Genomic DNA, 280,383 nt, shown 5'->3' on the forward strand with positions numbered 1-280,383 from the left:
AGCCTGTACTTTCTCCCATTAAATGAAGTCCTTCATATGAAAGTATTGTGAGTTGATTCCAACCTGGATTAATTTGACAAAAATGTATTGAGCCCCTACTTTGTGTCAGACACTGGTAGCTTCTCTCAACAGCGTTTTGTGCTATCAAAGACCATTGCACCCCATGAGTTCCCATTGAGAAAACAGGGCCAGATCAATGGCAGATTTGTTGCTACCAGGCAGAGAAAGCTCAGCAAAGAGACGTGAATTTAGGTCCTGGGAGTAAGTGTGTGCCATGGTATGGGTCCCTGGACACTGGGATATTGATGCATGAGTGCCTGGGGTGGTGAGCTGGGAGATGCCCTTTCCATATGAACTCCTAAGACCAGGGACAAACACTACATCCCAGATAAGTTGTCCTGGCTGGCTGCAAGGGGCAGAAGTGAGGACAATTCCAGGGCTTTCCATAGCTAAGAAACAACTGTGTCCTCTGTTCTTGGTCCTAGCAGCGGGGATCACTGCCTGTTGGCCTCCCAAGCAAGTCAAGGGACAGGCATTTTGGGAGAAGCAGCCCCCTCTTTTCTGATGTGTCCCCTGGGCACCTGAGTTTGGTTCCGTTGCTGGTCAAGACGCATCTAAAGCATTTAAAGGCAATTAGGTAGCTCTTCAGCGGAAAATTTTCCTGGTTAAACACCCCATCCCTACCTCTTGAATGCATGAACAAAATTTTGCAGCTCATCTTCTCCTAGGCAAGGTCTTGGCCCTGTGCCTGCTCCCCCAACACTGCCCTCTGGATGATCTTGCTCAAGGACGCCAAGGGAGTTGGTGGCAGAGGCTGGGAGCACAGCCCAGGTTTCCTGGATCCTGGCCTGGCACTCTTGCCACCAGATCCCGCTGCCGCTCCCTCTCCTCTCTTGCCCTTTGTGCCCAGTCTGCACCCCCTGGAAGTGTATGCCCCACACCCCACTAGTTTTCATGGGCGAGATGTTTCTATTCAACACCAGTTGGCAGTTCAGCCATATGGGGCATAGGGAGTCTGGCCTTCTGCTGCCCATGGGGCCAGACCTGGGTGAAGGGAGCGGGAGAACAGGCTACTCTGCTGGTCTGGGACCAGCAGAGCTGGGTCCTTAAGGCAGTAATTTTTACCAGGGGCTCTAAGTGTGGCCCATGAGCTTGACTTCCCAGAGCTAGGGCCAGGTCACTGTGGGGTCCCCCCACCCCCAGCCTTGTTGCCATGACACATGGTTCTACAAGTGCTGAGTGGCATTGTCAGAGCCGGATGCAAATGGCACGCAGCAGGGGCTAGCTGTGAGCCAGTTGGCCAGCTGACATTTCAGGGTCCAAAGAGCTTGTGTGTACTGGACAAGCTGTTTATTGTGGTCTTGGCACTGCCTGGCCCTTCAGACAGCAACAAATGCTCCCAAACTGGGAAAGGAGAGGAAATAAGGAATCAGTCGTAGCCAAAGAAGACCTGGACTCTCTTCCCTTACACCATTTGCTCCCTGCAGCTGACATGCTGCTGGTGCCAACCATCGGAAGTGCCCTAGCGAGGGAACTGGAGGGGGCAAGCCCCACAAACCTCCATTCGTGAAGACCTACATCACAAATCACGGAAATGCCCACGTCAGCATCCTCCTAACTGCCCAGCGCTCAGAAGCTGCTGCTGAGGGAAGGTGGAGCAATGGGTATATGGACTAGGAATGAGGAATCTTGATGTCAAGAGGTTAACTGGCACTTCAATGCTGCAGGCTTCACGCACACACACATGCACACACAGGCATGTGCACACACACACATGCACCCTTTCAGGGAGATGGTCATAAACGGGCTGTGATAAAAATGGTCCTTTCCAGTCCTGGCCTGGTCCTTCCAGATATACTCAAGGTTGACCACACACAGGCTGGGGAAAATGTGGCAAGGGCATACGTGTTGGAGCATAGGTGAGGTGCACAGGTGAGAAAAAGAAGACCCCACATGAGGGAAGCCAGGAAGCCAGAGTCTGGAGAAGTTGTGGGGTAGGTGGAGCTTCCCAAAAGACATTTATTTAGGCCCATGCCCAAGGACCAGTCTAGTCTGTCCGATGGCCTGAGAGGAAGCCCTACCTGGGAGGGACAAAATCAGGGATAATGGGTTCAGCTCTGCCTCAGGCTCTTGACTTCTGCACCTGTTCCACCCAGGTTTGTAACTGCCAGGGCTGGACACACATAATTACTGAAGTGTCTTCTTAGTGTCCTGCTCGGGGTCTTTGATCTGTCTATGGTTGATCACATAGTCAGTCCTATCAGCCCAGTGGTGTGTGATTGACACTCTTGATCATCACACATACACTGGGCAATGGGCATGAACACCAGCAGCTAACAGTCATTGAGCACCTGCTTTGTGCCAAACGTGGCTCAAAGCACTTCATACACAGTATATATGTTATCTCAATCAACTTTCTCCATACTCAGGAGGTCAGTATTGTTTGTATCACTTCCAGTTTGCAGAGGGGAAATCCGAGGCTCAGAGATGCAAAGTAACTTACCCAAAGTCATACCGGGTGGAGAAAGTGGCTGACTAGGGATTCAAATTGAGGTCTGGCTGGCTCCAAAGCCTGAGCTCATTACACTTCAGGGCCACTTGTGACTAAGCATATGAGCGTTCCCATTTGTAGAAGAAGCCTCAGGGAAGGAAAGAACAGTAAGAGCGATCAGGCTGGGCGTGGTGGCTCATGCCTATAATCCCAGTACTTTGGGAGGCCAAGGCGGGCGGATCATGAGGTCAAGAGATCGAGACCATCATGGCCAACATGGTGAAACCCTGTCTCTACTAACAATACAAAAATTAGCTGGGCCTGGTGGCACAAGCCTGTAGTCCCAGCTGCTCAGGAGGCTGAGGCAGGAGAATCGCTTGAACCTGGAAGGCGGAGGTTGCAGTGAGCCGAGATCGTGCCACTGCACTCCAGCCTGGCGACAGAGCAAGACTCAGTCTAAAAAAAAAAAAAAAAGAGAGAGAGAGAGAGAGAAGATCCAAGAGCTTGGCTGAGGTTGAAGAACCATGATGGTGAAAGAGTGGGTGTACAACAGAGGGAGGATGGGCAGCAGAGTGTCCAGCAGATGCCAGAAGCTAAGATTATCTAAGTTTGTGGCCTTGTCCCTCTTGGTAACCCCCATAGCAACCAAAACTGGTGTCTGCCATTTCACTGGTACTCATTCAGTCAAACTCTGCTAAAGAATGAATAAGCTCAATATGGCAACATTGGGAAATACACACAGACCAAGTTACTGCCTCCCACTTGGTAAGACCCAAGTTTTAAAGTGAGTTTCCCCGGAGTCTGGGTCACCAGACATTACTTAAGCCCTAAGCACATGACAGGCATTGGGAGTAGGGAGATGAACATCACAAGGATCCTGCCCTTGAGGTGTGGCCAGGCTGGCAGGGGAGATGTTAGGTTTGCCTAAGCCATCTCCAGGGGTCTACTGAGGTGTGGGCTATGGTTAGGGAAGAGAATGAAGCCCCTAGACCTCCTCAGGGATGGGGCTGTTGCCTTCAGCTCCCAGAACTCAGCACTGCCACTCACAGAACTAGGCAGCCCCACTGGCATCTTTCTCCATGGGATTGCTTCTACAAACACAGCTCAGAGCTGCCTTTTGGGGCTATGCTGGCCACTTTAGCTGGCAAATTGGGAGCTTGAAATGAGTGAGGACTGGGAGAAGGGGTGAAGCCACCGTAGATCCCCCTTTCCCTTTCTTTCTTAGTGTCTGGCAGTGAAGCCCCCTCAACCACACCCCAGCAAGGGGAGAACAACTTTCCTCAGAGCTCTTCCCCACTCCCACATTGTCTCCTCCCACTCTGGGAAGCCCAAGGCTTAGAGAAATGAATCCAAGTAATTAACTAATTAATGAATATGGAAGGCAAAGTTGCTGAGGTTGCTGGAAAACACCCTGTTGCTGCCAACACACACAGCCCAGCCAGGCACCCGCCTCCCACCATGGGCGAAAGGAGGCTAAGCAGAAACTATTGGACTGTATCTCCCTAAGGCTCTAGCTGCAGCAGAAGTGCCCACAACGCAGCAGCCCCTTGCTCAGTGCCTGGAGACCAGCTCATGGGTAACACATCCTTTTGCAAGAACGGCCTCCTCCAATCCAGCTGGGGCAGCAATCTGCTCAGTTGCTCAGCATCGAGGGTACTCTCTGTGGTCCAAGGAAGTCTGTCTGCAGGGCTAGCCCAGTGCAAAGTGCAAGGCTCCAGGAGATGGATGGATGGAGATAGGAAAAGGGGAGAGAAAAGGAGAAGGAGAGACTGAGAGGCACACACAGCTGGCAAGAGCCCATCTCCAGCTGTTGGGCGGGCTGTTTCCTTTGATAAAGCACTTGGCAGTACTCCCAGTTCTGTAGTTTCTGGCCTGCGAAAGCACACCCGGAGCACGAGCCTGCCTGTGGGAGGACTTCAGCCTTGCTTTGTTTTCTTTCTTTCCTTTTTTTAAGCTTTAGAAAAGGCCCCTCCCCTCCCAAGGAACCTTGTCCCTCCCCCAACACCTCGGCAAAGTGAAGTTGCACCAGCAGGTGATGTGGGCTGGGCTTCCGGGTGCCTTCACAGAAAGTCAGTGCTACAGAGCCATGTTAAAGGGCCTGGGACGGGTGTGCAGTTAAGTCTCAGCATATACTTTCAGGCACATGTATTTAAGAATGCGTGTGTGTGTGTGTGTGTGTGTGTGTGTGTGTGTGTGCGCGCGCGCGCGCGCGCGCGCATGCGCGTGTGTGGTGTTTAGGAAGGGGGGAGGAAGCGGGGGAGGGAGGGAAAGAGAGAGAGAGAGAGAAAGAGAGGGAGAGAGACTGAGTTGTGTGTGTCTGAGAGGCTCTGCTTGTTTGTTGTGGCTGATGCTGCCTTCTGTGTGGCACATCACCACTGTTCTCCCCGCTGAGGCTCCTTTCAGCTCACTAATGCTTCCCTGGAAGGCCTGGGAAATAGAGGGAGTCCCCGTGTCACATGATCATGCAGAACAAGTAGCCTCTCTGCCCCCTGGTCTTCTGGATTTGTGGAAGTCCGTCTCTTCCCCTTCCCCCTCCTTCATAAAAGGAGCAAGGGGACTTGAAGGCATCCAAGGTCCCTTGCAGGGACCAGAGCCTGCAACTTGGCAAGTCCGCCTGCCCCCTCCCTGCATTTACAGTCCAATGACCCAACGCCCCCAAACCCCAGACAGTTTAACCAGCCCCCGCAGGGCCTCCCTGCGAGTTTCCCAGATTCCTGAGGGGAACCTGATCCCGCCCTGGGATCAGCACGGGCTCTTCACATCATCCCCGAGAGATCCCTGCTCCTCGGGAGCCCCGAGAGCAGCGCCCGTTCCCACAGGCAGCCAGCCCCACAGCACCTGTGGTTGGGAGGCGACCTCCCAGAGTCAGTGGTGAGGCCGCCCAGGGAGAGGGCCCTGTGGCCGGGTGGGAAACACGAGCAGAAGCGACAGAACTTCCCCCTGCCAGTCCAGGCTGCCAGGATAGCCCTGGACACTGCTCCGTCTGACCCGCTGCCCCACCACGCCCATCCAAGGCTGAAGCCAGAGCGGCCCTTGGCCCTGAGCGACGGGAGAAGGCAGTTCAGAAGAAGCAAATGCGGCACAACGACAAACACAGCCTGGGAACTTTGCACCAGCTTCCACACTGGAAGGCCTCAAACGTCCCTTGTTCCAAACAACCCCCCGTACCCCCAACAAAAGTATTTACCTCATGAAGAAAGGGAGGGCGCTAGACTCACAGAACAGACAGCAGAGCCAGAAGGGCGATCATCTAGTCTGACCCTTTCATCTTACATATGGGGAAACTGAGGCCCACAGTGAGAAGAGACTTTTGCTGACTAGCAGAACTGGCAGTAGAAGTAAAGGTACTTCCCCAAACACTTCCAGGTCCTAGCCATGGTTGAAAGAAGATATACCAACCTGAGGCCCAAGCACGTACTTTGGGCCCCAGAAGCAGTAGTCCTGGCTCCAGAGTTGGATTTGTGAGCTGAGGATGGCCAGGATGCTTGTGTGGTGCAGGGAGCACTCTAGACCCCTTTACTTGTCAATAGACATGCCTGTTGACACTGCTGGGCCAGGTGGGCATCACATGTATCGATGTCAAGCCTGAGCTGGATTGAAGACCTTTGCTCTTCCCTGCCCTCATTCTTTCTAGAGTGCTCTTCCTACCCAGGGCTCAAGCTCTGGAAGGGAGGAGAAGTATGGCCCTAGTTTTTCCACTGGTTGTAGGTGAGGGGGGGAATCAACAGGGGAACAAACCCAGGTCTGTAGCCTTTGCCACTCCTTTGGGATTCAGATCCCACCTTGCTCCTTCCCAGTCCAGATGTAGTAATACTCCAGTTGAGGCCCAAGTGTGTAGCCTGAAATGAGCGCAAGAGAAGTGGGTGGGTGGGAGTGCCCACCAGCTTTGAGAAGGTGATAAGCCACGGGAAATTTTCTTAACATTTAAGCCTGCTCCGTGGCCAGACTGTAGGTAGATGGCAAGGTTCACTAAGCTGACCCAGGTATGCCCAGGCCAAAATTAAATCAATCAGGTCGATCGATTTAATACATGCTCAAGCCATGGGCAAGGGCTGAAGCTGAAGCCACTGGTACTGCTGCCCTGCCCTCTCTGACATGGCCAACCTTCCAATACTGCCAGCCGCTAACCCTTCACTATAGCCAGTGTGGAAATAGCACACTATGTTCTGAGATAGGGTGACCTGGATATCTGGGATAAAATCCATTAAAATAAAGAGCTCAGGCTGGGTGCAGTGGCTCACACCTGTAATCCCAGCATTTTGGGATGTTGAGGCTGGTGGATCGCTTGAGCCCAGGAGGCAGAGGTTGCAGTGAGCTGAGACCATGCCACTACACTCCAGCCTGGGTGATACAGTGAGACTCCATTTCAAAAAAAATAAAAAAATTAAAATTAAAATAAAAAAAAGCTCAGCATCAAAGAAAACCGTGCCTTCTACTTTCCATACTTACCCACGTGCTGTGAAACCTATTCTAACCACTTTTATTCTTGTTCTTGTTGATGACTGTGATACACATGAAACACTTAGAACAAGGTCTTCTTTGGCCTTCCACACATTAAATTCTGCACCAACATTCCAGACAGTTGCAACTGCCACCTAATTCCTCCTAAAGCCAGAGCCCATCATTTTATACGATATTTTGGTTTGTGCTATTTTGCTCCTGTGGATGTATTCCTTTATAATTGTTCTTGAGTGATTTTTTCCATGTATATCCCATCTCTTTAACTAGACCCAAAGCTTCTGAAGGGTGGGAAGCAGGCTTTTGGTGTTCTTTTTTTGCTCCCTTCCTCCCTTCTCCTGTGGCACCCAGTACAGTTGTGTGGGCAAGAAGATGGTCTCAATGGTGCTTTTTCAACTCAGTAATAACAATTGGGGAGGCCAGTATAATTTCTGAATTCATCTGCAAAGTGCATCCAGTGATGACGGAAATCTGCAGCTGGATGTATCCGCTGCAGCAAAGAAAGAGCTATTCTTGAAGGGAGGGCCACCCAAAGCCAGCATGTGAGTTGACTTAACCACCCCCTCCCTGTCCCATCTTGATGAAATAACAAATAAGTAGTTGGGACAAGGGTGGGGTGCCTCACATCAAGCAGCCATTAGGCCTAGGAGCTGGACATTCCATTCTATCCCAGCATCCTCTCCTCTGTTTCATCCATCTCTTTGGCAACAGGATTTTAGGCTGATTTCTAGGTTCCTTTCCAGAAGTGGCAGTCTCCCTGAATCTGGCCACTTGACTACAGCAGATCCAAAGAGAGTTACTGATAGGAAATCATTTGAAACGAGATATCATGTTTGTTCATTAATGTGTATTAGCATATACCTTGTTTATGGGTTTACCTATGAGAAGATACAAGGGACTGGTTTTGGTGGTGGACACACATTTATGGATGGGAGCCGTGAATAATTAAGAATATTTTACCTAAAATACCCTTCAAATCAGAACTGTCTCTAGTTTGTACTTCTCTCCTGCTTTGCAAGTAGCTTTACAGACTGAGTAGCTTGAAATTTTAAATTTCTAACATGAAGAATACAAAAGTAGCCTGCGACCTATATTATAGCTAAAGACTGAGAATTTAGCTAATATCTTGGAAGAGAGAACCACTTACCATTAACCAAGTCATTAATTAGGGTCATGTTTGCACTTCAATTGTCAGCTCCAAACATCTGTTTGTTTAAACCAAGGTCACTTTAGTTTATTACAGTTATAGCCACTGGTGAGATAATCTGCTTAGATTTCACAAGTATGTGTGAATTGCCTACCTCAGCCCTTATTTTCACAGAATAAGAGTTCTCTTGAAGGCACACGGTCAGACTAAAGATAATAAATGATTTTCCTTCTCAATAGAACTAAAAACAAGGCTTTAATTAATTCACCAAAATTCTAGGATTGAATATCTATATTACATTTCTTGATGATGTTAATCTGTCCAAGGGTGACCCACAGGATTCCCATTGATCCAAGAACAATCTTTAGGCAGACATTTCATTGGCTTAGAGATTGTTTCCCAATCATCGAGCCCTGCAATTGTCACTGGCGGAGTCACCCCCGCTTTGTTGGAAGAGACTGCAGGTGGCCTGGGAGAGGGGGCACCTCTCTCTGTATCTTAACACAGAAAGGAGGGACACATGATACAAAATATCTCCCTAAGAAGGAAGAAGCAGAGGCAAAGAACTAAGGAGGTCTGGGAGTGCAGAAAAGGGAAGAGGGGCCAAGACAGTTCTCTCAGGCAGGCCCAAGACTGAGGACAGTCCAGACATATACACTCTCACTAGACAGACGGACAAGACAGACAGACATACACACACAGACATACACACACACTCATGCATGCACACACAGGCAGGCGCACATACCTCCTTCACATATGCCTTGGTCATCCTGACTCTCCAGGAGTACTACTTCCATATACAGGATTTGACTCAGATGGAGTCACACACAGAAGAACACCAACCCTCCCAGATGCTATACTTCCAGCTGTCCCTTCACAAACACAGGTAGGCCCCCATAAGTATATTTACCATACATTTTTCCATACCTTTTTTTGCATACAGCATAACAGATTTTTTTTACGTACACCCTCATCACTCCTCAAGTCCCTTCCACCCACTCAAGTCCTGACATATGTACGGAGTTACACATACACATATTCATGTGTGTCCTCCTTCCCAACAAAGGCAAAAGGAGTCTGCGCTCAATACATTCTTTGTTCTTTCTTACTCGGTGGATTACATTTGGAGGAGTGACTGGACAGCTAGGTGAACTGGATAAATACTTCTTCCAATGGTTCTTAGCATGATGGAAAAGTCCATCAAGGACATTTGAAATCCCTCACAGAGTTCACTCCCTTGGCCTATAGACAAGACACCAGTGGTAACCTTTAGTGACTGCCAAAAGCTTCTGAGATTCTCTTAGTCCTGCTATGCTAGCTGACCTTTGCAAGGAATCTTGGGTATTCCAAACTAAGAACATTTCGTATAAGAAACAAAACAAAAACAAAATCTTTCCCTGATGGTTAAGAACAATATGAAAGTATCTGTCCAAATTAGCAGGCCTGGCCTGCGGCAAAATGGTGAAGAAAGAAAAGTTGATGTGAAAGCCCACTCCGCTGTGTGTCCTCTTGCAGCTTGCTCAGTCCCCCTTATCACACACGCCCTGGGACCGCATCTTGTCCCCTGCCAGACTTACTCTGTTCTGGCCAAAGACGCCTAGAACTGGGAAAAGGACTTTTGGATTTGACTAGAAGGAAGTCATGGGGAAGCTTGGAAAGAGAAGTGGGTCTGTCAGATCTAAGCAGAATGTAGTGTGACATCTAAGTGGTGGGCACTGTGATCTACGCAGTGCGGTGTGCACAGAAAACCTAGCGACCAATGAGTTTTTACCCAGTCCCGCCAGCCTGCCCATTAAAAAGTTCAAATGTGGCTCGGCTGAAAAGCAATCAGATCTGTTATTGACACTGTTTCATTCTGAATAGCACAGAGGACTAAAGGCTTTCTTTACTTAGTTCATTAGTTAGCTAACAAGCATTTTTCAAGCACCTACTGTGCATGGGGCACTGTCCCAGACACTCGGCTGTTGCCATTGCTGCTCTGCTATTGAATTTCTAAATACAGGCTGTTGCCAGACATCCAATTTTCTGAGTGCTTGCTCTGACAGGGAACAATGACTAATGAACCAAACATCAGGGAGGGCCCTCTGATCTCCAGCACAGAACATGCCCATAAAGGCAGATTCTAATTTGTTCAGCAAGCAGCTGCCAATTCTTCTGGGATCTTAATTACCTGGAGCAGTTTATGTGGGTGAATCCCCTTGGGAGAGAAACCCTGAACCCTGTCTTTCTCATACCCTATCATACCCCAGGCCCTATAAGTGGCTTTAACTCCCAGCTACTGCATATGGGTCCAAGGTCCAGGCCACAGCAGTTCACCAGACAGGCATTCCAGGCACTGCCCACGGCCTTCTTCACACCCCTGCACACACCCCTTCACACATATGCACACACATGGAGGGAGAAGTATGTAAATAGTGGAAAACTCAATGGACTGCAAGTCAGGAGACAGGGGTTTCAATCCAACTCTGCTTCTCCTTCTCTGTGTGACCTTGGGCAAGACTTTTTCTATCTCTGGGCTTCTATTTCCACTTCTGGAAAATGAGGGGCTGGACTAGATAATCTCTATGAGCCTTTCCAATTCTAGCACTTGAAATTCTGCTCCTCAGAATGAAATGAGACTCAAGTGAGCTGTGTGACAAGATCAGATTTGTGGAGTGGGGATAAGATAAGGTAGGGCCAGTGGTCAGCTCAGAAGCCCCAGAAGCCACCATCATGGAGAAGGAAAATCGCTGCCTCCTTGGGTCAGCCTTTCCCAAAGTTCCATACTGCTTCTGAAATGGTTCACAAATAAGGCCGGTGGATCTGGGGCACGGTGGGATCTTCCTCCCTTCTGCCTCATCTCCCTTCCCTTTCATTCCTTTTATAACCCTTGTTCCAACTCTTGTTCCCTTTAACCAGCCCATCAGCTCACACCGACTAGTTCTCTTAGCAAACTCTTCAGAAAGGCCAGCGATTAAATGGTCTCAAGAGTCTCCCGAGTCTGTAAAATGTAAATAGCAGCCCCTGCCCTGGCGGCCTTCACAGGCTTTCCAGAGGATCAAATAAGATAGAGTCTGTGAAAGTGCTTTAGAAATTGTCAAGTGCTATGCAAATGCGAGGGATTATTATTAATGATGGGTGGGGAGGCAGCCACATGATGTGAGAAGCAGAGTGCCAACCTGCCTGCTTTGCTTACCATCTTAACTGGGTAAAGGCATTAGCATTGCCAGCCTATAGCCAGCTTGTAGTAGGGACAGTTATTTGCTTAGCATCCTCCCCCACTGGACCCCGTCTGCTAGCAGAGGGCAGAGCCAGAGGGAACAGGAGAAAAGGACAGGACAGCTCAGGCGCAGTGGCTCACGCCTGTGATCCCAGCACTTTGGGAGGCCGAAGCAGGTGTATCACCTGAGGTCAAGAGTTCAAGACCAGCCTGGCCAACATGGTGAAACCCCATCTCTACTAAAAATATACACACACACACACACACACACACACACAAATTAGCCGGGCACAGTGGTAGGCACCTGTAATCCCAGCCACTCGGGAGCTGAGGCAGGAGATTGCTTGAACCTGGGAGGCAGATGTTGCAGTGAGCTGAGATCGCACCATTGCACTCCAGCCTGGGTGACAGAGCGAGACTCCGTCTCAAAAAAAGAAAAGAAAAGGACAGGAGGACAGGAGGTGGTTAATTCTGATATGGAGAGAGAAAGGCCTAGAGTAGTGATTTTTTTTTTTTTTTTTTTTTTCGAAATAGGGTCTTGCTAAGTTGCTCAAACTGATCTTGAACTTCTGGCTTCAAGTGACCCTCCCACTTTGGCCTCCCAATGCACTGGGATTACAGGCATGAGCCACCATGCTTGGCAGATTTAAAATAGAATCTCACATAGAAAACCCAATTTATAAAACAGACAAAAGCAAAGCTACTCAGGGTGAAGTTGGGGTGATGGGCATGGGGTCCCACTGGCTGAATCCTCCACTTGTCCTTGAGATCACTCCAGTGGCACACACTGTAATGGGGAGTGTTGAGCAGGAGCCCTTGCTTAACACCTGGTGCTCCCAAGCATCTCCAGGGGGCAGCCACAGCCTGGACACTGGAGGAGTTGGGGTGCAGGGCACAGAGAAGGAGGGAGAGAATGCTATAGAAAGGCAGACAGAGTTACCTACTCAGCAGCTTCATCGAGTCTCCCCACACCAGGCCTACATCCTCCGGTTACCCTAGAATGGGGTTGCAGCTTTAGCAATCGGTACTGGAAGGCCTATTAAAAATGTGGATCCAAGAGGGGCATGGTGGCATGCGCCTGTAGTCCCAGCTATTTGGCAGGCTAAGGCAGGAGGATTGCTTGAGCCCAGGAGTTCGATGCTATTGTATGCTATGACTGCACCTGTGAATAGCCACTGTACTCCAGCCTGGGCAAGATAGCAACATAATAATAAAAATGTGGATTCAGAAACGGGTTAAACAAAGCTGTGGGCCAAGTGGATGTGAGCAATACTTCTGCTTTCTTGCTTAGTTTTATTTTTTGGTGGTGTGGCGGAGTGGGGAGCAGTTGCTCCCTAGGGTGAGTCTGCTGAAGCAGCACCTTCCACCTGTGGTCCCACCATGAATAAGCATCCCTGGCATGGTGAGAAGGCAGAGACTAAAAGGAATTGGCCAGACATCTTCAGGTGGGCTCAGTGGCCAGGCAGGTAGAAACCTGACACCAGCTCAGAAGCTGAGCAGAGGAGGAATGCTGGAAGTGGCGGGCAAGACGGCAAAGCGAGGACGGCCAGCAAAACTGCAGACCCAGCATCACAGGCAAGGGGCATTGGGCCTGACCAGGATTAGAGCCCAGAAACAGGAGACAGAACAAGGAGAGAGAGCTGGGGAGTTGGGAGAGGGAGCGGCTGAGAACAGCTCCCTCATGAAGCGCTTGCCCCATTTTCCCATCCTCCCCACCCAAGCAGGCTCAGCAACAGGGCACATCTGACTAGGCAGGAACTGATCAGATACTGCAAGTAGGTACTCATTGGAGGATCCAAGCTGGATAGGGGTATGTATGCCCAAGACTTTCACATAGCCAGGAGATGGGTAGTAGCTGACTCCCTGAGGCAGACGGCACAGTGTCAGGGATTTTGTTAAAGTCATGGAAACTGGGAGGATAGCATCATAATTCTAAGGTCACCTTAGAGCAAATTATGTTGGCATTCTAGAAACATCTGCTGCTGGTATTTCTATATTATTAAAGCCGTTTACAAAAGCCCAGCATCTTTCTCTAGGAGATTCTTATTCCACATGTATCTTCCCCTGATTCCTTTTCCACATGTGATGGCCTAGAGCTACTTCTCAAATTACCCTGAGGTAGCTGCTCCAGAGACATGTTTGCTGTGCCAAGGCTGAGCAGGAAATGGGTAACCCAGAGCAGAGGATCAGCAGCAAAAGCCATTTGTGCTCGAAGGAAACGAGAGCATTTGGAATTCCGGTGTGCTTGGGTGGAGGGGAAGAGGTCGTTATGTTGACCCAGACAGTCTTTGTCCCCGTTCTTCTGCAAAGGAGCAATGGGACTATCTCGGAAAATGTGTTGGATGAGAGAATCACTTGGCGAGGGGTTACTTCCCCTGCGTAAGCTGTGTGAGTACAGACACCGGGAAGGAGGTGGGGAGAGAGGCTCCTGAGGGGCCTAGAGGGGAACAGAACTCAAGGAGGAAAGAAGAGCAAATGAGCCAAAAATAGCTTTTCAACAGACCATTCGGAAGGACTGTAACCCTTACTCTGTAAGTGGTTGGAGTTCCTCCCTTTAACCGAGAATGGTTTTGCTATTACAAGTAATTGCCTCATGCTTGTGTTCTCAGATATTTAAAAAGTCAACTGAGTCAGGTACGCACGAGGGAGGATTTCCAGTTTCTTCCCTACATCTTCCATAAGTGCCTGCCTGGCTGGTCAGGGGAGGGACCAGAGGCCTAGGTAGAATTCAGCTACTGCTCTGCAGGCTAAACTGGGGACTTCACCTAGACGAGATTTTCTCGGTTCCCTCTACTTAAGTCAACCACATTTTCAGGGATGGCCTTACACATAGATGGACAGGGTGGCTGCCTGCGTGGTATGATTTGAGGGGATAAAGGTCAAAGGCACCATGCCCCAAAAGCTCAACTCTACTTGCCCTGGGCTGAGCCTGAAATCCTCACTTTGCTTACTCCTTTTGAAGGCCCAGGTTTAAATAAAATTGCAACTTGGGAAGGGGAGCACATTCAGCTACTACAAGCTGTTTACACCTCAGCTGGATTCATCATATCACATTCACATTAGCAGAAAGTAAGGCCTCAAGGCCATGGTTAAGAGGCAGGAGATCAGGAAAGTTTTGGAACATGAGCTATCATCCTATAGTTGAGAGTCGTAAGCAGCAGCGGGGGGTAGCATGAAGAGCTTGTGCTAGAAGGGAGAAGGAGTGAGAAAAGGGAGTATCAAAAACAAAGCCTCACTGTTCACCATCTGTTTTCTGAGGGATGAGCTTGATTCCTCTATCCAAGCTGAAAGTGGTTCTGATTTGGCAGCTGGGTTTACAACAAGGGAGACACAATCTCCTTTCCAGACTGAGGCATTTACCCAGAATTCATACTAACCTCTTCCCACGTAATACAGGGACCTTGTGCTGGTGAGGAGGAACTAGGTCTGGAGCCTGGGTGGGATTCACTTTCCCTACTCAACTTCAAGGCCTGGCATGACCCACCCCTTGCTTCCAGAGGAGGGGAATGGTGAAAACAGTCATTAGTTCTTTGTTATGGGTGGTGAGTTGGGGGGTGATCTGCCTCTTTGGCCAAGCTTCCTGCCCTGGAGACAAAGAACAAGGAAGGGAAGCACAAAGAGATATGCCTGGAGGTGTGGACTTTCTCATAGCCTGTCTCAAACAATGAGTGGGTGCTCCCAAAGAAGGCTGGCTTTGATTTTTCAGCTGGAGTCCCTTTGCATTGGAGAGGTTAGGAGCCACTTGGATGGATGAGAGCCCTAAAGATGGAGCACTGCTGCCCAGTTTAGATTCCCCACGGACACCACTGGAGCCTAATGAGGTTGCCAAGGGAGCTGGTCCGGCAGCCTTGCAGAGGAGAAGGGGCATGAAGAAAAGACTCCGTCCCAGGCTCGGTAAGAGATCCCATAGCCAAGATACGCACAGCAGGCCAGAATGTAAAAATCAATTCACAAAGACAGCAAGAATTAAGTCTAGACAGAACCCAACTGAGTGAACTTGTTGGTCTCTGTGGGCTGCAGGAACCAGAGAAGCCCCATCCACTCAGGTTGCCACTAGCTTCAGCCATGGTGACATGGCATCAGCTGCAAGCCTACTGTGGCTGGCTCAAGGGCCTGGGACTTGTCCCCTGGGCCTCTAACTGCCAGGCCAGGAGCAGTACAAGCCTCTCTTATCCTTCCCTTTACCTACTGCTTGGCCACTGGCAGGGTGCACCTGGCTAGCTCAGCTCTGTTTTCTTAAGTGCTTGCTGAGCCAGAGAGAAGAGAGGAGGGAGGATGGACTCAGGGAAGGGAGGAAGGGCCAGGATGCTGGCCTCCTGAGGTAGCATAGATTCCCCATGAATACACTGCTGACTATGATAGGTAGCAGTGCTGCCTCTTCCAATTCTAGCACTTCTGGGAGTCATTTCTCAGCTCACACTTCCCTCCTGTGACAGATACATAAATCCTTGGCTGAAGAGGCTGCCGTGCCCCTTCCTGTCTCAGATGTGATTTTCCTCAGATGAATTGCGCCACCTCTTTCAGACTCACATGGGTCAGAAGATCAGACCAGGCATTGTGATACAGCCATCAGGTTATAGCTAGGAAGAAGAAGAGAACTATCGATTTCCTGGTAATTCCTTGGATCTATCTCCCCAGGTCAAACTAGGTACCATTACGTAGGCCCCTTAGGTCTTCATGGACAAATCCACAGCATCCACAACCATATGACATATTCCAAAGACACACAGAAATGACTTCGGTATGCTTGAAAATCAACTCCCAAGTATTTCTAGGTGGCTTTTCCGGTTTGTGAAATAGCAGTGGCAATGCTTGATCTCAGCTTAGCTTCTCCCTACATCCAGTTTCTTCTAGTTTCTGTATACTCCAGGGGTACAAGCTTATTTTCATATCAGCCCAAATAATTAAGAAGGCAGAGCTACTGAAAAAAGTTAGACTGATGGTGCAATTTCTTTCTTCCTTTTTTTTTTTTTTTTTTTTTTGAGACGGAGTCTCACTCTGTTGCCCAAGCTGGAGTGCAGTAGTGCGATCTTGGCTCACTGCAACCTCCGCCTCCCAGGTTCAAGTGATTCTCCTGTCTCAGCCTCCCGAGTAGCTGGGATTACAGAAGCATGCCACCACGCCTAGCTAATTTTTTTTTTTTGTATTTTTAGTAGAGACGGGGGTTTCACTATGTTGGCCATGCTGGTCTCGAACTCTTGACCTCATGATCCACCCGCCTCAGCCTCTCAAATGCTGGGATTACAAGCATGAGCCACCGTGCCTGGCCCACAATGGTGCAATTTCAAAGCTAGCTAGACATGATGTTTCTCCTACATTACCTCTTATTTTGGATTATCCATGCCACATGTCCTGTGTTACCCTAGCCATGTGAAACTCAGCCATACTTGGATTTGGAATCCATTTGTGAGTGGATAATTTATTTTTGAAAAAACTTTCTTTATGCCCTACTTGGGCTGGTATCAAAGTGATCCTGCACCCCAGAGTTCCCAGAAACTAGCTAGAAGGTCGGTGGGGGGCAGCCTGGAATTTTGTGATTGCTATAGATAATCCACAAAATGGATAATGAATATACGAATAATCAAAACTCTACCCAGATACAAGAATGGGGCTATGTGGGTAGGCAGCTAAGAGCAGAGGCTGCAATGAGTCGCTAGCACACAATTTAGTATCATTAAGGAACAAGCATGATCCTGGATGCTCTAAATAGGAAAGAAGCTTGTAGGAACTATGAGGTCATCTTCCTTCTCTATTCCATGGTCACTGGCCACTAATGAAATCTTACACAGCTACAGTTTCCTATAAAACAGCTAGCTCAGGGGGTTAGGGCAGGTGATTGCGTCCTCTGCAGTTCAGTTAACTCATTTATGACAGAGATTGCAAATTTTTTTTTTGTGAAAAATCAGACCTTGGCGATAACCTTGAGCAGTAGGATATAAATAACTCCCACAAGCTCAGCGTTCCAATAACAGAACACCAGGCATAAATGGGTTAATTTTGCTCCTTTCCTAACCTGCTATCTTGCAAATGTGTGTCACTGATCAGAGGATGGATTTGGGTGACTAGCTAAGGGCAAAGGTTTTCATGCCACAATCTCAACTGTTACAGAGGACAGAATGAAATCTCTGGTGGATAACTTGGACATTATCTAAAAGATGGAGAAATGAAAGTTAGTTCAAAGTTTTTCCTTTAAAAAATGGATTTAGCTGATTTGGAAAGTAAGACCAACAAGGGATGGGACAACTACAATTTAAGCATATTAAATTTATTAAGCATAGGAAAGCTGGAGGACAGAATTAAGAGGAATAATGTCAGAGAGCAGAAGTTGTTAAACACTGGAATGTATGACCAAAGGACTTTGTGGTATTTCCTTTCTTGGAGGTGTTTGAAGATCAACTGTCTCTGCTTGAGGCTTTTGCTAAAAACTGTTCAAGGGACTGGCCAACATAGGAAAGACACACGAGGCCCCTGAGGTGTAACCCAGACAGAAGGCAGGAGACCAGACCCAGAACCTTCATCGTCTTTCTGCTTCTCTCCAGGGCTCACCTTCGTGAAATCCACAAGGTGAGCCCTGGGAGGAAGCAGGACTAATAATCATGTTTTGTATCACAGGGAATGGAAAGAAGTGGACCAAACATATCTACACACAGCCTATCATAAACTCCTGGTAGAAGTGGGAACTCTCTTGTATAGTCCGATTTTGTACACATTTCCCACCGAATCTTATCCGAATCTGTCAGGAAATCAGAGCAAGTCCATGTGAAATTGCCACAGTGACATATTTCCTGTCCTTCTACTGTGACTTTGTGCATTCAGAGAAATATTGTAACTTCTTGACTTGCTTCCTGGAAATACCTCCCTTAATTTGGGTTGAATAAAGCCTGTGAACAATGCCAAGAAGAAATCAATGGAGGCTGGTGAGGACAGACCCACCAATTCTCCAGTGCCTATTTCCCCAAGTCTTCCAGGAACGTGGTAGAGACAGTGCCTTCAACCAAGGGAAAGGCCTGCTGCTAATCTGGAGTGTTGAGTGTCATGGGGCAGAGCAGGACACTGGGGATATAAAAATAGCAGGTTGCTCTTACACTTGGAAGAAGGCTGTCAGAGGGGGACTTCAAGCTAGGTATACATGGAAAAGACCATCTCAAACCATACTGTATGGCTCCTGCTACGTATCCTCTGGCCCCTCTTGTCACATGTCACACATCTGCTAACACACAGTGTAGTAGCATGTTCTTGACTCCAGTTACTTGTCTACCACTAGCAAGATTTTTGCCATATCTGAGTATTGTTATTTACTTAATATTTACTGTAAATTAACTTTAAGCAGATTCCCTTTTTAAGAAATTGCTTCATCCTTAGAAATAATATTTTTTGAGATCATGGAGTGTATGTGTTAGCTGTATATTCCCCCAACACATGTTAAATAAATAAATGGCTATAAAAATAGAAAAACAAAGTTAGTCCACGTACCACCTAAAATCATCTTGCACACCACCAGCGTATGTTTACCACATTTGGGGAAACAGTGGTCTCTGTATAGTGCACACAGATGGTCCCCACCGCCAACAAGCACGGCTTTATTTCCTTCCCCAATGTAAAGCCGCCCGGGCTTTAGACTGCTGCAAATGGCCAGGATACAGTCCTGAGCCTGCCTCCCTCCCTCCTTCCTCTCAGGGCCAGGGCACCGGCCGTTATTATTTTTCTCCTTTCAGGTGACAGCCCCAGCCAAGGCTGGGGTTTGCAACAGAACACAGGGCCCTTATTCCTGGTCAAGTGTTCCTTCCCTCGAGCTATTTCCCTTGCTGAGAATTCCACACTAGACTTCACTCAAGTCAGCCAGTGCCCTCTGTGGAGTGGACTTCCTCTGCTTTAGCCCCAGGGGCTGCATCAGCTGGAGTGCCCCATGCCCACATCAGTAACCTGCCTGTCTACGCGGAGCTCACATAGGCCCCTTGGAGCACGTGGTGCCCCCAGCTGGGAACTCTTCCTGTCTTCCTGGGGAAGCCAGGGGCCACTCCCCTCCTCCTAGCGTCTGCTCCCTGATGTTCAGGAGACAAAAGAGGCCTTCAGTGGGAACAGGAGAGGAGGGACCAAAGCATTCTGTGGGCAAGATGTGTGCTGATTTTGACTAAACAGATGGACAGTCTAACAATCAGGGCCAACCAACAAGGGAAGTGGCTTATATGTAGATTGCCTTTGAGCTGAGGCAGCATGTCCACCCTCCGGGAGTGCTTTAGAAGAGATTCCTGTAGCAGCTGGGAAGTTAACATCCTTCTGTGGCTTACAACTTATTTTGTTGTTGTTTAACAGATAATCATCCCTAATCCCTACCCCACTCCCCCATCTAATGTGGGAAGTCACAGGGTCTCTGGATACAGAGTCCTTAAAGGAGTGGAACTGCTCTGAGGGAGGCAGGGCTGAGGCCAGGAGCTCCATCCACCCAGCCCACAGGTCTCCCCTGAACATCCATCACCCACTTGGAGATGCCTTCTAGTTAGGAGGAGCTTAGCTTGAAAATTCTCTGGTGAGGAATTACAAGCCAGGTGATAAACAAAACCCTACAAACTTTAAAAGAAACATATAGATTCCTATTTGCAACCTTGTTTCCAGATGTAGCCCATATTTGGTGAGGGCTGTGGCACAATCTACCTCTCCTCTTTCTTTTTGTCCTCCATACACTCTCCCCCTCCCCTTCCCTCCCTCATATTCACCCTTGCCTCTGCTCTCCTACCCCAAACTCTCTTCCCTTTCCCCCTTTCCCCTCCCCTTCCCACAGCCCCTAAGGCGCCAAGGAGGACCCTAAGGGTTCTTTGAAAACCATTGTCCTGAGGGAATTCTAAGAGCCCCTCCCTTAGGAATCTATAATTGATTAAGATTAACTTCCAGCCTGGGCAACATGGTGAAACTCTTTCTCTACAAAAAATACACACACAAAAATTAGCCAGATGTTGTGATGCACAGTCCCAGCTACTGGGGAGGCTGCTTGAGCCCGGGAGGTGGAGGCTGCAGTGATCTAAGATTGCACCACTGCGCTCCAGCCTGGGCGACAAAGCAAGACCCTGTCTCAAACAAACAAAACAACAACAAAAGATTAACTGAGTGGCCAGAAGTCACCCAAGAAATTATTGTTGAAAGAATGAACAGAGCCAAGAAGAAGGAGGGCTAGCAGGGAGGGAGGAGACTGTGCAGGAGTGAGCACACTAGGGCTGTGGGCAGGTGTCTGGACAGGTGGAGGGAGGTTCTTCGTCTACTCACTCTCACCATCACACTTTGCCCAGCAGTGTAGATACTGGTGGTTATGTGGCTGGTGGAGCATATTGTAGATGATCTGTGATATAGGGAGCCCTGAGATATCATGCCTGGCTTGGAAAGGCACTCTCTGGTTAGTGGAACGTCACCTGCTATGGCTTAAGAGACTCTCACCGTGTGATCCAGAGAGGGATGACTGATTTTGATGGAATTTTAATGCAGTGAAATGTACCAGATATCAACACCCACCAAGCAGATTGGCTTTTGGTAGCTCATCTGTGCATTATTTGGGGGAGAGTAGCTGTATATAGCAGCAGTCAGATTCTCAAAGGGACCTGCACTGAGTCATGCAACAGTGGGCCTGGTGAGAGTGGGGATTTACCAAGAAAGGAGGTTTTCAGAAAGAGGGCCAGACCAGTCTCTCTTTGTAGATTCGCTTTTTAGATCTGGACATCACTATCTGAAAATCCCTCACAATTAGAGAATTTCTGCAAAGACGCACGTAAAGAACTCAGGAAATGCATTGTGGGTTCAGTGCTTGCATTTTGGGGCACATGGGATCACTGGGAGACATGTGGTTAGGGAGCTTATTAAAAACTGCACATTAATGACACCTCCAAACACCCAGATTCTCATTACTAATCCGTTCCAAGCCCATCATCCTCGATTTTTTTTTTCTTTTTTTGAGATGGAGTCTCGCTCTGTCACACAGGCTGGAGTGCAGTGGCAGAATCTCAGCTCACTGCAACCTCCGCCTCCGGGGTTCAAGTGATTCTCCTGCCTCAGCCTCCCGAGTAGCTGGGATTACAGGTACAGGCCACCACGCCTGGCTAGTTGTTGCATTTTCTTTTTTAGTAGAGACAGGTTTCATCAAACTCCTTACCTCAGGTGGTCCACCTGCCTTTGCCTCCTAAAGTGCTGGGATTACAGGTGTGAGCAACTGTGCCCAGCCCATCCTTGAGTTTTGAAAATCGACCTTAATATTCTATTCAGCCGGGACCCCCTCTTGGGGTCAGGACTCTTACCCAGGGACTACCTTCTCATTTTCTTTTTTTTGTCTTATGTGAACTCCCTCTCCCTGCACAATACCATTCTGACATTCTGGGGTTCAGTGACTTATTCATTCAAGTTTCCATGCATCCCATTCTCACATATCAAGACTTTAGAAACATAGTCTTCCAGAATATCTGCGTTGAAAGAGACCCTAGAGATCATCTTGTCTCTCCCCTCCCCCATTTTGTAAGTAGGCAAAGCAGCCCACAGAAGGGCAGGAGTTACTTACTCAAGCTCAAGCATCAGATTGGTGGCAAAGTCTGGACTCGAACCCAAATCTTCTGGATCCAAATCTGACCCACTTTCTACCACCTCGAGCTGTAGCTCCTCCAGGAACTGTGCCTCCTCCCCAAGCTCTGGGTCCTCCCCGAGTTGGGGTTCCTCCACGAGCTGGGGCTCCTCCAGCCTTTCCACCTTCATCTCACAGCTGCCCAAGCCTTGATTACCTGGCTAGGGTTACTTCTCTCCTCTCTTTTAGTAGAGTGCGCTTTCACGCTCTGGCTCTCTCCTCTCTTGCTTGCGTTCTCTCCCTTTCTCTGTAGCTGCTGGGCTAGGGCGGGACAACTGGAAACTAGGCTTAGAAGAAAAAGTGCTCAAGGAGCCTCAGGGCCAGCCTGGGCTGGCTCGGCTGTGGGGGCGGGAGGAAATTCACGGTCCTCAGTGTCTTCAGGAGCTCCCCAGCCCTGAGGGAAGGCTGGAGCTCCTGGGGCAAGCGCTGCCCTCGGGATCTTCTGCCGAGACCGGGCCAGCTTCCTAAACTAACTCCCAGACTGAAGGGGAGGGCCGGATCCTCCGGGAGAGCCCAGACGGCGGCTCTGCCAGCCAGCCCCTGTGGTTGGAACTTTCAAAAAGACCAATGTTTCAGCAACTGATTTCTTTTCCAACCCGAACAGCAGGCCTTTCTGTCCCCCTCGCATGACTGTGGCTGTGGCATGCAGCCCCAGCCTGAGCAGAAGCAAGATTCCAGGGCTGGGGCTTCATAACACCCAAACCATTGGTCAATTCTATTAAACAAAATCAAATTTAAAAAAATCACCATTTTTGGCATCAGGTGTACCCAAAGCTGGTCTCCTGGCATGGAGATGTTGTGTACCTACTGGGATGGGATGCTGCACAGCCGTCTAGAGACGAGAAGTTGGAAGATCATTGGATCAGAAAATCAGGAGACATGGTTCCCCTTTGCAGCTGGTCACTAATTGGCTGTTTGGTTTGGGGCAGGTACCCACCCCACACTGGGCCTCAGTTTCCTCATCTGTAATGGGAAAGGGTCAGGCAGATGGCTGAGAAAACTCCTACCAGTTCTGAGCCTCTGCGTCTCCATCTAAGGTGCCTGTGGGGGTACAAGGTGTGGTCACCAACCCTGAAAAGGGAGAGGCTCAGGAGCTTGAAGAGAACGTCCCCAGGCCCATTGTCCTCTGAGATCTTCCCCAGTTGCTAGCAATGCCAGTAGGGCAACTTCGTGCTTTCTGTAGGTTTTGATCTCTGGTAAAAATTTCAAAGTTCTCCACAGCTCCCTGCTCTCCCCTCCCTGAAGAAGGGAAACCAGAAGTGTTCTCAGTCATTTATACCTGCGTGTGAATGAAGAAAGTTGAGAGAGCGAGACTTGACAGGGAGAAAGCTTGCCAGGCTGGGTTTTAGGTGTCATCTGGCTCTGAGCAGAAGAGGGTATGTGAGTGACAGATCAAGAAGAGGACTGGTGAGAGAAGGATTTCGTGAGAGAGGGAGGCAAGGCCAGCTAGATAAGGTTTTGTTCTGGTACCACATTTGACTTGGCTAATGCTAATAAAGAGACACTCAGTGCTTTCTAGGAGCGTCCTCTCACTTCACTTTCCCAACCACATCACCACCAATTTCTAGTGGTGGAAACTGAGGTCTAGAGAGATTGTCACTTGCCAAGGTCACAGCCTGTCAGTGGTTATCTATTAGACGCAAAGCACCTGTGCTTCATGATCACATACTGGCTAATGTCCTCTGCTCCTTGGTGGCCTCTCCAGGGCCTTGTGAGGGCAGAGAAGCCCATCCTAGCTCCCCACAAGGGCTAGAACTTCCTGCCCCTCTGAAAGAGGGACGGGAAAAACAGAGTGGGACCCCATCTCTCTAGGATCCTGGCTCCCCAGGACTGGGCTCCTGCTCAAAGGCCCTGGGGCACACCTTGCACCTAATACTAGAATATACCAGGAAAGACTCCCACATTTAAAGAGGAGACAGAGAACATAGAATTTTGGAGACATGGCCACGGCTGGGGGTCAATTTCAAGTGCAATTTTCACGCATTAGTTCTTTCTTCTCTTCACTGACCTCCATCCTATACACCTGGCAAGTGATGAGCTCTTCACAGTCTTCCTGATCCTGATTTTCAGCTGATGAGCCATTATGACCTTTAGAGAGTCACTCGCCTAAATCAAGGCTGCCTGATCTTGGCAGTGAGAAAATTTCCCTGCTCCTAACCTGACAGGGCTTCAGTGAGCCGGAGGAGCTTCAAAATCCACATCTTAGGGCATTAGCAGTGACTGGGTTCATTTTGCCTTTCTGCTACTGATTTTTGGGCAAGAACCACTCACAGCGGGGCACTTGCAGTGCCCCATGTCTTTACATAATGAATTTTCTTTTGTGGATTTTCTAATTCTGGGTGAAGTCCCCTTAGCCTGTGTTCTCCTGACTTCCTGCATTTTTCCTTCATTACCATCAATTGTAATGATGTTATTTGTGTAATTACTATTCGATGTCTGTCTCCACCACCAAATTGTAAGTTTCCTGTGGCAGGGAACCTGCATGGTTTGTTGTTTGCCACTGTACCCCTTGTATTCAATTTGTATCCCCTATGTCTAATCTTGTTTGTGTGCATGAAGAGGAAAACATTCTCCTCTGCAACAAGTACTCGGGGTGGGTGGCCTTACTCCAATGCCCCCAGCAGAGGAGTGTGCTCTAAAATTGTTAAAATGTAGAAGATGGGGGGCCCCCTTGAGACTAATTTATCCAGGAGACAAGAGAGCTGAAGGATGATAGAAGGGGCCCTACCAGCTCCTCAGTCCATTCTCCCATACTGTTCCAGTTACAGGAGAATGTATGCTAGTTTTACTGACTTATCTCCAATGGAAATTTCATTGACATTTTTATTATAAAAGTATTTTCATGAAAACACCTTCACCTTTCACACATACACTTTCTTTTTTCTTATAAGCACCTGGTCCTGACCCCTTTGCTTTCCCCACCTGTCTGTCCACTTCTGACCATGGTCCTTATAAAACCAGGACTCTCACACTTTTATCCAATTCTTTATCGCTACTGTCATCAGCTTCCCCATATGTATAAATTACATACAACATCCCTTGGTAATTTTGCCAAGCTCCTCTGAATGCTTATAGTCAGGAAGTTCTTTCTGCTATCTAATCTCAATTCTTTATGCTACAATGTAGGCCTGTTTCCTCTTGTTCTCTTCCCAGTGTGGTTGGGAAACAGCTAGTCACCATCTCTGAGTTGTGACTTTTCTTATATTAGCTTTTTAAAAAAAAACAAAACAAAACAAAACAAAAAAACCTGCACATGTACTTTTTTTTTTTTTTTTTTTTTTTTTCTGAGACGGAGTCTTGCTCTTGTTGCCCAGGCTGGAGTGCAATGGCATGATCTCGGATCACTGCAACCTCTGCCTCCCCGGTTCAAGCGATTCTCCTGCCTCAGTCTCCTGAGTATCTGGGATTACAAGTGCCCACCACCACACCCAGCTAATTTTTGTATTTTTAGTAGAGACGGGGTTTCTCCATGTTGGCCAGGCTGGTCTCGAACTCCTGACCTCATGATCCATCCGCCTTGGCCTCCCAAAGTGCTGGGATTACAGGCATGAGCCACTGCATCCGACCCGTACTTTTCTTATATTTGAAGACTGATCTCTCTTCTTGCTCTCTACCACCTTCCACCTCACCCTTAAACTTCTTGTAGATCAATAATCTTAGTTCCTTTTGCTTTGCACCACAGGTCCCTAGAGTCTCATGTTTGCCTCCTGTTGGCTAAACAAGTCCTGTTGGCCTTTTCCTGACACTTCACAATCAGATTCCCTTGGATCACGCTGGGCTGTTAGCTATCACCTGCCTTGCCACTGTGGAGGGCAGGTGATACCCACCATTTGAGAGACGGGCTACCTCTCTCAAATGAACACTCTTTGGGGCCCCTTGATCAATTTATTTGTCCTTCCCAGAAGAAAGTCTAGCCTACCTCCCCTTCTGCATTCAGGCTGTTTTTCAGCCTGGACAAATATCTGATATTTGCAGCCCAGAAAATTTACACCTTGGGCCCCAGAAAGGAGTGCAGCCTGAAGCTCTGTGCCTCACTGCCTCTGTACAATGAGAAGCATTCATAACTCAGAAGGAAGCCTGCAAAGGGAGAAGAAAACCCAGACAACCCCCCATTTCTTTTTCCTTTATAGTAAATAATTTACAAAAACAAATTTTCCTTCCCACAGGCTATACCCACTTTATCACTGGTCCCCAGGGCCAGCCTTTACACATTTCCATACTGTCATGGACTATTTTTAGCAAAGGATGACATTAAATACTAGTTACCCCATGAGCTTCAAACTCATCTCTTCCTCTTGTCAGAAAATTGTCAGTCCTCCCCTTTGGGACCTGCTGGCTACTCATGGCCTAGAGATATTTCCAGGGGTGTGAAAACTACCTACATGGTATGGCTTCAGTGGTTCCTCAGAAAGTCTTCTATCTGAAAATATCACCTTTGGCCTGGGTCTGATTATTAGAATTTCAGTGCTAAAGACTCATTTCTTTAGCTCAAATATAACTTCTCCAGGAAGGCTTTTCTGACCTTTTGTTATACTCTTTGACAGAAGGCTATTCCTTTTCTCTCTTGGCATCTAGTTTGTAACTATACTTCATTAGCGTGACTATCTGGTTAATGCCTGTCTCCCCCACTCCGTTGACTGTTCTATGACAGCTTTCATGTGTTTCCCATTATATCCCCAGTACCTGCCACCGAGTCTGGTACATGAAAGTGTGCAATGAATATTTGTTATTGATTGAAGCTATTCATGAACTTAAACATGAATTCTCCAGAGTACTGGTGGGAAAGGATGTGGGCACAGGTGTGTCCAAGACACTAACCTGGGGAGAGGGTCCCAGAGAGTGAGGATGGAACGTTGACCATGAACAACACTTTCTTCCCCAGTTTACCTGAGACTGCTTTCTTTTGCCACCCTGGTTCTGTCTCTCTTCCTGTCAGCTTGAGGCTTCTTATCTTTCTCAACCCTACCCTGAGGCTTTCATTTATAGGGTGTCTGGGAAACGGGTTTGACCAAGGTGCAAACAAGGTTAAAATACCACCCTGCAGGGCCATCAGCAACTTTTTTTTCCAGAGAGACTTGGGTGGATTATCTATATATTCTCGTGGTAGCACCTTGACACACCCCTGCTTCTGTTACCCACCTCAGAAGGGACCTCGTGGAGACCGAAGCCAGAGATGCACAGATAGGAAGCCACAGCCCCCAGGCTCCTCTGGTGCCCACCCTCGACTGCACCCCTTGGTTCTACCCTGCTCAACTCTTCTTGTTCTGCTGGGCTTTCTCCAGGATAAGGGGGAGGTGCCTCCCTACTCCCAGGCCCCGAAGGCCTCTGTCTCCCCAGGGATAGCCTAGGTTCCCAAGGAGAGGGTGCTAGGGTCCGGCTTGCCCTGTGTCAGAGAGGGGCAATGAGGGGAGGGCCAGAGTGGGCCTTTCTTTCTTGTTCCTGAATCAATGGTGACTCTGGGTTCTAGCCCGGAAAGAATCAAAAGTGTCCCCACCCCAGGCCATCCCCTTCCTACTCAAGAGCCCTGCTGGACTAGCGAGGTTCTCCTCCCCTCTCCCAATCTGAAAGCCCTGCTGCTTTCCATCGTGCCAAAGCCAACCCATTCTTTCAGGCCCTGCTGGAAGCTGCCACCATAAAGAGACTCTCCCTTCCTAGTTTGCTTTGGCACCATCCAAGCTCCAGACCTGCGGACCCCAGGAGCAGTAAGCTTAAGGCCTTTCCCTTAAGGAGCAGGAGGCTGGACCAGATTTGCAAAGGCCTGCGGTCACGCCAGTGCTTTGTTCCCCACTGGCCTTGGGTGCAGCTGCTCCACTCCTTCCTGCTATACCCTCAGCTCCTCAGGGCCCTGGTCCTAGCCTCTGACGTCTCCTGTGTCCTCTACAGTGATTAGCAGGATATGCATTCAATAAATCCTCAGTCGGTACTCAATACATAGCAGGCCCTTGGTCAATAAATGATGGATTGATTAATTGAAGTGCTTGGTCGCTTTGGTACAAGGCCGAATGAGGTGCTGCCATCATTCATTTCTCTGTGCACCTGGGCAGGCAGATTATGTTGCCTTAAAACTGAGCAGTTCTTTTTCTTTTTTTTTTTTTTTTTGAGACGGAGTCTCGCTCTGTCGCCCAGGCTGGAGTGCAGTGGCGCAATCTCGGCTCACTGCAAGCTCCACCTCCCGGGTTCACGCCATTCTCCTGCCTCAGCCTCTCCGAGTAGCTGGGACTACTGGCACCCGCCACCACGCCCGGCTAATTTTTTGTATTTTTAGTAGAGACGGGGTTTCACCGTGGTCTCGATCTCCTGACCTCGTGATCCGCCCGCCTCGGCCTCCCAAAGTGCTGGGATTACAAGCGTGAGCCACCGCGCCCGGCTCTTTTTCTTATTATTTATTATTTTTTGTTTTGTTTTCTTTGTTTCTTTTTCTTTTTTACTGCTACAGCCTATGAACCAAAAAGGCAGAGGGGATAGGGAGAAGAAAGGGGCTGGAAGCCTGGGAGGAGTCCCACAAAGGAAAATTCTGCAACTCCAACTCAGGTCCTCTAATTTTCACTGGATTCTGTGATCTGGGGGACTAGGGGTGCCAAGCTCTTCTGAGCCCTGAGGTGGTAGTCTTGAGCTTGTCCAAGAACTTATGAGTCAGCTTTGGGTACAAATCATGCCTGCTGGTAATTCCCACACCACCTTTTTGACTTTGTTTCCCTGTTTCTCCTCTCTTTCTTGGAGTGGAGAGCAGTGTCCCCACCTACTCACGGCCTGTGAGCTACTTACCTGATGGCGACACATGTGAGACAGGCTGGGGAAAAGACAAAGGAGGAGAAGAAGAGGAGCTATTGGTTTAGTCACAAACCTTGAGCTGGTGAAATATTAGATTGATGGGGGTATTCTGTGCTGTAGATAGTCACATTTGTTATTAGAGAAATCTGTCATAGAATCTGGCAATACTGACTTCACTGGGGGCTCAGTTCCACTAAGCCGGTAATGTAATTTTCTAATAGGCCAGGCAGAGAGCTAAGAATCATTGTGAATTCAGGTCAACCTGGGGACTTTGAGACTTCATGGAGCGTGGACTGGGAATTGGCTCTTGAAAGGCCTTCCTTTAAACAGCTCCTCCACCTTCCAGTAAACCCCCTCCAGCTTCCGGTAAACCCTTTCACCTGGTGTCAGTCAGCCTGGAGTTTCCGCCCCCCGCCCCCCGCCAACAACTCCCCCCACCCCAACCCACCCAGTAGTTTCCGAACCAACAAGGAGATACAAAAGGAAGAGGGACTTCTGCGACCTGTTCTGGGGCCTCTCCATGCACCACGCAGTTTCTTTAGCAGTGCATTATCAGGTGATAGTAGGTTCCTCCCTGCCACCTCCAAAATGCCTCAAGCCAGACTGAGTCCACTCCAGCTTGCCTGTCTGCTTACATTTAGTGCTAAGTGTGGAGGCTGAGTGTCGGACCGGGTCAGGCTTTGCGGCCTGGCATTTGCCTCTGAGCAGACTGCTTGCCTGACACTAGGGAGAGTAGGCTTTTCCTTGGGAAGTATGATGAGCTTGACTTGGACCCCCCAGCAGGCTTCCAAATGCCTGCCCCCAGGGAAGCCTACCACTGAGCAAGCAGAAGTGTGATGCCTCAGTAACCTGGCTCTGTTACATAAGACATGCTAGTTATGAGTCAGGGCCCTCAGGCTGGCCTAGGCCCAGCCTAGTCTGGGAGTGAGGCTAAACGGCAGCGCTGAAGGAGGGGTGTCTTGGGAGTGGGGTAAGCCAGGAAGGAGCTGCTGGAGTCGCTTCCTTTCCTCTCACTTCTCATCCCCTTCTTCCTTAGGGATAGCTCTAGCCAATCACCAGCCTAAATAGCACGGAGCGGGAATCCTGGCCAGACCCCTAAGCTGTGAACAGCTGCTCTCCATCTCCCCTGAAGAGAAGATTAGAGGAAGTGGGTTGAATACTCAAGCCTATTCTGTGAGTAAAGTCTTCCTTCGAGGAAGGATGGGGAAGGTCCCTGTGGTGCTCTGTCCATAGGCAGGGGCCTGATTTCTGACTGGACCTATTTGAGGAAAGTGGCTCCCAGGAGAGGAAGGCCAATGGTGAGCCTGGATCATCAGTGATCCAGCCTGCTTCCAGCTCTTGTTTTCCCCTGGGCTAGTGTCTGCACAATGGGAAGCTTCCCATTCAGTCTTCTGTGCTGGCTGGGATCTTAATGCCTCTTTACACAGTTTCCAGAAGGGCCACAGCTACTTTGGGGCAGGAATTTTCAGCTAGAAGGTACAAGTGAACTTGCCTTGCCTACTGATAAAATTCCCTCCTGCCTGTAATAGAATTGAGAAAAGCTTGCTTTCTGCTCTCACAGATCGCATCTTAGCCCACTCCAACTCTAGTTAAGCTGGATTTCAGCATGGTAGACAGTGGCCTCCAAAAGACATTTTCCCTGACCTGACTCTTCATCAAACCTAGGTTGCCCTGAAACTGGGATCTAGCCTTCTGGCCTTCATGGGGCTCCTCCTAGCCCATGGGGTTCTATGGAGGGCCTTCTCTGCCAAAGCTGTGGTGCTACAGCAATGCCCTAACCCTTGTCCCATTATTGCAGACTTTGGGACAGCACAGTATATTCTGGGCCATTATTGCTCTCTTTATTTAAAAGGAAATTTCATCTTTCTGACCCCTGTGGTCATGGGCTGCTCTCTCTTGAGTTCACTGAGCACACAAAATACCCCATCAAATGAACCCATGTTTTAGTCTCAACTTAGCACATTGGTTTCTCCAGGGCTCAAGAGGCTATTGCACGACACCAACCAATTTGTTATATAAACCCAGCCAGCCATGGCAGATTATGGCTTTACAGTTATCTTTAGGGATGGCTTACATAAGAAGAAGAGAAAGTTCAGGTAGGAGCAGAATCATGATGAGCAAACAGCGCAACAGCCACCACCAGGTGCAGACATGGCCAAAGTCATTCCTCCCAACCAACCCACCCACCAGGTGGGGGCAGGAACTCTGCAGGGTTCCATCACCCAGGATGCCTAGAGGTCTTGGCAGTCTTGGCCAGATACATCCATCTCCATTTTACCCAGACTCCCTGGCCTTCAGGACCTGATCTGGAAAGGAGCCAACCCTCTACCTGGAATGGAGAGCTTGTTGGATTATCTGCAAGTGCAAATATAAACAGGAATGTTAACCTTCTCTTCAGGCAGGGAAGAAAACTAAGGTCACCCTGGAAAGCATTACTTACTGAGGTGTGGACTCAGTAAATAATAGTCCACTCCTGGCAAAAACTGAGGAGTAGATGAAATTCAAGCTCTGTGCTTCCCACCTTTCTTTAAGAGCATGAACTTTCCAAACAGATCTTTTGAACTCTCATGCTGTCCAGGCCCCGTGCTGTAACAGCCCAAGCTAAGCCTTCCATGGACTCCAGCCCCATCTCTCTACCTCTCTCCTCCAAAGTTGGCTTTGCCACATTCCAGTCCCATAGGACCCTATTCCCAGTGGGCTGTCACCATGACCGGAGGTCTGATAAACAAATCCATACAAAGTAGTTAATGGCAAGTAATGGTGTCACATGTTAGTCTTTAAAAAGGTAAGCTAGACCTTGGCCATTCATGAGAGATACACACTAAAACTTTTGCCAGTCTCCAACTCATGGATGCAATCTCTAAAGCATGTCATTTCCCCCATAAAATGTCTATTTCCAGGCAGCACCATCACTTTGCCAAACTTTGTAGCTTTCTCTTCATTGTAATCACTAGCACCAGCAGCTGGCTTAGAGAGGGAGCATTCTCCTCAAGGAATGCCCTGAGATATTTGCTCATTTTATGACAGGTTCCTACATATGTGTGGACTACGAGCAGTAGACCACAAAATTATGTTGAAAAGTAGGCGCTGGGCAATGCCACTCCTAGGTATATACCCCAAAGAATTAAAAGCAGGGACTTGAACAGATACTTGTACACCAGTGTTCATAGCAGCATTCTTCATAATAGCCAAAAGAGGGCAAAAACCTAAGTGTCCACTGACAGATGAATGGACACTTAGGCTGTTTGCTTAGGAAGCAGAAGAGTTATATCCATACAATGGAATTTTATTCAGCCATAAAAAGAATGAAGTACTGATAGGTGCTACAACATGGATGAACTTTAAAACATGTTGAGTGAAAGAAGCCAGACACAAAATATTGTACGACTCCATTTATATGAAATATCTAAATAGGCAAATCCATAGAGACAGAAAGTAGAATAGAGGTTACCAGGGGGTAGTGGGAGGGGAAAATGGGGAAATGGGGAGTTATTGTTTAATGGGTACAGAGTTTTTGTTTGGGATGATGACAAAATTTTGGGAATGATAATGGTTGCACAACATTGTTCATGTACCTAATGCCACTGAATCGTACACTTAGAAATGGTTAAAATGGCAAATTTTATGTTGTATCTATTTTACCACTATATATATATATATGTACAATGTACAATATATACATATAATACATCTCTCTCTTTCACACACACACACACACACACACACACACACACACACACACTGGTAGATGTGGGGTAGGGCACCAGGCTCACTCATTGGTGAAAGGACTGGTCCCCACATACTAGCCTCCTTACACATGTGATTCACATCTGTGCCTCAGCAAAAAGACAGTTTCTTACCAGTCTGAGCTCTCATGAAGTATCCACATCATGAATGTTGTTTGCAAATGCATTTGTGCTTTTAATGGAGAATGTCCCTTAATCCAAGAATGCCTATTCTTTGTCAGACCACTAGGCACTCAGGAAATAGTTATTTTAAATTACTTTGGGCTATGAAAGGACTTTTGAAGCTTGATACCAAAAGCAAAAATCACAAAGGCAAAGAATGACAGGCTTAACCACACAGAAACCCAAAACCGCTCTACAGCAAGTAACTCCATCCTCAAAATCAAATGGTAAATTAGTTGACAATGGGTTGCAATCTCTAATACAGGGTTTCTCACAGTGTGGTCTACATACCAGCGGTGCTCTGGGAGAGGAATTTTAGATGGTACATGGACAGAGAACTGAATCTTAAATGGTATGAACTTAGGCACTGCAGCAGGCAGCCACTCAAATCACGCCGTGTGAGTGGCCACCACCTCAGAAGCCAGGTCCAGGAACATACATTATGAAATTACTTTTTCTGAGACTCACTTAGAGAAGCACAAATAATTTTTTGCACAAATTTTTCTTGAAAACCTGATCTCTGAATCTATATCCTTCCCCTTTGTTACTACATTAATAGGGGATATTAAATGAATTAGCACACATAAAGCAATTAGAGATGTTTGCTATTTTTATCATTTTCTGAGCATTTACATATGGGAACCAGTTGGGGCCAGGTCAGAAGCTTAAAGGTAGAATCCTAGGGTTTTTAGAGCCGGAAGGGAAATCAGATTCAGAGTATTTCAGACCACACTAGCCAGGTATGCTCTGGGGTCAAAGGTAGAATAGAGCTGATTAAGAGGTTTTGGGTAAAATCTTAGAAAAAAATCTGAGGTCACAGCAACAACAATCACAACAAATACTGCCAAAGCTCCCGTTACACGTTGTTATACCTTACAAGTCAGAAAAATTAAGGAAGGCTCTTCAAATGTCAACTTGGGAAGCTTTTTCATATGCTACGTTTAAACTGGAAACTTCTGCTGTTTGCCCAGAATATTCTATCTCCCTCCTAAGTTTTCCAGTATTAGAAGCATATTCAAATGACAAGGGGGAAGTCCCCTAACAACAGGGTGACCAACCATTCCAGTTTCCCTAGGACTGTTCCAGTTTGAGCACAGGCAGTCCTATGTCCCAGGACTGGGATGGTTGGTTTCCCTACCTAATAAGGACATTTTGACCATTTGGAAAGGTTCTGAGCTCACATTTACCTCTGCTTCATAGACAATTCTTAAGTGTTCCAAGAATTTCTTTAGCATTAGTTTAGTTACTGAGTGTTCTTAACAATTCTTTCTTCATAGACAATTCAGGCTCTGCTATTCATTGTGAGGCATTGGGCGAGATACTTAGTTTTTTCCAAGCCTCAATTTCCTTCTTTATAAAATGAAAATGGGTGATAATAGTACCCATTTGGTCAGGCACAGTGGCTCACGCCTGTAATCCCAGCACTTTGGGAGGCCGAGGCTGGTGGATCATTTGAGATCACGAGTTCGAGACCAGCCTGACTAATATGGTGAAACTCCGTCTCTACGAAAAATACAAAAATTAGCTGAGTGTGGTGGCGTGTGCCTGTAGTCCCAGCTACTGAGGAGGCTGAGACAGGAGAATTGCTTGAACCCAGGAGGTGGAGACTGCAGTGAGCTGAGATCGTGCCACTGCACTCCAGCCTGGGCGACAGAGCAAGACTCCGTCTCTAAATAAATAAATAAATAAATGTACCCATTCCGAAGAGTTGATGTAAATATTAAATGAGATTATGCAGATACATTGTGAATGTTCAAGAAGTGTTAGTTATTAATCTATTATGGTTATTAGTTACATAATACAAGATTGAAGGGATGGTGTTTAAAATACACTTCTTCCCCAACCCAATTGTTTACAGGTACCATTTACATACCAACAGGCTGCATGCCCATTCTCACTGATTCATATGTATATACACAACACTATCAGGACTTCCATCAGGCTATGAGAGTTACTGCATGTGGTTAAAACGGAAGGAAAACAACTTTTAAACATTAATAAGGATTTTCTAGCACAGTATAAAGTTGTAAAATCTTTACAAGGGACCACGTCAATATTTAAGTAGTCATCCAACTAAAGAAACCTTTATTGAATATTGGCTGTATAACTAAAAGCCAAGGGAAAACCAAGCAAGTAAAACACAGCCCTGCCCTCAAATTGCTTATACTCTTGTGTTCCAAGGAAACCAAGAACGAAGCTGGGAGCCAGGGACAGGTCAAAGCAGTCAAACCAGATATAAATCAAGAATGTGCCCTGCCCTTCTTCCTAAAAACATAGGAGCCCTCTTGGCAGAGGAATGGACTGCAGGAGGAGGGGTGGGAGACCAGCTTTTCCAGCAGGAGAGGCCTTGAAAGTTGACAAAGGAAAAAAGCACCCAACAGGAACCTGAAATGTCAAATCATTAAATTTAATAGAAGTAAAAACGATGGCTGAAGTATGATGATAGAAACCCAGAGAATTTAATGAAGTAACAAGGGAAATGTTCACTTAGGAGAAGGCTGTCTACCCCAGATATTGGAGAAGCCCCATGACCAGCAATAATGGTCTTCTAGTTTGCTCATGAGCATGTAATAGTGGGCAAAACCTAAACTGAATTCAGAATCCCCAGTCTCTAAGGTCCCAGTTGTCAAGGAAAACAAGAGGGGATCAGTGGCTCACGCCTGTGATCCTGGCACTTTGAGAGACTGAGGTGGGCGGATCGCTTGAGCCCAGGAGTTCGAGACAAGCCTGCGCAACATGGCAAGATCCTGTCTCTATAAAAAAAAAAAAAAAATACAAAAATTAGCTGGGCATGGTGGTGTGTGCCTGTAGTCCCAGCTACTTGGGAAGCTGAAGTGGGAGGATCAGTGGAGCCCAGGAGTTTGAGGCTGCAGTGAGCTGTGATCATGCGACTGCACTCCAGGCTGGGTGACAGAGTGAGACAATGTCTCAGGAAAAAAATAAAAATTAAAATTAAAAAAAAGCAAGAGAATGCTTTGTCCTCTTAGAACTATAAGACTGTTACCACAGGACCCTGCTACTCCCCAGCCTTAGCAAAGCCTGAGAGCTTGCTGGTTAGCTCCTCACTGGTTTTGAACGCTGAGTGAGTTGCTCTGATCCAAGGAGGCAGGGTGCTCACATAAACCTTTCCTACAATTTGCGTTTCTCCCTCAACCAATACCTATAACGCCACTCCCCTACATCTCCACCCTGTAGCATTTCCAGGCTTTGCCGAAAACCAAGAGTCAATAAACTCATATTAGTGGAGTAGATGACAAAGGAGGTATTCCCTTTCCACAAACCCAAACAACCAGGATGCTCCCGAGGTGTGGCAGAAGTAAACACTTTGATCTCAGGCTTTTAGCCTCACATTTCCCTCACCCAGGTTTGACCCTCCTAGGCCCAGAACCAGAGGAAGCGCCCCCTCTCACACTTTCCTAAAGCCTGGAGTGGCAGTTTCTCTTCCAGTCGAACAAATGCAAATGCTACAAGCACTCTTTCCAGGTTTTTCTACTACCCCTCCCCCACTGCCACTCTCCAACAGAGACAGGCGGGATCCTTAGGAGCCTGTTAGGGCTTTCGCTCTCGGCAGGATTTCAGCGTCTGTGGGCTGAATACACTTGTAGTAATCTTTCAATAGAAAATGAAGATTCCTTCGAAACCTTTCTGCCCGCAGCCTGGTTTATTTTATTTTATTATTTTTAAAAATTCAGCCTGGTTTATTTTAGACAATGAGATAATTCGATGCCTAAAGTGAAATAATAGATGAGAAAGGGCTTCAATGGTGTCGAAAATGCCCGAAGAATACGACTTGTTATAATAACACTAACGAGGTTAGCAGCCCTGCTTGTCTTGCCCAGAATCACTGGGGCTGGGCTGAGGGGGAGGCAAACCTGCTCTTAGCATTAAGTGAGAATAGCGCCTGCCTTTCTCGATTGCTTTTAAAATTTCCTATTTGAGCCTGCTTGCATTCCAAATATTTTGTAAGTGCTCAGAATTTCTTATCACTTTGTCTGGGCACATCATCTGCCTACAACCTAGAATCTCAGAGCTAAAAGGAACCTTAGAGAGACTAGAGAGGTCAGGCGACTTGCTCAGGCTCATACAAACAGGTGAAGCCATAACTTGTACTACAATCCAGGTCTCCCACAGTGGCGATGTCTTTCTCTTACATAACCTGTGTTGTTGAGCAAGAATAAATCCTGGCTTATACACTCACACACACACATGCCGGTGCCCTATCCTGATGGCGCTAAGGACACTAAATCCATGGCTGGGTTTCCTGATGTTGTGTGCCCTGCCTCTAAATTGCCTCAGTTGTTCCCAGAGACTGATTCTTGCCAGAGTGTCTCAAACTGAAGGACAGCAGCCGCCTTGGGTCTTCCCATTGTGTTTTTTCCCTCCCTTGTCCTCTCCTTGCCTCCCCAGCAGGATTTCTAGAAAGCTTGACTGGTACTCCAATACACACCTTCAACGACATAGATTCATCCACCCTCCTGCCACACATAGTTCTTGAGGCACTCAAGATGTCCTAGGGTGCTCTCTGGGGTTGCGCTTAGCTTACATTTGAAATTTAACGCTGTGATCCATGGAGGAGGAATCCCTCCCATCCAGAGGCTCAAGAAATTCTCACAAGTCTCTGATTTTAAAAAATTTCCCCCTCCCCATCTCCCTTTCCCACCACCAGCAGTTTAATTTGTCTTGACATTTTGCTTGCCCTCACTGTCGGTCAGGGGCACTCAGTAATTTTAAAGCCCTTGTAGTTTCAATCTGATTTTGCACATTTGAGATGGGCTTTTGAGAAGGGTAGAACTTGGAACTCAAGAAGACCCCATGGCAGAATCTCCAAAGGGGCTATGGAAATGTATGCATTTGAGGAGGGGGTATTTTCAGCTACCTCCAAACCATCTGGGGTCTGCCCACCTTCTAGGCCCCAGCGTCCCCATCAGAAAGCCTTTGCAGGCACCTTTCAGAATAGGGCTTGCACCTGCCAGGCTTCCCCTCAGCTCCGCGGTACTCCAGGCAACCTCAAGGTCCAGTCACTGCAGCCTGAGTCAGACCTCCCCAGTACCCCACCTGAACTTCCTAGTTGCCCCTTTTGTCAGAGGTGAGGGTGCAGCAGAGGTTGGTGGGAGCAAGGACCGAGTTGCCGCCGTGTGCCGAGCCACCCACCTGTGGAAGAAGAGCAGGATGGAGAGCATGGTCTGGTCGATGTTGCGGCTGCAGATGCCCTCGTTGATCAGGTAGCAGGGGTCCCGCAGCACCGGCTCTAGCGAATCCTGCCGCATTATGCTGTTGAGCTTGTCGGTATTGAGGTTCTCAAAGACCAGCTTTTCCTGCAGCTGCCGAAAGTTGCTCACTGTAGGGCTGCCCGGGTTGTTGTTCTCCCCGCCGCTGCCTCGCTGGAGCCCGCTCCGATGGGCCAGGTCCAGGCAGCAGTTGCAGCAGTCGAGGCCGACAGGTGAGCGGCAGTCGAGCTTGGACTGGGCCATGTTCTCAGGCTTGGAGGTCGCCTGGCCTGCGAGGTCAGGGGCGGCTGGCAGGTGCGCGCCCACCAGACTGGCCTGAGGGGACTCCAGGGTGCCTGGAAAAGACAAGCTGTGAGGAAAAGAGTTGGAAATTAGCGCCTAAAGCCAGCCACCCTCGGCTCGGCCCCCTTCTGGCTGTACTGCTCCGGGTGCGAATAGAAACAGCTGGACAAACAGCTCCGAGCGGATCCTTCGGGCTCACTTCCTCCTCTTCCTCCTTCTCCTCCCCCTCCTCTTGAGGCCGGGGCCGCCCCCCTGAGGTGCCACACGCGGCCCCAGCGCAGTCCCAAGTTTCCCAAGTGTGAGCGGGGATTGGGGCGGACCTGTGGAGGCAGGAAGGGCGGGCAGCAGGGCCGAGGGAGAGCCGGGGCGCGCCCTTGCTCCCTCCCTCCTTTGCTCCCTCCCTCCCCGGTTTGCAGGCTCTCAGGCTCTCGGGCTCCCCTGGGCTGTGACGGCTGAGCGGTGGCAGGAGCTGAGAGCGAGTGAGCTAGTGAGCGATCTGCACGCCCGGGAGTCAGCACTGGGATATGACAGCATGTAAATTACCCTAGAGGGGACGGCGGAGGACGCTCCTCCGCCGCTTCTCAGGCTGGCGGGAGGGGGCCCCGAGCGGGCTGGATCCTGCCCCTCCACCCCTCGCCCCGCCCCGCCCGCACCCTCGTGCCCTAGCATCCACGCTGCCGCTCGCACCCTCGCCCGCGCTCCTGGGAGCCGGCCCAGCTCTCACTCTCTCGGCGAGCCGGGACGCTTCGGTTCAGGCTCTTTCAAGCGCTCATGGCGCATCCTCCGCCAGAAATCGCACGCGGCCCACCCGGGCTGCCGTGCCCCCTTAGTGGCCGGGTCTCGCGGGGCTTGAGCTCGGCGTGAGGGCAAATGTCTCTAGTCTCACCTCGAATGGGTCCCCCTACAGAAGAGACGACGCCCTCAAGAGCCCCAAGTGTTGTAGCCTTAAAGTGCCGCCCTCCAAAATCCCCCCTTTTTTTGGGAGGGGGCGTGCAAGGAGAGCGGTTGCCTCTGCAGAGAGTCAGAGAGTGCCAGGCACACATTAGGAGTGCGCAATAAATGCCGTAAGCAAAACTCACAGAAGCACGCTCAAACTCTCCTCAGTTTCTGTCTCTTTCTGCTTAATGATATCGTCACCTCCTTTCCCCAGCTCGCTGTGTCCTCTCTTGCCTGAACCCCTCAGAGGCAGTCTCTGTCCCGGCTTCCCTCTGCCCCTTCGCCGTCTCTTTTCAATCCTCCCCTTCCTTCTCTCTGCTCTTCTGCTTCCACTCATTCCACTATTTCCCTTATTTTTTCTCTTTTCTTTTTTTCTTTACCCATTTCCTCTACTTTCTCCCCCATTTCCATTCTTTTACCTTTCTTTCCTTATTTCTTTTCTCCTTTTCTCTATTTCCTCATTTCCCCTTTCTCCCCTTTCCTCTTTTTCTCTCATTTTTCTCTCCCCCTCCCGCCATTTCCCTTATTTTCCCCTCATTTCTTACTTCAGCACCCCCTCTTTTTCCTCACTTCACTTACCTTCTCCTATTTCTCCAGATTTCTTCTCCTTCTCCTTTTCTGAACCTCACCTGCCACTTTAGTTGATCTCCGTCTGTCGTTACCCCTTTAACAGACGTAGCGATTGCATGTTCACAGGCCTGAGGGGCGTACCCCAGCTCTGTAAGATGGAGGGATGTTCTGGGTGGGCAAGTGGTGGGTTTCCAGGGTGTTTCACGACTCAGAGACTTGGAATACTTTAAATGTATAGGATTAAATAATTATTAGTGTCTGAAAAAACAACTTTTCGTGACGTTCAGTTTTCACGTAAAACTGACTTATATTTCAGTCAGTACTCCCCACCCCCCATCGGCTCCTTCATTCACAAGTCCGGCCTTTGAAATAGAGCGGCATATACTGCCATCTTGTGTCCAAAACATCGAACGTTCTCTGCCTGCGTCACAGAAGCTCGGAGAGGCACCAGAGGTGCCTCCTGGTGGAATCCACAGTGCGTTGATTCTAAGAGTAGCAGGAAAGAAGTGTAGGAGGCGGAGCTGCTACACTGAGAGCTCTGTGGCCGAGCTAGTAGGCAGGAACACGCTCCTACACTAAGAGAGCTCCAGCTAATAGGCAGGAACACCAATCAGGGCCAGAGCCGCCCTTTTTTCTAGTGGAGCTTCACTTGGCCTGAGTCGCTGCAGATTGGACTTCCATAGATTTGAAACTTCCTCCAGGTACCACAAGCATCAGCCCTGTGATTAAGAGCAAAGAGCGGCCAACTATTGTAACTCTTATTCCCAAGGCCCCGTGGGTCCTATATGTGCCCTGCAATTTGGGGAAAATGGAGGTGGGGTTGTGGTCTCTATGCTGTAGCAGCCGGAAAGCCAGAAACAAGCCATACCTCTCGCTCTTGACAGGATCCCAAGGTCAGAGGTGAAAGAGGTGCTGGGGGGTCGCTGATCATACCTGCAAAACTGAGAGTATGGTGCTTTTGTTCTAACAGACTGCTGAGGAGTCTCTATTTCTCCTCTCAAAAGCAAACCCTTTAGATGTATTAATTTCCCTTTTTCTTCTTCTTCGCTGTCTTTTTTTTTTTTAGTGTTCTTGGGTAAAAGCCAGAGGAGGTAGTAGAATATGAAATTTTATCTGCATTGTGTAGACTTATAGTCTACTAAATTGTTTTTTAATTACAGTGTTTATGTTTTTTCCTCTTGTTTATAATTATTTCATGTTAAACGTTATAGCAAAATATATTAGACCCATAAATGTTTATTTAAGTTGTGTTTTGTGAACTGCTGGGACTTTTGTTTCTCTATTTGCCTGAGTCCTCTTATCTTCGTGCATAACCTTGGGATGAGGCCCTGGTAGAAGTATTTCCTTCTTGGCATTTGGCACCATTAAACTCAAGATTCTGTCCCCTTGACATTTCCCTTGTTGTAGTCCTTGCTCTCAAGGAGTATTGTTAATAATTCAGTACAGCTTTCCATACTATATCCAGGCTGATCAAGAGTAAATATAATTGAGATACAAAAAAGCTACGTAGTTCAGAGATAGAGTTCAGGAGCTGCTATGTATTTGCATACAAGTCCAGCTTATATTGACATATTGCACACCTCCTCAGGAGAAGGCTGACTGGGCAGGGCCACCTTGGCTCCCTTCTGTGAAGCCTTGCTTTGCTGACATATATTGCGTTGGATGGAGAGACTCCAAGCAGCAAAATGTTTTGCATAAACTCAGAAAGCAGAGGGGGGACCCCCACTTTCAGACAGAGCTGGTAGCTTTCTGGGTGGAGCAGAAAGAGGGTATAAGGGGCATCTCTTTCTCAGATGAACTCATTTAACAGTCACTGTGTGCTTGTCCTGTGTCAGGTATAGTGTAAGTGGGGATTCAGAGGTAAACAAAACAGGCCAAGCTCCCAAAGACTTCATGGTCTAGCTGCAGAAACAGAGTTGCAGACAGACAAAAACGGTACAAATACTAAGTGGTAATGGAGGCCTGATGTGTGTGGGGGGAATGGGGGATGGCATGTCTTGGGAGGGTGTGGAGGAGGGGTTAGCTCTGGCAGAAGAGAAGGACAATCCAGGTAGCGACACTAGAGAGACTAGTGAACAGAGGCTTGGGGCTGAGAACAGTGTGTATGCTGATGCCCAGGTGTGGATTACAAAGCAGTTCAGTGTTACTGGAGAATAAAATGTGAGACATGGAAGCTGGTATAGTTATAGATGTGCTTGCTATTAATGTAATAAATAACAATATATAAAAGCAACTCTCATAACCATGGCAACTTGAAAGTAATGATAATTGTAAACATATTTAAAGATACCTGTAGTAACAGTAATGTGACATAAAATTGTGATTTCTATTGGGGACAAAGTCACAGGTACTGCTAACACTATCGTGATCTGTTCTCTGCATTTGTAGTTGAAGGAAATCTAAATTTTAGTTAGAGGTTGGTGAAAACAAAGATGTAATATTTTCCCATCTAAGTTAATTTATCCCCTGAATATTTATTTATTTATTTTTTTAGAACGAGTCTTGCTTTTGTTGCCCAGGCCAGGCAATGGTGCGATTTTAACTCACTGCAACCTCCGCCTCCCAGGTTCAAGTGATTCTCCTGCCTCAGCCTCCCAAGTAGCTTGGATTGTGGGCATGTGCCACCACACAGGGATAATTTTGTATTTTTAGTAGAGACAGGGTTTCACCACATTGGCCAGGCTGGTTTGGAACCCCTGACCTCAGGTGATCCACCCGCCTCGGTCTCCTAAAGTGCTGGGATTACAGGCGTGAGCCATTTTCTACTGATTCATCATCACAAAGCTGTGAGGCAGCCTTGTTTTCATAGCTCTCAGAGACATGGAATTGTTTTCTAAGGTTACACAGCTGGCAAGGGCAGAGATGGGACTTGACCCTGAGTCAGTGTCACTTAAGCCCCACCCAAACTTCAGGCCTTGGATCTGCACCAGTATGGCTACATTAGAATCACCTGGGAAGTTCACTTTTTTTTTTTTTTTTTTTGACAGAGTCTCGCTTGGTCACCAAGGCTGTAGTGCAGTGGCATAATCTCGGCTCACCGCAACCTCTGCCTCCCGGGTTCAAGCGATTCTTGTGCTTCAGCCTCCCGAGTAGCTGGGATTACAGACACACGCCACCACACAGGGCTCATTTTTGTATTTTTAGTAGAGACGGGGTTGCTCCATGTTGCCCAGGCTGTTCTTGAACTCCTGAGCTTAAGATCCACCCATCTTGGCCTCCCGATGTTCTGGGATTACAGGAGCCACCAAGCCCAGCCTTATTATTATTATAATTATTGAGACAGGGTCTTGCTCTGTTACCCAGAGCTGGAGTGCAGTGGTACAATCTCAGCTCACTGCAGTCTTGACCTCCTGGGCTCCAGGGGTCCTCCTGCCTCAGCCTTCTGAGTAGCTGGGACTACAAGGGTGTGCTACCACACCCAGCTAATTTTTGTAGAGATGAGGTCTCGCCATTTTGCCCAGGCTGATCTCAAACTCCTGGCTCAAGCAATCTGCCTGCCTTGGGCTTCCCATAGTGCTGGGATTACAGGCATGAGCCATGAAGGCCTGCTTTTTTTTTTTTTTGGACAGGGTTTGGCTCTGCCGCCCAGGCTGGGGTGCAGTGGCACGATCTCGGCTCACTGAAGCCTCGGCCTCCCTGCCTTCTGAGTAGCTGGGACTACAGGCGTGCAATCTCTCCTCACTGCTACCTCTGCCTCCCGGGTTCAAGAGATCCTCTCATCTCAGTGTCCCGAGTAGCTGGGACTGCAGGTGAGTATCACCACGCCCGGCTAATTTATTGTTTTTATTTTTATTTTTGTAGAGATGGGGTTTACCATGTTGCTCACGCAGGTTTTGAACTCCTGAGCTCAAGCAATCCGCCTGCCTTGGCCTCCCAAGATGGTGGGATTACAGGCGTGAGCCACCACGCCCAGCCTGGGATCCATCTGTCATTCTTTCTATCTATCTATCTATCTATCTATCTATCTATCTATCTAATCATCTATCTATCTATCTATCATCATTTATCTATCATCTATCATCTCTTTCTCTCTCTCTCTCTCTCTCTCTCTATATATATATATATATTTTTTTTTTTTTTCTTTGAGACAGAGTCTCGGTCTGTCTAATTTTGGTATTTTTAGTAGAGACGGGGTTTCACCATGTTGGCCAGGCTGGTCTCAAACTCCTGACCTGAGGTGATCTGCCCACCTCGGCTTCCCAAAGTGCTGGGATTACAGGTGTGAGCCACTGCACTGGGCAGGGATCTATATTTTTAAAAGGTCCCCAGATGATTCTTAAAGGTAGCCAGATTTGGGAGCTTTAATGTTCTCAACCACAAACTTTTTGTTTTTATTTTACATTTTAATCTAAATTGTATATATTTAAGGTGTACATCATGGCTATATATATATATATATACCCACACATATATACACACATAGACTACAGTCAAGCTAACATATCCATCTCTTCACATAGTTATCTTTGTGTGTGTGTGCGTCTGTGTGCAGTGAGATCTACGCTATTAGCAAATTTCAAGTGAACAATACAGTATTGTTAACTATAGTCCCCATGCTGTACATTATATCTTTAGAACTTATTCATCCTATATAACTGAAGCTTTGAACCCTTTGACCAACATCTCCCCATGTGTTCCCCACCTTACCCCTGGTAACCACTATCTACTCTCTGCTTTGATGAATTCAGTTTTTTTTAGATTCCACATATAAGTGAGATCATGTAGTGTTTTTCTTTCTGTGTTTGGCTTATTTCACTTAGCAAAATATCCTCCAGGATCATTCATATTATCACAAATGGCAGGATTTCCTTCTAAGGCTAAATAATATTTTATTATGTATATACACATACATATACATATATACACATAATATACACACATATATACACATAATATACATATATACACATATACATATACACTCATATACACATACATATACACATATGCACACACATACATGTATATATATATACACACACCAATTTCTATATTTAGAAATTGAATTTTTTAGAAAAAATTAGAAATTAATTTAGAAATTGAAATGAATGGATAAAAACTCATTTTAACCCATCAATGGACACTTAGGTTGTTTCCACAAGCTTTCTTAGCACAGTGCTTGGGCATGGTAGATACCTAATAAATATCTGATTAACCAAGGGGAAATAAAATATGGAGATGGGGAACTGAGGGAAATTGAAAAGCTGTCCTTGAGGGCCAAGCACAGTGGCTCACGCCTGTAATTCTAGCACTTTGGGAGGCTGAGGTGGTGGGATCACTTGAGGTCAGGAATTTGAGATAAGCCTGGCCAACAGGATGAAACCCTGTCTCTACTACAAATATAAAAATTAGCCTGGCATGGTGGCACTTGCCTTTTTTTTTTTTTTTTTTTTTTTTAGAGGGAGTCTCACTCTGTCGCCCAGGCTGGAATGCAGTGGCGCGATCTCGGCTCACTGCAACTTCTGCCTCCCGGGTTCAGGCGATTCTCCTGCCTCAGCCTCCCGAGTAGCTGAAATTACAGGCACCCGCCACCATGCCCAGCTAGTTTTTGTATTTTTAGTAGAGACAGGGTTTCACCATGTTGGCCAGGCTGGTCTTGAACTCCTGACTTCAAGTGATCCATCTACCTCGGCCTCCCAAAGTGCTGGGATTACAGACATGAGCCACTGCACTCGGCCAAGAATTGTATATATTTAAGGTGTACACCATGATGTTTTGATATACATTGTGAAATGACTACCACAATCAAGCTAATTAATGTATACATCAACATGTCTTTGTAGAACTGTTTCATGGAGGCCATATATTATTACATCCTAATATCTACAGTGTTTTCTTCTGGAGCTCACAATCTGGTGTGCGTATGTATGTGTGTGTGTGTGTGTGTGTGTGTGTGTGTGTGTGTGTCCAGGGTGGGAGCACAGGCAAGTAAAGAGACAATCACAGTATATACAATAAGGATTGTCATGGAATGAAGCACAGAATGGTGATGGAAGGAACAAAGAGTGGGCATACCAAACACAGATTGGAAGGGTAAAGGAAGGCTTCCTAGAGGAGATGATGGCTTGAAGGGTGAATTGAGAAGGACAAAGTACTTATACAAGCCCATTTTTAGTGCCTAGTAGGCATTCATCTAATGAGATGGTGGATGTATAACACTTAGTACCTACCACATAGTCACAGCTCAATATGTGGTAGATGTCATTATTGTTACCTGACCTTTTCAAACAAACTTGAATGGCAAGTTATGTTTACTATGAGGAATACGTAACATGGCATGTTAAGTACTTAATATAGTGTCTGGCATATGATAATTGCCCAGCAAATGGTGGCAGTTGATAGTGTTATCGTTGCTGCTATCATTATTTTTAGGTTTGGCTGGACTGAGATAGATGGAATCTTCCATCTCTGATCTTTTGGGTCATTCAACTCTGCAATTTGTTACATGTTACATTATTTCATATTACATGAAATTACATATTACATATTTATATATGTAATATGAAATTACATGTTACACATTACATTTTTTCAGATATAATGTCTGCAAGCATGCTTATGTTCAGAACTTTTCCCGATAACAATCTCTGGCGCCAACCACCGCTACCACCATCACCAGCCACATGGCGTTCTCAAGTTGTGGTCTCCACAAAGCATATAGAAAATAGAGGAGCTGGGCAGATGCGGTGGCTCACACCTGTAATTCCAACACTTTGGGAAGCTGAGGCGGGTGGATCACTTAAGCTCAGGAGTTCAAGACCAGCCTGGGCAACATGGCAAAACCCCATCTTCACAAAAAAAAAAAAAAAAAAAAAATTAGCCAGGTGTGGTGGCATCCACCTGTGGTTTCAGCTACTCAGGAGGCTGAGGTGGGAAGATTGCTTGAGCCTGGGAGGTTGAGTCTGTAGTGAGCTGTGATTGTGCCACTGCACTCCAGCCTGGGCCACAGAGCGAGACCTTCTCTCAAAAACAAACAAAAGAAAGAAGGAAAGAAAGAAGAAGGAAGGAAGGAAGGAAGGAAGGAAGGAAGGAAGGAAGGAAGGAAGGAAGGAAGGAAGGAAGGAAGGAAGGGAGGAAGGAGAAAAGAAATAAAATAAAATAGAGGAACTGATGGTAGAAGAAGTGGAACAGAGGTGTTGTTGCCTCTGAAAATATTTTCTTTATAGTAAAGGGATGACATTGGTTTTCTGATCAGCCTCTGTATTTCCAATCTAAGGACAGTTGGTAGAAGTGAATCAAAAGCTTTCCCCAACTTTGTTGGGCACTTTTGTTGTTCTGGATAGGAGGGTAGAGTGTAGGTAGGTTATAAATATGTTCCTCAGTCCAACCCCATCCCCCCACAACAGCTAGCAGAAATTCCTTCTCCATTAGCAATTAACAGTCCCTTTTCCCCTATTTTCCATAGCTAGTGCAAGTTTTGGTCTTTTGTTGCAGAGCTTCATGGATATTTTAATGCGCATTCCTAGATGGTGGGTATCAGACTGTGTTATCTTGCTGCCATGTTAACCCAGAGTTCCCCCAGATACAATTGGCTTTCTTGCTAACGACTTCAGGGAGAAGGCACAAAAGTCCTTTGCTTTTTCATGGTCCTTTGTTACTGTCTTTCCAGTCCTCTCCATCCTGGGGGCCCTGTTTTCACCAGTCATCTCATTTTACCCAATACAGGAGTCCTCATCCTTTTTGTAAGGAAAAATTGTGTTGTATATTCCTGATGCCTTGATCTCCCTGGGAAGAGGGAAATTAAAGGTAAAGGGAAGTTGACTGAATCTGGGGGCTGGCTACCAGGGTGTGGAAGTGAAGAGGATTGGGGAGATGCTGCTTACTGTCTTCCTCTCTGAGCTGAGAATCCACGCAAACTGCAGAGAGCAGGGCAGGAGAAGGGCGATCATGTTAGAGAGTTAGCTTGCAAGGCCTTGATATTGTCTGTAGATCCCAAGCTACCGATTAGGAGCCCCTGACCTAATATAGTAAAAAAAAATGGTTTGTGTTGTCACTGTGGCTATTTTTTAATATCCTTCCAGAGGTATATCTCCCTTCCTGTATTAGCTTTCTAAATCTTGATACTGTGCACTCAGATTGATCCATTTGCCCTACTTTCCAATCCTTGTAGCATTCTCAATTGTCTTTCAGCCACCTCTGGAATTCTGGACTTGGTTTACCTAGCCTTTGTGACCACTCCATATATTGACATACAGGGAGCCTCCAAGTTGCAGACAGGCTGAGCTCTCAAAGTGCACTCTCAAGTCAATTGTTTGGAAGGTGACATGCATTTTTCCATAGGAGAAAAAATTTGTTATAAATTGAACTACATTTCCAGACCAGCCCACAAAAGATGTTTTTAGCTTTAATGTACTAAAAATGGGGGCCATTTGCAACGAAAAAGTAGGAAATCTTGGTAATTCAGCAAAAACAAGAAGACAATCCAAGGGAATAAGAAATACTTTTGCTTGACTGCTGGTACTGGTGTCAAGAAAGCTGAACTGGGTGAGGTACACAGGGCTTTCCGGAGGCTCTCCAGAAAGACTCATGGGGACTTTGAAAGTCTGTGTAATCATAACATAGTTCTAAGTTTACTTCAAAACTGATGGCTTTCAATAATAATGACTACCATATACTGAGCACTTACTGTGTGTCAGGCGCTGTGCTAGGCAGTTTACATACCTTCCCCTCATTTCATTTCATTCTCACAACAACCCTATGAGGTAAATACTATAATGACCCTTATTTTACAGACTGAGGCTCAGAAAGGTCAATGAACTTGACAAAAGTTATACAGACAGCACAATTAGAGGCCAAGTAAATGGTTTCCTACTGGCCAAACCTGTGCTTTACAATATATATGTGACCACTCTTTTCTTTTCTTTTCTTTTCTTTTCTTTTCTTTTTTTTCTTTTCTTTTCTTTTCTTTTCTTTTCTTTTCTTATCTGGGTATATCGGGAACACTACTTTTGGGGCTATCAGCCATTATTAGAGTTATTTGCCAGATCACAAAGAAACTAAGATTGGGAAACTAGGAGAGGTGGTACAAGGGAGAGAAGGAAGGAGGAAGCGACAGAGAATTTTGTTAGGCAAAAGTTCAACTAAGAAACTACATACCTCAGTGCTTCTCAGACTGCACTGTGCACTCAAATCACCCAAAACTCGTTAAAATGAAGATTATTATTCAGCAGATCTAGGGAGGGGCCTGAGATCCTGCATTTCTAAAAAGCTCCCAGGTGTGCTGCTCCTGCTGGCCCATGGGCAACACTTTCAACAGTAAGGCCATATAGTGCAAATGATAAACAAAAACATTCAAGCAACCATTAACACCTGCTTCCTAATTTAATCCAGATCAGCTTCTACACTAGACAGTCACTTATTATCCTCTTTTCTCCTGTAGGCTGTCTCAGGCCATTGTCTCCGCTTTAGTTCTGCCAGTCTGTTTCAGCTTATGTTTGTTTATTTATTTATTTGTACAAATTTAAGGGGTTCGAGTGCAGTTTTGGTACATAGATATATTGCAGAGTGGTGAAGTCTAGGCTTTTAATGTAACCGTCACCCAAACAGTATAGATTGTACCCATTAAGTAATTTCTTATGTCTCACCTCCATGACATGTTTATGTTTAACTACTCATTTAAATACAGGTGTTAAATACATATGACCATCTTCTGTCACTCTGAGCACTAGGCAGTCTCAATCAGACATGAGTTTCTCTTGGCACAAAGTAGATATTTGGCCACAGGGTTCCAGTCCTCAACAACGGCTCTCAGCTCTCTCACCCGTTAGGAACAGTCTTATAAAGGTAAGGCATGTAGTAACGCTACTGTCCCAGCGCTTTCTAATTTCCTTTCTTAGAGCTACTGCCTTCATCTGGAGCAGGAAGTAGCCTGGCTTTTTAAAGAGTCCAGATCCTTGTTCCTTTCACATAGTTGAAACAATCCCAGCATTAATTTAAGGCAACCATTGAAAAGATTCTTTGCAGAGTCCTGCCAACTCCAAAAGCCCAGTGAAATTTGTTTCCTGGAAGATAATTTACTTTATTTTGCCACCTCCTCTCTTCCATCCCCTTAGGATTTTGACTGATCATTTTGAGCCATTCTTCACGTTTTTCTTCTATTTTTAGTCTCTCTGACTAATTTTCCCCAATAGCAAGAGTCAAGGAAAGCTTTCCACTCCAACCAAGCTCTACTTTTTAGGTAGAAAATATTCTCTCACAGTGTTTACAGATCAACTTGATGATCTGTGGTCCCTGGCAACTGGATTGCTTTTCTATCTTCTCTTTAACCTTTGGGGATGTTAACCTTGGGGGTGACCCTTCTAACACCTTTAGCAGGTAGGAGTTCATTGCAGCCTCCACATGAATAGATTAGGTAAGTTCACATTCTATCACTGGATGAATTAAAAACTCTGCTAAAAAAGAATCGTAATCTTCTGTTTTTAACTTCTATCCATTAATCTTACTTTTATCATATGGAGCAGAAATAGCACTTTCAATGTTTCATGACATTTGTCATATCCTCCTTTAACTATCTCTTTGCTAGACTAAACATCCCCAATTTCTAATCAGTCCTCAGTTACTTCTTGACCCTTCATTCATTCAATAAACATTAGATGCACTATGATTTGTAAATGTTCACTTTAAAATACGGTACCTCAAAATGGAACGTACTGCTCGCTGTGTAGTTTGACCAGCATGGAGCACATTGGGACTGCCACTCCTTGTGATGGTCTGATGCAATTTTATGATCATGCTAGCTTAAAAAAGAGTAACTCACTTCTTCACATCTAGTGAGTACCTACTTTGGGTCAGGTACCTAACATCTACTAGAAACCTCTGTTTTCAGTGGTAGAGGTTCTCTATTCTTTGTTACCCCATGGGTCCTGGAGATGGTAGAACCACCCTCTTCCAATCTTTCCTACTGTCATCTGCTGTACTTTAGTTCTCTCACTTATTGAGGACTTCACCTCCTCACTGATAATCTTCCTTTCCACCCCAAATCTAGCCACCATCCTGAGTGATCTTAATGCCCTCATAGATGACCCATTTATAAGCTTCATCCTTTCAATCATTTTACCTCCACTCTGCTACACCAACTATTTTCAATGATCCACTTTATTCTCAGCAGATGATCTCACCTCTTATTCCATTATGAAAATCTAGGTCATTGGATGCTAACACTCATTTTCCTGTCCTCACCCCACCCTGCCACATAGTTGTGTCCCTACATGTCCTAACCTCTTTTTTTTTTTTTTTTTTTTTTGGTCTTGCAGAAATAGACATAGCTTCTCCAGTTCAAGGCTAATTTCTCTACGTGTGCTTTGGAGCCCATTCTTTCTCACCTCCTTGAGGACTTACTTCATCAGTTATCCCTCCTCTCATCTGTGTCTTCAACAACTTCTCTACTTACTGGCTGCTTCCCATCAACCTTCAGACATGATCAACTTTCACTCTAAAAAAAGAAACAAACAAATTTTCTTTCGCCTCTATCCCCAACTGGCATTTGCCCTATTTCTCTTCTTTTATTGTTATGGAATCTTTTCTAAAGTGTAGACACTCTCCATTTCCTCACCTCCTGTTAAAAACTCAGCTCCCACTATGGCTTTTCTGTTCCCAGAACACCACTTTTATTTCTCTTTTTAAGTAAACCAATGACATTCTAATTGCAAAATCTAATGAACAATGTTAAGTCTTTATTTTACTGGACCTCTCTCTGATGTATTTAACATAATTGATTGCTCTCACCCTACTTCTGTCCTCATGACTCTCTTGAAAGTGCCTACTCCTTGGCTTTGGTGATGTTGCACATCTTCTGACTGTCCTCATTCCTCTCTGATTACTCCTTCTTATGCTGTTTTGTGGACTTTTCATCTGCCACCCCATAAATGCCAGTCTTTCCCAGGTTTTTTCATTCCTCACCTTTCCCCTAGATCATCTCATCCATACCCATGGTTTTATCTACCATCCTATTGAGCCTCAAATCTGTGTCTGTAGTCCCAGACACAGACCTCTCTTGAGAGCTCCAAACCCATATACTAGTTGACACTTGACAGGTATAATATGGCACATCCTACAGGTACCTCAAGACCAAACTCAGTATGTTCCAAATTCATCTTTTTTACTCTAATCTGCCCTTCCTCCTCTATCTGCCCAACTGACACCATTTTGGTGACTCAGACCTCTATCTACACAGTTGACCTCTATCTACACAGTGCTGAAACTTGGTAGTCATCCTGAATTTCTCATTCAACCAGTCACCAACACCTGTTCAGTCTGTCTTCTAAGTATCTATCTGATATATCTTTCGTTTATGTTACTACAGCATATTATTAGTCCAGGCTTTCCATCACCTTTTCGTTTTTTAACTATTCAAAGAGCTCCTTAACTGGTCTTCCTGCCTCTTGGCCTGCTCCCCCTTAGTCTATCCTTCACACTGTGATAGAATGCATTTTCTCTAATGCAAATCAGATCACATCACTCCTCTGTTTAAAGCCCTATCATGGTTCCCACTGCTTACTGGTACAGTCCAAGATGCTCCACAAGGCTTACAAGGCCCCTCACAATCTGGCCTTGCCTACCCTTCCAACCTTATCTCCTATCATCTTTTCCTTATTTTCTTTGCCCAAATAACGTCAGACTGAATACCCCCCACCATGCCTTCATGCCTTCATACACACTGTTCTCTCTGCCTAGAATGACCCCTTGGTCTTCCAGTCAAATCATTCAGCTTTCAAAATTGGACTCAGAGTATGTCTGGGTAGATACACAAGAAACTAGTGACAATGATTGGGTGGTTGGGGCACAGGAGTGGGAAGAAGACTTCCTTTTTCCACCTATTTGTACATTCTGCACTTCATAACACAAATCTGAATTCACTATTCAAAAAAGTAAATACTTGTAAATTTTTTGTTAAAAAAGCTCAGGAATCAGGTCCTTTAGAAAGTTGTTTTCCCCTCCTCATCCTCCTCTGTAGTTTTGTACTCCCTTCTTTGTGCTACCTCTGGGCCTACTGTGTGCTCCTGTGATTAGAATAATTACATTGCATTTCAATCTATATGTTAAGTTGTCTGTCTCCCCAGATTGTGAGTTACCTGAGGGAAAGGGCTGCATCTTACTTTTTATTGTTTCCCCAGAATTTAACATAGTGCTCTATAAATGTTGATTGAATGAATGGAGAAACAAGTGTAGAGAGGAATAAAGTAGAGGATGCCCCAAATTATAAAACAAAGCTCCCAAGCCAGTTATGTTTCCCAATATCCATCAATCTGTCCTTTTGCCATGTGTTGAGCTTGAAAGTAATACTTTACATTTATACTTTTTTTTTTCTGAGACAGGGTCTCACTCTGTCACCCAGGCTAGAGTGCACTGGCACAATTATGGCTCACTTCAGCCTCAATCTCCTGGGCTCTAGATCCTCCCACCTCAGCTTTCCAAGTAGCTGGGACTATAGGCACCTGCCACCATGCCCTGCTAATATTTGTATTTTTTTTTTGTAAAGATGAGGTTTCACCATGTTGCCCAGGCTGGTCTTGAACTCCTGGGATCAAGCAATCCATCTGCCTCGGCCTCCCAAAGTGCTGGGATTGCAGGCGTGGGCCACTGCACCTGGCCTTACATTTATTCTTAAGTACTATCCATCAATCACCTTGTCAATTTGGGCTCAGCATCATGTAAGACTGCCAAGATCATTTCAAAATCCCTCTTATTTTTGTGTTATGGGTAGATTTGATATGTATTTGTATATCCTGTTCTGAATCACTTGATCAGAATATTGATACAATACCTATTGCTTATTGAACACCTACAGTGTGTCAAACACTGTGCTGGGTGTTTTTACATATGACATTGTCACAGTATTTGTTGCAAGGTAGGTATTTTGCTCTCCAGTTTATAGGTGAGAAGATTGAAATCAGTATTGTTAAGTGCCCTGCCCAGGGTCATATTGCTAGTAAATGGTGAAGTTGAGATTTGAACCAAGGTCTTTTGACTTCAAAATTCATGCTTGAGTCATAACACTACATTGATTCAAAGGGGCATCTCCACTGCTTGACTACTGGGTGCCTAGCTCAAGGCAGCCCATTGTCTTCGGACTGCTCTGACCATTTTAAAAGCTCTTGTTTGTAGTGAGCCAAGTTATAAATGAGCCAAACAAGACATGGCCAATAACAGGGCCTTTTGGCTCTCTACTAGAACCTTCCTTCCAGTCTGACACCAAACGATTTGTTTGCTTCTTTGGCTATAGTTGTTCAACTAGTTATAGGCTCATCTCAACAAATGCCTGAAGCATCCAGCTTATATTTTGCCATCTCGTCTACAAGGAAATTATGGCAAACTTTGTCCAATGCCTGGATGAAATGAAATCCACTACAGCTATCACATTCTCTGATAGCTTATCTAGTAACCAGATGAAAAAAAAAAAAAAAAGGAAATGAAGTCTAGGAGGGATATTTGTTTTTTAACGGGGCAATTTGTCAATGACTTAAAGTAATGAGTTTCCAGTGGTATACTTTCAGACATCCTTGACAGGCTGTCAGGAAGATGATTTTTGGCCAGTGGGCTTCCTACTTCTCTTCAAATGACATCTAAATAGGGACTCCCATTTTCATTGCTTTGAATTGCACAGCACTGTTGTTTACATCTGGTTTTATTTAATCTTCCATTTCAGTTTTTTGGGCTTTTATTTTTTCTTTGTGTTCTGCCCTTGCACCTGTTCCCTCTGCCTGGTTCATTCCCTAAACTCCTACACCCCCCAGCCCCACAACACACACATACACATACCTTCCTTGTCCTTTGAGAATCAGTGCATGCAGTCCCTTCTCCAGAAGCCTTCTCTGTTGTCCCCAGGCTGAGGTAACTGCTTCTCTTGGGTGTTGTAGTGGCAAGTGAGCACAGTGCCTGTCACAAAGTAGATCCCCAATAAATGTTAACTCCCTTCTCCCCTTCCTCCATGAATATCTCTAAAATAGTATTGATTACACCATTTGTATTTTCTTGTTTACTTGTCTGCCTTCATCACTCAGTTATGAGCTCTTCATTCATGCAGTCATTAACAAATATTTATTGTGTGTCTAAGGTGTACAAGGCATTGTTCATGTAGGTACTTGGGGGCACAGTGATTTCTGAAAATTGTATTTTCACTGTGTCTTTTCATTGTTGTACTTATAGCACCTGTCATAGTGTCTGGCAAGGAGAGTGCTTATTAAATGTTTGTTAAGGGAATGCACTTCCTTAGCAGAGTTTCTCAAAGTGTGATCCTTGGACCATTTGCATCTGGATCATTGAGGGGTGTAGGTTAAAATGTTAATTCTTGGGTCTCTCTCCAAACCTACTGAGTCAGAATATCTTAAGAGTGGGCTGCAAGAATCTGTATTTTAATCTCGTTTTGCAGTATTTCTTTCATGCTAAAATTTGAGAACCACTGCGAAACAGAATAGAAATAGGGAGACCTAATGCCTATTATTGAAAAGTGTAGCTAAAACCAACTAAATCGTGTTTAATGCCTCTGAATGCTGTAGTAAATTTTAGTAAAAGAGAAAAAGGAATTAATTAGAATTGTCTAGAAAGGTTAATTACTATTTACCTTTTGAACAAGTGGAATTATCGCTAATAAAATCTAATCTTAATTTAGGTCGAATTTATGATACCAGAGAGTTTTCATTTTTAAAGTGCTACTTGTATATTTGATGGTATATAGGGACCCATTGTGTAACCCAACAATACAATATATTGATTCCATGTTATAGACTTGAATTGAAAATTAAGAAAGAGTATGTCCAAACTGTACCTGTGCTTTAACATTGATTATATATGTGATTTATCTGATGCTTAGTCCTTAATCAGAATTGTTAGTGCTCACTCTCTGTGCAAATTTGATCCATTTAACTGTTTTATGCCATATTTTCCAAGAACATGCTGTTATTAAAAGTGCTCTTTGGTAATAGATTAGGTATATAAGATCTAAGTCTCAACCAAAGACAGCACAACTTCCCTTTCAGGAAGACTTGACAAGTTGGATTTTATGACCGTGTTTTGGGGACTGGAGCTGTCTATTTTTAGTGTGCCTTGACATGATCCTTATGGTCAGGAGCTGAAGTGTTCTTGTATCTGAACACAAATATGTTCAATATTCACAGGTTTATACTTCTGTTTCCCTCCTTTTGACTTCCCTCTTTTTTTCAACTCAACTTAGGTTTTCAGTGGTGGTGTCACTGCTGCCAAGCTGGACCGAAAACGGCCATCTGCACGCTGCCCAACCAGCACCATGTCCAAAGACCTGAAAATTCTGTGTAAAGACCCTGCTTTGGAGCTGAGCTGCTACCGGGATCATCAGTTCAGTGGCAGTAAATTTCAGCAAGAAAAATTACTGAAGGAAAGCTCCACACTGAATATGGGGAATCTTTCCTTTTATGCAACCGAAGAGAAAACACATGAGCTCTTTAGTAGATCTGATATCAGGAATATCTTTATGGGCCTGGATAAAATAAAGAAAACAGCATGTGGTTTTTGCTTTGTGGAATGCCATAACAGAGCTGATGCTGAAAATGCCATGCAGTTTCTAACTGGGACCTGCCTAGATGAATGGATTATCTGCACTGATTGGGATGTAGGTTTTAGAGAGGGTCAACAGTATGTCGCGGTAAATCTGGGCGTCAGGTAAGCGATGAGTTTCGTGAAGATTTTCATTCTGGTAGAGAAGGCTTTGGAAGACAGACTCAGATCTGGAACAATCCATAGAGAAAAAGTTTTAACTCTAACCCCTTGAAAAGTGTGTTATAGACCAATCTCAAGTCTGCAAATAGCCAATTTCAAGTTTAAATTACCTTACTTGTTGATGTATTTTTTTCTCTGAAAATTTATTAAATAGCAGAAACAAAAAAAATCCATTTGTTTTTTGTCTGAATTTTGAAGATGCTTTTCAGATTACCAGTTTGACTGTTAGGTGGTCCAAAGTGAAGTGTTCTTCGGGAACAAAACAGGTATGTAAGACCAGAGTCAACCAAAGCACAACTTCCCTTTTAAGAAGATTTCCGTTGGATTCTATGGCCATGTTCCTGCAGCCCGAAGTTATAATTTTTTTTAGAGCTTGCATAAAATACAGTCAAATAAGTGGAAATTTTTAAAAATTATCAAGAGAAGCACAAGCACTATTATTTGAAACCATAGAAAAGTCTGGAAGAATTTGTAATAAAAACAAAAATCCTCCTGCCCCACCTCTTCCTATCCTACGCCTATTCTCTGGACGATAATGCTTAATTATTTTTATTAGTTTTTGGTTTGTTTGTTTCTTGGTAGTTTCCTCCATATCTCCAAGTAACATGACTACTTACTTTCTTTTTAAACCCTACCTACTGACTTCCTACTTTCAGAGATGAGGATTTAGCTCACTTACACCCCCATTTGCGCTTCTCTACTCTCCATCCTCTCAATATAGTTCACGACACTTTACAGAGGGTTCCTGAGTTACAATGGCTTGGCTTACAATGTTTGGACTTTACAATGGTATAAAAGTGATATGCATTCAGTAGAAACCATACTTCAGGTACCCCTACAACTATTTCGTTTTTGACTTTCAGTATAGTATTCAACAAATTGCATGAGATACTTAACACTTTATTATAAAATAGGCTTTGGGTTAGATGATTTTGCCTAAGTGTAGGCTAATGTAAAATGTTCTGAGCACGTTTAAGATAGGTTATGCTATGCTATATTTGAGAGGTTAGATGTATTAAATGCATTTTCAACTTAACAATATATTCAGTTTACAATGAGCTTATCAGGATGTAACCCCATCATAAGTCAATGAGCATCTGTACTTACTTTCCTTATTGTTACATAGCATAACTTAGGTTATACTGCAGTAATAAACAATCAAAAAATTTTAGTGCTTAAAATTACTAAGTTCTATTCCTCCCACTACATTCCCATTGCTGATTACATGGTGCGGGGGTCTGCTCCATGCCATGATTGTCCTCCTTCTGGGGCCTAGGCTAATAGTATACCCACTATCTGGAATGATGGTGACAGAGCGAAAAACAGAGTGACAAATGATGTCCTGGCTCCTCAAGCTTCCACCCAGAAATGATATCCGCCACTTTTGCTCACATTTCCATTCTCAAAACATTTATCAAAACTTATTCTGAGGGAGTGGAGAAGGATCTGTAGGAAGAGATCCTGAATATTAGTGATGAGTTATACAGTTTACTACAGGTTCTCCTATAACTTTAATATATACAAATATAACCCCATTTTTGTTTTGCTCCACCATATAGTACTCCCCACTTTGTAAGATGAAGATGTTAATGTCCTTTTGCCTTTTCTACATCTTTCTTCCTCCCCCTTCTACTTTCTAGCTTTTTTCATCTATATTTCTGTTTTTACATTGCCAAACTTGACAAAGTTGTCCGTGCTCTGTCTTTCAGTTAATTCCAAAAGTTTACAATTAGTAAAGAGTATTTTATTACTGTGACTATATAAATATTGTTCCCTGGCCAGGCGCAGTGGCTCATGTTTGTAATACCAGAATTTTGGGAGACTGAGGTAGGCAGATCACTTGAGGTCAGGAGTTCAAGACCAGCCAGGGCAACTTGGTGAAACCCTGTCTTTACCAAAAATACAAAAATTGCTGGGCATGGTGGCATGTGCCCATAGTCCTAGCTACTCAGGAGGCTGAGGTGGTAGGATAGTGATCCCTCCTAAGCCCAGGAGGCAGAGGTCGCAGTGAACTGAGATTGTTCCACTGCACTCCAGCCTGGGTGGCAGAGTAAGACCCTATCTCAAAAATAAATAAGTAAGTAAGTAAATAAATACATAAATAAATAAATAAAGTTCCCTGCAAAGCCAGGGAGAGTCCAACAACTATATCTTTTCTTCTGGAATTTTTGTTTACCATTCTCTCTTTCTTATATTTGCCTTTATTGCACCCCTTAATTTCCTTCAAACTCTGTAAAAATTAAGCTTTCCATGGATATTCTCCTACTTTTTTCTTTTTTGAAGTCTCACTCTGTCACCCAGGCTGGAGTTCGGTGGCACAATCTCGGCTCACTGCAACCTCCGCCTCCTGGGTTCAAGCGATTCTCCTGCCTCAGCCTCCCGAGTAGCTGAGACTACAGGTGTGTGCCACCACATGCAGCTCGTTTTTGTATTTTTTTTAGTAGAGACGGGGTTTCACCGTATTGGCCAGGCTGGTCTCAAACTCTTGACCTCCTGATCCACCCACCTCGGCCTCCCAAAGTGCTGGGATTACAGGCGTGAGCCACTGCGCCCAACAATTCTTCTACTTTCCTCTCCGTGGTCTGTCTGTCCTCCTATTCCAGTCTGGATTTGTTACTCTGTAGACCAGGATTTCTCAATCTCAGCCCTACTGATGTTTTGGACCAGAGAATTATTTGTTGTGGAAGGCTGTATTGTGCACTGTAGAATTCAGTATCCTTGGCCTCATATACCCATTAAATACAGTAGCATGCATTTGTGCGCACACACACACTCCAATTTGTGACAACCAAAAATGTCTCCAGACGTTACCAGTTGTCTCTGGCAGGCCAGTGGGGAGGCAAAATCACAACTGGCTGCAAACCACTGCCCTAGACAATAGTTTCCGTCCAGAGATTTTTCTTCACTATAGTCCTGAATTGGACTATTTCATGGATCCTGTGTTTATCCCTTTTGTGATTTACTCCTGTATTACTCCATTTTCACACTGCTGTAAAGAACTACCTGAGACTGGGTAATTTATGAAGCAAAAAGGTTTAATTGACTCACAGTTCTATAGGCTTAACAGGAGGCATGACTGAGAGTCCTCAGGAAACTTACAATCATGGCAGAAGGTGAAGGGGAAGTAAGCACGTCTTACCATGGTAGGGCAGGAGAGAGAGTGAGAGAGCAAAGGGGGAAGTGCCACACACTTTTAAACCATCAGATCTCATGATAACTCACTATCACAAGAACAGCAAGGGGGAAATCCACCCCCATGATTCAGTCACCTCCAACCAGTCCTCTCCTCCAATTAGACATGAGATTTGGACAGGACACAAATCCAAACCATGTCATTCCACCCCTGGCTCCTCCCAAATCTCATGTCCTTCTCACATTGCAAAATACAATCATCCTTTCTGAATAGTCCCCCAGTCTTAACTCACTTCAGTATTAACTCGAAAGTCCACAGTCCAAAATCTCATCTGAGACAAGATAAGTCCCTTCTACCTATGAGCCTGTAAAATAAAACAAAAAGTTAATTACCTCCAAGATACAATGTGGGTACAGGCATCGGATAAATGCTCCCATTCAAAATGGAAGAAATTGGCCAAAACAAAGGGCCTATCGGACCCATGCAAGCCTGAAGCCCAGTAAGACAGTCATTAAATCTTAAAGCCTCGTATCACTTATTTGTAGTTTCTTCCCTTCCATTTCCTCTGCTGTTTCTGTAGCCCCTATTAGCTGGATACTGGGCATTTTGTATTTATTCCCTAATTTTCATGGCCCTGATTAGTGTAAATCAGTTATGATAATCCTCTCCTTCTTGCTAGTGATTGGTTTAGGAACCTAGGCTTAAGCCAATCAGAAGTGGACAATCCTAAAGTTATATTAATAAGCTGAGGGATGGATAGCGACCAATAGAGACCCCAGTGAGATCGAATGAAAGATTTTTAGTTTTAGCTTAAAGGAGAGGCTGTATCTTTCCTTCCTATTGGATATGAATAAGCACGCATATGGTGATTACTGCAGATAGCTTTCTTAAAACTACAAAATAAACTAGCCCTAGGATGAATACGACATTTTAGACGGCAGAGAGAGGGACCAAAGAACCTGTGTTGTTCATGAGATTATCTAGTTGCTGAGTCAACTAACCTTGCAGCATGCACTATGTCTGGATGTTCTGTATGTGAGATAATACATTATATTTTATTGTTTAAGCCAGTTTGTGTAGGATTTTCTGTTAACATACAGTCAAAAGCACTCTGAGGAATCAACCCAATGCCCATCAATGATAGACCAGATAAAGAAAATGTGGTACATATACATCATAGAATACTACGTAGCTATAAAAAAAGAATGAGATTATGTCCTTTGCAGGGACATGGATGGAGCTGGAAGCGATTATCCTCAGCAAACTAATGCAGGAAGAGAGAAACCAAAAACTGTATGTTCTCACTTATAAGTGGGAGCTGAACAATAAGGAAACATGGACTCAGGGAGGGGAACAACATACACTGGGACCTGTTGGTGGGGGTGAGGAGAGGGCATAGGATAAATAGCTAATGCATGTGGGGCTTAATCTGTGCAGCACACCACCATGGCACACATTTATTTATGTAACAAACCTGCATGTCCTGCACATGTATCCTGGAACTTAAAATTAAATTAAATTAAATTTTAAAAAAGCACTCTGATACCAAGACTTACACAGTTTCCCGTTAGTTTAATCCTTGTATAAAGAAATTAATTAAATTGATACCTCATGAAACCAAGCATGTATCTCTGGGGTTCATGACCTTTTGTCTGGAAAGTTTGAAAAAATAAATGTCTCGCTCCTGAATCCTTTACCCTATGACTTGAATTAATTCTCTCTGATCAGTAACGTTTTTTTGTTTTTGTTTTTGTTTTTGTATTTTCTGAATCAAGGAGGAACTGGAATGTCCATTTTTATGGAGTGACTATTATGTGCTAGGCATTTTGCCAGAGGCTTTAAAACACAATATTTTATTCTTAACCACTCTGTGCCTATTATATAGGTGAGGAAACTGAGGATTGAAGAGGTAAAGTAATTTGCTCAAAGTCACTAACTAGGAAGTGGCAGAGTTGGGATTCAAACCAAAGGAGTCTGTGTCAAAGCTGGTGCCCTTAATCGGGGTACTATATTGTCTCTTTCCCTTTCCTTCACTCACGCCATAGGTGCAAACCTCTCTTTGAGTTTCCTTTTTCTCAGGGAATTATCCCACTGACTATATCACATCTGAGCTTTGTCTCCTTCAAGCAAACTTCTTAACTGTGCTCTCCTTTCTGCCTTGACATCCAGAATCACTCAGACTCCACAATCTAATGGGGAAGGAAGAACATCCAACATGTATTTCTGGCCAATATAGCTTATTCTGCATATAGCAATGGAGTTTACTAATGTTTGAGTATCTCTCCTCTGCAACTTTCCCAAAATAAAAAAAAAGGGATTTGCAAAGTCATACAACTAAAATCTGTTGTTATCACAGGGTGTTTCTTGAGGGGTATTTTGGAGTATCTTTCAACCACTCCTAGTGGCTGTCCACTTGGATTGCTCCCGAATAGCAATTGTTTTCCTAGGCCCAGAAAATGCTTTTAACAATGTCTTGTGAAACGTATTTTTGGTCAAGTAAAGGGACTTTCCTGCTGTGTGGCTAGAAGACTCCTCCAGTAGTTCTTACAATATGTTCTTCAAAATCGTGCTGAGTGCATCAATAGAATAAAGGATAAAAACCACACAGTCATCTCAAAAGACCCAGAAAAATTATTTGAAAAAATTCAATACCCTTTTCATGATAAAAACACTCAACAAACTAGGAATAGAACAGAACTTCCTCACCCCGATAAAGGGCATCTGAAAACCCCACAGCTAACATCATCAATTGCGAAAGACTGATAGCTTTCCTAGGATCAGGAACAAGACATTTCTATTCAACATTGTACTGAAGGTTCTAGTTAGGACAATTAGGCAAGAAAATGAAATAAAAGGCATCTAGATTGGAAAAAATAAGCAAAATTATCTTCATTTACAGGTGGCATGATCTTGTACATAGAAAATCTTAAGGCATCCACAAAAAGGTCTATTAGAGCTAATAGTTCAGCAATGTAGCATACAAGATTAATATACAAAAATCAACTGTATTTCTATACACTAGCAATAAATCCAAAATCAAATTAAGAAATCAATTTCATTTACAATAGCATCAAAAAGAACAAAATACTTAAAAACAGGTTTAACAAAAGAAGCACCAAACATATACTCTGAAAACTACAAAACATTGTCAAAAGTAATTAAAGAAGACCTAAATAAATGGAAAGATATTCCATATTCATGGATGGAAGACTTAATATTGTTAAGAGGACAATAACCCACAAATTAATCTACAGATTCAATGCAATTCCTATCAAAAATTTCAGCTGGCTTTTTTTGTAGAAATTGATAAGCTCTTAAGTGTTTTTTCAAACTACTAGGAAAAAAACAAAAAAGTTTGACAAGCGGATCCTGAAATTCGTATGAAATGCAATAGTCAGCATAGCCAAAACAATCTTGAAAGAGAAGAACAAAGTTGGAGGACTCACACTTCCTGATTTCAAAACTTACTACAAAGCTACAATACATAAGACAGCATGGTACTGGCATAAGAATAGACATGTAGATCGATGGGATAGAATTGACAGTCCAGAGGTAACTCTCACATTTACAGTCAATTGATTTTTGATAACAGTGTTAAAGACCATTAAATGGGAGAAAGAAGAGCCTTTTAAGCAAATGGTGCACAACTGGGTATACACATCATGGACAATGGACACACATGTGCAAAAGAATAAATTTGGGTCTATACCTCACACCATATACTAAAATTAAACCAAAATGGATCAATGAGCTAAATGTAAGAGCTAATACAATAAAATTCTTGGAAGAAAACATAGATATAAATTTTCAAGACCTTGGGCCGGGTGCAGCGACTCATGCCTGTAATCCCAGCACTTTGGGAGGCCAAGGTGGTGGACTGCTTGAACTCACGAATTCAAGACCAGCCTGGGCAACATGGCAAAACCTGTCTCTACAAAAAATATGAAAATTAGCCGGCCGTGGTGGCACATGCCTGTAGTCCCAGCTACTCAGGAGCTGAGGTGGGAGGATGGCTTGAACTTGGGAGGCAGAGGTTGTAGTGAGCCGAGATCATGGCACTGCACTCCAGCCTGGGAGACAGAGGTTGTAGTGAACCGAGATCATGGCACTGCACTCCAGCCTGGGTGACAGAACAAGACTCAATCTCAGAAAAAAAAAAAAAGTAGAAAGACAACCCACATAATGGGAGAAACTGTTTGCAAATCATACATGTGATAAGGGACTTGTATCTAGAATATGAAAAGAACTCTTACGACTCAACAATAAAAAGACAAATGGGCAAAGGGTCTGAACAGACATTTCTTCAAAAATGGGCAAAGGGTCTGAACAGACATTTCTTCAAAAAAGAGATACACATAGCCAATAAGCACGTAAAAAGATCTTCAACATCATTAACCATCAGGGTAATGCAAATCAAAATCACAATGAGATACTAGTTCACACCCACATGATAAATGTAACTAAAAAGTCAGATAATAATGTGTTGATGAGAATGTAGAGAAATTGGAACTCTCATATACTGCTGATGGAAATGTAAAGTGGTGCAGCCATTTTGAAAACAGCCTGGCAGTTTCTTGAAATGTTAAACATGGAGGACCACATTACCCAGCAATTCTACTTCTAGTTATATACTCAAGAGAAATGAAAAAAAAAAAAATGTCTGCACAAAAATTTTTTATTTCATTTTTATTTTTTATTTTTATTTTTATAACATCAACTTTTATTTTAGATTTGGGGGTTACATGTACAGGTTTGTTACTTGGGTATATTACGTGATGCTGGGGTTTGGGGTATAACTGGTCCTGTCACCCAGGTACTGAGCATAGTTTCTAAGAGTTTTTCAACCCTTCCCCCCATTGAGAAGCCACCAGTGTCTATTTTTGCCATCTTCATGTCCTTGAGCACCAAATGTTTAGCTCCCACTTATAAGTGAGAACATGTGATGTTTGTTTTTCTGTTTTTGCATTAGTTATATTAGGGTAATGTTCTCTAGCTGCATCCATGTTGGTGCAAAGGACATAACTTCACTTTTTAAAAGTCTGCGTAGTATTCCATGACCACACAAAAACTTGTACATGAATGTTCATAGTACCATTATCCATAATAGCCAAAAAGTGGAAACAGCCCAAATGCCCATCTACTGATTAATGGATAAATAAATGTGGTATATCAATACAATAGAATATTATTCAGTCATAAAAAGGAATTAAATACTGATACATACCATAAAATGGATAAACTTTTAAAATATTACCTTAAATGAAAGAAAGTAGTCAAAAAGGACCACAGATTGTATGATTCCACTTATGTGAAATTTCCAGAGTAGGTAAATCTGTAGACAGAAAGCAGGTTAATAGTTGCCAGGAGCCAGGGGTGGGGATGGGGGAGAGAGTGACCACTAATGAGTATAAGGCTTCCTTTTTTTTTTTTTGAGATGGAGTCTCACTCTGTCACCCAGGCTGGAGTGTGCAGTGATGCGATCTCGGCTCAATGCAATCTCTGCCTCCTGGGTTCAAGTGATTCACCTGCCTTAGCCTCCCTGGTAGCTGGGACTACAGGTGCCCGCCACCACACCAACCTAATTTTTATTTTAGTAGAGAGGGGGTTTCACCATGTTGACCAGGGTGGCCTCAAACTCTTGACCTCAAGTGATCCACCCGCCTTGGCCTCCCAAAGTGGTGGGATTACAGGTGTGAGCCACCGTGCCGAGGCTTCCTTTTAGAGTGGCAAAAATGGCATTTAAATCCATGAGAATGGGCTGGGCATGATGGCTCAGGTTTGTAATCCTAGCACTATGGGAGGCTGAGGCGGGCAAATAGCTTGAGCCCAGGAGTTTGAGACCAGCCTGGACAACACGGTGAGACCCCATCTCTACAAAAAAATACAAAATCTAGCTGGATGTGGTGGCATGTGCCTGTAGACTTAGCTACTCGGGAGGCTGGGGTGGGAGAATCTCTTGAGCCCAGGGGGCAGAGGTTGCAGGGAGGTGGGATGGTGCCACTGCACTCCAGCCTGAAAGATAGAGTAAGATCCTGTCACAAAAATAAATAAATAAATAAATAAATGCATTACATTTGTGAGAATGGAAGTGATCACCCAATGAAAGAATGTAGAGTGAAAAGAGGAGGGTATAGGGCAAATCACTGAAGAATACTAATATTTAAACATAAAGTAAAGGAAGAACAGGTAGCAAAGGAGAGTGAGGAGTGGCTAAGAAGTTAGGAGGAAAACCAAAACATTATGGTGTCAGGAAAGGCAAAAGGAAAGTGTATTTCAAAATGAAAGGAGTGGTCAACAGTGCTGAATGCTGCTGAGAGTGTGAGTAAAATGAGGACAGATAAGTGCCCATTCGATTTGGCAACATGTAGGTCATTGGTGACAATAACTGTTTTGCTGAAATGGTAGGGGGTGAAGGTCTGACTGAAATGGATTGAGGATTTAATGGGACAGCAGGAAGTGGAGACAACATATGTTGACAACTTTATATATGAGAAGTTGGTAATATAGAGGAACAAATAAATGGGATAGAAGTTGGAGGTAGATTTATGTTGGTCAAGGGAGACTGTTTATTTTTTAAGATTAGCAGTACTGGAGCTTGCTTGAACTCTGATGGAAATGATCCAAAGGAGAGGGAGAGATTGCTATTGCAGAAGAGAAGAAGATAACTGAAGGAACAGATTCCTTGAAGAGAAAAAGAGGGATGGGATTCAGAGCACAATGGAGGAACTCTTGAGCTTTGTGTTTAATGGACTGTAAGGGACACTCTAAGATCCATTCTCATGGATCTAACTTAAAGTGAAACCAATCAGCTCATTTGTGTGATATTCTCCTGCACTATTCAGCAGTTTGGGTGCAGGCTCCAAAAAGACAAATTACAAAGTTCATGTAGGGTTGGAGCTTTGCCAGTAGAGTAAAATGGAGAAGTGGGCAAGGGAGTTGAGTGTGTATTTGCAAAGATGAAACATGGATTCAGAATGGTTAAGTAAACAGACAATCTACTGAATGGGAGAAAATATTTGCAAACTAGGCATCCAACAAAGGTCTAATAACCAGAATCTATTATATAAACCAGTTAAACAATTCAACATGCCCAGAGCAGTGGCTCCCGCCTGTAATCCCAGCACTTTGGGAGGCTGAGGCAGGCATTCGAGAGCCCAGAAGTTTGAGACCAGTCTGAACAACATGGTGAAAACCCGTCTCTACAAGAAATGCAAAAAATTAGCTGGGCGTGGTGGCGCACACCTGTATTCCCAGTTACTCAGAAGGCTGAGGTGAGGGGATCACTTGAGCCTGGGAGGCTGAAGCTGCAGTGAGCCATGATTATGCCGCTGCACTCCAGCCTGGGCGACAGAGTGAGACCCTGTCTCAAAAAAAAAAAAAATTCAACAAGCAAAAACCAAGTCACTCCATTTAAAAATGATCAAAGGGCATGAACAGACACTCACTCTCATCACCAACAGTGAGAAACCTGACTCCCATTATCCACAACACATCATATACACTTCTATGGGGTATTGTTATGTTGCCCCAGCAGGTCTTGAACTCCTGGGCTCAAGCTATCCTCCCACCTCTGCCTCCCTAAATGCTGGGATTACAGGCCTGAGCCACTGCACCTGGCTGCAGTCTCTTCTTAGGTGAATTTATCTGCTCTTGTAATTCCAGTGCTCATGCTCATGACATCCACATCTATGTCTTTAGTTCTTATCTCTCTTCTGAGCAACTCATTCAAATATCCATTTGTCTTCTCAACAATTCTACTTAGTTGTTCCATAGACTACTCAAATGCGACATGTCCAAAACTGATCTCATTATCCATCCCCATCCCCATTTCTTTTTAAAATTCTATTTATTTTATTTTTATTTTTTCTTATCCCCATTTCTTCTGAAAGTCTGCTCCTCTGTCTGCATTCCCTATCCCAGTTAGTGGCACCACCTCCAGTACCCAGTCAGAAAACTGACTCTTCACTTCTCACTTATTTTATTTATTTATTATTTATTTATTTTCAGAGCCTCACTCTATCGCCCAGGCTGGAGGGCAGCTGCATGATTTCCGCTCACTGCAACTTCCGCCTCCTGGGTTCAGGCAATTCTTGTGACTCAGCCTCCCAAGTAGCTGGGATTACAAGCATGTGCCACCATGCCTGGCTAATTCTCATATTTTTAGTAGAGACAGGATTTTTGCCATGTTGGCCAGGCCTGTCTCGAACTCCTGGCCTCAAGTGATCCACCCACCTCAGCCTCCCAAAGTGCTGGCATTACAGGCGTGAGCCACCGTGCCCGGCTTCCCTCACTTATCATGTCACAAAATTCTATTCAACCTTTAACATTTCTTTTATTTATTTATTTACTTATTTATTTATTTATTTATTTACTTATTTATTTATTTATTTATTTATTTACTTATTTATTTATTTATTTGAGACGGAGTCTCGCTCTGTCGCCCAGGCTGGAGTGCAGTGGTGCGATCTCGGCTCACTGCAAGCTCCGCCTCCCGGGTTCATGCCATTCTCCTGCCTCAGTCTCCTGAGTAGCTGGGACTACAGGCGCCCGCCACCATGCCCAGCTAATTTCTTTTTGTATTTTTAGTAGAGATGGGGTTTCACCGTGTTAGCCAGGATGGCTACCATCTCCTAACCTCGTGATCCGCCCGCCTTGGCCTCCCAAAGTGCTGGGATTACAGGCGTGAGCCACCACGCCCTGCCATTTCTTTCAAATATATGTTCTCCTTTTTATCTCTTGCTTAACATAGTGCAATTGTTTCTCAATAGCTTTCCTGCTTAATTCTCATTCCCTTCAAATCCACCCTTCCCACAGCTATCTGAGTAATTTTTTTAAAATAAAAATTATATTGTGCCATTCTCTTATTTAAAACCATTCAAAGATTCTGGATAATGTTCATACTTCTTGGAATTTCATAATTCTATCCATAGTTACTGGATAATGTCCATACTTTTTGGAATGGCATAAAGAACGTTTGTGATCTATCCTCTGACTACTTCATCTACATTTTCTCTTCATTCCACTCCACACTCAACCTATGTTCGTACAATATTAGCAGAAGTTACTACATTTTCTTTGGCCTTTGTGCTGTTGGGCATGCTGTGCTATCTTCCTGAAATGCCCTTCTTCCCTTGGATAACCGCTTCTCTACTTTCAGGACTCATCTTTCCCTGACTACCCTCCTGCTACTTCCGTGACGTATTATGACACCATCCTACATGCACTGTAGCAGCTTGTATTGATATCTCAGTATTTCATCACATTTTATTGCAATTGTCTGTTTACTTATCTTTTCTCTACTAGAATGTGGGCTCCTTGAGAATAGGGACCCAATATATATTGAACAATTAAACTCCAGAATAACGAGTTTGATTTATGTAAGGCATCCAGGAGAACCAATCAAATTGCTTTGGAGTCACAAGCTTATATCTTGTTTTATTACATATGCATACATGAAAAATTCTTTGAAATAAAAGATTCATATATTAATTGTCATATTTTTGGTATACTATATTTCCTAATCCTCTGATTCTGTCCATCTGCACTCCATTTTCACTCCTTGAAACTTTTATTTCCTTAGAAAGAAACTTAAAGTCACTTCTAAACTATTATCTTCAGTGAACAGGTAAGTATTTGTTCATAGTCACACATAACTGAGTTCTTCATCTTCTCCTGAAAATGTGTCAGAAATTAGGGACTCTAAGGTTTGAACACGACCTTTATTGGTCTCATTTTTTAGTGTTTCCCAACCTGATAGTTCATCCGAAGAAGCCTGTAAATATATAGATTCTCAGGCCCCATCGCAGAGATACAATACTATGCAACTTGAGACCAGTATTTCTAAATTTCCCTTGATAAGTCCAAATGAACAACTGATTTTTAGAAATCTCCAGTCGGTCTAGCCATCCTTCCAGGGCTTATGTACCCTATATAGCAGTACACTCAGCCTTCTATAGCCATAGGTTCCATATCAGTGGATTCAACCAACCACAGATCAAAAATATTTGAGGGCTGGGTATGGTGGCTCATGTCTGTAATCCCAGCACTTTAGGAGGCTGATGCGGGAGGATAACTTGAGCCCAGGAGTTCAAGACCAGCCTGGGCAACATAGTGAGACCCCCATCTCTATTAAAAAATATATTTGAAAAAAAATTGTGTCTGTGCTGAACATGTACAGACTTTTCTTGTCATTATTCCCTAAACAATGTAGTGTAACAATGATTTACATAGCATTTACATTGTATTAGTTATTATAAGTAATCTAGAGATGATTCAAAGTATACAGGAGGATGCATGTAGGTTATATACAAATACTACACCATTTTATATCAAAGACTTGAACATCCACAGATTTTGGTACCTGCAGGAGGCCCTGGAACCAATCCTCCATGATACTTGTGGGACAACTGTATAGCACATGCAATTCTTCTGAAACTTTAATGTGGAATTTCATTTAGTAGGTCTCAGTAAGGGCCTGATATTCTGCATTTCTGGGAAACTATCCTGTGATAGGATGCTGGTGGTCCTTGGGTCACATTTTGAATACTAAAGGCATTAAAAGCACACAACAGTGGAGTCAGAGAAACCTGGGTTTAAATCCTACTTCCTCCAATTAGATGTTCAGCCTTTACTTCATTTGTCTCATCCTCAGTTTCCCCATTTCTTTTGTTGTTTTGTTTTGTAACTTTTTAAAATTTTTTATAGAGACAGGGTCTCTGTATGTTGCCCAGGCTAGTCTCCAATTCCTGGACTCAAGCAATCCTCTTGCCTCAGCCTCCCAAAATGCTGGGATTACAGGGAGCAGCCACCATGCCCAGCTGGTTTCCCCATTTCTAAAAGTGATACAATAGTGCCTCATTGAGCTGTCTTGGAGATTGTTTTAAAGTATACAAATTGACGCACATATATTCTTTTGAAAATTATTGCAATTCAAACAAAGTGGACTCTCTCTTCATCTTAATTATGCAGACTAGTTTGTAAGAAATATCCAGACTAGTTTGTAAGAAATATCTTTACAATACTGTGTCTTTTAATACAGGAATATGTCTCTTTTTATTCAGGTCTTTTTTATGTGCTATGATTAAATTAAATGAGATAATGCTTTAAAAGCACTTAGTATGGTTCCTAGCACATCACAGGTGCTCAGTACATGGCAGCTGGTAATTTTTTTTTTTTTTTTTTTTTGAGACAGGTGTCACTCTGCCGCCCAGGTACTGGAATGCAGTGGCGCGATCTCAGCTCACTACAACCACTCGGGCTCAAGCAATCCTCCCACCTCAGGCTCCAAAGTAGCTGGGACTACAGGTGCTAACCACCACGTCCAGCTAATTTTTTGTATTTTTAGTAGAGACCGGGTTTCACCATGTTGCCCAGGCTGGTCTTGAACTACTGAGCTTAAGTGGTCTGCCCACCTTGGCCTCCCAAAGTGCTGGGATTACAGGCATGAGCCACCAAGCCTGGCTTCAACCCTACTTATGAATCACTTTGCCTGAAAACAGAAGCATGGATGCAGCCACACTTGTCAGAAGATGACCTGTAATTGCTGCTCAGGGTCCTGGCAACCCCTGTGTAACAGGTGGCCTATAACACTGAAGTGTGAGTGCAAGCCCACCTGTCCCCTAACCTATCTTCGCTGGTCTGCCCTTGCACCCACATGCCTCTCGGAGGGAGCTAGGGATGAAACAGTATATGTACATGGAAATTTGTGGGTTGAGCGTTATGTCCAATAAGCAGCCTTCAAAATATGCATGTGCTCCCAGGTGGTCCCCTCATCCTGTACCATCTGCCCATTGTTATGGGACTCCCTGTGCTCCTCCACCTGGGGCCTGAGCCCCCCAGAGTATGTGGCAATGTGCTGGCAGACACAAAAAGCCACAGTTACAATGTGGCCCATACTCCTGACACATTTGAATTTTTCTCCTAGGTTTTGGAGGAAAATATCATTGTGATGACGAATTAAATATTTCTTTCTAAAAGTATCGTGTGAGGAAGGCAAACACTGAATGCCTTTTAAAGAATACATCTGTCTCAATCTGCCCACCTTGGCCTCCCAAAGCGCTGAGATTACAGATGTAAGCCACAGAGCCTGGCATCCCCTGAATTATTTTAAAGCAAATACTAGACATCCATATAATTTCCTCCATGAAAACTTCAGTGTGTATCTTTAAAAGATGAGGCCCCTCCCCCTTTTTTCTCACTCTCCCTCCTTCTCTCTCATTATAACCATTTTACTATTATTTTCACCTAAAAATGAACATAAAATCCTTAATATAATCAAATATCCAATCAGCATTCAAAAATTCCCAATTGTCGCCGGGCGCGGTGGCTCACGCCTGTAATCTCAGCACTTTGCGAGGCCGAGTCGGGTAGATCATGAGGTCAGGAGATGGAGACCATCCTGGCTAACACCGTGAAACCCCATCTCTACTAAAAATACAAAAAATTAGCCGGGCGTGGTGGCGGGCGCCTGTAGTCCCAGCTACTCCGAAGCCTGAGGCAGGAGAATGGCTGGAACCCGGGAGGCGGAGCTTGCAGTGAGCCGGTCGCGCCACTGCACTCTAGCCTGAGCGACAGAGTGAGACTCCATCTCAAAAAAAAAATAAATAAATAAATAAAAATAAAAATAAAATTCCCTAATTGTCATAAACATCTTTTCAAGGTTGTCTTGAAAAATGTTTATGACAATTAGGGATTTTTGAATCAGGATAAAGATGTTATCTGTATTATTACTGATCATATTATCATTGCAACCTTTGCCAAAGAAACTTCTGGCCTATACATTGACCTCTAGTGACACGGAGCTTGCTAGCTCCCATGGCAGCTCATTTTAATCTTTAGATAGCATGACTATGAGGTTTTCATTCGACATAAAGAAATATTTTTGTCTCCCTATATCTCCCATCCGTTGGGTGTCACACAGAACAAATCTGCTCCCTCCACTCCAAGACAGAGTATATTAGTTTCCTGTGACTGCCATAACAAAGTACTACAAACTTGATTAAACAACAGAAATTAATTATCTCACAGTTCTGGAGGCTGGGCTGGAAGTCTGAAATCAAGGTGTCGGCAGGACTATGTTCCCTCTGAATGCTCTAAAGGAGAATCTTTCCTTACCTCTTCCAGTTTGTGGGGGGGCTCCCATTCCTTGACCTGTGGCAGTGTAATTCCAATTTCTGTCTCCATCTTTTCATGGCTGTCTTCGCTCTATTTCTGTGTCCCAATTTCCCTCTTTTCATGAAGACACCAGTCATATTGGCGTAAAGGACCACCCTATTTCAACATTACCTCATATTAACTAATTATACCTGCAAAGGCCCCATTGTCAAATAAGGTCACATTCTGAGGTTCTGGGGGTTAGGACATCAACATATTTTGCAGGGGGCAAACAATTCCACACATAACACAGCCCTTCAAATATTTGAAAAAAACCATCAAATACCTCACAGTCTTCCCTTATCCTGGCTAAAACTTCCCTGTTCCTTCAACTTTTTTTTTTTTTTTTTTTTTTTTTTGAGGCAGGGTCTCACTCTGTCACCCAAGCTGAGTGAAGTGGGTGCGATCATGGTTCAGTACAGGCTGGAACTCCCAGGCTCAAGTGATTCTCCCACCTCAGCCTCCCAAGTAGCTGGGACTATAAGCATGTGCCATCATGCCCAGTTACTTTTTTATTATTTGTAGAGCAGCCTCCGTCTCACTATGTTGCCCAGGCTGCTCACAAACTCCTGGGCTCAAGCAATCCTCCCATCTTGGCCTCCAAAAGTGCTGGGATTAGAGGTTTGAGCCACTATATCCAGCCCCTTCAACAATTTCTGAGGTTTAGCTTTATTTTTTCCAAACCATTGGCATTTATTGAATAATCCAACTTACCTGTTATTCAGGTGTAGTTTGGCCATGCAGCATAGATCCACACTATTTCCTCTCTGGATTTGTGTACTTTATTTCTATTACTGCTGCCTAAGTTTGAGTTAGTGTATTCTCTGTATCTCCTCTCCCTTCCATTCCACTCACCTCAGGCCAAGTTAGGTGTCCCTTTTCTGTTCTTTTGCTGTACCTCTATCATTGCACTTACCACACTATGTAATAATTACTTGTGTGAAAAAGAATTAAGGTTGTTATAAGTCAACTAAATGAAGCAACAATGTATGGTGGTCATAAAGTAGCTGACTCATTAAGCATTAATTGAATTCTCTCTACGTGCCAGGCACTGTACATAACACTGTGGGCACAACTTTGGATAAGGTGTAGTTCCTGCTCTCAGGAACTCATAGTCTAATGAGGGATACAGGCATATGAACAGGCAAGAAAAACACAGAAGAATAAGTGCTGTGATAAAGACAAATTTAGAATGTCTAGGCTGGGCATGGTGGCTCACGCCTATAATCCCAGTACTTTGGGAGTCTGAGGTGGTAGAATTGCTTGAGCCAGGGAGTTCCAGACCAGCCTGGGCAACATAATGAGACCCTGTCTCTACAAATCATAACTTAAAAAATTAGGTGGGCATGGCGGTGCATGCCTGTAGTTCCACCTACTCAGGAGGCTGAGGTGGGAGGATCTCCTGAGCCCGGGAGTTTCAGGCTGTAGTGAGCTAGATTGCACCACTGCACTCCAGGCTGGGTGACAGAGTGAGACCCCATCCCCCCAACCCCTCAAAAAAGGATGCCTTGAAAGCATAGAAGATGGACACCTAACCCAGCCCAGGATGGGGCATGTTAAGGGAAGCCTTCTTGGAGGAGATAGTGCCTGGGCTCAATCTGAGAGGATGATAGGAAGTCAGCCAGGCAAAGTGGGAGTAAGTGGTAAGGGTTGGGATGAGCCTCAAGGCAGAAGCTACAGCATAAACAAAGGCAGAGAAGTACCTACATGGAGAATTGCAATGTTGCATGCAGTTTGGAATTGTGGAAACATTAGCTGTGAGTGAGCTAGTGTAACCACCCGACAGATGCCTCCTGCCCACTGCACAAACAAAATCAATTCACAGAGCCCTTGGCATTACAGTGAAGAAAGTTTAATTGATGAGAGGCCAGCTATGCCACCTGGAAGACAGAGTTATTATTCAAATCAATCTCACCGAAAGCTTAGAGGTTAGGAGTTCTTAAAGGTAGTTTTGGGGAGGGGGTGGGAGTGGCTAGATTATGGGTGCTTGCTCTTGGTTGGTTGGGGATGCAATCATATGGGGGTGGGAAATGGTCCTCTTGCACCTTGAGTCACTCCTCTGTGGGGTCACAGGAGCAGTTGGGGGATCCAGGTGGAGCCATCCGTGGTCAGATCTGCAAAAAACCTGAAAACATATCTCAAAAAACCTATTTTAGTTTCTACAATTGTGATGTTATCTGCAGGAGTAATTAGGTAAGTTGTATATCTTTTGACATCTGAAATAATGACTTGTAATTGTTTATGTCTACACCTTAGCAGAATTCAAGCTCCTCTATCCTCCTAAACTTTTTGTCTTTCATTAACTTTACAAAGGCGGTTGGCTGAGTTTTGGGGAAGTGCTTTTATCATTTAAACTATAAACTAAATATTTCCCAATGTCAGCTTGGCCCAAGTCCAGAAAAAATTAAGGGCAGCTTGAAGGTCAAAGGCAAGATGGGGGTTGGCCAGATCAGACCTCCTCCACTACCATAATTTTCACACTGTTACAATTTTTGCAAAGGCAGTTTCAATAGTAGCTAGCAAGTTTGAGGAGATTTCTATGGTCCTGATATAGCTTGGACTCCATCTTGTAGGCAATAAGGTGTTACATGATCACGTTTTCATTTAAAAATTCTGATGGCTGTGTGGAGAATCGGATAGGGTCAAAACAAGAGGCAGAGAGACTGGTGAAGAGTTGGTCATGGCTAGTAGGTGTGTGGAGTTGAGAAATATTTAAGAAGTAAAAATCATTTAGTTTGGGTCAGTGTTTAGGTATGGGGTGAGTGAGAGATGTGAGGGGGCAAACATGACTTTCAGGTTTCTAGTGTGGGGATGACTGAGTGATGCTGTTGAGACTGGGAATATAAGAAAAGGAATAGATTTGAGGAAGAGATCATGAGTTTGGTTTTGGACATGTTAAACTTGAGGTACCTGTGTGATTTTTTAGGCTTGGAGTAAATACCTGCCTGGAGCTATAGATTGAGGTGTCATCAGGATGAGGGTAAAAATGGAAACATCCACATTTTAGGGGCTGATGATGAAGGAGGATCACAGAAGGACAAAGTAAGAATAGTAAGGTGTTCAGGAAACTAAGAAAGTGTGGTGTCATGGAAATCAATAAAGAAAGCATTAAACATTTAACAGCAATAAATTTAACAGCATTAAATGACAAAGAAAGTTCTAGTAAGAAAAGGGTTTGAGAAATGCAAATCAAAACCACAGTGAGACACCATCTCATGCCAATCAGAATGGCACTTATTAAAAAGTCAAGAAACAACAGATACTGGCAAGGTTGCAGAAAAAAAGGAATGTTTTTGCACTGTTGGTGGGAATGTAAATTAGTTCCACCACTGTGGTAGACAGAGTGGTGATTCCTCAAAGATCTAGAAGCAGAAATACCATTTGACCCAGAAATCCCATTACTGGGTGTATAGTCAGAGGAATATAAATCATTCTATTTTAAAGATACATGCACATGTATGTTCATTGCAGTGAAAAACAATAGCAAAGGCATGGAATCAACCCAAATTTCCATCAACATCACACTGGATAAAGAAAATGTGGTACATAGACACCTTGGAATACTATGCAGCCATTAAAATGAACAAGATCATATACTTTGCAGGGACGTGGATGGAGTTGGAAGCCATTATCCTCAGCAAACTAATGCAGGAACAGAAAACCAAACACCACATGTTCTCACTTATAAGTGGGAGCGGAACAATGAGAACACATGGCGGTGGGAGGAACAACACACACTGCAGTCTGTCGGGTAGAGGGCTGGGGGAGGGAGAGCATCAGGAAGAATAGCTAATGGATGCTGGGCTTAATTCCTAGGTGATGGGTTGATCTGTGCAGCAAATCACCATGGCACGTTTAACTATGTAACAAACCTGCACATCCTGCACATGTACCCTAGAACTTAAAATAAAAGTTGAAAAAAAAGATTTCAGGAAAGATCTTGTCTAATGCTTTGCTAAAATCCAAAGAAATGAGATTCTATTCCCATTTCCTTGTTTCCTCTATTAGCCTCATCAAAGAAAGAAATTAGGTTAGTCTGACTCATTCTTAGTAAATACTATCTCCCTTTAGTAATCTGAGTGCCTTAAAATTTTTATTAAATTGGCAAATATCTATTGACCACTTATTATACGTCAAACATTCTTCTAGGCTCTGTTCTAGGGTCATCAGTAAACAAGACAAAATCACTTCTCTTGTGGAGCTTATAATTGAGTTGTAGTATAGCACAGTGCTTATGAGCCTGGACCTAAATCCTGAAATCACCACTGGCTAACATATGTGGTTGGGAATAAAATAGTTAATCTCTCAGCCTTTGTTTCTTCACCTATAAAATGGGGAGATTAAGGATTATTGTCAGGAGGTTATTATTAAGATGAAAAGAGTTAATATATATAAAGTGCTTAGAACAATGCCAGGTACATAATAAGAGCTTAATAAATGTTACTTATTATTCTGGTTTGTGTATGGGGAGGAAACAAGTCAATAAACAAGAAAATATCAGTTCGTGATATGTGCAGTGGAAATAATTAAAATTGGAATATTTGAAAGCAACTAAATGTGTAATTACTTTAGATTGGATGACGTAATCTGAGAAAATGATGTTTGAGCTGAATTCTGAACATAAAAGATTATTCATGTGAGGGTCCTGGCAAAGTACACTCCAGATGGAACAGCTATGGCCCTTGAGCCAAATCTGGTTCACAGCCTGTTTTTGAAAATAAAGTTTCATTGTTTATGTATTGTCTATGGCTGCTTTTGCACTCAACAGCAGAGCTAAGTAGTTGAGCCAGAGATCATATGGCCCACAAAACCTAAAATATTTACCATTGGCTTATTACAGAAAAAGTGTGCTGATCCCTGCTCTATGTAAAGAGAACAGCAAATGCAAAATCCTTAGGCAAGGATGAGCACAGAGGGATCAAGGAAGAGAAAGAAGCCCTGGAATGGGTAAGAGGAAGAGTGGCATGAATCTTGTCTCAAATCAACATTAAGCCCACTGCACTGGTCTTTAGTTTGTAGAATCCACCTTTCCCCTTTTGAAAGCTGGTCATTTGTAGTCTTTGGGGATCTGATACTGATACTTCTCCCAGTTGTATATTTCCCCAGAAATCACTGACAGGGATTCATCAGTCTTATTTACAGGTTCTTAGTGGCCTAGGGGTAATTCATTCAGGCCAGAATATTTGAATTAATTTAGAGCAATACTCATAACTAACTGTAAGCCAATATCCTACTAAAAGGTTATTAATTGAATGCACTATCTCCAATTGTTGCCTTACTATAAACTTGAATTCCCTCCATCTCATCTCATGGACATCTTTGAGTTGGACTTTATTGCCACGAATCTTAAGTTCACTTTGATTAATATCCATAATATAGACACACACACATGTACACACGCACACACACACAGACATACATACATACACACATCTCCATCTTTATATTATATATCTAGGCAGTGTTTCCAAAACTATAGTTTGAGAGACACTACTGACCTGTGAGATATTAATAAGTGAGTAGAACATAAATGTTCCATGGTCAAATATGTTTGGGAAATGCTAAACAAACCTAAAATGCATTTTATTTCTGACAGGACTCCTTGGAGCCTTAATATGCTAATGTGTATTGTGAGTCTCCGAGAGAAAGATTCAGTCTGCAGCATTCCCTAAACATGTTAGATCAAGTCATTTTTTTTCCCTCAGAACACCAGTTAATATCTTGAGGGACTCTAGTGTTTCTTGAGTAAGTTTGAGAATTGCTGGCATATAGGCAATTGAGGCCCTGAGTAATGTCCCTGGCCTCCCAGCAAGAACCTACTGTAAATGCACTAGTTCTGCCAAAAGGACATCTCCGAGTGTGATATTTTTATTGCAGATTGAAGATTGGTGTAAGTCTATGTCAGGGTTGTGAAAGTCATCTCTGAACCATACTTTTCCCTCTGTTTACTGCTGTTCATCCAGCAAATATCAGCACCTACTATGAGCCAGGTACTGTTTTAGGTGTTGGAGATATACCAGTGATAGAGACAGACAAGGTTCTTGCTCTCATGATATGTATATTTAGTGTGTGTGTGTGCATGTGCACACGTGCATGGGCACACATACAATAATTTTAGCTAGTGATAAGTGATCTGTAGGAAAGGAATGGTGTGCTATATTAGAGAACAATGCAGAAGAGTTACTTTATATAGGGTGGTTAGGGAAGGCTTCTCTGAGAAGGCGATGTATATAACCTGAGAGAATGCACTAGATAGCCATGAGAAGATTAGAAGGAAGAGCACTCTAGCAGAAGGAAAAGAACATGTGAAGTTCTTGGGGTAACCAGGATCATGACATGATTCAAGGGATGTTAGAAGGCTGGAGTGTTTGGATTGTAGTGAGCAAGGGTGAGAGTGGAATAGGATGAGTTCAGAGAGGGAGGCAATGACCAGCTAATGCCTGGTTTTATAGACCACATTAAATAATCTGAATTTTACTCTAACTGCAGTGAGAAGAGACTGAAGGGTTTCAAACAGGGCATGAGGATAAAATGATCAGATTTCCATTTGAAAAGATTACTTTGGCTGCATTACTGAATGGAAGTGGAAGTGGAGAGACCAAAATAAGACTTGATGATGGATTGGATGTTGGACACTGGGGAGAGCAAGGTGTCAAGGACAACTTCCCAATATGTGGCTTACACAGTTGGATGGTGCCATTTACTGAAATGGGGAGGAATAGAAACCAAGAGCTCTGTTTTGGTTGCATTAAGTTAGTACTGTCTGTGTGATAGTCAGGTGGAGATGTAAAATAGGTAGATATGCAAGTCTGGACCCAGATGGAGAAATCTGAGCTAAAAAGGTAAAATTGGGATGCATAAGCTTATGGGTTATACTTAAAACCATGGGACTAGAGAAGGTCACCTAGGAAGTGAGTGTAGATGGAGAAGAGAGTCAAGGACTAAGCCCTGAGGCACATTAACCTTCAGGGGTACAATAGAAGAGCAGGAGGAGGAATCAACAGAACCAGAGGAATAGGCAGTGAGATGAGAGGGAAATCAGCAAGATGTAGAATCATGAAAGCCAGATTGTAAGTGACCGGGTGCTGCTGGTTAGGAAGGCATGGCCAGCAGTAAGGTTTAGGTTGAAGACACATTAAAACTCCAGAAAAATGATGTTTACCAATGTAATATAGTTATCCAACATACATGTTTATTGTAACAAACATAATTCAGGTACATTCAAAATAGATAAAGGCAATAGCAAAATATAGATCAAAGAAGACTAAAAAATAGCAGGGTGATATGGTTTGAATCTGTGGCCCCACCAAATCTCATGTTGAAATGTAATCTGCAGTGTTGGAGGTGGAGCCTGGTGGGAGGTGATTGGATAATGAGGGTGGATCGTTCATGAATAGTTTAGCACCATCTCCTGCATTGTACTGTCCTCACAATAGTGAGCTCTCATGAAATCTGGTCCTTTAAAAGTGTATGGCACTTCCCTGTTTGCTCTCTCTTCCTTCTGCTCCCACCATATGAGATGTCTGGTTTCTCCAGTCTTAGGTATTTCTTTATAGCAATGCAACAATGGCCTAATACAGAAAGTTGGTAACAAAGAGTGGGGCATTTCAACAAAGATACCTGAAAATATGGAAGAGATTTTAGAACTGGGTAACAGGAAGAGGTTGGAAGACTGTGGAGGGCTCAGTAGAAGACAGGAAGATGAGGGAAAATTTGGAACTTCCTAGAGACTTGTTGAACGGTTGTGACCCGAATGCTGATAGTGATATGGACAGAAGTGGCCAGGCTGGTGAGGTCTCAGATGGAGATGAGGAACTTATTGGGAACTAGAGCAAAGATCACTTTTGTTATGCCTCAGTAAAGCAATTGGCTGTATTGCGCTCCTGCCCTAGGGATCTGTGGAACTTTGAACTTGAAAGAGATTATTTAGGGTATCTGGCAGAAGAAATTTCTAAGGAGCAAAGTGTTCAAGATGTGGCCCGGCCGCTTCTAACAACCAGCAAATAAATGACCTGGAACTGGAACTTATATTTAAAAGGGAAGCAGAGCATAAAAGTTTGGAAAATTTGCAGCCTGGCCATGTGGTAGAAAAGAAAAACCCATTTCCAAGGGAAGAATTCAAGCGAGCTGCAGAAATTTGCATAACTAAAAGGAAGGAAACTGCCCATAGCCAAGATAACGGGAAGAAGGCCTTGAAATTATTTCAGAGAACTTAACAGCAGTCACTCCCATCACAGGCCCAGAGGCCTAGGAGGACTAAATGGTTTCCTGGGCCAGCGCCCCCGCTGCCCTGCACAGCCTTGGGACCCTGCTCCCTGCATCTTAGCTGCTCCATCTCCACCTGTGGCTCAGAAGGGCCCAAGTACAGCTCAGGTCACTCCTTCAGAGGGTGCAAGCTGTAAGCCCTGGTGGCTTCCACATGATGTTAAGCTTGTGGTGCACAGAATGCAAGAGTTGAGGCTTGGGCACCTCTACCTAGATTTCAGAGGCTGTATGAAAAAGCCTAGATGTCCAGGCAGAAGCATGATACAGAGGCAGAGCCCTCATGGAAAACTTCTCCTAGGGCAGTGTAGAGTGGAAATGTGGGGTTGAATCTCCAACACAGATTCCCCACTGGGGTACTCCCTAAGGGAGCTGTGAGAACAGGGCCACCATCCCCCAGTCCCCAGAATCATAGATTCACTGACAGCTTGCACCCTGTTCCTGGAAAAGCCACAGGCACTCAATGCGAAACCTTGAGAGAAGTCACGGGGACTGAACCCTGCAAAGCCAAAGGGGTGGGGCTGCCCAAGGCCTTGGAAGCCCACCCCTTGCATCGGTGTGCACTGGATGTAAGATGTAGAGTCCAGGGTGATTATTTTGGAGCTTCAAGATTTAATGAGAACACTGCTGGGTTTCAGACTTGCATGGAGCCTGTAACCCCTTTCTTTTGACGAATTTTTCCCTTTTGGAATGGGAGCATTTACCAAATGCTTGTAACCCCATTGTATCTTGGAAGTAACTAACTAGTTTTTGATTTTACAAGCTCATAGGTGAAAGGGATTAGCCTTATCCCAGATGAGACTTTGGACTTTGGACTTTTGAGTAAATGCTGGAATGAGTTAAGACATTGGGGGGCTGTTGGGAAGGCATAATTGATTGCATTTTGTAATGTGAGAAGGACATGAGATTTAGGTGGGGCCAGGGGCAGAATGATACAGTTTGAATCTGTGCCCCACTCAAATCTTGTGTCAAATTGTAATCCCCAATGTTGGCAGTGGGACCCGGTAAAAGGTGATTGGATTATGGGAGTGGATCCTTCATGAATACTTTATCACCATCCCTTGCATTGTACTGCCCTCACGATAATGAGTTCTCATGAGACCTGGTGCTTTAAAAGTGTGCAGCACCTCCCTCTTCACTCTGTCTTCCTCCTGCTTCCAACCATGTGAGATGCCTCTCTTCCCTTTTGCCTTTTGCCATGATTGTAAGTTTTCTGAGGCCAAGCAGATGCCAGCATCATGCTTCCTGTACAGCCTGTGGAACTGTAGCCAATTAAACCTCATTTCTTTATAAATTACCCAGTCTTGGGTATTTCTTTGTAGCAATGCCAAAATAGCCTAATACACAGGGGCATGCCATTTCTTCATAATGGGGACATATTTATTTTAAACCACTCTCTCTTAAGCAGCCTGTAGGGCTTGTTCACAACTAGTTTTAGAACAATGTCCTATTGATGAGTCCATGGCAAAAGTGCTTTTCTTCTCACCATCCTGTTAAAAGCCCCTGGTTAGAAAAGCCTTTGGTCAACCTTTGGATTTCAGACAACTAGCTTCTTCTTTTGCGCGCAGTATGAAGGTCCCCTTTTGCAGAATCCGTTACACAAGAAAACCATCCTTCTGTGGTTTTCCTTCTGGAACAGACTGGGTTCTGTGCTGCTCTCTGTAGAAAGTATCTGGAGCCATTCCTCCAACACCCTCCTAACATTCTTAGCAGGAAAAAGCAGCCCATGAACTGTCCCTTTCATACTGTAGGTCTGTGGTCCAATTAGCCTGCTTCAGATTAATTCAGTTAAAACACCTCAAGCTGAATCTGTCAAATGTCTTTTTTTTTTCCATGGGCCAGATTTATTTTGTTAATAGGATCAACATATGTTATATACAAAGGTAACCATTAAATAATTATAAACAAATAATTTCATGACATATTCCCAGCCAATTTTGCATCTCCTGCCAGATACAAAACATTTACTTTTCATAAATTTACAGTGAGCAATTTGCATAAAACCAGTGAAAGTGGGGATATTTTCAAAGCAGCTGCTTATGTGATGTGATTAGCAAAATCTCCCCTCCCCACCCCATCATCCCCACCCACATATGCTATTAGTCATTCCCTTGAATTAATACATTGAAGGCCTGTGTTAAAATTAAAATATTATCTACTAATAGGGAGACAAATGAAGCTATTAAGAGTTAGCTAAAATTGGTTGATTGAATTCCTTAATCATTTAGTGAGGTCTTTTGTGAAAAGAAGCCAGAAGCAGTTAAGTTTTGACAAGGGAAAGGAAATGTCCAGAACATGGGCTGATGCTTGGAGAGGGAAGATGGGGTTCAGGAGCTCAGTATAGAGCTCTGGTAAGCCAGAGACTAGTTTGAAAGCATTGGCAGCTCAGGTGAAAGGGAGGCTGCTAACAAGTGAAAGCTAAGATGATTTCTAATGGACGGTAAAGGTCATTAAAAGCAAATCTCCTTTACTGCCTGTTTTGCTAAGAGCTAGCTTGCTTTGTTCAGGTATGTCCATAATGAAAGAGATCACTTCTTCATATTTTTAGAAAACTCTCCAGCTCTCTGTGGGGATCACACAAAGTGAGATTGAAGAATTTTTAGAGGTCAGTTGACTTCTGACTCAACTTTGGGTTCAACTTCTTTTTGGAGACATACCTTAAAATTTTTTTTCAAACTACAAAAGAAAATGTATTGCAGAATATTCAAACAGTTATAAAATAAGTAGAATCAAAATGGAAACATCCTTTCAAACACCCACCCCAATTCCAGGCCCACACTGTTTACAGGATGCTCCTTACAGGTTCTTTTTTTTTCCTTTTTTGAGGCAGAATCTCACTCTCTTGCCCAGGCTGGAGTGCAATGGTGCAATGGTGTGATCTCAGCTCACTGCAACCTCCATCTCCCAGGTTCAAATGTTTCTCGTGCCTCAGCCTCCCAAATAGCTGGGATTACAGGCGCCCACCACCATGCCCTCCTAGTTTTTGTATTTTTAGTAGAGACAAAGTTTTGCTGTGTTGGCCAGGCTGGTCTGGAACTTCTGGTTAGAAAAGCCTTTGGTCAACCTCTGGATTTCAGACAACTAGCTTCTTCTTTTGAGAGCAGTATGAAGGTCCCCTTCTGCAGAATCTCTTACACAACAAAACTATCCTTCTGTGGGTTTCCTTCTGGAACAGACTGGGCTCTGGGCTGCTCTCAGCCTCCCAAAGTGCTAGGATTACAGGAGTGAGCCACCGTGCCCGGCCATTAAGGGTTCTTTCCTATGCATTTGCCAGAATATAGATATGTCTGTTTTCTTTTTTTAATTTTTTTTGTTTTTTGTAAAAATAAAAAGACCCACATTCTCACTATGTTGCCCAGGCTGGTCTTGAACTTCTACGCTCAAGTGATCCTCTCATCTTGGCTTCTCAACATGCTAGGATTACAGGCATGGGCCGCTGTGTCCAGACTATATGTGTTTTCTTACACAATAGAATCATCTGTACTTGTTCTGTAGACCTCCTCCTTTTATTTTTTTATTTGTTTTACGGTGGTAAATATACATAAAATAAGATTTACCTTTTTTTTTTTTTTGTGAGACAGAGTCTCACTCTGTCACCAGGCTGGAATGCAGCGGCGCGATCTTGGCTCACTGCAACATCCACCTCCCTGGTTCAAGCAATTCTCCTGCCTCAGCTTCCCTAGTAGCTGGGATTACAGGCACACAGCACCACGCCCAGCTAATTTTTGTATTTTTAGTAGAGACGGGGTTTTACCATGTTGGCCAGAATGGTCTCGATCTCCTGACCTCATGATCCGCCTGCCTCGGACTCCCAAAGTGCTGAGATTACAGGCGTGAGCCATTGCACCCAGCCAAGATTTACCATTTTAACCATTTTTGAGTGTAAAATTCAGTGGCATTAAGTACATTCACAATGTTGCATAACACTATTTTCAGAATTTTTTCATCATCCCAAACAGAAATTCTGTATTCTTTAAATAATAATTCCTCATTTCCTCTCCCTTCAGTTCCTGGTAACCTCCACTTTACTTTCTGTCTCTAGGCTCCTTGCTCGTAATTGTTTTTGAGAAGGTAATACATGAACATTATAAAAAACTTAAACAATACAAAAGAGCATATGCAATGTTAAATACTTCCTCCTATGCTTGACCCCCAGGCAACCAGTGTAACCAGTTTCTTAGGTATCTTTCAGAAGAGTCTATGCTCATACAAGCATTCATAGACATATACCTGCCTGCTTCTGTATGCAAATAGTAGGAAGTCATACACAGTTCTGCACTTCGCTTTTTTCATTTCATAATATCTGAGATTGTTTTATATATATATATGTATTATCATACAAATGCATATATATAATTATTTTAATGACTACATATCTTATTTATCCCCTCTTCTATCAGGCTGGGTTCAGCAGACTTCTGACTCATTAACTTTTAAAAAAATAATTTTTTGTGCCAAAAACCACATAACATAAACTTCATCTTTCCAACAATTTTCAAGTGTACAGTACAATATTGTCAACCACATGCACATTGTTGTGCAACAGATCCCCAGAACATCCCCCTCATCCTGCATGACTGAAATTCCACACCCACTGAACAACTCTTTCCTTTTCCCTCCTCGCAGTCCCTGACAACCAGCATTCTACTTTCTGTTTCTATGAGTTGACTATTTTAGACAGTCATATAAGTAGAATCATGGAATATTTGTCTTTTTGTGACTGGCTTATTTCACTTAGCATAATGTCCTCAAGGTTCATCAACTTTGTAACATGTGACAGGATTTCCTTCTTTTTTTGAAACTGAATAATATGCCCTTGTGTATATATACCATATTTTCTTTATCTATTCATCTCTTGATGGACATTAAATTTGCTTATGCCTCTTGGATGCTGCTGTAAGCATGGGTTTGCCAGTATCTTTTTGAGATCCTGTTTTCTATTTGCTTGGATATATATCTAGAAGTGAGATTGTTTAATCATATAGTAGTTCTATTTTTAATTTTTTGAGGAACCTCCATACTATTTTCCATAGCAGCTACACCAGTTTACATTCCCTTGCATAGTGACTGTACCATTTTACAATGGTATGCAAGGGTTCCAATTTCTCCACAACCTTGTTAACACTTATTATTTTCTGTTCTAATTTTATTTTTTGTAGAGACACGTTCTCTTCATGCTAGCCAGGCTGATCTCTAACTCCTGGTCTCAAGTGACTCTCTTGCCTCAGCATCCCCTCCTGAGTAGCTGGGATTACAAGTGTGAACCACACTTTGCCGTATTTTCCTGTTTTGTGTGTGTGTGTGTGTGTGTGTGTGTGACCATCCTAATGGATGTGAAGTGATATTTCATTGGGGTTTGATTTGCATTTCCCTAACAATTAGTGATGTGGATCATCTTTGCATATGCCTGTTGGCCACTTGTATATCTTCGTTGGAGACATGTCTATTCCAGTCTTTTGTCCAGTTTTAATAGTTTTTTTTTTTAATTGAGCTATAGAAGTTCTTTATACATTCTGGATATTAGCACATTATCCGATATATGGTTTGAAAATATTTTCTATCATTTTGTAGGTTGCTTTTCAACTCTGTTGATTGTGTCCTTTCCTGTGCAGATGTTTGAAAGTTTTATGGTCCCATTTACCTATTTTTGCTTTTGTTGCCTGTGCTTTAAGTGTGACTTACTTTTACTTCTCTTAGGGGCCAGACTTTCATCAGGAGAGCCTGGTTGTGATTTTTGCCTTGGTTTCCACCTCAGTGCTCTCTAGCGCATTGTTTAACAGGAGTGTTGACTGATTACTGTTGGTTCTCTGAAGGGATATACCAAGAGATACCTCAATTTTTCTGGACTTGTTCCTATGCACAATGGTGGGAGGCGTGTGTGTGTGTGTGCTGGAGTGAGTCCTCCCATTTTCTCATTTCTTTCCCCTTCTCCCTTTTTGCCCCAGGTTAGAAACAGAGTCTCTTATGGGGCTTCCTGCTCTTTCCCTCTCCCATCCACCTTTTCAGTGGGGTGGTGGTCTCTGAGCCAATGACAGGTCAGCAAACAGACTGACTCCAGACCAATGGGAGGATCCTGGATTCCAAATGGACCAATTAGCTTATTAGGGACCTGGAATACCTGGATAGCTTGCATCTGCCTCATTGTCCATGTGGTAACGACCCTCTTGTTTTACTGGTCAACAATTTGAAGGTACAAGAAAAATCCTACTTTTTTTTTCTTTTGATGGCTTTAATCCACCTCCACAACTTCTGCCTGAGGCCAATAAAACACAGCCATTCTCTCTTTGTAAAAAGAAAGAGAGGTTGGGTTTCCTTCAATTGTCTGCCCTTTTCTATCTCCTCCACTATTTTTGTTTTACTCTGTAGTTAACTTTGCATAGAGCAGCTACATAGGGAGGATCTGTGCGGTGGACCCGGCGCTCTCTTCTTATTACCGGTTGCAAAGGCCTCTTCCTTGTTCTAACCTGGGAGTTTGTGGGGCTGGGGGACAGGGGGAGTGGGGAGTGGGAGAAGAGTTTAGCCATAGTCTTCCTTCTGCATTTCACACACATTTTGCTCTCTGTCGCTCTGTCACACACACACACACACGCACATACACACCATACACACACACACGCACACCCGCCCGGGTCCCTCTCGGTGTGTCTTCCTTCAAGATGACAGGGCGCTGGAGAAAAGGCTGCTGGAATCAGCTGGTAGGTACAGTAGTAACCCGAGCCCCACCCACCGGCTGCCTTTGCTTGCTCAGGTTTCTCCGGTCACTCCTGCCAGGGGAGAAGACATGTAAACGTGCCTCCAGAGGAAGGGCTGGGGGAGCTGGGAGTGGCGGGGGCGGCGGAAGGTGAGCCTGGGAAGGTGGCCAAGCGCCGCTTCTTCTTGGGCCCTTCCCAGTGCTCCCTTGGGGTGTCAGCCCCAGCCCCGTTTGCCCCCACTCCGCCTCCCTTTTGGAAGGGATTGCCTTTTTTTTTTCCTCTGCGGCGGCGGAAATGACAGTGTGGTGCTGCCGTGGTGTCATGGTGCTGCCCCTGGACTGAGGGGCGAAAACTCTTAAGTTTAGCTCGGGAGGCCCAGCTGCGGTAGCATCGCGGCCGCCGTGCTGTCCCCTGCGGGGCGCGCAGGCTGGCGGATCCCGGCTGCTGCGCGGCGTCGGCGACGGTAGCGGCAGCGGCGGCGAAGGCTGGCGGCGGCCTAGAGTGGTGGCGGCGGCGGCGGCGGCGGCGACCGGGGCCCGGGAGCTCGCGCCGGAGCCCGAGCCAACCCGCTGCGGAGGCAGACGAGAGCCCAGCGCCCTCGAGCGAGCGGAGGAGATGGCTGGCACCTGGGAACGCTATGGGTAAAACGCGCCCCCTCGCCGCGGCCCTGGAGGTAGAGCGTCGTAGCCCTCGCAGGGCTAGTCCCCGGCTCCGGCCGCTTTTCAGGTGCCGCCGGGGCCCGGCGTTGGCCGAGGGCTCTCCGGCTCGGCGAGGCAGGGTGATGGGGCCCGCGAGGCTCGAGACGGCGACCGGGGCTCCAGCTCAGCTCCGGCTCTCAGTCATGCTGTTGGGGCCCGGGTTCCTGCCACTGCCCTCCTGGGACGGAGTTTGCACTCCGGGGTGCGGGGCGGAGGCGGCAGAGGCCTCTGCGCAGCCGGGCCGGGCCGGGCCGGGCCGGGCCGGGCCGGGCCGGGCGCGGGCAGTCAAGCGAATCCCCCGGCGCCTGGGCGCGAGTCTGGGAAAGGGCACGGCCGCCTTCCCACGCTCCCGCAGCCGGCAGCCTCCTCGGCCCAGGCGTCGCCCCTTGGCCGGCCGTCTACCGGGCGGTGCTGTCGCAGCAGCCGGCGTGGCTGCGGACGCCCTGCCGGCGGGGAGGCCCGGTGAAACTTAATCCCTTTTCTGCCAAGGGAGCGATCCTCGAGTCTCCGTCTGGATGGTTCCTTATTTCTGGCCTAGCTGTGAAATCAGCTCTGTGGGGGAGAGGGAAAACTTACATATGTCCACAGGACAGACTGCGACGCAACCAGGGAGAGTGGGGATTTTCCATTCCTGCCTTGTAAGAATTAAGTAAATAACGGCGGAGTAGATTTACAGAAACATTACTGGTGATGATAAGGTTTAGGTTACTTAGCACTTCGTGTGTTGCACATTATTTTTCAGAGGTGTTTCTTCTCAGAGCAGGAAATTGAAATCCTGGAGTCGTTGTACTCTTTACTTGCTCTCTTCCACGGTCTCCTACCCGTTTTCATGATCACTCACCTTCCTATGTCACAACACTTACTTGCCTACCCAAATCCCCCAGCAGAGCCCCTTGGACCCCAGCCTTTCCCCATCAACGTGTGCACTCCCAGCCTCCCAGCCACGCAGCATCTTACTTCTCAACCACTTTGCCTTTTTGAGGATTTCTGAGTGTGGGGTGGATAGATGGTGATGGTTGTGTGTCTCTGAGGATGAGCCCTTATAAAGGAATATATTGGAAACTAAATAGAGAAGTACCGTGTGTGGGTTGATCCCTCTGATTCTCAAGTTGGGCCAGAAGGGCTGCCTTTAACCCCATTCTGCTCCGTCCCAGTACTCTAATCAGTTCTCTGGCAATATTCCAATAGAAGGGAGTTGCTGAATAGGGAGTTCTCCTCCCCTACTTTTCTTCTGTTTGGGGAGTGGTTTCATTCTACCCCAGATGGTTAGCTTCCCCCTGCCCACCCCCGACCCTCACACCCCCCTGTCTGTCTCCTCTCATGACTGTACTGAGGGAGAAACTGTCTTTGCCATTTTTATATATTCCTGCCCAATCAATGAACTTAACATGGATATGTAATGTGAATTAGATTTCTCCTGATTGCTCCTCACAACTTGATTTATGTGTTTTATATAGTTTGGATATTTATCCCTGCCCAAATCTTATGTACAAATGTAGTCCCCAGTGTTGGAGGTGGGGCCTGATGGGAGGTGACTGCATCATGGGGGCAGATATCTCATGAATGGTTTAGCACCATCACCTTGGTTGACTGTGAGTCCTTGTGATAGTGAGTAATCTCTCCTGAGGTCTGGTCGTTTAAAAGTGTGTGGCACTTCCTCCCAACTCTCTTTCTCCCTTGCTTCTGCTGACACCATGTGAGAATCTCCTGCTGCCCATTCGCCTCCCTCCATGATTGTAAGCTTCCTGAGTCCTCCCTAGAAGCAGATGCTGGCATCACACTTCCTGTACAGCCTGCAAAACCATGACCCAATTAAACCTCTTTTCTTTTCTTTTTTTTTTTTTTTTTTTTTTTTTTGAGACAGGGTCTCGCTTTGTTACCCAGGCTGGAGTGCAGTGTCACGTTCACAGCTCACTGCAGCCTCCACCTCTCGGGCTTAAGCGATCCTTCTACCTCAGCATCTCAAGTAGTTGGGAACACAGGTGCATGCCACCACACCCAGCTAATTTTTGTATTTTTTGTAGAGATGGGGTTTTGCCATGTTGCCCAGGTTGGTCTCGAACTCCTGAGGTCAAGCTATCTGAGGGCCTCGCCAAGTGCTGGGATTACAGGCGAGAGCCACAATGCCCAGCCTACCTCTTTTATTTATAAATTACCCAATTTCAGGTATTTCTTTAAGGCAATGCAAGAATAGCTAACGCAGTGGTTAAAACACAGGTCCAGGAGTCAAGAAGATCAGAGTTCATCCCAAATCTGATGATACATTGGCTTATGGCTTTAGGACATTCCTATGACTTTTCTTTCATGGTTGGTGCACTTGTGTAAAAGCTATAATATTGTGTACTGGGTATTGTTAGTCTTGACTTGGTCCTTTGAAGATGAAAGGGTTCTGTAAACTCTCAGCATTATACTTTTTTTTCCTTTGCGACTAAGTCTCGCTCTGTCACCCAGGCTGGAGTGCAGTGGTGTGATCATGGCTTGCTGCAGTCTTGACCTCTCTGGCTCAAGCAGTCCTCCCATCTCAGCTTCCTTAGTAGCTGGGACTATAGGCACACACCATCACACTTGGCTAATTTTTGAATTTTTTGTAGAGACAGGATTCACCATGTTTCCCAGTCTGGTCTCAAACTCCTGAGCTTAAGGGATCCACCTGCCAAGTCCAAGTGTTGGGATTACAGGTGTGAGCCACCACACCCAGCCAACATTATACTTTTCAAAGAAAGCACTTCCTTTACCTTTTACTGAGTTAGTGGATTGACTGGGTGTAGTAGGAATCTTAGCTTACTGAAAACCTTTAGCCTCCCACCCCCAGAGCCAAATCTTATCATTGTACTTAGATCCTAAATCTGTTTTTTCTCCAGTGCATGTTCAACTGAACGAAAACATACATACAACTAGGCATACAGAGTAATAATGATCATTTAAGTTGAGGCTTGAATCATTTCTAATGCACTCTAACCTAACAATCTGAGTCAAACTAATCTGAAGACATAACCTCACCCATTTTTTAGCCTATATGGGGGCAGTTTGTTAGTTTCTAATGAAAAGTGGCATAAATAATTTGGGGCATGGCTATATAAGCCTGATTAGCACCTAGTAGCAGAGTCAACAATATTAAGCACCTATAATGTGCAGAGGACCTCTGCTGATTGGACTGAGGCCCCAGATTTAGCCCAGTATTTTGGCCTCCTGCTTGTTCCAGGCCAAACTCCATACTTGCAACTCCAGGATTAGGTCAGGGAGGGGTTGTGCAGGACGTGGGTAGAGGCTAGGGACATGAAAGGGTGGTTGTGTCCCTCTTATTTGTTTTCATGACTACTAGAATTCTCATCTGGCATGTTGTACCTTGCAAGGCCACCTCTGGGAAGTACTCCTGTAAATCAGAGTGACTTGATTGCTTTATGAACATATCATCTGAACGGTGCAAATTGATTTAGATAAAATTGATTTAGTTAATCCCTTCCCTAAGAGCAGAGCAACTTGATTCAACTCGCAGATCCTAAAGTAGTGCCAGTGGAGTCTCACAATTGCATCCAAATATTGCTCTGAGTAGTGAGCCTGTCCATTCCTTCATCCCTCCTCCCATAAAATCTGCTGACACCACAATAATTGACAAGGGAACTACACAAGGAGTATGTCTGTCTTCATCATTCAGCAAACCTCATTGGCTTGGTAAAGAGGAGAGAATGTTGTCTTCTCATTCTATCCCATAGAACTCAAGCTCTGTCTTTTCAAACAGGGACATAGAGCCCTTAAAAGGGTGAAGACAGGGCTGTGGGCACAGAATATGTCTCAAATGGCTGCTCTTGGAAGTACCTGCTTGGTCTTGTGTGTGTCTGCCATTCAATCTTTATGTATCTTGGTAATATCCTTGCTGTTGGGCCATGGGGCTCGGCTGCTAGTAGAGGCCAGCGGGTGCTCCATTTCCATTTAGCATTAAGTTTTTGTCCTTTCTTTGGCAGAAAAGCAAGAATGAAGCTCTGTGTTCATGAAGCACTCCTTACTCATTAAGCTGGGTGTCTTGACTTAGAACATTGCATCATCAAAATATGAGATGTAACATGTTGATACTGGATATACAACAGTTTTGGATAATTCAAAATTGTTTACATTTTGATGAATGAAATTTTGATACCAAGAAGGTGTTGCACTAACATCTGTACTTCAGGTCTCTCAAAAAATATTGTGTTCATCACTAAGCAGTGTACAGAACAGACTAGAAAAGTGTTTCTCAACCAGTGTGTTGGGTCATGCTAGCAAGTGAGAAGACCAGATGAGTGGTGTTGAGACAAGAAATTCCAGCTGTAATTATCTTCTTGTGCAGATAGCTAATCTACTTTTTATTTACCTTCTCATCCACGGATCAATATATTAAATATGTTCCTTTCTCCACTTTCATGTATTAAAACTCTGCTAAGAGTTTTCTGTGGGCTTAAGTAGTCTGTGGCTGTTTTTATTTGTTTCTCTCTTTCTGTCTTCCCCTTCTTTATGACCATAGGCAGATATAATTGTTTTGATGATGAATCTCCCAGATGCTGAGTTTTCTTTTAGAAATTCTATAAATTACTAAGACTACTAGATAGTATAAGATGCTTAAAGTGTGGGTGGTGGAGGGATTTTGAGTAATGTGCCAGCATCCCATTATTTCCTTTTCTTTGTGGGATTCACCTGAATACACTCTAGGATGCTGGTTCAGCCTAAGTGGGTTGGCAAAGTATCATTTGTAAGCGTTATCCTACTTGGGTTCTGGCCTCCCTGCAGAGCTCTGGCTGCCTGACCCTGGGCTTTGTCTCAGCTTCCTTCCCATAGGTGAGACTCCGCTGGTTGATGAACAGCATCCCCAGTCTCTGGATCATCGTCTTACAGAGACCAAACAATCTGATAATAAACCCATCATACAATCTGAAATCGTCCTGAAACATGAAATCCCAGTATTTGCAACTTGCCTGGATAGGAGCATAATGTATGGGCATGGCAGACAATGCTAATTCATGACAGTGAAGTGTCTTAATATATACAGCACAGAGATAGAAAAATGGTTTACGGTCCAGATCCTTGATCACTTTGTCTATAGCCCTTTGTTCAGTGTTGCTAGGATCCATGTGGTTCCCAGGGAAGTGGAAGCTTGATTTCAAATAGGCCTCTGTTCTCTGTCCCTTGTTTCTGACCTGAACTTGGGGTCCTCTCAGCCTAACATTCAATAACGTGCCCTACATACACATATTGCCAATTTTATTGTGTAGATGACTGCCTGTCCAGGTGAACCACTGAACATTTAAAAACTTACAAATATTTTGTTGGGTAACAGAGGTTAGGAAAAGCAATCCTAGAGGAGATGGAAAGCTGTACCAGTAGTCATAGGTAAATTAAGCTTGTTCTCCATTTGTTCCTCAACCCTGCAACTGCCAGTGTAATCTGCATTAAGATAAAGGTGTTATGAATTGTATTTAGGATTCCTGTCAATTATCATGTGTTACCTTGGCAAATCCGTTTGTTGGTTACTTGGATTAACCTTTTGGGTTTGTAGCAGATTTAGGACTTCTAGTTCTGCTATTTTGATATTCATTTTAATGTTTATATGATGACTATATTGTATAAAATAATCAATGTTTGGATTTAAAAACTAATTATTGAAAAGAACATACATTAATTCCATGTACTGTAAAGTACTAAGTAGGCTTTAATAACCTATTAGACAGGAGCTGGCTCTGGTGCTCTCTGCCAGTCGGTAATCAGCCTTCAGTTCTGAGTCCTCCCTGTGCAGGATGAAAGTTTAAGAGAAAAGAAGAGAGACAGCCCTTCACTTGGAGAGGGGTGGGGATCCCAGTCTAAAAGGGAAGACATGAGCGTAACAAATACCATGATCAGTCCCATGATCTTCCAGAAGTCTTGTGGAGGAGTGTGATTGTCTGCCATTATGTCAACTATGTGTTTGGGATGAATTTCCAAACATTTTTGGCTTTTCTTAATAACTTGCTTTGTTTCTATAATCTATGAATGTATGATGAGAATACCTGTATTTGTAAAGTAAACTAATACTTTTATTTTATCCTCATCTGATCCTCACAAATGGGAGGAGGGCAGGTATTTTTCATTTGATAGATGAAAAAGCTGTGGCCCAAAGAGTTTAAATGTACCTAAGATTGCTCAGCTAATTTGGTTTAGATCCAGGACTACAACCAGGCTGTATTATGAGGGTCAAATGAGATAATGGCTTTGAAATAATTTGAAAAGTATAAAATGATATACAAATGTAAGGTGGCTTTTATTGATTATTATTACTGACCACCTAGCCTCTTCTGTCTAGGTTTCTATTTTCAGTTCTTATCCTATAGCGTGTGAATTCAATGCATTGGCTGCCTTTTGTGTTCCAAAATGATCTGCTTTGAGCTTCAAGGGGTTCTTTTCTAATCATGGTGTTCTGGAATTTGGATTTTGGTTTCTTTTACAGTCCCCAAATATATTCTCATTAGTTTATATTCCCATGGGACTCTCCTCCCCTTTAGTTGTCCTCTGGAACATCCATTATATCTTTTTTGAGGTACAACAGACAAAAACCACTGTACTTTGAGCACCTTAGTAATGCATTTTGTTTATGTCCTGCTCCGGTGGCTGTGATGTCTATCACTTGTTAGCCTTCCTAGTCACACTAATAAATAAAAGTTGTGTTTTTAGGAGCTAGTTTACAATAATCCAAGGTGTCTTTTTATGTGGTAACAGATAGAAAGAGCTCTATAATAATAGGATGTCAGAGCTGGAAAGCATCTTAAAGAAATCATCTGGTGATTCTAGTTTAGCTTGAACATTTTACAGTTGAGGAAACATCAGACTAGGCCAGGACTCATTTGCTCCTTACCCCAAGGCAGGGAGACAGTTTCTAATACTTTAAGGAAGAACTCATGGGACATTAATTTTAATATCCTGAAGAATGTTTATTTTATATTATTATTTTTTTAAACTTACAGCTCAGCTCATTTCTCAATCTACAGCCTAGAAATCAGGCTTGGTTTCACACTCATGGATTTTCTGTGAAGGGAATACTATAACTCCTCAGGAAGGTAGTGAGAGCTCAGATCCATGCTTTGCAGACCCGGAAGAAAAAAAACTAGATGGAATAATAATTGTTAATTAAGTGGGCATTTAATTATGCTCAAGTAACCTTTGAAATAATAGAATTATGCAAAGTACAGATCACAACTTCTCTCTTGATCAGAGTTAGCTAAAGGCTAGATTAGGAGGAAATGCTGAAATCAGTCTTTTATTTCATAAGTGTAGGATGTATTATTTTTTATCTTTTTAAAAAATTTTAATTTTTTAAATTTATTTTTTATTTTTATTTATTTTGAGACAAAGTCTCATGCTGTCACCCAGGATGGAATACAGTGGCACAATTACGGCTTACTGCAGCTTCGACCTACTGGGCTCAAGCGATTTTCCCACCTCAGCCTCTCAAGTAGCTGGGACCACAGGTGCATGCCACCACGCCCCGCTAATTTTTGTATATTTTGTAGATATGGGGTCTTGCCATGCTGCCCAGGATGGTCTCGAATTCCTAGGCTCAAGCAATCTGCTTGCCTCTGCCTCCCAAAGTGCTGGGACTACAAGTGTGAGTCACCACGCCAGACCCATTATTTTTTATCTTAGTCACCTTCATCAAAACTCCTTTTGTATTTCTACCCAGTTACACAGCCTGATGGTACCTTCTTCTAGTTTATGCTCATCGACTTCTTTTTTCAGAGGTCTCACCCTGTAGTAAGGTGCAAGGTAAAGAAAAGCCATACAGAAACAAACATACATATCTGACTATATATGGCAGGAACTAAATGGTTTGGAAGGGAACTAATCAGAGTGTGTGGATGTGGACATTTGTTTCTTAATATGGCAATTGGTTCTGCCCTCTCAGGTATTTCATCAATGCGTTTTTATGACAAATTGTAAAAACTTTCAAGATTACCTGTCATTGAGTTGCACCCTATCAGATTCACATCCTGTCTTCATCCTTAGCATACTCTCTAACTCTGTATAGATTAGTGATTCACAAACTTTCTGAAATTGCAACAGTTTGCCATTGTTTAATTTTTGTCATGCCACTTCCTCCTGCTAAAAGTATTTCATGATAATAGGAGTCAAATATTTTTCAGGAGTCACTTATATACTTTTTAAAGTGAATAAGAATTGGGAGCTGAGAATTTTGTGACACTCATTGATCACTAGAGATATCCCAGGGTATTGCAAAACCTAGACAAGGAATCATTGACCTAGAAAAACAATTGAAAGGAACAAGCAATCCAATAGAGTTTATAAATGCTACATAATCACACAGTTGTTAGTATAGTATAGTGATTTACTGTTTACACCCTGGAGTCAGACAGGCCTGGGATTGAATCTCTTCTTAAAAAATTGAGATGTAATTCACATGCCATAATATTCACTATTTTAAAGTATACAGTTCAGTGGTTTTTGGTATCTTCACAAAGTTGTGCAACCATCATCACTATCTAATTTTAGAACCTTTTCATCATCCCAAAAAGTAACTCCATATTTGTTAGCAATCACTCCTCATCCCCCATTCTCCCCTGCCCTGCCCCTGGCAACCATTAATCTACTTTCTGTTCCTATGGGTTTGCCTATTCTGGATATTTCATAAAAAAGGAATCATACGCAAAAGGAGCCTTTTATGACTGGCTTCTTTTACTTACTGTTTTCAAAGATCATCCATGTTGAAGTATGTATCAGAACTCCATTCCTTTTTATAGCCAAGTAATATTCCACTGTGTCTATCTTTTCATCAGTTGATGGACATTTGGGCTTTTCCCTTTTGGCTACTATGAAGACTGCTGCTATGAACATTTGTGTACAAGTTTTTGAGTGAACACATTTTCCATTCTTTTGGGTATATACCTAGGAGAGGAATTGTATGGTAACTCTACATTTAGCCTTTTGAGGAACTGTCGAACTATTTCCCAAAAGCAGCTGCACCATTTTTTATTTCTACCTGCCATGTATGAGGGTTCTAACTTCTCCAAATCCTGGCTGATGTGCTGTTTTCCAGTTTTTGTTTGTTTTGTTTTATTATATTATAGCCTTCTTAGTGTGAAGTAGTATCTCAATGTGGTTTTGATTTGCATTTTCCTACTGGCTAATTATGTTGAGCACCTTTTCGTGTGATTATTGGCCATTTGTATATCTTCTTTGGAAAAAATCTATTGAAATCCTTTGCCCACTATTAAATTGAGTTACTTATCTTTTTTATTGTTGAGTTGTAAGAGTACATTTCTAGAGACTAGACCTATATCAGATATATTAATATGATTTGCAAATATTTTCGCCTAGTCTGTGGGTTGTCTTTTTACTTCATTGATGGTGCTTTTTGCAGCACTCAAATTTTAAATTTTGATAAAGTGCCATTTATGTATATTTTCTTTGGTTGCTTATGCTTTTGGTGTCATCTGAGAAACTGTTGCCTGCCTAACCTATGTTCACAAAGATTTATGCCTATCTTTCCTTCCAAGAGTTTTATAGTTTCAGCTCTTACATTTAGATCATTGATCTGTTGTGAGTTAATTTTAATAAATGATATGAGGTAGAACTCCGACTTCATCCTCTTGCATGTGGATATCCAGTTGTCCAAGCACCATCTGTTGAAGAGTATTCTTTCTCCATTGAATGGTCTTGGAACCCTTGTTGAAAATCAGTTGACCATAGATATATATAGGTTCATTTCTAAAGTTTTATCCTAAGTTTGACTCTTAGTTTTGCCACTTAGAAGCAAATGTGACCTTGGACAAGTCACTTTTTTTTTGAGACAGAGCCTTGCTCTGTCGCCAGGCTGGAGTGCAATGACATGATCTCGGCTCAAGCAACCTCCGCCTCCTGGGTTCAAGCGATTCCCCTGCCTTAGCCTCCCGAGTAGCTGGGACTACAGGCATGCGCCACTACCCCTGCTAATTTTTTGTATTTTAGTAGAGACGGGGTTTCACCATGTTGGCCAGGATGGTCTCGATCTCCTGACCTTGTGATCTGCCTATCTCGGCCTCTCAAAGTTCTGGGATTATAGGCGTGAGCCACCACACCCAGCCTACTTTTTTTAAAAAAAAAAAATAATGATAATACCTACCTTTTAGAGAGTTGTTGTGAGAAGTAAATGAGACAATGCACATAAAGGGTATTGTTCAGGTGCTTGGATAACCAGAAAGGTAAGGAAAATGGGGGATAATTGAAAGGATTCTAAAATATTAGGAGTACCCAGAACAAGAAAGCCTCATAAATGAGAGATGATTGAACATGTCTGAAGAAGTTGATAAAAGTATTCAGTTCCCGAAAATTGGCTAAAACAGTTAATATATGATAGTTAAAAATCAAACAGATTCGAAACAGTATAGAAAAGCTAAAATAAGCAAGAGGCAGTAACTATCTTATAATATTCTTTTTTTTTTTTTTTTTTTTTTTGAGACAGAGTCTCGCTCTGTCGCCCAGGCTGGAGTGCAGTGGCGCGATCTCGGCTCACTGCAACCTCTGCCTCCTGGGTTCACGCCATTCTCCTGCCTCAGCCTCCCGAGTAGCTGGGACTACAGGCGCCCGGCACCACGCCCGGCTAATTTTTTGTATTTTTTAGTAGAGACGGGGTTTCACCGTGGTCTCGATCTCCTGACCTTGTGATCCGCCCGCCTCGGCCTCCCAAAGTGCTGGGATTACAAGCGTGAGCCACCGCGCCCGGCCTTAATATTCTTTACAGAGCTGAAATAAGGTAGGTTATTTTAGAGTACTAATGATTGGCTTTTTTTCTTTCAAAGACTCTTGAGAATCTTTTGAAAGCCATGAGCAACCTTTTCCCCAGGAAAAATGCATATATGACATACAAACCACATTGTGCAAACAGTTCTAGGAAGTTCAGAAGTCCCCGGTTAATAAATCCTATTTTGACCTTACCCAAAGCAATCCTGACCCATAGCATGCTTTCCCAAGCTTAATTTCATAATGAGGTTCAAGTATCACACTGACTTGGAAACAAATTTTAGATTTCCAAGCAAAATTTAAGAGCTTTTCCTCTGTACAGGACAATTTATATGGCACCCTCTTACGCCTTAGGAAAGCTGTGATACTCTAATTGTTTTTATATAGTTTTCAACATACATAGACATGGCTTTCAGCAGTACATCTGACCAACCCAGGTAGCTTCCAACACAGACATTGAGGAATGCAGGCATACAGTTCTAGAAGAGATAGTAATAGAAGTGCAGTGTGAGGTGGAGATGGGCCTAGAAGACAGAGATATGATTCTGGAAGGGACTCAGAATGAAATAGGCAGATTCAGAGAAAGTAAGAGAGACAGAGAGAGATAAAAATAGAAGTAGAAACACGCTGTTTTTTTAAAAAAAAACTCTATAAACTATGTTAAATATACCAAAGTAAAGATTTCCAGAATTCCAAAAAAAAAAACCGTCTTGTAAGTGGTCCAGATAAACCTCAGTGAAGGAGGTGAGATGACTGAAATAAAGGTGTAGGGAAAAGAGCACAGGCATTGGCATTATACTGACCTGTGCTCTGGGTATGTATGTTTTTGGTTGATTTATTTAATGACGCTAAGCCCCAGTTTCCTAACTGTAAGGTGGATACAGTAATAGTAACTTCCTCACAAGTTTCCTGAAAGAATTAGTGAAATAATGTGTAAAGTGCTTAACATAGTACTCAGAATACAGGAGATGCTCAATGAATGCTAGACCCCTTCTTACTCCTAGTTTAAGTGATACTTCATTAACAATTATTGAATACAGTTTGTGTGAAGCACAAACTTGTGCTGTGAATGAAAATATAAAATAGTTGATACCCTCAAGGAGAAGGAAGAGTTAGCTGGAGATACAGCTATGTAAGTGAAATAAAACAGAATGTTCTGGAAGCCACCAGTGGTTGAGGTGATAAAAACATGTAGATGAGAGATCTCTTAGATTTCTAGGCTTGGATGGTGATATTCACCAGACAGGGAAAATCAGAAGAGGAGCAGGTGTTTTTTGTTTGTTTTGTTTTGTGGAGGTGAGGAGGAGAACAAGTTCATTTATAGACATGTTGAGTTTGAGAATCTGAGTAATATATCAAATGGAGCTCTCTAAGGCAATATTCCTGCTGTCAGTGGAAGTTGGAATCTTCATCTCTCAAAAGTCTCTTCCAATTCCAAGATTCAATGACGTATGTACATTTTAATTGTTTACTTTTTCATCTGTATAGGTGAACGTTGATAGATGTTATAAGCTACAAAATACTGGCCAACAACTTTCAAGCACCTGTAAATTCTAAAAGAAAAATACCATGTCTCACTTAAAAAAAGTGGCTGTACAAACATCTGAACCTACTAAACCGAGAGAGTGACTGATTTACAAAAAGATTCTTCACTTTTATAACCTCATTTCATATAGATTTTCATTAAATAGGTAGTTAGTTCAGTGCATTTAAAAGGTTTGATTTAGAAACAGCTTTTAGGTGTACATCTATTGTACTTAGGCATAAAGTATAATTGTACTCAGTATTTATGTATCCTGTGACAATATCTGAACAAATATCAATGGCAGAGCAAAATTTTCAAGCTCTGATGAGAGTCTTCAATGATGACAAGATGATGAACAAAAGCTACTCAAAAGCAAACAATGCTTTTCTTGGGCTCGGCGATGTGGCCCACTCCTGTAATCCCAGCACTTTGGGAGGCTGTGGTGGGCAGATCGCTTGAGCCCAGGAGTTCAAAATCAGCCTGGGCAACATGGCAAAATCACGTCTCTACAAAAAATATAAATAAAAATTAGCTGGGCTTGGTGGCGTACACCTGGAGTTCCAGGAGGCAGAGCCCGGGAGGCTGAAGCAGGAGGATCGCTTGAGCCCAGGAGGTGGACATTGCAGTACGTTGCAGTTAGCCAAGATGGTACCACTGCACTCCACCCTGAATGACAGAGGGACACCTTGTCTAAAAAAAAAAAAAAAAAAAAAAAGCAAGAAAGATGCCCTTTTTCTTTCCTATACATAGGATTAACATTTTCAGTCAGTAAGATATGTTTTATATTTTTCCTTAGTTAAAGCCAACTTAGAATATTTATGTGTGTGTATTTTAATTAATGGAAGACTCAAGGCAATTAAGAATTAGGTACCTGTATGTTCAGCACAGAAATGCCTGTGGAAAAATAGATAGATTTACCAAGAGGTTGGTTTCTTGCCAGTTGGGTGTTTTTTTTTTGTTTTTTTTTGTTTTTTTTTTTTACAGTCTCGCTCTGTTACCCAGGCTAGAGTGTAGTGGCATGATCTCGGCTTACTACAACCTCCGCCTCCCGGATTCAAGCGATTCTTCTGCTTCAGCCTCCCGAGTAGCTGGGACCACAGGCAAGCGCCACCACGCCCAGTTAATTTTTGTATTTTTAGTAGAGATGGGGTTTTACCATATTGGCCAGGAAGGTCTGGACCTCCTGACCTCGTGATCCACCCACCTTAGCCTCCCAAAGTGCTGGGATTACAGGCGTGAGCCACTGTGCCCGGCCGGGTGACCTCTTTTACTCACTGATGCTCACTAAATTGAAGGTTACCAGATCTTAAAATTTCTGGCACTTTGCTAATTTCTGTCTAGATATTGATTTGCATCCTGTTATGTTTTAGAAAGCATGAAAAGACACATGGAAGGTGAGCTTCATAGCAGGCTTGTGCTAGTTCAGCAGGTGTTCAGTAATAAAACCAAACTGAAGCCACAGGGCAATATGACTTTATTATTGATCAGCAACTATTGCTGAGTAAGTTGAAAAGTTTGAAATCATTCCCCATTCAGCTTGATGAAATGAAGGGGTTTCTGAAGGTGAGGGAAGAAGATGAAAGTGAAAACTATCATCTTTTGTCTCAAGTAACTCAGTTTACTAGGAATAGAATGGAACGGAAATTTCCGTGTGTGATAATGAGTAATTCAAGTTCACACTCTGAGGAAAAACTTATTATCCTCCACCAAGAGCTACATTTTTCTAAAGCACTCTCTTTTTTATGCAGGCTTTCAGAATGGAATCATTTCAGGAAGTAGAGAGTTACTTTAAAATATGGCATTGTTTTCCTCACACTGCATGTCACATAGAAGCAGCCCTACAGTTTACTTTGAAGTGAAATAGAGAACAATATTGGAGAATAGAGATTGGGAATTTTGCAGGGTCTCAGCCTCATCTTAGTCTAGGAAAAGAGATGTCAGTGGAGAATATGTGAGAGAATGATCCATGCAAATATTGTGAGCTGGAATGGTAATGTTAATCAGTCAATCAGGATTCAGAGGTGGCCATTTGGTTTTATCTATTTGTGCATGAAAATAAACATAGGCATCTGTCTAAACCAAGGTTTGAAGGGGGAGAAAGTCTTCCTGATTAGTTCCCAAATTGCTTTTCTACTGCTTAAGCATCCCTGGGGAATCCAGCACGTAAACGCACCCATTGGTTAGTGTATAATTATGTTATATCCATTTTCCTTTGGAAATGCTTAATGACTCTTGCTTTGTATTCCTTGCAGGTGAAAGCCCAGCCTCCGTGGTTCTTAATGCCTCAGGAGGATTATTTTCACTAAAGATGGAAACACTGGAGTCTGAATTGACCTGTCCAATCTGCCTAGAGTTGTTTGAAGACCCCCTTCTGCTCCCTTGTGCTCACAGCCTCTGCTTCAGCTGTGCCCATCGCATTTTGGTCTCAAGCTGCAGCTCTGGTGAATCCATTGAACCCATTACTGCTTTCCAGTGTCCTACCTGCAGGTATGTTATCTCGCTGAACCACCGGGGCCTGGATGGCCTCAAGAGGAATGTGACTCTGCAAAACATTATTGATCGCTTCCAGAAGGCTTCAGTCAGTGGGCCCAATTCCCCTAGTGAGAGCCGCCGGGAAAGGACTTACAGGCCCAGCACTGCCATGTCTAGTGAGCGAATTGCTTGCCAATTCTGTGAGCAGGACCCGCCAAGGGATGCAGTAAAAACATGCATCACCTGTGAGGTCTCCTACTGTGACCGTTGCCTGCGGGCCACACACCCCAACAAGAAACCTTTCACCAGCCACCGCCTGGTGGAACCAGTGCCAGACGCACATCTTCGAGGGATCACCTGCCTGGACCATGAGAATGAGAAAGTGAACATGTACTGTGTATCTGATGACCAATTGATCTGTGCCTTATGCAAACTGGTGGGTCGTCACCGAGACCATCAGGTCGCATCCCTGAATGATCGATTTGAGAAACTCAAGGTAAGGGATCTGGGGAACATCCCCTACACAACTTTGTCGCATAAATGCAGTTAGCAAGTTCTCTAATAAAATGAGTGACTTTTCCTATATGACAAGTGAGTTAACTTTAAGTTGTTCTCATGAGGAATAACCTGCTCTCCTGCAAGCTCTTCCAGGAGCCTATCTCATCTGCTGCATAAACATGCTTGCATTCACACACTTCTGGCTAACTTTTGGGGAGTCAGCTCATGACCTGCAACACCAGTAGTTCATCCAGGGAAACAGCACCCTCTCTCTTCTGTCAGTGACATATTGCTTATTATATATCTTTGCTATGATCTTTCCACCTCTTCTTTTAAGTATGTGAGCACTTGTGTACGTGTACTACAATTAACATATGTGTCAATTTGCATAAGTAGGTATATGGCAATGGGAAGGCAGGGTGTGTCTCTGTGTAGGTGTGGGTGGAGGTGGCTGAGTGTATCTAAGTAGGTGAGAGATTTTTGTGGAGGACATTAGTGTATGTTTGTGTTTGTGTACTCAATACACTAAAGAAACAAAAGTTTGGCATTGGCCATTACAAATTGCCATTAAGCCTTTAACACAAGGCTAATTCTAAGCCTGCCTTTAAAAACAAAACAAAACAAAACAAAGAGCTGAAGAAACTTCAGTATACCACGAAATTGGGAGGGATAATTAAATATCTGAACTAACAATTTAAACTGAAGGCAATAAATATTTAATCCACTATCAAATTTTGTGACAGTGCTCACTATTATGGGCTACAAACTGAAGCACTTGTTTATAGTTCCTGCCTTACAAGTTCCTAGTCATTTATGTGTATTCAGTGGACAGAGTTTTCTAAAGTTGTTGTGTCATATAATATTTATGTACAAGTCTAAGTGCCCATTTTAAAAAGTCCTCCTACCTTACACTGATGATCCAGCGAATTGTTTTATTCCCATTGCTTGTCTGCTATGTTGTATAATTTCTCTTAAGAAGGGAGCTACTTAGCAGATATTCTAGAAAAATAAAATGTTTAAAGGGATAGTAAAATTACCACTCCAAATAGAACCTGAGTACATAAGCCAAGCTAGAAGAAAGACCCAGATAGGATAAAAGGAGGGCAAGAAGGGAATGGAGATTTTCCTCCTGCCATGCTGTGGATGATTCATTGTCACTTCTGTAAAAAGTATAATGTTGATGAGAGTAGCAGTACTCAGAATAGGATATATTTGTCCTGTAATTTGTTGGAAATAATATTGAGAGTAGTCACAATGACTATGGTTTGTGCCTCTTCTGGTTATTATTTATACCTGATATGTATAAATGTGTACAAAATTCAATTTTTTTATTTCACTCAAATTGATACTCTCATTCATATCAAGGCTGCAGAGGGGAATAATCTTGTTGACTTCAGTCCTTAGACTCATAAGATGTTAGGCCTTTGACTTGGTCTAGTCGAAGCGCTGTACTTTAAAGTTGTATAAACAAACCTTGATAGATTAAGTGACTTGGTCAAAATCAAAGAAATGATTAGTAATGGGAAAGCTAGAACTGGAATTCAGCCTCTAGATTGAGTTAACTATCCTTTGTACTGTAGCCGGCTGCCACTTTGTTTTGGATCTAAGTTTTCCCCATGAAATGTGATTTGAAACTTAACTTTATGCTCCCGCAACTGTACATTTCATGGTCATAGATAAATGATTAATGACATCAAGGAAGGGACAGATTGTATAAACTTACAGCTGTATAATGGCAAAAGATAGGAGCGGGGTTATAGGAAGAGTGGGGGATGTGAAGAGGACAGAACAATCTCTGCCAAATATTTGCAGGTGTTGGAACTATAATAAGTCATTGGCCTTGAGAAATAATCCAAACAGAAAAATTTGTGTCCATATGCACTGTCGAGATAACAAAAAGACTGGCTAGTGTAAGCTTGTATTACAGAAAACTAGCTATTTGAAAACATCCAAAGACATGATGATTGATTAGATATTTGGCATCATGAAGCTATAGCCCTCATCTCCAGGGATGGATGGAACATGGACATATTTTACCAAAATATATTTTAGTCTGTGACTAATCAGTAATTTTTGGAGAAAGAAAGCCAGATTTTGAATAGTTCCCCTTTAATATTTTAGGAAATGTGCAGAAAATTCTGATTATAAATTAAGTGGAAACTATTTTTGCTCATTTTTGGATGGAGAGTGGAAAAATATGAATCATTCCCAACCGTGTGGTTCATTATGTTGTCTGAAACATCTTGGACTTTGGGGAGGGTGAGAGAGGTACTGCTTGTGTGTGTGTGTTGCGGGGGTGGAGGGGTCACTTTAGTTTGGTGCCAAGTATAAAAGAATATTAATTCTCCATGTTAAGCAGAGAGGAAGTCTGACTTTTAGTGTCACATATACTCACTTCTTTGGGTTAATTTTAAATTGGAAAATCATTTAGGATTACCCCCTTAGTCTGCTTGATTCTTCCCCAAGGAAAAAGGGAGAAAGTTGGCTGGCAGGAGCTATGGGAGAGTCTGCCTGCGCATATCCCCCTGGCCCTGGCCCTGAGAGAAGCACAGGAGTCCTGTAGGAGATATATACTATACTATCATTCTTCCCCATACTATCATTCTTCCCCTGTTTCTAGGAGGTTGGCTTTCTAGCCAGTATCTGATACAGTGTTTATTTTTACTTTTTGGTTCTGGAACTTCACTGTTGACATTTGTAACTACTTTTTATATATGAACCACCCTGATTAGGATTAGTGGCTTCTAATATTTATTTGTTCAATAAAGAATAAACAAACCATTATGTTATAGATGAAAAGTCAGAATAACCAGAAACTAGCCTGTCTTTTTAACATGTACTCAAAGTGGATTAGAGGACTTGGGGTACTTAGTTTAGTTTCATGATCTTATTTTGTTGTCCAGTCTACCAATAGGGTTGATATGCAGGACACATGGCTTTCAGCAGGCTACCAGTAGTTCAATTAATTATTCAATTTTAAAGAATATTTTTATTCATGACAGTTATTAGAGCAGTAAGTTCTATCAGAGTGATTATTTTCTCCATCACCTCTCACTTTTCACTCACTAGTCCTAATATATATCTTAGTTCATGATCTATGGGGCATTTCTATAAAACGGCTTCAGATTTTAGAATTTTCATTATCACATGAGTTTCCATCCTTATAAAAGATTGTTATCGTTTTAATAAATTTTGGCTTCATAGAAGAGGTCAAATTTCGGTGACTGTCTATTGCTAATAGACTTCAACTCAATATTGTAAGTCCCATACAACTTTTTTCTTGTGCTGCCCATGTATTTTCCCCTCTACTCCTCTAAAACATGCTACCTTCATCTACCCTGGCGAGCCTCCTGTCTGCAAAATATACCATTCTCTTTTCTGATTCTTAACTGTCACTAGTGTTCTTCTCTTGGCCTGCTTACAAATCCTACGTATTCTTTAATGCATAATTCAAACCCCATAAGACCACTCCAAAACATCACAACTACGTCATAATCTCCTTCAGGTCAGAAATGTCTTTTATTTCTTTAGTATTCTCCTTAGTTTCTAGTACACATAGTATTTGCTCAAGAAATCCAAATGAATTCAGTTTTTGTAATGGATTTGCAGGAAATATACCGGTGCCTATAGCTTGCTTTGGATCTCATCTTAGAAGGTATAAATCTGTCTTGCCATTATATATACCCTGAAAGTCTGAAAAAAGATCTCCTGTGAACTACTGACAATGTTCAAAACCAGAGTGCTAGCAAAAGTATGGCATGTCCTTAATTTTAAGTGCCTATTCATTTTGATCACTGGATTTTCCAACTGCCTAACCCTATGGTGACATCTGTATAAATCAGATGTGATTATTATAATTCTCTTTGAGAGTGATGTCTTCACATTTCCATGCCCACAGCCTGCCAAAAATATAGCTGATGAAAACCAGGGGGAATAGAGGAATTTCCTGAAAGGAATAAACAAGCACATTTTCTTTTTCTTATTACATTTCCACAAATTCATTGCTACAAATAATTCTTAAATGCAGTTACATTTACATATCAGGGATCTTGTTATAAAATATTACCCAGCACTGGAGTAAGCCTTTTATCATGGGAAAGTAACACACACACACACACACACACTCTCTCTCTCTCTCTCTCTCTCTTTCTCTCTCTCTCTCTCGAAGTGAGACTGGGACAGAGAAAGCTAATGATTGCCAGACAAAGAGAAGGGAGATATGAGACTTGGAGGATGTTCAAAGGAACGCCACAATGAGAGTTAAAAGGTTGGAAAATATACTATTCTAGAATCTTATCACAGTTGATTACTTGTCCTTCTTCCTACTCAGTCACTCTGTCATCCACCCACCCATTCTCACTCAGTCACCACCTTCTCCCAGTCATGTATCTACTCACCCACTTGACACCCACTACTGTCTGCCAAGACAGATACCCTCTCAACTAATGTACTAATGGGCATATAGTCATGTTCTCATAGGCATTTCTCAACCAGTATATGTATAAATATAAGGGAAAGAAAGTGAAATATATTTATGGGAGACTAGGTTGAGAGTATATTTGAGTACACATGTATGCATCACTGTATATGAGTGTGTATATTCCTGCATAAATATGTGGCTGAGAATGACTCTGTGTATGTGTATGAAAGTATATCTATAAAATGTGTATCATTGTATGTGAAGATGTGAGAGTGTGTAAATCTTCTGATAATTTGGGTAGGAGGGGGCCATGAGTGTAAGGTAAGCTTACTGTTGTCACCCTAGGGAGTGTTAGAGCCTCAGCAGAACCCATCCTGCGGCTAAGGATCAGTCTAATAAATGAGCCAGATCAAACATATGCATGATAAGAAAAATCTTCAGTGGAGGCCAGGGTGGGTTACCATAGGTGAGGGAAAAGAAAAATGTTGTTTTTCACTCTCAGTGAGGTACTAAATCACAGTAGCTAAATATAATAAGAACAAAACATTTGAGACCAGATTTGTGCTCTCTAAGGTCTGGTGGTGATGGTGGTGAACATGTGTGTGTGGGGTTGGGGACAGTATCTGACAGGTTTCTCAGCTAAACCAGCCTTCAACTCATGCTTGTAAAATCATTCTTGCTTGTAGATCTGCCTTCTCTGTGGTCTCTTAACTGTTCCAGACTTGCTCCCCATCACATACAATATGTATAAATCTGTACATGTTTCATGTGTGTATGAGGATAAAATACATTTTATTTAATCTCTACCCAAACTGTGCACTAAGACTCATTTGAACCCCTATTCTTTTCTCTGCAAGACTTATATTGATTTCTCTGTCTCTGAACTCACTTATTATTATCAGGACCCTGTTTTGGAAGATGTTTTCCATTGTTTCTTTGGTTTGAGAGCAAGTTTAGCAAGTAGATACTCCTATTATCTCTACCCTTATCTTTCTGTTTTTCTGTTATTTCTTTTGGCTCAAGTTTTCTCTTCAGCAATATTTGAAAGGAGCTAACAATCATTTGTTTGAAAACAATTTACAAAATGATGACACAGAGATTGTTCTTGGGTGGATAGAAATCCCGTCTGTTATTGTTGGGCAAAGAAACATATTACAGAAATACAATATAGGTGAGGAAAGATTAAGGAAACAAGAATTACTGAACCCAAAGAAGTGAAGTTTAAAGGGAAAAATGTGATAATGGCCTTCATGTTCATGAAAGGTTGATATAATGAGGTAATGCCTTATTCTTTGTCTCACATGAAGCTAGAACTGACAATAACCTAAACCGTAGTATCAGGGATTTAGGCTAAGGATTCATTCATTCATTTAACAAACAGTTAATGAACATTCACTTTGTTTACTAAACACTTTGATCACTGTGTTAGGAGCTGGGACACAAGAAATAAGGCACAGTCCCAGTCCTAAAGGGACTTTGAGCTTAGTAGGGGAGATAGACAAGTGGGAAATTCCAATTCAGTATGGTAAGTGCCATGGCAGAGGTTTGCACAGGATGCTGTGAAGCACAGTGGAGGGGTCATGGAAAGGATATCATTGAGCTCAAAAACAGAGAATCATGAGTGAATTTATTGGAGAAGAAGGGCCAAACTGGAGAGAGTCCATGCGGAAGAATTGACAAAATTTGGTGAATGACTATGATGATTATACACCGTGAAGAGAATGAATTAAAAAGGACTTCTGAGGTGGAGATGTCTTGAAGGATGGTGGTATTGAGGAGGACAAAAATGAAATTAGGAAGAGGTGGCAGTTTTTTGGGGATGCTTTGACTTTAGATTTGAGTCTGATGTGATTGTGGGTCATTTAACAATCATTCGTTCAACAAACATTTCTTGAACATCTATTAGGTGGCAGGCACCAGGATAGGTATTAGGGTTACAGTGATTAAGAAAGCACAGCCTCAACCCTGATGGAGCTCTCAGGTTAGTGTAGGGAGGCAGATAATTAAGGACACAGTTACGAGATGGTGTGATAAGTGCAATGACAGTGGAAGAACAGGGGCTGTTACGGAGCATAGGAGGGATAGCAAGATAGAATTTGGGTGGGTTTTTGAATGCCCTGTTAGGGGACAGGAGTTGAGGCAGGGAAGGGGAGTGCTCTAGCCAGAAGAAAAGAGTTTGTTGAAACATCTGGAGGACAGAGAGCATGGGGGTCTCTCAGAACTGAAAGAGCAAGTGTCCTAGAAGGGGTTAAAATTCAGACTTTCCCAGTGGCTGAAAGATTGGGTCTGGAGAAATAGACTTGAGAGTTCTCAGCGTGGTGGTAGAGCCATGCAGTAGTGAGCTGAGCAAAGGCCAAGGATCGAGCCTTGCAGAACACTCGTGGTCTAGAAATTAGGCATGAAGGAATAGAAGTTGAAAGAGAAAGAAGGGGATGTGTATGAGAGGCAGGAAGTGAAGAGGAATAGCGCAAGTGGAATACAACCCTGAGTCCTCCAAGAAAGTAGAGTTGGCTTTGGTTCACTAGTCTGAGGGCTATCAAAATAAACACTAGATTTAAGTTTTTAGTACAGGTTTACTTTTAGAATGTCCAAATAATAATGTATCCATTTGAGCTAGAGATGTAATCATGCTATGCACCTGAAGATGGGGGAAAGAAAAGAATATGGGAAGGTTTGGGTAGCATTTCTGATAAGGAGAGTGGGGGAGGTATGGGTCTCAGCTGGATGATCGCAGAGCCTTTTGAAAAAATGGCAAGTCTTTCACCTGGCTTGAGGGTCACGTTATTTTGTAACAAACCTCAAGTAGAGTAGACCTATGTGGTATACATCCAGTATATCACCTTCATCTTATTCTGAGACGTAGCCTGTGTCTATACAACAGCAAATAAATGTTTGGGGAAATAATAAATTCTGGCATAAGGGTGTGGGCTTCAGTTTGTGAACCAGATGGCATGTTCTGTTGTTGAGAGGCCATATGTAATTGATACATAAAGTGACAGACTGAAGCAAAAGCAAAGTAAGTATTTTAAGACAAGCAGTTAAAAAAAGAAAGCAGACTGTGACCCTAAAAGCGTGTGAAGATTCTGGCTTCTGGCTCTTGGAAGAGCTGAAAATGTTGGTGCATAGACAGGATGTCAAAAAAGAGCATGTCAAAGAATAGTAATGGGGCCACTGGCTCAGATTATTTTTAAAGATGTAGTTGCCTTCTGTCAATCAGGAAGACTCAGCTTTGGGGTGAATTGGCCTTTCTTCCCTATTTCACTTCTCCCCTTCTGTGCTCACCCCAAGGTTCAATTCCCACATAAAAGCAGTCAGGATCTTGTCTAGGTTTAGATAATATTCCCCTTGTACCTTTTAGACAGCAAGAGAGAATACAGACACTCTATGACAGTGCCATGTTTCAATGGAAATGATATGTTTCAATATAACTAATACAGATTACACCCCCTTTTAGGTTTCAGAACTTATTGTGTCAGGTTGATGTGTGTAGGAGTGCTCATATATGTGCGAATACATATGCCTTCATGGAGTATGACAAATGGAGATCATGGTCCAGTTTGTGCCATAATGGGGTAATCTACCTCGCTTTAATAAAGAGGTGGTGTCTTGATGTATGGCTAGTTTTCTTGAGGGAGCCAATGAGAAAGTTACCTGAAATAATCTGTGTCTAGAGAAGTGAAAAAAAAACAGCAATTATTTGAGAGGGTTGAAGAAGCCATTTCTGTTAATGGGATGCTGTCTGGAAGAATAGCCTGTGCCCAGCTTTCTCAGATGGCAAAACATTTTCCTCTTTGGGAAGGGAATAAGAGAGCACAGAGGCCTAATCGATACAACACAAATGAAGTAAAACTCGGGTAAAAATGGAATCAGTGTAGACTGCCAATTTAGCTAACTGAGGCCTTTTAAAATCTGTTATGCAAATCAGCCAACTCTTTCCCTTACATTGTGCTGTTTAGACACATGTACAATTTCGTGTGAGCTAGCATGATGTAGCCATCTGGAGGTGAAGAAGGTCTCACAGTTTCATAAACTAAAATGGCTTCTGTAACACCCATAAAAGGGAAGCACACAAAGACCCAGAGGTAACCCTTGCAGCAGGAAATGGGAGTTTCATCCTGCCCCCTGGCTGCCAACCTCGTGTCCTGTTTCCTACCAGCAGATATCTCCATTCCAATCTCCCCTGCCACTTTGGCTCTCTTGCTGTCACGGTTCAACTGTCCTGAGAAAGTTGCACTAACTGGGCTTGAACATAAGGAACCTGGCCCAGTCATTAACTACATTGCACAGGAGCAGAGCAAAACACACCAATATTTCAAAACTGAACAACAACCAAGAGACATGTTTACTTTTCTATAAAGAGATTTTAGACACACACACACACGCGCACGCACACACACACACACATACACACCCTCTTTGTTTGCTCCGCCAGAGTACAGACAAGATAATTACTTGGCCAAATCAATCAAATTGTTCAAACCCAGAGTGGCCCAGAATTTTTTGTTCTAAATGATTCGTCAGTGCTAGGCATGATAAGGAAAGAGTGACTTCCTTAGACTGCATAGTCGTTTCAATTCTCTGTTTCCCTTTGCATATGTTCATTATTGAGGATAAATTCCAATTTGAGAGGAGGCTTTAATTCCTTGTAAATGAATAGGAAATGAGTAAGTAAATGTTCGGTGTTTTCCTCAAATTATGTCTCATATTGTAAGAAAACAGTGGCAAAAAGCCATCAACAGATGGTGTTTTCATTAGCCAAAGATTTATTTTTCAAAGCATTTTCATATTAATGAAGTAAGGTTGAAATTAGAGTCATCTTGTCAGTTCTAGCTCTGTGTTGTTAACATGTGCTGGCATTCTGCAAATTGCTAGGGGGGCAAAGCAAACTAACCATTTGCCATAATTTTGTGATGGTAACTCAAGGCGCATAGTCTAACCAGACCTCAAATTATGTGTTCAGCCCTAATTTTTGTTTTCAGTGGCTTTATAGAAGCCGCGAGTCTCGGTTCTGGACCACAAAAGAGGAACACATAGCAGAGATTTTGCTATGTCCTGCTCTGTACTGTGAATTATTTATGAGATATCAGTTTTGTGACCAGTGTTGCAACAGGTTGAGGTACTTGTTAAAAACATTATCCTCACGGAATCCCATGTTTGAATGGAAATGCATTACAGTTGGAAACACAAATTTCTAATATTGTATTTGCTTGGCGTTCATCAATCTACATTATATTTGCCTAATATATCAATATATTCATTTGTGATACATGGAATTTCCATTGATAGGAATTTGGGCCACTGCTAGAGAAAATCATCAACTGGATTCACTACCAATTCCCACTGCCTAACTCAAGCTAGACCCTTTCATCACACTACAGAGTTATTATATTCACCTTATGGCCAAACTTTTGAAGAGGAGTCTAGACTTGCAGCCTCTACTTTGTCACTACACCATACTCTAACCTCAGGATTTCACAAATTCTTCTAAAACCCTACTGAAACACCTTTTCAAAAGGTCATCTGTGACCTCTAATTACCAAATCCAGCTGCCTTTTATCAGTCCTCATATTTCTTGCATTCTCCGCATATTTGACAGTGACAAATCCTTTCTTGAAACACATTTCTTTCAATTATCCTCAGTTTGGCCCAGACTTGCATTACCCTACGGCCTTGAATATTGCAGCCTTCTTCTAACGAATGTCCTTCCCCCACCCCCCCCTGCCCTGGGCTTTCCTATTTCAGTCTGCCCCACATATTGCTGCCAGGTTAATCTCCTAAATGCAGCCCTGATTATGCCATTACCTTGCTCAACAGCTTTTGGTAAGTCCTCAGTGCAAACAACAACAACAACAACAAAAACAAACAAACAAACTACAAACTCCTTATCTAGGCACTGAAGACCTTTATAACAGGACTTTGGTCTCCATTTCCAGCTGCGTCCCCCACTACTCTCTTTCTACCCTCTGTTCTAGCCAAATGAAACTACTATTCCCTGAATATGCCATATATTTTATTTCTTTATACTTTTTATTTATTTATTTATTATTTTTTTGAGACAGAGTTTCTCTCTTTTTGCCCAGGCTGGAGTGCAATAGTGCAATCTCGGCTCACTGCAACCTCTGCCTCTGGGGTTCAAGTGATTCTCCTGCCTCAGCCTCCCGAGTAGCTGAGATTACATGTGTCTACTGCCATGCCTGGCTAATTTTGTATTTTTAGTAGAGACGAGGTTTCACCATGTTGGCCAGGCTGGTCTTGAACTCCTGACCTCAGGTGATCCACCCACCTCGGTCTCCCAAAGTGCTGGGATTACAGGTATGAGCCACCCACTGTTCATGGCCTTATTTCTTTGCACTTTTGCTCATTACATTCCTTGTGCCTGGAACATTCTGCCCCCATGCATCTCTGTCTATTAAAATTCTGTTTATCCTTCAAGGCCCATCTTAATTTTACTTCCTCTTTATCTGTGAAGTCACTGTACCTTGAACAGAGTAGGTGTTCAATACATTTTTCTATTAAATTTCTGAACTGCCACTTCTTTTATTCCTCTGACATCAATTTAGCTTAGAGATCATGTCCAAATCAATGATTGCTTCCTGTATTCTTCTTCCTTCCCCTTTTCTTTGCCAAGAAGACCACAGATTGAGATGGTAGTGGGATTAAAGGAGGTCAGGGGAGACATTGTGCCCCAATACAAGAAAAATAGAATAAATGGTGAAAAATCACTTCCATGGGAATAAAGCCAAGGAAGCCAAGAGAGACCTGGCAGGAAGGGAAGCAAGGGTTCAGCTGGTCCTCATAATCCAGTTTGAGAAAATGTGAAATCACACTACCCAGCCTGCAAACACAGGTATCTATGTGAATATATCCATCTATTCATGGGAACAGTGCCAAAGATATTAAGGAGCTACAGGTACTTAGCAGACAGGAAAGGGGCCAAGTACACAAATCCGTTCTTTTCCTTCATGTTCCCTCTCTCCCCCACATCCCCCCATCCACTTTTTCAAAAGCATGAACTTTGAACTACAAAACATAGGAACAATGGAGATAGCAGTGTAGCACTTAAAATGACTGAGGGAAGGAATGCTAGCAGAATAAGGGCCAGTAAGTTAGGATATTACATTTGGAACAGACTTCATGGGGTACTGGGATAGTGGGTGAGAGAGAAGTAGATATTGGGGTGAGTCTTAGAGGAAAAGCAGCTACCAGGGCTGAAAGACTTGGGAGTGGGGAGAAATAAAAAAGCCCATGATTAATCTAGAGTGAAATGATACTCTGTTTTTCACATAAGGAATGGGAAACAGCCGGGCGCGGTGGCTCAAGCCTGTAATCCCAGCACTTTGGGAGGCCGAGGCAGGCGGATCACGAGGTCAGGAGATCGAGACCATCCTGGCTAACACGGTGAAACCCCGTCTCTACTAAAAATACAAAAAATTAGCCGGGCGTGTTGGCGGGCGCCTGTAGTCCCAGCTACTCGGGAGGCTGAGGCAGGAAAATGGCGTGAACCCAGGAGGCGGAGCTTGCAGTGAGCCGAGATCGCGCCACTGCACTCCAGCCTGGACGACAGAGCGAGACTCCGTCTCAAAAACAAAAAGAAAAAAAAAAAGGAATGGGAAACAGTAGCTTGCTCAACTGAAAACATGCTAGAATTCCGGCTACTGTTGTAACAACATTATATTCAACAGATCTGCAAAGTACTCCTAATACGTACCTGAAAGAATCTATGTACCAGTAAACGATGATAAGCAATGGATATCTTCTCTTTTTAAAATATTTATTTATTGAGATAGGGTCTCGCTCTGTCACCCAGGCTAGAGTGCAGTGGTGTGATCCTGGCTCACTGCAACCTCTGCCTCCTGGGGTCAAGTGATCCTCCCACTTCAGCCTCCTGAGTCACTGGAACTATAGATGCACACCACCACGCCCAACTAAATTTTGCATTTTTTGTTGAGATGTGGTTTTGTTATGCTGCCCAAGCTGGCCTGGAACTCCTGGGCTCAAGCGATCTGCCCACCTCAGCCTCCCAAAGTGCTGGGATTACAAGCGTGAACCACCGTGCCTGGCTGATGTCCTCTCTTGATACAGTCAGGCTTTGCATTTTGAAGCCCTGCCTCTCTTGTGGGTGAAGCCTTGGTGCCAAAGAAGGAAAGTTGTGAGATACAATGCTAGATTTTGATGAATTCCACACTCAAAATACTCTTTTTTTCCTGAAGGACCCTACTGATAAATATAAAATATTATAATCAAAAACAAAAAAAATCATGGAATACTGCAGCAAAACTGTGACTGAGGGCTGGATACATGGGTTCCAGTCCTAGTTTTGCACATGCTAGTAAGATGACTGTGCAAAATACTTTAACTCCACTTTGAAGCTTGGTACTCCCATTTGTGAAATACTAGCATCTTCTACTTTGTGGGATTGTTATGGTTTTTAAATAGTATATATGAAATTGCCCGGCATAGTGTCTGGCAATCATTCAATAATTACAGACGGTCCCTGACTTACCATAGTTCAACTTACGATTTTTCAATTTGACAGTGGTGTGAAAGTGATATGCGTTCAGTATGCTTCTTGACTTATGTTGGGGTTACATCTGGATAAGTCCATCATAAGTTGAAAATTTCTTAAGTTGAAAATGCCCTCTCTGGGACGTAAATGCATCATAAGTTGAGGAACATGTGTAATAGTTTGCTTAGTCTACTCATCTGGAAAAGAGATAGTAATATCTGTTCTTCATATGCTGTGGGATTACTATGAGGGCGAAATGAGATATTGCCTATGAAATACTTTGAAAAGTTAAAGATATTATCTAAAACATAAGGTTTCTTTAATGTCAATAAATTCCTACATCCACGAAGTCATGAATGTCATATTTTCCCCAATAATGAGCAAATGTGCAGCATTATTAATTTGTACCTAGATTAGTGCTTGGCTCATGGCAGATGCTAAATGAATCTTTGAAACATTTGTCTACTGACTAACCGATTTTTACATGACATTGGTTCTCAAGCTCATGGTTCTTTTTTCCCCTCTTCTCTGTTTCCCTCTGGATTCATACTCTCTGCGATGACAGCAAACTCTGGAGATGAACCTCACCAACCTGGTTAAGCGCAACAGCGAACTAGAAAATCAAATGGCCAAACTAATACAGATCTGCCAGCAGGTTGAGGTATGTAACAGAAACATTTGTGATTTTTCAGAGGACCTGAAATGGGTGACCCTTTGGGAGGACTTCAGTTTTGTCAGAGTGTAGCCCAGTTATTTGGAATGAAGGACTGAATGGCAGTTCTAGAAAGTCTCATTCCTTTAGGATGCTTGTTCCAAAAAAAGTGTCAGAAACCTATGGTTTAAAAAGAATAGACAGACGGTGGTGATGGACGGTGGGGGGATAATAGTTCAAGGGGCAACCTATTCTCCTTTCCAAACAGCAGGCAGTATGAAAATCAGACATGAAGTGTGCTTCATCCATCATCAAACTGGACATTATCACTCCTTAAAGAGATTACTGGGGTGTCATAGGGAAGTTGGGAATCCTGGGTCCTTGGGGTAAGGTGAGGTTAATTCAGCACAATATTGTTTCTGTAACAATATTATCAGGACTGTTTCTCCTCTTTCTAGCCTCTCTCCCTCTTCATCCCCTGCCCATGGTCCTATCTATACCATGCACCCCACCTGGTCATCACTCATTACCTTTCCACTTATTCTTGTCATCAACAAATCATGTCTATCTTAAAGTTGTAAATTGTAAAGTGCTGTAAAGTGTGAGGTTTTAATCAATTGTCATCTACATCAAACTTAGAGCAGGACTTAGAAGAAGAGCTGACCTCTTCTTAAATGGACATAATAAAATCAAGATGTTATTTCTCTTTCTCAAGAGCATGAAACATACCATTTGGTTTTGTGTTGATTTTGTTGAAGAGCTGATGGTAGGGCTTCAAGTGTAAACAGGGTTGGGTAAAATATTATAGGATTCCTCATGGGCAGTGGTTGGATAAAAATGTTTCTAATTCTATTTAGAACCTGATAGACTGGTTCTAATCTTACTTGTATGACAGACAAATGTAACAGTTCAAGTTTATTTTATTTCAATTTTATTAAGATCTCATCTCTTAATCCAATCTATAGATTCCTATTTAAGAGATTGTGGAGAATCTTCTTGTAAGGCAAAGAATCCTCTTATTATATGAGTAATCTTCTGACTCCCAATCATTTGGATTTCTTAAAGTATTGAATTTCTTCAAGTAGAGTGTACTTGTATGATGGGCATACCATAGAAATTTAATCCCTGCTGGGCACTCCATTTGTGGAAGAGAGTGGTGCTATATGTAGGGTCCATAGAGTACTGGTTAAACTCAGATATGAGACTGTAAAATGAAGTGGGGGATTAGGGAAGAAGCATAAGGAATGAAACGAAAGAACACTAGAGTGTGATTTGGAAAACTGTGTTCTAGACTTGGCTCTTCCATGAACTGGTGGTATGAATCTAAGTCATTTAGCTTCTCAGTTTCAGTGTTCCTACCTATAAAATGAGGAGTTGAACTGACAACATGACCTTCAACTTCTTTCTAGGTATCACAGGTCGTGATGCTGTGAATGGTTACTTTCTTTATTCTATTCTTTTTCTGTCCTGGCTTATTCTTTCCAAGAGGGGAGAAACAAAATATAAAGTATTTCAAAATGGCTTTCAGCTAATCAGAATCCCTCTAATGTTCCGCTCTGTCAAAGTTTCTCATTATGCTGTTAGATTACAGTATAAGACATCCACACTGGCAAAGGGACAAGGGAGTATTGTAAGCAGGAGACAAGATAAGAGATCCCTTGATTTAGAATTTGCATGATTGAATATAGAGTAACAGCTAATAGTGAATAAAATGTGGTTAGAAATTATAATCACCTTCCTTGTTCTCATCAAAAAGACTATTAAGTACAGAACAAGTTGTAGTGAAAATAGCAAAGTAAGCAGTTTATTTTTATAGCTCATTCACTTTAGGACCTCTCTAAGGACTCATCTTCCCACTCTGAAGAGCTTATGACCCTGGCCAGCCTCACCCAAACATAGCCTGTTCCAACCTTTCCCAGCCCATCCTGCCAATCAAACCTTTATGTTCAGGGCCCTACTCTTTTTTTAAGTGACAAGTCTCATAAAACAATCCATCATTGTGTTAATAGGGAAGGACCCACTTTGGCTTTTTAGGTAACAAGCAGTGTTTTAACAGTTCCGTCCTGAAGTTAGTATTCTTGCCTGAGTCTTAATGAGGTGACGCTAGCGCTGCCACATGCAAATAGATTAAGGGGAAAGAGTAGCCCATACAGTAGATATTCAAGAAGGGTTCTTTTATGGATGCTTGCTAAATCCGATCATGTAGGCCTCTGTCGGCTGTGGATACACAAAAGGTCTACTTTTACTAATCCTTTTTTATGCCTGGCATTGTACCAGGTATAAAGAAAACAGCATAGGCACGGTATCTACCCTCTGAGGGCTTACATGCTACAAAAATCCACCCTGATGTGGATACACATGTGCAAGAAATACAGACAATTGAATATAAACATTAACTGAGAACTGGGAAAGAATAGTGAGATATTGTTGAGAGTGAGAATGTATTTTTGGATTTAACTTCATAGTCTATTGGGTTTAGGATTCTGTCTTTGATGACAGGGACCCTACAGGATGGCTTATGGAAGGCCATTTCTGTCTTCTATGACATCATCCATTCTGAAAGGTTAGGGATGTGCCCTTAACTTCCTCTTTTTTTTTTTTTTTTTTTTGAGATGGAGTCTTGCTCTGTTGCCCAGGCTAGAGTGCAGTGGCACAATCTTGGCTCACTGCAACCTCCGCTCCCAGGTTCAAGTGATTCTCCCGTCTCAGCCTTCCAAGTAGCTGGGATTACAGGCACACGCCACCATGCCTGGCTAATTTCTTTTTTTTTTTTTTTTTTTTTTTTCTTTTTTTTTTATTATACTTTAGGGTTTTAGGGTACATGTGCACAATGTGCAGTTTTGTTACATATGTATCCATGTGCCATGTTGATTTCCTGCACCCATTAACTCGTCATTTAGCATTAGGTGTATCTCCTAATGCTGTCCCTCCCCCCTCCCCCCACCCCACAACAGTCCCCGGAGTGTGATGTTCCCCTTCCTGTGTCCATGAGTTCTCATTGTTCAATTCCCACCTATGAGTGAGAACATGCGGTGTTTGGTTTTTTGTCCTTGCGATAGTTTACTGAGAATGATGTTTTCCAGTTTCATCCATGTCCCTACAAAGGACACGAACTCATCATTTTTTATGGCTGCATAGTATTCCATGGTGTATATGTGCCACATTTTCTTAATCCAGTCTATCGTTGTTGGACATTTGGGTTGGTTCCAACTCTTTGCTATTGTGAATAGTGCCGCAATAAACATACGTGTGCATGTGTCTTTATAGCAGCATGATTTATAGTCCTTTGGGTATATACCCAGTAATGGGATGGCTGGGTCAAATGGTATTTCTAGTTCGAGATCCCTGAGGAATCGCCACACTGACTTCCACAATGGTTGAACTAGTTTACAGTCCCACCAACAGTGTAAAAGTGTTCCTATTTCTCCACATCCTCTCCAGCACCTGTTGTTTCCTGATTTTTTAATGATGGCCATTCTAACTGGTGTGAGATGGTATCTCACTGTGGTTTTGATTTGCATTTCTCTGATGGCCAGTGATGAGGAGCATTTCTTCATGTGTTTTTTGGCTGCATAAATGTCTTCTTTTGAGAAGTGTCTGTTCATGTCCTCTGCCCACTTTTTGATGGGGTTGTTTGTTTTTTTCTTGTAAATTTGTTTGAGTTCATTGTAGATTCTGGATATTAGCCCTTTGTCAGATGAGTAGGTTGCAAAAATTTTCTCCCATTGTGTAGGTTGCCTGTTCACTCTGATGATAGTTTCTTTTGCTGTGCAGAAGCTCTTTAGTTTAATGAGATCCCATTTGTCGATTTTGGCTTTTGTTGCCTAATTTCTTGTATTTTAGTAGAGACGTGGTTTCACCGTGTTGCCCAGGCTGGTCTTGAACTCCTGCGCTCAGGCAATCCACCTGCCTTGGCCTCCCAAAGTGCTAGGATTACAGGTGTGAGCCACCGGGCCCGGCCAACTTCCTCTTAATAATACGGTGAATCCAGGTTACTTATTATCCTCATTAAACACAAAGCCTGTCTCTCCAAAAGCCTTCAGGACAAACCTCAGGATTAGAAATCTAGTTAATGAAGGGACTTGAGACTTCATAAATGCTTATAAATACTGTAGAAAATGAAATGTATAGTAGAATACTGTCAGTCATGAAAGTCAGACACTGATGGGTGATTTGGAATTTTTTCATTGTATGTAATCCAGATTCATCTATAGGGAATGACTATATTCACAGTGTATACCAGGCATTTCACATTGGGCGGGAGCGGAGGATACCAGCTAAGGCGCTTCTGGGAAAACTGGAATAGGGTATTTTCCTGTCAAACCTGTTCCCCTTCTTTATTGTCTGCAAATGTTTTTGTCACAAATTGACTTTTCATAAAAGGGCCATAAATACTGCCTCCCTATCGTGATTCTTTCTCCCTGTTTTCTATTCTCCTCAGAAAGTAAACAAAGCTGCAGTCTTCCTATTATAACAGAAACAGAGATTAAGATCACTACAGATTTGTTAGCCGACTTCTATGGTGATGTAGCTTGTTATAATTGCTGCTGGAGGTTTCAGAATTCAGTAGATGGGTGATTGGAAAATGTTTTCTGTTGGGGCTGGAGAGCATGGGAAGGAGGTAGAGGCAGCTCCAAGACTCCCTTTAATCTAATTAAGGAAGGGCATGCTTTGACCTTGCTACGATAGCCACTTGATCTCTATATATAGTTCTTTGTCCTGGCTCATCAGGCATCCTTTGTTTACATTTCCAAAGGAAACCTCTGTATAATGCATAGCCAAGGGAAAATGTATACCAACAGATGAATACTTCCTCTTCGCTTCCAATACTCCATGGTTCTGTGAATAATAGGCATTCTAAAACATAGCGAGGGGCAAATATAGTTAAATACTTAGTAATCAGTTGGTCAACAGCATTTATTGAGCATACACTGTGTACTCAGTGTGGTGGGCAATTTGGGGGCTACAAAAGAAATATATGTGGTTGATGACCTCCAGGAACTTTCAGTCTAGTTAGGGAAAACACAGTATATAGTGAGAAAGAGTATTTATAGAGCAGCATGCCGTGCAGAAAATACAAATGAATGTAGTATAGCCCTTTCAATTTTACTTATTTAGTCTTGTTCTTAGCTTTTAGGGCACTGAGTAAATTAAAGCACTTTCTTGTATATTTTGTGTGCCACCTTTTTCTTCTTTCCAGAACTGCTGTGATACAACGGCTTAATCCATCCCAGAAACTCCATGGGCGGGTTGATTTCCTTCTGGCTCTTCTCAATCCTTTTAAAGAGCTGGACGGCACTGCTCTTTAGCATTAGGAGAAAGAAGAAAGAAAGGAGATGAGTTGGAAGAGAGGGAGAGGTTTCCCTTAGTTTGGGGAATTTCAGCTTTCTGTGTTGCTACTAGGTCTTAGCTTCATTCACTTTTAGAAGTCTTTCTCTTTAGAGTTCAAACTTTAGATAGGCTGGTATTCTCTTCTTTATGCTCTTATTGCCCATTGGAAGGATATTTAGTTTGGGAAGAGCAAGAATCTTGGAGTCTATGTAATAGATGTCTGGCTGCTTCTCCAAGCATAAAATATAAATATTTTAAAATAAATTAATTTAAAAAACACTGCTGTGGATGATTTCAGCAGATGATCCTTAAATATTTTAGGGTGGTTGAGCTGGAAGAAAGAATAGAATTTAAACCATTAGAGCACAAATACATTTGTTGGTGGAGCCCTCTTTAAGGAGTAGTCAGTGAAATTAGTATAATTGGAAAATTTAATGGAGAAAATGCATTTTAGCCAAATGTTGAAGGAGAAAAAAAATTACTCCCTCTGGAGAGACAGAAAGCAGAGGTATTAGTGGAGGTGTAAATGAGCACATTTTATGGGGAAAATGGTGCCTTAAGCACTGGGTACATACAGATAAATAGGAAATGGCACCTGCCCTCAAGGAACACACAGACTGGCTGAGAACCTGACAAGTAAAATGGCAAATAGAATGTGAAGTGATAATTACTGTAATGAATGTAAATGCATGATGACAAGAAGGCATGGAGGAAGAAACACTCAGGCCTGCCTGAGAAACTTAGGAAAGGCTGCAGAATGGAAAAAAAAATGAGTTATCTTGAAATAAGAGTAGAATTTTGCCAATAAAAATGAGATAAGGGAGTGAAGGGGACCACATGCGAGAACACAGAAGGGTGATCAGCATGGAGACGTTCAGGGAACTATCAGAAGTTTGGCTTGGCCAGAATGTAAGACATGAGATTGCAAGAGGTGAGTATGGAGAAGTAAGTAGCTTGGGCCCAGATAATGAAGAGCCTTGTAGGCCATGTATAGGTGTTTAGACTTTAACCTGAGAGGTCTGGGGAGCCATGGAAGGATTTTAAGCAGGTGAATAACTGAATAAAATCTGCATTTAAGAAGGATTGCTATGGCTGTTGTATGGAGTATGGAGCAAAGGTCAAGGGTCCAGGGTAAAAAGTGAGGACAAAGAGACCAGTTAGATTTTTACTGATCCAGGGAGAGATGAAAGCCCAGCTTGAGACAGTGGCAGTAGGATTAGGGAAGAAGGGATAAATTCAAAACATCTCTAGGAGGTAGATCAGTATTAATTGGTGATCAGTTAATGGGTGAAGGAGTGAGAGAGAAGAAATACTATGATGATCCACAGGGTTCTAGTTTAGGTGACCAAATGGGTCTATGCCCTTTAACTAGGTTAAGAAATATAAAAGGAGTTCTTTTTAGACCTGCAAGGTTTATTGTTCTCTGGGTCAGAAAGGCAGGTAGGAAATGTCCAGTAGAAAGCTGGCTAGCTGGATTTAGAGGTCAAGAGAGAGGTCTGGGAAAGGGATATACTTGGAAGTCATTAGCATGTAAGTAGCACTTAAAGCCATGGAGAATGTATAGATTGAAAAGAGAACCTGTGACAAATCTCCAACCCAATTGTTTGTCACTCACAATACAATAACAAACTGACTTTCCAAAAATAAATAGAAAGACTGTGGTGCTTTTGAGGAGATTACTGAAGAATGATGTGCATTTTGGAAATTAAATATCAAAGGTAAATTATTCATTTGTGGAAAAAAATCAAAGGCTTAGACATTATTATCTTAAAGACTACAATAATAAGTAACACTGAAGATTTCCTCTGTTCCAGCTGAGTGCTTAATATGTGTTAACTCATTTAATTCTCACAACAGCTCTGTGAGATAGACACTGTTAATACCCCTACTTTACAGATAAACAGAGATAAAGAAATATTTAAGTGTTTTGCCAAGTTCATGCCACTGGTAGGTAAGAGAGTGGGGATTTGAATACAGGCACTTTAGCTCTGGAGCCTGTGCCCCTGACCACTCCATTACATGCTGTTTTGCAAGGCCAAGGTACACGCCACTTGGATGTCTCTTGTTAATCACTGGTGGTTCCTGGACCCATTATGAGGATGACTTGTAGTGAGCAAGGGGTATGGGATAGGGATGTGAATTCTGAAGGACAGCAAAGGAGAAACAAAGAACAGTCAAGAGACGAGGAAAACCAACAAAAACAGAGGATCAAAATCTCAGAGGAAGGAGAGGCCTTCAAAATGTGGAAGATTTGATGAGTCAATTGGAGCAGAGGCATAGAAGATTTCATTAGTCATCTTTGAGGGAGAAGGTTCTATGCAAATATGAAGATGGAACGTAAATTCAAAGAGGTCAGGAAGAAAGTAAGTTATAAGGAAATGCAGGGCTGGGCACAGTGACTCATGCCTGTAATCCCAGCACTTTGGGAGGCCGAGGCGGGTGGATCACCTGGGGTCTGGAGTTCAAGACCAGCCTGGCCAACATGGTGAAACCCCGTCTCTACAAAAAATACAAAAATTTGCCAGGTGTGGTGGTAGACACATGTAATCCCAGCTACTCAAGAGGCTGAGGCAGGAGAATTGCTTGAACCCAGGAGGTGGAGGTTGCAGTGAGCCAAGATCGTGCACTCCAGCCTGGGCGACAAGAGGGAAACTCTGTCTCAAAACAGACAAACAAACAAAAGGAAATGCAGGTTGCAAGAAGTTTGATCACGAAGGTGAAGCAAGAAATAAGGTGGTAGTTATTATCCTTTCGAAGAGCAGAAAAGTCAGACTCATAAATGCTCTGTTTGTGTATTATTCTGCTATTGGTGAGTTAACAATAGGAATCACTAGATCCGGCCGGGCTCGGTGGCTCACGCCTGTAATCCCAGCACTTTGGGAGGCCGAGGCGGTGGATCACGAGGTCAGGAGATCGAGACCATCCTGGCTAACACGGTGAAACCCCATCTCTACTAAAAAAAAAAATACAAAAAATTAGCCGGGCGAGGTGGCGGACGCCTGTGGTCCCAGCTACTCCGGAGGCTGAGGGAGGAGAATGGCGTGAACCCGGGAGGCGGAGCTTGCAGTGAGCCGAGATCGCGCCACTGCACTCCAGCCTGGGCGACAGAGCCAGACTCCATCTCAAAAAAAAAAGGGAATCACTAGATCCACTGCGTTCATCCACATATGCTTCCCTTCCCTCCCTGACTTGGTGTCCACCTTTATCTCCAACCCAGGACACTGTAGCCTTAGTTTCTACAACTTGCCTCTCCTAAAAATGGTATATACATCCTGGGAGGCAGTGTGCTGTGACAGCTTTGGAGTTGGACAGACAGGAGTCATGTTAGCTGTGCAGCCTTGAACACGTACTTTTCCTGAGCCTCAGTTTCACCATCCATAAAATTTGGACTAATAATACATTGAAGAGAAAGGCAATACATGTAAAGTACATGCTACTGTGCCTGGCATATATAGTCAAAGCTCAATAAACGGTGGTGGTGGTAGTACTAGTCATAGTAGCAGGAGGAGGAGGAGGAGGGAAAGAAGGAGAAAGAGGAAGAGGAGGTGTAATCGCAGGAACAGTTGCTAGTAGCAGTAGTACTAGTAGTAGTAATTTTGGGCACTACACATTTTGCCAGAGATTCCTAGCCCTGACCTCAGGACTTCCAAAGCTTTTTATCACTATCTCTGAGAGTGGGGAGAACAATCATTCCCAAATACTCATAACCAATTTCAAATTTTATATATATCAGCTAGAACTTTTCTTGGGAAGAGGAAGTGGTAATGAAATTGCAGCAGCAAAAATATTGGGTATCTCAGCCATGTGACTCTACATAGCCCACCAGTAACTCTGCAGATGTGATAGACTAAAGTGTTATTGTGCTCAATAAGCTGCTAGTTTGCAGCTACTAATTTAAAGAAATTTTATTTAGTAAGGAAACATTTACTGCCCTTCTGCAAGAATATCCAAAAGATTCTTTGTGTTGATACTTAAGTAAATTTGCCCATTATCCTGCCCAAATTCTTCTTGATTACTGCCTTTAAGCAAAGCCAAAAGAAAAGCTTTAGGGAGGGTCACATGCTTTCATCTCTAGTAATTTTAAAAAGAGAGAGTTCTATAATTTTGTATTTGCGATTTAAAATGTTTATTAGCAAAAATGTTCTGTGATTATTTTTGTGAGAGATGGAAGAGCAAGGGGAGCAGACTTAAGAGCGCCTGAGAAAGATTTGAGCTACTAGTGTCTTGTGAAAATGAAATACCTAGTTTGAAACCACTGTGGAATTATAGGTGGAGAAAATTGTTTCCATGAAAAATGGAAAATAAGTGCAGTGATCCAGTCAGTCTATTCATTTATGCTACTGTAATGACTAATTCAGAGTATTACATTCAATCTTATTAAGAATATAACAATTGACATTTAATATAGATGAAAAACCTAAGTTAACTGTGCAATCCAGTGTGTGGTCATAGCCTATTTTTATACTAGAAAAGAAAGTGCTTTATAATTTTTCAGAGACCTAATGCATTCAATCCTTTTTAAAAAATACTTTGTGACAATTCTTCATATATGTCAGTAAAGTAACATTTTTGAAGACATTAAATGTTGCAGTTGAAATACTTGGAGGGTGTTAACACATGACAGGGTTTAAGGATAAAATTAGTTAGGATTAATATTGTTCTCCTCCCCCTCCTCCCTCACATCTATAGGGCAGATAGGCTTTCAGGTGTGGTCATGCCTTCATAGCTGAAACAGTTCACATAGGAATGCACTTTCATCCCACTTTTGCACTTTTCCTTTGGCACAGTGAAGCTTATCTTACAGTCCCATTTTCCATCCCTCCTCTAGTTCCCATTTCTGTGTTCAAATTCCAGGTCACTCAATAAATGACCAGAACACTTGCTTAATTTTGGCTCCTCTTGTTTGCTCCCCTATTTTCACAATCCACCCAAATTCCCCATTTCCAGTGTGCTCTTGGAAAAGTTAATGGAATCCTAATAATTCAGCTAAGGCTCTATCAAGCTTATCCTATACCTTGAAATGTTTCCAGTTCCACTTTTACCTCTAATCTCTCCTGCCATCAACCCAACCAAAATCAAACAAATTTTTTAAAAACCCAGACTTGAAACCAAAACAACCATCACCACAACAGATAGGCACACAGCCATTGAGATGTCCTTACTGTCTCTGCCTGTCTAGAGGAGTCCAGCTCTGTGGTATGGTAAGCAAGGATTGGGAGGAAGAGAATCTTACTTGAATAATTTGTTCTGGGCACTGTGCTAGAGACATCATTTCTAATCTCACTTAGTGTTTATGACAACCCTGTGATACAGCTGGTTAATATTCCCATTTTGCAAGTGAGGAACTTGAAGGCCAGAGATATTAGATGCCTTACTCAAGGTCACACATAAGTAAGCTGGGATGCAGTTCTACATTTCTCTCACTCCAAAGTCCATGTTCTTTCCATTGCACTGTGCGGCCTAGTGGAGAAGTTGTTGGTTTACTTGCCACTGATTCATTTGTGCTCAGATAGGTAGGAGACAGCTCCAGAAAACCCTTTGTTTTTCTCCACTAAATAGCTCTAGCTCTAGAAAAGCATATGGTCTGTTTGGGGGCCTGGCATTCCTGAATCCGTGGTAAGCCTCTTATGTACTCCTGCCATTGGCCTACATTTAATAGCCCAGAGCAGCTCTTCATATTCTGACAGCCCTTCATGGGGTACAGAGGAGAGGGAGTTGCCTAGAGTTGGTGGAAGGAAGCAATAATACCCACAATTAGACATTTACTTGCTCAGATTATTTTTGTGCCATGGGGGGTGAAAATAGTGTGGGCAGCTCCAGGTATCAACACTGTCCTCAGCCATAGAGTTTACGCTGGGACCCATATTTTCTTGCTGAGACTGCCAGGATGGGTCCTCATTCTAGGGCTGTACATGACCATGTTTCAGGGTAAAAGTAGTCTCCATGAGACACAGGGTTTCTTAACAGTTACTAAGAGTTTGGCAGTAAAGATGTACTCTCAAAAGTATAATTAATGTTTGCACATTTAGAACAGGCTATAAATAACAAATATAACACCACAATGACTGCAAATATATAGATTTCCTCAAAAAAGAGTGAATGCATTGCTACCATTAATGGTGTCTTTTGATGGAATGATTACTTAGAAGTACACATACAGCCAAGAAATCAGCTATTTACTACCTCAAGACAGAAAGAGAATCCAATGCCTCTGTCTATTCCCACTACCTCTCCTCTCACCTAAATCAAATCTTGAATCCAAGTTTACCCTATCTCAGCCAGTCCTAAGAACTCTTAATTATTCCTAAGAGCTTTAAATACATTAGCTCATTTAATCCATACAATAACCCAATGAAGTACGTATGATTCTCATTCTCATCTTACAGATGGGGTAACTGAGGCACACAGGGGTAACTTATTTGTATAAAATCACAGGTGGCAAATTAAGAGTTTGCATCTAATTTTACTGAGGTCCTTGCTCTTAATGACTATGCTGTATTAAAAAAGAGGGGCAAAACTAACAACCCATGGCTCCATGTGCAGTGTTTTGCAAGTCGCTGATTATTGTGCTTATGGTCTGGGTAAGGACAGAAAACCAGTATTATGTGAGCGTGTGCCCATGTGGGAATGATGTGGTGTGATACTAGAGCAATATTTGGGCAAGCCTTTCTTTGTGATGATAATCTCTCCAGAGCATGCATCATAATGCCTCTGCACGTGCTATGCATCTGTCTATTTCATAGATGGCTGTGCCTGGCTGTTCATCTCTTATGTGTGTCTGGGGAGGGGGTTGTATGTGTAAAGAGGATATATGTGGAAAAAAGGATATATGCCCAGTGAGAGAATTAGTGTTTAAACTGGGTCATGAGGATTGCTTTGACCTCTGTTTCCCACCCCGCCCCCCGCCTGCCCCAAAGGGTTCTTTTCAGTCCTTTGATGTTTTCCCCATATAAGGGGAGAAACTGGGACACAACTGGAGGATGTTGCCTTTTGTTTCCTCTGATGAGAAACATTGACTCTTTCCTTGAGAGAAGGTTTTCCTCCTCTTCTCCATATTCCAAGCCTGTTCCAGCTTCTCCTGAGTAACATCAAAGGCACAAAACAATCATTGGCTTTGGAATAATTTCTAAACCAATAAAACTCTAGCTAAAAGTGTATAGCACCAATGCTAGTTGCGTAGAATGACATAGTTCCATCCCGAGCTCCCTCATCCCAATCTATATATGGGTAGTTTTGCACTGGCGTAGAATGGCAGGTTTACGAATGTCCAAAGATGTCTTATTAGAAAAATCTCAGGTGCAGGGGAAAGCCCAGGACATGAGGAGGATTAGAGAAGAGGGTGAGCGACCTAGGCAGGGAAGGATAACAGTGGTATGTGAAAAGGAAGGAGAAACAATTACAAGATGCCAGTTTACTCTATAGTGCACATATAATGAAACTCCTGCCAAATTTGTGGTGTGTTCTAGCATCTGAAGAGCTTTGAATCTTCTAGAACCCTGGGGATATTCTGGGATTCCAATTGCCACCCACTCAACAGTCAAGAAATTCAAACCATTTCAGGAGGATTCCATTGGCTTTAGAATGAAATGGAATTTATATTATATTGGTAGCTCACAGAGAACACTTACATTTAAGAAGTAAAAATATGATATCACAGATGAATATGCAAATTGCATATTGTCTGCAGGCCAGAGAGTAAAATTAACACCTTCATGCTTTCGTACTCCATTTCTGTCAAAAACAGGATATCAGCAGCAAAGCAACGGAAAAAAATAAACAAAAAACAAAACACACAACACTGACCTACAGTGAGTACTGCCAAACCCCATGCTAACCCAGTGACACATCATTAGCTCAGAAGTTGAAAGCAAATAGTGTTCCTAAGTGGACCTTTATAAAAAATATTAAGCTCCGCTGTGGGTTTAGCATAGTGTTATGTGATACAGAGGAATATAGTAGCAGGTGTATTAAGTCTCTATCCCTGTCTTCAAGGACTTTATAGTCCAGTTGAGAAAGCAGAGCTAACAGTATGAAGCATTGCCAATCAATATAAAATAATTTAAACTGTGTGACAATAACTGTAAGTGCTGTAGGAGTTTGGGGGAGAGGGGGATCAAAGAGGGCTAACATCATTACCATCATTAATATCTATTGTTTATTAACAATGTGCTCCAGGTGTCATGCCAAGTGCTTCACATGTATTATCTCATTTAATCCTCTCAGCTACCTCTGAGACAGGCACTATTATTATCCCCGTTTTTCAGATGAGGAAACTCAGATAGCTAAGTGATTTATCCAAGGGGAGTGTAGAAATGAGACTAGAGAGGCATGGAGGGACCTGATTACAGAGGACATTAAAAGCCATGCTAAGAAGTTTGGCATTTATTCTAAGGTCAAAGGGAAGCCAATTGAAATTTAGTATGAAGCCATTTTAAGCACGGGTGTAGTGTTTTTTGTTTTTTGTTTTTGTTTTGTTTTGTTTTGAGACGGAGTCTCCATTTGTCTCCAGGCTGGAGTTCAGTGGTGAGATCTCGGCTCACTGCAACTTCCACCTCCCAGGTTCAAGAGATTCTCCTGCCTCAGCCTCCCAAGTAGCTGGGATTACAGGCATGTGCCACCATGCCCAGCTAATTTTTTTTTTTTTTATTTTTAATAGAGATGGGATTTCACCTTGTTGGCCAGGATGGTCTCGATCTCCTGACCTTGTGATCCGCCCACCTCGGCCTCCCAAAGTGCTGGGGTTACAGGCATGAGCCACCGCGCCCGGCCTGTAGTGTGTTTTTTTAAAAGTTTATACTGCCCCTCTGATGGGTTAAGTACACATTGGGAAAATAAATGATTGGAGACAGACGGGCCAATTAGGAGACTGTATAAGCATCGTGCTTGGCACATAATAGGCACTCAATGTATATTTGTTGGATGGATATATTAATTCAGGGAAGAGATCTTGGTGGACAGATTTAGTGAAATATAAGGGAAGATGATAGAAAAGGATAGATTTGAATTATATTTATGAGGTAAATATAGGGGATGTGATGATTAACTGGATAACAAGAGAGAGAAGTTAAGAATGAAGCCCTGGGTTTCTGAGGAGCTGGTGATACCCTTCATTCATTTAGGGAACATTAGAGAAGAATCAGATTTAATGGAACAGGATGTAGGAAAGAGACGACTTCAGTTTGGAAACACTGAGTTTGTAGTGCCTGTAGTTATGCAAATGAAATGTCCAGTAAGCAGTTAGTTATACAGGTCTAAATTTCAGGAGAGAGACTTAGGATAAAGATAAATATAATTAAGGCAAATGGGGATCTTTTTGAAGTGATGGAATTGTTCTAAAATTGGATTGTGGTAATGGTTACAAAATTCTGTAAATTTACCAAAATTATTGAGTTGCCCACTTAAAATGGGTGAATTTTGTGGCATGTAGATTATATATCAATAAAGCTCTTAAAATTAAAAAAGTTAAGCAAGGTACTGGCACATAGAGAGTAACTGAAGCCTTAGAAATGGATGAGGTCACCTAAGTCAGTGTGCTAGGGACAGACAAAGGAGTTGGAATGATCAGAAGGAAAACTAGGAAAATTTGTCTCATGGAAGCCGAAAGAACGAAGTATTTTCAGAATAAGTGAATAGATGATCTTTTAAATAATGATTTGAAAGACTTAAATATCTTGAAATGTCAATGGGAAGGAGTGGAACCAGAAGAGAGGTTGGCTGAAGGAAGGGGAAGAAGATTAATCACATGAGGACCCCAAGAAGCTAGAAGAGGATGGAATGCAAAGCCTCTAGGAGAGGACTGATGAACTTTCTAGAGAGATGTATCACTTCTTTGTAACAGGAGAAAGGAAAGATGATTGTTTCCTTATTGTTTTGTGAGAATTTAAAATAATTCCCTGGGATAAATTTTATTTTCTCTGTGACAAAGGAAGTAAAATCATTTACTACGATTTTACTGTGAGTGAGAAGGGAGGTGGTAGGGTTGAAGCTTTGTGGATGGTAGAGATCGCTACTGTGGAGATATAGAGAGAGCTGTTAAGAGAAACACAGAATTAATAAGAAACTTTGAGAGCCTGCTTGAAGTTGGACACCACAAATTTAAGGGAGATCAATCTATGCTTCCATGATTAGCATATAGGTCACACTTAAAACCATGAAAATGAATGAATTTGGCCAGGAAAAGTTGATTAGATGAGGAAAAGGACATAGATATAGATTAGATAGAGATAATATATATTATTAACCTTTTACCTGTCACGTGTTGTGATATTTTCCTTCCAGTTTGTCTTTTGTCTTTATTTTCTGTATGGCTTCTGGTTTTTCTGGCTTGTGAAAGGTCTCCCCCTCCTTAAACTTTCTTTTCATATTTTCGGTGGTTTTATTTTTTATATTTTAAGTCTTTAATGTACCTGGAATTTGTTTTAGAATATGAGATTTTGAAATGTATTTTAGGGCATGTAGTTGTGTTTCCTTTCAGATAGATAACTATTATGCTAAGCCCATTTATTAAAAGAATAGTCCTTTTCCTGTGAGTGGATATGCTACCATTGCCATATATTGGATTTCCATATGTACTTGCTTCTATTCTAGAATCTATTCTTTTCCATTGATTTAATTTTCCATTCTTACGCCAATACCTTACTATTTTGATTATACTGACTTTTTGGTAATATCTGATATTTCTTTACTATTCTTAAATATTTGTTTCTCCATATTTTTACGTATTTGTGTCTCCATATGAACTTTAAAATAATTTTGTATAGTTACAAAATATACTCAGTTTGGATTGTGATTATCACTATATTACAGTTGTGTATTAGTTTTTGGAAGAAAGACATTCCTATGATATGTCTTCGTATCCAAAATCATGGTATATCTTTGCATTTTTTCAGATTTTATTTTTGGGACTGTCTCTTTAATATTTAGTTGTTTTCTTCAAATAGGTACAGTACATTTTTGTTGTTGTTGTTGTTGTTGATTCCTAAGTACTTTGTACTCTTGTCCGTGCTGTGAATGGGTTACTTTTCTATTTCCATTTTTAAAAGCATACGGAGAAAAGCTTTTGATTTTATATATTTTCTTGTGTATAATTATCTTACCATATTGGCAACCTTATATTTTTAAAAAAACCTAGAGTCTCGGGTTTATCTGAGGCACTTATATCTCCTTTACCAATATTTATACCAATTATTTCATGTTCTGACTTGCTTTTGCCTCAGCTAAAACATTTAAAACACTATGGTGATATCAGACATCCTTGCCTTGTTCATAAGGTTACTGGAAAGGGCCTTAGCATTTCACCATTTAGTATCAAGTTTGCTATTTATTATATTTGAACGCTGTTTTATTTAGAATTTTCACTTGGACTGGCTACTGATTTTGTTTAAAAACCTTTTAGAATATATTAATATAACCCTATATGTTGATTTTTTTCTAATCTTGAATCATTCTTTCATATTTGGAATAAAAAGTGTTTGGTTATAGTATTTTATTCTTTTGTTGCCCTGCTGCTTTTGTTAAACATTTTTCTCTATATATTCAGAACTGAAATCAATCTATAGCCTTACTATTTCTGATATCATTTTTAGGTTTCTGATATTGTGGAATTATACTAGATCTAGTAAATGCATTTGAGACCTTTTTGTCTTCCTCTGTGGTCTTAAATAGTTTAAGTTGTGTGAGAATGATTTATTCTTTCAAAGTTTATGGAACTCAGCTCTAAAACCATCTAGGTCTGGAGCCTTAAAAAAAATTACAGATTGTTAATCACCCTTCCAATCTGGTCTAAAGTTATTAGATTCTTGAGGTTTTGTTACTCCTTCTTGGGTAAAAGCATTTAATAGATTTTAAAATCATGTGCTAAACGTTGCATATGATATTCCCTTATAATTAATATCTCTCCAATGGTGTGCTGGTGCTGAGTTTCCAATTGTGTGCATTTTTCCCATATTTTGGTTTGGTGTCTATACATTGGTAGCTTAAAATCCACTAAAGTGTAAGTTTTCAGGCCATGGAAATCAGCAAGCACTACAAATTGTGGCTTTTTTTTTTTTTTGAGAGCCAATTGTTAAATGGTTATCAGCATACTATTGTCTATATGTATAAGTGTATCTCCTTTTCCATTGTTAGTATTGTATTTTTGTTTTATTTTCTCCCTTTTTCCTTAATAAATAATTTCAAAGAAGCAGCTTTTGATGTTAATTATCCCTTGTAAGTTAGTTTCATTTTGATTTTATTAGTTTGAGCTTTTTAAAAGTGAATTTCCTCCTTCTATGTACTTTCATTTTATATTCCTTTTCCAGTTTCTTAAATTGAGTGAATTCCTGTATTTTCCATTTTTGTATATTTTCCTGAGTAGTGCTTTAACTGTATCCCATGTATTTTGGTATTTAGTGTGTGCTCTTTCATTATTTTCTATAAAATTAACAACTCTAGTTTCATTTTCCTCTTTGATTACAAGGTTATTTAGGAGTATTTAAGCAGAAAATTTCCCTGACCCCTTTGCTGGCAGGAACTGGAGTGCACGGGTGCCAGAACTAGTCAGCCACTTCAGTGCCGGGAGGGGCAGACTCCACTTGCTTGGCCCCACTGTGTTCCACCCGTTGCAGGAGGGGGAGCGCAGGTGAGCAGGTGAAGGAGCTGGGGCAAGTGCTTTTGGGTGCTGGCAGGAGCAAAACTGTGCTTCCCCACAGCAGCATCTAGGGGGGTGCCCATATCCCCTGAAGCCCCAGAAAGAGTGTTACAGTCAATGCTCTTTTAGCTTTGCTGTTCGTGAATGGCTTAAGTGTTAACAGCTCAGTGGAGGGTCAGTGTGACAGCCTTTTGCACTTGCACTTGAGTTCTTGTTCGACATCCAAGAGGAATGAGGTCGCATGAACAAATTGGATATGGTAAATGTGGGGGATTTTATTGCCAATGAAAGTGGCTCTCAGCAGGAAGGGGAGCTGAAAAGGGGACAGAGCGGGACGATCATTTTCCCCCAGAGTCTAGCTGTCCCCGGCTGGACTCCTCTTCTAAGCAACACTGTAAAGCCGTCCCTCTGAAGTCAAGCTGCTTCTCTCAAACTTCCAACCATAGTCTCCAATGTCCAGCTGCTTCTCCTCTTCTCTCTGCTGGCGAACCCTGGGGTTTTTATGGGCACAGGATGGGGGGCAGGGTGGGGTATGGGTGGTTTTGGAAAAGGCAGCTTTCAAGCGATAAAATAGGAATGCATGTTCTCACTTTGGGCCACGGTTCCAGGCTTGAGGGCGAGACCTTCACCAGAGACCTACCCTCTTCTGCCCAGAATTTCCCTGCCTCCTGTCCCTGTCATTTCCCTCCTCTGAAGAGGCACATCTAACTCTGGTGTAATATGGACGATGACTGGTCTTAACTACTTCCTGCTTACAGGAGGTGTGAGTATGGGAAGAACAGTAGTCAGATTCCTCCCTGAGGTGTACCTGAGGGTCCCCAGCAAAAGGGAGCCATTGTCCGAGGTTCTGGTTGCCTGACTGTTTGGAGTTTGATGGACTCTATGTGCAAAGAAACAAGTTTTACAGGGTTAAGTATGCATGGACCAAATATATGTCCAAAGAGGAGTTAAAAGGAGGGAATCTAATGCCGAAGATTACAGAAATAAGAAGTGAAATATGCTAATCATTCTGAAAACAACATTATACCTCATGGTATAGCACAGAATGGAGGTAAAAGCAACAAGCCTAGGCAAGACTATAAAGAGGATATCCATGGAAGGTTAGTTATTAACACTTATCTTTTGTGATTTTTAGCTTGAGTTCCCCAATCTTTTCACATTGGTACTTTGGGTTCTCTTCTGGGTTGATGCAGGTAACTCTGTCAGCTTCCCAGCCCTTTACTCAGGTATAGTGAATACAATGATCTATTCCAGTGACTTTCAGTGCCATAAGAGTAGAAAGAAGTATAATCCCTCCCAATCTGGGCTTATAGAGGGAGAAAGGGAAGCAAGTACCTTTACCAGTACTAGGTCCCCTGGGTTGAATAGAGGTGGCCCTAGTTCCTGGGATTGGACCTCCAACAGTTGTTTCAGTTCCTGTTGGAAATGGGCCAAAGAAGTTATATGTTTAATCAAATCAGAGGTTTTTTGGTCTATCAAGAAATCATTGGTGAGAAAAGGCCATCCATACATAATTTCAAAGGAATTCAAACCCAGCTTTAGAGGGGTGTTTCTAACATGTAGTAGGGCTATGGGGAGAAGGGTAGTTCAGGGGCGACAAGTCTCCTAAGACAGCTTCCTGAGGTGCATTTTGATAATATCATTCATCTTTTCTACCTTTCCTGAGGATTGTGGTCTCCAAGCACAATGAAGATGGTATTGTATGCTTAGTGCCTTTGAGACCCCCTGGGTGACAGCTGCCTTGAACAGGGGCCATTATCACTCTGGAGGTACTTAGGGAGTCCAAAGCAAGGAATTATCTCATTAATTAGTACTTTTATCACCTCAGAGACTTTCTCCATCTGACATGGAATTGCTTCTACTTAGTTAGTGAAGGCATCTATCCACACTAGGAGACACTGGATGCCTCTTGCTTTTGGCATATAGGTGAAATCCACTTGCTAGTCTTCCCCCGGATAGCCTCCTGTCCTTTGGATTCCTGGGGGAAGAAGCTGTCGATTAAGGAGATTATTTTAAAGGCAAGTCTAGCAAGCATTAACGATCTGTTTAACTGTATCAGGTTTTTACCTGAGAGCAATTTCTGGGCCAACTGATAGGTTTCATCCTTACGTAGGTGGAAGGCTTGGTGAAGGATTTTAAGAACTTTCCATTGGTCAGCAGCCTGTAGATGAAGCTTGCTGTCCTCCAATTGTAGCCATCCTGGGGACTGAAAGATGTATCCCTGAGAGGTTGCCCATTCTATTTCCACAGGAGAATATTTAGATTATATTTCTCTTAAGGGGCCCTCTCAGATCAGTGAGGCTTCAAGTGGATCAGAAATCTGATGCTTTGTTGCTGCTGATTTAGCTGCTTGGTCTGCCAATCTATTTTGCTTGGCTACTTCATCCATACCTTTTTGGTGGCCTTTACAATGTATTACTGCCACTTCACATGTGAGAAAAACCGAGGATAATAGTCTATTAATTTCCTGATGGTATTTAATGGGACTCCCATTACCTGTGAGGAAGTTTCTCACTTTCCAGATAGTGGCATGGGCATGGAGGACTAGGAAAGCATACTTAGAATCAGTGCAAATGTTAACTGTTTTTCCTTTGCTTAATTTGAGTGCCCTTGTGATGGCAATTAGTTTGGCTAATTAAGCACTTGTCCCTGAGTAGAGAGACATGCTCTCGACAATATCATTCAGAGTAACTATTGCATACCTTGCTTTATGTATCCCTTGTTCTACAAAAGAACTTCTGTCTGTAAAGAGAATCCAGTTTGGGTTCTCTAAGAGGGTTTCCTTGAGATCCTCTCTGGTCACATAGGTCCGTACTACTAGCTGTTCACAGTCATGTTCAAGCTTCCCAGCTTCCTCTGGGAGGAAGGTGGCTGGATTTAGGGAGGGACAGGTTCTTAATTGGACTTCAGATCCCTCTAATAGCAGAACTTGATACACGAGGAGGCAGTTGTCTGTTAGCCAGAGATTCCCCTTAGAAGACAGCAGTCCTGACACATTATGTGGAGTGCAAACAGTTAAGTTATTCCCCATGGTTAACTTAGTAGCCTCTGGTACCAGCGAGGCTACTGCTGCATCTGCCTGGAGGCAGGCTGTCCATCTTTTGGCTACCAAATCAAGCTCCTTACTTAGGTAGCCTACAGGCTGCTGGGCTGGATGCGGGCTTGTGTTAGAACTCCCAGGGCCATTTGCTTTGCTTCTGACACATAAAGATTAAACATCTTCCTTATGGGGAGACTAAGGGCTGCTGCCTTAAGCAAGGTTTGTTTTAGTTGGTCAGAGGCTTTTCTAGTCCCTGGTTCCCAAATTAGAGAGTGAGTTTTAGTTGCCTGAGTATCCTTTATTAGGTGATATAAAGGACAAACTATTTCACCATACCCAGGTATCCATAGTCTGAAGAATCCTGTAATACCTAAGAATCCTCTCAGTTGCTTGAGGGTTTTGGGGAGGGGAAAGGAGGAGATGGACTTAATCCTTTCTTTGCCCAGTGCTTTGGTCCCCTCTGACAAGATCAGACCAAGGTACTTCACTGAAGTCTGACAGAGCTGAGCTTTAGATTTTGAAACCTTATATCCTCTATTAGCCAGAAAATTGAGAAGAGCCTGACTACCCTCCTGAGAGATTTCCTCAGTTGGAGCACAGAGGAGAATGTCATCTATGTATTGTAAAACTTTAACCTGAGGATAAAGAAACTCAGAGAGGTCTCTTGACAATGCCTGCCCAAACAAGTGAGTGCTGTCTCAGAATCTGAGGTAACACTGTCGAGGTTAACTGGGTAGTTTGGTTAGAGAGATCCTCAAATGCAAACAAATACTGGAAGTCAGAGTGTAATGGTATGCAGAAGAAGGCATCCTTTAGGTCCAGAACTGTGAACCGTTTAGTTCCTTCAGGTATTTGAGGTAGCAGGGTATACAGATTGGAAACCACTGGGTGTAATGGAACCACAGCTTCATTAACGAGATGGAGGTACCGAACTAGTCTCCATTCCCAGTTGGGTTTTTGTACTCCCAATATCGGAGTATTACAAGGGCTGTTGCAGGGTTTGAGGAGGCCCTGAAACCTTGTTATCAATGATGGCTTCTAGTCCTTTCCTAACTTCTGGTTTCAGGGGATATTGTTTCTGATTAGGAAATGAGGTGGGATCCTTAAGGTGAACCTGGACTGGTATGACGTTTGTGGCTTGGCCAATTTTCCCTTGAATTGCCCAAACTTCTGTGTTAATATCAGTCTTCACTAGGGGGAGACAAATAGTTTGTTCGAACGCCATCAGAGTGGTGGTCCCCATACTGGCCAGAATATACTGGTTCAACAGAGGAGTTGGGCTCTCAGGCATAATTAGAAAGGCATGGGTGAACAACAGGTCTCCCCAACTACAACTAAAGGGTTGGAAAAAATACAGGGTTAAGAGCCTTTCTGAGATACCCCTCTCATTTGTACTAAGAGAGGAGAAGGGGCCCGGATTGGAGAGGAGAACCGAGGGACCAACCCCAGTGTCCAAAAGGAGGTCCACTTTCCTCCCCTCGATTTTCAGAACTACCCGGGGCTCCTGGATGGTAATGGTGGTCTGGACCACTGGAGCTACGGAGAGGAGCCCTGGGACCCATCAGTCCTGCTGGACCATTTGGGAGATTGGCTCTGGACCTGGTGACCAGCCTCCCTGGGGACAGTCTGCCTTCCAGTGGTCCCCATTGCAGATTGGACAGGGTCGAGGTGGCTTCCTCATGCTGCCTTGGCAATCTTTTCTAAAATGTCCTGGCATACTATATCCATAGCAGTTAACAGGTGCACCTCAGGAATTCTGGGGTTTATGGGCTTTCATGGTGGCCATTAAACCCTCTGCTTCTTTCCTGTGTTTTCTCTCTCTCTCCTGGACCCCCCATCTCTATTATAAAAGATCAGGGTGGCCACTTTCAGGAGATTCACTAAAGTACTATCTAGTCCCAGGGTCTGTTTCTGCAGTTTCCTCCTAACATCAGGGGCTACCTGAGTAATAAATTTATCCTTTAGGATTAGTTGTCCCTCGACTGAATTGGGAGATAGAGAGATATGCTTAACAAGGCCCCTCTTAGCTTCTCCAGGAAGGCAGTAGGATTCTCATCAAATCCCTGGTCTGTCATGGGTAGCTTCGTATAACTGAGAGGCTTAGTTTTGGTCCTATGTAAGCCCTCCATCATGGACACCTAAAGTGTCTCCTCTTCCACTCTCCCATCTCAATATTGGGATCCTATTTAGGGTCATCCAATCGTACTGCTTCCCTTCCAATTGGATAAAGTTTGACTCCTTCCCTGACAATATATGTGATACTAAGCTCATCCCTAAATCCCTCTGTCAGCTGCAGAATGGCGTGCTTCTCAGTGTTAGGGTTTGATTCAAAAGTAACATAATGTCTTTCCAGGAGAGTTCAGATACTTGGGTTATATTCTGGAAAGCCTCTATACAACTGTCAGGGTCATCTGAAAACCTGCCATGATCCCCCTTAATCTGCCTTAAGTCCTGTAGAGAGAAGGGCACCTGGACCTTACTGGGGTCAAATTCACCAGGCATCTGTTGGAGAGGCAAGAGTGAGACTGGGACTTGTCCAGGGTGAAGATTTCTAGGAGGGGGCAAGTGAGAGAGAGAAGCTGGATGGGGAGGATGGGGTGGACCCAGAGGGGCAGGGCTGGAGGGAGCTGGCTCTCCTGCTGGAGGTGTCTCTGGGGTTCATTTCTTTAGTTCCTAGGGATTACCGCTGGCAGCCTCCCCTGAGATGGCAAACCGGAGGGCTGAACCAATGCTACACTATCAGCAAAGGTCTGGATTACTTGCAAGGAAAAGAAAGTCTGCATGTATGGCCTCAGGCCATCTGTCCTCATGTTTACAGAAAAGGTCCAACTACACAAAGGTATTGAAATGAATGGTTCCTTCCTGAGGCCAAGACAGTCCTTCCTGCAGATGATAATTTGGCTAAACCTTTGTGCTGTGAGGCATTTTACCTCCAGAGTATGAGGGTCAAAGCAGTTCCAGTGATTCAGGATACCCTCCAGAGGAGTATAGACTGGGGTGGTGAAGATAGCTGGTTACCCATTCCGAAAGACAGGGAAATATGTGTCCCTCATTTCACTTCCTTCTTTCAGTGAAAACTTGGGGTATGAGGGAGAGAGAAAGTGAACCTCCTCCTTTTCTCTTCCATCATTTTATCCCCAAGACCTGGCAACCTTAGATGGATGCCACCCACAGGTGCCATTGCAGCCTGCACTCATAAAACAAGGAGGGCCTAGAGAATAGGAATTGTCTGCACTCACCTATGCCTTCATCCCCTTTACTGCCGGCAACTTTTGGGTTCCCAGGGCTTTATCTATGCCATGGAGCATGGCCTCCTTCCATGAAGCAGAGGCTTAATCAGCAGGAATTGGTCCTACCCATTTATACTGTGCCTGTTGCCTCACTTGGGATTCCTCAGATCTGGTTTTCCTTTCTAGGGCTTCAACCCAAAGTTTAAAATTGAGTTTAGGGCAAGAAGGTGCATCAGTGGGTGCATGGATTCATTTAGATTAAGTCCATGATGGGTCCTGCCAAACTTGCAGTTATCAGCCAGCGGGACCACTCCTCCATTGCTGCCCTATCGTAACCAGAGTGCCGAGGTAGGGAAAGAACCCTATCACATAGAAAAAGAAAGGAAAACAAAAACAGCTGAACAGAGGGGGAAGAACCCCTTGCTCTATGCAAATGGGTTCCTTTAATCACTGTATTCTTCCCCCGCTTTGGACTGAGCTGAACTCCTCAGCCAGAGGAGTAAAGGCTCTATGGGCGTGTGATGGGAGGGGACGGTGAGTGGGAAATGCTGGACAGCTGCCCCTGTGGGGTCCCTGGGCCCCAAGACTGCCCTGGGGCCCTGGCTGCAGCTGTGATTTTCTCCTGCCCTCCATGGCTGTTGGAAGTGGCACATGCATGCTTTGGACATGCCCAAGTGCCCCAGCCAGGCGGGGAGGGGGTGGAGAGGAAACTCACTGTGTGCCACGCGTGTCTGCAGCTGTTGGGGTGGGGGTGGGGATGGCACCTCTAAGAACAAACGGAAATCACATTGTTCTGAATTGCATATCTGATTGCTGGGCCAAATGTTCATTCTACTTAATAACATTTCTGCAGTTTGCAGCAAAACTCTTAACATTATAAAAGAAGCAATAGGAGCCATTTCAAACCATGGAAGAAGAAAGGAAAGATACCACAGAAAAATCTAAGCATCTTGGCGGACCACCCATTACATTGGGGATGGGGTCCAGTTCAGGGGCCTTCTGGCAACACCGAGGAGTGGCATTGGCCAGATGCCTTCAGCTGCCCCAGGACTTTACTCTGGTCCCATATGATGGCTAGACCCATGTGAAGGGAAACAGAGCCTTTTACCCAAAAGAGAGAAATGGCAGGGTTGCATCCTGCCCCCTGCAAGTGGCATAGATCAGAGGAAAGTCTGAGGACAGGAAAAGACAGATCCACATTTTTGCATTTACTCACCCTTCTGATGTATCCCAGACAAGGCCCTAAAAAGGAGCAGGAAATTTCCCTGACCCATTTGCAGGCAGGAACTCGAGTGCAGGGGTGCTAGAACTAGCTGGCTGCTTCAGTGCTGGCAGGGATGGACTCCACTTGCTTGGTCCCACTGCCTTCCACCCATCACAGGATGGGGAGTGCAGGTGAGCAGGTGCAGGAGCCAGGGCGAGTGATTTTGGGTGCTGGCAGGAGCAAAACTTCGTGCGGATCTGCAGCAGCATCTAGGGGGGTGCCCATGACCCCTGAAGCCCCAGAAAGAGTGTTACAATCAGTGCTCTTTTAGCTTTGCCATCCACGGATGGCTTAAGTGTTAAAAGCTCAGTGGAGGGTCAGGGTGACTGCCTTTTGCATCCACACCCGAGTTCTTGTCCGGTGTCCAGGAGGAATGAGGTCACATGAACAAATTGGAGATGGTAAACTTGGGGGATTTTATTGCCAATGAAAGTGGCTCTCAGCGGGAAGGGGAGGTGAAAAGGGGATGGAGCAGGAAGATAGTCTTCCCCTGGAGTCCAGCCATCCCCGACCGGACTCTTCTCTGAAGCAACGCTGTCAAGCTGTCCTTTTGAAGTCAAGCTGATTCTCTCCAACATCCAACCGTAGTCTCTGACGTCCAGCTGCTTCTCCTCTTCTCTTCTCTCTGCTAGCGGAGCCTGGGTTTTTTATGGGCACCGGGTGGTGGGCAGGGTGGGCCATGGGTCGCTTTGGAAAAGGCAGCATTCAAGAGGGAAAACAGGAACGGATGTTCTCACTTTGGGTCACAGTTCCAGGCTTGAGGGTGGGACACTTGCCGGAGACCCATGCTCTTCTGCCCAGAATTTCCCTGCCTCCTATCCCTATCAGTATGTTTCTTAATTTTCAAGTGGTTAAGGATTTGTGAGTTTATCTTTTTGTTATTTTATTCTTATTTTACAGGATAGTGATCAGAGATGGTAAACTGTAAACTTTTTCTTCATGATCAATTTTAAATGCTCCATAAATACAAGGGAAGAATGTATTATTCTGTAGGATGCAAAGTTTACATGTAACTATTATATTGATGTATTGATAGTTTTTTTCTATAGTCTTATTTTTGTTTTAAACTTGTTTTGTTGGTTTCACACTAAAACTGTAACTGTCCAGTGGGTTCCTCTTGTCTGCTGCCCGGATAGAGCTGACTTATCAAGCAGAGGAATTGGCAATAGAGAGAATTTAATTGACATGAGGTGGGCCATGCCTCTCAGAATTTGGGGACTAGGGTTTTTCTTTTTTCTTTTCTTTTTTTGAGACAGGGTCTGGCTCTGTCACCCAGGCTGGAGTGCAGTGACATGATCTCAACTCACTGCAACCTTGACCTCTCTGGACTCAGGTCAGCCTCCCACTTCAGACTCCCAAGTAGCTGGGACTACAGACACATGCTGCCATGCCTGGCTAATTTTTAAATATTTTGTAGAGACAGGATTTCACCATGTTGCCAAGGCTGGTCTCGAATTCCTGGGCTCAAGCAGTCTGCCCACTTCAGCCTCCCAAAGTGCTGAGATTACTAGAATGAGTCACTGTGCCCAGCTTAGGGTTTTCCAAATGTAGTTTGGGGGAAGGGGTGGGAGTGGTTAGTCATTGCCATTGGGAAGTGGTTCTCTTGCATGCTGAGTCGCTTCTGGGTCGGGGCACATGAGTGATTGGCAGGTACAGGTGGAGCCATTCATGGTCAGATCTACAAAAAAACCTGAAAAGGTATCTCAAAAGGCCAATCTTAGGTTCTACAATAGTGATGTTATCTGCAGGAGTAACTGGGGAAATTGCATATTTTGTGAACTCTGGAATAATGGCAGGTAATCATTTATGTCTACACCTTAGCAGAATTCAGGCTTTTCTATCCTTTGAGCCTGGTGGTCTCTCATTAGTTTTACAAAGATGGTCGAGTTTTGGGGAAGGGTTCTTATTATTTAAACTATAAACTAAATGTCTCCTAAAATTAGCTTGGCCTAAGCCCAGGAATAGTTAAGGGCAGCTTGAAGGCCAAAGGCTAGATCCAATTTCTATCACTGACACCGTTTTCTCACTGTTAGAAGTTTTGCCAAGCCGATTTCAAAATTGTATCTTTTTTCTATCTTTTCCCTTTCTATTTTTAAGGATATTTGTTTCCTAGAAGTGGAATTGACAGTTTAAAGTAAAGCCACGTTTCAATGTATTGACACATATTGTCAACAATCTCTATTTGCCAAGGCAATTTATACTCCCACCAGAAATGTACAAGGGGGCAGATTTTCCTTTACCATGCTGTTAGAGTGCTACTAAATTCAGTCACCTACACTTAGCCTTTTTGGTCATCTCTCAGAGAAAGATTGTTGGATGCTGGGCAGTAGTCGAGAGCAGGAGCTCCCACTGGGTTAGGGTTAGGTCTGACAAAACTGATGGATGCCATCCAGTGGGCATAGTACCCCTGTTACAAATAAGACTGTTGAACTTTTGAGATTTGGGTTGCTTCAATACAGAAAGAGGTCACAGAAATCAGAAGCAGTTTTGATTAAGCAGTTAAATGTCCCCATGTTCGACTTAAGTAGTTTCCTCCACAATTTCTGTCATCCCTGCATCTTCTAGATTTCTCACTCTCTTTGTTCTGCCCAGTGATGACCTTTTCTTCTCTCTGGTTGTCCTTCAAAACTTGTTTTCTGAGATACTGAAATTCACAATGACATATGAATGAACAGAAACCACTGTACAGGGATCTGCCTTTTCATAAAGGACATACATTCCTGAAAGTAGAATTTTAAGCATGGATGGGGTGTATAGTACCAATGAGGTCTTCTATTTCTTCACTAGGAAACAGCACTCATTAATCATTCATTAGAAATATACATGGTATTTGAAAAACCAGTATTAAATTCCTCTTCATAAAGTACCTGATTCAAACAAATCAACTGTAAAAGTACACTTTTTATATAATCAGGACTATTTAAGTATAGAACAAGCATTAGGTGAATGATATTAAGGAATTATTTTGTTCATTGTGCTTATGCAATAAGATATTCCTTTGTTTTTGAGATAGAAACTGAAGCATTAGGGGTGAAATAACATAATGTTTTGGATTTGCTTTAAAATGCCTCAGCAGACAGTAGCCAAAGCAGCATGGTACTGGTACCAAAGCAGATATATAGACCAATGGAACAGAACAGAGGCCTCAGAAATAACACCACACTTCTAAAAGCATCTGATCTTTGACGAACCTGACAAAAACAAGAAATGGGGAAAGGATTCCCTACTTAACAAATGGCGCTGGGAAAACTGGCTAGCCATATGGAGAAAGCTGAAACTGGATCCCTTCCTTACCCCTTATACAAAAGTTAATTCAAGGTGGATTAAAGACCCGTTACTTACATTAGGCATTTTTCCTCATGCTAACCCTCCCCTAGCCCCCCACCCCCTGACAGGCCCCAGTGTGTAATGTTCCCCTCCCTGTTTCCATATGTTCTCATTGTTCAATTCCCACTTATGAGTGAGAACATGCAGTGTTTGGTTTTCTGTTCTTGTGATAGCTTGCTGAGAATGATGGTTTCCAGCTTCATCCATGTCCCTGCAAAGGACGTGAACTCATCCTTTTTTATGGCTGCATAGTATTCCATGGTGTATATGTGCCACGTTTTCTTTATCGAGTCTATCATTGATGGACATTTGGGTTGTTTCTAAGTCTTTATTATTGTGAATAGTGCCACAATAAACATATGTGTGCATGTGTCTTTATAGTAGAATGATTTATAATACTTTGGGATTGCCGGGTAATGGGATTGCTAAGACAAATGGTATTTCTACTTCCAGATCCTTGAAGAATCGCCACACTGTCTTCCACAATGGTTGAACTACTTTACAGTCCCACCAACATTGTAAAAGTGTTCCTATTTCTCCACAGCCTCTCCAGCACCTGTTGTTTCCTGACTTTTTAATGATGGCCATTCTAACTGGTGTGAGATGGTATCACATTGTGGTTTTGATTTGCATTTCTCTGATGGCCAGTGATGATGAGCATTTTTGCATGTGTTTTTTGGCTGCATAAATGTCTTCTTTTGAGAAGTGTCTGTTCATATCCTTTGCCCACTTTTTGATGGGGTAGTTTGTTTTTTTTCTTGTAAATTCGTTTGAGATCACTGTAGATTCTGGATATTAGCCCTTTGTCAGATGAGTAGATTGCAAAAATTTTCTCCCATTCTGTAGGTTGCATGTTCACTCTGATGGTAGTTTCTCTTGCTGTACAGAGCTCTTTAGTTTAATTAGATCCCATTTGTCAATTTTGGCTTTTGTTGCCATTGCTTTTGGTGTTTTAGACATGAATTCCTTGCCCATGCCTATGTCCTGAATGGTAATGCCTAGGTTTTCTTCTAGAGTTTTTATGGTTTTAGGTCTAACATGTAAGTCTTTAATCCATCTTGAATTAATTTTTGTATAAGGTGTAAGGAAGGGATCCAGTATCAGCTTTCTACATATGGGTAGCCAGTTTTCCCAGCACCATTTATTAAATAGGGAATCCTTTCCCCATTTCTTGTTTTTGTCAGGTTTGTCAAAGATCAGACAGTTGTAGATATGCGGTGTTATTTCTGAGGGCTCTGTTCTGTTCCATTGATCTATATCTCTGTTTTGGTACCAGTACCATGCTGTTTTGGTTACTGTAGCCTTGTAGTATAGTTTGAAGTCAGGTAGCATGATGCCTCCAGCTTTGTTCTTTTGGGTTAGGACTGACTTGGCGATGCGGGCTCGTTTTTGGTTCCATATGAACTTTAAAGTAGTTTTTTGCAATTCTGTGAAGAAAGTCATTGGTAGCTTCATGGGGATGGCATTGAATCTATAAATTACCTTGAGCAGTATGGCCATTTTCATGATATTGATTCTTCCAACCCATGAGCATGGAATGTTCTTCCATTTGTTTGTATCCTCTTTTATTTCATTGAGCAGTGGTTTGTAGTTCTCCTTGAAGAGGTCCTTCACATCCCTTGTAAGTTGGATTCCTAGGTATTTTATTCTCTTTGAAGCAATTGTGAATGGGAGTTCACTCATGATTTGGCTCTCTGTTTGTCTGTTATTGGTGTATAAGAATGCTTGTGATTTTTGCACATTGATTTTGTATCCTGAGACTTTGCTGAAGTTGCTTATCAGCTTAAGGAGATTTTGGGCTGAGACAATGGGGTTTTCTAGATATACAATCATGTCATCTGCAAACAGGGACAATTTGACTTCCTCTTTTCCTAATTGAATACCCTTTATTTCCTTCTCCTGCCTGATTGCCCTGGCCAGAACTTCCAACACTATGTTGAATAGGAGTGGTGAGAGAGGGCATCCCTGTCTTGTGCCAGTTTTCAAAGGGAATGCTTCCAGTTTTTGCCCATTCAGTATGATATTGGCTGTGGGTTTGTCATAGATAGCTCTTATTGTTTTGAGATGTGTCCCATCAATACCTAATTTATTGAGAGTTTTTAGCATGAAGGGCTGTTGAATTTTGTCAAAGGCCTTTTCTGCATCTATTGAGATAATCATGTGGTTTTTGTCTTTGGTTCTGTTTGTATGCTGGATTACATTTATTAATTTGCGTATGTTGAACCAGCCTTGCATCCCAGGGATGAAGCCCACTTGATCATGGTAGATAAGCTTTTTGATGTGCTGCTGGATTTGGTTTGCCAGTATTTTATTGAGGATTTTTGCATCAATGTTCATCAAAGATATTGGTCTAAAATTCTCTTTTTTGGTTGTGTCTCTGCCTGGCTTTGGTATCAGGATGATGCTGGCCTCGTAAAATGAGTTAGGCAGGATTCCCTCTTTTTCTATTGATTGGAATAGTTTCAGAAGGAATGGTACCAGTTCCTCCTTGTACCTCTGGTAGAATTCGGCTGTGAATCCATCAGGTCCTGGACTCTTTTTGGTTGGTAAGCTATTGATTATTGCCACAATTTCAGAGCCTGTTATTGGTCTATTCAGAGATTCAACTTCTCCCTGGTTTAGTCTTGGGAGGTTGTATGTGTTGAGGAATTTATCCATTTCTTCTAGATTTTCTAGTTTATTTGCATAGAGGTGTTTGTAGTATTCTCTGATGGTAGTTTGTATTTCTGTGGGATTGGTGGTGATATCCCCTTTATCATTTTTTATTGCATCTATTTGATTCTTCTGTTTTTTCTTCTTTATTAGTCTTGCTAGTGGTCTATCAATTTTGTTGATCTTTTCAAAAAACCAGCTCCTGGTTTCATTGATTTTTTGAAGGTTTTTTTGTGTCTCTATTTCCTTCAGTTCTGCTCTGATCTTAGTTATTTCTTGCCTTCTGCTAGCTTTTGAATGTGTTTGCTCTTGTTTCTCTAGTTCTTTTAATTGTGATGTTAGGGTGTCAATTTTAGATCTTTCCTGCTTTCTCTTGTGGGCATTTAGTGCTATAAATTTCCCTGTACACACTGTTTTGAATGTGTCCCAGAGATTCTGGTATGTTGTGTCTTTGTTCTCGTTGGTTTCAAAGAACATCTTTATTTCTGCCTTCATTTCATTATGTACCCAGTAGTCATTCGGGAGCAGGTTGTTCAGTTTCCATGTAGTTGAGTGGTTTTGAGTGAGTTTCTTAATCCTCAGTTCTAGTTTGATTGCACTGTGGTCTGAGAGACAGTTTGTTATAATTTCTGTTCTTTTACATTTGTTGAGGAGAGCTTTACTTCCAACTATGTGGTCAATTTTGGAATAGGTGTGGTGTGGTGCTGAAAAAAATGTATATTCTGTTGATTTGGGTTGGAGGGTTTTGTAGATGTCTATTAGGTCCGCTTGGTGCAGAGCTGAGTTCAATTCCTGGGTATCCTTGTTAACTTTCTGTCTCGTTGATCTGTCTAATGTTGACAGTGGGGTGTTAAAGTCTCCCACTATTATTGTGTGGGAGTCTAAGTCTCTTTGTAGGTCACTCAGGACTTGCTTTATGAATCTGGGTGCTCCTGTATTGGGTACATATATATTTAGGATAGTTAGCTCTTCTTGTTGAATTGATCCCTTTATCATTATGTAATGGCCTTCTTTGTCTCTTTTGATCTTTGTTGGTTTAAAGTCTGTTTTATCAGAGACTAGGATTGCAACTCCTGCCTTTTTTTGTTTTCCATTTGCTTGGGAGATCTTCCTCCATCCCTTTATTTTGAGCCTATGTGTGTCTGTGCACATGAGATGTGTTTCCTGAATACAGCACACTGATGGGTCTTGACTCTTTATCCAATTTGCCAGTCTGTGTCTTTTAATTGGAGCATTTAGCCCATTTACATTTAAGGTTAATATTGTTATGTGTTAATTTCATCCTGTCGTTATGATGTTAGCTGGTTATTTTGCTCGTTAGTTGATGCAGTTTCTTCCTAGCCTCGATGGTCTTTACAATTTGGCATGTTTTTGCAGTGGCTGGTACCAGTTGTTCCTTTCCATGTTTAGTGCTTCCTTCAGGAGCTCTTTTAGGGCAGGCCTGGTGGTGACAAAATCTCTCAGCATTTGCTTGTCTGTAAAGGATTTTATGTCTCCTTCACTTATGAAGCTTAGTTTGGCTGGATATGAAATTCTGGGTTGAAAATTGTTTTCTTTAAGAATGTTGAATATTGACCCCCACTCTCTTCTGGCTTGTAGAGTTTCTGCCGAGAGATCCGCTGTTAGTCTGATGGGCTTCCCTTTGTGGGTAACCCGACCTTTCTCTCTGGCTGCTCTTAACATTTTTTCCTTCATTTCAACTTTGGTGAATCTGACAATTATGTGTCTTGGAGTTGCTCTTCTCGAGGAGTATCTTTGTGGTGTTCTCTGTATTTCGTGGATTTGAATGTTGGCCTGCCTTGCTAGATTGGGGAAGTTCTCCTGGATAATATCCTGCAAAGTGTTTTCCAACTTGGTTCCATTCTCCCCGTCACTTTCAGGTACACCAGTCAGACGTAGATTTGGTCTTTTCACATAGTCCCATATTTCTTGGAGGCTTTGTTCATTTCTTTTTATTCTTTTTTTCTCTAAACTTCTCTTCTCGCTTCATTTCATTCATTTCATCTTCCATCACTGACACCCTTTCTTCCAGTTGATCCAATCGGCTACTGAGGCTTGTGCATTCATCACGTAGTTCTCTTGCTGTGGTTTTCAGCTCCATCAGGCCCTTTAAGGACTTCTCTGCATTCGTTATTCTAGTTAGCCATTCGTGTAATTTTTTTTCAAGGTTTTAAACTTCTTTGCCATGGGTTCGAACTTCCTTCTTTAGCTCGGAGTAGTTTGATCGTCTGAAGCCTTCTTCTCTCAACTCATCAAATTCATTCTCTGTCCAGCTTTGTTCCATTGCTGGTGAGGAGCTGCATTCCTTTGGAGGAGGAGAAGTGCTTTGAATTTTAGAGTTTCCAGTTTTTCTGCTCTGTTTTTTCCCCATCTTTGTGGTTTTATCTACCTTTGGTCTTTGATGATGGTGACATACAGATGGGGTTTTGGTGTGGATGTCCTTTTTGTTTGTTAGTTTTTCTTCTAACAGTTAGGACCCTTAGCTGCAAGTCTGTTGGAGTTTGCTGGAGGTCCACTCCAGACCCTGTTTGCCTGGGTATCAGCAGCGGAGGCTGCAGAACAGCGGATACTGGTGAATCACAAATGTTGCTGCCTGATCGTTCCTCTGGAAATTTTGTCTCAGAGGAGTGCCCAGCCGTGTGAGGTGTCAGTCTGCCCCTACTGGGGGGTGCCTCCCAGTTAGGCTACTCAGAGGTCAAGGATCCACTTGAAGAGGCAGTCTGTCTGTTCTCAGATCTCCAGCTGTGTGCTGGGAGAACCACTCCTCTCTTCAAAGCTGTCAGACAGGGACATTTAAGTCTGCTGATATTTCTGCTGCCTTTTGTTTGGCTATGCCCTGCCCCCAGAGATGGAGTCTACAGAGGCAGGCAGGTCTCCTTGAGCTGTGGTGGGCTCCACCCAGGTCAAGCTTTCCAGCCGCTTTGTTTACCTACTCAAGCCTGGGCAGTGGTGAGCGCCCCTCCCCCAGCCTGGCTGCCGCCTTGCAGTTTGTTCTTAGACTGCTGTGCTAACAATGAGCGAGGCTCCATGGGCGTAGGACCCTCTGAGCCAGGCACAGGGTATAATCTCCTGGTGTGCCATTTGCTAAGACCATTGGAAAAGCACAGTATTAGGGTGGGAGTGACCCAATTTTCCAGGTGCCGTCTGTCACCCCTTTCTTTGACTAGGAAAGGGAATTCCCTCACCCCTTGAGCTTCCCGGGTGAGGCGATGCCTCGCCCTGCTTCAGCTCACACTCGGTGCACTGCACCCATTGTCCTGCACCCTCTTTCTGAGACTCCCCAGTGAGATGAACCTGGTACCTCAGTTGGAAATGCAGAAATCACCCATCTTCTGCATCACTCATGCTAGGAGCTATAGACTGGAGCTGTTCCTATTCGGCCATCTTGGCTCCACCCTCCTGTTTTTTTATACCTTTTTTTTCTTTGAGAAAGAGTGTCACTTTGTCACCCAGGCTGGAATGCAGTGGCGCAATCTCAGCTCATTGCAACCTCCGCCTCTCAGGTTCAAGTAATTCTCCTGCCTCAGACTCCTGAGCAGCTGAGATTACAGGCGTGCACCACCATGCCTGGGTATTTTTTGTATTTTTAATAAAGATAGGGTTTTACCATGTTGGTCAGGCTGAACCTAAAACTGACCTCAAGTGATCTGCCTTAGCCTCCCAAAGTGCTAGGGTTACAGGTGTGAACCACTGCACCTGGCCCATCCTATTCAGGGCCTCTGACCCCCTTGGGGTTTTCCCCATAGAAACCCCTTTGTTTATTTCTTGACTCACAAGGTAGTTGAGATCCCTGGAAATATGTTCTCAAGACCTCTTTGTTGCCCAGTCACAGAGTTCAGTGTTGGTTATTATTCTGAGGCTTCCCTTCCCTCTGATGCTTACAAACAGAATTCCTCTGGTCCTTGTCTTTCAGGCTCTTTCCTGGTACTTCTCTATGTTATTTCTCTACTCCCTCAGCTTAGAAGCAACATAGGCTCTTCTTCAGCTATTTTCACTCTTCCACTTGGGCCCTTGCTTCTTCTAGTGGGCTGGAATCAGACTGTTTTCTGTCTGCCTGGAATCAGATTTTTTCCCTTTTGTAATCCAGAGATCCCTGTCTCAGAAAGAATGACCTCTTTCTCAGAACAATGCCCTTTTTGACCTTAGCTATGAGAGTTCAAATTTCCTGACCCTCCCAGTAGAGATTCCTTGCTCTGTGTATATACAGGGAGTATCAGGATGGTGAATCCATCCCTCAGAAACAAATGTCTTGGGAGGAGTGCTTATGTCAGACTTGAGTACAGAGAGTGGCTAAATGCTCCCCACAATGTGATCTGAGACTTAAGAAGGTGGAAACATTCACTGGCTTGCCTTGTTCTCCTCCCCTTCCATAATTCCTTGGTTGTGAAGGCAGTGAAAAGGATGGCCTTGGAAAAAGCCCTAGACTAGAAATCAGGAAACCTGGGTTCTCCTGCTGGCTCTGTCACCCACTAGTCACGTGAACTTGGGTAGAACAGCCTGTGCAAAGCTCTATTAGACTGCCTGTTCTTCCATGAAGGAATTTCTTGGTTACAGGCTGTTTCCTTGGTTGGACTAGAAGCTTCCTGAAGGTAGCAGCCATGGCCATGCCACAATCATTTTGGAAACTGCAGTTTCTAACTGGTCTCTCTGGCTCATCTGGTTCCCCTCCTATCCATTTTCCACATTGCTGTGTAAATGAACTTGTAAAATGCAAAACCTGTCATGTCACTCCCTACCACAAACCCTTTAATGGTTCCTCCACTGCCTTTAAAACCCATTATGATCTGGACCCTACCTACCTCTCTAGCATGGTCTTCTAGACCTTTTTGCTGTCTTCGTCTTCTCTGCTGTGAATCTCCCCTTCCTCTAACTCTTATTCATTCTTTAAAAATATCATATCCTTAGGAAGCCTTCCTTGACCATCTAAGCTCCCCACTTGACAACTGTTGGTTAAATCCCCATCTTATAAGCACCCAAAGATTATCCTTATTACATGATAAACCTCTTTTGTAGCACTCCTCAAACAGGTAACTGCTCAGTATCTGCTTCCCTTCTCATTATAAGATTCACGAGATGATGGCAGAGGCCTTGTCTATCTTGCGTATTGCTAAGTGCTTACTAAAATGCCTAGCACATAATAACAGTAAAATTTGTTCAATGGTAATATGAAATGACCTGTAATGTATCCACATAAATGAGTGTTGACTGCTTCAAGAATTGGACGTATCCTCCATGGTAAGAGTGATGTCTGTCTATAATCTTTCATGTTCTTATGGCTTTCTGAAAAGCAGTGCTATTATTGAAATATCTCCCATAAGCATTATAAAGCAGTAAAACAGTTAACGTCCTTTTGATCTTGTAATGTAGTATTACACAGATCTTCTCACTTCGTGTAAAAAACACAATCTTTGTCAGTGCTTCTTTTTACTGCTAGAATATGAAACTATGAATTTTGCATATTAGCTGAAATATTACTAGAATGTTTTTGTTTTGTTAATATCTCAGGTTAACAATCTGCTATTTGATTCTTTAACCTGTCTTGAAAAGGCATGTATATGTCTCATTATTACTTAAAGAAATTGGGTAGCTGATTTGAGAATATACCATTATTTTAACTTTTTAGTTGATTCTATTTTTAACGTGAAAATAAACAAATCAATTTAAAAGTTTTAAAAAGGAACGATTAAGTAAATATATTTTATCTTGTTTTTGGAGGAATGTCAATATTGTGAAGCACTTTTCCAAATCCTTTTAAACAGAATATGAGTTGACTTATTAATAGTAATATGCTCACTGGGAGACAGTAAGTGGAAAGAAAAGTGATAGACTTGAGTCTGTCTGGCTCTGTTTTATAAGCTGCGTACACTGAACCTCATTTTATTCATCTAAAAAATAGGATGATAGTATGTAGTTTGAAGAGTTATTCTGAAAGTTGAAGATAATATAGAGTACTAGCACATCTAGTGATGCCCTTTTGCCATCTGTACTTTATATGCTGTTCATTCATTCCACAAATATTTAAGCGCATTTCTGCGTTGGGCCAGGCACTGGCCACATAATGGTGAACATGGCACCTGTCTTCACAGAACCTACACTCCTTCGATTTTCCGTCTGTAGGTGTACTGCTCAGTTCAGCCTTCACCTCCTTCAAGAAGCCATCACCCATGCTCTAAGCCTCACTCCCTGCCTCCCTCATCTGGTTCAGGTGTTCCTCCTCTGTGTCTTCAGGGTAACCTGTGCATACTTTCGTCATAGCACTTCTATATACCGATTTGTCTCCCCACCGGACTAAGCTCTCAGGCCGAGTATGGTGTCCTATCCTTTTTTTTTATACCCAGCACATGGCTTGATACACGAATAGGTACTGAGAAAGGATATTTGGATAAACAGTGCCATCTGGTGGCCAGATGTTGTAAGTACAATCTTTTATGCATCATAGGAGTAAGTAAAGCCCAGGTGAGTAAAGCACCTAGGAAAGGCAACTTTTTCTTTATTTTAACACAGGGAAAGGAAATATTTCAGAATATGTGGTCTCCTAGGATCTCTTAGGTCTCCTAGAGGTGTTTTTATTCCAATGTCTCTCCAAATCTTTCATAATTCAGAAAACAATATTTAAATGACACAACAGATAAAAGAAAACTATTTTGAATGTACAAAAATAAAATGAAAGAGAAATTTGTCTCCTGTAATAAAGAAATGTAACATAATATACAATACCTTTTTTCATAATACCTTTATTTCAAGGCCTACACACATTCATTCACTCCACAAATATTTACTGAGCATTTACTGTGTGACAAGCACTATTCTAGGTGTTAGAACGGTGAACAAAACAAAGTGCTTAAACTTAAGGAGCTTACATTCTAATGGGAGGAGACACACAATAAACAAACATATTTTTATTAGGGGTTATAAGTATTAGGGATAAAAATAAACTAGGTTACAGAGTGGGGTGAGTGTGTGTGTGTGTGCGTGTGTGTATGTCTGTGAGAGAGAGAGAGAACGTCATTTGAGCAAAGGCCTGAAGATGTATTAGGACTTCAGAAAACTACAGAAATGTTGGTTGACCAGGCCTGCCTAAAACATTATGGGACTTTTAGAGAGTTTTCTTTCTTTTTTCTTTTTAAAAATAAGTTTAATCTTACGTAAAAGTTGCTAAAATAATACAGAGAGTTCCCACATACATTTAACTAACCTTCTCCAATGTTAACATCTTACATAACCACACAACTATCAGAACTAGGAAACTGTCCTTGGTACAGTAATTCTATTGAGCAAACTATAGACCTCATTTGATTTTCACCAGGTTTGCACGCACTCAACTTTTTTTGAGGGGGGGCGGATAGTTCTATTAATCTTATCACATTTATAGATTCTTGTAATCACCACTGTAATTAGGACAGTATTGTTTTATCATCCCCCCAAAACTCATTTGTGCTACTTCTTTATGGGCACATCTGTCCCCCAGCAACCACTGATATGTTCATCATTACTATAATTTTCTCATTTCTAGAATGTTATGTAAATGGAATCATATAGTATGTAAAATACTGTGATTTGCTATGTTAATCATCATAATGCCCCTGAGAGCCATTCAATTTGTTGTGTACATCAATAGTTTTTGATTTTTTATTACTAAGTAGTATTCTACTATGTGAATATTCTACAATTTGTTTATATGTGCCCACAGTGAAGAGCATTTCAGTTGTTTCCAGTTTTTTGCTAATAGAAACAAAGCTGTTATGACCATTCATGTAAGGTTTTTGTGTGGACATAAATGCTCATATTTCTAGGGTAAATACACAAGGATGAGAGCTAGACAGTTTTATTTCTTCAGAGGGATCTATAAGCAAGTGCCATGCTTCACAAAACAAGCAGTAGATTGGAAAGAACACTGGATAGGACTCAGAAGATCTGGCTCAAGCCTTGCCCTGTCATTTAGTAGCAATGCGATGTTGGATGAGCCTCTCCCCTCTCTAGGCCCCATATTTCTATCTCTGAAGTGATGGAGTAGGAATCGATTATTTCTTCAGTCTTTTTAAGATCTAATTACATGGTTCTGATGAGATACAAAGGAGGTTTCTGCCTCATTTCACAAAAAATTTTATAGCTATGTACATAAAATACCAGATGAAAAACCTAGGTTATATCTCCCACCTTTTTCTTCCATGTTCCAAACAGTTACGTGGTGGCTTACACCTGTAATCCTAGCACTTTAGGAGGCCGAAGGTGGATGGATCGTTTGAGGTCAGGTGTTCGAGACCAGCCTGGCCAACATGATGAAACCCATCTCTACTAAAAATACAAAAATTAGCCGGGAATGGTGGCGCATGCCTATAGTCCCAGCTACTCGGCGGGGTTGGGGGGGGTTGGGGGCTGAGGCAGGAGAATCACTTGAACTTGGGAGGTGGAGGTTGAAGTGAGCCGAGATCACGCCACTGCACTCCAGCCTGGACAACAGAGCAAGACTCTATCTAAAAAAATAAAAAATAAACAGTTACTTTGCTTACAAAGAGAATATGAGGGAGACAGTAACTAAGCCTAAGGCTATAAAGGTTTGGTTGTCTGTTCCCTGAGGAGAAAGGACTCCAAAATCAACACAGAATTGCCACACGGCATAATGCCATTCCTAAGGCATGTATATGGAGCAGATTGTCCTCACCCTCTGTCTCCATTATTTTTATTAGTTAGACATAGGGTAAAGTACATACAAAATATATGTGTGTATATATGTGTGTGTGAACTGTCTATGCTTTTAAAATATGTTGTATTATGTATTTCTATACAGGTACTTTTTTTTTCAAAAGTCAGGTAGGAAATACACAAAATATTTGCAATGGTTAACTCTAGAGATTGTGATTGTCGTGAGAGGCAACTCTAAAGGAAAAAGAAGCATATATTTGTGAGCACAGCCTCTCTCTCTCTGGCTCTGTCTCACACACACACACACGCACGCACACACACAGTGGTTAAAATCATAGACATGAGCCAGACTGCCTGAGTGCGAATCCTGGCTCTGATATTTACTAGTTATATGACCTTGGGCAAGTTACATAACCTCTGTGTTTTCTCGGCTTCTTCTGTAGAATGGGAATGGTAATAATAGTGCCTACCTTATGGGGTTAATGGGAAAAGTAAACAAGTGAAAATACATGAAGCAATTAGAATAGTGCCTAACATGTGGTTAGCACTATAAAAGTATTAACTCTTATGTACTCCTCCCACAAGCTGATAGAAAACTTTTCTGTCAGTTAATGTCTATCTGAAGGCCTCACATAGCATGAGTCCCTGAGCCCAATTCACTACGATAGTTATACTTCTAGAAATGGCTTGGCTGCCACCTCTCCATCCACACTACTTTTCTAACTTTAACAGCCAATCTCCCAGCTACCTCTACCCTCCTAATCCCTCACCCCCTCCCTGGCCAAAAAAATTACACACTGAAGCTGTAGATTGCATAACTATGTCTCAGTATTTTTTTTTTGCTTGCTAAACTGTAGTTACTCCAGTACAGATGACTAAAAATTCTATTAATAATTTCATATATTTCTTGCTCCTTTAAGTGACCACCCTCTTTCAAGTCTAAAGAAATAGGTATAACCAATTTTTTAAAATCCCTGCTTCATTTAGTCATATTTACGTAAAGCTGGAAGGACCATCTTTGAAATGTTGCAGTGTTTACCTTTAGAAAACAAAAAAGAAGATTGTCTCTTCTTCCTCTTCCTTTTATACATTTGAAAATTCCTGATATAACAGGGCTATAGTGCTGGTGGCTATCATGATGTTAGTGCTAGTGGTAGTGATGTTTTGTGTGTATGTGTGTGCGTGTGAGAGAGTGTGAGAGTGGAAGGAGAGAGAGAGAAGGATCCTTAAAGTGTGATCTGGGTTAACACCTTAGCTTTGATGCTGCCACAGCAAATGCTATGTCTGCTTCATAAACATTGTTTTCTTAAATGCATCATTTTAAGAAAGTAATGAATTATTTGCAGCTCAGTAAGGTGACAAGGCTGTTCATGATAATTTCTTGATAATTCATCACATGTCCGATTTACCTCTCACTTTTCCTTCTCGTCTCCTTTGCACAGAAAGTGACTGCTTATTAAATAAAGCCCAACTCAGCCTCTTTTTTCTGTTATGGAGTCTGAGGAGGTGGGATAGTGATCATCTGAGTGGTCCTGGGCAATAATAGAAAGTGGAAAGTTTGTTGTGTCCCCCTCCCAGTTCTTCATGTATTGTGTCTGCCTTCTCTCTTCACCTTGCTCTCAACTAAGATGTCAATTAACAATTCTTAAGGTGTTACTATAATGCTAAGATCCTGACATTTTTATCCAAGTACTTACAGAGACTCAAAATGACAGCACAGCTCTCCATAATACATCTCCAACCCTTGTTTCTAGCCTTATTTGCCTCCATTACATCTGTCAGGCTGATCTGCTTTAACCAAGCACATATTCTATTTTTCTGCTTATGCTTTTGCTCATGCTATTCATGTAATTCACTCTGCCTAAACTTGTCTCCCTTTAAGCTCCATTTCTACCTGCCCAAGTCTTGCTCATCCTTGAAGACCAGCTCAGCTACGTGAAACTTTATCTAATCCTCTGATTGTCCTTTTCCAAATTTGCTCTTTCCTATGATCTCATACACCTTTAATTGTATTCTATTACATTACTTGTTTTGCTGATCCTTAAATTATAATTAGTTGTATTCACACTCATAGTCTCTACTAGACTGTAAGTGCCTCGAAGGCAGAAGCTGAGTCTTTTTCATCATTATATCCCACTCAGGGAAACCCAGCACTATGCTGGATACATGTGGGATATACTGTGGTATGTGGGAGACACTCAATAAATGTTTGTTGAAATAAAAACTTCCCCAAATGATCTTTAATGCCAAAATTTCACAATATTCTGGTGGAAGGGAGATCTATTTGGGCAGAAGATTTCAGAGAATAAACTAGATTGGCATTTACTTTGTAGAGTGGAGAGCACTGAGATGGAGAAGCCAGTGAGGAATTCCTTGCCATATAATTATTATTATTATTATCATTATTATTATTATTGCATTTCACTTGAGTCTGGGTATATGGGATCATCTATTTCATATATCTTGTTCCATCTGAACAGGAAATCTCAGTGCCTTCTGAACTCCTGTGCAATGCTCTATAGGACTGATGGATGTGACTAAGCTGAGGTGAAAGTGGAAGTGGGGAAGTTATCGTGGGAGTGGGTTGGAGGGAAGGCTGATGAACTTTAAACCCAGGAATAAAATAACTGTAGAATGAGCAATGGAATATCTCCCCTGCCCCCCCCCCCCAAAAAAAAGTCCTAACTATCAAATAAGCTCTCTGAAAGAAGCTAAGGGTAAAAAGGTCTAGCCCATTTACATTTCAATACAGAAGAGAAGCAATTGCCAAAATAACTTTTTGCAGTTTCTTAAATCTTTGCAACTTATGGCTTTGGTGAACTCCCACCTATTTATTTCCTTGTATCGAACAGTGATAAAGTCCTTCCATTAGGGGCCTTATGTGTTTGTATTAAGAATAGGTGGAAATTGGGGAAGACTAGGTCTTACTCTACAGTCAATCTTTGGGCTGGGAGGTAATAGGGTAGGATGGGCAGTCGGAAAGAAATATGCAAGTCAAATTTTTGCTGCCTTAAGAAGAAAGTAAAAGAGCAAAGAGCAGAGAAGAGGACCTGGAGACTTACCAGGGAGCCTGTGTTGCCTAGTGTTTAGGACTTGGAAGATTGAGGCTAAGACTCTTAGTCATAAACATCACAAACTGCCTCCCAAAAGTCTTTTTGGGGTGGGTGGATTTATACAAGTAGGTTGCCAAGATTGACCTAATGGTATTTTCAAGGAGGACAGATTTTTTTCCACAGACATAAAGCCATTTGGACAAAACCACTAACCTAATACAAAGAGCGAATGTCAAATAAAGAGCTAGGGTCTTCCACAATCCAACCAACCAGCCAAGTATGCTTATTAAGGTAACCCAGTTATTTTCAATTAAGCGTTAATAAGCAAGTGAAATACCTCAATGTATTATGTCTTCAAACAAAGAAAATACCAGGGGCTTTCAAATGTCTTACAAGCAATTTGAGTTGTTTTATTCACATCACAAAGACCGGTTTTCCCTGAAGTATTTCCTGTTCAGAAAACACTTAAGGACCCTGCTCTTCTGGGGTGCTTCTTGACATGAAAAGATTTTAATGTCATTGCTTTACCTTTAGTTTGGAACTGTGCCTCTTCAGCCAACTTTTCATTCTATTAGTTGTGCCTGGTTTTATCTCCCCTGATGTGACTGTCCAAAAAACATTCCCACCCTAGCTCCCTCATTTCACCTTATATTTTCTCTACAAAATACACTCACTGGAGTATATTTTATAATGCTTGGCATTCTTATTTTGATTTTTTTTTACTGTGCTAAATCAGTCAGTAAATGTTTGTTGTAAGGCTTTGTACCAGTTATAATGGGAGAGACAAAGCAGTGTAAAATCTTCCTTCAAGGAGCTTGCTGTCTAATTGAAGATATGTAAGCAAAAGAGTGCTTCTTATATTTGATATTTCCTTTCTATTTCTGATATTCTCCTTGGGTATGCCCTGTCCATATCACAATAGCCTCCTAAATAGTCCTCAGGTTTACTATTACCCTCCATCAAATCAGTCCCTGTTCATCTTCTTAAACAAGTTCACTGTGGTACTTCTCGCACCACCTTACCTTTCCTCCCCTCAAAAATACTACTTAAAGATACCATATTGCCTAAAAATAAAGTTCAATCTCATTTGTTTGGCTTGAAATTTCTCTCCTTCACACCTTTTTAATCTAAGTCTTATTGCATCTTTAAGGTTTAATTCAAGTTCCATTTCATCCATGCATCTTTCCTCCACTTACCCACCAAAAGTAATCTTTCCTTTTAATTTCAGTAGATTATCGTCTACATCACCCATTCAGTATTTAATTTATGCTACCTTGATTGTTTTCTTTTATATGTATATGGCTCTTCCCCATCCAGATTGCAAATTTTTTGAGGGCAGGGCCTTAGCATAATGCTTTGCACAGAAAAAATGCTTGATAAGATGTCTGGTAATGAAGACATGATTTTTCCTGGCTTCAGAGTAGAGGAAGGATTATGAGGATGGGTAGCAAAGGAAATATTCTGGAGGTAGGGAGATTAATTAACGAGGTTTGTGCAACAACAGTCCTATCACAATAGGTGATAAGGGTTTCAACCTATTGGTTCTTTGGCTCAGATCCTGACTATATTAATGAATAACTTTGTTTAAGGGTAGTCAAGTGAAGCAGTGGGAGTGGAGAAGGAACAAAGAAACCTGTAACTATTTGCGATCAGTTAGTTGTAAACACTACTGCACTTGGACCAGCCACCGAGGAAATTTAGCATGATTAAAAAGGAAAGGAGGGAAGGACTTTGGGACTGCTGTGAATTTATATGGGGACAAAGGAGAAGTAGCAGTCAGAGTTTACTGAACCCAAGTAACTGCAATAATGATAGTAGCATTGACACGAAAATAGGAAAATCAGAGGTGGAAGCCAGATCTGGAGAGAAGGCGATGTTTGTTTTTAGACTTACTGAGTTTAGGGTAACTTGAGTAACAAAGTGGAAATGTCTAATGAGGAGTAAAAGATATCTTTTTTCACATTTAATTCAATCCAACAAATAATTACGGAGCATCTGCTATGTGCCCATCATGATACTGGAGATAGATATAGTCACATAAGACACAGTTCTTGCCCTCCAGAACTCACGATGGAGTGAGGAAGACAGACTAATATGATAAAATATAGGAAATGGTATAATTGAACTATATATAGAGTATGTGAAAATATAAATAGGGGATCAATTGCTTGTGTCCAAGCAAGTGAGAAAAATTACAGAAGCGATGATCTTTGAGAAGGGCCTTAAAAGATAAGTAGAAATGTGTGCAATAAACAGATGGGGAAATGACTTTCCAAGTAAAATGACAGTCTCGGGCAAAGGCACAGGACATGAAAGTGCGTGGCATTCTAGGGGAACAACAAGGAGTCTGAAGTGACTAATGAGAAACGGATGACAGAATAAAGATGGATGATTTGAAAGAGATGACGATTTTCAGAAATTGAAGAAAAGGGTGTTGTTACACTCAACTGGAGAGCAGCATATGTGTAAGGTTAAACGTGTAGTCTCTAGTGCTCTAGTGTTGGACTCTCTCAGCCTAAATCTCATCTCTGCTACGTACTAACTGTGTAACCTTAAGCAAGTCACTTAATCTCTCTGTGCTTAGTTTTCCTCATCTGTCAAATGTAGATGAAGGTACCTACCTCGGGACTGTTTTGAGGATTGAGAGAGCCAATATATGTAAACTAATTAGAGCAATGCCTGGCATATAGTGTTATGTAAAGGCTAGTCCAAGGATTACATTTTAAGAAACCAGGTACGACATCATTGTGTACTACACCAGTAGCCACCTAAAAAAGAAATTATAAATGGCAAGTGTCTAAGTTTCTAGATACTATAAGCAAGGACCCAGAGAAAACTAAATGAATCTCTTAGTCTCAGATAAAGGAGTTCGTGAGCTGGTAAGATATCTGCCTTGGAAAGGTAGATCCAATTTAGGGAAAGGGTGAGGTGTCTGAGAAAAAAAAGTAGAATGGCTAGAGTGCCATTCAGAGTAAACAGAAGCCCCCATTGTGGCATTGCCCTAGAAAATGGAAAAAAGCAACATAAGATTGTCACTCAGCAACAGACATATTTTATTTCAGTTAAGTAGGAAACAGAAAATTAGCCATCAGGGAGCTTCAAGTATGAGAGAGGGGGTAGTAGGGTCCAGTGACAGGTATTTTGCTCGGGTTGGAGAATATGGAGGAACCCTCTGAAGAGGGATAGGAATTGGAAATGCAACCCTATCTTGCTAATGAAGCACATCTAGCCCCTTGAGTTTTGATGCTCTCAAGTAACCCATTGTCTGTTCCTCAGCCTTCTAGAGCTCTGCTCGAGTGATCCTTGAATAGACTCTTGGAATGCTTGTGCTTCCCTGTATGACTGCTCTGTGTGCTGCTGAAATGGAACTGAACCTCGCCCGCCCACCCAGCCAGCCCAGGGGTTTCACTTGACAGAACTCGGTTTGAATTCTGGTTTTACCGCTTATTAGTTGTGTGATTTTTGAGCAAGTCACTAAAATTCTCTACACCTCAGTTTCCCCATCTGTGAAATGGGAATAAACATGGTTCCTATATTGTAAAATTGTTATGATAATTACATGAAATAATTTACCTATGAAGTGCTTGGCAAGTTAAGTACTAAAAAGATGTTAGTTCCTTTCTCCTTCCTTTCCTGTTATACTTGGGCAGCCCCCAAATCCCCTGTTGTCATTTTAGCCCCTCCTGGGGGCTCTGTACCATCTAATGTCAATAATAATAGAGATGAGGAGAAGGAGAAATCAATCCATGGAAAGAAAATGAAGAATGGTAGTTTCTTTTTTCCAACCCTGACTTTGCAGTAAAGATGTTTTGATGTAGCCAGTATCCCAAAATAGGAAAGGTATTCAGATACTGGACAGCCCAAGGTAAGAAATACCCACTAAAACACGACAACTATGTGAAAAACATATACACGTGAATATACGTTTAATGATATATTTAATGTGAAAAATTAGAAGGGAACAAGGAAAACTGAAAACATTTTTGTTAGCACAATATATTGTTGTAATGTTATCTTAATATTGTGCCTGTGGAGGAGGATACTCTTTTCTTGACATACATAAATCTCCTTACCCTCTTTCCAAAAGAACAGCAGGAGGAAAGGGTACTGGAGTAAAGGGAATTGTTCAGTGGGAATAACATGCCCCCATCTCATCTGTCCTTCTGCCCAGCCTTCCATTAACCATCATGATCTACCAGAGGCCTGGAGAGCTTCCTAACTGTGGTGCTTCAATGCCCTTGCATCATTAATATCATCATCTCTACCCTTCTTCTAGGAGTGGATCTTATGAGGGAGGTATGGAAGAAGTTGTGCATGCTTAGCTGTCAGTCCGAACCTTTTAGAGCCAGCAGGGGACAAAGGCAGCAATCACTGTGTAATACTCTGAAATTTCTTGGCAGGTGAATACTGCTATGCATGAGGCAAAACTTATGGAAGAATGTGACGAGTTGGTAGAGATTATCCAGCAGAGGAAGCAAATGATCGCTGTCAAAATCAAAGAGACAAAGGTAAAGCACAGCACTTCAGTGAATCCAAGGAAGAGTTGACTTTACAAATATCAAAGTTTGATCCAGATGATTCCGGTCTGATCATGAAATCAAGAAGAAATGAGATTATAGGGAGAGAGGCAAAGAAGTGATGTTTGGCCTACTGCTCTGAATCCAGTAAAAACGATGGCCATTCTGGGGTGTTAGAAATGTTCTATATCTTGACCTGGTTTACGTGGGTGTATGTGTAGGCAAAAGTTCATTGAGCTGTACACTTAGGATTTGGGTGCTTTACTGTTGTATGTTATAACTCAATGAAAAGGAAAAAAGTAATGGTAGAAATGTGAGTCAGGATTATGGACCACGAATTCCAGGATGAGGACTCTGGGCTTAAACTGAAAAGTGTTGGGCAGCCATTCTAGTTTCTTAGGAAGGGAGAAAGATGGATTGATATGGCAGAGGTATGCAGGGTAGATCAGAATGGGATGATACCAAAGTCAGGGTAGCAAGTTATGAGACTTATGGAATGATGCTTTGTAAGAGTTGATAAAGACCTAAACCAGAGTAGTGGCAGCACAAATGGGAGGGAAGAACACAACAGGCATTGCTAGAAAGAAAATGATAGGAAACATTGAACTTTTAAATATAAAAGATGAATGAGAGAGAGAGAAGACTCAGTGAAGACATTCAGGTTTCTAGCCTGGGAACTGAAGAATCATGATCATAAGGGTCAAGTGTGAGCCTCCATACAGCTATATGGTTTTAGGCTTGTTGGCTTGCTCGTCAGTGTTAGTGGTTATAAGTTCATGCTGTGTGTATAATGTGAGATGTTTTGAGAGGCTAGAGTGATCACTAATAATTTGTGCCATGCTGAGTGGTTATAGCTTATCCAGGAACTAAAGTTTCCAAGAATACAGATTTGTGAACACACAGGTATGCATAAAGACACTTAGAGAAATATATACATAGAACTGTAGATACTCATAAAGAAAAAGATGGTACTTTTTAGTAAACATATATGTGAAAATATATTGACAACAAAATGTAAACAAACAAAAATGTAAACAATTATAATCTCTGGGTGGTAGTGTTTCTTTTATACTTTTTATTTTCTGAATTTTCTATAATGGGCATGCATTGATTTATAATCAGAAAAATTAATGTTACTAATACACAGAGGGGGTAGATAACCGAGAGTATATGACTGTGTTGCAGCCTAAGTATGTAAGCGGTAGACAAGAGAAGGAGGGGTTGGCACAAGAGACACAGTGGGTAGGGTGAGATGGTGAGTGGTTAGTACAGGGACCATGGAATATTAATAAACCTTATTTTTAGAATCACTGCAGCATACCTCCTTCATGTTGTTTTTTATTGTTTTTAATTAAGCACTGCATGTTTTATCTTATTTTTTTCTTTTACTAATTCCTTAAAGGTTATGAAACTGAGAAAGTTGGCACAGCAGGTTGCTAATTGCCGCCAGTGTCTTGAACGGTCAACAGTCCTCATCAACCAAGCTGAGCATATCCTGAAAGAAAATGACCAGGCACGGTTTCTACAGTCTGCAAAAAATATTGCTGAGAGGTCGGTTCCTTATATTCTTTGGAAATGCCTGCTCTTGTGAAAAAGGCCAGTTTAAAGTCACTTAAAGTTCAGGCATGTATCTAACAGCTGCCACCTGAAGATTTTACCAGTTAAGTAGTTATTGAGCCTCAGCGGTAAATTACCCTTCGGATTTCTGGACCCTTGTCTCTGTCTCTGCAGTCTATCAGCTCTTTTATGGCACAGTCAAGTACTAGCCCTAGCTACTGCCATAGCTCCCTGCTGCTCACTCAGCACATGAGCTTTCTATGATGGTGTTGGTTTAAGGGTAGAGAAACTTTTAGCTATATTGATAGGTGTGTGCTCTTCTCAGTCTGCATGCAGTTTCTATTGCTTTCATTTAGTTATTCTGCACATAAATCCTTTATGGCAGTAATTTTTAGGCCTTTATTTAATCACTCACCCCTTTCTAAATTAGATGAGAGTCATGAACCTTCTTCCAGAGGAAAAACAATGCATTTAATAAATACGCACAGATAATTTTCTATACTATTTCAGAGGACTCACAGATCCTTAGAAGCCCATCCATAGACCACTGGCAAAAAATCCAGGGTCTAAAGTGAAACATTGTTCAGTATAGTCACCAAAACTTCAAGGGGCTGCAGAGGCTCATGAGGCCAGATTTGACCTCCATATATCTCCTTCTCATTCATTGAAGACCTTGGCTCCAGGCTCACAGTATTCCTCCCGTTGCCTCTGCCATCATTTTGGGTGACTTCAGCAACAACCACATGGCTGACTCATCTAATGCTTTAGCCATCTAGCTTCTTTAACATCCCCTCCAACAGTGACTCTCACCTCAGGGCTCCACCTCATTCACCCATTTTCATGGACCACATGCTGAACTTCAACATCACTCAGAATTGCACTGAAATCATAACTTAAAACACCCCAGTTCTTAACTATAACCTCTACTTAACAACTCTTTTCTCTTATTTTTGTTTCGTTTTGTTTGAGACAGAGTCTCACTCTGTTGCCCAGCCTGGAGTACAGTGGTGCGATCTTGGCTCACTGCATCCTCTGCCTCCCAGGTTCAAACGATTCTCCTGACTTAGGCTCCCAAGTAGCTGGGATTATAGGCATGCACCACCATGCCTGGCTAATTTTTGTATTTTTAGTAGAGATGGGGTTTCGCCATCTTGGCCAGGCTGGTCTCGAATTCCTGGCCTCAAGTAATACACCTGCCTCAGCCTCCCGAAGTGTTGGGATTACAGGCGTGAGCCACTGCCCTCGGCCGACAATTCTTTTTTTCTTCAAATACATATATACTTCAACTTTGTTGAGACTGCTAAGGCTGACTCCTATACTTTCTTCCGACCTACCAGCTATTTCCTGTCTTCGCTTCTTTCTTTAGCCTATTTAGTATCTGTGATTTCTCACTTCAGATACTCTCTTTTCAATATTCTCAATCCCCTTGCCCCATTGTCCTTTTAACATACCAACCTGATAAAATCCTAACCCTGAATCAGTCCCACTTATTCCATTCCTATATTTGAGTTGCAGCACCCTACTGGAGAAAATCACATAACCAAAGAGGTCGGTACTACTGCATCACAAATGCATAGCTTCTAAACCTCACCTGGGCCTTCAGTGCTAACCTGAAATTCTTCTGCATTGCTTTGGTCAGCTTTCTTTTTAACTTGTCATCATAATGGCTATCTCAAACCTTTTGTACTTACCTTAAAATTCCAACTCTGCCACTTTTCTGCTTATGCTCAGTAAATGCCCTCTTATTTTACAAAGAACAGTAAGTGTGAAATAATGAATTCAACTTCTCATATCAAACTTCTGAACACACTTAGGTCCACATCCATTACTTCTGCCTTCCTTCTGATTAAAATGGAAGAGATGTCTCTTCATTTGTGCTTTGGCCAAATACACTCTTTTTTCCATAGCTTCAATTTATCCCTCTCTACAGTTGACTTCACATCCATTTTTAACCCACTCATGTCTTTCCTACCTAAAACCAACCAAACAAAAAAAACCCATGACTTTCCTCTACTTCATATCCCCTCCAATTATCACCTGTCCCTCTCCTTCCCTGCACAGCAAACTTCGCGAAAAAATTTACATTTCCTCACCCCTAATTTACTCTTCTGAAATATTTAAAATGTATTTATATCCAAGTAATACCTTGTGCATAGTTAGAAAGTAAAATATTATTATAAGTCATATTGCAAGAAATAGCAATCTCCTCATTCTCAATGTCTGCTCTCTGATAATACTATTATCAATAGAGTTCTTACTTTGTACTGGACATTATTTTAAGCCTTCATGAGTATTAACTCACTTAATCCTCAAAAAAACTTTATGAGGTAGATATTACTTTTATCCCCATTTTATAAATGAGAGAACGATGTTCAGACCAGTTAAATGACTTGCTTACAATTGTGCAACTAGTAAGGGGCACAGGCAAGATTCAAATTTAGGGAATCCAGTGCCACAGTCTACACTTTTACAACAAAGCCAAGCAATTTCAGCTCTATCAGGTGTTTTTATCGGCATGACCTTATATTTCTAAATAACATCCTTACATTGGTAGTTTTAATTTTTTTCAACTTTAGACAGTATCAATTAACTTCTGCAAATTTGGACTTTTTTTCTGCCACTACTTCTACAAATATTTTTTATGCCACTTCCTTCCTCTCTATTGGGGATTCCAATTACATGTATATTTGGCTGCCTGAAATTGTCCTATAGCTTACCAATGCTCTATTTTTGTTTTGCAGTCTTTTTATTTTTTTGCCATTGTGAAAACACATGCAAGTGTGTTTCATTTTGGATAGCTTCTATTGATATATCTTCAAGTTCACTAGCCTTTTCTTCTGCGATACCTAATCTGCTGTTAACCCCTCCAGTGTATTTTTTATCTTAGATATTATAGCTTTCATCTCTAGTTTGATTTGGGTCTTTTAAAAAATGTCTTCCATATCTCAAGATATTCAGGCTGGGCGTGGTGGCTCACACCTTTAATCGCAGCACTCTGGGAGGCTGAAGTGGGAAGATCACTTGAGAACAGCCTGGGCAACATAGCGAGATTCCATCTCAAAAAAAAAAAAAAAAAAAGCCTGCATCTGGTGACATGTGCATGTAGTCCTAGCTACTTGGGAGGCTGAAGCAAGAGGATCTTCTGAGCCCAGGAGTTCAAGGGTACAGTGAGTCATGATGCTGCCACTGCACTCCAGCCTGGGCAACAGGACAATGTCTTGTCTCTGAAAACAAAAAAAGATATTTAGCCTTTCCTCTAGCTTTCTGAACATATGGAATACAGTTAAAATAATTGCTTTTATGTCCTTGCTTGCTAATTCTAATACCTGTGTCGTATCTGGGTCCATTTCAATTGGTTGCCTTTTCTTCTCATTATGGATTGTATTTTATTGATTTTTTGCCTATCAGGTAATTTTTTACTAGATGTCAGACTTGTTAATTTTCTCTTTTGGGATGCTGTATATTTTTGTATTCCTATAAATATTCTTAAACTTTGTTCTGCAACACAATTAAGTTACTTGAAAACAGCTTGATCCTTTCAAGTCTTGGTTTTCAGATTTGATAGGTGAGATCAGAGCAATGTTTAGTCTAGAGACAATTTTTCCCCACTACTGAGGCAAAGCCCTTCTGAGTACTCTATCCAGTGTCCTATGAGTCATGAGATTTTCCAGTTTAGCTGGTAGGAACAGACACTATTGCTAGACCTATGTGAGCACCAGGGATTGTTCCCTCTTATCTTTTTGGGTGGCTCTTTCCCCAGCATTATGCAGTTTCCTCGCATGCATTTGTTGATCAGTATTCTGTTGACTACTAGAGGGAAACTCTGAAGGTGTCTAGAATTCTCTCTGCATCTTTTTCCTCTCTGGTACTATGTCCTGTGAACTCCAGCCAACTTCGTCCACTTGGATTCTCAGTTCTGTCTCCTTAATTTTAGAGAACTCATTGGACTCTGCCTGGATTTCCCCTTCCTGTACCACTTGATTCCCTTAAGCTTTTCAAACAAACTCTCCTATAGTTTATTAAGAAAGAGTACATGGGAAGTAAATTTTCAAGAACTTTTTGCCTAAAAATATTTCAAGTTAATTTTCACACTTGATAGGTTGGAAATAAATTTTGAAGTCATGACTTCATTGTCTTCTGGCTTCCATTATTCTGTTGAGAAGTTCACTGCCAATTTGAATCCAGATCTTTTGAATATAACCTATATTTAAAAATCTGGAAGCTTAAACAAAAGTTAATATTACTTTTAATTGACAAATCATAGTTGTACACATTAATGGGTTACAATGTGATGTTTTGATATATGCATACAATGTGGAATGACTGACTGAAGCCAATAAACATATCCATTACCTCACCATTTTTTGTGGTCAGCCATTGAGATTTACTCTTTTAGTTATTTTGAAACATACAATATATTATTATTGATTATATTCACAATGCTGCACAACAGATCTCAGAAACTTATTCCTCCTGTCTTTTTTTTAAATTTTATTTTTATTATACTTTAAGTTTTAGGGTACTTGTGCACAACGTGCAGGTTTGTTACATGTGCTATGTTGGTGTGCTGCACCCATTAACTCGTCATTTAGCATTAGGCATATCTCCTAATGCTATCCCTCCCCCATTACCCCACCCCACAACAGTCCCCGGTGTTTGATGTTCCCCTTCCTGTGTCCATGTGTTCTCATTGTTCAATTCCCACCTATGAGTGAGAACACGCAGTGTTTGGTTTTTTGTCCTTGCGATAGTTTGCTGAGAATGATGGTTTCCAGTTTCATCCATGTCCCTACAAAGGACATGAACTCATCATTTTTTATGGCTGCATAGTATTCCATGGTGTATATGTGCCACATTTTCTTCATCCAGTCTATCATTGTTGGACGTTTAGGTTGGTTCCAAGTCTTTGCTATTGTGAACAGTGCCACTATAAACATACGTGTGCATGTGTCTTTATAGCAGCATGATTTATAATCCTTTGGGTATATACCCAGTAATGGGATGGCTGGGTCAAATGGTATTTCTAGTTCTAGATCCCTGAGGAATCGCCATACTGACTTCCACAATGGTTGAACTAGTTTACAGTCCCACCAACAGTGTAAAAGTGTTCCTGTTTCTCCACATCCTCTCCAGCACCTGTTGTTTCCTGACTTTTTAATGATGGCCATTCTAACTGGTGTGAGATGGTATCTCATTGTGGTTTTGATTTGCATTTCTCTGATGGCCAGTGATGATGAGCATTTTTTCATGTGTTTTTTGGCTGCATAAATATCTTTTTTTGAGAAGTGTCTGTTCATATCCTTTGCCCACTTTTTGATGGGGTTGTTTGTTTTTTTCTTGTAAATTTGTTTGAGTTCATTGTAGATTCTGGATATTAGCCCTTTGTCAGATGAGTAGATTGCAAAAATTTTCTCCCATTCTGTAGGTTGCCTGTTCAGTCTGATGGTAGTTTCTTTTGCTGTGCAGAAGCTCTTTAGTTTAATTAGATCCCATTTGTCAATTTTGGCTTTTGTTGCCATTGCTTTTGGTGTTTTAGACATGAAGTCCTTGCCCATGCCTATGTCCCGAATGGTATTGCCTAGGTTTTCTTCTAGGGTTTTTATGATTTTAGGTCTAACATTTAAGTCTTTGAATCAATCCATCTTGAATTAATTTTTGTATAAGGTGTAAGGAAGGGATCCAGTTTCAGCTTTCTCCACATGGCTAGCCAGTTTTCCCAGCACCATTTATTAAATAGGGAATCCTTTCCCCATTGCTTGTTTTTGTCAGGTTTGTCAAAGATCAGATAGTTGTAGATACGCAGCATTATTTGTGAGGGCCCTGTTCTGTTCCATTGGTCTGTATCTCTGTTTTGATACCAGTACCATGCTGCTTTGGTTACTGTAGCCCTGTAGTATAGTTTGAAGTCAGGTAACATGATGCCTCCAGCTTTGTTCTTTTGGCTTAGGATTGACTTGGCGATGTGGGCTCTCTTTTGGTTCCATATGAACTTTAAAGCAGTTTTTTCCAAGTCTGTGAAGAAAGTCATGGTAGCTTGATGGGGATGGCATTGAATCTATAAATTACCTTGGGCAGTACGGCCATTTTCACGATATTGATTCTTCCTACCCATGAGCATAGAATGTTCTTCCATTTGTTTGTATCCTCTTTTATTTTGTCCTGTCTAACTGAAACTTTATACCCTTTGTCCAACAACTCCCCATTCCCTCCTCCTCCTACCAGCCTCTGGTAACCACCATTCTACTCTCTATGAGTTTGATTTTTTCAGATTCCACCTATGTGTGAGATCATATGGTATTTGTCTTTCTGTGCCTGGCTTATTTTACTTAGCATACATCCTCCAGGTTCATTGATGCTGTCAAGGATAACAGGATTTCCTCTGACTTTAGTGGCTGAATAGTATTACATTATGTATCTATACCACATTTTCTTTATCCATTCATCCATTGATAGAAACTTATGTAGATTCTGTATCTTGGCTATTCTGAGTAATGCTTCAGTGAACATGGGAATGCAGATATTTCTTTGACATATTGATTTCAACTTCTTTGGATATATACTGACTAGTAGGATTGCTGGATCCTACAGTAGTTCTATTTTTAGTGTTTTGAGGAACTCCATACTGTTTTTTATAATGGCTGTACTGATTTATATTCCCATCAACAGTGTATAAGGGTTCCCTTTTCTCTACATCCTCACCAGCACTTATCCTTCCTCTTTTTAATAATAGCCATTACGATCTAGAAGTTTTAAAGATCTTATCTTTAACCCGGTTTTTCTGAAATTTCACCAAGATTTGCCTCTGTTATAGATTTTCCTTTCCTTTCCTTTCCTTTCCTTTCCTTTCCTTTCCTTTCCTTTCCTTTCCTTTCCTTCTCTCTCTCTCTCTCTCTCTCTCTCCTTCTTTCTTTCTTCTTGTTCTGTTGCCCAGGCTGGAGTGCAGTGGCACGATCTCAGCTCACTGCAATCTCCGCCTCCCAGATTCAAGTGATTCTCCTGCCTCAGCCTCCCTAGTAGCTGGGACTACAGGCTCACGCCACTACGTCCGGCTAATTTTGGTATTTTTAGTAGAGATGAGGTTTCACCATGTTGGCCAGGCTGGTCTCGAACTCCTGATGTCCAGTAATCTGCCCACCTTGGCCTCCCAACGTGCTGAGATTACAGGTGTGAGCCACCGTGCCTGGCCCGTTGTGGACTTTTTATCATTCATTTTTCCTGGGCACTCAGTGAATCTTTCTAATCTAAAGACTGGTGACCTCTAGCTCTGGAAAATGTTCTTGTATTATTTGCTAATAATTTCCTCCCCTTTATTCCTTCTCTTCTTTGTTTATGGGACTTTGATTAGTGAACTGTTGGACATCCTAGACTTTTTTCTCTAATTTTATCTTTTCCATTTTCCATTACTTTGTCTTCTTATTTTACTAAGATATTTCCTTAATTTTTCATTAAATCCTTCTATTGAAATTTTAATTTCAGCATTCCTAATTTTATTCACAAGAGCCCATCCTTCATCCTTGTTTCTTTTTTAGCATTCTGTTTTTGCTTTGTGGATATGAACTATTTGGTTTTCTTCTTGAGAATATTATCATTTTTAAAAGTTTGCTTCTAAACCCTGCATTGTCTGGGTTTCCTCCCAGTTCCTTTTCTCTGTTAGTTTAAATTGCTGTCTTTTCCTAAATATCTGGCAAACTACTGGCTGTGTGTTTGAGTTTAAGCACTAAAAGATGACTGGAAACTCTGAGTGGATGGGAATAATTTATGGGTTGGTGAACTTTGCTATAGGATTATAAGGTGGAATGCCAGCTTTTTATTGATGGACTCCCAAGTGTCAGTTCTGTAGGTCTTTTCTCTTGGGTCAATTTCCCTTGCATGGAATCCTCCAATCTCCTGCTTTCGATTGGAGGGGCAGCCGTGTGGAAGGTATAAGCCTGGCCGCCAGCATTCTGGGAGCCAAGGAGGGAAAAGGAGCTGAGAGTTTTAAGACTGCTTTTAGTATAATGTCAAAGCTCAGCAGAAAGTAAACCTCACATATCCTGCCAGAATGAGGGAATGGTAGTCTCTGGTTTAGTGTGCATGGATCTGTGGATCTAGTTGTTCCTCATGCAAACTTTCAACTTTCTGTGGCACTAAATCAACTTGATGTTGTTGGCTTCCTGATCTAGCTTTCTCTGGTCTGTTATTGGTTACCACACATTCATCCCTTTCTAGCTTCCAAACATTTGTTGACAATCTTTTACTTGTTGGCATCTCTTTTCTATTCTCTTTGTCTTTGTGGGTTTATGACATTTCATTCTTTGACTGTTATTTCAGTGAGATTTCATGAAAGCAAAAATAAAACATATATTCAAACCACTGTATTTAATAATCTCTACTCTCCAACCGTCTGAAATGTTTTGTCCCACTACCACACCATTGAAAGTATTCTTTTCAAGGTCATCAAATGAATACCTTGTTGCTAAATATAATAGACACCCCTTTGTTTCATCTTACTTGATCTCTCAGTAGCATTTGTCCTCCTGATCATTTTTACTTGAAATTTCTTTGCCCTTACATTCCATGAACACTCCTGGTTTTCTTCCTACTTTGCTGTTTTTGTTTTGTTTTGCCTTTGTGAACAATGTTTCCTTGGCCTATTCCTTTAATGCTATTGTTCTTTGTGATTCTGTCTTAGGTTATTCTCTTCTCTCATTACACGTTCTCCTTGTTGCAAACTCATTGGTTCCTAGGGCTTCAATTACCATCTAGATGGTTATGATTCCCAACTCTTTATCTGAATCTTCTTTTCATAGGCTCAGGTATAACCTGAGGTGTAGGTGGAATAGATGACTATCTATGTAGTATGACTTGAGAATCATCTACCCACCTTCAATACTGGTCTCCCACAAGGTCTGAAATTTTCCCCCACCATTATGCATTGCATTGTGTTAAGGCACCATGACTTCAGTTAAAATGAAATTTTAGCTGGGAGAGATATGCTTTATCCCCTTACAAATGACACCTTATATTATTTGCAATAGAGACCAAGGCCTCGAGAGACTGCAACGAGATAACTAATGTTGTGTTTTGCTTAAAGAAAAGAACACAGACAGTCAGATACACACACACACACACACACACACACACACCCCACCATGTCACTTTTAACCCATTCTTAACCTTTCGTCCATCGTTAACATTTAGGAATATAGTATTCTAATATTTCTATTTAGATATATTTCACAAACATGATATGCTATGTATACTGTATTATACTCTACATTTGAAACAATATATCACAAACTTTTATCTATATCATTGGATATTATAAAACCTGATTTCCAATTGCTTCATGTTATTTTATCTTTTGATGTATAGTACATTACTTAACTCAGTCTCCACTGTTAGACAATTAGGCTACATATGGTGTGTTGAGTGCCCTTGTAGTTCTATCTTTGCATACATCTCAATTATTTCCATAATAAAAATTTTATGAAATAGAACTGTGGTGTCAAAGAAGATTTATATTTTAAGCTATTTTGAAATTTAATGCTAATTTGGACTTCAAAATATGTATCAATTTCAATTCTAATACAAATATGTAGGCATTATTGACTATAGGCATAAAAGCTCCTATGCTGTCATTTGTTTGTAATTTAAACTATCTCATTTTAATTTACATTTCTTTGATTTCTCATAAAGTTGGACTTTTTAAATATATTTATTGGCCATTTGTTTGCTTTGACTTTGTTTTCTTTGATGCTTTGTGAATTAACCCTTTTTGTTCTATTTGTTTACACTCATGCTTATTCCAAGATGCTTTAAAATCTGGTCTCTTTGCCTCCAATTTTGACCCTTTCCAATCCCTCCGCTGAAGCCATAGTACTATTCCTGAAACATGAATTTCAGCATATTATTTCCCCACCTAAAATGCTTAGTGACTCCCATCGTTCTTAAGATAAAATCCAACGTTTGTAACATGGCCTACAAAGTCCTGCATGATTTTGTCTCATTCTCCAGGCTTCAAACAAGAGAGAACACACACACATCCACATAGTCTTTGCTTAGTTAACTCTTACTCATTACGTAGGTCATTGGTTAAAATCGACTTACTCATGGGAGATTTCCCTTAGCTCCCAAGTCTCTTCAGATAACTCCTGTGTATGCTCTACTCCCTTTGTAGCAGCACTTCTATTGCCCATGTAATGTCTTTCTCCTTCATGATGTGTGAGCTCTTGAGGGCAAGAACCACAACAAAAATTGTTCACTTTGTGTATCTCCAGTGCCCAGTACAGTGCCTGGCACATTAGTTGTGCTTAATAAGTATTGGATAGATGGATGGAGGAAATAAAGAAGACTGGAGAGGCCAGAAAGAAATTCCATGAGCTAATTTTCTAGATTAACTGTTATCCTAAAGAAGTTGTTGTCTCTTTACTCACCAAATCCTGGCTATTCATGTGAGACCTTATGATTGTACTGAGCTAGTCTTTCATTTGGCCTGTAGTTTATCCCTGAAACATCTTTATTTTCAGAAACAATAAGAGATGTTGTTGGTAGATCTATAGCAGGGTATATGTACATGAGGATATGTATTTTTCAGTTTCTCATTCCCTTACAGCTAGTTCACCATAAAAGTTTCCTCTCTGGTCTTCCTACATTCAATGCCTTTTCTCTCTCCTCTAACCTACGTATTGTTGCCAAGTGAATTTTTCTTTCCTCACCATCATTTACATGTTCAAGGATCTTCATTGGCGCTGATTTAGAAGATCTTGCACAGGACTAAAACATGTATATTTTGGCAAAAGCTCCTCCAGATAATCCTGATGTGTAATGATGGCTAAGAATTGCTGAAATATGTAAAATATACCTCAATTTTTTGAAGAAAAGAACAGTCTAAATGGTTAAGGGCATAGAATTTAGAATCAGATGGACATGGGCTCAGTTATATTTCTGACTCTTACTGGTTGTGTGATCTTGGACAAGTTACTTAGCATTTCAATGTTGTCAACTTTCTCATTTGCAAAATGGAAATAACATCTACTACATAGCGTTATGGTAAAGAGTAAATTAGATAATGTATGTAAAGTGAATGCACAGAGCATTGTGTATACTAAGCACTTGATAAATGTTAGCAGTTATTTTGTTGTTAGTCATTCAATTGTTCATTCAACAATTATTTTTTCACTATGTGTCAAATGCTGTGTTAGGGCCATGGAAGACATTAAGAGGTACAAAATATGAACCCTGCTCTTAAGACTCTTAGAATTAGTTGAGAAGAAAAAAACTATCATAGCACTATACAATCTAAGGATAATAAAGTGAAATATAAATATTATAAAAGATCACATAGGTCAGGCACGGTGGCTCGCTCCTGTAATTCCAGCACTTTGGGAGGCCAAAACGGGTGGATCACTTGAGGTCAGGAGTTTGAGACCAGCCTGGCCAACTTGGCAAAATCCCGTCTCTACTAAAAATACAAAAATTAGCTGGGCGTGGTGGCGGGTGCCAGCTAGGGAGGCTGAGACATGAGAATTGCTTGAACCTGGAAGGGGGTCGGAGAGGCAGAGATTGCAGTGAGCTGAGATGGCGCCACTGCACTGCAACCTGGGTGACACAGCAAGACTCTGTCTCAAAAAAAAAAAAAAATCACACAAAGGATGTATTTAGGGAAGGTGTTAACCTAGCATGCTGACTTGCTGACTAGCATAAACAAAAAAGAAAAATCTCTCTCAAACTGTTTTTACTAAGCCTTTAAAGGTCTAGTTTTGATGCTGTCTGCCAGATGGAAAATGATGCAGAGGGGAAAAAATCCTGTATTTACTTCTCAAAATTAAGACCGGATGGGGGAGTGTGTTTGAGGGGTGAACATATGTGAATAAATATGGTATAACTCTTAATTGGTTCCTGATGATTAAAATTTAAATGGTTTCCATTGGAAAGGCACAGATATGATATTTTCACTAAATAAATCAAGACTTACAAGTCATTTATTTTCACCTTGTTAAACCAGAAATCAAACACTGGGTGAAGGTTGCAATCTATTTTGATGTATATTGATGTACTTTTCTCTCTTTCAGGGTCGCTATGGCAACTGCATCTTCTCAAGTTCTGATTCCAGACATCAATTTTAATGATGCCTTTGAAAACTTTGCTTTAGATTTTTCCAGAGAAAAGAAACTGCTAGAGGGGTTAGATTATTTAACAGGTGTGAAAATACTGTGCTTTCCTTCCCATTTAATTTTTTTTCTTCTGGTATGCTTTTACTTAAAAATAATTTGAAAAAGACAATATTTATGATTTATGTATTTTATGATCTTTAAAATGATGCATGTATCTTTTCAGACAGAATATATTTTAGTTCATGTAACAGAAAAAAAAGATGATTTATGATTTGTTAACTATTTCTAGGGTCAAAATGGGTATACCATCTGTACTTAAGAGTAAAACACAAGAAATTGCTGACAGATTTGTCCTTATGAATCTAACAGTAGTGTGTTGTTGCTTGTTATGAGAGTAGAACTCAGGTGACAATTAGGGAATATTAGAGAATGCCTTATGTGGGTATAAGTACGACCAAAATGGTTTTAAGGAAAATTAGGAGTCAGTAGATCAGGAAGGAAAATGTAAGAAATATCTGGCTCTCAGACAATTTTAGAAAATGAGGGATGCAACCAGCCTGTTAAAAATGCTGGCTACTTTCAGGATTATTTAATGATCATTTCATGAAAAAAATATACACAAACTATTTTTGCAACTGTTTTGTTACTATATTAAATAGCTGCTCCTTATTGAACATCTACTTTATTCTAGATACTGTATGTTAATTTTGTATCTTTAATCCTTACAACAAATCTATAAGTTAATTATCACCCCTATTTTATAGATGAGGGAACTCATTATTTTGCACTTGACTATACAGCTAAAAATATATAATGGGGCTGGGCACGGTGGCTCACGCCCATAATCCCAGCACTTTGGGAAGCCCAGGTGGGTGGATCACCTGAAGTCAGGAGTTTGAGACCAGCCTGACCAACATGGCGAAACCTTGTCTCTACTAAAAATACAAAAATTAGCCAGACTTGGTGGTGGGTGCCTGTAATCCCAGCTACTCAGGAGGCTGATGCAGGAGAATCACTTGAACCCAGAAGGCAGAGGTTGCAGTGAGCCGAGATTGCACCACTGCATTCCAGCCTGGGCAACAAGAGCAAAAATCTGTCTAAATATATATATATATATACTCATTTTGAAATTAAAAAAATAAGTTGAAGGCCATATGTTAAGAAAACCATATAATCACTTTACTCTAATTTCTACATAAGTGTTTATGCAGGCAGACTAGACAGCTGGGGCAATCATCATAAAAATTTAGGATTATATCTTTGTCTAAAATATTTTTATTGTTGCAGCAAAAGTGGTTTTAGGGAGCTTGAGATCCCAGCATTTTGCTTCAGGTTGCATGGTTCATGCAATCTAAAGATTCCCTACTAAGAAAATCTCTTCAAGAGATGTTGGGTTATGCAGGAAGAGTAACAATTGTAAAATTCCAGAAGATAGAGTGTGTTTTCCTTACTTTCTTTTCCACCTTTCCTTACAGCCCCAAACCCACCATCTATCCGAGAAGAACTCTGTACTGCCTCCCATGACACCATTACAGTCCACTGGATCTCGGATGATGAGTTCAGCATCAGCTCCTATGAGCTTCAGTACACCATATTCACTGGCCAGGCTAACTTCATCAGTAAGTCATGGTGTAGTTGGGGCCTGTGGCCAGAGATAAGGAAATGTAAGGAAGCAGTAAGCTGCTCAAGATTGGCCGGGGCGCCACGAGGCAAGTGTTTGTAAGACATGTTAGGTTGTTTAGTATAGTGTTTCATAGACAGTGTAAGCTCCCCAGGGCATTGCAAAGACCTTACTGATGGGCAACAAGCAAGTTGTATATTTCCTTGCTGGGCAGTTGCTGGGGCCATTCCCATTCATTTATGTAATCGTTAGCCTTTCCTCAATTAATCCATGTCACTCCACTTTCCCAAGGAGAGTACAGCTTGGTACTTGTTCCTTGCCACCATCATTGCTGGTTCTGTGTGTACGAACATCTCTCTCCTTGACTCTTCTTCTACTTCATTATCGTGGTAAAATACATTATGTTCAAAGACTTTTCCTTTATCAAACCTACCCCTATCAGTGAATATGGTGACAGGCCTCCTGACTCTGTCACTCTTCCCTTTACTTCTTCCTTTCCACCAAGAATTATGCTAAATATGAAAACATGTCAGTGGGCCACAAAATGAAAAAGGTTAACAAAGCTGTTGTTTAGCTCACATATTATGGTTTCACTTTCTGGTGAATTGGAGCAAGACAAAGCAGAATAGGAACTTCACTCATGCCAGTCAAGAGGGGATGAGCTGAAAGTTCCCCTCAATGCCCTGGGTGCAGTGGGGGCGGGGGTTGGGGATGGTGGAAATGGAAACAAAAGCAAAATTAAAGCTGGATTCAAGACTGGAACAGATTCCCAACCTAAAATAACATCTCCATAGCTGCAAATTAGTATTTTCTTTTACTTTTTTGTTCCTGCTTTTGTGTCTGACTTCACAGGCCAACATCAGAGTAGTTTTTCCAACTAACCCCTTCAAGTAGGCTTCCTTTTCCTGTTTTGTGACAAATCTGGGGCAGAATTCTGTTTTGTAACAAGGTGGGGTGGGGAGATGAGAGGACATTTGGTGATCAAACTTTAAAAAATATTTGCCTCGTGCAGCTCCAACCTAAACCACTTGGCCCATGTAGCTATGTTCCTGGGTGTTTCTTCAGATTGTGAAGTCACAAACTCTAATGCTTCACTGATTTATTTATCTCTCTTACTCTGGAAAGTCTTAGTGCCAACAACTGTGCTTCTTTTTCCTGATATGGGGAAAACAGTCATCTCCCAGGAATTAAGAAGAAGTCTGAGAAGTGACAAAGATCTAAAGGTTGTCACCTCTATTTTCAAGGTTATATAGTCCTTTGTAAAGAAAAGCTTAAAGGATAATTCTTAACAGTGATAGGATCATAGCATCTTAGAATTGGAATGGACCTTAGAAGTCATCTAGTCTAATCTTCTTCCCTCCTACCAGACACCCAGCAGATAATCATCCTGTCTCTGCTTGAACATTTCCAGTGATAGGTACCTCACTTCTAACAAAACAACCCATTTGATTGTTGTGCAGCTATAAATAATGGCCAGCGCTTCCTTATAAGAGGCTTAACTCTTCCTTTTAGTAAATAATAATGACAATAATAATTTACATGTGTATTATGCTTTGCCATTTACAAATGCTACCACATACATTATCTCATTGAGTCCTTATGGGTGCTTACTTAGCCTTATGAAATGTTATTAACTCTACTTTATAGATGAAGAAACTGGGGCTCAAGTCGAATGAGTTGCCCAAAGTCACAGAGCTACGAAATGATGGAGTCAAGGTTGCAGCTTGAGCCTGTCAGACTTCAAGTTTAATGCTCCTTGAAGTAAACCACAGCAACCAGTTAGTCCTAGTTCTGACCTTTTGTGCCTCACTAACAAACCTAATCCATCTTTCACATAACAGTTCTTCAGATAATTTTAGTTCGTTCCTATGTCCTTCTAAATTTTCTATTTTCCAGGCTAGGCATCTTCCTTTCTTTCAATTGCTCCTTATATGGCATAGTTTCAGCTCTTTTGCTATCCTAGTATCATTTTTAAGAACACGCCCCTGTTTATCACTGTGCTTTATAAAATGTTCTGTCAATGAAGTGAATGTAGTACTCCAAAAGTGGTCTGAGCACTGCAGAGGATAGCTGGATTATTTCTCTTGTACATTAGCTGATTCCCTCTTGCCCTGTACCTTTTTTTTCAGCAGCCACTTTGACTACTGACTGTTTACTGAGCATATGATCAACTGAATTTGCTATGTATTCCAAATCCTGTTCTTATACGATTGAATGTCTAAAACAAAAATACAAAGCCTTGCATTTATCCCTAGTACTTTTTTTTATTGTACTTTAAGTTTTAGGGTACATGTGCACAATGTGCAGGTTTGTTACATATGTATCCATGTGCCATGTTGGTGTGCTGCACCCATTAATTAGTCATTTAGCATTAGGTGTATCTTCTAATGCTATCCCTCCCCCCTACCCCCACCGCACAACAGTCCCTGGAGTGTGATGTTCCCGTTCCTGTGTCCATGTGTTCTCATTGTTCAATTCCCACCTATGAGTGAGAACATGCGGTGTTTGGTTTTTTGTCCTTGCATTAGTTTACTGAGAATGATGATTTCCAGTTTCATCCATGTCCCTACAAAGGACATGAACTCATCATTTTTTATGGCTGCATAGTATTCCATGGGGTATATGTGCCACATTTTCTTAATCCAATCTATCGTTGTTGGACATTTGGGTTGGTTCCAAGTCTTTGCTACTGTGAATAGTGCCACAATAAACATACGTGTGCATGTGTCTTTATAGCAGCATGATTTATAGTCCTTTGGGTATATACCCAGTAATGGGATTGCTGGGTCAAATGGTATTTCTAGTTCTAGATCCCTGAGGAATCGCCACACTGACTTCCACAATGGTTGAACTAGTTTACAGTCCCACCAACAGCGTAAAAGTGTTCCTATTTCTCCACATCCTCTCCAGCACCTGTTGTTTCCTGACTTTTTAATGATCGTCATTCTAACTGGTGTGAGATGGTATCTCACTATGGTTTTGATTTGCATTTCTCTGATGGCCAGTGATGATGAGCATTTTTTCATGTGTTTTTTTGCTGCATAAATGTCTTCTTTTGAGAAGTGTCTGTTCATATCCTTCGCTCACTTTTTGGTGGGGTAGTTTGTTTTTTTCTTGTAAATTTGTTTGAGTTCATTGTAGATTCTGGATATTAGCCCTTTGTCAGATGAGTAGGTTGCGAAGATTTTCTCCCATTTTGTAGGTTGCCTGTTCACTCTGATGATAGTTTCTTTTGCTGTGCAGAAGCTCTTTAATTTAATTAGATCCCATTTGTCAATTTTGGCTTTTGTTGCCATTGCTTTTGGTGTTTTAGACATGAAGTCCTTGCCCATGCCTATGTCCTGAATGGTAATGTCTAGGTTTTCTTCTAGGGTTTTTATGGTTTTAGGTCGAACATGTAAGTCTTTAATCTATCTTGAATTAATTTTTGTATAAGGTGTAAGGAAGGGATCCAGTTTCAGCTTTCTCCATATGGCTAGCCAGTTTTCCCAGCACCATTTATTAAATAGGGAATCCTTTCCCGATTGCTTGTTTTTGTCAGGTTTGTCATGGAATGTTCTTCCATTTGTTTGTATCCTCTTTTATTTCATTGAGCAGTAGTTTGCAGTTCTCCTTGAAGAGGTCCTTCACGTCCCTAGTAAGTTGGATTCCTAGGTATTTTATTCTCTTTGAAGCAATTGTGAATGGGAGTTCACTCATGATTTGGCTCTCTGTTTGTCTGTTATTGGTGTATAAGAATGCTTGTGATTTTTGCACATTGATTTTGTATCCTGAGACTTTGCTGAAGTTGCTTATCAGCTTAAGGAGATTTGGGGCTGAGACAATGGGGTTTTCTAGATATACAATCATGTCATCTGCAAACAGGGACAATTTGACTTCCTCTTTTCCTAATTGAATACCCTTTATTTCCTTCTCCTGCCTAATTGCCCTGGCCAGAACTTCCAACACTATGTTGAATAGGAGTGGTGAGAGAGGGCTTCCCTGTCTTGTGCCAGTTTACAAAGGGAATGCTTCCAGTTTTTGCCCATTCAGTATGATATTGGCTGTGGGTTTGTCATAGACAGCTCTTATTATTTTGAGATACATCCCATCAATACCTAATTTATTGAGAGTTTTTAGCATGAAGGGCTGTTGAATTTTGTCAAAGGCCTTTTCTGCATCTATTGAGATAATCATGTGGTTTTTGTCTTTGGTTCTGTTTATGTGCTGGATTACATTTGTTGATTTGAGTATGTTGAACCAGCCTTGCATCCCAGGGATGAAGCCCACTTGATCATGGTGGATAAGCTTTTTGATGTGCTGCTGGATTTGGTTTGCCAGTATTTTACTGAGGATTTTTGCATCAATGTTCATCAAAGATATTGGTCTAAAATTCTCTTTTTTTGTTGTGTCCCTGCCCGGCTTTGGTATCAGGATGATGCTGGCCTCGTAAAATGAGTTAGGGAGGATTCCCTCTTTTTCTATTGATTGGAATAGTTTCAGAAGGAAGGGTACCAGTTCTTCCTTGTACCTCTGGTAGAATTCGGCTGTGAATCCATCTGGTCCTGGACTCTTTTTGGTTGGTAAGCTATTGATTATTGCCACAATTTCAGAGCCTGTTATTGGTCTATTCAGAGATTCAACTTCTCCCTGGTTTAGTCTTGGGAGGGTGTATGTGTTGAGGAATTTATCCATTTCTTCTAGATTTTCTAGTTTATTTGCATAGAGGTGTTTGTAGTATTCTCTGATGGTAGTTTGTATTTTTGTGGGATTGGTGGTGATATCCCCTTTATCATTTTTTATTGCATCTATTTGATTCTTCTGTCTTTTCTTCTTTATTAGTCTTGCTAGTGGTCTATCAATTTTGTTGATCTTTTCAAAAAACCAGCTCCTGGATTCATTAATTTTTTGAAGGGTTTTTTGTCTCTATTTCCTTCAGTTCTGCTCTGATTTTAGTTATTTCTTGCCTTCTGCTAGCTTTTGAATGTGTTTGCTCTTGCTTTTCTAATTCTTTTAATTGTGATGTTAGGGTGTCAATTTTGGATCTTTCCTGTTTTCTCTTGAGGGCATTTAGTGCTATAAATTTCCCTCTACACACTGCTTTGAATGTGTCCCAGAGATTCTGGTATGTTGTATCTTTGTTCTCGTTGGTTTCAAAGAACATCTTTATTTTCACTTTCATTTCATTATGTACCCAGTAGTCATTCAGGGGCAGGTTGTTCACTTTCCATGTAGTAGAGCGGTTTTGAGTGAGTTTCTTAATCCTGAGTTCTAGTTTGATTGCACTGTGGTCTGAGAGACAGTTTGTTATAATTTCTCTTCTTTTACATTTGCTGAGGAGAGCTTTACTTCCAACTATGCGGTCAATTTTGGAATAGGTGTGATGTGGTGCTGAAAAAAATGTATATTCTGTTGATTTGGGTTGGAGGGTTCTGTAGATGTCTATTAGGTCCCCTTGGTGCAGAGCTGAGTTCAATTCCTGGGTATCCTTTTTAACTTTCTGTCTCATTGATCTGTCTAATGTTGACAGTGGGGTGTTAAAGTCTCCCATTATTATTGTGTGGGAGTCTAAGTCTCTTTGTAGGTCACTCAGGACTTGCTTTATGAATCTGGCTGCTCCTGTATTGGGTGCATATATATTTAGGATAGTTAGCTCTTCTTGTTGAATTGATCCCTTTACCATTATGTAATGGCCTTCGTTGTCTCTTTTGATCTTTGTTGGTTTAAAGTCTGTTTTATCAGAGACTAGGATTGCAACCCCTGCCTTTTTTTGTTTTCCATTTGCTTGGTAGATCTTCCTCCATCCTTTTATTTTGAGCCTATGTGTGTCTGCGCACATGAGATGGGTTTCCTGAATACAGCACACTGATGGGTCTTGACTCTTTATCCAATTTGCCAGTCTGTGTCTTTTAATTGGAGCATTTAGTCCATTACATTTAAAGTTAATATTGTTATGTGTGAATTTGCTCCTTTAATTATGATGTTAGCTGGTTATTTTGCTTGTTAGTTGATGCAGTTTCTTCCTAGCCTCGATGGTCTTTACAATTTGGCATGATTTTGCAGTGGCTGGTACCGGTTGTTCCTTTCCATGTTTAGTGCTTCCTTCAGGAGCTCTTTTAGGGCAGGCCTAGTGGTGAGAAAATCTCTCAGCATTTGCTTTTCTGTAAAGGATTTTATGTCTCCTTCACTTATGAAGCTTAGTTTGGCTGGATATGAAATTCTGGGTTGAAAATTGTTTTCTTTAAGAATGTTGAATATTGACCCCCACTCTCTTCTGGCTTGTAGAGTTTCTGCCAAGAGATCCGCTGTTAGTCTGATGGGCTTCCCTTTGTGGGTAACCCAACCTTTCTCTCTGCCTGCCCTTAACATTTTTTCCTTCATTTCAACTTTGGTGAATCTGACAATTATGTGTCTTGGAGGTGCTCATCTCGAGGAGTATCTTTGTGGCGTTCTCTATATTTCATGAATTTGAATGTTGGCCTGCCTTGCTAGACTGGGGAAGTTCTCCTGGATAACATCCTGCAGAGTGTTTTCCAACTTGGTTCCATTCTCCCCGTCACTTTCAGGTACACCAATCAGACGTAGATTTGGTCTTTTCACATAGACCCATATTTCTTGGAGGCTTTGTTCATTTCTTTTTATTCTTTTTTCTCTAGGCTTCCCTTCTCGCTTCATTTCATTTATTTCGTCTTCCATCACTGATACCCTTTCTTCCATTTGATTGCATCGGCTCCTGAGGCTTCTGCATTCTTCATGTAGTTCTCAAGGCTTGGCTTTCAGCTCCTTCAGCTCCTTTAAGCACTTCTCTGTATTGGTTATTCTAGTTATACATTCGTCTAATTCTTTTTCAAAGTTTTTAACTTCTTTGCCTTTGGCTTGAATTTCCTCCTGTAGCTTGGAGTAGTTTGATCGTCTGAAGCCTTCTTCTCTCAACTCGTCAATGTCATTCTCTGCCCAGCTTTGTTCCGTTGCTGGTGAGGAACTGCGTTCCTTTGGAGGAGAGGCGCTCTGCTTTTTAGAGTTGCCAGTTTTTCTGCTCTGTTTTTTCCCCATCTTTGTGGTTTTATCTACTTTTGGTCTTTGATGATGGTGATGTACAGATGGGTTTTTGGTGTGGATGTCCTTTCTGTTCGTTAGTTTTCCCTCTAACAGACAGGACCCTCAGCTGCAGGTCTGTTGGAGTTTGCTAGAGGTCCACTCCAGACCCCGTTTGTCTGGATGTCAGCAGCGGTCGCTGCAGAACAGCGGATTTTCGTGGACCGCGAATGCTGCTGCCTGATCGTTCCTCTGGAAGTTTTGTCTCAGAGGAGTACCTGGCCGTGTGAGGTGTCAGTCTGCCCCTACTGGGAGGTGCCTCCCAGTTAGGCTGCTTCGGGGTCAGGGACCCACTTGAGGAGGCAGTCTGCCTGTTCTCAGATCTCTAGCTGTGTGGTGGGAGAAACACTACTCTCTTCATAGCTGTCAGACAGGGACATTTAAGTCTGCAGAGGTTCCTGCTGTCTTTTTGTTTGTCTGTGCCCTGCCCCCAGAGGTGGAGCCTACAGAGGCAGGCAGGCCTCCTTGAACTGTGGTGGGTTCCACCCAGTTCCAGCTTCCTGGCTGCTTTGTTTACCTAATCAAGCCTGGGCGATGGCGGGTGCCCCTCCCCCAGCCTCGCTGCCACCTTGCAGTTTAATCTCAGACTACTCTGCTACCAATCAGGGAGACTCCATGGGCATAGGACCCTCTGAGCCAGATGTGGGATATAATCTCCTGGTGTGCCGTTTTTTAAGCCTGTCGGAAAAGCGCAGTCTTAGGGTGGGAGTGACTCGATTTTCCAGGTGCCATCTGTCACCCCTTTCTTTGACTAGGAAAGGGAACTCCCTGACCCCTTAGGCTTCCTGAGTGAGGCAATGCCTCACCCTGCTTCGGCTCGTGCACAGTGTGCTGCACCCACTGTCCTGCGCCCACTGTCTGGCACTCCCTAGTGAGATGAACCCGGTACCTCAGACGGAAATGCAGAAATCACCCGTCTTCTGCATCGCTCACGCTGGGAGCTGTAGACTGGAGCTGTTCCTATTTGGCTATCTTGGCTCCACCCCCCCCAGTACATTTTATCTGGTTAGTTCTGCCACTTCATTTCAGCATGCTAAAATCCTTTGGGATACAGATTCTACCTTCAAATATACTTGCTCACCCTCACAGCCTGCCTTCTATTTCTTCCTCTGGTTATTGATAGAAAATTTTGTTAGAACAAGTACAAGGGCAGAGGCCTGAAGCAAAATTTTGGATGGCAATGAGAAACTATTTTACTAGGAATAAGTATTTTTGAAGATTCAGGATCCCAATCCTACCTGCCAGTCTGGCCTGCCACAGTTGACTGAACCTCCGTTCTGAGAGCCACTCTCCTTTGATGTTTTTTCACATTTTCTTTATCCAGAAATTTCATTCTTGTTGGTGAGGATTATTCCCCCTTCACCTTTTCTTTCAACTTTATTTCCTGATTTTTAACTTTCTTCCCACCTCTTCTAAGATTTGAAATGATCACAACCAGTAATGTTTCAGATTATGCTGTGAGGTGAATGAGAATTCCAACAGATATTTGAGTGTGTTTGTCTTCTGATTACTGTATTATCTTTCCTCTGTTTGAATTTTGTGTTTTGCATTACAAAAGCATTAGCCGTAAACTCTGCTTAGCCAGGCAGACCATAACATACTACCAGAAAGACATAACTTCTGTTTCCCTTCCTTTTCATTCTCATGCAAATACTGTCTGCCACACATTTACACTCAGGTTCAGGGATTTCCATATTGTAATTTTTCCCTTTTGAACAAGAGGTATACTTCCACTGACATAATTCAATCATAAATCCCATCTTACTAAATCTCAGTAATACCTAGAGGATCATATATTTACCTTTTTAAATTTAGAAATGATTTCAAAATCACAGAAAACTTGCAAGACTAGCACAACGAACACCCATATATTCTTTACCCAAATTCACCTACTGTTAATATTTGTCCCATTTCCTCTAGCATTTGCTAACATTCCCTGTTTTTTTTGGAACCATTTTAGAGCAAATTGCATACATCATGGTCTTTCACCTCTGAATTCTTCAGTGTATATTTCCTAAGAATAAGGAAATTCTCTTACACAACCACAGTATAGTTACCAACTTGAAGAAATTTAACGCTGATGCAATACTTTTATCTAAACCACCATTTATATTCCAATTTTTGACATTTGACCAAATAATATTCTTTATGACATATAAAGAACCCAACACTGTCCTTTATAGTTTAGGGTCAGGTATTACATTTAATTGTCATATGTCTTTTGCCATATCTCTTTTAATCTGGAACATTTCTTCAGCCTTTCTTTGTCTTGAACAACATTGCCATTTTTAAAAAAGTGTTCTTTTATGTCTTTATTATACTTCATTATACTGTCCCTTATTTTGATTTTTTCTGAAGTTTTCTCATGATTATATTTAGCAGTACAGTTCTTTCTTAGGGTATAATATCTGGAGACACATGATGTCCACTTGCCCTTCACTGATGATGCTAATTTTGATCACCTACTCAAGATGTTGTCTGATTTATTCACTGTAGTTACTACTTTTCCTTTTGCCACTAATAAGCAATCTGTGTGGTATATTTTAAAACCATAAAAATACCCTGCTTCTTCATCAAACCATCTCATCCTCACCCCCACCCTTGTTTTATTATCAGTTGATGATACTTGCCTGAATCAATCATTAATATGATGATTGCAAAATGATGATTTTCCAGTTGAGTATTCCCTCCCACATTTTCAAGTTGGCACTTGGCATTCTACTATAAGCCAGAGTCCCACTCCCCATTTCCTCCCATTTGTTTATATATCAGTATGGGCTGATGAATTATCTTTTTTCAATTGTTAATAATTATTTACTGCCCTTACTTGTGTTGGTGTTCAAAGTGTCAAGATTTAGCCATTGGGAGCCTTTCAAGGTGATTTCTGGGTCCTTATAATATTCCCCCATCATTTTCTTGAGTACTTCCTTACTTTCTGGCATAACAAAATGTTCTAGGCTCATTTTGACCTTATTCTGTGCCAGCCTTGAAATCAGTCATTATTTTCCAAGGAACCCTGGTTTCTTTTAGTGGGACAATATTAGAGACCAAGACCTGAGTGCTAGATATGCTAGATATAAACACAAACATCCATATATGTAACCATATGCACACATATATAAATAACACATGCATACATACTTTATATATGTGCATATTTATGTGCACATACACAAACATATATATATTTTAGGAATCATGAGTTTACATCAATACCTTAAATTCCAGTCCATCCCACAGGTTCTTTCCTGACTTTCTGCATTCTGTATTTGTATGTTCCTTCTTCCACAGTATGAACCCTGGCTCCCAACATCAACACATGTACTCATTTGCTCAATCCCATAATACATCTAAAATAGTTTCTGAATTGCTTTGTCCATGCCACTACAAAAACAAACTGGCTAACAATACTTCAGGATTTGTTTGAGGTTTTCCTCCCACCCCCACCACATTGGTGTAATTATGCTGTTCATCTGAAATGCAGTTGGGTTTGTTTCAGTTTGCCTTCAGTTTTAGTCCCCACTTTTCCCATCTGTATTGATTTATTTTTTTGAATTTGTAAAACAATGTGTTTCCCAAAGAGGATGCTACACAAAAAGGTACATTCAGAGAAATGTAATTTCCTCCCACATCCTTTGAATCCTGTTCCTCCACCCCCTACCCCTTGTGGTTAACCAACTTCATGAATTTTTTATTTATCTTTCCTGTTTTTATTGTTGTTGCTTTGTAAATCCAAGCAAATATATGCATGTTTTCTTATTTTTCTTTCTCTCAAAAAAGTGGTGTACTGCATATATTACTACAAATACATATATACTTTTGGAATTTGCTTTTTTCAATTGACAATATTTCCCTGAAATCACTCTATATCAGTTCATGGAGATCTTTTCCTCATTTTTTTCACAGCTGCATAGTACTTCATTGTGAAGTTTGTCTTTGTATTGTTGGGTGTGTATCTGGAGATTATATGTTTTCCTCTTTGTATTAAAATCTTATGTGCAGCTTGTGATTCATACTGTGTATTGGTAACGTAGGCAAGGCCTCAAACATTGCTCCTACCCTTTTAATCCATATTGTCTTTTCATTAGAATCACTGGGCACCTCCACCAATTCTTCCTCATCTTTCTCCAGCATATCTGTTTTCCCTCCATTGTTTCTTTTACTAGTTTTAATTTAGGCTCTTCAACTTCCTCTCAGATTAATTATAAACCCATTGATCAGATCTCTTGCAAAACACTCATGACTTATTATTTTCAGTTTTCAACCTCACTAAATTTTGTACTAGAGTTGCATAGAAATGACTGAATTCACTGCTTATTTTCCTTCCCTTTCCCTTTCTACCCTCTAGTAGAACTGTGGCTAAAAAGTGGCAAACTAACTGAAAAGCAGATAACAGTAGAGAGAAGTCTAAATAATCTGCAGACTAGAATGTTGATTTTTCTTTTACCGAAAGCTTGCCAAATATATGTTTTAATTATTTACATTTCCCCTGTTTAAGTTAATATTTGCAGTCTAAAATATATCAAAAGCAGAAGCCTAGTTCTCTGATCCCTTTACCTACTTGGAAGGGAGGAAGATTCCAGATAACAATGTGCTCCTGGACCACTCAACCCAAAATGAACATGGGAATCACATAACAGAATGTGTTGTGTAAGAGTGGGGAGATGATATCTTGCTTTGGTTATCATGTCATCTCTTTGGCTTCCCTATGGTACTGTGGAGACCAGCTAGTTTGGGAAGTAAGGGTGAGGATGGAGTAGGAGAGTGGAATCGTAAGCCCTGAGAGCCTCACTACCTTGCAGAGACAAAAGAGCATTGTTGTTCGCCCCCATAAACTGTGATGTAGTAGAGAGAACACTGGGCTACTATTTTAAAAATACCAGGGTTCTACTCTCAGCACCATCACTGACTATCTGTGGCCTTGGGCAAGTCACTTTTCTTCTCTCAATCCTAGTTTCCCATTTGTAAAATAAGGGAAATACAGTATCTATGCGTCCCTTTAGCTGAGTTTCTATGTTTCCCTGCTCTGCACAGGATTGCTCCATCCATACAAGACCAGACTCAGCTCTCAGAGGAGTGGACGTTTGGAGTAAATATCCAGAGACTCCATAAAAGTGACGATTCTGTGACTCTGTATAGTAGCCATTCCTGTGTTATCTGGGAAAAAAACTGAAATAACCTAACTTTTGCTAGTGGTTCCATTCAATTGCCACAAGCAAGGAGACTGGCCTAAGTCTAGTTCTATGGGAGTAATGAAATAGTGGAATCATAAGCCCTGGTTCATCTCATTACATCTTCTAAGACTCAAAAGAAAACATAATGAATTCACTTTTGAGGGGTGGCTTATGATGAATTTTCAGTGTGTTTTTCATTCTGTCTCTCTTACCTGCTGGTTAATGTCCTTGTCTTTCCCCATTTTACAGGCCTGTATAATTCAGTAGACAGCTGGATGATTGTGCCCAACATTAAACAGAACCATTACACAGTGCACGGACTCCAGAGCGGGACTCGCTACATCTTCATCGTTAAAGCCATAAACCAAGCCGGCAGCCGGAATAGTGAACCTACCCGACTAAAAACAAACAGTACGTTGTAGTGATTTCAAAAGGAAAGATCAATTTTCTTCTCCATGCCAGGGGAGTACACAGCCTGAGCAGGCACCCACAGCAGTGCACGGGGGAGCAGTGGCACTGGGTAGAGGAGCTATACTGTTGTAGTTTGTACTTTGCGCAAGGAGTTTGTTGGTGCCCATGGAAGATTTGTGGACCCAGAGATATGCACAAAAAGACTGTTAGCTTGGGAGGATGTTAGTGAAGAGTTTTCTCTGCACTCCACCCCTTATATTTGGGGGACAATTGCATAAAAGAGCATTATTTGTGATAATCTAGTAAAATCCCACTACAGAGAAGTCATATCTGTTAGGAATGCTTTTGACAGCAAATAACAAAAAGTGCAACTAACTTAGCTTAACAAATAGCGTTTGTTAATTGTTTAAATGAATAGTATATATTTTATCTCTCACACATACACATAGGAAGAAGGTAGGCAGTTCAGGGCTAATGCAGCTGCTCTGCGATGTCATAAAAGATACAGGCTCCCTGTGTGCATTGGCTTCTTGCCACATGGCTGCAAGATGGCCACTGCAACTTTCAGATGTCATATTTCCTCTCAAGATAGGAAAGAGGAAAGAGTTGGTACACATAATCGTTATCCCTTTTATCTGGAAAACCAAAACTTTCCTAGAAGTTTCCCCTGCTCTGTCTGACTTCTGCTTCCATCTGCTTCCATGTTCTTAGCCGCCCCTAGCAGTAAGGGAGGCTGGGAGATTGAGTATTTAGCTTTTCCAGCCTCTATAGTGAAAGTGAGTAAGAGAGAAAAAGTTGGGAAAGGGTAATGTGTTAGCCAACAGTGTTTGTCACAGAAGCATTCTGTATAATAAATCTCTTGCCATACCCAGCAATTGGTCCCTCAGTAACAATGCTTTTGTCATCTGGTTATGAAGAATTATCTGTTGTGAATGATCCTACACAATAAATGTTTTCTCTGATCATTGATGATGCAACAGTCACTCTAACAAAATTGCCTAATTATATGTTATTTACACCCTAATTGTAAGAGGGCAAAAATAATTGTTCAGTTGCTGAGTTCTCAGGGTTTTCTGGTTCTGCCATCAAGCAGCAGTTACCTCATCAATTCCCCTCACCTCAGACATCATAACACTCTTTCCCTTAAAAATCTACCCAAATCCCAAACAACTCACTGAAATTAAGCAAAGCACAAAACATATTTGAGACCATGAAACTTTGAGCACTCCCTTTTACTTTGATAATATATGATGCAGGGGACAGCTTATTAGCTCCTCTTTGCTTGGAATATGACTTCCCACAAGTTGCTTTTAGGAGAGATCCACATTTTTTCCCACAGTGGGAAAATAAATGCCTTTATGAAGGTCGTTTTATGGGAGATTGACCTTTATTCTTATTTTATTGAAAACTCTGGCTTCTTCTTAATAAAATTTAAACAGCAGCCAACTTGCACTGGACCAAGAGTGATCATGATATCGAGCATACCCTGCCAGTGATGATGCTGGTGGAAAAGGTAGAATTTTAAGATACTTCATAGTGCTTTTTCTTTTTTTTTCCACTTATTTTTCAGGCCAACCCTTTAAATTGGATCCCAAAATGACTCACAAGAAGTTGAAGATCTCCAATGATGGATTGCAGATGGAGAAGGATGAAAGCTCTCTAAAGAAGAGCCATACCCCGGAGAGGTTTAGTGGCACAGGGTGCTATGGGGCAGCAGGAAATATATTCATTGACAGTGGCTGCCACTATTGGGAGGTGGTCATGGGTTCCTCAACATGGTGAGTGGATCCCATTTTCCTTTTCTCTTCTGTCCTCTGTCATTAGGTTCCTAGGAGATTCAATTCTATAGCACAACCATAATACCAATAAATCAAGGTTAAAAGGTATGTGATGAAAACCACTCCTAGAAAAATTTGCCAGCTTTTTAATAAAATAATGGAAAATATACTGGGCTAGGAGATGGAAACTGCCACATCGCTCTAATTGCTAGCTTTTTAAAGCTCTAGTGATATCAGCATTATGCATCTAAGTGTAAACTAAGAAATAAACATGTATCCTATTTGTTATATATCATATATGGTGTCTTACACAACTCAGATCATTCATAAATGTTTATTTCTCTCTTATCTCCACTGTCTCACAGGTATGCAATTGGCATTGCCTACAAATCAGCTCCAAAGAATGAATGGATTGGCAAGAATGCCTCCTCATGGGTCTTCTCTCGCTGCAATAGTAACTTCGTGGTGAGACACAACAACAAGGAAATGCTGGTGGATGTGCCCCCACACCTGAAGCGTCTGGGTGTCCTCCTGGATTATGACAACAATATGCTGTCTTTCTATGACCCAGCTAACTCTCTCCATCTTCATACTTTTGATGTGACCTTCATTCTTCCAGTTTGTCCAACATTTACAATCTGGAACAAATCCCTAATGATCCTGTCTGGCTTGCCTGCCCCAGATTTTATTGATTACCCTGAGCGGCAGGAATGCAACTGCAGGCCTCAAGAATCCCCTTATGTTTCTGGGATGAAAACCTGTCATTAAGTTTCAGGAGAGCATATAATTCACCGGCTCTCTAGTTCAGCAGTTCTTCCCCTCCTACACCTAAGTTAGCTTTCAATATATGAGATACAAAATAAAGTTTGTTTGAAGCATCCAAAATAACTAGATATTGCAGATTTAATTTTTGTGCATTAAAGCTTGTATTTGAATTAATATATTGAGTTTTTCAGAACAAATTATCTGAGTAGTCTGTGTTCCAGCCATTGGAGAAAAATTTAGAAAATGCCTCTGTTGTCATTGGAGAATTAAAAATTCCCAATGATTTAAGAATATAAATTATATTGGAAGCAATTAGGGTAATTCTAGTTAAATAATGTGGAAAGATGCCCTGAATAAGGAGCTAGCCAGCCAGAAGCGGGGGTGGTCAGCCTTTCTAGTACTGGCCAGTTTGGCCACATAGAATTTTGAACAGTGTCAAATTATCACATATTATATTTCACTTTTGATGAAAACCTATCATCAAGGGTTTGTTAGGAAACCATGAATGTGTATATGTAATACATAAAGTGAACATATATGTACTTTATATATATTCACTTGTGATGTATGCATATGTATATTCACTTTATATATTACATATACACAAAAAACTTTTTTTTTCCAAACACCAACTCAAACTAGAACAAAAAACTTTTTAATTTGCCAATTTGAGTGAGAAATATACTGGAGGGGAAAATAAGTTACACCATCCATTTTTGTCCCCTAAAGGAAACATCAAAATCAGTCAACATTTCTTTCCTCCCTCTATCCATCATTGCCCTCCTCCCTCCTGTCATGCACACATACACATGCAACCATGACATAGATAATGGGAAGAGCTTTATTGGATTAGCAGAGATTTACAGACAAGATTGCGCAAGAGATGCTGTTGCTGGATAGAAAATTGATCAGGTAGAAGTGATGCTACCTACTTGAGGATGGCCATCTGAATTGTTAAAAATTCTGTCATAGACTATTAAAAAAATTTTACTATTCCCAAGTACATACAGTTATGAGAATTAGGCTTTTAAAAAGTTGCACAGTGAAGGCTCTTTAGGAACCTACTTAATCAGTAAAAATCGAGTAGTATTGATGCACCAACTATTCCCATATAAATGTACTTGCATTTTCAGATAAAACACTTCTGAAGTGCTCAAGAATGTCTGAAAACAGTTTGTTTTCTTAAATAGGATAAATAATCATTCCTTTTGCAATCTTGTTTACAGTATTCGTTTGCTTAGCCAATCCCCCCACGCAAATGGAGACATAAACTTCATCCCAGTCCTAACCAGTATAGTTGAAGGGAATGGAGCCTTGTCATCTATGATTTTTTTTTAAATTTCCATTGAAGGGATTGGGGATGTCAGAGAACCAGAGCTTTCCCCTTTCCAGGAGCTAAGTTGGCTTCGGAAGTCTTCTGGGATTTGTGAAAATATTACTGTTGTAAAATTACGAAGTGGTAGCTGTAACAACTCCCTCAGATTGGAGACTTGAAATGTCAAAACTCACCTCTTCCTTTCCCCTAGTTTGGTGGATGCTCATTTATTAATTCATTCAATAAACTATTAGATGCCAGGTACCAAACTACTGCCATGGCAGTGCACATATTAACAAAATGCTCTACCTGCTGCCAAATGGCTTACTATTCTGTGGAAGAAACAAAGTATATAGTCCTCCCCAATAACAGTTATGTATTGTTTGTTCACTTAATGTGGAAAGCAAGACTGATGCAGACACACAAGGAAGCCTCAAAAATATAAATCTAGCAGCAATGTCATCTTTTTTGATTTTAAAGACCATATGTACTTACCGCTAATCAGGAAATGAACAACCTCAGTAAAATTCATCAGTGTTGGTAAATAATTTGCTGTAGCGGAAAGCTCATAACCTTTGGATTCAAATGATCCTAGTTTCTGTACCATTTATTAGCATTGTGACCTAGGACAAGTACCTCACTTCTCTGAGCCTGTTTCCTCCTCTGTAAAATAATGTCTACTTCACAAGGCTGTTTCAAAGGTTAAAAAAGATAGCATATGTAAACTGTCTAGCTCAGCGCTTGACATTTCCTAAGTGTGCCATAAATATTAATCTCTTTCCCTACCCCCAGCTCCAATACAGCGTAGCAGTGCTTTAAAATATATGTCTTTCATTTCTCAGTCACCTTTGTCTCTTCCCTAGGGCGTATCCCCAAATTCTTAATCAAAAAAAAAAAAAAAGATTTTTTCACCCTTCATCAAACTTTTCACTGGCTCCCTTAGCACCCAGTAGAAGGTCCCAGCTCCTTACAGAGTCTGGCTTTTCATGTCCCTGTTTGCTTACACAGCTTCATCTTTTGCCACTTTCCCCCTCACATTGATTAAGCTAGCCAAGTTTAACTATTTACACAACTATTTACACAAGTTATTCTCTGGGCCTGCAGCAGAAACATGATTAACAATTTTAATGCCCAGAGTAAACAACATAAATTTTTCTTAAATTAAAGGAATAGTGTGAAAATGCTGTAAGTACACAAAATGCAACCTCCATCCCAGTAGAACAATTTCCTTTGCCTTGTCCTTGGCTCTCCAAAACTGTTCATTTATTGTGGTGTCTTTTAGATTTTAGTGCCCTGGGACAAAGATCTAATTTCCCCACCCTACTTTTGACTCTATCCTGGACTACCTTTCCTCACCTCTATCTCTCTCAACCAGACTAACTCTTTATTCCTTAGACTTGATGATGCATCCCTCTTTGGAGATCCAAAGACACCCCAAGCATCCCCCTCTCAGCAATAATCACATTGTATAGCAGTGTTTTTCAAAGCGTGGTCCTCACACCGCCTATGTTAGAATCACCTTTAGTGTTTGTTAAAACAATTGATTTTGGGTTCCCACTCCTGACCTAACCAGAATATCTGAGAACATAGGCAGGAATTTACATTTTTGACAAGCTCCTCATGATTCTGATGCACAGAAAATTTTAATGTATAATCATCTTCCCTATTAGACTGAACACCTTGAGAGGAAGTACTGTGTCTTTTATTGTTGTTATATTTTTAATACCTGGCACAGTGCCTGGAACATTAGCTTGGCTAATGTTTATTGAATGAATGTATGAATGAAAAAATGAATTATGAAAGTTTCCCTCTTATACTCTCATGTTCATAGTGATGTTTGTTACTTCCTGGGCAGAAAAGCTTGGTTACTACTCCATTTGAGCTGTATTAATTCTATATTGCAGAGGTATCAAGGCTCCTACATAATAAATGATCATTGTCCTCCTCAAAAACTCTTTGGCAGTTATCTTGGGGAAATGTCTTTGGAGCATATGGCACCATTCTTTTCAGCAACATTTCAGTCTTGTCAAACTTTGTTGTTTGAAGGTGGATTTACATTTTGGTTATAGCCAAAAATCACTCAGAGCTAATCCTACTTAGTAAAGTGGAGAATTGAACTGGGTTTGGAGTAAGCAATGAAGTTTGACTCTGAAGTCCCAAATTCTGAGCCAAACAGTGAAAAATGACTTCTAAGATACAACATGGTGACAAAGTACTCCGTGGGGGTGTGATGGGCCCCAGATATTTACTTCAGTTAACTTGGCTTTTATAGAATCCTGGCAATGCCATGGACCTTAAGAGAAGTAATTGGCTACCTCTAGCTAAACCCAGCTGGACAAAAAGAATAGGACCCGTATTTAACATTTTCAAAGAAGGTGACTCCATAAGCTTTTGTTGTTGTTGCTCTACTCAACCTGTTCTCCAAAACTGCTTCTATCAGAAGATTATTTTATGTCTGTAATTTATGCTTGTTTCCACTTTTTATATTGTCTTATTGAAGAAAGCACAAAAATAATCCAAAATAAAGTAAAACCTGTTTTGAGAGGATGAAAGAAATTTTAATGCCACATTGAGGTTCTGGCTACTTGTAAGTAAGAGTAACTGCATCTGGATGTGTTTTTATTATACAATTCTATGTGTATCTTTGGATGCAGTGAAATTCAGCTTGCAGCAAAATCACTTATCTGTTCTTTTTGGCTAAAACACTCTAGGTGAATTTTCTAAACTTCCATGGTTTACATATTTATATATGACTACCAAGATGGAGCAATCCAAGGATGGACTTTTGAATAAACTCAAATATTTGATACTGCTTCCTCCAAGGAATGGAGAATGTCAGGCAGGTAGGTAAGAACCACTCCTACACTTATTTCTAGCTCCTGAAGCCAACTGCAGCCTTGGAGCCAATGGCTGTATTTGGCTGTGTGTTACAGGTTGACCAAACTGATTGCCATCAGGTCAGACAAAACTGCCTTTTATGGTGTAGTCTGCCAGCTTCAGACATATGCTGTATTGTTGTTATTGGCTAGACTATTTATTAGACTATTGTTGGACTATTTTTTATCAAATGCTTTACCCCACGCCTGTTTGTATTGGGAGCTCTGGACCAATAGTGTCTCTCCTAGTGACAGAAATATGAGCATCTGTGGATTACACAGCCTCATCCCTCTCTACAATATTCCAGCCCATCCAAAATGCTATATTATGAATTAAATAAATATATATGTATTCATGAATTCTTGGTTGTCTCTCGCTGGAGTTGAATTGGGGAGGACTAAAAGGAAGATGGCCGTGGATTCTCCTGGAATTGGGTAAGTGACTAGGGGAAACCAAGGATCATATAATAGTGATCTGGACAGAAAGGACCCAGGGGGTCTGGAGCTCAAAATCCAATCAAGAAGACTTTGATTTCAGGAGCATGATATGGTCAAGAAGACCAAAGAAATGAAGATATAGGGTTCAAGGAAACATGACACATTCAGTTTTAGAGATTGGAGCAGAAGGTGAGAATTAAAGAACAAATAAAATCCCAGTGCTGGAACCCATTGATTAAGATTAGGGTAGCACCAGAAGCAAGTGAGCTGACTTACTGTCAAAACACCTGGCCTGCAGGAGGAGACTGGGAGGAAGCAAGGAGGTCTCTCAGGGCTAGAATTGGGCATATCTTAATCAGATTTGTAGTGGCACTAAGACTAAAAGGGATCATGTGATATGAAGTGAATGAAGCAGGGCAGTCAAGGGTGGCAGCTAGAGAAGTGACTTGAAACAGGTCATCAGACCAGGGGCCTACAAGAACTACAGCCCAAAGGTAAGAGGAATAAAATACAAAGGAGAAAAGAATTTGGAACATTGTGTGTTTAGTGGTTTAATTGAAGAGCAACCTAGGCAAATACCAAATATGAGGTTATTACTCATAGCTAAAATTTTAATATTTTTTGTGTGTGTGATGATGTTTGGAAAGGCCATCTCCATTTAATGTGCCAAGACAGGGCAGATATGGGATTATTTATGTTTCCCTATCTGAGAATAGAATTGGTCCCAGAGTTTCAGTGAATCTGAGCCTGTATTTGGGAGGGAGTTGGTCTCAGTTATGATGGTTAGGGGTAACAGACCAAATAGGTTGTTACAAGCTTATTAGAAATGTATATAGGATGACAGCTAATGAGAATGACTCTCCTCCACCATAAATCTCCAGGAATGGAGGATCAAGGTGGTTTTCCTATACTGTTGGGTACAATACACAAATTACAATTGCGACTGATCTCGTCGGGTCATTCAAGAGCAGTTATTAACCACTAGTTATGTTCCTAGTACTCTTCTCATTTCTGTGGTGGGATATTAAGATGAAAAATATTCCTAACATTTATAACGGAGTACCCAATTCAATACTGCTTCTCAGATAGTTTTACATCTATGAACTCAATGAGTTAATAGTGGTAGTTGACAAAGGGAGCATTTACTAGAGACACTGGAGTGCAAGTGGAAGCTCTTACCAAGATCTAGCATGGAGACTTGTACATAGTAGGTGCTTAGTAAATGCTGGTTAAATAGAATTAGAATCTGATAAGCAGAATGACAAGTAGGCCATCTCATACATTGTGAAGTTGGGTGAACTCACCAGCACCACCTGTATAATCCCTCTCAGGCACATATTCCTGATCCAGGATTCCTATGACTGCTTCTTTCCATTGTTCATTAAGGCCAGGCTCCTTCAAAGGGAACAATTAGAAGAATTAATAAATTAGCCACCAAAATGTGCTAATGGAGGAATGTGGGCAAAATTTACACAGAAAACAAGACATTGTTTCTCAGAAAACAAGTGTTAACAAGAACCTTCTAGGGAAAATGTTTTTGTGTCTGATTTGGGACTGACAAGTTGGGGAAGGCAAGCATCAGACTTTCCAGTTTAGAAGGGTCAGCCGACAATGCCCCGGCAGGCTAAGCCCCTGCCAGGGGAAATATTTTGGACCAAGAGGACTCTTTCAAAGGGGATATAGATGAGAACTGAGTCTCACTTAGCACAATGCCTGTGATCCTTCTAGAGCACAAGGGCTGGCCTTGCACACAGAATACAAAGAGGATCTGCTGCTCTTCCAGGCAGATTAAAAGTCCCAGAAAACGGAATTTGGGCTGATTTTCCCTTTGATGTATAGTGATAAGAAAAGCTACTATGGTCAACACCTCTTTGTTCGACTTAACTCCCTCAGTGATAAGAGAGGGTCATGAGATAGCCAAAAATGTGAAATTCACAGTAAGCAGCTGTCAAGCACATATGGCAAGTCCAAGTCCAAGTCCAAGTCCAAGTCCAAGTCCAAGTCCAAGGCCTGACTGATTTAGTAGGTAAAGATACAAGGAATCATTTTTAGATTCAAATAGTTTATTATTTACACAGTGAAAGAAAAAGCAGTCAAAGATTCCAGCCCCAAATGGTCCTTTTCCCAAACAACAAAAAGGATGACACCGAAACACAAAGGACCAGAAGACTTCCAAGTGAGTTGTGGGATACCTCACTGCTAAGAAGCCAATCATCGACTGCACTTAAGTGGCTTTAGAGTCTGTAGCTCTATTCTGAGGGAAGTGGTTCAGGAAGTCTTGTACCTCATCAGAACCTGGGAGGTGGGAGGCTATGAAAATCTGTCTCATGAAACTTGCCAAGGGAGATAAGGAGGCAAGTGGGAGATGATCTTGAAGCAGCTCCTCTCAGGCCTCCCATCCCTTGTGCTCTGGAAGGATCACAGGCATTCTGCCAAGACTCAGATTAGCTGTGGTTCAAGCCTTTGCTCGAAGGATCATTGTAGATATTGCCAGGTGACTAGGGTGCCAGGGTAGAGCCATTCTCATACAGAGACTAGCTGAAGGTCCAGGTAACTTCCTCAGGGCAAAGCAAAAGGAAGTAAAGTCAGGGTCTTTTGAAGTACCTCTTCTCTTCTTCCCTTCTGCTGACCTTCCATTCATGTCCTTTCATTCTTCTCAGTATTTTGGGAGTTGGGGGTGGGGATGGGGCAGATATTAAATGCATAATTAGCATATAAAATAAATTCAGTCTCTGAAAGATTCAGTACCAAGGCCAGAGAATACCAAGGCCAGAGAATTCCAAGGCCTGGGTCCTTCGCTATCTGTGGCACTTAGTTTTTCAGCTAGGAATTAAAGAGTATGGGTAATTTCTAAGGTCCCTTCTAGCCCTAACAGTATGAATTACCTTAAATGCAAATTTAGTGAATGTAGTGATAGGAGCTTGATGTGCATACCTACCCCAAGAATGTTGGGACATCAGGGCAGATCATCGGAAATCCTACGACTGGGACAGAGAAGTGGATGACATTACTGTTACTTTAGGACCATCATCAGAATCCCTTTTGGAGTGACTATCCCTCCCCATACACACTTCACTTCACTTGGACCTCCCTTGCCAATCCTCTGCTACCATTACTTTTGAGCTTTCTGCTTCAGCCCTCTCCCCCATCCTGCTTGATAACTGTACAAAATGCAAATACTGTTTTAGCTAGTGGTGTCTCTGTTTCAAATTTCAGGTCAGTCATCTGAGAGTCTTCAATGTGTACATGCAGGGAATTGCCAAAGATATTCTGCTTTCCAAGGGCAGAAGAGGTCACTCGATACAGCAACTAACAGGGGTCCTGTGTGCCACCTTCTCCAATTATGGTCTTCCCAATCCAAACTCCCACAAATACATCCCTTAAAAGGCAGAAGAGAGAGTCCTGGTACAGCCACCACTCCAAGTTATTATTCTGCCATTCCATTTATTCACTCATTCAACAAATATTTTACTGATAGTCTGTTTGTGGCAGGTGCTGGAGTTCGGTGATGAATAAGACACATAATCCCTGCCCTCATGAGACTCATAATCTAGAGAGAAGACAGGGTATCAACAAATGAAGACTTTTTGAATCATAGGCGCTATCATTTATTGGTTGCTTATAGTGTGCCTGGCACTATGCCAAGCACTCGAGATGCAGTGATTCATTCAATCCTCCCAGGAATCTTATGAGGTAAAGACTATTATTGGCTCCCTCGAACATGAAGAGTTAATCAATCCCTGTGCCCATGCCCGGACCTGCAGATTCCTATATGCCTGGTGAGCTGCTAGCAAGGGTCTTAGCCATGGCTGCTTTGGGTATGAGGTAAAGTTTAAGGCCCAGCACTGAGGAAATAAATGACCCAGTGCAGCAGCTCCTGAAGTCAGGGTTAACCGGGAAGGCCTTCCAGGTCTTTGCTAGACACCCCCAAAACTGCACCCGACGCGATTTTCCCATCCTCTTTTTTCTCCCCTTTCCCTCCGGCACCCCACTACCCTCCCTTTCCAGCCCAGCCCCTCCCTCTGGGCTGCCTCCTCTCTGAGTCATTTCCCCTTCTCCGCCCTAAAGACCTTGTCTTTCTCTTGGAATCCCTTCCCCTCTGGCAGGAAGTAGAGGAAGAGCAAACTGGCTTTGGGAACCAGGTGAGCGCTTTCCCCAGCGAGGAAGAGAAACGCCTCCCCACAGTCCCCTGACCCCCCCGAATTCGGAAGGACGGGAAATCCTGGGAGTTCCCTCTAGCCGTGCGTGGGAGGTGCCACGCCCCGCCTGGTGTCTCCTGGGATGTGAGGAGGGAAGCGGTGGTTCAGTCGGACCGGCCTGTGTGGCTGCGACCGGCTCCGGCGCGGTGAGCTCAGCGCGCTGGGGAGGGACCTAGCTGCCGCGAAGCTGGGGGCGCGTGGAAGGGAAGCCAGCCATTGAGAGGAGAGACGGGGGAAAGCTCCGAGCGGTGCGTGTGGAGGGTGCAAGTGCGTGCAAGTGGACTGGTACGTGTATTGAGAAGACATGCGTGTGTATGAAGGGGTGTAGAGAGGTGCGTACGTGGGGAGGCGCGAGTGTGCGGGAATGCTCGTGTGCGTGTGATGTGTGGGGGAGATGCGAAGATGTGATTTACACAGGTGCGGACGTGGGAGTGTGCGAGTGGTGACATGGAGATGCGTTCGAGCGTGAAGACTCACCAAGAAGCCCGTGGGGGATGTGTGTGCGTGTGCACGTGGAGGTGTGTGTGAGGGGATATAGATTTATTAATATATATGCGTGCGCGTGGAGTGCGTGCGTGCGTGGGGGTCCGTACGTGGGGGTGCGTTCATGGGGGGGGTGCCTGTGTTGGGAGTGCGTGCGTGGTGGTTGCATGCGTGGTGGGGAGGGGAGAGCGGGAAGGAAGGCGGGAGCCAGGTGCATGCGCAACTGAGAGTAAAGATGGCCGAGAAGCTCTTGCTGGCAGAGCTTAAAGTTAGGATTCTTAGCCTCTTTTTGTTTTTCTTGAGGTGGGCGGTAGGATGCACATGGCACCGTTTGAAAACAAGGAAAACTACTGACCAATTGACCACCTCCTTTAAAAAAATGCCCATGGTTTGCATGTAAGCACAGAGGGTTCGTGAACCCACTGATGGTCATTTGGAGACCCTAGATTATGGTTTAAAACGGGGAGAAGATCCAAATAAATTACGTTGATATCCGCCATTGTGTCTTTTGATTCTATGAGAGAAAAAATGGAACAGCAGCTGTGCTTGGGTTGGTGTGGCTTTGAGGCTAGGTTTGCTGCTCCTGTTGGACATGGTGCCAGCAGAGTGGGGTGTGTAAAATGGGATCACTGCCCAGAGTAAGACTGCGGAAGGGTGCCTCGTGGCCTTCAGCATAAAGCTCGGCCCCTCCCTGGCGGATCACTAGCCACAGGTTTTGCGGGTTAGTTCCTTGATAAAGTTGGAAAGTGGAGATTTGTAGTTGCTTTCTTGAGTGATTCCCGTCCCCGCCCTCCGCCCCCGGCCCCGGCCCTGACAGCCTGTGGGTGGTGTCAGGGAGTATGAGTCTAACTAAGGTTGGGACTTCGTTGGGTAAGTGACTAGAAGGAGAGCAGCAGACTTGGGTTCTGATCCCATCTTTACGATTAACTGTGACATTAAGCAATTTTCTTGATCTTCTTGTGCATCACTTTATTTATTTGTTTATTTATTTATTTATTTACTGAGACTGAGACTCACTCTGTCGCCCAGACTGGAGTGCAGTGGCATAATCTCGGCTCACTGCAGCCTACACCTCCCCGGTTCAAGCGATTCTCCTGTTTCAGCCTCCCAAGTAGATGGGATTACAGGCGCGCACCACCGCGCCTGGCTAATTTTTGTATTTGTTATAGAGATGGGATCGTGCCATGTTGTCTAGGCTGGTTTGGAGCTCCTGACCTTAAGGGATCCCCCTGCCTCAGCCTCCCAAAGTGCTGGGATTACAGGCGTGAGGCACTGCACCCAGCCTCACTTTCCTCATTTATAAAATGGTAGTTCACAGAGTAGTTGGAAGTTTAAATAAGACTAAATAAATTCCCAGAACATGGGAAGCCTTTAATAAATGGCTGCATACCTAGGAATAAATAATTTGTGTATATATATATATGTTTTATACACGTATGTATATATATATATACATTTGCAGAAAAGTTAAAGCTAAAAGTTTTATTTTGAAAGAATGTCTTAAACTACTGATTTCTTTTGGTTTCTTGTAGGCATACCTAATTGTGCTGTCAGCCAAAGCCCACCAAGTTCATCATGTAAAGTCACACGCCTGAAGTAAGTGGGACTTTATTTGGAATTATTCGCAGTGTTCAAGTAGACAGTTATTAGTCCCCCATCAACTCTCACTTGGATTGCTGCCATGGTCTTCAAGCCTTCACATTTACCTGGTTCGCTCTTTCATTCTCCATGTTGCAGTCACAGTTATCTTTCCCTCTGAGAGGCAAAAGAGCTTACTGGTTTGGAGCACAGACCTTGGAGTGACATATCTCCTTCAGATCCCAACTGCACCCTGCTCCACCACTTTCTAGCTGTGTGATCTTGCACAAATTACTTCATTTCTTTTTTGGGGGATTTCAACATTTTAATTTCTTTTTAATATAAGTCACTTTTTTCAAGCTAGGAAACAGATTCAACCTAAGACAATCTAGTCCTCTAGAGATCCAGGCTGAGTCTTTCGATTTTTAGCAGAATGACATCATAATATAAGGTGCTAGCAACAGAGTTATAAACTCTAAATAATAACCACTTATCTACATTTTTCATTAGGAAACAACCAAAAGTCCATTACTTAAAGACATGATATACAGAACATGTTGATCTACAAAAGACTCAGCGACCCAACTTATATGCTGCCCAACCTAATGGTGAACTGGATTGGAACTGGCCAAGGATTGGTAAATAGAGAAAGGGTTTACATTTTAAAAACTTCCTCTGTGGTTAAAAAAAATTCCTCGTTGTTATCAATAAGAAAACAAGCAAAAAATGTTACAGATGGACCCACACTGATATTTGACTTTACCAAGGTCTTCCACCAGAACATGAAGGTAGACATAAGTGTAGGAGATTAGATATTGAGATATTTTAAAAATAAATTACTTAGTAATAAGAAGTTAGACATACAGCATTATTCCATTTGCTACAAGAACAAATGGACAATGAAGATTATTTAAAAGAAATGTTCAACTCTAAAGAGGGTGGTGGCAACAACACTTTCCACTAGAGAATAACCTCCCATTTTCTCAGACCGTTAGCATTGCTATTCTTCCGTAATACATACTCATATGGAAAAACTTGTCAAGGGCTTTTGCCAGGGCCAGGAGATGAAAAATAGAGCACGTTTTAATTAGCAAATTGTAAGCTCAGTTAACATTTTTTGGGCTGGACCCATACAATCTGGCCATTGTTTTGTTAAACTTCTGTGAACTGCAGAATTCCCTAACCCTTAATTAGCTTTGGTTTTTGCTCAATATCCTGAAGCTGGGCATAGTCTCAGTGTAACTCTTCTCCTAGGGGCTGAAGTGGGTGCTAGTCATCAAACTCTGGAATGTCATTTTAGAAGCAACCTGTAGAAGTAATCCTGGTAAGCCCTAGAAGTAATCCTTTAGATGCATAGTAGGCTCTGTGCAGGTGGTAAAATCTGGGCAGGAATACCAGAATGTCAATGATCAGGACTGGAACTGCCCAGTCTGCCCCCGCTTTGCTGATGTAGCCAGAAGGTGAGCCTATGATAATGACAAAGGCACCAATCGAAAAAGAGCACAGTGGCAAGGGCAGGGGCCTTATACGGGATCTTAGGAGGGCTTTTCTTAAAGTGGAGGTCAGTGTAGCCATCATCTGTGCTGGAGAACCTTGAGTATATCACTTTACTATTGGAGATTCCAGCCAGGTTGATGTGGGAGGGCATCATAACACACTGACACAGCTGCAGTTGGAGTGCCATGCCAGGCTGCCAGTGGCGAGACTTTGCTCACAGTTGGCAGCAGAGGCACCCAAGGCTGTGCCACCTAACTGCCACCCAGCCCACCCCAGCAAGGACCAGTGCCCTGGAAGTCTACTTGACCTCTTTTAGAATCTGTGTCCTTATCTGTGAAAGGGGACAATGCTGATACCACCTCAAGGGTGTTGTGAGAGATTGCAGAGATAATGTATGTAATGTGGCTCACAGTAATTGCTCAATAAATGGTAGATTAAAAATGGCAAGGGCAGTGAAGTAGCCAGCAAAAAAGGGGTTGAAGGGATGCACCATGGCACCTACACTGGGTAGGGATTGAAGCCATGAGATGATAATGAGCTGCAGAATGGGAGAAATCAAAGGATGGGAGATCTTGATGAGAATGAAAAATGTTTGGCTGTGAAATGAGTCCTTGATCAAAAATTTTTTTAAAAAAGAGAATGAGGAGTGGGTATTCTGAGAACCAAGAAATAACTGGAGTAGGAGGTTGTAGCCAGAGATTAGGCTAGTAGAGTTCAGGAATTCTAAAGTGGAGCAGCTCCATGCCTATTGGGTGGTCTAGGAAACTAACGGCTAGTAATGACATAGAAAGTGGCATGTGGTCAGAGGTTTTTGAAGTAGAGATCAAAGGGCAGTGAGGCTAGCATGTTGGATGAGTCATCCACAGACATCGATGTTGCTTACATGATGGCAGGGGTTGAAATGGAGAGGAAAAGGGAGCCAGTGGCAAAGCCAAGGTCTATCCTAATTAACTGAAGGCAGTCATTTATTTCACAAATATTTACCGAGCTTTTACTAGATGTCAGGACGTAACAAGACAGACAAGAATCATGCTGTCATGGAGTTTACAGTCTAACAGGAATAACAAGAGACATTAATTATCCTACCTATAAATAGAAAGCTGTAAACTGTAATAAGAGCTATGAATGGGCCAAGTGCTGTGGCTCACACATGTAATCCTCAAACTTTGGGAGCCTGAGGTGGATGTATCACAAGGTCAGGAGTTTGAGACCAGCCTGGCCAAGATGGTGAAACTGTCTCTACTAAAAATACAAATATTACCTGGGCATGGTGGCATGCGCCTGTAATCCTAGCTACTCGGGAGGCTGAGGCAGGAGAATCGCTTGAACCCAAAAGGCGGAGGTTGCAGTGAGCCGAGATCACTCCATTGCACTCCAGCCTGGGCAACAAGAGTGAAACTCCCTCAAAAAAAAAAAAAAAAAAAAAGAGCTATGAATGAAAAATAAGGGTTCTGTAAGTGTTCTAACAGAGGAAGCTAACCCTTTCTGGAAAGTTAGGGGAGGCTTCCCTGAAGAAGTGAGGACTGAAAGATAAATTAAGGTAGATGAAGGTGGATGGTGGGTAGGTGGAAGACGTGTTCCAGGTACGTGTTCCAGGTAGAGGAAACAGCATGTGCAAAGACCTGAAGCTAGAACATGCATAGTAATTTGAAGAACTGAAAGATATCTCCTGTGACTAGAGCATATTAAGTAACACTCTAGCCATAGGAGAGTAATATGAGCTGAGGCTGGGTGGCAGGCTCCCTTAAGGATTTGGGGCTTTATATTATGAGCATTGGTAATATTTGGATAACATGATCATATTTTAAAAATAATCAGGCCAGTCATGATGGCTTGCACCAGTAATCCTAGCACTTCGGAAGGCCAAAGTTGGTGGATCACTTAAGCCCAGGAGTTTGAAACCAGCCTGGGCAACCTGGACAAACCCCATCTTTACAAAAAATTTAAAAAATTAGCCAGGCATGGTGGCACATACCTGTGGTTCCAGCTACTCGGGAAGCTGAGGTGGGAGGATCACCTGAACCTGGGGAAGTCGAGGCTGCAGTGAGCTGTGATCATGCCACTGCACTCCAGCCTGGGTGACAGAGTGAGACTCTGTCTCAAAGAAAAAAATCAAACACATAAGTATACAGCGTAAATAGTGAAAGGCCAGTTTATGTGTATGTTAGTATAGGGGAGTGTGTGTGTATGTGTATACATAAAATACACATGTATAATATGTAAACGCATATAATAGAAGCATACATATATAATATATAAAATGATACGTACCATTTCACCACTTTAAAGTATGTTAAATATACAATGGTTATATTTCAGTGTCCATACATAGACATCCAACTCATTCTTTTTTAAAAAAAAATTTATTACTAATACAAATAGAGATGTGGTGTCACCATTTTGCCCAGGCTAATCTGAAACTCCTGGGCTCAACCAATCCTTCCTCCTCAGGCTCCCAAAGTGCTGGGATTATAGGTGTGAGCCACCAAGCCTGGCCCAACTCATTCTTAAGAGTTGCAAAGTATTCCATGTTATCAATGTATGATGACTTATTTAACTATTGCCCTATTGATGGACATTTAAGTTGTCTCTAATTATATATTATTTTGCAGTGTGCACTGTTCACAATAGCAAAGACATGGAATCAGCCTAAATGCCCATCAATGATAGACTGGATAAAGAAAATATGATACATATACATGATGGGATGCTATGCAGCCAAAAAAAAAGGAATGAGATCATGTCCTTTGTAGGAACATGACGCAGCTGCATTATCCTTAGCAAATTAATGCAGGAACAGAAAAACAAATACTGCACGTTCACACTTAAAAGTGGGAACTAAATAATGAGAACCAATGGACAGAAAGAGGGGAGCAAGAGACAGTGGGGACTACCTGAAGGAGAAGGGTAGGAAGAGGGAGAGGATCAGGAAAAATAACTATCAGGTACTACGCTTAGTACCTGGATAACAAAATAATCTAAACCAAACGCCTGTGACATGAGCTTACCTATATAACAAACTTGCACTGCACATGTACCCCAAACCTAAAATAAAAGTTTAACAAAATTGCAATATGCCATTCTGTAAATTTTTTCTCTAATATTATGCTTCAAATTTTGTTTTTAAAATTGCACTAGTAATACACAAGGAATTACCTGAGGAATATATGAATATATTCTTATAAAAATTGTAAAAATATAGAAATGTGTAACAATGAGAGTAAATGCTTATACAGGCCTTACTGTGCCCAATATCACTCTAAATGCTTTAAAGAGATTAGTACGTTTACTCTTTACAACAATCCATGAAATAGGTACTGTTATTTTTTTCCATTTTACAGATAGGGACACTGAGGGCACAAAGAGGTCATGTAACTTGCATGTGGTCATATAGCTAATTATTGCTGGAGCTGGGCTCTTAATCACCTCATTATTTTCCTTCACCTCTACCCAGTTTAATGCCTTACCTCAAATGTGACAACTGTGCTTTGTTTCATTTGCAATTTTATCTACCTATATAAAACACATGCAAAATATTTATGTTTTTGGTGCATTGGTTTTCTTTTTATGTAATAGGTTAATACTGTGTTATCTTGCAACTAGCTTTTTTCACTTAACTATGTGTCTTTGACTTTTTCCATGTCTTTGTTTTTAAATTAATAATATATAAGCATATTTTTGTGGTAAAAGATCAAAATAATACACGGGTATAGAGAGAGTAAATCTTCAAACTTCCCTTTCCTGCCTGCTCTCTGGCATCTCACCAAACAAAAACCCCAAAAAACCCCCAATAAACAACCAACTGTCCACAGTTTGTTGAGTGTCCTTACAATCTTCTTTCCATACATTTTGTGTGAATAAATATTTATATATATATTTACGTAACAGGATTCATTCATATTGTTATATAGCCTTTTAATTTCTTATGTATTGATTTAATTATACACATGATACTTGAATACATTTTTCTTTTGAAAGATTAGAGCACTACAGGGAAGTTGAACACTTCCTTTGATCATCATTGATTTCCTCTCTACCTCCTCTGTCCCTACTCACTGTTTGACTTTTCTCCTGCATCTTTTTTATTTTAATTATACTTTAAGTTCTAGGGTACATGTGCACAATGTGCAGGTTTGTTACATAGGTATACATGTGCCATGTTGGTTTGCTGCACCCATCAACTCGTCATTTACATTAGGTATTTCTCCTAACGCTATCCCTCCCCCTGCCCCCTACCCCATGACAGGCCCCTGTGTGTGATGTTTCCCATCCTGTGTCCAAGTGTTCTCACTGTTCAGTTCCCACCTATGAGTGAGAACATGTGGTGTTTGGTTTTATGTCCTTGTGATAGTTTGCTGAGAATGATGGTTTCCAGCTTCATCCATGTCCCTACAAAGGACATGAACTCATCCTTTTTTATGGCTGCATAGTATTCCATGGTATATATGTGCCACATTTTCTTAACCCAGTCTATCATTGATGGACATCTGGGTTAGTTCCAAGTCTTTGCTATGGTGAATAGTGCTGCAGTAAACATATGTGTGCATGTGTCTTTATAGTAGCATGATTTATAGTCCTTTGGGTATATACCCAGTAATGTGATTGCTGGGTCAAATGGTATTTCTAGTTCTAGATCCTTGAGGAATCGTCACACTGTCTTCCACAATGGTTGAACTAGTTTACACTCCCACCAACAGTGTAAAAGCATTCTTATTTCTCCACATCCTCTCCAGCATCTGTTTTTTCCTGACTTTTTAATGATCACCATTCTAACTGGTGTGAGATGGTATCTCATTGTGGTTTTGATTTGCATTTCTCTGATGACCAGTGATGATGAGCATCTTTTCATGTGTCTGTTGGCTGCATAAATGTCTTCTTTTGAGAAATGTCTGTTCATATCCTTTGCCCACTTTTTGATGGGGTTGTTTGTTTTTTTCTTGTAAATTTGTTTAAGTTCTTTGTAGATTCTGGATATTAGCCCTTTGTCAGATGGGTAGATTGCAAAAGTTTACTCCCATTCTGTAGGTTGCCTGCTCACCCTGATGGTAGTTTATTTAGCTGTGTAGAAGCTCTTTAGTTTAATTAGATCCCATTTGTCAATTTTGGCTTTTGTTGCCATTGCTTTTGGTGTTTAGTCATGAAGTCCTTGCCCATGCCTATGTCCTGAATGGTATTGCCTAGGTTTTCTTCTAGGGTGTTTTATGGTTTTAGGTTTAACATTTAGGTCTTTAATCCATCTTGAATTAATTTTTGTATAAGGTGTAAGGAAGGGATCCCGTTTCAGCTTTCTACATATGGCTAGCCAGTTTTCCCAACACCATTTATTAAATAGGGAATCCTTTCCCCATTTCTTGTTTTTGTCAGGTTTGTCAAAGATCAGATGGTTGTAGATGTGTGGTATTATTTCTGAGGGCTCTGATCTGTTCCATTGATCTATCTCTCTGTTTTGGTACCAGTACCATGCTGTTTTGGTTACTGTAGCCTTGTAGTATAGTTTGAAGTTGTGTAGCATGATGCCTCCAGCTTTGTTCTTTTTGCTTAGGATTGTCTTGGCAATGCAGGCTCTTTTTTTGGTTCCATATGAACTTTAAAGTAGTTTTTTCCAATTCTGTGAAGAAAGTCATTGGTACCTTGATGGAGATGGCATTGAATCTATAAATTACTTTGGGCAGTATGGCCATTTTCATGATATTGATCCTTCCTATCCATAAGCATGGAATGTTCTTCCATTTGTTTGTGTCCTTTTTATTTCATTGAGCAGTGCTTTCTAGTTCTCCTTGAAGAGGTCCTTCACTTCCCTTGTAAATTGGATTCGTAGGTATTTTATTCTCTTTGTAGCAAGTGTGAATGGGAGTTCACTCATGATTTGGCTGCTTGTCTGTTATTGGTGTATAAGAATGCTTGTGATTTTTGCACATTGATTTTGTATCCTGAGACTTTGCTGAAGTTGCTTATCAGCTTAAGGAGATTTGGGGCTGAGACAATGGGGTTTTCTAAATATACAATCATGTCATCTGCAAACAGGGACACAAAGGGGCTACTTTCAGCTTTTGCCCATTCGGTATGATATTGGCTGTGGGTTTGTCATAAATAGCTCTCAATATTTTGAGATATGTTCCATCAATACTTAGTTTATTGAGAGTTTTTAGCATGAAGGGCTGTTGAATTTTGTCAAAGGCCTTTTCTGCATCTATTGACGTAATCATATGGTTTTTGTCATTGGTTCTGTGTATGTGATGGATTATGTGTATTGATTTGCGTATGTTGAACCAGCCTTGTATCCCAGGGATGAAGCCCACTTGATCATGGTGGATAAGCTTCTTAATGTGCTGCTGGATTCAGTTTGCCAGTATTTTATTGAGGATTTTTGCATCAATGTTCATCAAAGATATTGGTCTAAAATTCTCTTTTTTGGTTTTGTCTCTGCCTGGCTTTGGTATCAGGTTGATGCTGGCCTCATAAAATGAGTTAGGGAGGATTCCCTCTTTTTCTATTGATTGGAATCGTTTCTGAAGGAATGGTACCAACTCCTCTTTGTACCTCTGGTAGAATTTGCCTGTGAATCCAGCTGGTCCTGGACTTTTTTTGGTTAGTAGGCTATTAGTTATTGCCTCAATTTCAGAGCCTGTTATTGGTCTATTCAGAGATTCAACTTCTTCCTGATTTCGTCTTGGGAGGGTGTATGTGTCAAGGAATTTAACCATTTCTTCCAGATTTTCTAGTTTATTTGCGTAGAGGTGTTTATAGTATTCTCTGATGGTAGTTTGTATTTCTGTAGGATTGGTGGTGATATCCCCTTTATCATTTTTTATTGCATCCATTTGATTCTTCTCTCTTTTCTTCTTTATTAGTCTTGCTAGCGGTCTATCAATTTTGTTGATCTTTTCAAAAAACCAGCTCCTGGATTCATTGATTTTTTTGAACGGTTTTTTTGTGTCTGTATCTCATTCAGTTCTGCTCTGATCTTAGTTATTTCTTGCCTTCTGCTGACTTTTGAATTTGTTTGCTCTTGCTTCTCTAGTTCTTTTAGTCGTGATGTTAGGGTGTCGATTTTAGATCTTTCCTGCTTTCTCTTGAGGGCATTTAGTGCTATAAATTTCCCTCTATACACTGCTTTAAATATGTCCCAGAGATTCTGGTACGTTGTGTCTTTGTTCACATTGGTTTCGAAGAAATTCTTTATTTCTGCCTTTATGTTGTAATTTACCCAGTAGTCATTTAGGAGCAGGTTGTTCAGTTTCCATGTAGTTGTGCAGTTTTGAGTGAGTTTCTTAATCCTGAGCTCTAATTTGATTGCACTGTGGTCTGAGAGACAGTTTGTTGTGATTTCTATTCTTTTACATTTGCTGAGGAGTGCTTTACTTCCAACTATGTGGTCAATTTTAGAATAAGTGCAAAGTGTTGCTGAGAAGAATGTACATTCTGTTGGTTTGGGGTGGAGAGTTCTGTATATGTCTATTAGGTCTGCTTGGTGCAGAGCTAAGTTCAAGTCTTGTATATCTTTGTTAAACATCTGTTTCCTGGATCTGTCTAATATTGACAGTGGGGTGTTAAAGTCTCCCACTATTATTGTGTGGGAGTCTAAGTCCCTCTGTACGTCTCTAAGGACTTACTTTATGAATCTTGGTGCTCCTGTATTGGGTGCATATATATTTAGGATAGTTAGCTCTTCTTGTTGAATTGATCCCTTTACCATTATGTAATGGCCTTCTTTGTCTCTTTTGATCTTTGTTGGTTTAAAGTCTGTTTTATCAGAGACTAGGATTGCAACTCCTGCCCTTTTTTTTTTTTTGCTTTCCATTTGCTTGGTAGATCTTCCTCCATCCCTTTATTTTGAGCCTATGTGTGTCTCTGCACGTGAGGTGGGTCTCCTGAATACAGCACTCAGATGGGTTTTGACTCTTTATCCAGTTTGCCACTTTGTGTCTTTTAATTGGGGCATTCAGCCCATTTATATTTAAGGTTAATATTATGTGTGTATTTGATCCTGTCATTATGATGTTAGCTGGTTATTTTGTCCATTAGTTGATGCGGTTTCTTCCTAGCCTCGATGGTCTTTACAATTTGGTGTGTTTTTCAGTGGCTGGTACTGGTTGTTCCTTCCCATGTTTAGTGCTATCTTCAGGAGCTCTCGTAAGGCAGGCCTGGTGGTGACAAAATCTCTCAGCATTTGTTTGTCTGTAAAGGATTTTATTTCTTCTTCATTTATGAAGCTTAGTTTGGCTGGATATGAAATTCTGGGTTGAAAATTCTTTTTTTTAAGAATGCTGAATATTGGCCCCCACTCTCTTCTGGCTTGTAGAATTTCTGCAGAGAGATCAGCTTTTAGTCTGATGGGCTTCCCTTTGTAGGTAACCTGACCTTTCTCTCTGGCTGCCCTTAACATTTTTTCCTTTATTTCAACCTTGGGGAATCTGATGATTATGTGTCTGTGGTTGCTCTTCTCGAAGAGTATCTTAATGGTGTTCTCTGTATTTCCTGAATTTGAATGTTGGCCTGTCTTGCTAGGTGGAGGAAGTTCTCCAGGATCATATCGTGAAGTTTGTTGTCCAACTTGGTTCCATTTTCCCCATCAGTTTCAGGGACCCCAATCAATCGTAGGTTTGGTCTTTTCACATAGTCCCATATTTCTTGGAGGTTTTGTTTGTTCTTTTTCATTCTTTTTTCTTTAATCTTGTCTTCACTCCTTATTTCAGTAAGTTGATCCTCAATCTCTGATATCCTCTCTTTTGCTTGATTGATTCAGCTATTGATACTTGTGTATGCTTCACGAAGTTCTCATGCTGTGTTTTTCAGCTCCATCAGATCATTTATGATCTTCTCGAAACTGGTTATTCTTGTTAGCAATTCCTATAACCTTTTATCAAGATTTTTAGCTTCCTAGCATTGGATTAGATCATGCTCCTTTAGCTCAGAGGAGTTTGTTATTACCCACCTTCTGAAGCCTACTTCTGTCAGTTTGTCAATCTCATTCTCCATCCAGTTTTGTGCCCTTGCTAGAGAGCAGTTGTGATCATTTGGAGGAGAAGAGGCATTCTGGTTTCTGGAATTTTCAGCATTTTTCACCAGTTTTTCCTCATCTTCATGGATTTTTCTACCTTCGATCTTTGAGGTTGATAACCTTTGGATGGTGTTTTTGTGTGGGGGTCCTTTTTGTTGATGTTGATGCTTTTGCTTTCTGTTTGTTAGTTTTTCTTCTCACAGTGAGGCCTCTCTTCTGCAGGTCTGCTGCAGTTTGTGGGAGGTCCACTTCAGACCCTGTTCAACTGGGTATCACCAGTGGAGGCTGCAGAACAGCAGTATCACCAGTGGAGGCCACAGAACAGCAAAGATTGCTGCCTACTCCTTCCTCTGGAAGCTTCATTCCAGAGGGACACAGGCCTGATGCCAGCCAGAGCTCTCCTGTATGAGGTGTCTGTTGATCCCTGTTGGGAGGTCTCTCCCAGTCAGGAGGCATGGGCATCAGGGACCCACTTCAGGAGGCAGTTCTGTCCCTTAGCAGAGCTCGAGTGCTGTGCTGGGAGAATCCTCGTCAGGATCAGCTGCTCTCTTCAGAGCCGGTAGGCAGGAAAGTTTAAGTCCGCTGAAACTGTGCCCACATCCACCCCTTCCCTCAGGTGCTCTGTCCTAGGGAGATGGGAGTTTTATCTATAAGCCCCTTACTGGGGCTGTTGCCTTTACTTTAGAGATGCTCTGCCCCATGAGGAGGAATCTAAAGAAGCAGTCTGGCCACAGCCACTTTACCACGTTGTGGTGAATTCCGCCCAGCCCAAACCCCCCAGCCTCCTTAGCAGTGTCAGCGGAAAACTGAATACTAAAGCCTCAGTAATGGAGGACACCCCTCCCCGCACCAAGCTAGATCGTCCCAGGTTGACTTCAGACTGCTGTGCCAGCAGTGAGAATTTCAAGCCAGTGGTTCTTAGCTTGCTGGGCTCCATGGCAGTGGGACCCGCTGAGAGAGACCACTTGGCTCCCTGGCTTCAGCCCCCTTTCCAGGGGAGTGAATGGTTCTGTCTCACTGAGGTTCCAGGTGCCACTGGGATATGAAAAAACTCCTTCTGCTAGCTTGGTGTTTGCCCAAACAGCTGCCCAGTTTTGTGCTTGAAACCCAGGGCCCTGGTGGTGTAGGCACATGAGGGAATCTCCTGATCTGCAGATTGCAAAAACCATGGGGAGAAAACGTAGTATCCAGGCCTGGTAGCACAGTTCCTCATGGCTTCCCTTGGCTGGGGGAGGGAGTTCCCCTGGATTCTTGCATTTCCTGGGTGAGGCGATGCCCCACCCTGTTTTTGCTTGCACTCTGTGGGCTGCATCCACTGCCCAACCAGTCCCATTGAGATGAACTGAGTACCTCAGTTGGAAATGCAGAAATCACCTGCCTTCTGCGTTGGTCTCGCTGGTAGCTGCAGACTGGAGCTGTTCCTATTTGGCCATCTTGTCTGTACTCCAAAATTCCTTCTTGCTTGGGGGAGATTATTCTTTGTTCCATTAAAGCCTTCAATTGATAGTATCAGGCCCACCCACATTATACCCTTTCATTTTTTAATGTTAATTTGTGCCTTCTTTATTTTTGAAATCATGCTTGCCAAAAACTTTTGTATTTTATTAGTCTTTTCAAATAAATATTATTTCCTCTTATCTATCTACTCCGTGGTTCTATTATTGTTTGTTTTCTATTTCAGTAATTATTAATTTCATCTTAATTATTTTTATTTTTTATTTATTTTTCTTAATGTTTAATTTTTGCAAGTACATAGTAGGTGTATATTTTTATCAGGCACATGAGATATTTTGATACCAGCATGCAATGCTTAATAATCACATCAGATTAAATAGGGTATTCATTACCTCAAGCATTTATCCTTTGTGTTACAAACAATCCAATTATACTCTTTTAGTTATTTTAAAAAGTATAATTAAATTGCTATTGACTATAGTCAGCCTGTTGTGCTATCAAATACTAGATTTTATTCATTCTATCAATTTTTTTGTACCCATTAATCACCTTCACTTCCCAGACTCTGGTAACCATTCTTCTGCTCTCTTTCTCCATGAATTCGATTGTTTTAATTTTTAGATCCCACAATAAATGAGAACATGTGATGTTTGTCTTTCTGTGTCTGGCTTATTTCATTTAACATAATGACCTCCCATTCCATCCATGTTGTTGCAAATGACAGCATCTCTTTTCTTTTTCGTGGCTGAATAGTAGTACTACATTGTGATATGCACCACATTTTCTTTATCCATTCGTCTGTTGATGGACACTTAATGTTGCTTCCAAATCTTGGCTGTTGTGAACAGTGCTGTAATAAACATGAGAGTACAGATATCACTTTGATATACTGATTTCCTTTCTTTTGGGTATATACCAAGCAGTTGGATTGCTAGATCATATGGTAGCTCTATTTTTGGACTTTTGAGGAACCTCCAAACTGTTTTTGTTAGTGGTACTAATTTACATTCCCATCGACAGTGTACGAGGATTCCCTTTTCTCCACATCCTCTCCAGCACTTGTTATTGCCTGTCTTTTGGACAGAAGTCATTTTAACGGAGGCAAGATGATATCTCATTGTAGTTTTGATGTGCATTTCTCTGATGATCAGTGATGTTGAGCACCTTTTCATATGTCTATTTGCCATTTGTATGTTTTCTTTTGAAAAATGTCTGTTCAGATCTTTTAGCCATTTTAAAATCAGATTATTTGATTTTTTTCCTATTGAGTTGCTTCAGCTCCTTGTACATTTTGCATATTAATCCCTTGTCAGATGAATAGTTTGCAGATATTCTCTTTCATTCTGTAGGTTGTATCTTCACTTTGTTGTTTCCTTTGCTGTGCAGAAGCTTTTTAACTTGATGTGATCCCACTTGCCTATTTTTGCTTTGGTTGCCTGTGCTTGTGGGGTATTACTCAAGAAATTTTTTGCCCAGACCAATGTCCTGAACAGTTTCCCCAGTGTTTTATTTTAGTGTTTTCATAGTTTGAGGTCTTAGATTTAATTCTTTAATTGATTTTGATTTTATTTTTGTATAAAGCAAGAGATAGGAATCGAGTTTCATTCTTTTGCATATGAATATCCAGTTTTCTCAGCACTATTTATTGAAGAGACTGTCTTCCCCAATGTATATTCTTGGCATCTTTGTTGAAAATGAGTTCATTGTAGGTGAATGGATATTTTTCTAGGTTCTCTATTCTGTTCCATTGGTCTATGTGTCTGTTTTTTTTTTTTTTCCCAGTACCATGCCCTTTTGGTTACTATAGCTCTGTAGTGTTATTTGAAGTTAGGTAATATGATTCCTCCAGTGTTATTCTTTTTGTTCAGGATAGCTTTGGCTATTCTGGGTCTTTTATGACTCCATATAAATTTTAGGTTTGTTTTTTCTGTTTCTGTGCAGAATGTAATTGGTATTTTGATAGGGATTGTGTTGTATCTGTAGATTGCTTTGGGTAATATGGGCATTTTAACAATATTGATTCTTCCAATCCATGAACATGGAATATTTTCTCCTTTTTTGGTGTCCTCTTCAATTTCTTTCATCAGCGTTTATAGTTTTCATTGTAAAGATATTTCACTTCTTTGGTTAATTCCAGGTATTTAATTTTATTTTTGGCTATTATAAATGGGATTTTTTTCCATTTCTTTTTCAATTGCCTATTATTGTTATTGTGGTAAAATATGCATAACATAAAATTCGCTATTTTTACCATTTTTAAGTGTAGAGTTCACTGGGATTAAGTAAATTTACATTGTTGTTCAATCATCACCACCATCCATTTCCAGAACCTTTTCATTCTCAAACTGAAAGTTCACAACTATTAAACAATTACTCCGTATTGCCCTTTTCCTCAAGCCCCTCGTAACTTTCTATCTCTGAATTTGACTACTTTAGGTAACTTATATCAGTGTAAACACACAATATTTGCCATTTTATGTCTGGATTATTTCACTTAACATGGTGCCTTCTAGGTTTATCTATGTTGTAGCATGTGTCAGAATTTCCTTCTTTTTAAGGCTGAATAATAGCCTATTATATGTACAGACCACATTTTGTTTATCCATTCCTCTACTGATGGACATTTGGGTTGTTTCCACTTTCCCATTTTCTTTTACAATTGCATTTTTATGGATTTTATTTATTTGATATTGTTTGATTCTATTCACATACCATAAAATTTACCTCTTTTTTGAAGTGTACCTTTTTGTGATATTAGTATATTCACAATGCTGTGGAACTATTACAACTATCTGGTTCCAAAATATTTTCAACACCCCAAACAGAAACCCTATACCTGTTAGCAATCACTAGCAATTCTTCCTTCCCCCACCACAGCCTCTGGCAACCATGAATCTACTTTCTGATTATATGGATTTGCCTATTCTGGGTATTTCATATAAATGGAATTTCACAATATGTGGCCTTTTGTTTCTGACTTCCGTCACTTAGCATAAAGTTTTCAAGGGTCACCTGTGTGTAACATGTATCAGTACTTCATTCCTTCTTTGTTTTTGTTTTTTTAAACACAGGGTCTCACTCTGTCACCTAGGCTGACTTAACATTACATAGAAGCTGCCAAGGCTTATGGCTTGTACCTTCCGAAGCAGTGGCTGGAGCTGTACTTGGGGCCCTTTGAGCTGGTGCTAGAGGGGCTTGGATGGGTGGTGAAGTGTCCTGAGGCTGCACAAGCCAGTGGTGCCCCAGGCCTGGCCCCCTAAACCATTATTTCCTACTAGGTCTCTGGGACTGTGATGGGAGGGGCTGTTCCAAAGACTTCTAAAATGCCTTTGAGGCCTTTTCACCATTGTGTTGGATATTACCACTTGGCTCTCTTTTGAGTCATGCTAATCTCTCTAGCAAGTGGTTGCTGTGCAGCCTGCTTGGATTCTTCCCCTGAAAATACTTTTCTTTCTCTGCCACAGGGCCAGGCTGCACATTTTCTAAACATTTGGACTCTGCTTTTAAATGTGAGTCCCAACCTTAAGTCATTCCATTGCTCCCATGTTGGATCATAGGTTGTTAGAAACAGCCACACCACTTCTTGAGTGCTTTGCTGCTTAGAAGTTTCTTCCACCAGTACCCTAAGTCCTCACTCTTAAGTTCAACCTTCCACAGTTCCTTAGGACCTGGACACAGTGCAGCCAAGCTCTTTGATAAGGCATAACAAGGGTGACCTTTCCTCCAGTTCCCAATAACTTCCTCATTTCCATCTAAGACCTCATCAGCCTGGCTTTCACTGTCCATATTTCTATCAGCATTTTGGTTACAACCACTTAACCAGTCTCTAAGAAGTTCCAAACTTTCCCTCATTTTCCTGTCTTCTGAGACCTCCAAACTCTTGTAGCCTCTGCCCATTACCCAGTTCCAAAGCTGTGTCCCCATTTTCAGGTAACTTCATATTAATACCCCACCCTCAGTACCAGTTTTCTATATCAGTTCGTTCTTGCATTGCTGTAAAGAAATAGCTGAGGCTGGGTAGTTTATAAAGAAAAGTGGTTTAATTGGCTCCTGGTTCTGCAGGCTGTATAGGAAGCATGATGCCAGCATCTGCTTCTGATGAGGGCCTCAGGAAGCTTCTAATCATGGCAGAAGGAGAAGGGGGAGCAAGCTCATCAAATGGTGAAAACCAGAGGAAGACAGGGGGAGGTGCCACCCTCTTTTGAATAACCAGATCTCATGTGAACTCAGAGCAAGAACTAATTTATCATCAAGGGGATGGACCTAAGCCATTCATGAGGGATCCACCTCCATGATCCAAACAACTCCCACCTGGCCCCACCTCCAACACTGCTGATTACCTTTCAACATGAGATTTGGAGGGGACAAACATCCAAACCATATCAAATGGTAATCATGTGAGGTGACGGATGTGCTAATTAGCTTGATTGTGGTAATCATTTCACAATGTGTATGTATATGTATCAAATCATCACATTGTACATCTTAAATATACACAATTTTTATTTTTCAGCTATATCTTAATAAAGGTTGGAAAAATTTGTAGCATTTCTTTTCCCTATTTTTGGCTGCATGCATACCATGTAGAGTCACCATATAAAGTTTTTCAGTTTGTTGACTTAAAAGACACAGGACCAAGAGTGTGAATGGGGACTGCAATTAACCCATACTCTGCTCTCTAATTTGTATATCCTAGTTTGGTCCTACCCCATCCAAGAGAAGAGAGCACCATTTCACAATTTTGTAGTTCAGCTACTTAGAGGACACATCTCAGTATGATTTGTCTTCTTGAAGAGGGTACCTTTTAGTACTTTGTATAAATATCTGATATGTATCAGTGGAAATCCTAGAACAATAGATATTATTTTCCTATCCTGGAATTTGGGCCACCTCACAGCCTTTAGTCTAGCCGAGACTAATAACCGGTTATAAAATGCCCCTCATAATTCCCTCCAAAGGTCTGGTGATTGTAACTGGCTCTGTGGTATAATTTTTAAGTCAGAATTCTTTAGTTGCTGACCACAGCAATTGATTTTGCATAACTTAAACAAAAAGGAATATTTATAAGGATATTGGAATTACTCAAATCTAAACTGACATGCTGAAAAACAAGGCCTCAGGGAGGTCAGGAACCATCAAGCTTGAGACATTTAGGTAGCAGAACCTCAGTCTCTATAGTCCCCAGTCAGGTTTAAAAATTCAAGGATGGGGAATCTGATTATTTCACTAAGAGGAATGGGGTCTTTCATCAGAACAAAGGTCAGTGAAAGAATGCTGGACAAACCAAGCAATAGTTACCAAAGGAGACAAAAAAGCAAGGTGTCAACATCCAAGTGGAGATGTTGAGTAAACCTTTAAATATATAAGTCTGAATCTCAGAGGAGAGGGCTAGACTGGGATAAACGATTGGGAATCATAAAGATAACTGAAATAATGGGCATGGTGTAGATTGCCCAGAAAGAGAGTGAGAGGCCATACAGCCCTCCAGCTCTGTTGCCCAAGGGCAGGAGCACTTACTACACAGTAATTGTAGCTGGAGGATTGTTCCTATTTTGGGGAATGCAAAAAAATATTCCTAGAGATTGGGAAGAGTGTAGGGTGTGGGACTATAACACTGTGCTGAGAACATTCCATTTCATAAGAATGAACTTGTTATGTGGAGATTTTAATGGAATGTAACATCTTTCTGTCAAAGTTACAATAAATGCCATCTTATTTTTTCTGTAACATTTATCATTTATATTGCACCTGGGCCTGTGTTGAGTGTTTTATGAGTATCATCTTATTTAATCCTCACAACAAATTAATGAGGTAGGTAATATTATCAACCACATTTTACAGTTTGGTTACCGAAATCTCAGAGAGTTTAAGTAATTTACTCAAGGTCATGTTGCTTAAAGGGTAGAAATGGGACTTAAGTAAGGTCTACCAGAATTTTAAAAAATTTCTACTCTATATAAAATGATACAGCAACACAAGCGTTAGCTATGGTTTAGGATTCTTGAGCCCCTACTGTGTAGCATGCAATGTGCTGAATACTTTACATTATTTCATTTAGTCTTAATAAAACCTTATACAGAAAGTACCGTCATTATCCCTACCTAACTGATAAAACTAAGACCTGGAAATATTAATTTCCTGGTTGTCACACAGTCAGTAAGTGGTAGAGTCAGTACTTGAAAACATGTGCTTGATTCTAAGGCTTATATGTTTCACCAGCACACACTTTTCTCTAACAAAAATAACCAAATCTTATAACAGTGGCTCTCTTCTCTGGCTTTGTACTAGAATCACCTGGGAAGCTTTAAAAAAATGATGCTGAGCCTCATTATCAAAGATTCTGATATAATTTAACAGTAATGTGGACAAGTCATTGGGTTTTTTAGAAAGCTATTCACTCATTCAATTTATTTGATAAATATTTAATGAATGTCTACTCTGTGCCAAACACTTTCTAGGCATTTACATTCTAGCAGGATGTATCAGTTAGCTATTGCCACAGTGATGTGTAACAACAACCACAAAATTTCCATGGCATGAAAAATTAATCACTTATTAAGCATTTATCTTCACAGATCTGGAGGTCAGCTGGGACTCAGATGACTAAAGAGGGCCCTGTTGGGTAACTTTATTCAGGCTGGGGTCACTGTGCTTTCCTTGCCGCAGTACTGTGGGTAAGCTATGGTGGCTCTGCTTCATGTATTTCTCATCCTCCTTAGACCAGTGAACTAGCTGGGTCTCGTTTCTCTGTGGCTTCTTTCATGAATCGTAAGAGATGACATGTCCAACTCTGGGTTCACTCCATTAACCAAAGTCTCATGACTGAGCTCAAAGACAGGAGGTAGGAAAATAAGCTCCAGTTTTTTGTGTGTGGATTTACAAATTTCATGACAAAGGTTGAGAAAGGGGCCAGTAATTCAATTTAGGTGGGAAAGACTAACAAAGAACAGTAAGCATAATACATAAGTAAATTATCAAATATATTAGAAGGTGGTAAGTAATATTTCAAGATTCTAATGTGTAGCTAAGACTGAGAACTACTGATCTTACAATGTTAAACCTGGAAAGAAACCTGGTCTAACATTCCTTGAACCATTTTGAAAATAGTAAAGCAGACCCTTCTCCCAGAAAGGAGAAGAATCTTATTCGAGGTCCATGGATGGATAGAAACGGAGCAAGGACCCAGGTCTTCTGATTCTTTAGATTATTTCTCTTATACCACAGTATTCCAATCTGTAGTCTTAGAATTCTCCCTTTATTGATGGCACCAAAAATATGTTGTGGAAGAACATCGTCATTCTTACTTTTCTTGATCTCAGACATTAGAATTATGCTACCTAATTCCTATACTTCTCTTAGTGACTCAATTCAGAGCCCACTTTGACATTCTCCATATTTGTACCCTTCAAAACTTTATACACATTCTATCCTCTTTCAGCTTTTTATTTTCTCTTAAAGTTGAAGACTGTTAGTTTTGGTCTGTCTTCCCGTGATTCCCCAGGGTACTACCTCAGCTGTCTGCTTGGTTATTGGGCCTTCTCTTTTCTCCAGGTCTCTAATGCCTTGAATGAAGAGTCTTTCCTGAGTTACTTTTTTACTCTGAGCATCCACTAGGCCTTATAGTCATCATTGCTGTTCTGGATTACAGTCTTCTTGATTTGCCAAGATGAGCAATCAGAAGAAAAGAAAATATATGGAACTTGCTTGTACCTGGAGTTTATTGTCTGGAGAGAATGGTGAGTAATTGAATGAAGTAAGAAAGGGTATATACTAGGTAAGCCTATTCATTCTCTTTCTCCTGTTTCTTTTCCTCATACCCTTTGAGATTCTTCTGAAACTTTAAAATTTTGTTAGATGTGAATTACTTGGATATAGTATTTACCCATTAATCTCTTGAAACTGTCTCCACAATTTTTGTGTTGCCTAAAATAAGGATAAAGAAAGACAGAGAAGAAGCAATTGTGGTTTCTGTTGTTTTCCATAATCCCCCAAACATTTACAATTATAAAAGACTCCAAGTCTCTTCCTTTAATGTAACTATAGCTTTTCACAGGAGACAGCACAGAAGAACAAAGAGTGAAGATTGCTGGAGTCCTTCCTCTTGTGGCTGATTCCTGAAATCCAAGGAATGTTTAGTTGTGGGGAATAGAAACCAGTTATTCTCAACAGACCACTCACTTGCCTGCTCATTTCTGTGACAGTCTAATGTCTGCCCATCCATACCCTGCTTCTTCACATTCACCTGTTAGCACCCATCTAGTCACAACTTCTTCCCAACTCTAAGTCTTACTCTTGCTTTTAAAAGTGTGCAAGAAGTAAACAATTATAGGAATGTGGAGCTGGGTGTGTGTTTGTGTATTCTTATTTATATATCTATATGTAAAGTATCTGGATTGAGTGTGTGTAAAATATGTATTTGAATGTAAGTCATCATATATATCTTACATATCTATCAAATTAATATTCAGCAAAGCCCTGTTCTTTCCCATTAGCAAGTTAGGCTCAACGGAAGCCACAACAGAAGCAAGAGGGTAATATTCAGTGGAAAGAAAATAGCAGAAAACAATCGCTTCAAATAATGTATGTATCTTTAAGCTCATGCCTAAAATTTTCCTTATTGATGATATAAATTAAAATATCCACAGCTAAATATATGCATAAGGGAAATTCTTTTTTTTAAGAGACAGGATCTCACTCTGTCAGTCAGGCTAGAGTGCAGTGATGCAATCACAGTTCACTACAGCCTTGACCTCCCAGACTCAAGTGATCCTCCTGGCTCAGCCTCCCAAGTATCTGGGAACACAAGTGCACACCACTATACTTGGCTAATTTTTTATCTTTTGTAGAGACAAGGTCTCCTTGTGTTGCCCAGGCTGGTCTCAAACTCCTGGGCTCAAGTGATCCTCCCACCTTAGACTCCCAAAGCGCTGGGATTACAGGTGCGAGCCACTGTGCCCAGCTGGGAAATTCTTATGTTTTACTTTATGTTGCATATTAGCTATAAAATACCTTTGTGGGTAAGTTAGAAAAGATGTGAGATGATTTACTTTCTTTGTTGTATTTCTGTTTGGGGAGCAGCATGAATGGCTGTTGCAGTGTGGCAAAATTTCTGTGCATTTCAGGTTTTGGTATAAAGGTATATTTGTGCTACTCCTAACTTTAACTCTTTCTTCCACAGTTGCTTCAAATTCTCTGGCTTCATTTTCATTTAAAGAGCTTACAGGTAGATGTCTTTTCTATTTTACTCTCTTTTTCTATTTTGAGAATAGTATCTTCCAAGAACCCAACTACCCATCCCTACCCTGCCCCGCTCCTCTCTAATTTTTCCCTCTTATTCACTGGGGCAACAATCATTGCATTGCTTTTTTGGCAACTATAAAGCCCCAAACTGTCACGACAAATAAGGCTTCTATATCATATAGAATATATTCGAATACTGGGAGGACCACTGGTGGTGGTGGTCAAGAGCTAGATGTAGAAACTTTTATTCTGAGAAAAGACCAGTCCTCTTCTGGAATTATCTAGATCAGGGCCAGCAAACTATAGCTAGTGAGTCAAACCCAACCAGTTGCCTATTTTTGTAAATAAAGCTTTATTGGAATACAGCTATTTGTTTACATATTATCTATGGCTACTTTCACAGTAAGATGGCAGAGTTGAGCGATTGCAACAGAGACCAAAAAGCCTAAACTATTTAAGAAATTTTACAGAAAATGTTTGCCAACCCTTATCTCTATTAGCATTCCCCAAACTGAGTTCTAGGAACAGTTATGCAATAATTAATAACTTCGCTGTTAGAAAAGGGTTCTGTAGTCATTTAAGACCAGAAAACTTTGGGTTAAACACAATTAAACAGCCTTTTTCAACTGTAGGAGAGTTAAAGAATGTTTCATATGCTAGTACAAGAGCCTTTCATATGTTAATAAGCATTGAGAAACTCTAAGAAACTAGAGGGTGCACTCCCCTCAACTTATTAATGTCATGCAGATGGTTTTCCAGGGAACCCTGATTTGGGAAATGCTGGCATAGACATTCACTGAACACAAGTTTGTACTTGATGTCACTTACTAGCATTGGGCAAATTGCCTAAAGCTATGTAAAGCAGCACTGGCTACATAATTTGTGGGATACAGTACAAAATGAAAATGCAAAACCTCTTGGTCAAGTATTAAGAATTTCAAGACAGCAATAGCAGAGCATTAAACCAAGTATACATCCTTCTGAGCATGGAGACCTGTGTGACTGCACAGACTGCATACTCATGAAGGTGGCCCTGATTATAAGTTTCAATTTCCTCAACTATCAAATGTAGGTAATACTTACTTCATGGGATTATTGTGAGAATTAAATCAGAAATGTACATAAAGGTCCTAACAGTATCTGTCACAGAATAGGCAATAATAAATAGCTTGTTTGTAATCCAAAAGCATTTATAGCCATATTCAATAAATATTTATTGTGTCTGTTATGTGCTGGGCTCAGTGCGAGGTACTCAGTTTACTTACTGCAAAGGAGATAGACAGATAAGGCCCCTGTCTTCATGTATATTATTGTATAGTAGAAAAGACAGTGAAAAAGTAAATGAATAAGACAGTTATAAATTGCGATAAGAGCTATAAAGGTAAAAATATGGTGCTGGCGGTGAAACCATGTCTCTACTAAAAATAGAAAAAATTAGTCAGGCGTGGTGGCAGGCGCCTGTAATCCTAGCTACTTGGGAGGCTGAGTCAGGAGAATGGCGTGAACCTGGGAGTCAGAGCTTGCAGTGAGCCGAGATCGCGCCACTGCACTCCAGCCTGGGCGACAGAGCAAGACTCCGTCTCAAAAAAAAAAAAAAATATGGTGGTGGGAAGGGAAATAGTAGAGAGGATCTCCTTTAAATTGGGTGGTCAAACAAATCCTCTTCTAGGAATTAATATTTGAGATCAGAAGGATGAAAAAGAGCTTTTCATGGGAAGAGCAGGAGGAAGAATGTTCCAGGTAGAAAGATTAGCTAGCGCAAAGTCCCTGAAGTAGGAGAGAACATGGCATTTTTGAGAACTGAAAGTAGGCCAGTGTGGCTCTAATGTAGAGAGCGAAAAGGAGAATGATAAAAAATGAGGCTAGGGAGGGGAGGTAGAGAGGGCCCAGATCATGTGAACACCTTATAGGATGAGGATTTTGGATTTTATACCAAGAACAATGAAAAGCTCTTGAAGGATTTTGGGTAGGGAAGTGACATGATCTAATTGGTATCTGTAGAAGACTGTTTTGGCTGCTGCATAGGAAGGAACCAGTAGATGGGCAAGAATAGATTAGTAGGATGCTATTTGGCCAGTCTAGGAAAGAGGTGACAGTGCCCTGGACTTGGGTGGCATTTGAGGATATAATGGTAAATAAATGGGTTTGAGGCTTATTTTGAAAGTATAAATGTTAGGCCTTGCTAATTGATTGGATGTAGAGGATTGAAGGAAAAATACTCATAACATTTTTCTGAGCAACTGGATAGTACCACTTAACTGAGATGAGATGCCTGGGGAGGGTTTCTTTGAGGGGACAGAGGAGTATAAAAATCAAGAACTCGGGTTTAGACATGTGAAGTTGAGCATCCTTTGAGACATCTAAGTGGAGATGGTGGTGATGGAGGTACTAGTTAGAGCTGTTGTCTAGGATTCTGTAATTACTAACTCTTGCTGTCACCATGTTAGATTACTGGGAAGTATTCAGAAAACATCTAAAAGAAAAATACCTAAAGATAGGAGTTGATAAATGTTATCAGCATGGCAAGCATATAGAGTCACGACTGCTTCTTGTAAAAGACCATGGTATATCAGAAGAGACACCATGTGGAATTCCTCAACAAGATCATTTTATTGACATGGAACATGTATTTGATCCTAATGAAGAGGGCTCCAGCTCACCCCGAACTGTGGTGCTTCAGGGATGTGCTGGGACTGGGAAAACAGCTGTGGTGCACAGGTTCATGTTTGACTGGGCAGCAGGAACGGTTACTCCAGCCAGGTTTGACTATCTCATCTATGTCAGCTGCAGAGAAATCAGCCATATTGCTAACCTTAGTGCTGCTGACCTTATCACTAACACTTTTCAAGATATAAATGGACCAATCTTGGACACTATTCTCGTATATCCAGAGAAGATCCTGTTCATTCTCGACAGATTTCCTGAGCTGCAGGACCCTGTTGATGACCAAGAAGAGGATCTTAGTGTTCACCCCCAGGAGAGGAGGCCAGTAGAGAGTCTCTTGTGCAGTTTTGTGAGGAATAAATTGTTCCCCGATAACTGCCCGGCCTACAGCCATGAAGAAGCTCCACTCTCTGTTAAAACAACCTATCCAGGCAGAGATACTATGGTTTACAGATACTGAAAAGAGAGCATATTTATTGAGCCAGTTTTCAGGTGCTAATACAGCAATGAAAGTCTTTTATGATCTTTGAGAGAATGAAGATCTTGACATTATGTCTTCATTTCCCATCATCTCCTGGATGATATGCAACGTCCTGCAGTCACAGGGAGATGGTGACAGGACTCTCTTGAGGTCACTTCAGACCATGACTGATGTGTATTTATTCTACTTTTCCAAGTGCCTCAAAACCCTTACAGGTATCTCAGTATGGGAAGGACAAAGTTGCCTGTGGGGTCTTTGCCGTTTGGCTGCAGAGGGTCTGCAAAACCATCAGGTTTTGTTTGCAGTCAGTGACCTCAGAAGACATGGGATAGGAGTGTGTGATACCAACTGCACTTTTCTCAGTCGCTTTTTGAAAAAGGCTGAAGGAGCTGTCAGTGTCTACACTTTCCTTCACTTCAGTTTCCAAGAGTTCTTGACTGCTGTCTTCCATGCCCTGAAGAATGACAATAGCTGGATGTTTTTTATCAAGCAGAGAAAATGTGGCAAGAAATGTTCCAACAATATGGAAAAGGTTTATCATCACTAATGATGCAATTCTTATTTGGCCTCTTACATAAAGGAAAAGGAAAGGCTGTGGAAACTACTTTTGGGAGAAAAGTTTCCCCAGGACTTCGAGAGGAGTTACTGAAATGGACTGAGAGAGAAATAAAGGATAAGTCTTCTAGGTTACAGATTGAGCCGGTGGACCTGTTTCACTGTTTGTATGAGATTCAGGAAGAAGAATATGCAAAAAGGATAATTGATGATTTACAGTCAATTATACTGCTTCAACCTACCTATACAAAAATGGACATTCTGGCTATGTCCTTCTGTGTAAAAAGTAGTCACAGTCACCTGTCAGTGTCTCTGAAGTGTCAGCACCTACTTGAAGAGGAAGAGTGAGCCTCAACATTCGTGCCACCAGCCTTAACACTTATTCAGTGCATATGTCCATGTCTTTCCTCCAGTTTTTGTCCTTCCCAGACTATGGGCACTGTACACACTGTGTGTGTGTGTGTGTGTGTGTGTGTGTGTGTGTATTAGTATTCATTGTCACTGTGTGGATGTGGTTTGTAATTCTAAAGTGTTATGAGCATGTAAGGTAATCAAGTTGAAGACTCTGCTATTTTGGTCTAATGACCATTCTGGAAAAAGGTGTAAATGTAACATTCGATTGGTTGTCATTCTCCTCTAAATATACTTCATCACTGAGGCCTCAAGGAACTTCAGGTTAGTAAGGGGCAGAGGTACACTCCTGTATTATCTTTCTATAAATCCTGGTTATTTCCACCAGAGCTTGCAACTTCACAGAAGGTCACGAGCTGAAGTTGAAAGAGGCTTAGGTAAGTTACTTTTATAATATGGGCTCTGCATACCATAAAATGCAGTCCTACTGGCTTATTGACTAAAGAAGCAAAGAAGACTTATACCTGTGTTATCTAGAAAATGCTGTAAGTCTGTTCTCAATATTTGGGTTAAGATTGATAATGCCTCTCCCTTAGTTTTCAGGCCAGTTGAGGGGCAGGGGACTGACAGGAGAGGGGTCAGCAGAAAGCTCCACTTGAGGAATGAAATAACTCAAGTCGTGTCCCTTATAGTTGTATTTCTTGTGTGGGCAATAGCATAAAGGTGGAAATGAGCATGGGATATGTGTGTTTGAGGGAAATGAGAGGGAGGGAGGCATTAACAAGAATTTGTGTTTGGAACTAGAGGGGGAAGGGATAAGAGAGGTTTAATGGACTCAGAATTATGAAAGACCTTGCCTACAAGGTCTTGACCAATTCTGTATATGTATATAATATACAGCTTTATTCCAGTTGTATATTATAAGGTAAAATAATGGACCAATACATTTAAAGTTGAAACACTGATGGAAACAAAGGGTATTCTGGTTCATTCTGGGTTTCCAGAAAGTCAACCTTAGGTGGAGTCCTCCCCCATAACCCTTATGCCTTTATCAGAGGGCTTAAACTCTTATGAAAAATTTAACCCAACGTTCTTCTTTCCCAAGGGTATTGGCTATTTAAGAGTTTACTATTGAGCTTTCCTGGTTTTAAATTATTGTTATGAATTCTTCTATTAGTACCGACAACCAAGAACCAGTTATATTGTAAAGTTAGCTTGGGCAAGTCACTTGATGACTCAGAGCATGTGCAAAATGGTGATTATAATACTTGTTATTGGATTAAGGGCCAGATAAGATAATTTGTGAAAATAAAGTGCTTACCTCAGTGCCTGGCACATAGTAACATGGTTTTGGAGTCAGACCTGAGTAATGACCTCAGTTCTGTACCTATGTGACCTTGAGCAGATTACTTTTTGTGCCCTAATTTCCTTATCTGCAAAATGGGATAATAGCTCTCAAGGTTTTGGGAAGGGGTAAAATAGTGCTACTAGCAAGGTAACAAAAGCCAAATAAGCCTTTTACTTAAGTTTTATTTTAAATTACTTTTTATTTCCTCATCTCTTTTAGGTCCTTTCAGCTGCGCAGTTTGCCAGTGTCTCAGCTACACCTGCTCTGCCAAGCACTGCGTAATCCATACTGTAAAATCAAAGACCTGAAGTAAGCCGAACTTTGCTTTAAACTCTTAGGCATTTGCAGGTAAAGATTAGGTTGCTAGAAATTGCACTCCCAGCTGACTGATCTGAAAATAAAATATAGCTAGTTTTCAGCTTCTCCACAGTGGAGCAACAAATGAAGAGTTATGCTACAGGCCTAGAAGGGGCAGGAAGGAGTGAGGCCCAGATCTCTGCCCGCCTGTCCTGCCTTTTCCCCTTTTGTATGTACTGTTTTGCTGTAATGAGTAAGTGGACGGTTGTAACACCTGAGAGATAAATTTGGGTGTGCTGCCCCACTTGGATCTGCCACCCCAACTTTCTTTTCCTCCCAGACTGCCACTGCTCTCCCCCTTAGTTTTCTTTCAGTTGGGTCCTATCCTACTCCATGCAGCTTGACGATCCTTTTCTCTCCCTCCATTCCCCACTTTCACCCTGTAGTTATTCCCCAAAGTACCCAAAGACGATCCCACCCCTGCCCTGCCCTTCCATCTTCACTTACTTCCAAGCACTTTGCCCACAACACAAACACACAAGCAGGTGCCCCGTTGTTTTCACACCACTTTGCCTTATAGATCAATGTCTGCTCTTCTTTTTCCCTCCTGTCCCAGAGGAAAAGGCAGCCCTTGCAAGCCACTCAAGCCAGTAAATTCACATCACTGTTTTTGTATTTTTGTGAATATTTATTTTACTTTCGTAACACAGAGGTATATAAAGAAAGAAAAGCCCTCCACCCAACTGCCCCATACCCCATCCCACCCTATATCCCCATACCCTGCTGCCTCCTATCATCCCCTGACCCTGAGCCCACCCCCACCCCAGGTACCTTGTTTGCTAAATATATGTCCAGACCATTTTCTATGCTTACTAAAACATAAAACTGTAACGTAAGACAAACATAAATACATAAATTTGTAACATTCATATACACACTCACAGAACTTTGGGGGGTTTTGTCTTACAAAAACAAAAGCAACCTTGTCATATGATTTTTTTTTCATTTAACAATACAGGGGCCATGCCTCCAATACAGTATACAAAATCTACCACATTCTTTCACAAGTGTTTTGCATTTTCAAGCTTTCTTCAGCTATCTCCTTCTCCATGGGTCAAATTTCTCCCATATTCAAAAGAACTGGCTGGGCACGGTGGCTCACGCCTGTAATCTCAGCACTTGGGAGGCTGAGGCAGGTGGATTGCTTGAGATCAGGAGTTTGAGACCAGCCTGGCTAACATGGTCTCTACTAAAATTACAAAAATTAACCGGGCGTGGTGGCGCATGCCTATAGTCCCAGCTACTCAGGAGGCTGAGGCAGGAGAATCACTTGAACCCGGGAGGCAGAGGCTGGAGTGAGCCAAAATTGTACCACTGCACTCCAGCCTGGGCAGCAGAGCGAGACTCCATCTCAGGAAAAAAAAAGAAAATTAAAGAAAAAAAAAATCCTCTCTCAACTGAGTATCTCACTTCAATCCTTCCCTTCACAGCCAAGAATCCTTGAGGAAGAGCCTCCCTCACTGACTCCACATCATCCTCACTCACTCCTCACTTCTGCAGTTTGGCTTCTGCCCCTGCCACTCCCCTAGATCTGCTAGAAGATCCGAAGTAAATGCCAGACCCAGTGGATACTTTTCAGCTCCTATCTGAGAGGGCCCCTCAGCTTCATTGACATTTTCTCCTAATTCTTCCCGTTCTGACTGGACAATTTTGCCATCTAGTGGACATGTGGGAGTATCTGGAGGCATTTTTGGTTGTCACAACTGGGACTCTGAGGGGGTGGATGCTCTGGCAACTAGTGGGTAGAGGCTAGGAATTCTGCTAAACATCCTACAATGTACTGGACAGCACCCTGCAACAAAGAATTACCCAGCTCCAAATGTCAAGAGTAGTGAGATTAAGAAACCCTGCCCTAGAGATATATAAAGAAACCCAAAGACGTTTCTGAAACTGCAGGCCAGGAACCTGGCCCTCAATCCTGATTATTGTTCATCCCCAACAGGAGAAAACCTAAAAATCAAGTTTAGCTTCAGCAGAGATGTCCCAGGGCCATGACAGCTTCTTAGTCTCTAGGTCCACAGATCCTGGGCAATGTCCAGGGCTCCTTCAGTTGTGTCTCAGTCTGGTCCAGGTGTAGCCCCTTCTCATCCTTCCACCTGTGGGCTAAAACATACATGTAGCCCCCATCAACAAAACTTACAATCATCAGAGGGAGAGAAGCAGACTAACCTGTCACCTACCCCCTTACCCTACCCACTCCTATCCTCCTCCACCTCACCCCTTCCTTCTGGAAGTTGATTTCCCATTGGGATATGTTTCTGTTCTATTCTACATTTCTGAATTCACTGAGAGCTTTGTAGCCAGATTTCCATCCCACATTTATCATGGTGGTGGGCTGGGGGAGAGAATCTCTCAAGATGGCACCATGCTTTGGCTCAGTCTAGACCAGCAAGCCCTCTGAGCACTATCAGTTGCTGACTCACCTCCTTGGCAGTGGCAGTTCTCTTTTCAGATCTGACTGTCCCTGGTTCTACTCACTGGGGACTGGAAAGGATTCTCCTGTCATGGGGCCATACAGTCATAGCAGTCTGCACCTGCATGGTGCTGGTGTCTTCTGTAGGTAGGCCTAAGGGATTCTCTTAGGGGTGGCAAATCTCTGCTGTGTTGATTTGAGTCAGGATGAACCTGGGGTTCATCCCGGGCTTGTTTTTATTGTTTCTTGTGATATAACTCACTCAGAGCATGAATGAACTTCCTATCCAGTTCATTCACGGAAACTCTTGGGATTCAGGAATCTCCACTGCTCACCACACCCTGATGCAACTCCCCAGCCAGTCCCACCATTTTCTTTAATGGTCTTTTGTTCAAAATTGCTCTTCTGGTACAAACTTCTGACTGGGAAATAATCTGCTTGCTCAGAACGGAAACTCACTCAAATTAGTTTAAAGTAAAGGGGATCTGTGTAAAGTAGATTTTCCTGTAGCACAACTACAGGAAGTGAAAAGTGATTGGGCCATCACTACCCTCTCCATCTCTCTGGAGTCACGGGATGAACTCCTCTATGCCTGTCTGCTCCCTGAAACCTCATACCAGCATCCTCTAAAAGACACTTGACTCTGTAAAGCATCCAGTTCTGTTCCTCCACAGCCAGGGCCAGGCCTCAGCTATGGCCTTGGTATCCATGGCTCTGACCCTGGCCCCAACTCCAAGTGACCCACTGCTTCATTGCCCAACACTATTCTAACTGTAGAATCTGCCTGTCTGTTCAGATTTTCTAACGTAAAAATTCATTTGGCTCAGGATTGGTCAAATATCCACTCCTGCTCCAATTATCTAAGGCCTACATGAAGGGAGAGAGTGTAGGTGTTACATACTGCCCAGGTCCAACAGATACTTAAGATAGGGAGCTAGAGACACACACACACACACAAATAAAAACTGCAGCAGTTCTGGAGTGTTGACTACTAATACTCTGAAATACAAAGGGAGTCATTAAAACATGTCTCTCCCTGCCCGTCATCTACATCCTCCCACCCACAACCCCACCTCCCCACCCCCGCTACTGTCCAATCTTCCCACTCATCCCCTTTTCCCCACTCCACCCAATCCCCCTCCCACCTCTCCCCTCTCCCGCTGAAGATTGATTTCCCATTGAGATATATTTCTGTTCTATTTTACATTTCTGAATTTACTGAGGCTTTTGCAGCCAGATTCGCCTCCCACAGAGGAAGCAATTTTCCCTCCGTGAAAAATTCACAGCTTTACACCACCGGCAGTCCCAGTCCCCTGGCCTGCGATATACTGGAGGTCTTCTCTGCTGATGGGGTTCTGAGTCTCTCCTGTCTCTTGGGGGCTCTTGAGGGTCTGTTCCCTGGGCCTCCACATCAGAGGACAGGCTAGCATCAGAGGCCCCCCAGCTGGAAGGCATCTGAGTTGGAACCGGTGCTGTGACCTTTGCTGGTGAAGGGGGTATATTGGGTATGGCTGAGAAGGCGGACGAAGGGCATGGGTATGAGTATGTGAATGAGGTAGGGAGCTGGACAGGAAGAGGCTCCAGTGAGACTGTGGACCCAAGCCCAGAGAAGACAGACATGGCTGTTTGTACTGACCTGGGATCTTCCTCCCTCTGCCCCGCAAAGGTGTAATTTGCCTGCTACACAGCTCCGAGAGGCTGCCTGAAGCCTCCTCCCAGCCCCTACAAGGCCTCTGCGGGGGCAGGCCCTGCCTCTGCATACCTCTCCTCTCCTTCTTCTCCAGCAGCACCAGCAGCAGCCACCGCCTCCTTTTCCTGCTCACCTGCTCCTTCTGTCCAATCCCCTCCGGCAGTGGCCAGGCCTGGAAACACTGTAGCCTGGCCCTGTCCCTGGGGAGATGCCAGCTCCTGGAGAGAAGTAGGCAGAGCTGAAACACATTCTGGGGACAGGGCAGGGGGTCCGGGCAGGTTGGGGCATGGCAGGGGCATTGGACAGGGACCATTCGGGGGATCTTACGGCATGGAGGAGCTTCCATCTCAGCATGTCCCGCTCTCTCTGCACCTCTGCAAGGCTGGTCTCGGTTAGCCGCAACTGGAAGGTCGCCTCATTGCATTCCATCTCCTGCTGTTCCTTGAGTTCCGTCAGGTTTGAGGCCAAGACCAGCGCAGCTGATCTGTGCAGTTTGGCAAAGCCTTGCAGCCACTGCACCCTGCGGTTTTGTAACTGCCCCTGCCTGTGGGCAAAGCGCATGCCCAAGGCCAGGCTGCCCCAGGTGCAGGCCTCTTTGACCTCGCTGGACACCTCGCTGTCCTCCAGGATGGCCCTGAGCTTGTCTTCCACCTCCTCCCAGGATAAGGATATATTCTCGAGGTAGAACTTGGGGCCTTTCGTGTGCCTGGCCATTTTCTCGTTGATGAAGGCCACCACGTTTCCGTGCCGGAACCCACTAATGGGGTCCTCAGGTCTCAAGGCCATGATCGCCTAGGGGCTTAACGATTTCACTAGCCCTGTGTGGATGGAGCAGCCAATAGGTTCCTTTCCTCCCCGTTAGCCTCTCCCCTCATCAGTCTTCTCCCACCTTCTTGCCCCCGCCCTCCCCCCTCTGACAAGACCCTCCTAATGACCCTCTGACCGGCTTGTCCTACCCTAGGACACCTCCCACCAGGCCTCACCTCTTCAGCCAGGGGCCAGGGGAAGTACAGGCCAACCCCGCTGCTTAACACGCCTGAAGAGAGGGGGACCTCTTTCCCTCCTAGGGCTCCGCGGGAAAAGAATCCGCAGGGCCAACCCTCGAGGCTTTTACTCTGGGACTGTTCCAATTTCCAGAGACCGTAGGGGTGAAAGGGAGTGAGTGAGGAAGGCCTCTGCCACTCCACTGGGACATAAGGGAACCTGCCACATGGTTGGGAGACCTTGAAGGCTGAAAGAAACAGGAGTGGTCCGGAAGGACTTAGAACCAAAAAAAGTATTCGTGAACAAGTTGAAGACTCATCCCTCCCCACCATAATGGCTTGTCCCATGCCAGGGGAGTTTCGCCCCCCAACTGGAATATTCTAGAGCAGGAAACAGCCCCAGCCCTTCAGTTGCCCTTGGAGGAAGAGGGTGGAGCCAGGGGCGGAGCTTATCCCCTATTTGCTCAGGACTTAACATCCCAAACACCCTAACAAATCCTGGCCTGTCCTTCCTCCCTTAGCTCCTCTTTCCCCACACTCCTCCCATCACCCCTTCTCCCACTCCTTCCCGACTGAAACGCCTTGAATCTTGAAGTAACTGTGGGAGAGAGAGAGTTAGGAGTAGCACAAATACACCTTTTTACCAAAACCTGAAATATCAGAGATCTTCCATCAGAGGGATATGAATATGTCTCTTAAAACCTTCGGCCGGGTGTGGTGGCTCATGCCTGTAATCCCAGCACTTTGAGAGATTGAGATGGGTGGATCACGAGGTCAGAAAATCGAGACCATCCTGGCTAACATGGTAAAACCCCTTCTCTACTAAAATTACAAAAAATTAGCCTGATGTGGTGGCACGCGCATGTAGTCCCAGCTACTTGGGAGGCTGAGGCAGGAGAATCGCTTGAACCCACGAGGCGGAGGTTGCAGTGAGCCGAGATTGCACCACTGCACTGTAGCCTGGGCGACAGAGTGAGACTCCGTCTCAAACAAACACAAAAACAAAAAAACCTTGAATGACTTTCTGAGACCCACAAGATAAACCAGACAAATCTCAGGTTGAGTCCAACGTTGCTACCCTATTACATGACATTGTACTGTAACTGAAGCTGTTTCTACCTATGGATCTATGATGATGGCCAATGACAAAAGGGCATATAAAGTTGTAAGAGTAATGTTTTCTATGATCCCGTATTTGTAAAATGTAGAAATTATGTGTGTATGTGTGTGTTTGCATATGCTTGTATGTTTTTATAATCTTGGAGAACAGAATGAGGGAGGATATATAGCAGACTCAACATTAATTATCTCTGGGAAGTGGGATTGGACTGGAGGTTAGAAAAAAGTTTTTAACTTTAAAATACATTTTTCTCTAATTTCGCTTGTTATAAAGAGCATATAACTAACTATATGTATGCATACATCACAAATCTGGAAAGTTATATACTAACACTTTAACAGTGGTTATCTTTGGGTAATAGGAATATAGTACTTTAAAAAATATTCTTGACATTTTTCTCTATTGTAAAATTGTTTATAATAAACGTGTTATGTTTTTCAAAATTGAAAAAAAAATGTTTCTCCCAGTAACAGCTGATCATTGCAAGTAATTTTTAAGTGCTTGGGAAGTACTTCTATGATCCTACCCTTCCTTCGACCTGGGTGATAATCCCTCTTAATAGTTATATAGTCTTTTAGATAGGCCATAGCAAGTAATTTTTAGTTTTTCAAACGAAGCATCTTCTCTCTTCCTCTGTGGCCCTTGCACAGGCTCCTCTGTGCGTGCACGGATTTCTCCTCATCCCCTCCTCCTCTCTCCATTCCCATTCTCTTCATTCACCTAACTCCTGTACAGCTTCTATTCCCTTTTCATTATAGTGCTCAAACATTTCTTCCTCTTGTATTTCCTGATTCTCCAGACCCCACCTCAAGCTAGGCTGAATTGTGCAACCTTTTTGTGTCTCCATAACAACTTGTGCATATGTCTGGCAGTACTTTTCACACTGTATTGTAATCTGTGATTTTCTCGTCATTTTTCTCCATCAACTGGGGATTCCTTGAGGGTTTAGTCTGTGTCTTAATTATCTTTGTGTTTTCAGCATCTAGCACAGTGGTAAGCACCCAATATATTAATTATTGAATGAATTGAAATAATTTATTACATCAGCAAGGTGCTAACAAGTACCTCTAAAGATACCTCTATTCTTTTTGTTTGTTTCTGAAATGTATTTTTTCTTCACACAGACTGATTTTCTGTCGCCTCACAGCTTCTTGTGGTAGGGACCTCTCCTCAATATTTGAAACTAACCAGCATCTGACAGATTTAGAATTTGTAAAAAATATCCTTGAAGATTCAGGAATGAAGCTTCTGTGTGAAAGATTAAAACAGCCCAACTGTGTATTACAGACATTGAGGTAATTGTAGCAGGATAATTTGTTATTTGATATTCTTATTTTGGGGGTCAATTTCTATTTCTGTTGGGGAAGAGCATGAATGTGGTAATGAGGTCATTCTTCTGTTCTCTAAAGGTTATATTGGTGCCTTATCTCTTCTGCTTCTTGTAGGGCTGTGGCAGCTGTTGTTAGCACCAATCAGTGGCTCACTGAACTGGAATTTAGTGAGACAAAACTGGAAGCTTCAGCTTTGAAATTGCTCTATGAAGGCTTGAAAGATCCAAATTGCAAATTACAGAAGCTCAAGTAAGTTGTAACTGTTGGTTTTCATTCTGCAGGAATATTTGAAAAATATGCAACTCAAGACGGATGTCTTAGGATCAAAACACATTTCAAGGAGTCATTAAGAGGAGGAATAAATGTGGCAGTCCCTAAAGTAGCTTCTGTGTAACAAGTTTAGGAAGACAATTTTCATTTTAAGTGGAAACATTATCAATAACAATAATAATAACTCATGCTTAGCAATTATTGAGTACTAAGCATTGTGCTGAGTATGCACAAATTATTTTAATCTGCACAACAGCTGTGAGAGATCCAGATTATATTCATATCTTTGCAGATGAGGAAATGGAAGAGGTCCAATGTAGTTAGGGTAAAAAAATATGGCAAAGGCCCAATTCAAAACTCAGATGTGTCTGACTTCAAGTCCACCATAATCACATTAATTAAAAAAAAAGTGTTATACATGTTAGTCAAGGTTCTCCAGACAAACAGAACTAATTGTGTGTGTGTGTGTGTGTGTGTGTGTGTGTGTGTGTGTGTGTGTGTGGAGAGAGAGAGAGAGAGCCAGAGCCAGAAACAGATTTATTTTTAAAAATTGGCTTATGCAGTTATGGAGGCTGGCAACTCCAAAACCTGAATGGTAGCCTGGCAGGCTAGAGAATTGGGAAAGAGTCAATGTTGTGTTTTGAGCCTGAAGGTTGTCTGATGGTAGAACTCCCTTTTCTGAGGAAGTCAGTCTTTTTCTATTAAGGCTTTCAACTGACTGGATGAAGCCAAACCATACTATGGAGGATAATCAACTTTACTCAAAAATGTACTGATTAAAATGTTAATCTCACCTAAAAAGTACTTTCACAGAAACATCTAGAATAATACTTGACAAAATATCTGGGTGCCATGGCCTAGCCAAGTTGACATATAAAATTAATCATCACAATATGCATGTGGGAATTTTTTTAAAGCAAAAGCTCTTTAGCATTCAAGTGTTATGAAATCCACATTGAAAACTCATTTTATGCAAAGTACCTCTATTTAAAATTTCTAAATTGGGGAGATATAAATGCATCTCCATATGAGCTCTCTCTTTTTTTTTAATGCACAAGGATTTACCCTCTCTTTTTTTATTATACTTTAAGTTTTAGGGTACATGTGCACAATGTGCAGGTTTGTTACATATGTATACATGTGCCATGTTGGTGTGCTGCACCCAGTAACTCATCATTTAGCATTAGGTATATCTCCTAATGCTATCCCTCCCCACTCCCCCCACCCTACAACAGGCCCTAGTGTGTGATGTTCACCTTCCTGTGTCCATGTGTTCTCATTGTTCAATTCCCACCTATGAGTGAGAACATGCGGTGTTTGGTTTTTTGTCCTTGCCATAGTTTGCTGAGAATGATGGTTTCCAGCTTCATCCATGTCCCTACAAAGGACATGAACTCATCCTTTTTTATGGCTGCATAGTATTCCGTGGTGCATATGTGCCACATGTTCTTAATCCAGTCTGTCGTTGTTGGACATTTGGCTTGGTTCCAAGTCTTTGCTATTGTGAATAGTGCCACAATAAACATACGTGTGCATGTGTCTTTATAGCAGCATGATTTATAATCCTTTGGGTATATACCCAGTAATGGGATGGCTGGGTCAAATAATAATTCTAGTTCTAGATCCCTGAGGAATCACCACACCAACTTCCACAATGGTTGAACTAGTTTACAGTCCCATCAACAGTGTAAAAGTGTTCCTATTTCTCCACAACCTCTCCAGCACCTGTTGTTTCCTGACTTTTTAATGATCACCATTCTAACTGGTGTGAGATGGTATCTCATTGTGGTTTTGATTTGCATTTCTCTGATGGCCAGTGATGATGAGCATTTTTTCACGTGTCTTTTGGCTGCATAAATGTCTTCTTTTGAGAAATGTCTGTTCATATCCTTCGCCCACTTGTTGATGGGGCTGTTTGCTTTTTTCTTGTAAATTTGTTTGAGTTCATTGTAGATTCTGGATATTAGCCCTTTGTCAGATGAGTAGCTTGCAAAAATTTTCTCCCATTCTGTACGTTGCCTGTTCACTCTGATGGTAGTTTCTTTTGCTGTGCAGAAGCTCTTTAGTTTAATTAGATCCCATTTGTCAATTTTGGCTTTTGTTGCCATTGCTTTTGGTGTTTTAGACATGAAGTCCTTGCCCATGCCCATGTCCTGAATGGTATTGCCTAGTTTTCTTCTAGGGTTTTTATGGTTTTAGGTCTAACATGTAAGTCTTTAATCCATCTTGAATTAATTTTTGTATAAGGTGTAGAGAAAGGGATCCAGTTTCAGCTTTCTATATATGGCTAGCCAGTTTTCCCAGCACCATTTATTAACTAGGGAATCCTTTCCCCATTGCTTCTTTTTGTCAGGTTTGTCAAAGATCAGACAGTTGTAGATATGCGGTGTTATTTCTGAGGGCTCTATTCTGTTCCATTGGTCTATATCTCTGTTTTGGTACCAGTACCACGCTGTTTTGGTTACGTAGCCTTGTAGTATAGTTTGAAGTCAGGTAGCGTGATGCCTCCAGCTTTGTTCTTTTGGCTTAGGATTGACTTGGCGATGTGGGCTCTCTTTTGGCTCCATATGAACTTTAAAGCAGTTTTTTCCAAGTCTGTGAAGAAAGTCATGGTAGCTTGATGGAGATGGCATTGAATCTATAAATTACCTTGAGCAGTATGGCCATTTTCACGATATTGATTCTTCAAACCCATGAGCATGGAATGTTCTTCCATTTGTTTGTATCCTCTTTTATTTCATTGAGCAGTGGTTTGTAGTTCTCCTTGAAGAGGTCCTTCACATCCCTTGTAAGTTGGATTCTTAGGTATTTTATTCTCTTTGAAGCAATTGTGAATGGGAGTTCACTCATGATTTGACTCTCTGTTTGTCTGTTATTGGTGTATAAGAATGCTTGTGATTTTTGCACATTGATTTTGTATGCTGAGACTTTGCTGAAGTTGCCTATCAGCTTAAGTAGATTTTGGGCTGAGACAATGGGGTTTTCTAAATATACAATCATGTCATCTGCAAACAGGGACAATTTGACTTCCTCTTTTCCTAATTGAATACCCTTTGTTTCCTTCTCCTCCCTGATTGCCCTGGCCAGAATTTCCAACACTATGTTGAATAGGAGTGGTGACAGGGCATCCCTGTCCTGTGCCAGCTTTCAAAGGGAATGCTTCCAGTTTTTGCCCATTCAGTATGATATTGGCTGTGGGTGTGTCATAGATAGCTCTTATTATTTTGAGATACGTCCCATCAATACCTAATTTATTGAGAGATTTTAGCATGAAGAGTTGTTGAATTTTGTCAAAGGCCTTTTCTGCATCTATTGAGATAATCATGTGGTTTTTGTCTTTGGTTCTGTTTATATGCTGGATTATGTTTGTTGATTTGCATATGTTGAACCAGCCTTGCATCCCAGGGATGAAGCCCACTTGATCATGGTGGATAAGGTTTTTGATGTGCTGCGTATTCGGTTTGCCAGTATTTTATTGAGGAATTTTGCATCAATGTTCATCAGGGATATTGGTCTAAAATTCTCTTTTTTTGTTGTGTCTCTGCCCGGCTTTGGTATCAGGATGATGCTGGCCTCATAAAATGAGTCAGGGAGGATTACCTCTTTTTCTATTGATTGGAATAGTTTCAGAAGGAATGGTACCAGCTCCTCCTTGTACCTCTGGTAGAATTCAGCTGTGAATCCATCTGGTCCTGGACTTTTTTTGGTTGGTAAGCTATTAATTATTGCCTCAATTTCAGAGCCTGTTATTGGTCTATTCAGAGATTCAACTTCTTCCTGGTTTAGTCTTAAGAGGGTGTATGTGTCGAGGAATTTATCCATTTCTTCTAGATTTTCTAGTTTATTTGCATAGAGGCGTTTACAGTATTCTCTGATGGTAGTTTGTATTTCTGTGGGATCGGTGGTGATATCCCCTTTATCATTTTTTATTGCCTCTATTTGATTCTTCTCTCTTTTCTTCTTTATTTAGTCTTGCTAGTGTCTATCAATTTTGTTGATCTTTTCAAAAAACCAGCTCCTCAATTCATGGATTTTTTGAAGGGTTTTTTTTTGTGTCTCTATCTCCTTCAGTTCTGCTCTGATCTTAGTTATTTCTTGCCTTCTGCTAGCTTTTGAATGTGTTTGCTCTTGCTTCTCTAGTTCTTTTAATTGTGATGTTAGGGTGTCGATTTTAGATCTTTCTTGCTTTCTCTTGTGGGCATTTAGTGCTACAAATTTCCCTCTACACACTGCTTCGAATGTGTCCCAGAGATTCTGGTATGTTGTGTCTTTGTTCTCTTTGGTTTCAAAGAACATCTTTTTTTCTGCCTTCATTTCGTTATGTACCCAGTAGTCATTCAGGAGCAGGTTGTTCAGTTTCCGTGTAGTTGAGCAGTTTTGAGTGAGTTTCTTAATTCTGGGTTCTAGTTTGATTGCGCTGTGGTCTGAGAGACAGTTTGTTATAATTTCTGTTCTTTTACATTTGCTGAGGAGTGCTTGACTTCCAACTATGTGGTCAATTTTGGAATAAGTGAAATATGGTGCTGAGAAGAATGTATATTTGGGTTGGAGGGTTCTGTAGATGTCTATTAGGTCTGCTTGGTGCAGAGCTGAGTTCAATTCCTGGATACCCTTGTTAACTTTCTGTCTCATTGTTCTGTCTAATGTTGACAGTGGGGTGTTAAAGTCTCCCATTATTATTGTGTGGGAGTCTAAGTCTCTTTGTAGGTCTCTAAGGACTTGCTTTATGAATCTGGGTGCTCCTGTATTGGGTGCATATATATTTAGGATAGTTAGCTCTTCTTGTTGAATTGATCCCTTTACCATTATGTAATGGCTTTCTTTGTCTCTTTTGATCTTTATTGTTTTAAACTCTGTTTTATCAGAGACTAGGATTGCAACCCCTGCTTTTTTTGTTTTCCATTTGCTTGGTAGATCTTCCTCCATTCCTTTATTTTGAGCCTATGTGTGTCTCTGCACATGAGATGGGTCTCCTGAATACAGCACATGGATGGGGTCTCCTGAATACAGCACATGGATGGGTCTTGACTCTTTATCCAATTTGCCAGTCTGTGTCTTTTAATTGGAGAGTTTAGACTATTTATATTTAAGGTTAATATTGTTATGTGTGAATTTGATCCTGTCATTATGATGTTAGCTTGTTATTTTGCCCATTAGTTGATGCAGTTTCTTCCTAGCATCAATGGTCTTTACAATTTGGCATGTTTTTGCAGTGGCTGGTACCGGTTGTTCCTTTCCATGTTTAGTGCTTCCTTCAGGGGCTCTTGTAGGGCAGGCCTGGTGGTGACAAAGTCTCTCAGCATTTCTTTGTCTGTAAAGGATTTTATTTCTCCTTCAATTATGAAGCTTAATTTGGCTGGATATGAAATTCTGGGTTGAAAATTCTTTTCCTTAAGAGTGTTGAATATTGGCCCCCACTGTCTTCTGGCTTGTAGGGTTTCTGGAGAGAGATCAGCTGTTAGTCTGATGGGCTTCCCTTTGTAGGTCACCTGACCTTTCTCTCTGGCTGCCCTTAACATTTTTTCCTTCATTTCAACTTTGGTGAATCTGACAATTATGTGTCTTGGAGTAGCTCTTCTTGACGAGTATCTTTGTGGCATTTTCTGTATTTCCCGAATTTGAATGTTGGCCTGCCTTGCTAGATTGGGGAAGTTCTCTTGGATAATATCCTGCAGAGCGTTTTCCAACTTGGTTCTATTCTCCCCGTCACTTTCAGGTACTCCAATCAGATGTTGATTTGGTCTTTTCACATAGTCACATATTTCTTGGAGCCTTTGTTCATTTCTTTTTACTCTTTTTTCTCTAAACTTCTCTTCTCACTTCATTTCATTCATTTGATCTTCAATCACTGATACCCTGTCTTCCAGTTGATCGAATCAGCTACTGAAGCTTGTGCATTCATCACGTAGTTCTCATGCCATGGTTTTCAGCTCCATCAGGTTATTTAAGGACTTCTCTATACTGGATATTCTAGTTAGCCATTCATCTAATCTTTTTTCAAGGTTTTTAGCTTCTTTGCAATGGGTTTGAACTTCCTCCTTTAGCTCAGAGAAGTTTGACCGTCTGAAGCCTTCTCTCAACTCGTCAAAGTCATTCTTTCTCCAGCTTTGTTCCATTGCTGGTGAGGAGCTGCGTTCCTTTGGAGGGGGAGAGGTGCTCTGATTTTTAGAATTTTCAGCTTTTCTGCTGTTTTTTTCTCCATCTTTGTGGTTTTATCTACCTTTGGTCTTTGATGATGGTGACGTACAGATGGGGTTTTGGTGTGGATGTCCTTTCTGTTTGTTAGTTTTCCTTCTAACAGTCAGGACCCTCAGCTGCAGGTCTGTTGGAGTTTGCTGGAGGTCCACTCCAGACCCTGTTTGCCTGGGTATCAGCAGCAGAGGCTGCAGAATAGTGAATATTGCTGAACAGCAAATGTTGCTGCCTGGTCGTTCCTCTGGAAGCTTCATCTCAGAGGGGTACCCGGCTGTGGGGGGTGTCAGCCTGCCCCTACTGGGTGGTGCCTCCCAGTTATGGTACTCAGGGGTCAGGGACCCACTTGAGGAGGCAGTCTGTCCGTTCTCAGATCTCAAACTCCATGCTGGGAGAACCACTACTCTCTTCAAAGGTCAGGTGGAAATGCAGAAATCACCCATCTTCTGCATCACTCATGCTGGGAGCTGTAGACTGGAGCTGTTCAGCCATCTTGGAACCCAGTCCTTGTACACTTTTCAAAAAAAGGAACCAGGTGGGTAAATCAGTTGAAAGTTGGATATTTCATGGAAAAAATTGCCTAAACATGTCTCTATCTGTGGGATAACTAGTGGCACATTTGTGAATAAAACTCCATACATTCACTATACAGTCTCTATAGTAGCCAGGAAGGTAAGACAGGGCCTTACACACGTTAGGTGCTCAATAAACGTTCATTGGTGATAGATGGCTGGTGAAAGGCAAGCCTACAATTGGAATTGAGTCTCAAAGATGACAGAAAGCAAAAGGCGGGTCTACCAGTTGGTGGCAACTGCAGGTGGCAGTGACTCTGGATCTGAGGCAAGCAGGGGTTAGGAAATCCTTAAGAGAGAAAAGATCAGAAAATATACTGTCAACAAGAATAATGTGTAAACACTAACGGGGGTGGCAGCAACTTCGAGGTGTTTATTGTGGTTGTTACCACTTTGAGGACATCAAAGGAGTTTACTGGGAAGGGACTGCTCATTTCACTTCACATTCTTTTTCTTTTTTTTAAGGCTCACTCTACCCAAGGGCTTAGTAAGCAGTTGCTTATGCAGCATGGGAAAGTTTTCCTTGCTCAAAGACCTGATCCTTTCCACATTCCCAGGCCTTCAGTTTTCACCACAAGTCTCTCTCTTGAGATAAGGTGCTTGAAAGCACTGTTTGGTGAAGAAACAAGAAACTATTTGCAGCCTGTTAACACCTGACCTCTAATTAGGTTAGCATATTAGCTCCTGACTGTTTCCCAGGAGTCTAGAACTTACAGAACAAGTGACTTTTAGTAGTTAGAAGAGGAGAGGGGAAGAGGAGGTTCTGGAGCATTGGTAGACAACATGGCAGGCTTGGTCTGGGCATATCTGTAAGTGCCTAAACTGGAGAAGGAGGTAATCGCCTGGGGAAAGAAGGTGTATACCACTAGCAAGTGTCACCCACTTGCCAGTTTTATTTATAGTTGATCCAGTTTCTCTTATTCTCTTATGTCTTTCTTGCTTTTCTAACTCTAGAAAATCTTCCCTGAATGAGTTGGAGGTGCAGTAACATATTCCATTCCCTAGTGGGAATGTATCATGCCCCACCTCACCAAACCACTCCTTAATCTCCATTAGAATGAGCTAGGGTTATGCCCCCTTTTCCAAAAGAAACAGATATTAATAATTGTATTAGTCCACTCTTGCATTGCCATAAAGAAATACCTGAGATTGGATAATTTATAAAGAAAAGAGATTTTATGAACCATGAACCTAAACCAGACTCATGGTTCTGCACACTGTATAGGAAGCATGATGCTGGCATCTGCTTGGCTTCTGGGGAGGCCTCAGGAAACTTACAATCATGGTGGAAGGCAAAGGGGGAGCCGGCACGCCACCTGGCTGGAGCAGGAGGAAGAGAGAGTGAAGGGAGAGGTGCCACACACTTTTAAATGACCATATCTCATGAGAACAAATTCACTATTTTGAGGACAGTACCAAGAGGGATGGTGATAAGTCATTCAGGAGAAACTGTCCCCATGATCCAATCACCTTACAATTTGACATGAAATTTGGGCAGGGACACAGATCCAAACCATATCAGTAATAATAATAGCAATGGTAATTATTACTGTTAATATTAATAAGAAGCTACTAATATTTGTACAGGCATGGTACATTACTAAATTTTCTTATCTAATTCTATGAAGTAGATATTTATTTTCTTGATGTTACTTATGAGACTCAGAGCCATCAAGTAATATGCCAAAGGCCATACAGGTAGTAAGTGGAAGAACCAAAATTCAACCTTATATCTGACTCTAAAACCTGTGCTCTTAACAACCAAACCTCTTCATATAGACTTCAGCTAGGGGTGGAGGAAGAAGGAAGAGGTAGACATAAAAGAATTATTCCATTCAACAAATGTGTCTGTACTTCCTACTATGTGTTGAAACTATGGAGTATGAAAAGATCAGTGTGTACCGTCCTTGCCCTTAATAAGATTAGTTCAACAGAGGGGATATGACCATTGTTCTAATAGCTCTAATAAAAGGCAGAGTTGGATCAGTCCCATAACATAATAATGATAATAGCTACCATTTATTAAGAGCATAGTATGTGTCAGGCACTATGCTAACACATTCTACATACATTTAATCTTCATGACAGTTCTGGAACTATTAATATTAGTCAATTTTATACATGAGAAAACAAGACTAATAGAGGGTTAATTAACTTCTGTGGCTCAGAATAATGTGTTACTTTGCTCTTCAGAAGCAAAAGGAGAGAACTGGACTCAATATTCACTTATACAACATTTTTGAGTGAACAAAGTATTTGCACCCAGCTCAGTGCCTATAAACCAGAATCACCACCTGCTTCTGTATCACTTGTACCTCAGCCAGCACTGAATCTGAAGTATCTTGACATTATACTCTCATTTCATTTGGAACCTTGATAACAGTGAAGCCCACTAGAGTCCTATCACTGGCTACCACTACAAATGCCCCCCACCTCCTTTTTATGTTCAAAACCATTTATTGATTATGAGTATACTAAGTGCCACTGAATGATACACTTTAAAATGGTTAAATTGGTAAATTTCACGTTATGTGTATTTTACAATAAAAAACATTTGTTAAACAAAATGTTAATTTTTATGAAAAGTGTAGTATACATTGCTTGCTTCCAAAAAGTTAATCTTCCTGCCAAAAAGTTTCCAAAGCTGTATAATTAGGGCAACAGAACCTTTTTCCAAGGAGAAAAATAGACCAGCTCTACTGCCACCTGGGCAGACTTTTGGAGAGCAGTTTTGCGTCCATTGTCTCTCATATTCCTATAGGTTGTGCTTCTTATCCCAGCCCTTCTTTCCATGTCTTCCTTTCCTCATAAATATTTCTGCTATCTTCCCCAGGTTCTTTGTTGTGTGGTAAACAAGCTCTCTTACATGCTCACCCTTGTCACCAAATGCTACTTGTGCCTCCTTGCCCTACCTGACTCGACTTTTCTCTAAGGACGCTGTTGGAGTAGTGGAGAGTGGAGGATGCCCATTCTAATACAGGGACTGGAGAAGGGGCTGGCATCCTCTAGATTTTCTGAGGCTGTTTCCAGGCCATTGTTTGTCTTCCTTGCTAGAACCGCCACTTTAACCCATGCCGGATGAATCAATCACTTACCACAGCTCATCTCTGTTGCCTGGCCACTGGTCATGCCCCCAAAGTAATCCAGGCCTTTTGGCCTCTAACACATATCTTTCCTTGCCAACATTCATCTCATTGTCCTGGAGGGTTTCAAAGTCCAAATGGTTTATTACTCCAAACCATTGGCCTAGCAGTTCCTGACTTTTTGAAACATAATGACCTTGACTTGCCTCCATTTTAGTCATCCTCTTTCATGTCCACTCTCTAGACTCGTGCAGCTTAATATAGTAGCCACTAGCCACAGGTGATTGTTGAAATTTAAATTAACTGAAATTAAATAAAAATTTTAAATCAGCTCTCACTTGCACCAGCCACATTTTAAGTGCTCAATAGCTACGTGTGGCTAGTGGCTAACATATAAGATAATGCAGACAGAGAAAATTTCCATCACCACAGAGAGTTCTATTAGATAGCATAGCTTCCATCATTGTCCTCACCCAGAATATATAATTCTGCTCCACTGCAAAAATATAAAAAAATGTAACCAAATGTGACAGCATGTGCCTATAGTCACAGCTACTCAAGAGGCTGAAGCAGGAAGACCATTTGAGTCCAAGGGGTTTGAGGCTGTAGTGCACTATGATCATTCCTGTGAATAGCCACTATGCTCCACCCTGTCTATCTCTTAAACAAACAAACAAAACCAAAACAAAGCAAAACAAAAAACTTCTCCCCAGCCTGGGCAACAGAGTGAGACCCAGTCTAAAAACACAAAAACAAAAAAGAGTAAAGAAATAAGTGTCCCCAGATTTAAAGGCACAAAAATATTGCATCAGGAAAAATGGCAGGTAGGAGGAAGGACTAACTTGCAGCTCCCACTTGGATGGACAGGGTAGTGTGCAGAGGAGACTCAAATCGTGAACTTTTGCTCCAAGAACTACCGCAGGACCATACCAGGAAAGCTGAGAGAATCCACAGACCCTTTGAAAGAAGTGGCTTGCTGCTGCAGGCTCTGTGAGACAGATGATAAACTGTGAGTTCCCAAAGTGTGAGAGGGGGAACATTTGCCCCCAAACACACATCCTCACTGGAGATCCTGAAGATCCAGATCACGGGAGAAGGATTTGACTTTATCTGGAGCTGAGATGAATTTAGAGAGCTGAGCAAAATACAGGGATATAGGAAGCAATGGGAAGAGCCCTGTGGGCACTCTCAGTCCCCAGGGAAGCCATTCCTGACTTTGTCTCACAGGAATCCACGGGGTGGGCTGTCAGTGGAATTGGGGAAAGCCCACAGGGAGAAGGAAACTTCTAGCTGAACTTGGTAACAATTTCGACTGAATGCAAAGTTTCCTGGACAGAATCCACGGGAGGGAGCAAACGGGGAGTGTGAATACAAGCAAGGTAACTGTGGCAGGCCGGGAAGCATGAACCCTGAAAGCCCTACTTGCTTTCTCAGGTGGGAGGCTTGTAGCCTGGGGCAAGTTCTCAGCCCTGCTCACCAGCTGCCTGGGAATAAACTCAGCGCAGTTGGCAGGGGCATGGTGGAAGTAAGACTGGTCTTTTGGGCTGTGTGGGAGCCCGGTGAGACCTGTCACTGCTGCTTTCCCCCACTTCCCTGGTGACCTGTATGACACAGCAGAGACAGCCATAGTCTCCCTGGGAACATAATTCCATTGGCCTGAGAACCACACTCCCATCCGCCACAGCAGCCACAGCAAGCTCTGCCTAAGGAGAGTCTGAGCTCAGACACAACCAACCCTGCCCCCACCTTATGGTCTTTCTCAACCCACCCTGGTAGCTGAAGACAAAGGACATAATCTCTTGAAAGCTCTATGGCCCCACCCTCTGCCTGAGACATCCCAAATACTTATCCACCTGACCCTGGGGCAAGCTTATATCCTCCCTATACTTCCGCAGCTGACACTGTCTTGAAAGCACCACCTCCTGGCTGGAGGCCAACCAACACAAAACCAGTGCACTAAACAGAACTACAACCAAGGACCTTCAGAGAGTCCACTTTACTCCCCTGCTACCACCAGTGGAGATACACAGGTACACAAATGGCTAACAAACATATGAAAAAAATGTTCAACATCACCAATAACCACGAGATGCAAATCAAAACCATGATGTGATACCACCTTACTCCTGCAAGAATGGCCATAATAAAAAAATAAAAAAAAAAGATGTTGGCGTGGATGTGGTGAAAAGGGAACACTTTTACACTGCTGGTGAGAATGTAAACTAGTCCCAGCCACTATGGAAAACAGCCTGGAAATTCCTTAAAGAACCAAAAGTAGATCTACCTTTTGATCCAGCAATCCCATTACTGGGTATCTACCCAGAGGAAAATAAGTAATTATACTAAAAAGATACTTGCACACATATGTTTATAGCAGCACAATTTGCAATTGTAAAAATGTAGAATCAGCTGAAATTCCCATCAGTCAACTAGTGGATAAAGAAAATGTGGTATACATATACCATGGAATACTACTACTCAGCCATAAAAAGGAATGAAATAATGGCATTTGCATTATTCTAAGTGAAGTAAGTCAGGAATGGAAAACCAAACATCATATGTTTTCACTCTTAAGTGGGAGATAAGTTATGAGGACACAAAGGCATAAGAATGACACAATGGACTTTGGGGACTCGGAGGAAAGTGTGGGAAGGGGATGAGGGATAAAACACTACACATCGGGTATAGTGTACACTGCTTGGGTGATGGGTGCACCAAAATTCCAGAAATCACCACCAAAGAGCTTATCCACGTAACCAAACACCACCTATTGCCCAAAAATCTATTGAAACAAAAAATAAAAAGTAAAAAAAAAAAAATTGAATCAAGAAAAAAATGTGTTTTGTATCAATTTGCTAGGCACCTTGCAAGGAGTTGAGGAGTTGTTGTTAACAAAACAGACATTATCTATTAAGGTTACCATATAGCCATAGTAATCAAGACAGTATGGTGTTGGGGGTGGGATAGACACATAGATCATTGAAACAAAATAGAGAACTTAGAAATGGGCCTGCATAAATATGTCCACTTTTTTTGCACAAGTAATTCAATGGAGGAAGGATAGACTTTTCTCCAAATGGTATTGAAGCAATTGGACATTCATAGGCCAAAACAAAACAAAAAACCCCAGCCTAAGCCTCATACAAAAACTAACTCAAAATGAGTCATGAACTTAAACGTAGAATGTAAAACTGTAGGCCGGGTGCAGTGGCTCACGCCTGTAATCCCAGCACTTTGGGAGGCTGAGGCGGGCGGATCATGAGGTCAGGAGATCAAGACCATCTTGGCCAACATGGTGAAACCCCATCTCTACTAAAAATACAAAAATTAGCCGGGTGTGGTAGTGCACACCTGTAGTCCCAGCTACTCGGGAGGCTGTGGCAGGAGAATTGCCTCTACCCGGGAGGCGAAGGTTGCAGTAAGCCGAGATCGCACCACTGCACTCCAGCCTGGCAACAGGGTGAGACCCTGTCTCAAAAAAAAAAAAAGTAAAATTGTAAAACTTTAGGACAAACAGAGGAGAAGAACATAGGAGAAGAGCTTTAGGATCTAGACCTAGTCATAGGTTTTTTGGTTTGACACCGAAAGAACAGTGTATAAAAGGAAAAAAATAGAGGAAACTGTTCTATATCTTGAGTGTATTAATGTCAATATTCTGAGTAAGATATTATACTATAGTTTTCTAAGATGTTACCATTGGGAAAAACTAGGTGGGGGGTACCTGAGATTGTTCCGTATTATTTCTTATAACTGAATATCAATCTACAGTTATTTCAAAATAATTCAATTTTAAAAAGCTAAGGGAGGTGAACATTTCAAGAAGGAGGAAATTATTAACTGGTTCAAAGGCTGCCAAGAAGTCAAGTAAGTTGAAAAATGAAAAAAAGTTTGACAATATGGAGGTTACTGTGACACGAACAAGAGCTTTTCTTGCTGTAGTAAAGGAGCTGGAAAGCAGGTAGAAGTAGACTGAGCTTGCTTCTTCTCTCGCCATGTGACATACCTGCTCCTCCTGTGCCTTCCACCATGAATAAAAGCTTCCTGAGGTCCTGACCAGAAGTAGGTGCTGGTGCCATGCTGCCTGTACAGTCTGCAGAACCATTTTTTAAAATTATATATATATATAGAGAGAGAGAGAGAGAGAGAGACAGAATGTCACTCTGTCACCCAGGCTGGAGTGCTGTGGCAAGATCTCAGCTCACTGCAACCTCCGCCTCCTGGGTTTAAGCGATTCTCCTGCCTCAGCCTCCAGAGTAGCTGGGATTACAGGCACCTGCCACCATGCCCAGTTAATTTTGTATTTTTAGTAGAGACAGGGTTTCACCATGTTGGCCAGGCTAGTCTTGAGCTCCTGACCTCAAGTGATCTGCCTGCCTTGGCCTCCCAAAGTGCTGGGATACAGGCGTGAGCCACCACACCTGGCCAGAACCATTATTTTAATGGTAATGCAATTTCCATTAATAAAGCCGATTCCAACATTCATGGTGTTTAAATGTGAAATTTTGAGTTAAGATGGTGGATGAGAGGCTTTTAGTGTGCCTTGGCCACTTGGAAATAGCAAAACAGTGTATAAAGATAAACTCTGTGAGCTTTAATTCAAGAAGGAAAATGGGAATTCCCTGTAGTCATGATGGACACCCCAGATCTCAGGGAGGAGGACATGGGCAAACAGCCCCCATGACATTGTTCAGCTGATAAGAGCCTGGGACAAGAGAAGATCTGCTACAGCTGCAATTTCTCTTGGGTGATGAGACTTGCTGCCAGGGCTGGCTTGGCAACCTGGAACTGGTGTGCATGTGTCATTGCTGGGTTCCCTAGCCTGCTCCCCTGAGATTGTGGGGCAATGGAGCCCTCTCTGCTCCACCTCCATGCAGAACTCCAGGCATTTGGAGCACATGCTCACATGGACTGGCAGCCTGAGTTGCCCCATCCCTCTTGGGAATAGGTTGTGGTGCAATGGATCCCTCTCTGCTCCATGTCCAGGCAGAGCTCTATACACTCAAAGCTTCTGCTTGCCCAGATTGACAGCCTGAGTCACTTCACCCTTTCTGTTCAGAGATCTAGGTGCAGAGGGCCCTCTCTGCTTCATGCCCAGGCAGATCTCCAGGCATGCAGAGCACCTGCTTGTCTGGTTCAGCAGCCTGACACCCCACTCCTATGCAGAGATCATGGTGCAGGGGGGCCCTCTCTGCTTCACACCCAGGCAGATCACCAGGTATTAGGAGCACCCATTTGCCGGGGTCAGCAGTCTGAGTTGCCTGCCCCTCCTGTGCAGAGGTTGTGGTGCAGTTGGGCCCTCTGCACTCCACACCCAGGCAGATCTCCAGGAATCTGGAGCACCCACTCTCTTGGATTAGGAGTTTAGGCCATCTCCTCCTCCTTGCAAAGAACTTGTGACATAGGAGGTTTCCCAGCTCCATGTCTAGGCACACCTCTGGGCACTTGGTAACTGCTGACTGGATTCTCCGTTGGTGCTGGTGCTTGTGCCTGTCATCAGGGGAACCTGTAGGTGGGCTGTGGCCTGGCCATCTTGCCCCCGCCAACCCGGGGCTGAACAGGAAGCTCAGATGACTGTAAACTCCGTGGATCAGCCCATCGCCTGAATCAATATACAGTTTCTCCCAGTAAACAAAGATGAAATATATACCCAGCCGCATTGACGGCAGCTGGCTCTTACCTATAAGCGCCATCTACTGGCTAACAAGTCAAACCGCATAGCCCAATATAAAACCTGCTTACAGAAGTGCGTAGGGCTGTAGGAGCAAAGCCAAAAGACGCTACCCACCAGTCACACACCCTAGAAAGGGGGAGAAAGGGAAAAGGAAAGAAAAAATATAATAATATTATAGGAAAATAGACCAAAAACCCTACCTGTAAAAAATAATTAAAAAATTAGAAAGTGCTAGTGTCTCTAGAAGAAACCATTGCAAGAATTCTGACACCATGAAAAACCTGAATGTAGTGAAACTACCAAAGAATCACACTAGCTCTCCAGCAATGGTGGCTAATTAAAATGGAAACTCAGAAACAACAAAGAATTCAAAGCATGGATTGCAAGAAAGCTCAATGGGATCCAAGACAAGACTGAAAATCAACACAAAGAAATTTCTAAAGCACCCAGGAAATGGAAGATATAAACATCTTAAAAAGAAATCAATCAAAGCTTCTGGAATAGAAAAACTCACTTAAGGAACTTCAAAATACAATTGAAAGCTTTATCAATAAACTAGACCAAGCAGAAGAAATAATTTCAGAGCTTGAAGACCAGTTTTTTTAACTAACCCAGTCAGAAAAAAATAAATAAAAAATAGTTTAAAAAATAAAGTCTATGAGAAATGTGGGACTGTGTAAAGTGGCCAAAACTATGAATTGTTGGCTTTTCTGAGAGAGATGGAGAAAAAAGTAAACAACCTGGAAAATATATTTGAGAGAATAATTCAAGAAAAATTCTTAAATCTTGCTAGAGAAGTAGACATCCAGATAAAAGAAATTCAGAGAACACCTGTGAGATACTATACAAAATGATCATCACCAAGGCATATAGTCACCAGATTTTTCAAGGTCAACACTAAAGAAAAAAATCTTAAAAGCAGCTAGAGTAAAAGGTCAGCTCATATACAAAGGGAACTCCATCAGGCTAATGGCGGACTTCTCAACAGAAACCTTACAAGCCAGGAGAGATTGGGGGCCTATTTTAGCCTTCTTAAAGAAAAGAAATTCCAACCAAGAATTTCATATCCTGCCATGCTAAGCTTCATAAGCAAAGGAGAAATAAAATATTTTCCAGACAAGTAAGTGCTAAGGCAATTTGCTACCACTAGACCAGCCATACAAGGGATCTTTAAGTGAGTTCTAAACATGTAAATGAAATATGATACCTGCTACCAAAAAACACACTTAAGTACATAGCTCACAGACCCTATAAAGCAACCATACAATAGAAACTACAAAGAAACCAGCTAACAACTTCACACTTTTCTCAAAACCTCACGTATTAATGTTGACCTTGAATATAAATGGTCTAAATGCCCCCACTTAAAAGGAACAGAGTGGCAAGTTGGATTAAAAAAAGATCCATCCATCTTCTGTCTTCAAGAGACTCATCTCACACTTAATGATGTTCACAGGCTCAAGGTAAAGGGTTGGAGAAAGATCTATCACATAAAAGGGAAACAAGCAAGAGCAGGAGTCACTATTCTTACACCAGATAAAAGAGACTTTAAACCGACAACAGTGAAAAAGGACAAAGAAGGGCATTACATAATGTCAAAGGGTTCAGTTCAACAAGAAGACTTAATTATCCTAAATATATGCACATACCAACATTGCAACACCCAGATTCATCAAACAAGTACTTCTAGATCTATGAAAAAACCTAAATAGTCACACAATAATAGCGAGGGACTTCAATACCCCACTGACAGCATTAGACAGATCATCAAGGCAGAAAACTAACAAAGAAATCCTGGTCTTGAGAATTGAAACCAAAATGACACTTGACCAGTTGGATCTAATAGACATCTACAGAATACCCCATCCATTAACTGCACAGAATATACATTCTTCTCATCTGCATACTAAACATACTCTAAGAAAGACCACATGCTTGGCCGTAAAGCAAGTTTCGATAAATTTAAAAAAATTAAACTCATATCAGCCATACACTTGGAACATAGTGGAATAAAAATAGAAATCAATACCAAGAAGATCCCTCAAAACCACACAATCATATGGAAATTAAACAATTTGCTCCTGAATGGCTTTTGGGTAAACAATTAAATTAAGGCAGAAATTTTAAAAAATTTGAAATAAATAAAAACAGAAACACAACATGCCAAAATTTCTGGGAAACAGCAAAAGCATTGTTAAGGGGAAAGTTCATAGCACTAAATGCCTACCTCAAAAAGTTAGAAAAATCTCAAATTAATGATGTGACATCACACTTAGAGGAGCTAGAAAAACAAGAACAAACTAACTGAAAATCTCGCAGAAGAAAATAAATCAGGGAAAAAGTGAGAAAAATTGAGACCAAAATTTCATAAAAAGCATTAAATAACAAACCAAAAGTTTATTTGAAAGGATAAACAGGAATGAAAGAATGCTAGCTACATTGACAAAGAAAAAAGAGGGAAGATCCAAATAAGCATAATCAGAAATGACAAAGGTGACATTATAACTGATCCAAGAAATACAAAATATCCTCAGAGGTTATTATGAACACCTCTATGCACACAAACTAGAAAATCTAGATGAAATGGGTAAATTCCTGAAAACACACAACCTTCCAAGACTAAATCAGGAAGAAACGGAAACTCTGAACAGACAAATATAGAGTTCTGAAATTGAATCAGTAATAAAAAGCCTACCAATCAAAAATGCCCCAGACCAAATGGATCCACAGCCAAATTCCACCAGATGTACAAAGAATAGCTAGTACCAATTCTAGTGAAACTATTCCAGAAAATTGAGGAGGAGGAACTGCTCCCTACTCATCCTATGAAGCCAACACCACCCTGATACCAAAACCTGGCAAAGGCACAACAAGAAAAGAAAACTACAAGCCAACATCCCTGAGGAACATAGATGCAAAAATCCTCAAGAAAATACTAGCAAACTGAATCCAGCAGCACAACAAAAAGTTAATTTATCACAATCAAGTAGGCTTCATTTCTGGGATGCAATGTTGGTTCAGCAAAGCAATAAAAGTGATTCACCACATAAATAGAATTAAAAACAAAAACCATATGATCATATTGATAGATGTGGGAAAAGCTTTTGATAAAGTCCAATACCCTTCATTATAAAAACCCTCAATATATTAGGCATTGAAGGAACATACTTCCAAATAATAAGAAACATCAATGACAAACCCACAGCCAACATCATACTGAGCAGGCAAATGCTGGAAGCATTCCCCTTGAGAGTAGGAACAAGAAAAGGATGCCTACTCTCACCACCCCAATTCAACATAATACTGAAAATACTAGCTGGTGCAATCAGGCAAGAGAAAGAAAGAAAATGCATCTGATATAGTTTAAATATTTGTCTTCTCCAAATCTCATGTTAAAATGCAATCCCCAGTGTTGGAGGTTGGGCCCACTTGGAGGTGTTTGGATCATGGGGGCAGATCTTTCATGAATGGCTTGGTGCCATCTTCGTGGTAAGGAGCGAAGGTACACCAATCAGACGTAGATTTGGTCTTTTCACATAGTCCCAAATTTCTTGGAGGTTTGGTTTGTTTCTTTTTATTTTTTCTTCTCTAAACTTCCCTTCTCGCTTCATTTCATTTATTTTGTCTTCCATCACTGATACCCTTTCTTCCAGTTGATCACATTGGCTCCTGAGGCTTCTGCATTCTTCACATAGTTCTCGAGCCTTGGCTTTCAGCTCCATCAGCTCCTTTAAGGACTTCTCTGCGTTGGTTTTGTTCTAGTTATCCATTAGTCTAACTTTTTTTCACAGTTTTTAACTTCTTTGGCATTGGTTTGAATTTCCTCCTGTAGCTCGGAGTAGTTTGATCGTCTGAAGCCTTCTTCTCTCAACTCGTCAAAGTCATTCTCCGTCCAGCTTTGTTCCATTGCTGGTGAGGAACTGCATTCCTTTGGAGGAGGTGAGGCGCTCTGCTTTTTAGAGTTTCCAGTTTTTCTGCTCTGTTTTTTCCCCATCTTTGTGGTTTTATCTACTTTTGGTCTTTGATGATGGTGATGTACAGAAGGGTTTTTGGTGTGGATGTCCTTTCTGTTTGTTAGTTTTCCTTCTAACAGACAGGACCCTCAGCTGCAGGTCTGTTGGAGTTTGCTAGAGGTCCCTGCAGACCCTGTTTGCCTGGGTATCAGCAGCGGTGGCTGCAGAACAGCGGATCTTGGTGAACTGCAAATGCTGCTGCCTGATCATTCCTCTGAAAGTTTTGTCTCAGAGGAGTACCTGGCTGAGTGAGGAGTCAGTCTGCCCCTACTGGGGTGTGCCTCCCAGTTAGGCTGCTGGGGGATCAGCGACCCATTTGAGGAGGCAGTCTGCCCGTTCTCAGGTCTCCAGCTGCGTGCTGGGAGAACCACTACTTTCTTCAAAGCTGTCAGAGAGGGACATTTAAGTCTGCAGAGATTAGTGCTGCCTTTTTGTTTGTCTGCGCCCTGCCCCCAGAGGTGGAGCCTACAGAGGCAGGCAGGCCTCCTTGAGCTGTGGTGGGCTCCACCCAGTTGGAGCTTCCCAGCTGCTTTGTTTACCTAATCAAGCCTGGGCAATGACAGGCACCCTTTCCCCAGCCTTGCTGCTGCCTTGCAGTTTGATCTCAGACTGGTGTGCTAGCAATCAGCGAGACTCCGTGCGCATAGGACCCTCCAAACCAGGTGCAGGATATAATCTCCTGGTGTGCCGTTTTTTAAGCCCGTTGGAAAAGCGCAGTATTAGGATGGGAGTGACCCGATTTTCCAGGTGCTGTCTGTCACCCCTTTCTTTGACTAGGAAAGGGAACTTCCTGACCCCTTGTGCTTCCCGAGTGAGGCAATGCCTCAACCTGCTTCGGCTTGTGCATGGTGCACTGCACCCACTGTCCTGCACCCACTGTCTGGCACTCCCTGTGAGATGAACCTGGTACCTCAGATGGAAATGCAGAAATCACCCGTCTTCTGAGTCACTCATGCTGGGAGTTGTAGACCAGAGCTGTTCCTATTCAGCCATCTTGGCTCCACCCTCCTTAATTATTTGTTAAATCATCCGCAGTGTAACCATCTGGTCCTAGGCTTTTCTTTGTTGGCATTTTTTTTTATTATTATTACTGACTGTCTCAATTGTACCCACAGGATTTTAATTTATAGAGCTGACCAAATGACAACAGACAGAGATGCTAATCCCATTGAAAAAGTTTTGTTAATTACATTTCCCAAGAGAAGTGAATGCATCATGCCACACAGGGTCACATGGGGAAGCACCAGTGTTGGTTAGGAGGCAGAAATAAATGGGGGACGCTTATGCCAGAGCCTTTATTGGAGTTTCCATAGGAAAAGCAAGGCAAGGAAGGAGAAACAGCTTAGGGTTGGCTACTTTGAATAATTCTGGTGGGTTTTGGGACATAGGAATGCTCCCTAGTTGTCTGGTACCTGACCCTGGGTTGATTTAGGGCAGGGGAAATGTGGCTTGATATGTGAGAGTTAGATAAGGTGGTAGTTGCGAGTATAGGCTCTGGATTGCAAGGGAGATGTTGATAACTTGGCCATTAGTTTGGCCCCATAATTAATGGATGCCAGACAGACAGAATCTGCAAAAACATAGTTAGAACACTGACTCAATTCCTTTACATTCAGATTTTCTAACTAATTTTAGTCATTTTTTATAATTTGTGTGTTTCTAGGAATTTTTCCATTTCATCTAGATTATCTAATTTGTTGACGTACATTTGTTCATAGTATTTTCTGATAATTCATTTTTAAAATTTTCTGTAAGGTCAGTAGTAATGTCCTGAGTCTGACTCCTGATTTTAGTAATTTGAGTCTTTTATTTTTGATCAGTCTAGTTAAAAGTTTGAGACTTTTCATTTCACGTTTTTTTCTATTGTTTTCTGTTTGCTATTTATGTATTTGTGCTTTAATCTTTATTATTCCTTTCCTTCTACTTGCTTTGAGATCAGTTTCCTCTTGTTTTCCTAGTTTCTTAAGGTGCAAAATTAGGTTATCAATTACAGATCTTTCTTCTTTTTATAATGTAGATATTTACAGCTACAAATTTCCCTCTGAGTACTGTTTCTGCTGCGTCCCACAAGTTTTGGTTGTTATGTTTTCATCTTCATTATCATCATTTCAAAGTATTTTCTAGTTTACTTTGTGATTTCTTCTTTGACTCAAGTAGCTATTTAGTAGCGTTTAGTTTTCACTTAGTTGTGAATTTTCCAAATTTCCTCTTGTTACTAATTTCTAATTTAATTCCATTGTGGCCAAAGAACATACTTAATGTGATTTTAATCTTTTAAAATTCATTGAAACTTGTTTTGTGGCTTACTATGTGACTTATCTTGGAGAATGTTTTATGTGCACTTGAGAAGAATGTTTATTCTTCTATTGTTGGGTGGATTGCTTTCTAGACATCTATTAGGTCAAAATGGCTCATGCTGTTGTTCACGTCTTCTGTTTCCTTGGTGATCTTCTCTCTATTTGTTCTAGTCATTGTTGAATGTGGGATATTGATGCTTCCCACTATGAATGTAGAACTATGTATTTATCACTTCAATTCTATCAGTTTTTGCTTCATGTATTTTCAGGCTCCACATTAGAGGAATTTATATTTATAATTGTTATATAAAATGAAAAATGTTGAATAATTCAATGGAAGCACATCTTTTGGGTAATATTTTAATAGTATAGATCTAAGAATGAATTCCCTTAGAAGCATTATACTTATTATTCACTATTGTTTTTGTCTCATTTTAAGTCGAGCATTAAGAGAATAAAGTATTTTAATTGTAAGTCTGCCAAAATTTTATCCAGATAATTTTTGTCATTTTTGTCTTTTATGAAATTTTTGTCCCCATGGAAGGCAGGATTACATTTCTTTCCCAGTTGAGCTGGTGTTGTATATTCTTGGTTTTCAAAATATTCATGACTTTGGGACATTGAATTGATTAAAATTCATGATATTCTTTGAACTAGTAAAGATTCATACTGTATGATCTCAACCACATACAAATATATGCTCAATTGTGTGTGTACACACATAAGGATTTAGATAGATATTTCAAGCTGTAAGCCGGGTGTGACTGTGGGTGATTTTGCGTTTTTAAAGTTTTCAATAATGTACATATTAACTTATAAAAGTTAAACAAAAATAAACATTATTTAAAATACCATTAGCACTTTACGTTCTTCCTGAATGGCTGAGATGGGTAATTTCTGGCCATCAGGCAATACCTTACAAATCCTCTTATAGTCCTGGTAAAATGAGTATCTCTGTCACAAGGAAGGCTAAAAGGAACAACTTCTGGCTATCCAGAGAGAAGGACTACAGTAATGAATACATATTCAAATCCTTGCAATAAAAGAAGTTATATAAAGTTCACTTGTAAATGTTCGAAGGGTCCTCAAGGCTGTGGTTCCTGTCTATGTCTCACTTTAACAGTTTTTCCAGGGTTATGAGTCTTGCAGATGGAACATGCACTAGAGACTTCAGCTCCTATCTGTTTAAAATTTTCCCAACAATGTTGTCTGAGAATAGTTTTCAAGTTTATTTACCGTTATGAATCATAACCTGCAAAATTTTCATCAAGCTCTGTTTCAGAGAGACTGGAGAGACCAGGTGCAGTCTTGGTGTCTCCATAGGAACCCATCTGATTGGAGGGAACACCCAGATTTCTCCCAGTATCTTTTTTCAGAGTCTGGTGCTTTAACTGCAATTTGCTCAAAGTTTCGTGGAAGTAATCTGCAGTAACCAGGTTGTCTTTAATATGCTGAACAAACTGAATGTGGTGAGAGCAGCCTGTTTAGCATACTGGTCAGACAAGGCATTTCCTTTTGTTTTATGGGTTTGTTCCCTAGTATGAGATTTGACGTTACTTATAGTCACTTCCTTGAGAGAGTAGCAAAGCATCTAGTAAAGCTTGTATGTGCTCATGCTGCTTATTGAAGTACCAGAAGCTGTTAGGAAGCTGTGTTGTTTCCATGGCATGCTAAAATCATAAACCATACCAAAGGCATATCTGCTGTCTGTGTATATGTTAGCCCTTTTATTCTTTGCTAGCTTGGTAGGCTAGAGTTAAGCCTATAAATTCAGCTAGTTATGCTAACTTGACTTCAGGAAGGTGGTCATATTCAAAAAGCTCTTGGGAAGTAGTGACGGCATACTTAACTTGAAAATACACTTGTTCCGTGTCAATATATGACCAATCTACAAAGAATTCTAAGTCTGAGTTTTGTAGAGGAGTTTCGAGAAGATCAGAGATAGGCAGATAAAGTTCTCAAGTTAAACAATCATGAGATTTTTCACCTTCTCTGAAAGAGGAAATAAACTAGCTGCGTTAAGATTATGACACTATTAAAGAAGATATATAAATGGCCAATAAACACTTGAAGAGGTGCTCAACATCATTAGTCATTAGGGCAATGCAAATCAAAACCATATTGGGATACTACTTCACACCCAGTAGGATGGCTATAATTTAAAAAGCCGGGCAGTAACAACTGTGAGGATATGAAAAATGGAAACCTCATATATTATTGGTGGGAATGTAAAACGGTGCAGTCATTGTGGAACAGTTTGGCAGTTCCTCAAGCAGTTAAACATAGAGTTACCATATGACCCAGCATTTTTACTCCTAAATATATACCTAAAGGAATTGAAAATCCATCTTCAAAGAAAATCCTATGCACAAATGTTCAAGCAGCATTATTCATCACAGCCAAAATATGGATACAACCCAATTTTCCATCAACTGATGCATGGATAAACATATAATGGAATATTATTTGGCCATAAAAAGAATGAAGTACTGTATTGATACATTCTACAACATGGATAATCCTTGAAAATGTTATGCTAAGTTAAAGAAGCCAGATACAAAAGGCCACTTAGTGTATAATTTCATTTATATAAAATGTTCAGAATAAGAATATCCATAAAGTTGGAAGATTAGTGGTTGCCAGGTGGAGAATAACGAGTGACTGCTTAATGATTTTTCTGGGAGACAATGAAAATGTTCAGAAATTAGATGGTGATGTTGGTTGCAGAACATTGTAAAACATGAAAAACCACGGAATTGTACACTTTAAAAGGATAAGTTGTGGTATGTGAATCATATCTCACTTTTTAAAAAAGAGTACAGTATTCCTATAGACTCCTAATAGATGATGATATGAATGGAGGACAGAAATAGTAATTCATAAGAAATGAGTCTAGAAGCAGAGAAATGTTGGGTGCTTTGGTGATGAGAAAGGTCTGAGCTTCATTAGGTACCATTAGGTGAAAAGGTGATCCCAAGATTAAATGCAGCGACAGCTACTGCCCCCAGGCAAGAGGGATATGTTTAGCTACTGGATGGAGCAATATTGTAATACCCAATGAGTCTCTGATTTCCATCATGTTTCTAAGATAAAACTCCAAGAGCTTGACCATCCCTTTTATATATAAACCAAAAAAAAGATAGTATAATTTTGGGGTGACCCAAAATGAAATGCCTTCGGTTGGTCAATGGCTAAATCTGTAGTGACCATCCAAGGCAGAAGCTCAGGAATACCATTTTAATTCATGTCACTGAGGGTGCCAGCTAATTCAGAAGAGTTGGAAATCTACCACCTGCAATATCCTATAAGTCCCAGAAATCCTCTAAATTGTCTTTTGGTAATAGGGCAAGGGCAATTTTGAATGACCGTACTCCTATCCGCCAGGAGGAATTTGCCTCCCTAGGATATACCATGGCTTAGATAGTGAACTTGGGCCTAAGGAAACAGTAATTTATTCTTACAAATTTATCCTTTTATACAGTAATTTAAACAGTAAATTATTCTTACAAATTTGTCCTTACAATATTTCCTTTTATAAACAAAGTTTCTGAGATAGAGTCTTCTTGAGAAGAGGTTAAATCAGGTGAACATAAGAGCAAGTTACCTACTATTTGATCAAGGCAGAGGACTAGGGAAATTGTAAGTCTTTGAGATTATGATTGAGAAGCTGAGAGAAGTATGAGGGGGCTTGCAATGTGAATGCAATGAATGAAGTGAATAGAGGACTTAAGAGTGAGTGCATAGGAGTTGAGGGAAACCACCATAGATGGTGTACTGGGTCATGAGAGACTGAGAGATCAAGAAAAAGGCCTTTAGATATACATCCAATAGTAGTTCCCCATTGAGCCAAATGAGCCAAAAGGTCCATCTGTATAGGTTAGGGAGGGTGGAAGACAGAAGAGAAAGATATATTGAGAGGTTAAGCATCCCAAAGAGATAAGCAAAGGGTTAGAGAGAGGAAGTGAATGTGTTCAACAGGTAAGTCCCACTATTGAGCTTTTTAAAATTATTCTGAGGAAGGATGGTAGGAAACTAGAAGGAATTAATGATGGAGAGTGTGTCTCCAGGGTCTACTGAAAAATGAGCTTGGATAGCCATTCACAAATCAATAGAGTTATTTCTCCTTGCTGATCCAAAGACAACTGAGGATAGTGAAGGGTACATTCCTTGGAGAAGGGGAATTGCTTTATTTCAGATTGAGTAACCTGTATAGTGTTGCCAGATAAAATATGGGAAGTGCAGTTAAATTTGAATATCAGATAAGAAATGAATCATTTTATAGTACAAGTGTGTACCCAACATTTCATGGGACATACTTATGCTACAATGTTACTCATTTATTTGAAATTCATATATTTTTTCATTTTTATTTGCTAAATCTAGCAACTCTAGTTGAGTGTCTCATTTCTTTGCTACAGCGGGATGATTGCAGGTCCAGTATCTTTTTCTCTGCAATATCTGCAAGTGTCTGTGTCTCTCTGTGTTTAAATTGTGGAGGGCCTTTTTATTTCCCCCAGGCTGTTCCAGTTGTAATGACATAAGTTTGCGGTGTGATTCTCTCTTTATTTACTATGCTTTCCACAAAATGCTGGTTTAAAATCTGCTGAACTCAAAGTGTTGTAAATCATGAGTGGATGTGGTCTGCCAGCATGTTTTATGGTTCTGAATAGCATCTGATATATCAGGGTTAAGGCCATTAGTAAAGAATGTGCAGATTGTTGTTGGAGTATTAGTGTTAATGCCCAATCCTGAGCATTCCTAAAAGTGCTTTCTATCATCGGTCCCTAAAATTGGAAACAGATTTATCACACCCTTGCTGACAGGTTTGGATTATTCCTCAGTCGATGGAAGAGTGAAAACCTTCACCAATTGCCTTTAAAAGACTTTCTCCTCTCTATTTGGTTTTTGCATATCCAGAAAGGGTGAAGGTATGGGTCAAAAGGTGAGAGAAGGTGAGAAAGGGGAAAAGGAGGAGAAAGAGAGCAGAGCAGAGGACAGAAAGCAGAAGAGGAGGGAGGCCAGGAGAAAGTCAGATTGTAAGGGGAAGAAATAGAGTTTGATAGAAAGGAGGAGGTCTTTGGAGAGAGAGAGACAGCTGAGGTTGTTTTAAAAGAAGACTCCAACAGATTGGAATCTTTCTGAATTGTTTCTTTCCTCAGCTTCTTCTTACGGCTTAAGGAAAGCTGTCCATTGTAAATATGTTATCTGGTTTCCTTTTGCTCTAGGGAATCATGCAAACGCTTGCGTTGTGACATGTCCCAAGAGTCCCAAATGAACCACTGCAGCTAAAAATTGTCTTCCTTGAGGTCATACCACTTAGCTCATAACAAAAAAGGTTCAATGCAGAAGAAAGGAGAAGGGCCTGGTCCTGCATTATGATCATCATCTAATTCTCTGCTCTTGGAGACCTGAAAGGCCAGAGAACTCCGAAAGACAAAAGGAAAATAGAGGCAATGACTTCAGTCAGAAAATAGGTTAACCTTTCCAAAGAATCAAAACATGGAACTTCCTTGACACAATAAAAAATTGGAGTACTTGAGTGGGAACAGGACTTATCTGACCCAATAGGGCCCTCCAAGAAGGGAGGAAGAAGGTCCCTCAGTTTATTCTGTCTTTATCTGAAACCTCAGTCGGCTCAAGGGCCGATTCAGACCCAATCTGAGTCACAGTGACAAAACTGTTAAGGACCAAAATAGTTAAAGTGACTCAAATAGAGGTTACAGGCTTTATTCAATTGATGCGCATCAGGGAACATGCAACTCAATGTTAAGTAACTCCTTGAGCCAAAGTAGGATCGGGTTTTTATAGGACAAGCAGAGGAGACTCCTCATCTCTTCTGTGACTGTGGTCTTCTCCCAGCTTGCAGTTTTCTTTATCTGTAACCGCTGCAAAATGTCCAGTTGGAATGGTTGGAAATCGTTCTGGTTTCTCAGGATCATTGGTGCAATCTCATTTTTAGCTACTGTCAGGACAGTTCTTTCAAATGTGATCTTTGTAAGCTGGTGAGTTGTCTAATGCCAGTTAAGGTACAGGAAGTGGAGACATAGGAAGGAAAAAAAGGCAAACAAGAGGATAAAATAAAAGGAGGCAAAGTTTCAAGCAAGGAAAAACTGGAGTCTGTTTTAATTCTTTTACAGTTGTCTCTCAGCTTCCACCATTTATGCACTCCCCATTCAGATGCACAAATTCCAAAGTTCAAACCTTAGATATTTTCTTCTACCTACAGCCCAGCTCTAATGATCCCAGTGATCTGCCCTCCAAATACTCCTCCACATCCCAGTTTTGTTGCCTTCAGGTCCTCCATCCCTTAATCACATCTGTTGGGGTGGGGAGCATGAAATTAGGGAAGGCCTCATGAAGGAGGCTGTATCTGAGCTGGGCCTTGAGAGATAGGGCAGGATTTGTCAGGATAGAAACAGAGGCAAAGACCTTTCAGTAGGAGACAATGGAATGAGTGTGTTCCTTCTTCAAATACAGTATTATGGAGTGTCTTTTTTTGTGTGTGCCAATCATTAATCATGTGCTGGGTAAGAGTATGGGCTTTATGGAGAAAGGCTCAAATCCCAAGCCTTGCCACTTCCTGGCCATACCAGAGCTTGAGGATCAGCCATAACATAATCACTGAAAAAGGCTAATTTGGGGCTTTGACAAACTGGAGAGCCAGAGCTCTGTTTAGTGGAGATAACTCCTGCTCAGATGTTGGCAATCATAGCCATGTGGGCCTGGTGGGGTGTGATATTCTGGTATTTCAAGAAAAGCAAGAATTTTGGATTTTTATGTGAAATATTTTAATGTTTAAAATATTGGCCACCAAACTTAAAGAAATAATTTTATAGGTCAAACTATACACATCTATATACTAAATGTTTATAGTGTTTTTGTTGTTTAAATTGACAGATATCATTGTGCATATTTATCACGTACAACATGATCTTTTAAAGTATGTCATCACTAAGTATAGTCACTACACTGTACAATTGGATCTCTGCATTTGGCCAGTTTGCCATACTGACTTAAAGACTTAACTGGATACTTATAACAGCAGGCAAGGCTCTCAAACTAGGGCCTCTGCTTCGTTTCCAGCCTTGCTTCTACCAACATCTTTCCTTCCCTGCCATTCTCTGGCCCCATATGGTAAAGCTGTTGCCCAGAGGAACCTTTTTCTTCCACATGTTGTTCCCTCTGCTTGAAGTGTCCTTCTCCACATCCCCACTTCAATTTTCTTTTCCTGACTAGCATCTTCTGTTATTCAAGGGCCATCTGCTTTGACAAGCCCTCACCAATTTCTTCTTGTGCTTCCACAAACCCTGGATAGTACTTACTCTGCTGTATTGTCATTTCATGTCAACTCATCTTTGTTTTCCACTAGACTGGGTGGGAAGCCTGAGAAATAAGAGAATGCAAGAAGTATTTCTTTGGAAAATGAATAAATGGAATGAATATATGTTTACAAAGCCACTTTCATTTATGTAAACATGCACCGCTTCTCTATCCACCCATCCATTTATTCAGTAAATATTTATTGAGCACCTATTATGTGCCAGGCCCTGTTCTAGGTGATTAGGATGCAGGAATGAACATACCAGACAAAGTCCCTGTCCTCACAGAGCTCATATTTTAGTGCAGAAAGACACTAAACACAATATGTACTGTAATGTAACATGATGATAAATGCTCTTTGGAGAAAATAAAAGTAGGGCAAGGGGTTTGAGGGTGACAGGTGCATAGGGCAACTGGGAAAGGGATCTCTGAGAAGGTGATACTTGAACAAATATTTGAGGGAAGAGAGGGAGCAAAACCCTGCAGACAACTGGAGAAGAGCATACCAAATGGAAGGAACAGCAAATGCAAAGGCCCTGAAGTGGGAGCATTTTTAGCATGTTTGAGGAATAGAAAGGAGGCCAGAGTGGCTGCAGAAGGCTGAGCAAAGAGTGGTGGGAGATAAGGTCATAGAGGCAATGGAGGTCTAGACCATATGCCATCAACTTATCCACCCACCCATTGAACACATACCCTCACTGAATAATGTGGTAAGAAATTTCAATATTGCTGGGGTGAGTGGTGGCAGTTCCAGGGAGCTATATGTAGGACAAAACAGCTTTCCCTCCAGATAGATGCTTTCCTTAGTTCTCTCCTTACCCAGAGCCCTTCCCAAAAGGTTCTCAGATGCAGGTCCTACAGGAGACCAGGCACTGTTTGCCTTGGGAGGGTCATGAACTGGTGGAAATTGGCCAAAGTTGTTTCCTGCTGGTTGGGGCTGGGACCAGGCTGTGCACCTCCACCCAGTTGGAAAGGGCTCTAGGGCTGTTATTCATCAGATACGCTGCTGTGTGTAACCATTCTCAAGTTTCCCTCCTTTGCACCTCTCCCTCTCCCAGGAAGTCACACCAAAAGAGTCAGGAGACCCATGTTCTACTCTCTGCTCTGTCGCTACAACGAGCGGTGAGATCCAGGGCAGGTTTGGGGCTCTGTGAAATGAAGGATTTGAACTTGTTCTAGCGCTGTTAGGTCACCTCTGTGTCTTAATGCTTTCTGCATGGTGGACCACCTGAGTTCTATTCCTGGCAGTGGGTCTTTTGTGACCCTCCTCATGCTGCTGCACCCAGGTGTAAGCACAGCTGGGCTGCTTATTCAAAAGCAGTGCAGGTAGTGGGGTTTGACTGAAGCCCCAATGTCTCTTCTCCTGAACGTCTCCCTCCATACTTTTCTCCTGGGTGTCCTGACAATTCTGCCATTAGTCATTCCCCACAAAGGTGGCAGACCGTCTCCAGGGGTAAAGGAGCCAGCAGGCCTGAATGTGTGCCCTGCCCAGACGGGGCTCAGTCATCCCCTTGGAGAGCAGAAAGGAAAGGCATCTCTCTAGAGTGGGAGTGATACGAGCTGAGACTGTCAGAAAACCACTGGGGGAGGCTGATGTGGGGCTCACTACTGAGTGTTCCCGAGCAGCTCCAGACCATGAAGAGCCCGGGGAAATTAGAAAGCTCACTGCCTGAAAAAAAGCCTTAACAGATGAGCGCTCTGAAGAAATACTTAGTTAATCTCACAATTTGGCTTAGGGCTAGTTGCTGTGTAAATAACTCCTCAGCTGTGGATTTTTTAGATCTTGAGGCACAGTTGAATCCACTAAACAAGCAGAAAAAGGAAGACACAATTTATTTGTCTGGCAACTCAGAGGAAGGCTGCACATTCTTGCTTTGCTAATCTCAGCTCTGGCCTTCCCCCAGAGTTGCTGCTGCAAAGCATTGTGGGAGTCCTAAGTCCTCCTTCCTATCAGAAGGGCTGAACTGGGCGGGAAGACTTGAGGCAGTGGAGGAGGTTTTGGGGTTGGGGGTGCTTGTACAGCCCGGTGACCCAGCATCTCAGGTCAGGGGGACCCTGGCTGGGAGAGGAGAATGGATATTTTCTCTTGAATTCTAAGGATTAGAGCATCCTGTGAACTCAGCCAGGTCTGGGTTCCAGACCCAAATTGCTTCCTTTATGAGCTCTCTTTGAAAATATAAAGGCATATTAGGAACCAAGATGTTCCTTTCACTTCAAACCAGGAGTCACAAGATCACACGAAGTGGGCCAGGTATAAGCAGCAGGGAGTGAAGGGGATTGTGGGAGCTGGCAGCAGCCACTACTCTGATATCGTCAATTGTTGCCATGGTGCCATCTGCCTGGATGGCCACATCTACCAGGTGTTTTTGTTTGTTTGTTTGTTTGTTTTTTGTAGAAAGATCTTTACACAATGATTTTAGAAATTTCCCACCTTTCAGTGTTGGGAATGAATTGCTTTTGCATTTATACCACAAGCATATCGAGAGCACTTACTGTCTGCAGGCACTGTTTTAAGCACTTCACAAATAGTAACTTATATAGTTTTTGTAACAATTGCATAGGTAAGTTTTATTATACCTTATTTTGTGGATGAGGAAAATGAAGCACAAAGAAATTAAATAATTTGCCTAAGGTCCCCCAGCCAGTAAGTGCCAGAGCCTGAGTTTAAAGCCAAGCTGCCTGATTCTAGAGTCCGTACTCTTTGTCACCAGGCTGTGCTGCCTCTCGTTAAAACCAAAGACAGCGGAAACAAAGCATATGCAAAACACCGTGCAGGACTAAAACCAAACAGATGAATGACCAACAATAAAACACACACACACACCCAGACCTTTTGTTTGCTTCTTATGATTTAAACCCAATAAAATAGAATTTGCCACCTTTGTCATTTTCTCCTGCTTTTGTGTCTACTTTGTACACTCCTTCATGCCTAACTCCTGTCTTAACAATTATTATTATTATTATTATTATTTTAGATGGAGTCTTGCTCTGTTGCTCAGGCTGGAGTACAGTGGCGCGATCTTGGCTCACTGAAACCTCCACTTCCTGGGTTCAAGCGATTGTCCTGCCTCAGCCTCCCGAGTAACTGGGATTACAGGCTTGTGCCGCCAAACCCAGCTAATTTTTTTGTATTTTTAGTAGAGCCGGGGTTTCATTATGTTGGACAGGCTGGTCTCAACTTCTGATCTCAAGTGATGTGCCTGCCTCAGCCCCGCAAAGTGCTGGGATTACAGTAACAATTCTTTTTTTTTTTTTTAAAGATATTTCCAATACTGATATTTTCCAGCCCTTATGTACAACCAATCTTGCCACCTGCCTTTCTGCCATTCTTGGTCTCTGAAATGCTACTTGTCTCTTTCTTTTTCTTTTTCTTTCTTTTATTGTACATTCTAGATTCTCACTTTCAAAATTCATGATCAAATCCTCCCAGAATTCCTCTCCCCTGCCAGGTGGACCCCATTGAACAATGAGTATTTGAGGGCTCACAGACATCCCATGCAATGACCCACAGTCTCTTTCCTGTACTTGTATTTATTTGTTTTCTGTGTTGCATAATGCAGCTATTCATAATCATAATACTTCTTAGTATTAATCTCTATTTCGTGTGTATTTGTCTTATCTTCCCAGCAAGAGTGTGACCCTGGTGAGCAGGAACTGGGTTGGCTATATATTCTATTGTCCCTTGCCCAGTGCCGGGAGGCCATATCACATAATGGGTAAGGGTATGGGCTTTGGAGCCGTCCCACCTGGGCTCAAGTCTTGATCTTCTACTTACAAGCTGTGTGACCAATGGCAAGTCATTTACCTCTCTGAACTTCATTTTCCTCATCTGTAAAATGAGGAGTATAACTAATACTTCCTTTATATGATTATTGTGAAACATATAGACAGCCAGGGCCTTACTGTCATCTAGTATGTCATCAGCATTTCGTAGCTCTTATCACTGTGTCACAGGTACCATTAATCAGTTTTGGTATCTGTGAAATGCTTCAATTTCTTGGCTCCAAAAGGATGTCTGTTTTTTAGGGTTAATTTCACTCAGGTATGGCATTTTTAGGAAGTGTTGGATAGGACCAGTTAAAAAATACAAGGCACTGCAATTATAGAAATAGAATATGACTTTTTTGTGGCTCTGGTCAAGCTTAACCTCTCCAGAATTGAAAGAATTGGAGGGTCTAGGACCTCTTTGTGTTGAATAGGGGTTGGGGGAGGTGCAACTGCACATGCCTGTGATTTTTTCCAGGCAATCTATGACATGTGTTTGTACAGTGCGTCAACACAAATTGCCTAGGAGTAGGCTTCCCCAAACAGTTCAATGTACATAATAGGTTGAGTCACACTATCAGTTAACATAGAGTTCCTGGTACTAACCCACTCCAGCCTCCCTACTATCACTAGGTAAGCAATCCCAGGCTACTCAGCACAAGCTGACTCATACTTATTGTTAAAACATGACTTGCCAAAGGAGACTTTCTGCATGGTTCTTCCCTCTAAAACAGGAAACAAAGATATTCCAAATTCAAAATGACGGGAACCTCCATGGCCCTCCTTCAATACACCCTTGAAATTCCCCTGCTTCACAGCCTTACTGAAATCCACTTCTGGCGCTTTTCTGAAGGCCTCTGGAGGACACCCAGTCAGATGTCCAGAGGGCACATTTAGGGACGTGTGGTCACACTAGGTTCATCACTGAGAAAAATTCCTGTCCTTATGCATGGGGATGGCAGGGAGAAGAGGGACTTTCACTGCATAACAACATCACAGAGCTCACTTGGGTTTCTCTTACTGTGAGAGTCCCTAGCCTGGGACTCCCAACTCTTGGTTTAGAGAATCGTAGAATTATATGCTGCTTCCTCTTCTTTTATTGTTTCTAAAGCAATTCAGTCTTAATATGGAATAAGAAAGTTTGCTGTCATTGATGGTGATGATGATACAATTTGGGGTTTGTTTTTCAACAAATATACCAGATTATGAACATCCAAATGAGGGTCACCCTTCAAAATAGTCACTTTGAGAGATCATGAACTTGAAAAAGTGAATTCACCAAACATCTCTTGAATACTTTTTATGTGCCAATACCATGCCAGGTCCTTAAAGCCACAGTAAGTTAACCATAAGTTAAGAGCACAGCCTCTGGAGCCTACTGACTTGGGCTGAGGTCCTGGCCCTGGTGTTTATGTGAACTTCTGAAAATTTCTTTCTAAGCCTCGGTTTTAGCAATAAGGTGGCTACTGGGAACTGAAGTCTTGATCAACAACAGCCATACTTGTGAGGAGGATGACCAGCAGCCATTTCACAACTGGGAACTGGTAAAACAAGATAAAAATAGCTGCTCACTATAGACATATGCAATAAAGAACAGGGAGGGGGAGCCAATAGGTGTCATCCACTGAAGAGAGCACTACCTAACTGCATGTGTGAAATAGGACATGGGCTACATAGTGGGAATATCTGAGGTGAGTTGAGAGGGATGAGAATATGAGTCCTGGGTCTACCTGTTGTTATCTATGAGATTTCTGCAAATTGTTTAATTTCTCTGTGCTTCAACTGTCTCACCTAAAAAATGGAGTTGAAACTACCTACTTCATAAGGCTGTTGAGATGATTAAACGAGATAATGCATATAAAACACTTAGCACAATACCTGGCCCAAAATAAGCACATGCGCATATGTGCAGGTAAAAATCACTAAAACCCAGTCCCTATCCTCATTAGAAGCTTTCAGTCTTAGAGCCACGAAGAGGGCCAGTACATGAACAGCCTGGACATACACTTCACCTGATTTTTTAGAGATGGGGATTTCACTGTGTTGCACATGGTAACCTCAAACCTGGGCTTAAGTGATCCTTCTGCCCCAGTCTCCCAAGTAGCTGGGACTACAGGCACATGCCACTGTGCCCAGCTTACTCTAAGTGCTATGTGAGAGGTATTAAATTATGCTGTAAATGTGAGTTCACATCCTGTAGGAGTCAGTAGACAATCCATAGAAGAGTGAACAATTGTGGTGAGGCTCATGGGATTAGTAGAATTTTTGACAATTAGACTTGGGGTGAGTAACTAGGAGAAGGGAATGGAATCGCCTATATGAAGGCACAAGGGTGGAAAAGTGAGGATACATTCAGGTAACAGAGTGTGTTCAGTTTTGTCTGGAGACGACTTGTAAGACTTCTGCCAGCTGTGACTTTTTTTGTTACAAATAGCAGAAGATAGACAGGAAAGGCAGGTTGGGTACCAGTTAAATGTTAGATTAAAATGTTTATGTCTAAGGAAAAGGATGATGGGGAGTCATGGAAGATTTTTTAGTATAAGGATGATATGATTGGACTTCAGGAAAACTTATAATCTGGTAGGATTATTAAGGATGAATGAAAGGGAGGAAGTTTGGAGGCCAGGAGAGGGGCCAGGAGGCTACTGCAACTGTCTAAATGAGAGATAACAGGGGCTGAAATATACAGTGTGGCAGATGACATGGAAAGGAGACGATGGACTGAAGAGAAGTTTCAGATCTATCGTCAGTAGGAATGGATACTGGTAGAATGGTGGGTGAATAAAACTAGGAGTCAAAGAATACCGCAGTGAAGAGTTATTATAATGAGGGCACCAGCAACAGTGGTTGGAAAGTTGCACAGGTTTGCAGGTTTGGAGAGACAGAGAGATGTATGAGGTGGAATTTGAAGTGCCAGGGGGATCTTTAAGAGGAGATGCGTAGCAGGCAGTTGGAAAAAGTAATGAAGCCTCAGTGGTGCTGTTATTGCCCAAGGGGTTTTTGAAACACCTTCTTTAGAACCATTCCAATATAAATGAATTAAAATCTTTAGACTCTAAGCACTGACTAGATTTCACCTTTCCATATGTAATTCAGATTTTTAAAAAATTATACAAAACCACAAAATATGTAAAAGAAAGTTCAATCAATAAATTCTGATTTTCCTTTGATGCTTACTTTGATGATCAAAAAATATATATGAAAAAGCTTTAGCCTCAGATTTTCCCCATCTACCCTGTTCCTGTTTCTCTCTCATGCTGCTGCCATAAGAATTACATTGGACTGCCTTTTGGAAACCCCAGGCTGCCTTCTAAGTCAGCTCCCAAGCCCCGCAAAGACAGTAGCCTCTTTACTTTATGATTACACCTCATTTCTTGACTACGAAGCAGCATTACTGCACTTGATTACCACCTTATTAATTAGAATTTGCCTCAAGTGACCTAGCTGTTTCCAAAGAGCAAATCTTCACCAAAGGGTAATGATTTGCCACTATTTCAGACTTTAGGACATTTAAAAAACATTTCACCTTATCCCACACAATACACAAAAAATATTCCAAATGGATTAAATCCAAATTCATAAATTCACCAATTTAACAAATAGTTACTCAGTGCCTACTGTGTGTAAAGCACAGTTCTATGCCCTTGTGGTAAATAGTGAACAAAACAGACTGAAATTCCTACTCTCTTGAAACTTACATTCTAGCTGGGTGGTGAAGCAAATAATAAGTAAATTGTGTATTATGTGAGAAAGTAATGAGTGCCATGAAAAAAGGAAAAAGCAGGTGGATTGGGAGGGCTGGAGTGGGGACAGTTAAAATTTAAAATTGTGTAACCTTGCTGAAAACTGATAAGTGGGCAAAGATCTGGAGAAGATGAGGGAGTCATTTCTGCTGATACCCGGGGGAAAGTGTCACACAGGCAGAGTCAACTGCTAGTATAAATGCCTTTTTTCATCTTTCTTTTTTAAATTTTACTTTAAGTTCCATGATACATATGCAGAACCTGCAGGTTTGTTACATATGTTTACATGTGCCATGGTGGTTTGCGGCACCTATCAACCAGGCATCTAGGTTTTAAGTCCCGCGTGCATTAGCTATTTTTCCTAATGCTCTCCTTCCCCTTGACCCCCAACCCAGCGACAGGCCCTGGTGTGTGTTGTTCCCCTCCCTGTGTCCATGTGTTCTCGTTGTTCAACTCCCACTTATGAATGAGAACATGCGGTGTTTGGTTTTCTGTTCCTGTGTTAGTTTGCTGAGAATGATAGCTTCCAGCTTCATCCATGTCCCTGCAAAGGACATGATCTCGTTGTGGAAGACAGTGTGGCAATTCCTCAAGGATCTGGAACCAGAAATACCATTTGACTCAGCAATCCCAATACTGGGTATTTACCCAAAGGATTATAAATCATTCTACTATAAAGACACATGTACACATATGTTTATTGCAGCACTATTTACAATAACAAAGACTTGGAACCAACCCAAATGTCCATCAGTGATAGGCTAGATAAAGAAAATGTGGCACATATACATCATAGAATACTATGCAGCTTAAATGCCTTTTTAAAAGTGGGCATGTGCCAGGCTAGTTGAGGATTCAACAAGGAGAGCAGTATGGCTAGAGCAGAGTGAGGCGGGGAAGTATGCTAAGAGATGAGGTCAGAGAGGTGGTGGTGTGGGTAAGACAGATCATTTTAGAGTCTTCTAAGCTATTTTATTTTTTTAAATTTTAATAATATGTTTTACTTAACCCAATATATCCCAAATATTATTTCTATAATCAGCATAAGAATTAATGATATTTCTCCATGTTAAGTCTTTGAAATCTAATGTGCTTGCTACACTTATAGCACATTTCAAGCGTTCAAAAGCCACTTGAGGCTTGTGGCTGCCACATTGGACAGCACAACTGTAAGAGAAATACAAAGGGCACTGGAATTGACTTTAGCAAATTTAGGGGCTTGTAACTGCCCCCCATCAACCACCTAGAATGTGTTAACTAAGGTACTTCACACAGGGGCTATGCATTTCTAGGTAATTTTTTGTTTGTTCGTTTGTTTTTCTTTCTGAGATGGAGTCTCGCTCCCCAGTCGCCCAGGCTGGAGTGCAGTGGCCTGATCTGGGCTCACTGCAACCTCCAATTCCCGGGTTCAAGTGATTCTCCTGTCTCAGCCTCCTGAGTAGCTGAGATTACAGGTGTGCGCCACCACACGCCCAGCTAATTTTTTTTTGTTTTTGTATTTTTTGTAGAGAAGGGGTTTCATCACGTTGGCCAGGCTGTTCTCGAACTCCTGACCTCAAATTATCCACCCGTCTCAGCCTCTCAAAGGCTGGGATTACAGACGTGAGCTACCACACCCAGCCTCTAGCTATTTTAAATGCTTTGGTTTCTACCAAATTGGAAACGGGTGGAGAATCTGAGCAAAGGTGAGACATGATCTGACTTACATATTAAAAGGATCCTTTTGCCTGCTGTGATAAGAATAGACTGTGAGAAGGACAAAGGTGGAAGCAGGAAGACCAGTTAGGAGGCTATAGCCATGATCCAGGTAATGGGCACTGGTGGCTCAGATGAAGAGGCGGGCAGCGAAGACGGGGGAAGTGCTTAGAGTCTAGATAGGCTTGAAACACAGAGCCCAAAGAATTTGCTGACGAATTAGATGTGTTATATGAGAAAAGGAGAAGACTCAAGGATGATACCAAGGTTTTGTCCTGAGCAACTAGAAGAGCAGAATTGCTATAACTGAGATTGCAAGAGATAAAATTATAGAAGCATTAACAGAATATATAATATCATAATTATATAATAATAATATAGAATAATATTTCTATAGTCTTGGATTGGGGAAGGCTTACCTAAGGAAGGCATGAAACTCAGAAGCTGCAAAGAAAAAATTGATAGATTAAAACATAATGAAAATTTCTTTATGGTGAAAAACATAAAATTAAAAAGGAAAGTGATAGACCAGAAGAAAATATTTATAACATAGATACCAAACCCAGGGTAAGATTCATAATGTATAAAGAGTACCTCTATAATATCAGAAGACAGATAACCCAATGGAAAAATGGGCCAAGGTTGTAAACAAGCAATTCACAGGGAAAGGAATACCAGTTAGGCCAGTAAACCTCTACAAAGAGGCCCAACCACATTACAGAAATACAAATTAAAGCAACAACACAATACCAATTTTCACCCATGATACTAGTAAAAATAAAAGGCTGAGGACCACAGAGGAGGTTTACAGAATAAATAAATAAATAAAAGACTGATAATTTTCATTACCAACAAGGCTGTGGAGAAGCAGGCACTCTCATACACTCTTAATGGAGGTATGGTTTGTAAAGAATTTCTGGTGGACAATTTTGCAGTCTACCAAAAATGTAAACTACATACCCTTTGATCAAGCAATTCCATTTCTAGGGACCTAATCTACAATAATAATCACACAAGTGGGCAGATCTAGACAAAAGCATGTTCATTGCACCATTGTCAATAATATTGAAAAACTGGAAACCATCTAAGAATTTACCAATAAGAGAATGATTAAATAAATTGAGGTACATTCATATCGTGAAATACCATGCAGCCTTAACATGGACAAGGTTGATCTATAGATGAAGTTGGACATAGTGACAGAAAG

General features: G+C 41.9%; 4 protein-coding genes and 1 long non-coding RNA gene across 13 annotated transcripts in view; 3 read left to right on the forward strand and 2 right to left on the reverse strand.

Moving 5' to 3' along the window:
* The window catches only part of TSC22D3 (TSC22 domain family member 3), a 63,026-nt gene extending 24,315 nt beyond the window's left edge, over window positions 1-38,711 (reverse strand). The window contains exons 1-2 of one of the 5 annotated variants that reach the window (XM_063634494.1): window positions 38,625-38,711; window positions 37,723-38,148 (exon numbers count right to left, since the gene is read on the reverse strand). In XM_063634494.1, coding sequence (XP_063490564.1) covers window positions 37,723-38,042 — 320 coding nt within the window. In that variant the 5' untranslated portion in view covers window positions 38,043-38,148; window positions 38,625-38,711. Of the gene's footprint in view, window positions 1-37,722; window positions 38,363-38,401 lie in introns of those variants that run through there. The other 4 variants (XM_063634493.1, XM_055268279.2, XM_055268280.2 and 1 more) reach the window with 4 other exon arrangements.
* A 1,514-nt stretch (window positions 38,712-40,225) lies between these two features.
* On the forward strand, window positions 40,226-56,258 carry NCBP2L (nuclear cap binding protein subunit 2 like). Its single transcript, XM_055269164.1, has 2 exons — window positions 40,226-40,288; window positions 55,756-56,258. Exon 2 carries the CDS (start codon window positions 55,828-55,830, stop codon window positions 56,221-56,223), a length of 396 nt encoding a protein of 131 aa, XP_055125139.1. The 5' UTR covers window positions 40,226-40,288; window positions 55,756-55,827; the 3' UTR covers window positions 56,224-56,258.
* Window positions 56,259-87,392: 31,134 nt separating this feature from the next.
* MID2 (midline 2) lies at window positions 87,393-199,731 on the forward strand. 5 transcript variants are annotated; one of them, XM_055268276.2, is made up of 10 exons: window positions 87,393-87,518; window positions 102,725-103,440; window positions 116,934-117,029; window positions 164,589-164,696; window positions 166,108-166,256; window positions 178,316-178,443; window positions 179,833-179,976; window positions 192,476-192,637; window positions 194,208-194,415; window positions 194,781-199,731. In XM_055268276.2, the coding sequence occupies exons 2-10, from the start codon at window positions 102,781-102,783 to the stop codon at window positions 195,181-195,183; spliced, it is 2,058 nt and encodes a 685-aa protein (XP_055124251.1). In that variant the 5' UTR covers window positions 87,393-87,518; window positions 102,725-102,780; the 3' UTR covers window positions 195,184-199,731. The 5 variants fall into 5 exon arrangements, with proteins under 5 accessions (XP_055124251.1, XP_055124247.1, XP_055124246.1 ...); XM_055268272.2 differs by having other exon boundaries at window positions 87,397-87,518; window positions 179,833-180,066; XM_055268271.2 differs by lacking the exon at window positions 87,393-87,518 and adding an exon at window positions 87,583-88,156 and having other exon boundaries at window positions 179,833-180,066.
* A 4,508-nt stretch (window positions 199,732-204,239) lies between these two features.
* LOC129475717 (uncharacterized) lies at window positions 204,240-227,192 on the forward strand. The gene is made up of 3 exons (XR_008654848.2): window positions 204,240-204,293; window positions 206,024-206,087; window positions 225,671-227,192. It is a non-coding gene; the product is annotated as an uncharacterized lncRNA (long non-coding RNA).
* A 9,292-nt stretch (window positions 227,193-236,484) lies between these two features.
* TEX13B (testis expressed 13B) lies at window positions 236,485-238,150 on the reverse strand. Its single transcript, XM_055267982.2, is given in 4 exon segments — window positions 236,485-237,117; window positions 237,120-237,339; window positions 237,449-237,939; window positions 238,105-238,150. Coding segments are annotated over 3 exon segments (936 nt in total). The 5' UTR covers window positions 237,908-237,939; window positions 238,105-238,150; the 3' UTR covers window positions 236,485-236,860.
* Window positions 238,151-280,383: the final 42,233 nt, after the last annotated feature.

The sequence above is a fragment of the Symphalangus syndactylus genome, chromosome X (assembly GCF_028878055.3).
Source record: "Symphalangus syndactylus isolate Jambi chromosome X, NHGRI_mSymSyn1-v2.1_pri, whole genome shotgun sequence".
Taxonomy (NCBI): Eukaryota; Metazoa; Chordata; class Mammalia; order Primates; family Hylobatidae; genus Symphalangus; species Symphalangus syndactylus.

Excerpts from the sequence above, each read along its gene's own strand:
- NCBP2L (XM_055269164.1), top strand. The coding sequence starts at position 55,828 with ATGTCCAAAGACCTGAAAATTCTGTGTAAAGACCCTGCTTTGGAGCTG.
- MID2 (XM_055268271.2), top strand. Across the intron at positions 103,441-116,933 it reads ATCGATTTGAGAAACTCAAG|CAAACTCTGGAGATGAACCT; the intron begins GTAAGGGATCTG and ends CTGCGATGACAG. Across the intron at positions 166,257-178,315 it reads GCAAAAAATATTGCTGAGAG|GGTCGCTATGGCAACTGCAT; the intron begins GTCGGTTCCTTA and ends TCTCTCTTTCAG.